Here is a 288,358-nt window from a genome sequence, read left to right on the forward strand (position 1 = left end):
CATCTCTTGTTTTCTTCTTCTTCTTTGAAGTCTTCACAGAAGACTTCTTTACAGAGGAAGCCGCAGCAGCACCCTTTTTGGTACCCTCTACCACTGGTGGGTGGGTGGCTTCTTTAAGGTCACACTTAGGAAGGGAAGACTGATCGGGAATAACTGACTTGGGGGGCACAGACTTGGCAGATTCTGACACAAGAGGAGCCGGTACAGTAGGCTGGGGGGAAACACAGGGACAGACACAGAAGGAATACTTACAGATACAGGAGGGGTGGGCACAGGGACTGGGGAGGGATCCTGAACAAGACCAGGGGAGTCAGACACCGCAGAGGAGGATGGTACAACAGGGGCCTCATCCTCCATCCTGTCCAGCCTTAACAGATCATCTATCACCTCTCTATCCATATTATGCCAGGCTTCAGGACATCGGCTGTAGGGGTGGCCAAGTCGCAGGCACAGGTTGCACCTTATCGCCTGGGTGCTGTCCCTGGCCACATGACCCTGTCCCCGACACACTGAACAGATCAGTGCTGAACAAGAGGAGCTAAAATGGCCCTTTTCTCCACAGCGGTGACACAGTTTTGGCTGACCGGGATAAAAAATAGTCATCCTATCCATCCCTATAAAGGCAGAGGAGGGCAGGTGACGGACAACATTCCCATCCCTAGCCAACCTGACCGTTACCGACCAACCCCCAGTCCAGATGCCACGCTCATCATAAATTTTATCTGGCCTGGTCAAAACATCCCCATAATTTTTCAACCAGACCACTAAGTCCCGAGCAGGAACACTCTCATTTGTAAGGATAATAGTAATTTTCTTTACTGTTGACCTTTGGGAAACTGCCACTGGCACCAGACCTTCCCATTCGGGTCTTGACCTGCACCGAGCCATATATTGTTCCCAGAACAAGTCAAGACCCTCTGGTCTGGTGAAACTAACCTTGTACTCCCGGCTTCCAGCCACATGTATCAGGGCATATAGGTCATTAGCCCCAAAACCCATATCTAAAATCAGGTCCACCACCATACGCCGTGCTAGAGGGACTGCACCACCTTCCCATTTAAGGAGTACTATGTTCCGCCTTGGACTCCCAGCAGTAGCCATAGATCCAAGACCAGATCCAATGTGGCTCATAGTGGCAGCCTGCAAGAGAAAACCGTGATTGGAAGCAGAGCTCCTCCTAGATTGTATCCCTGGCTTAATGATATTGCCAGGAGCACAGCTTACCACCTGTGCAAATGTAGGTTTATTAGGGCGAAGACCCCACACTGATGTCACATTATCAGGTATATTACTATTATTATTATTATTACCAGCTTGTCCTAAACCAGCAATATTATCAGTTGCACATACAATGGTGGGTTCCACCATGCCTGCAATGTTATTAGGTATAACTGTTTCTGATGCAGTACCAAGTGCTTCCTGCTGCTGCGCTGTAGAGTCCTGGTTAGTTATTACTGAAACAGTTTTGGGCTTAGCAGAAGCAGGGTTAAACGGCTCTTCTGGGTTTTGTAGTTCCTGAGCAGAAATGTCATTTTTTAAACGTAACATTTTCTCAGCAGGCAAAGCATTGCTGAGCACAGGGGTATCATCCTGGGTGTCACTGGGAAAAACCTCATTATTTGGCAAGGTGCTAAAAGGCACAAAAACAGTTTTGTCTATAACCTGAGGCTTGATAGCCTTTATCTTATCAGGTACATGATCCGGCAAGTCCTCCACACCACCAAACACCAGCTTATCTCCCTGCACTGGAGACTCCATTACCTGGATTACGTTTAGCATGCCTCCTGAGCCCTGAGATGGCAATGGGCTACTTACCTCACCTTGAGGGGGAAGGGGGTCAGAACCGGGGGTCTCCTCCTCCACCTCCATCTTTGCAAACCTTCAGTCGTTGCCAAATTTTTCCCTGAAAGGACCATCCCTGCCTTCCATCATGGCCACGATGGTTTCCTGATGTTCCACACGGACCTTAGCCAATTGGACCTCTGAATCCATGGATCCACGGTTCTTGCTGAACAAGCCTTCACGCTGCTTTCTCAGGCGCTTTAAATCCGCTCTAAGCTTGTAGAGCTTGTCTCTTTCCCTATTGAGAACTTTGATCCCGGCCACCACTCGCTCCCGAATGGATCCAGCATCTTCATCCTCACCAGGTGCAGAGAGATCACCAACCACGGCTTGTCCAGGAGCAGGGGTGCCATCCATCCGACCAGGGGATGGCTGAGAGCCTCCAGCAGGAGAAGCCCCGCTGGCCTGCATGGCCTCCCCAAATAGGGGCCAGCAGGGCTGGGAGAGATTTTACCAGACTCCCCTCTCAAACAGATCACCTGGAGCAGCCCCAGACACACAGCCAGAGAACCTTGCAGCAGCCACACCCGAAGCTGAATGATGGGAAACTACTCCTCCCACTGACAGCAATGATGGGGCACTATTCCTTCCACTGACACCAATGATGGGACACTATTCCTCCTACTGACATCAATGATGGGGCACTATTCCTCCCACTGATACCAATGATGGGGCACTATTCCTCCCACTGATACCAATGATGGGGCACTATTCCTCCCACTGATACCAATGAGGGGGCACTATTCCTCCCACTGATACCAATGAGGGGGCACTATTCCTCCCACTGACACCAATGATGGGACACTATTGATCTTTTATTGAAAAGAATCAAGCAACATATTTTATACAAAAGTTAAAAACATAACTATAGTACAATATTCCAACCGAAAACAAAGGAATACACATCCATGTGCAGAATATATACAATATATACATAATCCACTTCCAACATTTTTAGAAAACTATTTACATAAAGCAGCAGAGAGGGCCTAAGAGGCACAACCAATCACCTATGTATGCAGCCATTTATCAAAAACTAAGCATTAAGAAAAAATCTAGGGTGATAAGAGACAGAAAGCCACACCCGGGAAAGAGACTCCTGGCAGTCAGGGAGGCTTGAAACCCCTCCACGCCTTCAGCCAAGCCCTCTGACCCCACTTGTCTCTCTCAAGCGCTCGAATCTTCCCCACCTCATGCAGAATGTCACACACCACCACCTGAACAGGAAGGATTTTACGCCGAAGGGTGACCTGACACCGTGCGTTCCATGTGTAATAACGGACTACTAAACTAACTAAAAAAAGTGTATCCAAACAAAAGCCCCCACCAGTATTGAATGCTCCGTACACCCACTCAGCATAACCCAGCCTGGAGAGGAAAGGAACACCGAGGGCCCGCCCCACCTGTTTGTATACCTCTATGTTAAAAGGGCAACGAAGCAGAAAATGGTCCATAGTCTCCTCCTCACCTGTACATTCCTCCCGAGGACAACCACGATCCACCCCACTGCGGAATTTCAAATTGCCCCGAACATAGAGCCTCCCGTGGAAGCACAACCAGGCCAAATCCCTGAATTTAAGGGGGACTCTAGCCAAATTAATCAATCTTAACCCTTCCCTCAAAATTGGGCCTGGGCAATCCCTTAAGGCCAGTGGGTCATGAAAGACTTCGCTCAAGACTCGGCTCATAAGGACTTTCCTCGGAGCGGATCTGAGATCTTCAGCCGACAGTCGCCACTGCCGCAGCAACTTCAGACACGGAGCGACATAGGCTGGAAGCTGACCACGATGACCCCTGAGATTCTTCACTTGGCCACCTTCTTCCCAATGTCGCAGAAAAGGCCTAAACCAAGATCTAAACATGCCTGCCCATCCAGGAGGTTCCACTGCAAGCATACTACCAATGTTAAACTTGAGAAATAGCAGCGAAAAGAAAAGAACGGGGTTGACCATACCTAAGCCACCCTCCCTCCTGGATAGATAGGTGACATTCCTCTTGATGGGGTTCAGTCTGTTCCCCCACAGCATCTGGAAGAACACACTATAGATCCTAGCATAGAGAGACACTGGCAAGATGCAGACAGGGCTGACATACAAGAAGATCGGTATCAGGTAAGTCTTAATCAGATCAACCCTTTCCCTCAGAGATAACTTCCATCTCTTCCAGCTGACCACTTTAGTATTGGCAACTTCCAGCCTGCCTTCCCAGTTTTTGAGGCCATAATCGCCAGGTCCAAATTCAATGCCTAATATCTTAATTTTTTCCTGGGGCACTGGAAAGGTGTCCGGGGAGATCAAACCCCTCACCTTCCTTTCCCATCCAAAAAACTTCACTCTTTTCCTGATTGATTTTGGAGCCTGATGCTTCAGAGTATCGTGATGTCAGAGAGACCACCTCCTCCGCTTCATCTGTCCCAGTGACAATCACTGACACATCATCCGCATAGGCAACAACCCTCAAAGGCGGCTCACCCGGGATTCCCACTGGTACCCCACACAACATGCTGCTCTCTAGACTCCTGATGAAGGGGTCGATTGCAAACACATAGAGCAGGGGACTCAGGGGACAACCCTGGCGCACCCCAGAGCCAACCTCAAAGGACTGTCCAACCCAACCATTAACAAGAGGGAAGCTTTCTGCCCCCTTATACAAAACTTTTAACCAATCGACAAAACCACCCGGCAGACCGTACTTACTAAAGAGCAACCACAGGTACTCATGATTGACACGATCGAAAGCCTTTGCCTGATCCAATGCCAGTAGATACTTTCCCCAGCCTGCAGCCCTGCACTGCTCCAAGGCCTCCCGGACAGCTAAAACTGCTGTGAAGGTGCTCCTACCCTGGATCGAACAGTGCTGATGGCGAGAAAGCAAAGACTCTGCTACTGCCGATAGGCGCCAGAAAAGTATCTTCGCCAGCACCTTTCTATCGACATTGAGAAGGCTGATGGGGCGCCAATTCTCAATCATCGAAGGATCTTTACCTTTTGAAAGAAGAATCACAGCTGAGAGTCTCATGGAAGGGGGAAGCACCCCCTCAACAAGACAACTATTAAAAATCTCTACCAAATGTGGGGCCAGAATAGACTTAAAGGCTTTGTAAAACTCAGCCGTCAGACCATCCGGTCCAGGTGACTTCTTAATGGCAAGCTGTTCAATTGCCCTTGTCACCTCTTCAACTGTGATCTCTTCTGTGAAATTCATCAAAGGGACATCTCCACTATTTAGACCTGGAGTAGAGTCCAAAAAGCTGTCCATCTTGTCTCGGTCAAGCTCTTTCCTCCCAAGAAGTTCAGCATAAAAAGACCTCACGACTAGTGTTGAGCGAACACGGACTGTATTATTCGTGTTCGTACCGAATAATTGGATTTTTTGTACCCGAACACGGACACGGACACTTTACTGTATGTTCGGGTAAAAATCCGTGTTCGGTCGTTTTATTTCCGGGTTTTGCATGCTTTGGCGCTCTTTTCATGGCGGGCTTTCAACAGCCAATCAACAATCGTTTAACTGGTGTGCCTTAAGCCATCCCAGCCATGCCTGCAAATGTCTCAGTAGCTGTGATTGGCCGTCTGAAGCATGTGACCAAGTCTTTATAAGTTCGAGGCAGCCGCAGCGGCGTCATTATGCTGCTTAGATTCAGGGACAGAGCACACATCAACGTGCTGGCTGCTGATTAGGGAAAGATAGGCAGGAAAAAACCATTTGTGTCCGGATAGAATTGAGGGACAGGTCGGAGTGTTTAGGCAGGGCGAGTTGTAGGCATTTTAGGGATAGAGTCTGCTGAATTATAGGGTCAGTGTCTTCTACAAACTACAATCGATATTGCTGTGTGGGGGGTGGGGTCTGCACTCAATCCTGATCTACGATCTCTTCTCAATCCTGTTAGGGACAGAGTCTGCTGAATTTTAGGGAAACTGTGTTCTACAAACTACAATCGATATTGCTGTGTGGTGTGGGATTGGAGATAGGCAGGTGTCAGTGATCCACATCCATTTTTCTGTGTGTGAGCTGCAGTGAACACAATCTTTTTGGGCTGCAGTGAACACAATCTTTTTGGGCTGCAGTGAACACAATCTTTTTGGGCTGCAGTGAACACAATCTTTTTGGGCTGCAGTGAACACAATCTTTTTGGGGTGCAGTGAACAAAATCTTTTTGGGGTGCAGTGAACACAATCCTTTTTGGTGTGCAGTGAACACAATCTTTGTGGGGTGCAGTGAACAAAATCCTTTGTGGGGTGCAGTGAACACAATCTTTTTGGGGTGCAGTGAACAAAATCCTTTTTGGGGTGCAGTGAACAACATCCTTTTTGGGGTGCAGTGAACACAATCTTTTTGGGGTGCAGTGAACAAAATCCTTTGTGGGGTGCAGTGAACACAATCTTTTTGGGGTGCAGTGAACACAATCTTTTTGGGGTGGAGTGAACAACATCCTTTTTGGGGTGCAGTGAACAAAATCCTTTTTGGGGTGCAGTGAACAAAATCATTTTTGGGGTGCAGTGAACACAATCTTTTTGGGGTGCAGTGAACACAATCTTTGTGGGGTGCAGTGAACACAATCTTTTTGGGGTGGAGTGAACAACATCCTTTTTGGGGTGCAGTGAACAACATCCTTTTTGGGGTGCAGTGAACACAATCTTTTTGGGGTGCAGTGAACACAATCTTTGTGGGGTACAGTGAACAGAATCTTTGTGGGGTGCAGTGAACACAATCTTTGGGGGGTACAGTGAACACAATCTTTGTGAGGTGCAGTGAACACAATCTTTGTGGGGTGCAGTGAACACAATCATTGTGGGGTGCAGTGAACTCAATCTTTGTGGGGTACAGTGAACACAATCTCATACTTCTGAAGGTTTGAGGGTGCTGCCTGTTCCATACTCCCCCTACTCCTCATCTAGCCTTTTAGGGGTACAAACAATAGTAATTGGGGCCTAGTGTGGTTGTGTACGTGTGATATACATACACTTTTTTGGGATCATATTTTCTATTCCGCTATTTAATCAAAAACCTTTGGGGATCAGTTAAATTGGGGGATAGTCTGTGTTGGTACGTGTGAGAGAGATCCACCTTTCCAAGTTGTTGGGGTTCATCTCATACTTCTGAAGGTTTGAGGGTGCTGCCTGTTCCATACTCCCCCTACTCCTAGCCTTTTAGGGGTACAAACAATAGTAATTGGGGCCTAGTGTGATTGTGTACGTGTGATATACATACACTTTTTTGGGATCATATTTTCTATTCCGCTATTTAATCAAAAACCTTTGGGGATCAGTTAAATTGGGGGATAGTCTGTGTTGGTACGTGTGAGAGAGATCCACCTTTCCAAGTTGTTGGGGTTCATCTCATACTTCTGAAGGTTTGAGGGTGCTGCCTGTTCCATACTCCCCCTACTCCTAGCCTTTTAGGGGTACAAACAATAGTAATTGGGGCCTAGTGTGGTTGTGTACGTGTGATATACATACACTTTTTTGGGATCATATTTTCTATTCCGCTATTTAATCAAAAACCTTTGGGGATCAGTTAAATTGGGGGATAGTCTGTGTTGGTACGTGTGAGAGAGATCCACCTTTCCAAGTTGTTGGGGTTCATCTCATACTTCTGAAGGTTTGAGGGTGCTGCCTGTTCCATACTCCCCCTACTCCTAGCCTTTTAGGGGTACAAACAATAGTAATTGGGGCCTAGTGTGGTTGTGTACGTGTGATATACATACACTTTTTTGGGATCATATTTTCTATTCCGCTATTTAATCAAAAACCTCTGGGGATCAGTTAAATTGGGGGATAGTCTGTGTTGGTACGTGTGAGAGAGATCCACCTTTCCAAGTTGTTGGGGTTCATCTCATACTTCTGAAGGTTTGAGGGTGCTGCCTGTTCCATACTCCCCCTACTCCTAGCCTTTTAGGGGTACAAACAATAGTAATTGGGGCCTAGTGTGGTTGTGTACGTGTGATATACATACACTTTTTTGGGATCATATTTTCTATTCCGCTATTTAATCAAAAACCTTTGGGGATCAGTTAAATTGGGGGATAGTCTGTGTTGGTACGTGTGAGAGAGATCCACCTTTCCAAGTTGTTGGGGTTCATCTCATACTTCTGAAGGTTTGAGGGTGCTGCCTGTTCCATACTCCCCCTACTCCTCATCTAGCCTTTTAGGGGTACAAACAATAGTAATTGGGGCCTAGTGTGGTTGTGTACGTGCGAGATACATACACTTTTTTTGATCATATTTCCTATTCCGCTATTCAATAAAAACCTTTGAGGATCAATTGAATTGCGGGATAGTCTGTGTCGGTACGTGTGAGAGAGATCCACCTTTCCAAGTTGTTGGGGTTCATCTCATACTTCTGAAGGTTTGAGGGTGCTGCCTGTTCCATACCCCCCCTACTCCTCATCTAGCCTTTTAGGGGTACAAACAATAGTAATTGGGGCCTAGTGTGGTTGTGTACGTGCGAGATACATACACTTTTTTTGATCATATTTCCTATTCCGCTATTCAATAAAAACCTTTGAGGATCAATTGAATTGCGGGATAGTCTGTGTCGGTACGTGTGAGAGAGATCCACCTTTCCAAGTTGTTGGGGTTCATCTCATACTTCTGAAGGTTTGAGGGTGCTGCCTGTTCCATACCCCCCCTACTCCTCATCTAGCCTTTTAGGGGTACAAACAATAGTAATTGGGGCCTAGTGTGGTTGTGTACGTGCGAGATACATACACTTTTTTTGATCATATTTCCTATTCCGCTATTCAATAAAAACCTTTGAGGATCAATTGAATTGCGGGATAGTCTGTGTCGGTACGTGTGAGAGAGATCCACCTTTCCAAGTTGTTGGGGTTCATCTCATACTTCTGAAGGTTTGAGGGTGCTGCCTGTTCCATACTCCCCCTACTCCTCATCTAGCCTTTTAGGGGTACAAACAATAGTAATTGGGGCCTAGTGTGGTTGTGTACGTGTGATATACATACACTTTTTTTGGATCATATTTTCTATTCCGCTATTCAATAAAAACCTTTCTAGGGCAAGATCTTAAATTACAGAAATATGAGGAGACCGTCAAATAAGGGCCGTGGCCTGGGTCGTGGTGCTGCTGGTAGAGCTCCTGTTGCAAGGAGAGGACATGGTCGATCTGTGCCAGCTACACGCACAAGTGAAACACCTTCCTCAAGTGTGAGTAGGCGACAGAACCTGCATCAGTATTTGGTAGGGCATCAAACGCCCCTAGAAGTGATGAGGCCAGAACAAGTTGAGGCGATAGTAGATTGGTTTGCTGCTGACAGTGCCTCCAGTTCCTTCACATTGTCTCCCACCCAGTCTACTGCAGAAAGGTCAGAGTTGGCACCTGCAGCCAATGTCCAACCGTCTTTCACCTCACCCCCTTGCAAATCAGGCCAGCAGTCTGAGCCCCAAGCCATACAGCAGTCTCTTATTCTTTTTGAGGACTCTGTCAGCAGGGTTTCCCAGGGCCATCCACCTAGCCCTGCCCCAGAAGTGGAAGAGATTGAGTGCAGCGATGCCCAACCACTTATTTCTCAAGATGAGTACATGCAAGGATCATCGCAGCACGTCTCCGATGATGACGAAACGCAGGTGCCAACTGCTGCGGCGTTCAGCATTGTGGAGACCGACAAGGAGGGCAGGGGTGAAGACTGGGTGGAAGATGATGTGGAGGACGATGAGGTCCTCGACCCCACATGGAATGAACGTCATGCAGGTGACCTGAGTAGTTTGGAGGAAGAGGCGGTGGTCGCACAGAGCCACCAGCACAGCAGAAGAGGGAGCAGGGTGCAGAAGCGGAGCGGCCGTGCCCTAGACACTACGCCCGCTACTGCCCAACGCAGCAAGGGAACGAGCGCACCAAAGTCAGCTCAAAGGAGTTCTCTAGCGTGGAAGTTCTTTAGAAAATGTGCTGATGACAGGACACGAGTGGTTTGCACCCTGTGCAATCAGAGCTTGAAGCGAGGCATGAACCTTCTCAACCTGAGCACAACCTGCATGATCAGGCATCTAAGTGCAAAGCACGAGCTGCAGTGGAGTACACACCTTCAAAACCAAGAAACGTCTCTGGCTCATCCTGCTTCCTCTTCTGCTGCAGTCTCGGCCGCTCCAGCCACATCTGTAGTGATACCGGCACCTGCCACCCCGCAAACAGACGATCTGTCAGCAACACCACCACCTGGGTCACCAACAACCATCTCCACAATGTCCCGTGGAAGCGTTCAGCTTTCCATCTCCCAAACACTTGAGAGGAAGAGGAAGTACCCCCCTACCCACCCGCGATCCCTGGCCCTGAATGCCAGCATTTCAAAATTATTGGCCTTTGAAATGCTGTCATTCCGTCTGGTGGAGACGCACAGTTTTAAAAACCTTATGTCGGTGGCTGTCCCACAGTACGTCGTGCCCAGCCGCCACTACTTTTCCAGGCAAGCCATCCCTTCCCTGCACAACCAAGTGGGGGAAAATATCAGGTGTGCACTGCGCAACGCCATCTGTGCCAAGGTCCACCTAACTACGGATACGTGGACCAGTAAGCACGGTCAGGGGCGTTATATCTCCCTAACGGCACACTGGGTAAATGCAGTGGCGGATGGGCCTGAGGCGGATAGCAATTTGGCGCATGTCCTTCCACCACCGAGGATTGCAGGGCGCTTCAGTTTGCCTCCTGTTCGTAACTCCTCCTACTCCGCTTCCTCATCCTCTACCGCCTCCTCATCCGGACAGCGTAACACCTTCACCACCAACTTCAGCACGGCCAGGGGTAAACGACAGCAGGCAGTTTTACAACTTGCCTGTTTGGGGGACAAACCACACACCGCGCAGGAGTTGTGGAGGAGCATGGAACAGCAGACAAATGAGTGGTTGCTGCCAGCGAGCCTCAAGCCCGGCCTGGTGGTGTGTGATAACGGGCGAAATCTCATAGCAGCTCTGGGCCTAGCCGGTTTGACGCACATCCCTTGCCTGGCGCATGTGCTGAATTTGGTGGTGCAGAGGTTCCTTAAAAACTACCCCGATATGTCAGAGCTGCTGCAGAAAGTGCGGGCCGTTTGTGCGCACTTTCGGCGTTCTCACCCTGCTGCTGCTCGCCTGGCAGCGCTGCAGCGTAACTTCGGCCTTCCCGCTCACCGCCTCATATGTGACGTGCCCACAAGGTGGAACTCCACCTTGCACATGCTGGAAAGACTGTGCGAGCAGCAGCAGGCCATAGTGGAGTTTCAGCTGCAGCACGCACGCGTGAGTCGCTCTGCGGAACAGCACCACTTCACCACCAATAACTGGGCCTCCATGCGAGACCTGTGTGCCTTGTTGCGCTGTTTTGAGTACTCCACCAACATGGCCAGTGGCAATGACGCCGTTCTCAGCTTAACTATCCCACTTCTATGCCTCCTTGAAAAAACAATTCGGGCGATGATGGAAGAGGATGTGGCACAGGATGAGGAGGAGGAGGAGGATGAAGAGGTAACATTTCCAAGGCTTTCAGGGCAGTCATTCGCAAGGGGCTCCGAGGGTGGGTTCCTGCACACGCAAACGCCAGGGACGCAATTGTCCAGCAGGGGCACAGTTCTGGAGGATGAGGAGGATGAGGAGGAGGAGGAGCTGGAGGAGGAGATGGAACCATGTTCACAGCAGGGTGGCACCCAGGCCAGCTCATGGCCATCACTGGTGCGTGGCTGGGGGGATACAGAGGACACGGACGATACACCTCCCACAGAGGACAGCCTTTCGTCGCCTCTGGGCAGCCTGGCACACATGAGCGATTACATGCTGCAGTGTCTCCACAACGACCGCCGAGTTGCCCACATTCTAACTTGTGCTGATTACTGGGTGGCCACGCTGCTGGATCCCCGTTACAAGGACAACGTACCGTCCTTAATTCACTCACTGGAGCGCGATCGCAAGATGCGCGAGTACAAGCGCACGCTGGTAGACGCCATGCTGCTGGCATTCCCATCTGACAGCGGGGCCACAGTGGAAGCACAAGGCAGAGGAGGAGGAGGAGGAGGTCGCCAACGCAACCAGGGCACCGCCAGCACCTCAGAAGGCAGGGTTAGCATGGCCGAAATGTGGAAAAGCTTTGTCAGCACGCCACAACAAACAGCAGCACCAGCAGCTCAGATGGAACGTCTTAGCAGGAGGCAGCATTTTACCAACATGGTGGAGCAGTATGTGTGCACACGCCTACATGTAGTGAATGACGGGTCTGCCCCCTTCAACTTCTGGGTCTCCAAATTGGGCACATGGCCTGAGCTTGCCCTTTACGCCTTGGAGGTGCTGGCGTGCCCTGCAGCCAGTGTATTATCTGAACGGGTATTTAGCACGGCTGGGGGCGTTATAACAGACAAGCGCAGCCGCCTGTCCAGAGACAATGTGGACAAGCTCACGTTCATTAAAATGAACCAGGCATGGATCCCACGGGACTTTTCCGTACCTTATGCAGAATAGCAATGGATACCGACCTTACCCACCCATTGTTCCATTTTTGCTCTTTCTCACTCTTTTGGGGTGTACCCTCATTTAAAATTTTTGAAAAGAAGCAGTGTTGGCTACCTCGTCCTCCTCCTCAGGGCCAGATTAATGTAGGGGCTATTGGAGCTGCAGCTCCAGGCCCCTACCTTTTATATAGGCCCCGGGTTGGCCATATTCACTGTTACCGCTCTTCTGTCACTTGTAAACACAGAAGTCTGGCTTCTATGCTCGCTTCCCCAGGCAGCACCCTCAGAACCTCCCCACACAGCGTGAAGGCCGGACAAGGAGGGACAGTTGGCGATGCATGGATGTGTTTATGGGCTTCAGAGACAGCATCCCATGTTGAATTAGGCATGCATGGCTGCACCCTTCCTCCTCTGGGTGCATGGCAAGGCACGGCCCTTAAGGCCCTTCAAAATCCTCAGCACCAAGCCCATGATGCTGTTAATCCGGCCCTGGTCCTCCTCCACCGCCGCTTCCACCTACACCGCCCATAGGTGTGCGCAGCCTATTGCATTAAGGTGTGCACCCCAAAGTTGAAATACACATGCATGTGTTTGCCAGCAGGGAGAGTAATGTATCGGGGCCATGTACCTGTAGGCAAGGAGAAATAGAGCAGAGCAGGTCCCAGGGAGATCTTTCCCATCTCCTCACTGGCAATGCTATGTGCCCTAGGTGATTAGGGTGTGCCCAGGCACACCCAGCACACCCTGTGCGCACGCCTATGTCACCGCCACATCCACCACCACCTCAACCTCCCTCCTACTCCATATGGGCCTCGTCCTTCAGAGATGAAGAAGAACATTGTTTTATTTTTCTGTTTTTTTTTTGTTGTTTTAAGTTATTTCCCTATCCACATTTGTTTGCAGAGCACTTGCCATGCTCTTAATTACGTTTTGCTGCCATTTGCAGCACTCTAGCCCTTTCCTTTGGTGTTTTAGAGCCATTTTAGTGCCTTAAAGTTCGGGTCCCCATTGACTTCAATGGGGTTCGGTGTCCGGGAAAAGTTCGGTAAAAGTCCGGGACACGGACCCGGACTTTTTTTTAAAGTTCGGCCGAACCCGTCGAACACGGACATCTAGGTGTTCGCTCAACCCTACTCACGACCTCCAGGATCTCTGACCTGGACTTTGTCAACGAACCTGTACTATCCTTAAGGCCAACGACCATCTTAACAGCTACACCCTGTTTACAGTTCTGGTAAGGGTCAGGCGAGTGGTATTTCCCATAGTCCCGTTCCAGAACCAAAGAGGTTCCAATGATGGGACACTATTCCTCCCATTCACACCAATGATGGGACACTATTCCTCCCACTGATACCAATGATGGGGCACCATTTCTCCCACTGACACCAATGATGGGACACTATTCCTCCCACTGACACCAGTGATGGAGCACTATTCCTCCCACTGATACCAATGATGGGGCACTATTCCTCCCACTGATACCAATGATGGGGCACTATTCCTCCCACTGATACCAATGAGGGGGCACTATTCCTCCCACTGACACCAATGATGGGGCACTATTCCTCCCACTGATACCAATGATGGGGCACTATTCCTCCCACTGACACCAATGATGGGGCACTATTCCTCCCACTGGCATCAATGATGGGGCACTATTCCTCCCACTGACACCAATGATGGGGCACTATTCCTCCCACTGACACCAATGATGGGGCACTATTCCTCCCACTGATGCCAGTGATGAGACACCATACCATTCCCCCCAACCCTGATAGGACACTACTCCCCCCCACCACCACTTATACCAATGTTTGGACACTATCCCCTCCCACTCACTATTCCTCTCATTGACACCAATGATGGGGCACTATTCCTCTCATTGACACCAATGATGGGGCACTATTCCTCCCACTGACACCAATGATGGGACACTATTCCTTCCACTGACACCAATGATGGAGCACTATTCCTCCCACTGATACCAATTATGGGGCACTATTCCTCCCACTGACACCAATGATGGGACACTATTCCTCCCACTGACCCCAATGATGGGCACTATTCCTCCCACTGACACCAATGATGGGACACTATTCCTCCACTGACACCAATGATGGGGCACTATTCCTCCCACTTACATCAATGATGGGGCACTATTCCTCCCACTGACACCAATGATGGGATACTATTCCTTCCACTGACACCAATGATGGAGCACTATTCCTCCCACTGATACCAATTATGGGGCACTATTCCTCCCACTGACACCAATGATGGGACACTATTCCTCCCACTGACCCCAATGATGATACACTATTCCTCCCACTGACTCCAATGATGGGACACTATTCCTCTCACTGACACCAATGATGGGACACTATTCCTCCCACTGACACCAATGATGGGGCACTATTCCTCCCACTGACATCAATGATGGGACACTATTCCTCCCACTGACCCCAATGATGGGCACTATTCCTCCCACTAATACCAAGTATGATGTAGTATTACCAGTACCCTTCTCTGGTGACATCTGAACTCCATCATTTGGAGGGGGGTTCACTGACTTTTAGCCATATTTTGTATCCTCATTCCTCATAACAAAGAGGTAATCTAACTAATAGTAGAACCTCTACATTCTGGGCACCTTTTCACGTGTATCCTTCCATGGTCGCAGATGCCAGTGACTTAGATCTAAGGACTAGCTGTGGTTCAACAAGTATTCACTCCCGAAATACAACTGCAGACATGGAATGGTCCTGCAACAACAATAATGAAAGTTGGTGCACAGTGGGAGATATTTCCAGAAGTCGAAATTCTGAAAATACTATCCTGAAACAACCTTCCTTTGTATGTAGTCAACAAAGCCGTTTTCTCAGCATTATTCCGAAAGGCAGGAAAGCGTAGCCGGCGTGACCCTTAGTAAATATAAACTCAGATAAGATCTGGTACAGAAAAGCAAAAGTAAATGTCAGTGGCAATGACATAGGAAGGAATGTGGAAAACGTGGAACTCGTCACCCTACTAGGATGAGGACAGCCGGTCAACCACACCGACCTAAGAATGAAAGTCTCATACTTTGTATACTTTGTTTTCTTTTATCTCTGATAATTGTTATAAATTCATTGATTGATACAAACAAGAAAACAAAGACCAATGAAAAAAAATCTCAAATACACCATTGAATGAAAGCTGTATTCTGGGCAAACAGCTAAATACACAGAAGACATTTATGTCTGAGAGGTATTTTCTGTCCAGCCGGTAAAGAGATTTACACAGCTCTGCCACACAGCACAGCCAAGTGGATCATGGCACCATTTACAGTTATGGAATAGGCACAGCCAAGTGGATGGCACCATTTACAGTTAAGGAATAGGCACAGCCAAGTGGATGGCATCTTTTGCAGTTATGGAATAGGCACAGCCAAGTGGATGGCATCTTTTGCAGTTATGGAATAGGCACAGCCAAGTGGATGGATGGCACCATTTACAGTTATGGAACAGGCACAGCCAAGTGAATGGCATCATTTACAGTTAATGAAAAGGGACACCCAGGTGGATGGCACCATTTACAGTTAAGGAATAGGCACAGCGAAGTAGGTGGAACCGTTTACAGTTATGGAATAAGCACAGCCAAGTGGATGGCACCAATTACAGTTAAGGAATAGGCACAGCCAAGTGGATGGCACCATTTACAGTTAAGGAAGAGGAACAGCCAAGTGGATGGCACCAATTACTGTTAAGGAATAGGCAGAGTCAAGTGGATGGATGGCACCATTTCCAGTTAAGGAAGAGGAACAGCCAAGTGGATGGCACCAATTACAGTTATAGAATAAGAACAGCCAAGTGGATGGCATCATTTACAGTTAAGGAATATGAGCAGCCAAGTGGATGGCACCAATTACAGTTAAGGAATAGGAGCAGCCAAGTGGATGGCACCAATTACAGTTATGGAATAAGCACAGCCAAGTGGATGGCACCATTTACAGTTAAGGAATAGGCACAGCCAAGTGGATGGCACCATTTACAGTTAAGGAATAGGCACAGCCAAGTGGATGGCACCATTTACAGTTAAGGAAGAGGAACAGCCAAGTGGATGGCACCAATTACAGTTATGGAACAGGCACACCCAAGTGGATGGCACAATTTAGAGTTAAGGAACAGGCACAGCCAAGTGGATGGCGCCATTTACAGTTATGGAATAGGCACAGCCAAGTGGATGGCATAGTTTACAGTTATGGAACAGGCATAGCCAAGTGGATGGCACCATTTACGGTTATGGAATAGGCAGAGTCAAGTGGATGGATGGCACCAATTACAGTTAAGGAACAGGCTTTGTCAGGTGGATGGCACCATTTACAGTTATGGAACAGGCACACCCAAGTGGATGGCACCATTTACAGTTATGGAATATTGTCTATTTGTCTACTGCTCTTCTTGTCACCTACTTGTGTTATTACTTTGCCTGGACGCCTCCTGATATAATGTGCACAGAGTATGACTTCTCCTAAACCCTGCTTTCCTTGACCACAGCCTGTTTGCAGACTACAATTTTGCTTGGCATCTTCACTTACCTTTCTGCACGCTACCCGTTATCAGTGGGGCAAATCTAAAACCCTCATCCTGGAGGTTTGAACCCTTCAACTCTCTGGGGGGAGCACACACATTTTAGAATTTCCTTTTTGAATGTCACTCTAGTCGTTTGATGACTTCCTCCACCTCACGTCACAGATTTAGATATAGAATAAGCCATCGTATTATCTTATATTTAAATAGCACTGAGATTTGTTTAACCTGCTTTTCATATCACTCATCTGAATCGTAATTAGACCTAAGCATTTCTCGTCTCCTACTTTCTTTGATCTTTGAGTGACATTTGGGATGGGTAGATGGTGGAACTGAGAGTAAAATATCCAAATATCAATTTCATACGTGTAGGTAGATAAGTCATAAGTGAAAATTTACATGAAGATTTAAGAGAACTGAAAATGAAAAAAACTATATACAATATATATAAGTAACGTGGGGGAACGCAGTTCCGGCACCTCCAGAACTGAATGTTTGTAATGGCAAGGGCTGCCGGGGTGTGCTGGAGGGTCTATTGATGCTGGTTGCTGGAGGCCTTATGTTGCTGGAGCCCATTTTTACTGGAATGGATCTACTGTTGAGGGAGGGGTATATTGATTCTGGCTGCTGTTCTTGCTGCCGGGGGTCTTTTGTTGCTGGGGGGGTATTTTGTTACTGGGTTCCATTGTTGCTGGGGGTCTATTGTTGCTAGGGGAATCTACTGTTGCGGGGGGGGGTCTATTGCTGCTGGCTACGGGGGATCTATTTTACTGCTTTTTTTGTTCTTGTTAATAACAAGTTCCATATAAATTAGTTTACACCTGTACCACAAGATGATGTTTGGCCCTGTATTCTCTAAAAGGGGTGGTACTGGGAGGAGGATGGGGAGCGGAACCAAGAGACGGTGCTCGGAGTCAAGTTCCTCCACCTCAAACTCGCTCATCCATGTCTTTATGGACCTTGCCTTGCACACTGGTCCAAATCATTTGGTGGAGGGGGGGATTACGGTGTAGGACGGTGTAGGATTATTCTTCAGGGGTTGGGCTTGGCCCCTTAGTTCCAGTGAAGGGAACTCTTAAGTCGTCAAGACATTTTGGACAATTTCTTGCTCCTAACTTTGTGGGAGGAGTTTGGGGATGGCCCCTTCCTGTTCCAACATGACTGCGCACCAGTGCACAAAGTAAGGTCCATAAAGACATGGATGAGGGAGTTTGGGGTGGAGGAACTTGACTGACTGAATCCTAAACTCAACCTGACAGAACACCTTTGGGATGAATTAGAGCAGAGACTAAGAGCCAGACCTTCTCACCCAACATCAGTGCCTGACCTCACAAATGTGCTTCTGGAAGAATGGTGAAACATTCCCATAGACACTCCTAAACCTTGTGGACATCCTTCCCAGAAGAGTTGAAGCTGTTATAGCTGCAAAGGGTGGGCCAACTCAATATTGAACCCTACGGACTAAGACTGGGATGCCATTAAAGTTCATGTGTGAGTAAAGGTGTCCCAATACTTTTGGTAATATAGTGTGTATTTATATATATATATATATATATAAACGATGGCGTGTTTGCCTTTTTTATGTAAAAAAAAAAAATATATATATATATTTAAATACTGTACATATTAACTGTTTTAATCATCAGATATATATTTAAAGGTTTATCATAGTTAAGAAGAGTTTGTCTAAACTTTGCTTATTATATAAAAAAAAAATATATATATATATATATATATATTATAATAAAACTTTAGATAGAATTCTGTATAGAAACAAAGATAGTAATTATAAATTAATTTATTGAACTCAATATTGAACCCTAGGGACTAAGACTGGAATGCCATTAAAATTCATGTGCGTCATGGCGTCCCAATACTTTTGGTAATATAGTATATATATATATATATATATATATATATATATATTAAAATATAAATATATATTAAAATATATATATACATATATAGGTATATATACTGTGTATATATATATATATATATATATATATATATATATATATATATATGTATATATAAATATATACAAAGTATATATACACGTATATATATATATATATATATTAAAAATATATAAATATATTAAAATATATAAAATAAATAAATAAATAAAAATATATAAGTAAATAAATATAAGTATAAATATATATAAATAAATATATTAAAATATATATATACATATATAGGTATATATACTGTATATATATATATATATATATATATATATATATACATACACATATATATATATACACATATATATATATATATATATATATATATATATATATACACAGTAATATAAATTTCGTTCCACTTCATGATTGTGTCACACTTGTTGTTGATTCTTCACAAAAAATTACAGTTTTATATCTTTATGTTTGAAGCCTGAAATGTGGCAAAAGGTCGAAAAGTTCAAGGGGGCCGAATACTTTCGCAAGGCACTGTATATATATATATATATATATATATATATATATATATATATATATATATATATATACAGATTTAAATACTGTACATATTGACTTTCTTTATATACAGACTTATATTTAAAGGTTTATTATAGTTAAGAAAAGTTTTGTACAAACTTTGCTCATTATATATAATATATATATATATATATATATATATATATATATATATATATATATATATATATAATAAACCTTTAGATATAATTTTGCATAGAAGCAAAGATAGTAATTAAAAAATCCATTTATTCTGGTAACCACAGGGAACCTCATGTAAACTTCGATGATAATTTTCTACATTGTTCTGAAAGCTTGCGGTTCTGACAGCTGAGATACGCGGGTTTTCAGATATATAACTTGCCATATTTTTATATTTAGTACCATCGTGTTTGCTGGGTTTTTTTTTCTAGATATTATCATCATTTTACGCCTACGGAAAATTACATGAACATTCTCAAACTTTCCTTGCCTGTTCAAGTCCAACCCCAGTTTGGGCAGACCCCCTATGGAGCACCCCCTCCCCTTCCTTGGAGGAACCCCCCTGCATTTTTTTTTCAAATTTTCAATAAATGTACTTTTTTGGTGCACCCCTCTTCCCTTTCTTGGAGGAACTCCTCTAAGTTTATACTTTTTTGGCACTATTTTTGGTCTGGTCATCATGTGGCATCTTCTTCCAGTGTGGGCGCCCATGTATCAAACACAATGCCCGCAGGACAAATTAGGCCTCCAGTCCATCTCATATGGCCCTTGCACCTCTCCTGCAGCTGTGGCACCCCCTCATCCCCCCCCCCACTGCCCCACTGCAGTTGGCAGCAGGGAGGATTAAACAACTCCTTCTATAGATCCTGCGCTTCTTTGTACAGTCACAGCACACCCCTCATCTCTGTCTCCCCTGGTCTCAGCATTCAGCAGACTCTAGTCCTCCTCTGGTCCTCCTCCAGACCCCGCACTTTCCACTTCTTAGCTCCACCCCCCCCCCCAGCTTCCTTCTGGCAGCAACACAAGGTTGGAGGGGTGCACTGTGATGTAAGGGAGGATGGGGGACTCTTTCTCATCTCTTTCTGATGTAAAGGGGGTGGGGTGCTCTGGACATCTAGTCTTACAGATACAACCAGCTCTTTGAGGGCGGCCACTCTACGAGTGGGTGGAGTTGAGGAGAGTAAATGCTGTGCTTCTGCTGAGTGTGTGGCAGTGCGCTGCTTGGTGCAGTTATTCTCTCGTCTCCTTTCTCTCCACTTCTCCCTCCTCCCCAGGTTCACCACTAACTGACAAGCAGTGCACTGGAACACCTCCATCTACCAGTGAGCCTGGGGGGGATGGGGGTTATATGAAGCTGGAGTGCATAGTAAGGGGGTGGAGGGACTGGGGGAGCACAATGAGGGGTGTATGAAGTTGGGCTGCACAATAAGGTGTTGAAGGGACTGGAGGGTCACAAGAGGGGGTGTATGGAGTTGGGGGGCACAATAAGGGGTTGGAGGGACTTGAGGAGCAAAACTGGAGTGAATAGAGTTAAAGGGAACTATAAGGAGACGGAGGGACTGGAGGTGCACAACGGGGGATGTAAGAAGTTGGGGAGCACAATAAGGTATTGAAGGGACTGGAGGTTCACAGTGGGGGGGGTGGGGTGTATGGGGTTGGGGGGCACAATAAGGGGTTGGAAGGACTTGAGGTGCACAATGAGGGTGTTATGGAGTTGAGGGGCACACTAAGGGGATGGAGGGACTGGAGGTGCACACTGGGGGGATGTATGGAGTTGAGGGGCACAACAAAGGGCTGGAGGGCCTGGAGGAGCACAATGGCGGGGTGTATGAAGTTGGGGGGCACAATAAGGGGTTGAAGGAACTGGAGATGCACAATAGGGGGCTGTATGAAGTTGGGGGGCACAATAAGGGGTTGGAGAGACTGCAGGTTCACAATCGAGGGTGTATGGAGTTCGGGGGCACAATAAGTGGGTGGAGGGACAGCAGGTGCACAATGGGGAGATTTGTATGGAGTTTGGGGGCATAATGGGGACTGGAGGTGCACAATGGGGGGATGTATGGGGTAGGAGGAACTGGAGGTGCCCAATCAGGGGTGTATGGAGTTGGGGGGGCACAATAAATGGGTAGAGGGGCTAGAAGTGCACAATTGGGGGGGGGGGTGTATTGAGTTGGAGGCACAAAAAGGGGGTGGGGGGACTGGAGGTGCACAATGTGGGGTGTATAGAGTTGGGGCATCAAAATGGGGGGTGTAATGACTTGGGGGATACAATGAGTAGATGAATAGCAAGGGGGAGCACAATGAGAGTGTATGGAGTTGGGGGCATAACAAGGGGGTGGAGGGAGTGGAGGTGCACAATAGGGGTTGTATAGAGTTTAGGGGCACAATAAGGGGATGGAGGGACTAGAGGAGCACAATGGGGCGATGTATGGAGTTGGGGAGCACAATAAGAGGGTGGAGGGACTGAAGGTGCACAATGAGGGAATGTATGGAGTTGGGGGCACAATAAGAGGGTGGAGGGACTGAAGGTGCACAATGGAGGGGATGTATGGAGTTGGGGGGGGCACAATAAGAGGGTGGAGTGATTGAAGGTGTACAATGGGGGGAGTTATGGAGTTGGGGGGGGCACTATAAGAGGGTGGAGGGACTGGAGGTGCACAATGGAGGGTATGAATGGAGTTGAGGGGGCACAATAGGGGGGTGGAGGGAGTGGAGGTGCACAATGGGGCGTATATAGAGTTGAGAGCATAAAAATGCAGGTGCACAGTGGGGGGTGTATGGAGTTAGGGGCACAAAAAGGGGGTGGAGGGACTAGAGATGAACAGTAGGGGTATATAAAGTTGGGGGGGTATATAAAGTTGGGGGGGCACAATGGGGAGTATTTGGAGTTGAATGAAGTAGGAGTGCACAATAAGGGGGTAGGGTTATAGATTAGGGGATACTCACTTAGGAGGGTCCATGGAGTGGATGAGAAAACTGGGCACACATGGACAAAGGCACGGATTTTCCTACTATGTATCATATATATATATAAATTCTAGTGGAAGGGAGTCCACGGGTTAGGGGGCGCAATTCTTGCCTTGACCCAGGCACTGGCATCCCATACTATGCCAGGGTCACATTGGCTTCCAACGGAGACTAATCCCCTCATTTACTAAACTCAAAGCAAATACCCTTGTAGAGTGCACAGTCTATTTGTCTTTAATAAATCAACCCCAAGGTCTCTAATGTCTCTGATGAGATTATACACTGCCTGGCCAGAAACAAAAGTCACCACCCAAAAAAAAAAGGTCACACTCTAATATTTTGTTGGCTTTGATTACGGCACGCATTCGCTGTGGCATTGTTTCGATAAGCTTCTGCAATGTCACAAGATTTATTTCTGTCCAGCGTTGCATTCATTATATTTTCACCAAGATCTTGTATTGATGATGGGAGAGTCGGAGCACTGCGCAAATTCTTCTCCCGCACATCCCAAAAATTCTCAATGGGAGTAAGTTCTGGGCTCTGTGGTGGCCAATCCATGTGTGAAAATGATGTCTCATGCTCCCTGAGCCACTCTTTCACAATGTGACCCCGATGAATCCTGGCATTGTCCTCTTGGAATATTCCCGTGCCATCAGGGAAGAAGAAATCCATTGATGGAATAACCTGATCATTCCGTATATTCAGGTAGTCAGCTGACCTCATTCCGTATATTCAGGTGGTCAGCTGACCTCATTCCGTATATTCAGGTGGTCAGCTGACCTCATTCCGTATATTCAGGGAGTCAGCTGACCTCATTCCATATATTCAGGTGGTCAGCTGACCTCATTCCGTATATTTAGGGAGTCAGCTGACCTCATTCCGTATATTCAGGGAGTCAGCTGACCTCATTCCATATATTCAGGGAGTCAGCTGACCTCATTCCATATATTCAGGGAGTCAGCTGACCTCATTCCGTATATTCAGGGAGTCAGCTGACCTCATTCCAAATATTCAGGGAGTCAGCTGACCTCATTCCGAATATTCAGGGAGTCAGCTGACCTCATTCCGTATATTCAGGGAGTCAGCTGACCTCATTCCATATATTCAGGGAGTCAGCTGACCTCATTCCGTATATTCAGGGAGTCAGCTGACCTCATTCCAAATAATCAGGGAGTCAGCTGACCTCATTCCGTATATTCAGGGAGTCAGCTGACCTCATTCCGTATATTCAGGGAGTCAGCTGACCTCATTCCGTATATATTCAGGGAGTCAGCTGACCTCATTCTTTGGGCACATCCAGTAATATCCAATAGGAGAGTCACTGCATGCTTAGTCTAGTTAGTTGCTTAGTTAATTCCAGGTGTCGACTTTTTTTTTTTTTGGGCCAGGCAGTGTACAACCACTTGCCGACCGCTCACATGGACCCTACTGCGGCAAAGTGGCTCGTTATCGTCTCATGCTCCCTGAGCCACTCTTTCACAATGTGACCCCGATGAATCCTGGCATTGTCCTCTTGGAATATTCCCGTGCCATCAGGGAAGAAGAAATCCATTGATGGAATAACCTGATCATTCCGTATATTCAGGTAGTCAGCTGACCTCATTCCGTATATTCAGGTGGTCAGCTGACCTCATTCCGTATATTCAGGTGGTCAGCTGACCTCATTCCGTATATTCAGGGAGTCAGCTGACCTCATTCCATATATTCAGGTGGTCAGCTGACCTCATTCCGTATATTCAGGTGGTCAGCTGACCTCATTCCGTATATTCAGGGAGTCAGCTGACCTCATTCCGTATATTCAGGTGGTCAGCTGACCTCATTCCGTATATTCAGGGAGTCAGCTGACCTCATTCAGTATATTCAGGGAGTCAGCTGACCTCATTCCGTATATTTAGGGAGTCAGCTGACCTCATTCCGTATATTCAGGGAGTCAGCTGACCTCATTCCGTATATTTAGGGAGTCAGCTGACCTCATTCCGTATATTCAGGGAGTCAGCTGACCTCATTCCATATATTCAGGGAGTCAGCTGACCTCATTCCATATATTCAGGGAGTCAGCTGACCTCATTCCGTATATTCAGGGAGTCAGCTGACCTCATTCCAAATATTCAGGGAGTCAGCTGACCTCATTCCGAATATTCAGGGAGTCAGCTGACCTCATTCCGTATATTCAGGGAGTCAGCTGACCTCATTCCATATATTCAGGGAGTCAGCTGACCTCATTCCGTATATTCAGGGAGTCAGCTGACCTCATTCCAAATAATCAGGGAGTCAGCTGACCTCATTCCGTATATTCAGGGAGTCAGCTGACCTCATTCCGTATATTCAAGGAGTCAGCTGACCTCATTCCGTATATATTCAGGGAGTCAGCTGACCTCATTCTTTGGGCACATCCAGTAATATCCAATAGGAGAGTCACTGCATGCTTAGTCTAGTTAGTTGCTTAGTTAATTCCAGGTGTCGACTTTTTTTTTTTTGGGCCAGGCAGTGTACAACCACTTGCCGACCGCTCACATGGACCCTACTGCGGCAAAGTGGCTCGTTATCGTCCAGCGACGTCGCTGGACTCCTCCCCTTCTCGGCGGCGCTGTATTCAGACTGTGCGGGAGTCGGGCCAGGGGAGGAGAGGCGCTGATCACCGTCGCTCTTCCCCGATCCTCGGGGATCGAGTGAGGAAATCCGCCCGCCTGTGTAAACAAAGCAGGCGGATCTCCTAAGTGACAGGCAGGGTCAGATTGCAGAGTTCAGCATAGCTGAACCTGCGATCTGTGTCTGTGTCACACAGTCCCCTCCCCCCACACACGTCAATAAGCACCAGGCATACATTAACCCCTTGATCACCAATAAAGTTACCCCTTCCCTGCCAGTGTCATTATTACAGTAACAGTGCATATGTATAGCACTGATTACTGTAGTAATGTCACTGGTACCCCCAAAAGTGTCTAAAATGTCAGTTAGGGGTCCGATCTGTCCGCTGCAATGTCGCAATCCCGCAAAAAAAAAATCGCAGATCGCCGCCATTACTAGTTAAAAAAAAAAAACAATAAAAATGACATAAATTTCCCGTAGTTAGTAGCTGCGATAACTTTTGCGCAAACCAATCAAAATACGCTTATTGTGATTTTTTTTACCAAAAATATGTAGCAGAAAACAAATTGGCCTAAAATGTTAAAAAATTTTGATTTTTACATTTTTTTTTGGGGGGGGGAATTTCATATAAAAAAATGTGAAAAATATTGTTATTTTTTCAAAATTGTCGCTCTTTTTTTTGTTTATAGCGCAAAAAGTAAAAATCGCACAGGTAATCAAATACCACCAAAAGAAAGCTCTGTTTGTGGGAAAAAAAGGACATAAATTTTGTTTGGGTACGGCGTTGCACGACCGAGCAATTGTCTGTTAAAATAACGCAGTGCCGAATCGCAAAATATGGCCTGGTCAGGAAGGGGGTAAAATCTTCCGGTCTTAAAGCGGTTAAAAATACGCTCATTGAGAATTTTTTTGTCAAAGACATGTAGATAGATACATTTTGGCCTAAATATATGACAAAAATTTAATATATTGGATATTTTTTAACTGTCAAAGTAGAAAAATATTGTTATTTTTTCAAAATTGTCGCTATTTTTTTATTAATATCGCAAAAAATGAAAAGCGCAGAGGTGATCAAATACCGCCAAAAGAAAGCTCTGTTTGTGAGAAAAGAAAGGACGCAAATTTCGTTTGGGTACGGCGTTGCATGACCGCGCAATTGTCAGTTAAAGTCACGCTGTGCCAAGTTGCAAAAAGTGGCCTGGACGTAAAGCAGGAAAATCCTCCGGTGGTAAAGTGTATAAAGAAGAAGCGCGGGACACAATGGTCACCTCTTTCTTTCGAAGTTGGTGGATATTTTGCTGATAAGTTTTTCGGTTTATGGCACAGAATGGAAATCTTCGGATGTTTGTGAACGTTTCCAAAAGGCCCTGAGCCGCGACTTTTGTAATAGCTGTAAATACAATCCAAGAAAATCAATTAGGGAAGACATTAAAATGAGTCCATGGTCTAGACAGAATTAGCGTGGCTATAATGTGCCGAGGGCAGGCCATTTGTCATGTTGAATGGAAAAATCACCTAAACATTTTTTTTTAGTCTTTAAACAAATTCCAGATTAGGCCATTGCAACATCAAGGCCGATTGTTCTGAATGTTAAACCCCTGAATATCTTTATTATTGCCCCGAATGGACAGAGTGACAGAGTCTATCTAATGTGAGACTCCAGCTTTGCTTTAGTCCCTCATGACCACAAGTCTTCTGTAAGTTCAATGTGAACGTTATTTAAGATGACTTCTTCCGATTTGGATATACACCAACAGTGGCGGCTGGTGCTCCATGGGGGAGCAGACGGACCACACCATACCCCCCCTCCCGGACCACACCATACCCCCCCCCCAGGACCACACCAGCCCACACACAATAACCCCCCCACCCCGGTCACCGGCTCACTCACCCTCTCACCTCAGACATGTGGAGGGTAGTCGGCAGTCAGCAGCAGTGGTGGCGCTTCTCCATTGGTCTCCTGCGTCTCCTCCCTCCTCCTCCTCGGTCAATAGCATGGCTTCTCCTTTCGGCCAATTGGGAAACAGGTCTCAGGACCCGCTTCCTGATTGGCCAGGAGGAGAATCCGTGTGACAATAGCGAATATTCATTTGCTAGTGTCACGCAACTGGGTGGGCTCAGGGCGCAGTGCTCTGCGCCCCGAGCCCACCCTTTTTTGAAGCCTATTAGAGCGTCTGGCTCTAATTTACATGCATCAAAAAAGAAAAACATTGGAATCCATGCGTCCGGCGCCCTGCATGTAGATTAGGGGGACGGACGCATGGATAGGGGGGCCCCCCCAATGGACGGGCCGCTCCTGTACACCGATCAGCCATAACGTTTTGACCAGTGACAGGTAGAGTGAATAACATTGATTATCTCATTACAATAGCATCTGAAAGTGGCTGGTATATAATAGGAAGCAAGTAAACATGTTGTTCCTGACGTTGAAAGCAGAAAAAACGGGCATTGCAATTTGTTGAGTATCGGGCTGTGTAGCCGCAGACCGATCAGGGTGTCCATGCTGACCCGTGTCCACAGCCAAAAGCGCCTACAATGGGCACATGAGCATCGGAACGGGAGCACAGGGCAATGGAGGAAGGTGGTCTGATCTGAATGATTTGAGGAACACAACAGAAAGTTTGAAGTGTAGACCTGGCCTCTAAATTCTCCAGATCTCAATCTAATCGAGCATCTGTGGGATGTGCTGGAAAAACAAGTCCGATCCATGGAGGCCCCACCTCACAACTTACAGGACCTAAAGGATCTGCTACTGAAGGCTACAATGGAAGAAGGTGGCCTGGTCTGATGAATAACGTTTTCTTTTACATCATGTGGATGGCCGGGTGAGCAGCAGCTGACTGTCGGTAAGAGGGAGAGGAGGAGAAGCCAGCTGTGCTGCAGGGAGTATACTAGGGGTAGCCGTTTCCCTTCATCTTCTGCCCCAGCCTCCTCCAGTTCCAGGCTATAAAGGACTAAGCCTTACCCACAATGTCCACCCAGGGGAGAGGAACTGCCTGTGCCATAAAGCTGCCAGGGTCCTCCTGTTGAACCGATGAGGCTCAGGACCCATAAAGGAGGGCTGGTGCTACCCCCTTATCAACGGCCATGGCCTACCCCAAAGGGTTCACTTCCTAAAGCACCAAGCCTAAATGACAGTATACTAGAGGTAGCCTTTTCCCTTCATCCTTTGCCCCAGGCTCCTCCGGTTCCAGGCTATAAAGGATTAAGCACTAACCACAATATCCACCCAGGGGAGAGGAACTGCCTGTGCCATAAAGCTGCCCGGGCCCTCCTGTTGAACCGATGAGGCTCGGGACCCATACAGGAGGGCTGGTGCTAGCCCCTTATCAATGGCCATGGCCTACACCAAAGGGTTCACTTCCTAAAGCACCAAGCCTAAATGGCAGTATACTAGGGGTAGCCTTTTCCCTTCATCTTCTGCCTCAGGCTCCTCCGGTTCCAGGCTATAAAGGACTAAGCCTTACCCAAAATGTCCACCCAGGGGAGGGGTCTGCCTGCACCATAAAGCTGCTTGAGCCCTCTGGTTGAACTGATGGGCCCCAGGACCCATACAGGAGGGCTGGTGCTAGCCCCTTATCAATGGCCATGGCCTACACCAAAAGGTTCACTTCCTAAGGCAACAAGCTTACATGGCAGTATACTAGAGGTAGCCTTTTCCCTTCATCCTCTGCCCGAGGCTCCTCTGGTTCTAGGCTATAAATGACTAAGCCCTACCCACAATTTCCATCCATGGGAGGGGTCTGTCTGCACCATAAAGCTGCCTGGGCCCTCTTGTTAAACTGATGGTGCCCGGGACCCATACAGGAGGGCTGGAGCTACCCCCTTATCAGCAGCCGTGGCCTACCCCAAAGGATTCACTTCCCAAAGCAACAAGCTTACATGCAGTATACTAGGGGTTAGCCTTTTCCCTTCATCCTCTGCACCAGGCTCCTCTGATTCCAGGCTATAAATGACTAAGCCCTACCCACAATGTCCATCCAGGGGAGGGGTCTGCCTGCACCATAAAGCTGCCTGAGCCCCTCTGTTAAACTGATAGGGCTCAGGACCCATACAGGAGGGCTTGAGCTACTGCCTTATCAGCGGCCCTGGCCTACTCCAAAGGTTTCACTTCCCAAGGCAACAAGCTTACATGGCAGTATATTAGGGGTAGTCCTTTCCCTTCATCCTCTGCCCCAGGCTCCTCTGTTGCCAGGTTATTAAGGATTAAGCCCTACCCACAATATCCACCCAGGGGAGGGGAACTGCCTGTGCCATAAAGCTACCCCCTTATCAACGGCCCTGGCCTACCCCAAAGGGTTCACTTCCTAAAGCAACAAGCTTACATGGCAGTATACAAGTAGTAGCCTTTTCTCTTCATCTTTTGCCCTATGTTCTTCCAGTTCCAGGCTACCCACAATATTCACCTAGAAGAGGGGTCTGCCTGCACCCATAAAGCTTCCCTTATCAGTGGCCAAGCTTACATGGCAGTATATTAGGGGTAGCCATTTCCCTTCATCCTCTGCCCCAGGCTCCTCTGTTGCCAGGTTATAAAGGATTAAGCCCTACCCACAATATCCACCCAGAGGAGGGGAACTGCCTGTGCCATAAAGCTACCCCCTTATCAATGGCCCTGACCTACCCCAAAGGGTTCACTTCCTAAAGCAACAAGCTTACCTGGCAGTATACAAGTAGTAGCCTTTTACCTTCATCTTTTGCCCTAGGCTTCTCCAGTTGCAGGCTAAAAAGGACTAAGCCCTACCCACAATATAAGAATAACAAAAGAAACTATTCAAAACAGTTGACACAGAAGTTAAAATAGTTAACAGTAGCATAAACATCAGCAAAAAGTGTTGCCCCCCCAAGCCAACTAAATATTCACCCAGGGGAGGGGTCTGCCTGCACCATAAAGCTTCCCAGGCCCTCCTGTTGAACTGATGGGGCCCAGCACCCATACAGGAGGGCTAGTGCTACTCCCTTATCAGTAGCCAAGCTTACATGGCAGTATACTAGGGGTCAGGGCCGGGACACGGGGTGGGCAGGAGGGGAGGCTGCCCTGGGTGCAATGGTTTATTGCAGGGATGGGGTGCCTTGACCCTAACCCTAAGGAACGGGGGGGGGGGCGCAGTTTGGCATCTTTTCCCTGGGCGCTGGATAACCTTGTCCTGGCACTGCTAGGGGTAGCCTTTTCTCTTAATCCTCTGCCCCAGGCTCCTCTGAGTCCAGGTTATAAAGGATTAAGCCCTACCCACAATATCCACCCAGGGGAGGGGTCTCCCTAAAAGGGGCACTAACCCTTGCTTACACATGGAGCTATGGATCCCTACAAGAATACTGGTGGATTTGCTGGATGTGTATGTTTTTTGTAGATAATCCAGCAGAATGTAAAAAAAGGGGGTAGAGGGTTTGGGGCTAGGGAGGAGTGGAGATTGTATTTAACCACTTGCCGACCGCCGCAAGTACATATACTGCGGCGGTCAGCCCCGTGCAGGAAAAGTGACGTATGGGTACTGTTATACCTGAAGGGTTTCACATGTACTGTCACTTTAAGGCTGGCTCCACCCAGGAGTGATGACAAGGGTCAAGGGGCAGAGTGGCCATCTTTAGACACATGTAGAGATGTATTGATATGCAGAGCTGTCCTGTAATGCTGTACAGTGAGTCCTGAATAAACAACCGTTGTTCCAGACCAGAGTCCTGTGTCTCTCACAACACGGAGAATATAACAGTGGCGACGAGGATGGGATTTACAAGGTTACTATCCGTGTGAGAAAGGAAAGGAAGAAAAAAAAACTCTGGATTGTCAGGAATACAAACACCCACAGAGCCCAGCAGGAAAATGTCATTGATCGGGACATTAAGTGAATTTGATGGCGAACAGACAACGTGGATTTCTTGGATTGAAAGATTAGAACAATATTTCTGTGCAAATGCCATCCCAGGCGACAGGCAAGTAGCAGTGTTTCTGACAGTGGTTGGTGCTAGGACATATGACACTCTTAGGGATCTCCTTTTCCCTGAAAAACCAGCAACTAAGACTTTGGCAGAGCTCCTGACACTGTTAGGGAATCACTTCCAGCCTAAACCACTAGAGATTGCAGAAAGATTCAGGTTCTATCAGCGGCAGCAGCAGCCAGGTGAAGATATTAAGGCTTATGTGCTCGCCCTTCGCAGACTAGCCTCAACCTGTTCTTTTGGGGAGTATTTACCAACTGCACTGAGGGATAAGTTTGTCATGGGACTGAATAGTGAGTCTAGCCAAAAGAGACTGTTAACAGAGAAAGACCTTACCCTTACAAAGGCAATTGAGATAGCTTCAGTGATGGAAATGGCTGTGAAAGATACAGAAGCTTTGAACCCCCAGAGCAGAAGGGGAGAGGTTAAAGAGGAAGTTTTCAGAACAGCAGTCAAGCAAACTGCAGCTAACTGTAAATATAGACCCTCACCAACCAGGACGTCAGCTTGCTACCGTTGTGGGAATACAGACCATGATCACAAAGTCTGCCGGTTTAAGGATCAGCTCTGTCATAATTGTGGTAAGGCAGGCCATCTGAAACGAGTCTGCCGTAGTAAGAAGGTGCGAAATAAACAACCTCTGAACCCCAGGACAAAGGCATATATGGTGGGAAGATATACATCGTCATCTGAATCAGAGGATGAGGAAGTGCTCCACAGATTGGACATACATCATATGCATTCAGCACCCTCAGCAATGACTGTAGAGGTAACCGTGGAAGGAAAGAAACTCAAGATGGATGTAGACACAGGAGCAGCAGTTTCAGTTATCACCCAGAAACAATGGAGAAAACTTCTGATCCGAACAACTGTCCGTCCAACACCAATCAAACTGCAGACATATTCAAAGCAGATACTCCACCCACTGGGGTACGTGAAAGTACAGGTATCCTACAAGGGTCAGACAAAGAGAATGCCATTATATATCCTAGAACATGGGGGACCCCCTCTTTTTGGGAGAGACTGGATTGCTCACTTTGGCATGCCAGACATCGCCATTAACCCCTGCAACACCGTGACCATCCCATCAGGGGATGAAGAGGGATGGGTGAAGTCCCTGAAACAGCGATTCCCGCAAGTCTTTGATAACCATTTGGGAAAAATAAAGCATGACTGTGTGAGACTCAGGCTGAAACCCAATGCCCAGCCTAGGTTCTTCAAAGCTCGGACGGTACCTTTCGCACTCCGAGCAGGTGTGGAAGCTGAACTAAGCCGGCTGGAGGAACAAGGTGTCATCTCAAAGGTAGAGCACAGCGAGTGGGCATCACCAGTTGTACCAGTAAAGAAAGCGAATGGGGACTTACGCATTTGTGGCGATTTCCGCATGGCACTAAATTCTCAACTGGAGATAGACCAGTATCCCCTACCCAGAGTAGATGACATTTTTGCCTCTCTTGCAGGAGGTCAAAAGTTCACCAAGCTTGATCTCAGGCAAGCTTATTTACAGTTTGAGGTCCACCCTTCGTCCCGCAAGTTTCTAACAATCAACACTCACAAGGGACTGTATGAATACAATCGGATGGTGTTTGGGGTAGCCTCCGCCCCAGCCATTTGGCAACGCAAAATGGATGAGATTTTGGCGGACATTCCTTTCACACAGTGCCTGTTAGATGACATGCTCATCACGGGCCTGACGGACCAGGAACACAAGCGTAACGTGGAGCTTGTGTTGGCCAGACTCCAAGAGCAGGGTCTAAAAGTGAACTTAGCGAAATGCCAATTCATGGTACCTAAATTGGAGTTTTGTGGCCACCTTGTGGATGCAGAGGGTATACACACCACGGAAGCCAAAGTTGATGCTTTAGTAAAAGCTCCAGCCCCGACCAACGTCCAGCAGCTGCGATCATACCTGGGCTTGCTGAACTATTACCACAAATTCCTGCCGGATCTAGCACACACTTTGTTTCCATTAAACAAGCTTTTGGAGAAACACTCCAGATGGAACTGGTCGGCTGCATGCCAACGTGCTTTTGAAGTTTCTAAGCGAAAGCTGTTGGCGTCACGCATGCTCGTGCACTATGACCTCCAAAGGCCTCTCACCTTGGCTTGTGATGCCTCACCCTATGGTCTAGGGGCTGTACTATCTCACGTTTTACCAGATGGGTCAGAGAAACCTGTGGCATTCGCCTCCAGGTCCTTGACAAAAGCAGAAAGCAATTACTCTCACATTGACAAAGAGGCTCTGGCGCTCATATGGGCAATTAAGAAGTTTCATCTTTACCTGTATGGTAGGGAATTCACCATACTGACTGATCATAAACCACTCCTTCAGATCTTTAGCCCTGACAAAGGCATCTCCCAGACGACTGCAGCCCGTCTTCAACGCTATGCCCTATTCTTGGGAGCATATAGCTACAAAATCCAGTATCGCAGCCATGATGCCAACGCTAATGCAGACGCCATGTCCCGTCTGACAAGGACATTAACAGACTCTTCTCCACCTGTCAAGAGTTGTCGTTACACTAGCCTGTCCTTTCTGTCTTCCGGGGAAGTAGCAGCCCATACAGCCAAAGATACCTTCCTTAAGACAATACTCTCCTGGGTACGGTACGGTTGGCCTGCAACTGTCACACAGGATTATGAGCCTTACTTCCGTAGGCGTCTGGAATTAACTGTGTCTGGCAACTGTGTTTTATGGGGAGACCGAGTGATCGTTCCACAGACCCTCCGGAGACACATTCTGGAATTGCTACATACTGGTCATCCCGGGGGCACACGTATGAAACAAAAGGCCCGAGGCTATGTGTGGTGGCCAAACCTCGACTCCGATATCACGACATATGTGAATGCGTGTGCTGGATGTGCACAAACTGCGAGAGACCCTCCTCGAGGGTGCGTCCAGCCCTGGACTTGGCCCACGGTTCCCTGGTTTCGCCTACACTTGGACTTTGCAGGCCCGATCAGAGGACACACCTTTTTGATCATTATTGATGCCCATTCAAAGTGGCCTGAGGTCGTTCCTGTTACTCAGCCAACGACTAAGGCGACGATTTCCATACTGTTACATCTCGCTGCTACGTTTGGATACCCCAGAGAAATTGTCACAGACAACGGTGCACAATTCACAAGCCAGGAGTTTCAGGGTTTCCTGACTGCCCACAACATCAAACACAAGTTGACCGCACCTTACCACCCGGCTACAAATGGTCAAGCAGAAAGGTTTGTACAGACCTTCAAACGCTATTTCAAAGCTACTGTGGCTACAAGTAAACAACAGTCCCTGTCACCCCAGCAGCTGGACTCCTTCCTTTCTGCTTACAGAACCACACCACATGCAACCACTGGGAAAACTCCAGCTGAACTTCTTTTGGGTCGGCAGCCATGGACTGTTTTGGATATGCTCCGCCCTCAAACGGTCCAGGAACATGTACGGCAGTCCCAAGACAAGAGGGTCGAACACGACGAGATTCCCCGGTTTACAGCCCAGCAAAAGGTATGGGCCCGATCTTATGGCGCTTCCAACACTCGTTGGCTTCCTGCTATCGTCGCAGAGACTTTGGGACCCAAAATGTATCGGGTCTGCCTGGAAGATGGTTCCATTTGCAGAAGGCATGTGGACCAATTGCGTTCTCGTTCTCAGCTGCCCGAATCCCTGACATCGGCTGCACCTCCAGTGTCTCAAGGATCTGCTCCTACCGGATCAGGAGGCATTGAGACTGATGCTTGGGGAGACTCTGAACTTTTGAACTCAGCTCCAACAGAGCCCTCCAGCCCTGGTCCAGAGGTCTGCTCACCCTCTGAGCTAGGGAATCCCCTCTTGGCCCCGCCGGTGTCCATTCCGGCCAGCCCTGCTTCCTCCAGCCCCGAGTCGCTGGGTGCCCGTCCTCAACGACACTGTCGCCCTCCTGACCGGTTTCAAATGCAAGACCGGTTACGAGACTTTCGACGGGCCCGCCGAAAGTGATCCGCTGCCATTTTCCCCCCGGAGCTTCCCTGGAAGTTGTTCTCACATCCGGACGTGGAAGAAACCATGTAAATCTCCTGAGTTGGAGGACTGTATTGGACAATTATGAGTTACTGTTTTATGCCTGTTCTCGTTTTGTTGTTTTTTTTTTTGTTTTTTGTTTTTTTTTTAGGTATGGATGGAAGGTGTTATACCTGAAGGGTTTCACATGTACTGTCACTTTAAGGCTGGCTCCACCCAGGAGTGATGACAAGGGTCAAGGGGCAGAGTGGCCATCTTTAGACACATGTAGAGATGTATTGATATGCAGAGCTGTCCTGTAATGCTGTACAGTGAGTCCTGAATAAACAACCGTTGTTCCAGACCAGAGTCCTGTGTCTCTCACAACACGGAGAATATAACAGGTACGTCACTCGCCTGCGAGTCAGTAGGGGGCGAGCGCGCGCTGTGGGAGGCGCGTTCCTGCCCCCCGCTCGTTCACGGGCATCCCTGTGCGAGTGACCGGCGGCTACGATGTCCTTCGGTCACTCGCTATCTCCCGGTGGAGAGGGAGAAAGGCAGGCGGCTGATGTAAACAAAGCTGCCTGTCATTCTCCCTGATGTAAGAACAGAGATCATACGGTCCTGCTATGTAGGATCGTATGTCTCTGTGGTTACATCACAAGCCACGCCCCCCACAGTTAGAATCACACCCCTAGGGACACATTTAACCCCTTGCTCTCTAATAAAGTTAACCCCTTCCCTGCCAGTGTCATTTTTACAGTAACAGTGCATATGTATAGCACTGATTACTGTAGTAATGTCACTGGTACCCCCAAAAGTGTCAAAAATGTCAGTCAAGGGTCCGATCTGTCCACCGCAATGTCGCAGTCCCGCAAAAAAAAAAAAATCGCAGATCGCCGCCATTACTCATTAAAAAAAAAATAATAAAAATGACAAAAAATCTTTCCCTTAGTTAGTAAACGCAATAACTTTTGCGCAAACCAATCAAAATACACTTATTGCGATTTTTTTTACCAAAAATATGTAGCAGAAAACAAATTGGCCTAAAATGTTAAAAATTTTTGATTTTTACATTTTTTTTTGGGGGGGGGGGGGGGAAATTTCACATAAAAAAATGTGAAAAATATTGTTATTTTTGCAAAATTGACGCTCTTTTTGTTTATAGCGCAAAAAGTAAAAATCGCAGAGGTGATCAAATACCACCAAAAGAAAGCTCTGTTTGTGGGAAAAAAAGGATGTCAAATTAGTTTAGGTACAGCGTCGCACGACAGCGCAATTGTCCGTTAAAGTCACGCAGTGCCGAATCGCAAAATATGGCCTGGTCAGGAATGGGGTAAAACCTTCCGGTCTTAAAGCGGTTAAAAATACACTCATTGATAATTTTTTTGTCAAAGACATGTAGCTAAATACATTTTGGCCTAAATATATGACAAAAATTGAATATATTGGATATTTTTTAACTGTCAAAGTAGAAAAATATTGTTATTTTTTCAAAATTGTCGTATTTTTTAATTAATATCGCAAAAATGAAAAGCGCACAGGTGATCAAATACCATCAAAAGAAAGCTCTGTTTGTGGGGAAAAAAAGACGTAAATTTCGTTTGGGTACGGTGTTGCATGACCGCGCAATTGTCAGTTAAAGTCGCACAGTGCCAAGTTGCAAAAAGTGGCCTGGATGTAAAGCAGGAAAATCCTCCGGTGGTAAAGTGGATAAAGAAGAAGCGCGGGACACAATGGTCACCTCTTTGTTTCGAAGTTGGTGGATATTTTGCTGATAAGTTTTTCAGTTTATGGCAAAGAATGGAAATCTTCGGATGTTTGTGAACGTTTCCAAAAGGCCCTGAGCCGCGACTTTCGCACAGTGCCGAATCGCAAAAAGTGGCCTGGACGTAAGACAGCAAAATCCCCCGGTGGTAAAGTGGTTAAAGTGCAATGTGAGTGTTTTTTTTTTTTGTGAGTGTTTTTTTTTTTATTAACTGGAATTCTGCTTGAAATGTGTTCTGTACTTCATGGAGGATTCAAACACAAAGCAGTTGCTGGAATCTATTATTCATCAGTTAGACTCGTAATGGTAGCAGACAATTACAACACAATAATTAACCATCCAGAACTGGAACTGATAAATGTTACTGGGTTTTTTCTTTACATATTGCTGACCCTTCTTGATGAACAGGGGTTAAGTCAGTCTAGCTGAGCAAAAGTTCAGAGCTTTTTTATTTTTTTAAGGGGACCTGGCTGGGTTCCTGAGATTGTCGGTTGGAAAACAGAGCCTGTAGCACAGCTGGGACCCCGTCAGGAAACAACAGAACCGAGAACAAAAAGTCTTTCACCGGGACACCGACTCCGCAAGACCTTATGTTCCCAATAACGGTGCAGGTCAACAGCCAAAGATCCATCCACAGCACATGGGACGAGCTCCTCTATAATTATTCATTACATCCCAGTGAGCAAAAGGCCTCCAGAGCCAGAGCCATTGTACAGAAAGTCGTTGTATCCCAGCAGTCCCCTCTGCCAACGCCCTGTTCGTTTTTTCGAGAAAACAAGGCAGGCCCCAGAGGTAGCGTGGGACATCATCAAATCAAAGAAAGGGGGATTTAGTACAATCAGCCAAATTGGCTGTTGCAGCTGAACTGGTCATTAGCGACCTATAGAGTTTCATTTCCGTCTGGTCTCCAATGACATGCACATTCCAGAGACCTGATGAGTCCAATAACTGAAGGTTTCAGAGCTGTGCTGGGTAGACGGTCTGTTTTCTCAAGCACGAGCGCCTGCAGATTGCGGCCATGGTGCAGTGGCATGCCAGGCCTGTGCTGGTCCTCATTAGCCTGATCTCTGTAGTACCCTGGATGGGAGGGGAGACATGGAAGATCTAACATAAACCACAGCGTATTAACTCCTTCCGCTGCAACAGCTTACATTTACACTGGTTTGAGGGGGGCTACCGGCACTAAAGGGGTTATCAGGAACAATAGACTAGCTACCTAGCGCAATCAATGATGTGCTTGCTTTCATCATTTACAAGCAAATCTGTGACTTTTAAGTTGGATTCAAGGCTGGGGAGGAAATGGCTACGTCAGAGGCCCCCTAACCTTCTAAACAAGAGGCACTTTACTGTCCTTCAGACTTTTGGGGGCCCAGGTTGTGGCCAGTTGGGGTAGAAAATGCCCCAGGGTGCGGGAAAACGAATATATAGTGCCTGTGGTCAGTAGGAGAAGGACCAATGCCCCATCATTGGTGTCAGTGGGAGAAATAGTGCTTCATTATTGGTGTCAGTGGGAGGAATAGTGCCCCATTGCTGGTGTCAGTGGAAGAAATACTGCCCCATCATTGGTATCAGTGGGAGGAATAGTGCCCCATCATTGGTGTCAGTGGGAGGAATAGTGCCCCATTGCTGGCATCAGTGGGCAGAATATTGCCTCATAATTGGTGTCAGTGGGAGGAATAGTGCCTCATCGTTAATGTCAGTGGGAGGAATAGTGCCCCATCATTGGTGTCAGTGGGAGGAATAGTGCCCCATTATTGGTGTCAGTGGGAGAAATAGTGCCCCATCATTGGTGTCAGTGGGGGAATAGTGCCCCATCATTGGTATCAGTGGGAGGAATAGTGTCCCATCATTGGTGTCAGTGGGAGGAATAGTGTCCCATCATTGGTATCAGTAGGAGGAATAGTGCCCCACTATTGATGTTAATGAGAGGAATAGTGCCTCATCGTTGGTGTCAGTGAGAGGAATAGTGTCCCATCATTGGTGTCAGTGGGAGGAATAGTGCCCCATCATTGGTATCAGTGGGAGGAATAGTGTCCCATCATTGGTGTCAGTGGGAGGAATAGTGCCCCATTGCTGGCATCAGTGGGCAGAATATTGCCTCATAATTGGTGTCAGTGGGAGGAATAGTGTCCCATCATTGGTGTCAGTGGGAGGAATAGTGCTCCATCATTGGTGTCAGTGGGAGGAATAGTGCCCCATCATTGGTATCAGTGGGAGAAATAGTGCCCCATCATTGGTGTCAGTGGGGGAATAGTGCCCCATCATTGGTATCAGTGGGAGGAATAGTGTCCCATCATTGGTGTCAGTGGGAGGAATAGTGTCCCATCATTGGTATCAGTAGGAGGAATAGTGCCCCACTATTGATGTTAATGAGAGGAATAGTGCCTCATCGTTGGTGTCAGTGAGAGGAATAGTGTCCCATCATTGGTGTCAGTGGGAGGAATAGTGCCCCATCATTGGTGTCAGTGGGAGGAATAGTGCCCCATCATTGGTGTCAGTGGGAGGAATAGTGTTCCATCATTGGTGTCAGTGGGAGGAATAGTGCCTCGTCATTGGTGTCAGTAGGAGGAATAGTGCCCCACTATTGAAGTCAATGGGAGGAATAGTGCCCCATCTTTGGTGTTAGTGGGAGGAATAGTGCCCCATTGTTGTTATTGGTGGGAGGAATAGCGCTCCATCAATGTTGTCAGTGGTAGAAATAGTGGCCCATCATTGCCATCAGTCAGAGGAATAGTGCCCCATCTTTGGTGCAGGTGGATCGAATAGTGTTCCATCATTGGTGTAACTGGAAGAAATAGTGCCCTGTTGTTGGTTTCAATGGAAGGAAAAGTGGCAAATATTTAGTGTCAGTGGGAGGAATTGTGCCCCATTGTTTGTTAGCGGAAGGATTTATGACCTATCCTTTGTGTGAATGGGAGGATTTATGCCCCAATGTTGGTGTCAGTGGAAGGAATGGTGCCTCATTATTGGTCTCAGTATCTCTTGGGCCAGATAAAGACAAGCAAAAGGCCACATTTGGCCCATGGTCCGTAATTTGAAGACCACTGGGCTAGATCATGCTGGACCTCCTCCGGTCAGGAAATGGGGCGGGGCTTTATCAGATTTGCTGCAGCTTCTAATGCACATTGTGAGAAACTCACAGTGTGCAGAATATTCAGTATAAGTAAGGAGCCTGTAGAACTATGTAGGACTGAATGGAAGGCCCGGAGGGAGGACAGGTCATAGTTAAAGGATGCACTCAAAGAAAGGGTTGACTTGGGCCATGCTATTAAATCATTTGTATATTTTTGTTACAATTCAGTACAATTACTTATTATCAGTAGAACACAATTAATTGCAATACACATTTTTCTCGGCTAACCTCAGCATTTACCTGAAATGCCCTTTCCGCCTTTTTACAAAATACATGACAGCTATACAAGGGATTTGGGATGTTCCGCTTTTGTCATGGAGAGAACTATGTTGGCTTATTAAAACGAAAAAAAAAAAAAAAAATGTGATCCACGGGCGTAATTATACATTGTGTCATAACAGGTTTTGGAGTGGCAACGATGGGATTTTTTCTAAACGAAAGAGATGTGATCCGCTGTATGAGAAATTGGAAGGCTGGGAGTTCTCGATTACAGTTGGGAGCTCTCGAATAAATCAATTTCTAGACAGAATTTCCATCCTTCAAAAATTCAGTTACAGAGCCAGAACTGGGAAAGCAACAAAGAAAAGTCCAGATGAGTAAAGCATGCTTGAAGAGAACCTGTCACCAGCCTAGTGCAAGAGTTGTTGCCCTTGTGAGTACCCCAGTGCAAGAAGAAGAAGAGAATCAAACCACTGTATGGCTATTGCTTTAGAAAAAGTTTGGAGAAAGGAATACGTCCTTTAGTTAAATACAATATATGGCCAACGGGAGGTGGATACCTGACCATCACACCTTGTTGTTGGTGGTCATCTTCTACAAAAACCATGGCCATTGAATTGGCTCTCCTCCCCATGGACATTAATATGGAGTTGCCCCCCCCCCCCCCATGGCCATTGAAATGGAATCGCCTTCAACCATGGCCAATAATATGGAGTTGTCCCCTCCGTGGCCAAAAAAATTGAGTTGCCACCCTTCCACCATGACCATTAATATGGAATTGCACCTTCTTTCCCCATGGCTATTATTATAGAGTTCCCCCTTCCTTCCATGGACATTAATATTGAGTTTACCCCTTCCCTCCACGTTCCATAATATGGAGCTTCCCCCTTCCCCACATTTAACATTATTTGGAGTTGCCCCTTCCCTCTATGGCAGTTAACATGGTATTTTCCCCCTCCCTCCATGGCCATTAATATGGAGATTCCCCCTTCCCCACATGGCCAATATTATTAAGTTGCCCTCTTCCCTATATGGGCATTAATATGACATTGTCCCTTTCCCCCAATGGTCATTAATATGGAGTTGTCCCCATCCCCCCCCCAATAGCTATTAATATATAGCTGCCTCCCACCATTAATATGACATTGTCCCTTTTCCCCAATGGTCATTAATATGGTGTTGACCCCTACTATGGCCCTCCTCCTCCCATGGACAATAATATGGAGCTGCCCCCTCTGTACACTCATGGCCTAATAGGTTGGCTTCCACCATGGTCATTAATATGGAGTTGTGTCCCCCCCCATGACTATTAATATTGAGCTGCCTCCCACCACGGCCAATATTATGGAGTTGCCCCCTTCCCTATATGGGCATTATTATGACATTGTCCCTTTCCCCCAATGGTCATTAATATGGAGTTGACCCCCTACCATGGCCCTCCTCCTTCCATGGACAAAAATATGGAGCTGTCCCCTTTCTACACTCATGGCCTAATAGGTTGGCTTCTACCATGGTCATTAATATGGAGTTGTTCCCCTACCCCCCCATGGCTATTAATATTCCCACCCTTCCACCATGACCATTAATAAAGAGTTGCCATCTTCTTCCATGACCATTAATGTGGAATTGGTCCTTCTTTCCCCATGGCTATTATTATAGAGTTCCCCCTTCCTTCCATGGGCATTAATATTGAGTTTGCCCCTTCCCTCCACGTTCCATAATATGGAGTTTCCCCCTTCCCCACATTTAACATTAATTTGGAGTTGCCCTTTCCCTCTATGGCAGTTAACATGGCATTTTCCCCCTCCCTCCATGGCCATTAATATGGAGATTCCCCACTTCCCCTCATGGCCAATATTATGAAGTTGCCCTATTCCCTATATGGGAATTAATATGACATTGTCCCTTTTCTCCAATGGTCATTAATATGGAGTTGCCCCCCCCCACCCAATAGATATTAATATTGAGCTGCCTCCCACCATGGCCAATAATATGGAGTTGCCCCCTTCCCTATATGGGCATTAATATGACATTGTCCCTTTCCCCCAATGGTCATTAATATGGAGTTGACCCGTACCATGGCCCTCCTCCTCCCATGGGCAATAATTTGGAGCTGCCCCCTCCCTACACTCATGGCCTAATAGGTTAGCTCTCACCATGGTCATTAATATGGAGTTGTTTCCCCCCTCCCCCATAGCTATTAATATTGAGCTGCCTCCCACCATGGCCAATATTATGGAGTTGCCGCCCTCCTTATATGGCCATTAATAGGACATTGCCCCCTTCCCCCAAAGGCCATTAATATGGAGTTTACCCCTACCATGGCCCTCCTCCTCCCATGGACAATATTATGGAGCTGCCCCCTCTCTACACTCATGGCCTAATAGGAGGGCTTCCACCATGGTCATTAATATGGAGTTGTGTCCCCCCCCCATGACTATTAATATTGAGTTGCCTTCCCCCACGGCCAATATTATGGAGTTGCCCCCTTCCCTATATGGGCATTATTATGGCATTGCCCCCTTCCCCCAATGGCCATTAATATGGAGTTGACCCTTACCATGGCCCTCCTCCTCCCATGGACAATAATATGGAGCTGCCCCCTCCCTACACTCGTGGCCTAATGGGTTGGCTCCCACCATGGTCATTAATATGGAGTTGCCCCCCCCCCCCAATAGCTATTAATATTGAGCTGCCTTCCACCACAGCCAATAATATGGAGTTGCCCCCTTCCCTATATGGGCATTAATATGTATGACATTGTCCCTTCCCCCAATGGTCATTAATATGGAGTTGACCTCTACCATGGCTCTCCTCCTCCCATGGACAATAATATGGAGCTGCCCCCTCCCTACACTCATGGCCTAATGGGTTGGCTCCCACCATGGTCATTAATATGGAGTTGCCCCCCCCCCCCCAATGGCTATTAATATCGAGATGCTTCCCCTTCCCCATAGACAATAATATGAAGTTGCCCCCCTTCCCCCATGGACATTAATATGGAGTTTCTCCAGTCCACGCATAGCCATTTATATGGAGTTGCCTCCCACAATGGCCGATAATATGGAGTTGCACCCCCTCCCACCTCATGGTTCATTGTTGTCCCCATCAGGTTCCCACACCCTGAGCATTGCCATGCTGCCATCACTGCAGTGCATGTAGACAGGAAGTTGCTGCAGCATATCAGTGGCACTGAGTGAAATATGGGGATGACATTGCTGATGTTCCTCTGTAAATGATAGTTACCTGCTTGAGATGCTGATCCATTTAGTTCAATACATTCAAGCAGAATAGTAAAATAAGAAAAATACGTCAGAATTTCCAATCAGTATAAATGTTTCCGGCCAGGGACGTGTCACGCAAATATAATAAAAGCAGAGATTGACAGCCAGAGAACCAGCATTTTCAGAAAATGAGGTCACCAGTGATAACTTCCAGATTTCCATTGGCCCCCTTCAGCTGAATACTTATCTTATACTGTATAGCAATGTAGCTGTAAGCACTGGAAGGTGCCGGAACCTACACCCATCTCCCCGCTGTGCAAACCACTGATCTGGCTTTATTCAGATGTTCTCCATCTCAATTTCCAGCATCTTCTATAAATGTTTTTCTGCTCTTTGAACATTCCAAGAAATAAATTGTTCCAACTTTGAGGTTGCTACAAATGTGGTGAGGTTTTAATTTCCTTTTTCTACCCCGATTACAGCATTCTTTGATTCAATGAAGCAGGGCGGACAGCATTAACACGTTCATATCTCCTCTCTTGATCTCAGCACATTAGTTCACCAGACTGTGACAGTTCAATCTTCATTTATATGGTTGTAGCAGTGAGCCTGGAAGGAGCTGCTGGGTTGTAATGGGCCCTCCTGCCTTCCCTATTGGTGACCTACCTTGTAGCCTCACCCACGCACTCACCGACCCACCTCTGGTGACAGAGGGACTTCAAGATCCTCAGTCCTACTCCTTAAAATTTCTTGGCTCGATTGTCTGGGAGACAGAGTGTTAGGGATATAGGATACAAAAAAAACATCATCAAGAACTTCCTCCACTTGGTAGTATCTTCTATTATCTTTTGACCTCTACCATTGGTTTTGTGAACTCTGAAGGCCCAGACAGGAGGCTACCTTTAGATATTTTAGGCTTCTGTCACAGACTAGGTTAGGGTTTTCAGACCACTCTCATAGACCAGTTGTGGACCTTTAGGCCCAGATAGGCAACTACCTAAATAGAGGTCGTTTTCAGCTTCCTCCCCCGGGGCAGCAGGTCAGGCAAATAATGGACCTCCCTGGAGTTATACCCAGTCCCAAATTGTTCTCTGCATTGTCCCATGGTACATGGGCTTCCAGTAGACATGGTCCTCAGGCATGGTCCACTGTTGTCACCAAAATATCTTGCCATTTCTAGTTTCTTTTGACCTCTATCACTGGTTATGTGAACTCTGTAGGCCCAGATGAGTAGCTACCTTTAGATATTTTGACAATGTGGGCTATGTGGGACTTTAAGTGAGACACCAGCAGGTATGCCCATCCTTGTTTCGGAAAAAAACGAATTGAAAAGGATTAAGAGAGATGCATAGAAGCCAGCCCCCAGTCTGATGTACTCACCCTCCAGTCTGCCACCAACCAAGTAGACCTGTCTCATGATATAAATAAAGAACAGGCGTTTAGTTGACACGCATTTGCAAACGCATGTGTAAGATGCAGAGCCACGACACGGCACCCTGTTTTATCTGCAGTCCTAACACTTTTAAATTTGAGTGTCTCCACTCTGGGAGCACATGGCTGCTAATGGATGGATAGGAGGCTGGTGGGAGGGAGCAGCCCAAACTTCCCCCAACCCACCCCAATCCATGACTGGTCTAGTATCTCAAAACTCTAATAGCAATGTTCTTAAGATGGTACAAACTGCCTTCCCTATTGGTGACCTACCCTGTAGCCTCACCCACACACTCGCCGACCCACCTCTGGTGACAGAAGGACTTCAGGATCCTCAGTCCTATTCCTAAAATGTGTTGGCTCAATTATCTGGAAGACAGAGTGTTAGGGTTACAGGATACCCAAAAAACTGCATCAAGAACCTCCTCTACTTGGTAGTATCTTCTATTATCTTTTGACCTCTACCACTGGTTTTGTGAACTCTGAAGGCCCAGACAGGAGGCTACCTTTAGATATTTTACGCTTCTGTCACAGACTAGGTTAGGGCTTTTCAGACTACTCTCATAGACCAGTTGTGGACCTTTAGGCCCAGAAGGGCAACTATCTAAATAGAAGTATTTTTCAGCAGGTTAGGCAAATAATGGACCTCCCTGGAGTTAGACCCAGTCCCAAATTGTGCTCTGCATTGTCCCATGGTATATGGGCTTCCAGTAGAGACATGGTCCTCAGGCATTGTCCACTGTTGTCACCAAAATTTCTTGCCATTTCTAGTTTCTTTTTACCTTTATCACTGGTTATGTGAACTCTGTAGGCCCAGATGAGTAGCTACCTTTAGATATTTTAGGCCTCTGTCATAGACTAGGTTAGGACTCTTCAGACCAGTCTCATGGACCAGTTATGGACCTTTAAGCCCAAATGGGCAACTATCTGAACAGAGATCTTCTTCAGCTTCCTCCCACCAGAAATGGGTCTGGGAGGCAAATAATTGACCTCCCTGGAGCTACACCCTCCCCAAGCAGCAGGTCTGAGAGGCAGGGGCTGACTAACTTTCGGCCCAGGGGGCAAGTACAAACCAGAGGGCCATGATGCCTCTTCCCGGCCTCCTCCTGACCCCCATTCCAGGCTGAAGCTCCGCTCCAGGTACTCTCTACTCGCTGGCCGAATCCAGGTTCCTGACCTGGGATAGCTCGGTCGAGGCTGGCCAGGGGAGGAGAGTCTCCAGTGGAGCATGGAACCGACCTCAGCTCAGACATAGTTTACACCATCCATGCTGGGGGGAGGGCTGCATTCTGCCCTTCTCTTAATCCCGCACTCAGTAGGTCAGCAGGGGGGACTTTTTACTTCTCTTCACCAGGAATCCTTTAGGCATGTCTGTGGCAGAAGTAGCGCAGCCTTTTTACAGGGCATCAGAGTGGTCCAGGGGGCAATTGCCCCCCTGCCCCCTGGCCCAGTCCTCCCCTGCTGAGAGGCAATTACTGGACTTCTTTGGAGCTACACCCTCCCCAAGCAGCAGGCCTGGGAGGCAATAACTGGACTTCTTTGGAGCTACATTCTTACCAAGTAATAGGCCTGGGAGGCAAACATTAGATCCCTCTGGATCTACACCCTGCCCAAGCAGCAGGTCTGAGAGGTAAACAATAGACTTATTTGAAGCTACACCCTCCCCAAGCAGCAGGCCTGGGATGCAATAACTGGACTTCTTTGGAGCTACACCCTCATCAGGCAGCAGGCCTGGGAGGCAATAACTGGATTTCTTTGGAGCTACATTCTTACCAAGTAATAGGCACAGGAGGCAAACATTAGATCTCTTCTGGATCTACACCCTGCCCAAGCAGCAGGCCTAAGAAGTAAACAATGGACTTCTTTGAAGCTATACCCTCCCCAAGCAGCAGGCCTGGGAGGCAATAACTGGACTTCTTTGAAGCTACATTCTCACCAAGCAGCAGGCCTGGGAGGCAATAACTGGACTTCTTTGGAGCTACATTCTCACCAAGCAAGAGGCCTGGGAGGCAAACATTAGATCCTTCTGGATCTACACCCTGCCCAAGCAGCAGGCCTGGGAGGCAATAACCAAACTTCTTTGGAGCCTGGAGGGTAAACATTGGACCTCCCTGGATCTGCACTCACCCCAGGCAGCAAACACAATATTTCCCCTGCACACATTCCTGAAAATGGCTATTCGGTAATACTGGGGCTGTAATGACCAATTAAATTTTATTAGAATTTTTTTTTCCCCCAATTTTTAAAAAATTAATTAAAAAGTAATAAATAAATAAAATAAATACATGAAAAGACTGCAAAGCACAACAAAAGGTGAAAAAAATATATAATTATAATAATTATTGTGTCAATTCTGTGTGTGTCATCTCAGCCCAAGAAGTAGGTGGTGACCCTGGAGGATTCCTGGACAAAGATGGCACTGTCCTGGAGAGAAGATCATACTAAGGCATTGTCAGGGGAGCCCTGTGATCTCTATGGGAGGTAATACATATCTGGAAGTGTTATATTAAAACATTATTGAACATGCTACAATTAATGGGCAAAATTATATTTGACGTCACCTGGTATTTTGAACCGTGTTTAAGACAGAGCCAGTAAGAAGCACATTCAGCAACAATCTCTTGCTTATTATAGCAGAGTTTTAATTAGTTCATATGCTCTTGATAGGTATGTCAGACCCAGGGTTGTAATCAGAAGGAAATAACGATACAACAACACTGCACAAGCAGCTCACAAGGACCATATACTGCGGAGATACCCCATAAATGTCTTCATCAGCTGCACTTTTACAGTCTTGTTCCTACCCAACGTGTCAAATCAAACAAGGAGTGAGACCACCACCAGGAGGATTGTAATGCACTCACCAGATATATCCGCATTACCAAGTGCATAAAATGTTTTTGCAATCTGCAATACAGAAAAATTATCTTCAAATGGATTAATGCTGGCAATATCCTCTGTCCTATGGTGGCATTCATGTAAGTAGAACTCCCACCATGGGATCCACAGGAAGATAAAAACAACAACCAATAGTGCAAATAATTACTTTTAATTAAAAGTGTTGAAATCACAATCATGATTGATTCTCTACCACATGTGTCAAACGCAAGGCCCGCGGGCCGAATCTGGCCCTCCGGCCTATTTCATGTTGCCCTTGCACCAGGGCCGGATTAAGAGCATCATGGGCTTGGTGCTGAGGATTTTGAAGGGCCTTAAGGGCCGTGCCTTGCCATGCACCCAGAGGAGGAAGGGTGCAGCCATGCATGCCTAATTCAACATGGGATGCTGTCTCTGAAGCCCATAAACACATCCATGCATCGGCAACTGTCCCTCCTTGTCCGGCCTTCGCGCTGTGTGGGGAGGTTCTGAGGGTGCTGCCTGGGGAAGCGAGCATAGAAGCCAGACTTCTGTGTTTACAAGTGACAGAAGAGCGGTAACAGTGAATATGGCCAACCCGGGGCCTATATAAAAGGTAGGGGCCTGGAGCTGCAGCTCCAATAGCCCCTACGTTAATCTGGCCCTGCCTTGCACCTCTCCTGCATCTGCCCTCCTCTGGTCCTCCTCCAGAGACCCTGTACTTTCTGCTTTCCAGAAATGCCTCCAGCTTCTTCCCAGCAGCAGCACAAGGTAAGGGGGTGCACTGTGATGTAAGGGAGGGTGGGGGACTCAACTTCTGATGGTGAGGAGGCTCTTGATGTCTTATGTAAGGGTAGGGGATGCTCTGGACATCGAGTCTTACTTATATAACTGGCCCTTTTGAAGGCAATCGTAATGCTGATGCGGCCCGCAATTAGTTTGAGTTCGACACCCGTAAATGATTGGGTCTATACAAATAGCTCTGATTCATACGTTTTAAACACAAGGGAGGGTCACTAAAACAAAGCATTTGTGGCACATGGTGCCTTGGGGCAGCACCACTCCACCACTTGGTGGCTGCAGTCCCCATTGTGTGGATTCCTCTTCTAAAAGATGGCGCCTGAGTTGTTCCTGTGTCATCATTCCTCAGGATAACCGGGTGGGTCAGGCACAGAGGGTCTCCTAAAGTAAATAACCACCATATTGAGGAATTAATCCTCACATTAACCACCAATAAAAGCAGGTCAGGACTGGGCCAGGGGGCGGGGGGGCAATTGCCCCCCTGGCCGCTCTGATGGCCCGTAAAAAGGCTGCACCGCTTCTGCCGCAGACATGCCTAAAGGATTCCTGGTGAAGAGAAGTAAAAAGTCCTCACCGCTGACCTACTGAGTGCGGGATGAAGACAAGGACAGAGCAAAGCACCCCCCCCCCCCCAGGACGGATGGTGTAAACTGTGTCTGAGCATAGCAGAGGCTGGTTCCATGCCCCACTGGAGACTCTCCTCCCCCTGCCAGCCCCAACCGAGCTGTCCCAGCTCCCCCAACCACCCTTTGCTGGCCAGGACAGGAACCCGGATTTGGCCGGTGAGTAGAGAGTACCTGGAGCAGAGCTTCAGCCTGGAACTGGGTTCAGGAGCAGGCCAGGGAGAGTGGGACAGGGGCCGAGTCACTGCACCATGGGCTCCTGGTTTGTACTTGCCCCCTGGTCCGAAAGTTGCCAGTCAGCCCCTGAATATAAGGGATGTCATTCACCCACTGACCATCAATGTAGGAAGATGTCTTCCATCCACTGACAACCATGGTAAGGAGTAGTTTTCTTTCCACTGACCATCATTGTAAGAGGATGTCCTCCACCTTCTGGCCACCAATGTAAGAGGATGTTATCCACCTGGTGGACGCATTCTGAGCTCTCCATCTGGAGGGGTATCCCACAGAGAGAGGACCAGCACCAGCGGGAGCAGTGGCTCCATATCCTATAATAGAGAAGCCGTGGTACAGGGAACCTCCAATCTTGTAGGGACAACATATTATCTGTTGGATAGAAATGTACCCATTATCTGTGGCAGCTCTGGAAGTGTATATGGCCCCTGGACGAGACTCCTATTGTTTCTGGCTATAGAGTGCTTGGTGTATACATCCCCCCTCTGGAACTGATGTGTGTGGGACCTTTCTTTTATCACCGTATTGGTTGGGTGCTTCATGTACCTTTTCTTTTCCCCTTTGGGATTTAGTGTCAATAGGATCTCCTGAGGAAGCTTTATGCGAAATGCGTAGTGATCCTTGGCATATGAGACCCTTGTTGGGCCCAGATTATCCATAGTCCATCGCAGACTCAGTGTCCCTTTCCACCACATACCATATTATAGTCTGATACGGCATGTAACAGGGTTCTATGTTATGAATACCTACCTCATTCGGGAGATATTGTTTTGTATTTGTAATACACTTTTTGTCATATGAAACGATTTTAATACTCAACACTTTTACTATGTTGTCAGAATAAATTTATATATTTTTTTATTTATGGAGTATGTGTTTTTCCTTATAAGATTACTGATAGCAACCTTAAAAGTCCTATTTTCTTTCCAATCCTCTTCGATGTTATCCACCCACTAGCTACCAGTGTAAGGAGATGTCTTCCACCCACTGACCACCAATGTAAGAGGATGTTATCCACTCACTGACCACCAATGTAAGAGGATGTTATCCACCCACTGACCACCAATGAAAGAGGATGTCTTCCAACCACTGACCACCAATGAAAGAGGATGTTATCCCCCCACTGACCACCAATGTAAGAGGATGTTATCCACCCACTGACCACCAATGAAAGAGGATGTCTTCCAACCACTGACCACCAATGAAAGAGGATGTCTTCCAACCACTGACCACCAATGAAAGAGGATGTTATCCACCCACTGACCACCAATGAAAGAGGATGTTAGCCACCCACTGACCACCAATGTAAGAGGATGTTAGCCACCCACTGACCACCAATGTAAGAGGATGTTATCCACCCAATGACCACCAAAGTAAGAGGATGATATCCACCCACTGACCACCAATGTAAGAGGATGTCTTCCACCCACTAGCCACCAATGTAAGAGGATGTTATCCACCCACTGACCACCAATGTAAGAGGATGTTATCCACCCACTGGCCACCAATGTAAGAGGATGTTATCCACCCACTGGCCACCAATGTTAGAGGATGTTATCCACTCACTGGCCACCAATGTAAGAGGATGTTATCCACTCACTGGCCACCAATGTAAGAGGATGTTATCCACCCACTGACCACCAATAAAAGGGACATTCATCCCACTGACCACCAATGTAAGAGGATGTTATACACCCACTGGCCACCAATGTAAGAGGATGTTATCCACCCACTGGCCACCAATGTAAGAGGATGTTATCCACCCACTGGCCACCAATGTAAGAGGATGTTATCCACCCACTGGCCACCAATGTTAGAGGATGTTATCCACCCACTGGCCACCAATGTAAGAGGATGTTATCCACCCACTGGCCACCAATGTAAGAGGATGTTATCCACCCACTGACCACCAATAAAAGGGACATTCATCCCACTGACCACCAATGTAAGAGGATGTTATACACCCACTGGCCACCAATGTAAGAGGATGTTATCCACCCACTGGCCACCAATGTAAGAGGATGTTATCCACCCACTGGCCACCAATAAAAGGGACATTCTTCCCACTGACCCCCAATGTAAAGAGATATTCTACAACCCACTGAGCTACAAAGTATGGGAGCATTCTTTCTCATTCTTGACACCAATGTATGGACACAGTCTTTCTCCCAATGTTCTCTATTCCAGCATTGTGTATGCACCCTGCTGCCCAATAAGCTGTTTACGATTCCTGACAACCTGCAAGTTGATTGGAAAATTATAAAATCAATTACTGCCTATGGGCTTAAAAAGGCACATGTGCAAATCTGAAGACAAGGCCTCAAATGCTCTTACTTCTATTGAAACCCCATATTTGAGGTGGCAGGCAGAGTACAGCATCTAGAGCAGCGGTCTTCAACCAGTGGTCACCAACCAGTGGTCCCTAGGGGTTCTGCCAAAAATCAACATTGTGGCGGATGTGTACCTCCCAATGTTGTTCTCAATGCGCGCTGACAGTCAATACTGTAAATGCATAATAATACCCAATGCCTCCTCTGTAGTTCTGGCTCCTGTGAACTCAGAGAGAGGAGCCAGGAGTAGCGCAGAGAGCGAGGAAGTGAAGAAGGAGGTAACTTTCAATGGCAGTGCTGATAAAACACTGTGGGAGGGAGCACAGAGCTTGAGCCTATGGCTGGATAAGGAGGTGAGATCCAATAATGAGTCTGTGTAAGACAGCAGTGTGATGCAGGGGGAAGGTGGCAGAGAGGTGGAACATTGAGTGTATAAGGCAGCAGTGTAATCCAGGGGGAGGGGAGCAGAGAGTCAGAGCATTGTGTGTATAAGATGGCAGTGTGATTCCAGGGGAGGGGGGCAGAGACTCAGAGCATTGTGTGTAAAAGGCAGCATTGTGATCCAGAGGGTGGGGAGTACAGAGGCGGAGCATTGTGTGAATAAGGCAGCAGTGTGATCCAGGGGGAGGAGGTAGAGAGTCGGAGCATTGTGTGAATAAGGCAGCAGTGTGATTCAGGGGGAGGGGGGCAGAGACTCAGAGCATTGGGTGTAAAAGGCAGCAGTGTGATCGGGGGGCAGAGAGCCAGAGCATTGTGTGTATAAGGCAGCAGTGTGATCCAGGGGGAGGAGGTAGAGAGTCAGAGCATTGTGTTTATAAGTCAGCATTGTGATCCAGAGGGAGGGGAGCAGAGAGCCGGAGCATTGTGTGTATAAGGCAGCAGTGTGATCCAGGGGGAGGGGGGCACAGAAATGGAGCTTTGTGTGTATAAGGCGGCAGGGTGATCCATGGGGAGGGGAGCAGAGAGTTGAAGCATTGTATGAATAAGGCAACAGTGTGGTCCAGGGGGTGGGGGGGCAGAGAACTGGAGCTTTGTGTTTAAAAGGCAGCAGTGTTATCAAGCGGGAGGGGGGCAGAGAGGCGGAGCATTGTGTGTATAAGGCAGCAGTGTGATCTGGGGGGAGGGGGGCAGAGAGCCAGAGCAGTGTGTGTATAAGGCAGCATTGCAAACCAGGGGAGTGGGCAGACTATTGGAGCTTTGTGTGTAAAAGGCAGCAGTGTGATCCAGATTGGAGGGGGGGCAGAGAGGCGGAGAATTATGTGTATAAGGCAGCAGTGTGATTCGGGGGGGAGGGGTGCAGAGAGCCGGATCATTGTGTGTGCAATCCAGAGGAAGGGGACAGAGACCCAGGGCATTGTGTGTATATGGCAGCCGTGCAATCCAAGGGGAGGGCGGCAGAGAGCTGGAGAGTTGTGTGTAGAAGGCCACAGTGTGATCCAGGGGAAGGGGACAGAGAGCCGCAGCATTGTGTGTATAAGGCAGCAGTGTGATCCAGGGGAAAGGGGGCAGAGAGGAGAATTGTGTGTATAAAGCAGCAGTGTGATCCAGGGGAAAGGGGGCAGAGAGGAGGAGAATTGTGTGTATAAGGTATGTAAAACTCAAATTTAAAATTGTGAGTTTATTGGTCTGTGAGGTCCCAAAGGTTGTCGACCACTGGTCTAGAGCATTAGTAGGTGAGTGTTTACATCTCCAAAAATGGTGGAGGAACCAAAGAGGGCATTCCATTTTTATATATCAGCTTGCTCTTACCCTTTGAACTATAAATTTAGCCGTTTGCCTTCTCCGACACTTAGATCTGTCTACAAGAAGGATTTAGTTGTAAATTGTCCATTTTTCGAGATGCCCCGGAATATAACTCACTCGTTGGAAATGCTGCAATTTACTCTTGACAGCACTTTAGTCACTTATCTCCAGAGCCTCCTTCCCTTACAGCTCACTTTCTCCTATCTTCTTCTCCTCCTTTTTTTTTTTCTTAATTACCTTTCTGCCTTATCATTATAAATGTATGTACTCAACAAATTCAAGGCGGCGTTGTGAATCCGTCTCCCCGGATGGTCCCTGGTGAAGACGTGGGACTGGATAGCTTCCAACAGGTGGATAAGATGCATGCAGGCACATTACTCATAAAGAAAACAGGCAAAGGCCCATTAAATATTTCACATTAAACGTCGGTGAAGCAGACAGAGCCCTGGTGGCTGGAATGATGAATGGACGAGGCATCTGAACGCTGAGCTGCACTCGGGCCACTTCCTGCGCCTTTCCAATGTTCTAAATCAGTGGAATAAGTTTGTCATAAACAAGTATCCTTGTGGTCGGTTGGATGGGGGCCAGTGTGGTTGAGCAAGGCTATAGCTGTAAATCAGCGATGAATCCCACAGATTAATTCAACCCTTTGTCCCTTTTTTTTTTTTTAGATAACGGAGTAATCATCAAGATCGGAGCATTTTCCCTGTAGACGAATAAACAGGATGACGGTAATAAAGACAAAGAACCGTAAAGAGAAAGAGAGAGAGATGCACGGTCTGGCCTGTACAAAGTACGAAGGCTGCACCAAAAGTAATGCAAAAGTGGCCACAACTTTTTTCTTAACTCTTCTCTTAAGTAACTCTTCCTCTTTAGCAGGGGTCTCCAAACTTCGGCCCAGGGGCCAGATGCAGCCCTTTGCTTGCTTTTATCCGTACCTTGGGGCATCCCCCCCCAGGGACGAAGGCTGTGGTGGACATTTTCCAAAGTACAGACCTTAGTGAAGGACACCAAGGTACATTTCAAATTAAAACCATCAAAAAACACTACTCTCTAATAGGGTTAAGGCCCTTCTCTAAAGGGGGGATCTATGGGGACCTTGCTCTAAAGAGGGATCTATGGGGACCTTGCTCTAAAGGGGGGTCTATGGGGACCTTGCTCTAAAGGGGGGTCTATGGTGACCCTGCTCTAAAGGTGACCCCACCTGTACCAGGACATTGAGGAACCCTCCACACAAGCCATAACTCCATATTAATTGTCATGGAGGGAAGGGGGCAACTTCATATAAATGGCCATGGTGGGAGGGGGACAACTACATATTAATCGCCATGGTGGGAGGGAGACAACTCTGTAATAATGACTATGGTGGGAGGGGGAAAAACTCCATATTAATGGCTATGGTGGAAGGGTGACAACTCCATATTAATGGCCATGGAGGGAAGAGGGCAACTCCATATTATTGGCCATGGAGGGAAGGGGATAACTTCATATTAATAGCCATGGTGGGAGGGGGACAACTCTATATTATTGGTTATGGTGGGAGGTGAGCAACTCCATAATAAGGGCCATAAAGGGAAGAGGGCAACTCCATGTTATTGGCCTTGGAGGGAAGGGTATAACTTCATAATAATAGCCATGTGGGAGGGGTACAACTCTATATTACTGGTTAAGGCGGGAGGGGGACAACTCCATAATAATGGCCATAAAGTGAAGGGGGCAACTCCATATAATTGGCCATGGTGGGAAGGGGACAACTCCCTATTAATGGTTATGGTGGGAAGGGGGCAATTCCATATTAATGGCCATGAAGGAAAGGGAACAACTTAATATTAATGGCCATGGTGGGAGGTGAGCAACTCCATAATGATGGCCGTGGTGGGAGGGGGACAACTCCATAATAATTGCCATGATTCCGGAATGGGATGCCCAGCAAATTCAAATAAGTGTGATGGTCAGGTGTCCACCGTTTTTAGGGCATATAGTGTTGATGTAACATGGACACCCCAGAAACACCATAATAAAATATTAGAAATGTGCAAAATAACAAATCCATTTTTAGTTTTATGAATAAAATGTATTATTATTAATAATAATAATAATAATAATCATAATACAAATAATAATATAAAAATAAATAAAAAATAAGAGTTTAGTTATTCCCATTGGGTCACAGAATTATTTGCTGCGGCCCTCCGGGAGAACATTCAGTCTTGTTAACCGTGTAGGCCATTGCTTACAAGCTGTCAGAATTACGTCTAACTATTTTTAGAGGACTACAAACCATCTGTTTGGCTGCACTTTTTAAAACACTCTGAATTTATCCACCAGATAATTGTTCAATTGAAATTAACTGGATGTCTTTGTTCTTGCTTGAACCTTTTGAACCGGTCCGGTATGAAGCTGGCCCCTGGGAGATGTTCCTGTTTTCTTTTTGTGGTCCTTTGCTCCTTGTCCCGGCTCCCTCCTCTAAGTCCTCCGCTGATCCCCATTTAACCTTTTGACACCTCGTCTATTTAGATGTCAATCATACATGCCATTTGAAAGGCCTTAGACTTAGTTTGAAGCTGAAGGGACCAGTGCCTAGGTGTCACCTTGTAAAATACATCTACCTGTTCCTACCCCTACCCCTCATCTATTTAGATGTCAATCATACGTGCCTTTTGAAAGGCCTTAGACTTAAGCCCCGTACACATGCGTCGAAAATCGGCAGGGAATTTTCGTCCAACAACCGAAGGTAGTATGATGCTTCCGACAACCGACTCCGACTTTTCGGCCGAAAAAAATCTGGTGTGCAGGCTATATCATTTTTTTCCGCCATCAAAACACGGCCGATTTTCGTGCAGTCAGTACAGATTTCGACAGGGAAAAATCTAATGAGCAAGTCTGGGCATGCTCAGAGAAGAAAGAACACATAGAAAGCAAACCAACACATGACATCACTTCTGAAGTAGAATTTTGTTGGGCGAGAAAATTCGTGTGCAGTCTAGGCACATTGCAACCAACAAAACACAACTCTGGACAAATGACGGACGATCGGTCGGCCGATAATCGTTGCGTGTGTACGAGGCTTTAGTTTGAAGCTGAAGGGACCAGTGCCTAGGTGTCACCTTGTAAAATACATCTACCTGTTCTAACCCCTACCCCTCGTCTATTAGATGTCAATCATACATGCCTTTTGGAAGGCCTTAGACTTAGTTTGAAGCTGAAGGAACCAGTGCCTAGGTGTCACCTTGTAAAATACATCTACCTGTTCCTACCCCTACCCCTCGTCTATTTAGATGTCAATCATACATGCCATTTGAAAGGCCTTAGACTTAGTTTGAAGCTGAAGGGACCAGTGCCTAGGTGTCACCTTGTAAAATACATCTACCTGTTCCTACCCCTACTCCTCGTCTATTTAGATGTCAATCATACATGCCTTTTGAAAGACGTTAGACTTAGTTTGAAGCTGAAGGAACCAGTGCCTAGGTGTCACCTTGTAAAATACATCTACCTGTTCCTACCCCTACCCCCCGTCTATTTAGATGTCAATCATACATGCCATTTGAAAGGCCTTACACTTAGTTTGAAGCTGAAGGAACTAGCGCCTAGGTGTCACCTTGAAAAATACATCTACCTGTTCCTACCCCTACCCTTCGTCTATTTAGATGTCAATCATACATGCCTTTTGAAAGGCCTTAGACTTAGTTTGAAGCTGAAGGGACCAGTGCCTAGGTGTCACCTTGTAAAAATACATCTACCTGTTCCTACCCCTCGTCTACTTAGATGTCAATCATACATGCCTTATGAAAGACGTTAGACTTAGTTTGAAGCTGAAGGAACCAGTGCCTAGGTGTCACCTTGTAAAAATACATCTACCTGTTCCTACCCCTTTCTTCGGGACGTTGGAACAAGGTGGATCAGTTCCTTTTGTGTATCTGTTTGGCTAATGATGACATCCTAATTACATTGCAATCCAGAGAACAAAGCTAGACCAGCGGGGGTGATGACTCCGACTCAATGATTTATTATATTCATAAAGCCTAAACAACCAAGTAGACATGTGTTTACCATAGGCATGTTAGCCATTAAATTCCGCTGATCACTTCTGTTTTTTTTTCCTTGTCATTGTCCTCACTTAACTTCTGTGCTAGACTAGTCTATCTTTTCCTAATTAGTGTAATGCATAGCAGTTATCTTGGATCAGTATATGGAAATGTTCACATTACGGGTACACAGAACAATTTGCCTAGCTTCGACGCGACTCCCTTCCCCGGTTGACCCCTACAAAGTCATGCTTTCTACCCGGTATGTTGTTACTATTTTAATTCGCTGTTTAGGTAAAAAGACGACAGAGAACCAATCGCTGCCCCAGGAACAAACCGAGGGGGGGGGGGGGGGGAACAGTGCCAGGGCACACGCAGACGGAGAGAAATGTACCACCATGAACATTTCTAAACACGGTGAATTTTGTTTTTGTAGCCGTGGCCAACACCTTGTGTTTATTTAAATATGAATCACGCGCTGTTCTTCGTAGGGAGCGTTCGCCTTGTTTAGCTCCCTTGTTTAGTTCTTAGCAATCCCGACTCCCGAGAGGATTAAATAGTCTCATTTCTAGCAGGTTAATATCCACTGACCTCAGCACCTCCAGTCATCAAGGATCCTCACTGCAAACAGGATTGCTATTTGCTCAGTGCTCAGCTGTTCGTAGACCACAATAGAGATGTGGGAGGTATGTCAGCAGGAATCAAAGCTGGAGAATGCAGTGAATGGAAGGGGTCATGTTCTTTATGAGTACGAAGAGGCTGTGGGAATCTGTAAAGAGCTGATTGGTACTTGGCTTTCTCCATGAAGCTCCGAGAGGCCGAGTTCTAGGCCTGAGAGCAAGAATTGTAGCAAAACATAGATTTGGCAGCCAACCCGAACAGATGTGCTACATCTTCTAATGGGCTTTATGGCTCATCACGACATACAAGGAGTAACCTACAGAGCGTACTTAGAATTAAAGATAACAAAAGGTAATCAAGGAACATTGTAAGAGTGTAAAATCTAACAGAATTTTTTTTTTTTTTCTAGGTAACAAATCTTGGATGGCAACACTGGAGGAAGAACTTCTGTTTCCATATGGCTTGCGATATAGGTTGGACAAAAATATGGATATGTCAAAGTATATTAAAGTGTTCCATTAAAAATACTTTACAGATATCATAAATAATCAAGGAACTTCATAGGAGTGTAAAGTCTAACAACAGAAAGTTTTTTTATATAGGTAAAAAATCTTGGCTGTCTACACTTGAGAAGGAACTTCTGATTCCATATCCTTTGATATATACATATATTTTTAGAACTCCCCATATCATACAAACCGAAGGAACTCAAGCCCTCTCCATGATTTCGGCTATTCTAAACGGGGAAAAATTTTGAATATTCTACGTTTTTTTCCACAATTTTCAAGATTGCGAGATTGACAAATATCTTGGAGTAAGCCTGCCGTCTAGAAAAAAAAGAGGACCCCTTTTTTTTTGTGTGGATTTCATTCCAAAATCCATACCAGACCCCAAGTCAAATTAATTCTACTAGTCAATAAATTATTCACAAAATTTGGATTCATGTGCGTGTAAAGGCAGGCGTCCCAATACTTTTGGTAATATAGTGTATGTTCTGTCCTTCCCTTTCCTGGCCACCCAGACTTCATGCCCAGATAAGGGTCTGGTAAAGCTTTGGACCCTTTTAAGGAATCCTCTGTGTGCTGATGACATGTCTTCATTTTGGTATGAATTTGGACCCCCGTCCTTTTTATTTTATTTTTTTTGTGGATTTTATACCAAAATCCATACCCGACCCAAAGTCGAATGAATTCTACTAGTCAATAAATTATTCACAAAATTTGGGTCTTTTTTTTTCTCTAGGCGGCAGGCTCACTCTAAGACATTTGTCAATCTCGCAATCTTAAAAATTGTGGAAAAAATTTAGAATATTCCTAGTTTTTCCCCGTTTAACCACTTAAGCCCCGGAAGATTTTACCCCCTTCCTGACCAGGGCCTATTTTGCGATTTGGCACTGCGTGACAATTGCGCGGTCGTGCGACACTGTACCCAAAATAATTTGACATCTTTTTTTTCCCACAAACAGAGCTTTCTTTTGGTGGTATTTGATCACCTGTGCGATTTTTACTTTTTGCGCTAAAAACAAAAAAAGAGCGTCAATTTTGCAAAAATAACAATATTTTTCACATTTTTTTATATGAAATTCCCCCCCCCAAAAAAAATTTAAAAATCAAAATCTGTTTACATTTTTGGCCAATTTGTTTTCTGCTACCTATGTTTGGTAAAAAAAATCCCAATAAGCGTATTTTGATTGGTTTGCGCAAAAGTTATTGCGTTTACTAACTAAGGGAAAGATTTTTGTCATTTTTATTGTGTTTTTTTAAGGAGTAATGGCGGCAATCTGCGATTTTTTTTGCGGTACTGCGACATTGCGGCGGACAGATCGGACCCTTGACTGACATTTTTGACACTTTTGGGGGTACCAGTGACATTACTACAGTAATCAGTGCTATACATATGCACTATTACTGTAAAAATGACACTGGCAGGGAAGGGGTTAATTTTATTTGAGTGGGAGGGGTTAAGTGTGTCCCTAGGGACGTGATTCTAACTGTGATTGGATGTAGCTACTGGTGTAAGAACAGAGATCAACGGTCCTACATAGCAGGACCGTATGATCTCTGCTGTTACACAGGGGAGAATGACAGGCGGCTGTGTTTACATCAGCCGCCTGCCTTTCTCCTGGTGTAACCGACGATCGCAAGTGACTGGCGGACATCGGGTCCGCCGCTCACTCGCGCGGGGGGGTCCGTGAGCGAGCGGGGGCAGGAGCGCGCCTCTGGTGGCGCGCGCTCGCTCCCTAGAGCCTCACAGGCAAGCGACGTAGTACTACGTCACTTTGCCTGTGAGGGGCTGACCGCCGCAGTAAATGGTCGTGCGGCGGTCGGCAAGTGGTTAAGAGAATAGCCGAAATGATGGAGGGGGGGGGGGGCCCCGAGTTCTTTCAGTTTGTATGATATGGGGAGTTATAAAAATGGCAGCTGTTTTGTCTCACAGGGTGGTGTTTGTGCTGCTGACTAATTAAATGAGGATAATCTGATTTCTGGGGAGAAATAAAGAACCTGACAGATCTCTGGACTCGTTCCTTTCACAAAGGGGAAAAGAATTGGAATGTTTCATGTGAATGGTTAGTAAGATTCCTTCGTTCTTTTTTTTTTTTTTTAAACACATTTCAATAAAATAAGGGCTGCCGCAGATTAAAAACAGATCGCTTTCAGATGTGTCAGACAGACTTTTTACAGCGTGTTCCAGCCTCCTAAACATCATAGAAATAAAAAAGGGGTATATATATAATCTGCCATTAGAAGCACCGCGCGGCTCGTAATAATAACATGGAGGCCTTCGGTGAATTAATGTCCTGACCTTTCATAACTGCAGAGAAGACTTTTTTTTTTTTTTTTTTTTTTTTAGCGTAGACAAGATTAAAGAAAAGGACTCTAATCAGAAAACTTTCTTACCGAAAAAAAAAAAAAAAGAACAAAACAAAAAAGAACGAGGTAAAATATGCAGGGACATGCAATCAGGGCTGGTGCTACCACTAGGCAAACTAGGCGGCCGCCTAGGGCGCCATGCCACCTAGGGCGCAGCCATGGCCAGTGCCACATTCCTCTCCTGTCACCTCCTCATCCTCAATATCCTCAATGGATGTCACCTCTAGAGAGGGGGGAACTTTGTATATGAAGGGGTGTGCAGGGTTAAAGGGGGGCAGTGTGTATATGAAGGGGGTGTAAGGTTAAAGGGGGGCAGTGTGTATATGAAGGGGAGTGTAGGGTTAAAGAGAGGCAGTGTGTATATGAAGGGGGGTGTAGGGTTAAAGGGGGGGTAGTGTGTGCAGGAAGGGGGACAGTCTGTACAGGAGGGGGAGAGTGGGGTTAAAAGGGGGGGCATTATGTACAGGAAGGGGGGCAATGTGTTTTTTTTTGGGGGGTGCAAGTAGCTAGTCTTGCCTAGGGTGCAAAATAGCACTGTCCCTGTGTGCAATAAAGGATATCATTTGTTTTTAATGCTACAACAATGTTACAATGTCTGACACAGGTCAGCCCCTGCTGCAGCCTCTCCTGCTGTGACTTGCTACAAAGTTACAATGTTGCACTCTGATTACTGAGAGGAGGAGACTGAGGAAATGCTTCCTCCTGCCTGCAGAAGACTGTTATGACATCACCCCAGCCTAGGCAAAGTCACAGGGGGAGAGGAGATTGAGAAAATGATTCCTCCTGCCCAGTGGCGAACCGTCCATTGGGGGCTCAGGGGCGCCGCCCACCCATATCCATGCGTCCGGCCCCCTAATCTACATGCAGGGTGCCGGACGTCTGGATTCCAATGGGGTTTTTTTTTTTTTGAAGCATGTGATTAGAGCCAGAGGCTTTAATAGGCTTCCAAAAAAGGGTGGGCTCGGGGCGCAGAACACTGCGCCCGAGCCCACCCAGTTATGTGACAATAGCAAATTAATATTCGCTATTGTCACATGGATTCTCCTCCTGGCCAATCAGGAAGCGGGTCCTGAGACCCCCGTTTCCCGATTGGCCGAAAGGAGAAGCCATGCTATTGGCCAAGGAGGAGGAGGGAGGAGAGGCAGGGGAAGCCCGACCCACGGAGGAGAGTGAGGGGGGAAGCTGGCTCCGCCGCTGCTGCCTGCCAGTCCAGGGTGAATGCCTGCAGCAGCCTGATGACATCATCTCAGCCTAACTAAAGTCACTGGGGGAGGGGGGACTAGGGAAATGCTTCCTTCTGCCTGCAACAGACTGTTGTGACATCATCCCTGCCTAGACAAAGTCACTGATGGAGGGAAGACTGAGGAAATGCTTCCTCTTGCCTGTAGCAGGCTGATGACGTCATCTCAACCTAAACAAAGTCACTGGGGGAGGGGAGATAGGGGAAATGCTTTCTCTAATGCCATCATCTCAGCCTTGCAAAAGTCATTGTGGGAGAGGAAACTGAAGAAATTCTTCCTCCTGCCTGCAGCAGGTTGCTGACATCATCCCAGCCTAAGCAAAGTCACTAGAGGAGGTGAGACTGAGGAAATTCTTCCTCCTGCCTGCAGCAGGCTGATGACATCATCTCAGCCTAACCAAAGTCACTGGGAGAGGGGAGACTGAGGAAATGCTTCCTCTTGCCTGTACCACCAGTGCACAAAGCAAGGTGCATAAAGACATGGATGAGCGAGTTTGGGGTGGAGGAACTTGACTGGCCTACTCGTCCAACATCAATGCCTGGCCTTTAGAAATGCGCCTCTGGAAGAATGGTGAAACATTCCCATAGGCACTCCTAAACCTTGTGGACAGCCTTCCCAGAAGAGTTGAAACTGTTATAGCTGCAAAGGGTGGGCCAACTCAATATTGAACCCTACGGGCTAAGACTGGGATGCCATCAAAGGTCATTTGCGTGTAAAGGCAGGTGTCCCAATACTTTTGACATTATAGTGTATATACAGTGTGTGTATAAATATATACTATATATATATATATATATATATATATATATATATATATATATAGGGTATATACTTACTTAGCAATATGAGTGATTTTCTTGTGACTGAATGCAAGTTGTTGAGCACTTTAAATATCTTTTTGTCGTCTCATTGCTTAGTGCTCTTGGATGCCATTAGTTAACTTAAAACTAGACAGAAGGATTTCGGAATAATATGGTCTTTGATTTTTAAGGTCTTTTATTTATAGCTCTGTTATTTGGCAGGCGTGCGACTCTACCGAGGACAAAACAAAGGACAGGTCATCGAGAGCTACTTAAAGAGTCACAGAGTCCATTTGACCCTACGAGACGGAGGAGTTATTTTCTGCGAGGATTGACTTCTGGTTCCAGGCCAATGCTCCAGGAGAGGAACCAAGAGAGCGCTCTGTGCCCATGCAAATATTTATCTTAGCATCAGACTGGCTTGGATTTAAATTCCACAGCAACCTGCCTTGGCAAACAGTACCGACCCAGGAGGCAACAGGGTAATGGTGCCACTCAAGCCAAATCTCTGACTCATGGTTCACAGGCTTGTCAGTAAAGGTAATTAATTTGCCATTGCTCGGATATTCGTGTCTAATTGCTTGTCTGCCTTCCTTAAACTGAGCAGCTCTGTGCAGTTTTGCCTAAAACGGCCCTCGAATGGGGAAATGGGAAACACTGGACGTTACGTCACCAAGGCCTTGTCATCGTTACGTGTAATCCTCGGCTGAGCTCCATCAGCTGGAACCATGCTCTAATTAACGAATTCACTGCTGCATGAGAACCTAAAGTAGATGTAAACCTTATCTGAAGGACGTTTACAGTTTACTCTGTTCACTGTCTATCATAAACCATTATCATTTTTGTAAAAAAAATCCTTGTTTTTACATTTTTTTCATCCTTTGTAATATCTAGGGTTGCCACCTTTTCTTTAAGCCAAACACGAACACTTTAGCGGCACAGGGCCATTTTCTCCCCCTAGTATACACTATCTAATATAATAAAGTGCAAGTGTCTCTGCGTCCAGTCCCTGTGTCCGTGGAATTGCGCTACTGCGCATGTGCCCCACGGACAGCCGTTGGGACTTGGAGCGCAGAGACTTAGGGCGGCCGGGCACTCTTCTTCAGCACAACCTCCTCCAGCAAGCAGCCGGCAGCCAACCAAAACGCGGCGTACTCCCCTCTACAAACCAATTAAAATGCCACTGACAACACTTACGCACCAATCACGGCCCGACGCTATGGAAAGCCGGCCAATCAAAAAAGCGTCTGACGAAAACATGTCCGTCTCGGATTCAAGGCTGTCCGAGACTCGGAAAAGGGCAGGGGAGCATGCGCAGAAGTCTCAGCTTACTTCCTGGGTCGTCACTCCGGGATTGGTCTCAGCTTGAGGAACAAGAGAAGAAGGGAAGGAAACAGGAAGTGCGCAGAGCTGTGGGGGAAGCCTGGTAACGGTAAGAGAAGGGGCCCCAGGGGGGAGAGATATGATGGTTCCAGGAGCCTGGAGGTGTGAGGAGCGCCTGACAGCATGGCTGTGCCCTGCCCGTCATTGTGTGTGTCTGCTCTTTGTCTCATGTCTCCGCACAGGAGCCTGCCATCACACACAATGACATCACGTGGGGAGTGGAATTATTATCATTATCTATACATATAAAGTACAAGTGTTCCTGCGTCCAGTCCCTGTGTTCATGGGATTGCCCTACTGCGCATGTGCCGCACGGACAGCCGTTGGGACTTGGAGCACAGAGACTTTGGGCGGACGGGCGAAACTGTTAAAGCGGCGGGTGTGCGCGGGCATGCGGCGGGCGAGCGGTGTCACGCGAGAGCCGCTCGGTCAGCTCTGTCCCCGATATTGCTAGGGCAACAGGGACGCTATGCGCAGAGCTGGCTACGTCATGCGGCTCTCGCGTTGTTAGAAAAAAGAACAAGATAAGCGAGAGCCGCTCAGTCAGCTCTGCGCATATCCCCGACGTTGTTAGGGCAACAGGGAAGCAGAGCTGACAGAGGCTCTCGCTTAACTGGAACAAGTTTGTTTTTACAAATGTTTGACCCCATATGTTCTAGCGCCCGTTAATTTAACAGGCTTAACGTCTAGTAGGGTTATAAAAGACTTGGGACACCTTTGGATGCCCTAAACTGCTCATGCTGACATCATCACCTCGCCCCCCCCCCCCCAGTGATGCCAAACCTTCCCGCAGACAGCCACCTGCAGCTCCCGGACAGTAACAGATTTGTGTGAGACTATCTCGGTTACTTGAAGAGCCACAGCCTAGTCTGAATAATGTGTCTGGGTTTTAGGCAGACTGAAACCTGGACATGTGATTCAAAACCAGGAGTGTCCGGGTGAATCCTGGACTGGTGGCAACCCATTATATCTCAATGCCGTTGATCTTCTGCAGCCTCTTTGCTGCACTCCAGCAATGACTGCAGAGCTTTTCTCAGGGCAGGTTTCCCAATGCTGACAGTAGTTGACCTTGTCTACATCAGAAACCCATGTGACAGGGTGACAACACAGAAGTACAACGGGGGGGGGCATAGGGACAGAGTGTTGTCACCCTATGGCTTTATGCACATGGCCATATAAAAATATGGCATCTAGTATGAAGGACCATGCTGGCAGAAGTTGGTAGCAAGATCCAGCATAAAAGTTGCTTTGTAGGCTGTACTCATGCAATGCTTGGCATGTGTTTACTGTGCAAATTGTCTCTACTGGTCCTCACCGCTGCTCAGGGCCAATAATGTGTAGACACTATAGATAGAAGGAATCAGCCCAGAATTCTTCTGTTGCTAGGATGCAGGTAGCTGCAGCGTCTTTGGTTGCTAGGTTTTAGGTGGCTTCCGCTGCCTAGTGTCATGGATATGCAATAATGTCTGGTAGCTTACCTGTTCCTCATGTCTGCATTAAGGGCCAGACTCTTCCTTCTGGCTCCTTTTTATCATCTCTACCTTCTGTTCCTGCCCCGCCCAGGTCATCACAGGAAGTCTATATTAACCAGCGCCCTGCAGGTATGCTTGGCTGTTCAACAGTGTTAGTTCCTGTTTGCCGTGGGCTTGAACTACTCTTCTGTGTACCGACTTTGGCTTGTCTCTGACTATTCCTGTTTGCCTGTTACCCTGACCTTTGGCCTTTCCCTTGACTACCCTTGTCTGCCTGTTACCCTGACCTCGGCTTACCCATCACCATTCCGTGTGTCCTGAGTGGCTGCTTCCCTTCTCTCCCTACGGAGCGTGACCTGGGGGACCCCAGGGGCCGCGACCTGGGCCCAGCTGCAGCGAAGTCCATCCTCACCACTAGAGGCTCTGGTGAACACCTGCTGGGTCTTAGACTCCCGTGCCCTGGGGAATCTTGGGCTCACGTTCCGGTCCATCCGCAGCAGTCTGCTATTGGGTTCACTACCTTGCGCTGCGCCCCTGCCTCCAACAGGGTGCAGTTGTCACCTGGCCACAGGTGACCTGACACCTAGCTATCTTTTGTTGCTAGGATGCAGGTGGCTTCTGAAGCCTAGCATCCTTCTGTTGCTAGGACGCAGGCAGATTCTGAAGTCTAGCATTCTTCTGTTGCTAGGAAGCAGGCAGTTTCTAAAAGCATAACATTTTTTTTTTGCTAGGACGCAGTCGGCTTCTGAAGCTTAGCATCCTTCTGTTGCTAGGATGAAGGCAACTGCAGCTTCTTTCATTGCTAGGTTTCAGGTGGCTTCTTCTGTTGCTAGGACACAGGTGGCTTCCAAAGCCCAGTATCCTTCTGTTAATTGGTTGCTGGAAGCTTCTGAAGCCTAGTATTTTTCTGTTGCTAGGATGCTGGTGGCTTCTGAAGCCTAGCAACCTTCTGTTGCAAGGACGCAGGCAGTTTTTGAAGCCTAGCATTTTTCTATTGCTAGGGTGCAGGTGGCTTTTAAAGCCTAGCATCCTTCTGTTGCTAGGACACAAGCAGTTTCTGAATCCTAGCATTTTTCTGTTGCTAGGATGCAGGTGGCTTCTGAAGCCTAGCAACCTTCTGTTGCTAGGACGCAGGCAGTTTCTGAAGCCTAGCATTTTTCTGTTGCTAGGATGCAGGTGGCTTTTGAAGCCTAGCATCCTTCTGTTGCTAGGACACAAGCAGTTTCTGAAGCCTAGCATTTTTCTGTTGCTAGGATGCAGGTGGCTTTTGAAGCCTAGCATCCTTCTGTTGCTAGGACGCAAGCAGTTTCTGAATCGGGCTTCAGGCACTTTATGTGAGGGGTTAGCATAGGAAAAGGAAACCCGTCTGTCAAGGACGGTACCAGAAATGGTGACTGGTTCCAGAGGAGAAGGGACAGTGCAAAGACTATGCCTACCTTTCAGGAAGCCTTCCCTTTTGGGTGTGAACCAGCCAGGCCGCATTCCGCTCCTCTGTGGCAGACACTGTCCGCATCTTCCATTCTGCATGTGGTGGGTCTAACGCTGTCTCAGTTATAAGTGGCTCCAGTCGGGTGTGCTCCCGACTGTGCTTGTTCTACAATATACTCTTTCTGCCAAAATTGGATGCTGACCTGATGGACCTCTTGGTCTTTTTCCTGCTGCCACTCTTCTATGTTTCTGTGTTTCTATGACACCCATGTTCTCATTTCTTAACCCAACAAGAAAGACATTTAAAAAGTTTCATTGACGCTGTCAGACGCTTTTTGCCACGGAAGACCACCATGCCCGAATAGGCAGGTGCAATCTGTATTCTCCACTGCAGGTGGAGCTCGACTGCAGGGGCAATGCAAGTGGAGGGAGGAAGTTGAAAGGAACTTTGTTCCACTATGATTTACTTAGACACGGGGAGGCAGCCATCCGATTGGATGCTGATGCCCCATGTGACTCTGGGGGCCATCTTGGGTTTAGGTAGAGTCTATTTAAAACTCTGGCTCCCGGGCTTGAGGCACTTTATGTGAGTGGTTAGCATAGGGAAAGGAAACCCATCTGTCAGGGACAGTACTAGAGATGGTGACTGGTTCCAGAGGAGAAGGGGCAGTGCAGAGACTATGCCTACCTTTGAGGAAGCCTTCCCTTTTGGGTGTGAACCAGCCAGGCCGCATTCCGCTCCTCCGTGGCAGACATGGTTGGCATCTTCCATTCTGCATCTGGTGGGTCTAACGCTGTCTCAGTTGTAAGTGGCTCCAGTCGGGTGTGCTCCAGACTGTGCTTTTTCTACAATATACTCTTTCTGCCGAAATTGGACTGCTGACCTGATGGACCTCTTGGTCTTTTTCCTGCTGCCACTCTATGTTTCCGTGTTTCTATGACTCCCATGTTCTCATTTCTTAGCCCAGGGAGAAAGAAGCAAAAGGAAGAGTTGCAGCTGGTCCGAAGACTGGCAGCAGTTTCAGGCCTGAGGAATTTGTGGATTTATGTCTTTCAGCAGGTAGATTTTTCTCTTGTCTTCTTAATCAGCCCTCCCTGCCCTCTCTTTAATCACAGATGACAGCTTCTTCACCGCTGCCAGAAAAATGCTTCTTTCTCCATTTCCTTTTATCCTATTTTATTCGATGCTGACTCTGTGGAGGAATAAGTAGCACTGGCAGACAAGAGGAAGGCTTTGTTTCTAAGCTACTCAGAAGGCAGGTTGGATTAGCACAGTCTAGGGGAGAGCTGCTTTAGAAAAGGCCAGTTAGGAAACAGCAATGACAGCCTCAGAACCAGCCTTCTCCATAGAAGGTCACCAGGAGAAGTGTCTTCCACGTGTCCATGATCTGCAACCAGGCAAAGGTCAACTGAACCATAAATACACTAAGGTAAAGGGGTTCACTGATGTAAGAGAGAAGGAAGGACACTCATAAGGGGGACCTTTATATCAGTGTCCTCCCCTTACCTTAGGGTCTTCACTCCTTATATCTGTGACCCCAGATAGAGTGACTGACTGTGTCATACACTAACCTGAAATTGTCCTCAGGCTTTGGTCCTCCTCTCCAATGTGACCCCTCCTTGCAGATGCTTGTTGGAAAGGCCCCTTGCATAGGGTTGCCACCTCATCCCTTTAAACCCGAACACGTACTAATTATACAGGTTCTGTGGCTGATTATGGTGGTAATTTAGTGCCTTATCTGCATTGGCACTGATAATCAGAGGACTGATTATCAGTGTCCCGATTATCAGTGCTGCTCCACCAGTGCTGCCAATCAGTGCCCACCAGTGCTGCCAATCAGGAACAAACAGTACTGCCAGTCAGTGCACATCAGTGCCACCCATTAGTGCCCATCAGTGCTGCCAATCAGTCCCTCCTCATCAGTATCACCTAGTAGTGCTGCCTCGCAGTGTCCATCAGTGCCACATACCAGTGCCTATCAGTGCCCATTATTGTTGCCTTTCAGGGCCCATCAATGGTACCTATCAGTGCCAATCAGTGCCGCCTATCAGTGCCCATCAGTGCTGCATACCAGTGCCTATCAGTGCCCATTATTGTTGCCTATTAGGGCCCATCAGTGCCAGCTATGAGGGCCAATCAGTGCCGCCTATCAGTGCAGCCTCATCAGTGCCTCCCCATCAGTGAAGCATACCAGTGCCTATCAGCGCCCATTATTGTTGCCTATCAGGACCCTTCATTGCCACCTATCAGTGCCAATCAGTGCCCATCAGCGCCTCCTATCAGTGCAGCTTCATCAGTGCCCACTAGTGCCACCTATCAGTGCCTATCAGTGTAGCCTCATCAGTGCCTATCAGTGCCCATTATTGTTGCCTATCAGGGCCCATCAGTGCCAGCTACCAGTGCCAAACAGTGCCGCCTATCAGTGCCCATCAGTGCAGCCTCATCAGTGCCTCCCCATCAGTGCCAGATACCAGTGCCTATCAGTGCCCATTATTGTTGCCTATCAGGGCCCATAATTGCCACCTATTAGTGCCAATCAGTGCCCATCAGTGCCTCCTATCAGTGCAGCCTCATCAGTGCCCACTAGTAACACCTATCAGTGCCTATCAGTGCAGCCTCATCAGTGCCCACCAGTGCGGCCTCATCAGTGCTCATCAGTGAAGGAGAAAAATTACCTGTTTGCATAAAATGTCATATGGGTACAGCGTTGAATGACCGCGCAATTGTCATTCAAAGTGTGACAGCGCTGAAAGCTGAAAATTGTCCTGGGCAGGAAGGGGGTGAAAGTGGCCAGTAGGCAATTGGTTAAAGAGCCATACAGTGCATCCTATATGGTGTGCTGGCAGCTTATTTAGATGTGGGCACCTTTAGCGCAGAAATTCCATTTGTAGAAGAACTAGGCTGTATGCGAGTCCCCGGGCACCCAATGCAGAGTTGGCAAAGAAATTCAGAAAACTTTTCGGTTTTAGGGGGGAAAAACAAGGAACTCTCAATTTTTTTTTTTTAGGAAGCTTGCAATACAAAAGTAAAAAAAATTGTTGCCTGAGGTGGACGCTGACAAACCTCCTCTTGGTCTCCAGCCATGGACCCCACACCTTGCCCGGGCCGTGTAACAAATTCTTACTTTGAAATCACGGTCCGTCATGGCCCAGTGGAAGCCAGCATGCCATTTATTTAAATCTTTGGAAAAATGACAAAGTGGACACATAAAATCTTTGAGACGTTGCGCACCACTGTGCCTCACTCATAAAGCCTCATAAGTCAAGGCTTTTTGATGTCCACTTTGTCATTTTCGCCCATGACTTTAAATAAATTGTGTGATGGTTTGCACTCGGCCATGACGGATCGTCATTTCAAAGTAAGAATTTACAAGGCATTTTGCAACAGCCAATGGCTAGTTGGGCAAAAGATTGGGTAAAAATTGGATATTTATGCTTTAGAGAACTTTTCTGTTAAATTTCACCATTTGGTGAAACGAATTACAGTTAGTTAGGACGAAAAAAAGCAACATGGTTTTCGTTGGTTTGTAAGTAAATGGCAAAATTAGAGTCTAATTCTGACGAAACTCACAGTTTTCTTGGCAAAATCCAGTTTGGCAAAGTCAAGTCATTATCATTATCCCTACTAATGATCTATACCAGTGGTTCTCAACTAGGGTTCCATTGAACCTTAGGGTTCCTCTAGAGGTTACTAGGGGTTATTTGAGCAATTTCTGCCTCTCAGATAAGTTCCTCCTGACACCATTGATCTTTTTCGCTATCTGTAAGGTGGTAATTCTTCCCAATGACCACAAGTGTAAGGAGCATTCTTCCTCAACCAGGGTTCCATGGAACACTAGGGTTCCTCCAGAGGTTGCTAGATATCTGTAACGTGGTAATTTTTCCCAATGACCACAAGTGTAAGGAGCATTCTTCCTCATCCAGGATTCCATGGAACTCTAGGGTTCCTCCAGAGGTTGCTAGAGGGTCCTTGAGCAATTTCTTCTCAGATAACTTCCCTCTGACACCATTGATCTTTTTAAAAAGCTGTGAGGGGGAAGTTCTTCCTAATGACCTCAATTATTAGGAGCATTCTTCTTCATCTAGGATCCCATGGGTTCTTTCAAGGGTTGCTAGGGGTTTCTTGAGCAATGAGCATTTTCTTCCTCTCAGATTAGTTCTCTCTGACACCATTGATTTTTTTCACTATCTGTAAGGTGGTAATTCTTCCCAATGACCACAAGTGTAGGGAGCATTCTTTCTCTACCAGGGTTCCATGGAACTTTAGGGCACCTCCAGAGGTTGATTGGGATTCCTTGAGCAATGAGCAATTTCTGCCTCTCAGATAAGTTCCCCTGACACCCCTAATCTTTTTAGCAATCTGGAAGAAGGTAATTCTTTCCAATGTCCACAAGTGTAAGGATGTACCATGGAACTCTAGGGTACCTCCAGAGGTTGCTTGGGATTCCTTGAGCAATGAGCAATTTCTGCCTTTCAGAAATGAAAGATGAAGGGTGTCGGGAACTTCAACTGAAAGGCAGAAATTGCTCATTGCTCAAGGAATCCCAAGCAACCTCTGGAGGTACCCTAGAGTTCCATGGTACATCCTTACACTTGTGGACAATGGAAAGAATTACCTTCTTCCACTGACCCTCACACTAATGTATCATGAGTAGTGTTGAGCGAACACGGACTGTATTATTCGTGTTCGTACCGAATAATTGGATTTTTTGTACCCGAACACGGACACGGACACTTTACTGTATGTTCGGGTAAAAATCCGTGTTCGGTCGTTTTATTTCCGGGTTTTGCATGCTTTGGCGCTCTTTTCATGGCGGGCTTTCAACAGCCAATCAACAATCGTTTAACTGGTGTGCCTTAAGCCATCCCAGCCATGCCTGCAAATGTCTTAGTAGCTGTGATTGGCCGTCTGAAGCATGTGACCAAGTCTTTATAAGTTCGAGGCAGCCGCAGCGGCGTCATTATGCTGCTTATATCAGGGACAGAGCACACATCAACGTGCTGGCTGCTGATTAGGGAAAGATAGGCAGGAAAAAACCATTTGTGTCCGGATAGAATTGAGGGACAGGTCGGAGTGTTTAGGCAGGGCGAGTTGTAGGCATTTTAGGGATAGAGTCTGCTGAATTATAGGGTCAGTGTCTTCTACAAACTACAATCGATATTGCTGTGTGGGGGGTGGGGTGAATCTGCACTCAATCCTGATCTACGATCTCTTCTCAATCCTGTTAGGGACAGAGTCTGCTGAATTTTAGGGAAACTGTGTTCTACAAACTACAATCGATATTGCTGTGTGGTGTGGGATTGGAGATAGGCAGGTGTCAGTGATCCACATCCATTTTTCTGTGTGTGAGCTGCAGTGAACACAATCTTTTTGGGCTGCAGTGAACACAATCTTTTTGGGCTGCAGTGAACACAATCTTTTTGGGCTGCAGTGAACACAATCTTTTTGGGCTGCAGTGAACAAAATCTTTTTGGGGTGCAGTGAACACAATCTTTTTGGTGTGCAGTGAACACAATCTTTGTGGGGTGCAGTGAACAAAATCCTTTGTGGGGTGCAGTGAACACAATCTTTTTGGGGTGCAGTGAACAAAATCCTTTTTGGGGTGCAGTGAACAACATCCTTTTTGGGGTGCAGTGAACACAATCTTTTTGGGGTGCAGTGAACAAAATCCTTTGTGGGGTGCAGTGAACACAATCTTTTTGGGGTGCAGTGAACACAATCTTTTTGGGGTGGAGTGAACAACATCCTTTTTGGGGTGCAGTGAACAAAATCCTTTTTGGGGTGCAGTGAACAAAATCATTTTTGGGGTGCAGTGAACACAATCTTTTTGGGGTGCAGTGAACACAATCTTTGTGGGGTGCAGTGAACACAATCTTTTTGGGGTGGAGTGAACAACATCCTTTTTGGGGTGCAGTGAACAACATCCTTTTTGGGGTGCAGTGAACACAATCTTTTTGGGGTGCAGTGAACACAATCTTTGTGGGGTACAGTGAACAGAATCTTTGTGGGGTGCAGTGAACACAATCTTTGGGGGGTACAGTGAACACAATCTTTTTGGGGTGCAGTGAACACAATCTTTGTGGGGTGCAGTGAACACAATCTTTTTGGGGTGGAGTGAACAAAATCATTTTTGGGGTGCAGTGAACAACATCCTTTTTGGGGTGCAGTGATCAAAATCCTTTTTGGGGTGCAGTGAACACAATCTTTTTGGGGTGCAGTGAACAAAATCCTTTGTGGGGTGCAGTGAACAGAATCTTTGTGGGGTGCAGTGAACACAATCTTTGGGGGGGTACAGTGAACACAATCTTTTTGGGGTGCAGTGAACACAATCTTTGTGGGGTACAGTGAACAGAATCTTTGTGGGGTGCAGTGAACACAATCTTTGGGGGGTACAGTGAACACAATCTTTTTGGGGTGCAGTGAACACAATCTTTGGGGGGTACAGTGAACACAATCTTTTTGGGGTGCAGTGAACACAATCTTTGTGGGGTGCAGTGAACACAATCTTTGGGGGGGTACAGTGAACACAATCTTTTTGGGGTGCAGTGAACACAATCTTTGTGGGGTGCAGTGAACAACATCCTTTTAGGGTGCAGTGAACACAATCTTTGTGGGGTACAGTGAACAGAATCTTTGTGGGGTGCAGTGAACACAATCTTTGGGGGGTACAGTGAACACAATCTTTGTGAGGTGCAGTGAACACAATCTTTGTGGGGTGCAGTGAACACAATCATTGTGGGGTGCAGTGAACTCAATCTTTGTGGGGTACAGTGAACACAATCTCATACTTCTGAAGATTTGAGGGTGCTGCCTGTTCCATACTCCCCCTACTCCTCATCTAGCCTTTTAGGGGTACAAACAATAGTAATTGGGGCCTAGTGTGGTTGTGTACGTGTGATATACATACACTTTTTTTGGATCATATTTTCTATTCCGCTATTTAATCAAAAACCTTTGGGGATCAGTTAAATTGGGGGATAGTCTGTGTTGGTACGTGTGAGAGAGATCCACCTTTCCAAGTTGTTGGGGTTCATCTCATACTTCTGAAGGTTTGAGGGTGCTGCCTGTTCCATACTCCCCCTACTCCTAGCCTTTTAGGGGTACAAACAATAGTAATTGGGGCCTAGTGTGGTTGTGTACGTGTGATATACATACACTTTTTTTGGATCATATTTTCTATTCCGCTATTTAATCAAAAACCTTTGGGGATCAGTTAAATTGGGGGATAGTCTGTGTTGGTACGTGTGAGAGAGATCCACCTTTCCAAGTTTTTGGGGTTCATCTCATACTTCTGAAGATTTGAGGGTGCTGCATGTTCCATACTCCTCTTCCTCATCCTCCCTTTAGGGTAGGAAAAAATTTAATCGGGCCTAGTCTGTGTTTGTACGTGTGAGATACACAGTTTTTTATCCTATTCCGCTATTCAATACACACCCTTTTGGTGTAAAAAACATTAAATTGCGGCATAGTTTGCATATTTGACATTTGCATATATTGTGCCTTGTTGCGCTGTTTTGGGTACTCCACCAACATGGCCAGTGGCAATGACGCCATTCTCAGCTTAACTATCCCACTTCTATGCCTCCTTGAAAAAACAATTTGGGCGATGATGGAAGAGGATGTGGCACAGGATGAGGAGGAGGAGGAGGAGGATGAAGAGGTAACATTTCAAAGGCTTTCAGGGCAGTCATTCGCAAGGGGCTCCGAGGGTGGGTTCCTGCACACACAAACGCCAGGGACACAATTGTCCAGCAGGGGCACAGTTCTGGAGGATGAGGAGGATGAGGAGGAGGAGGAGCTGGAGGAGGAGATGGAACCATGTTCACAGCAGGGTGGCACCCAGGCCAGCTCATGGCCATCACTGGTGCGTGGCTGGGGGGATACAGAGGACACGGACGATACACCTCCCACAGAGGACAGCCTTTCGTCGCCTCTGGGCAGCCTGGCACACATGAGCGATTACATGCTGCAGTGTCTCCACAACGACCGCCGAGTTGCCCACATTCTAACTTGTGCTGATTACTGGGTGGCCACGCTGCTGGATCCCCGTTACAAGGACAACGTACCGTCCTTAATTCACTCACTGGAGCGCGATCGCAAGATGCGCGAGTACAAGCGCACGCTGGTAGACGCCATGCTGCTGGCATTCCCATCTGACAGCGGGGCCACAGTGGAAGCACAAGGCAGAGGAGGAGGAGGAGGAGGTCGCCAACGCAACCAGGGCACCGCCAGCACCTCAGAAGGCAGGGTTAGCATGGCCGAAATGTGGAAAAGCTTTGTCAGCACGCCACAACAAACAGCAGCACCAGCAGCTCAGATGGAACGTCTTAGCAGGAGGCAGCATTTTACCAACATGGTGGAGCAGTATGTGTGCACACGCCTACATGTAGTGAATGACGGGTCTGCCCCCTTCAACTTCTGGGTCTCCAAATTGGGCACATGGCCTGAGCTTGCCCTTTACGCCTTGGAGGTGCTGGCGTGCCCTGCAGCCAGTGTATTATCTGAACGGGTATTTAGCACGGCTGGGGGCGTTATAACAGACAAGCGCAGCCGCCTGTCCAGAGACAATGTGGACAAGCTCACGTTCATTAAAATGAACCAGGCATGGATCCCACGGGACTTTTCCGTACCTTATGCAGAATAGCAATGGATACCGACCTTACCCACCCATTGTTCCATTTTTGCTCTTTCTCACTCTTTTGGGGTGTACCCTCATTTAAAATTTTTGAAAAGAAGCAGTGTTGGCTACCTCGTCCTCCTCCTCAGGGCCAGATTAATGTAGGGGCTATTGGAGCTGCAGCTCCAGGCCCCTACCTTTTATATAGGCCCCGGGTTGGCCATATTCACTGTTACCGCTCTTCTGTCACTTGTAAACACAGAAGTCTGGCTTCTATGCTCGCTTCCCCAGGCAGCACCCTCAGAACCTCCCCACACAGCGTGAAGGCCGGACAAGGAGGGACAGTTGGCGATGCATGGATGTGTTTATGGGCTTCAGAGACAGCATCCCATGTTGAATTAGGCATGCATGGCTGCACCCTTCCTCCTCTGGGTGCATGGCAAGGCACGGCCCTTAAGGCCCTTCAAAATCCTCAGCACCAAGCCCATGATGCTGTTAATCCGGCCCTGGTCCTCCTCCACCGCCGCTTCCACCTACACTGCCCATAGGTGTGCGCAGCCTATTGCATTAAGGTGTGCACCCCAAAGTTGAAATACACATGCATGTGTTTGCCAGCAGGGAGAGTAATGTATCGGGGCCATGTACCTGTAGGCAAGGAGAAATAGAGCAGAGCAGGTCCCAGGGAGATCTTTCCCATCTCCTCACTGGCAATGCTATGTGCCCTAGGTGATTAGGGTGTGCCCAGGCACACCCAGCACACCCTGTGCGCACGCCTATGTCACCGCCACATCCACCACCACCTCAACCTCCCTCCTACTCCATATGGGCCTCGTCCTTCAGAGATGAAGAAGAACATTGTTTTATTTTTCTGTTTTTTTTTGTTGTTTTAAGTTATTTCCCTATCCACATTTGTTTGCAGAGCACTTGCCATGCTCTTAATTACGTTTTGCTGCCATTTGCAGCACTCTAGCCCTTTCCTTTGGTGTTTTAGAGCCATTTTAGTGCCTTAAAGTTCGGGTCCCCATTGACTTCAATGGGGTTCGGTGTCCGGGAAAAGTTCGGTAAAAGTCCGGGACACGGACCCGGACTTTTTTTTAAAGTTCGGCCGAACCCGTCGAACACGGACATCTAGGTGTCCGCTCAACCCTAATCATGAGTTGTAAGTCTAGTAATTTTGTAGTAGGGGTTCCCTGAGACCTGAAAATTATTTCAAGGGTTCCTCTGTGTTGAAAAGGTTGAGAAAGACTGCCCTAGATCTTTGGTCTATACTCACATGAGTCGCATCCCGCATGGCTCCCCTCAGTCAGCTCTTCAGAACACATGGGTCAGCTCTCCAGCTTCCAGGCCTCCAGCCTGAGGCCGCATGGCAGAAGGTGCTGAGGTGGACAAAGCGCCTCCTCCTCAACTGGACTCTCCTCTCCAGGCCAGGACCACTTCCTGTGTCTCTTTGCGACATACATATCCCTTCTCAGCATGCATAGGGGCCCCTATGCTTGTAATAGACTGGGATGGTATCCATATTCATGCTACTGATCTGCATGAGTCACTCCTGTCCTCCCAGCAATTTCCTAAACTGCCTGGATATAGATGAGTCAATGCGGTGTGACGTGTTAAACACACAGGACTGCCTGGCTGTACCAATGAATTTAGTATTCCTGTTAGGCAAGAAAACTACTATATTTTACCTTAGTTTCCTGTGAAGCAGAGGATCACACTATTCTAACTATATACTTTCAACCAACCTACCTAGGAGGGTGCTACATGAGATTAGTACTTTTGCATTCCAGAGGGCAAGCCCACTAGAGTCTTGGATACCCTCAATCCTCCAGGAAAGCTGAGAGGGGAGATTAGTACTTTTGCACCCTGGAGTTGAAGCCAACTAGTCCACTATAGTCTTGGATACCCTCATTCTTTCAGAAAAGCTGAGAGGGTGGGATTAGTACTTCTGCATCACAGAGGGCAAGCCAAGGAGTTTACTATAGTCTTGGTCTCTTGGATACCCTCAATCTTCCAGAAAAATTGAGAGCGTGGGATTAGTACTTCTACATCCCAGAGAGCAAGCCAATTAGTCCACTATAGTTTTGGATACCCTCAACCCTCCAGACAAGCTAAGAGGGTGAGATTAGTATTTCTGCATCACAGAGGGCAAGACAACTAGTCCACTAATGTCTTGGATACCCTCAATCTTCCAGAAAAATTGAGAGGGTGGGATTAGTACTTCTGCATCACAGAGGGCAAGCCAAATAGTCCACTAATGTCTTGGATACCCTCAATCTTCCAGAAAAATTGAGAGGGTGGGATTAGTACTTCTGCATCCCAGAGGACAAGCCAATTAGTACACTATAGTCTTGGATACCCTCAATCTTCCAGAAACACTGAGAGGGTGGGATTATTACTTCCGCATCCCAGAGGGCAAGTCAACTATTCCATTATAGTATTGGATACCCTCACTCTTCCAGAAAAGCTGAGAGGGTGAGATTAGTACGTCTGCATCACAGAGGGCAAGCCAACGAGTCTACTACCATTTTGAATACCCTCAATCTTCCAGAAAAGTTGAGAGGGTGGGATTAGCACTTCTGCATCACAGAGGTCAAGCTATGGAGTCCACTATAGTCTTGGATACTCTCAATCTTCCAGAAAAGCTGAGAGGGTGGGATTAGTACTTCTGCATCACAGAGGGTAAGCCAACTAGTCCACTAATGTTTTGGATACTCTCAATCTTCCAGAAAAATTAAGAGGGTGGGATAAGTACTTCTGCATCCCAGAGGACAAGCCAATTAGAACACTATAGTCTTGGATACCCTCAATCTTCCAGAAACACTGAGAGGGTGGGAACCGTGGGATTAGTATTTCCGTATCCCAGAGGGCAAGCCAACTAGTCCACTATAGTTTTGTATACCCTCAACCCTCCCGACAAGCTAAGAGGGTGATATTAGTACTTCTGCATCTCAGAGGGCAAGCCAACGAGTCTACTACAGTTTTGGTTACCCTCAATCTTCCAGAAAAGCTGAGAGGGTGGGATTAGTACTTCTACATCACAGAGGGCAAGCTAAGGAGTCCACTATAGTCTTGGATACTCCCAATCTTCCAGAAAAGCTGAGAGGGTGAGATTAGTACTTCTGCATCACAGAGGGTAAGCCAACTAGTCCACTAATGTTTTGAATACCCTCAATCTTCCAGAAAAATTAAGAGGGTGGGATTAGAACTTCTGCATCCCAGAGGACAAGCCAATTAGTGCACTATAGTCTTGGATACCCTCAATTTTCCAGAAACACTGAGAGGGTGGGATTAGTATTTCCGTATCTCAGAGGGCAAGCCAATGAGTCTACTACAGTTTTGGTTACCCTCAATCTTCCAGAAAAGCTGAGAGGGTGGGATTAGTACTTCTGCATCGCAGAGGGCAAGCCAACTAGTCCACTAATGTCTTGGATACTCTCAATCTTCCAGAAAATTTGAGAGGGTGGGATTAGTACTTCTGCGTCCCAGAGGGCAAGGCAATTAGTCCACTATAGTTTGGGATACCCTCAACCCTCCAGACAAGCTGAGAGGCTGAGATTAGTACTTCTGCATTGCAGAGGGCAAGCCAACTAGTCCACTATAGTCTTGATAACCCTCAATCATCACGAAAATCTAAAAGTGTGAGATTAGTACATTTGAATCCTAGAGGGGAAACCAACTAGTCCTATCTAGTCCTGGATACCCTCAACCCTCAAGATGAGAGGAGGAGATTAGCAAGTTTGGGGTGGAGGAACTTGACTGGCCTGCACAGAGTCCTGACCTCAACCTGATAGAACACCTTTGGGATGAATCAGAGCAGAGACTGTGAGCCAGGACTTCTAATTCAACATCATTGCCTGACCTCACAAATGAGCTTCTGGAAGAACGGTCAAACATTCCCATAGACACTCCTAAACTTTGTGGACGGCCTTCCCAGAAGAGTTGAAGCTGTTATAGCTGCAAAGGGTGGGCCAACTCAATATTGAACCCTACGGACTAAGACTGGGATACCATTAAAGTTCATGTTCGTGTAAAGGCAGACGTCCCAAAACTTTTGGTAATTTAGTGTAGATATATAAAAGTCACACATATGCCGAAGGTTCCAAATTTTAGGAACGTTAGAGGATGCCCATGCAATTGTTTCCTGAAAACTTGGATCGGTGAAGTGACAAAATGTTGATTTTAATTGTATGTGAAATTCACTAAAGTTCAGAAATATTGTGATTACCGGTAATAGGAGACGGTTTCTTTTCTTCATTTCCATCTTCTTCTCCTCTTAGAATCTCTCGCCTCGGTTTACTGCATCTTCCTAAATCACTTGCTCCCGGTAACCTTGCCTTTATCTCTGGAACAATTTGTGGGTATATTCTTCATAGCCTCGGTGACCTTCATTCAGGACCAAAATATCTCTACCCTTTCCACTTCACTGAATCCATTTTCAGCTTCTAACACCTTCGCTTCACAGGATTTCCCAGTTCTTGTAAATTCAAAGCTTCTGAGCACCTTGAGGATCTGGCTTTATGTTGTTCATGATTTGTGACTTGTGGAGGATGGGCATATCTTCAGGTATTAATATTATTTTCATCATCATCACAATCGCTACCAGAAGCTATTACTGATGTGGCACCCTTCTAGTATAGGATTCTAGGAAATGTTAATTTCTGGCTCCCCTGTGGTCATGGCAGAGGCTATTGGTTTCTTTGGGCTTTTCTGGGTTTCACAGGCTGCTGGTTTAATTGTTTCCCCCATAATTCTGGAGGCTTCCAGAACATAGCGGAGAAGTAGTTTAATCTACAGGGTCTCCGCTGGTAGACAGGAAAACAGGTAATAATCCAAATAGGCAGGTACAGCATTCAACAATCCAGGTAGCGTTATACCATCCTTCCCTCCCAAGAACTAGACGACACATAGGCTGGGAGTCAACTAGGAATGATTGTTTATTGAAAACACAATAAATCTACACTCTGCGAAAACCCCTCCCTCTTTGAGCCATCCCCCACACAAACACACATCCCATAATAAGCTTACAAGGCAGACAGGAACAATAGGACAATGGAATGCAGGTATTCACAATAACAAACCCCACCCCACTGGCAGGGGTCTATGAAACACTTCTACCATTTTGTAGCCATCTGCAATACATCCCTACACATCTCCTGAGGGACACTGTTCAGAAATATGATGGTCCCAAGTGAAAGAGTTCTCACTCTCTCAACACAAACCACACTCTCAGTGTCCATTCCGCTACATAGAGGGTTGGGAAAAACAAATGGGCAGCCTGAATATTTAGCCAATCCCTGAGGAGGTGTCACCAGTAGGAGGCTGAAGGGGGCATAAATAACCTGAGGTCTGGAGAAGCCCTGGAGTCTGGTCCTGCTGGAGGAGTTCCCAGCCTCAGGGCCTGCTACCCATTTGAAGGAAGTCCTGCTAGAGTTGGCTGATGATCAGCTGTGGCAGAGGTGAGGGGCAGATTCCTAATTTCGTCTGGGGCTGAGGTCTGGATAACTCACTGAGGTGTGCCTGGTGGAAGCTGGGAGATGTGCAGCTGCCCTAGGATATAGCGAGTACTGACCCAAGCTCACGGTTCAGTGATTGTCTGCTTTTGGGGTGCCATCTGCTTCTACTGGGTGTCCGTTCTGGTCTTCCCCTTTGTTTCTGGCTTAAAGACTATTCAAATAAGTTTCATCTAGCTAAGTATGTCCTCCTGTAGTTGTGGGGTCAATAGATCTGGAGTATCCCGTACCACCCCCAAACCTTCTCCTGTTACAAGTTCTACAAGGAAATTAAATATAAAACGACATCCCCTAGACCAGGGATCCTCAAACTATGGCCCTCCAGCTGTTGCAGAACTACACATCCCATGAGGCATTGTAAAACTCTGACATTCACAGACAAGACTAGGCATGATAGGAATAGTACCTGAACAACTGGAGGGCCATAGTTTGAAGACCCCTGCCCTAGACCATTCATGGAGAACCTTGGCACCCCAGATGTTTTGGAACTACATTTCCCATGATGCTCATGCACTCTGCAGTGTTGAGTTGAGCATCATGGGAAATGTAGTTCCAAAACATCTGGGGTGCCAAGGTTCACCATCACTGCCCTAGATTGTTTATGACTGTTCCCTGTGTGATTGGTAGCCTCTACACTGTTTTGGGAGGGACCAATTAAAAATCAGCAGCTTTTTTGGGGGTAGAACTACACTAAGAGCTTTTTTAAAGGGGTCTATCCTGAGTAAATACAATGGTATGATCCGCTTTAGATGGGAGCACCATTTCTGAAATGTTGGCAACAAGAAAAAAGACTCCAGATTCCCTTCAAGAAAAATGTCTGTCTTGGAACAAGTAGGGATGAACCCAAGGTTAGGTTCAAACATAAGTTCAGACCAGACTTTCGGCTGTTCAGGCTTTCAGACAAACACCTGAATAGTCAAAGTTGTTTTCGGACTGAAGCTTGAGCCCATCCCTACTGGTTCCAAGACAGTCCAGATTGGAATACCCATTTCAGAAATTTTGGCAACATGCAACATGACCTTTCAGATTCCCCTCTAGAATAGCGTCCCGTCTTGGAACCAGTAGGAATGAAATTTGGCTATTGGGGCTTTTGTCTGAAACAAACCTTGAGCTTATCCCAACTGGTTCCAAGACACACACTATTCTTGAGGGAAATCTGAAAGGTTGTGTTGCATGTTGCCAAAGTTTCAGAAATGGGTATTCCAATCTGAACTGTCTTGGAACCAATAGGGATGAGCTCAAGGTTTGGTCCGAAGACAACTTTGGCTGTTCAGGTGTTTGTCCGAAAACCTGAAAAGCCGATATTTGGTCTGAACTGATGTTTAAACTGAACTTTAAGCTCATCCCTCCTGGTTCCAAGACAGACACTATTCATGAAAGGAATCTGAAAAGGCATGTTGCACGTGGCCAAAATTTTAGAAATGGTTATTCCAATCTGAACTGTAGGGATCAGCTCAAGCTTTGGTCTGAAAACAATTTTGGCTATTCTGTTGTTTGTCCAAAAGCCTAAATAGCCAAAGTTTGGTCTGAACTAATGTCTGCACTAAGTCTTGAGCTCAACTCTACTGGTTCCAAGACTCACACAAGTGAATCTGAAAGGTTTTGTTGCAGAAACCAGTATTCCAATCCGAACGGTTTTGGAACCAGAAGGGATAAGCTCAAGGTTCGGTCTGAACACAATTTTGGACCAAACTCTGGCTGTTCAGACTTTTGGTCGATTCATATGGAGTCCCTGGCCATGTAAGCACAGGGGTGGGATTCCAGTGATACAGTATATGGTTATGTCCATATTTGGACTTCCCTGGGAGACCCAGCTCCTTTGTATATAGCTTGAGCTCAACCCTACTGGTTCCAAAACAGACGCTATTCTTGATGGGAGTCTAAAAGGTCATGTTGCCAAAATTTCAGAAATGAGTATCCCAATCTGGATTGTCTTGGAACCAGTAGGGATGAGCTCATGCTTCAGTCCAAAAATAACTTTTGTCTATCTTGGAACCAGAGAATCTGAACGGTTGTATTGTACATTGCCAAAATTTCAGAAATGGGTATCCCAATCTGAACTGTCTTGGAACTCGTAGGGATGAGCTCAAGCTTCGGTCTGAACACAAGTTTGTGACCAAACGTTAGCTGTTCAGCCTTTTGGGTGAAAGCCTGAACAATCCCCCGTTAAACGGTATCACCATCACTTTTATACATGGCAGGTTCTCGCTGTCAGTGGCTGTAAAGGACACGGGCAGGTGCATGCGCCACCGAGTCCTTAATAACCAATGATGTGATTGGTCCTATTTATATGGAATCCCCAGCCATATAGACAAAGGGCAGGATCCCAGTGACATCATTGACCATACAGTATATACTTATGTCCATATATGGTCAATGACTTCCCCAGGAGACCCCGCTCCCTTGTTTATGACACTCGTCATCCACCGGACTTTCCATTCAGCAGCTTTTTTTTTTGATGGGTCATCTAATATTTGAAAGATTAGGCTCCCATTAAATCAGTGGGGTTCAGCATTCGGACTTGGAATTTCCACAGACCCCTGCCGAACCAAACTAGGAACCAGCAAGATCTGAAAAAAACTATTCAAATAAGTGATTACTTATGCAAGAGGGACAATTAAAGTGGAATTATTATTATTATTACAATTATATTTGATATCATTATTATTATTTATATTTTATATTTTATTATTATTATTATTATTATTATTATCATCATCATTATCATAATTTCTATTATTTTTATATTTTATTTGTTACTATATTATTTTTATTTGTTACTATAATTATTATTTGTTATTAATATTATTATTATTTTTATATGTTATATTATTATTATTATATTTGATATTATTTATATTTTATAATTGTATTATTATTATTATCATAATTTCTATAATTTTATTTTATTTGTTACTATAATTATTATTTTTATTTTTTAATTATTATTATTACTACTTTTATTATTATTAAAATGATCATATCAATATCATCAGCTTTTTTTTTTTGTGTGTGGAATAATTAATGTATTTTTGCTATGTCTTTTTTCCCCAATGACATGTTTGTGTATTATATATTTTTTGGAAAATAATAAAGAGATAAAAAAAATAAAAATACAATCAACTTTTGTATCCAACTGGTGAGGCTGTCCTATATATTATCAGTTATGTGGGGAATGAGGGATGGTATGGCTCCCCAACTGATGATAAATATATATTTTTGGAAAAAAATAAAGAGATTACAAAAAAAAAAAAAAAAAAATCAGCTTTTGCATCCAACTTGTGAGGCTGTCCTATGTATTATCAGTTATGTTGGGGAGGAGGGATGGAATGAGAAACACAGTAGTTGAAATTTTTTCTAGAGAATGAGAGGAGATGCCAATGTAAAATATAAATGTCAAATATAAATGTAAAAATATAAAAAAAAAAAAAGAAATATAAATGTAAAATATAAATGTCAAATATAAATGTAAAAATATAAAAAAAAAAAAAGAAATATAAATGTAAAATATAAATGTGAAATATAAATGTAAAATTAAAATGTAAAAAAAAAATGTGAAATATAAATGTAAAATATAAATGTAAAATTTAAATGTGAAATATAGATGTAAAATATAAATGTCAAATATAAATGTAAAAATATGTAAAAAAAAAAAAAAAATTAAATATAAATGTAAAATTAAAATGTCAAAAAAAAATGTGAAATATAAATGTAAAATATAAATGTAAAATATAAATGTAAAATATCTGCCAATAATAATAAATAGGAGGCCAGTGTAAGATTTCCCCTTATTGGGTTGGGATAGATGAGTGGTGCCGTCTTCGGCTCGTTGAAGCGTTCCGTTTCTTCTCCCCAACATATTAAGCCTAACTTGCAGAGCTGACTTTTAATTACTTAAGACACTCAGTTAATTAGGCAGTGCTATTTTGGTCATTATTTATGCATAAAACAAATACCGTTGCCTAGAATCGCAGCTTCTGCTGCTAACAACGGGAACCGAAAAAAAAGAAAAAAATACTCCGCTAATTGAGGCAATATTCCTGAATCCTCATTGGAGCCCTGTGGAAAACAATGGATTTCAGAACATTAGGACTTGAGATGGAGGAGGGGTTCCAGCAAAACTGAGTTTGCTAAATTTTGCCAAAGAAAAATAAGTTTAATCACGAAGCTAAATAATTAAAATTTGTAAAAAAAAAAAAAAAAATAATAAAAATAAAAAAATCCTCTTTTGTAAAAAAAGAAAAAAAAAAAAAAAAAAAACGACTACTTTGCAAAAATCAAATATTTATGAAGAACTCTTTACTTATTTGTAAGAAAAAAGCTCTACACTTTGTAAAAAAAAAAAAAAAAAAAAACAATAAAAAATCTACTACTTTGTAAACAAAACTACTTTTTCCAAAAAAAAAACAAACAAAAAAAACTCTACACTTATAACACAAAATCTCTATGACTTTGTAAAAAGTTCTACTTATTTAAAAAAAAAAAAAAAAAAAATTACACCTTTGCCCCCCCCCCCCCAAAAAAAAAAAAAAAAACTCTACTCCTTTGTTAAGAAAACAACTCTTTTCTTTTGCAAAAAGAAAACCTCTACTACTTTGTAAAAAAAACTACTTTTTCTAAAATGGCGCGCTCCCTCTGCCCCCCCTCCACTGGGTTGTACAGTGTGTGGCGCTCTCCCTCTGCCCCCCCCCTCCACTGGGTTGTACAGTGTGTGGCGCTCTCCCTCTGCCCCCCCCCCTCCGCTGGGTTGTACAGTGTGTGGCGCTCTCCCTCTGCCCCCTCCGCTGGGTTGTACAGTGTGTGGCGCTCTCCCTCTGCCCCCCCCCCTCCACTGGGTTGTACAGTGTGTGGCGCTCTCCCTCTCCCCCCCCTCCGCTGGGTTGTACAGTGTGTGGCGCTCTCCCTCTGCCCCCCCCCTCCACTGGGTTGTACAGTGTGTGGCGCTCTCCCTCTGCCCCCCCCCTCCACTGGGTTGTACAGTGTGTGGCGCTCTCCCTCTGCCCCCCCCCTCCACTGGGTTGTACAGTGTGTGGCGCTCTCCCTCTCCCCCCCCCCTCCGCTGGGTTGTACAGTGTGTGGCGCTCTCCCTCTCCCCCCCCCTCCGCTGGGTTGTACAGTGTGTGGCGCTCTCCCTCTCCCCCCCCTCTGCTGGGTTGTACAGTGTGTGGCGCTCTCCCTCTCCCCCCCCCTCCGCTGGGTTGTACAGTGTGTGGCGCTCTCCCTCTCCCCCCCCCTCCGCTGGGTTGTACAGTGTGTGGCGCTCTCCCTCTGCCCCCCCTCCGCTGGGTTGTACAGTGTGTGGCGCTCTCCCTCTCCCCCCCCCTCCACTGGGTTGTACAGTGTGTGGCGCTCTCCCTCTCCCCCCCCCCTCCGGTGGGTTGTACAGTGTGTGGCGCTCTCCCTCTCCCCCCCCCCTCCGGTGGGTTGTACAGTGTGTGGCGCTCTCCCTCTCCCCCCCCTCCGCTGGGTTGTACAGTGTGTGGCGCTCTCCCTCTCCCCCCCCCTCCGCTGGGTTGTACAGTGTGTGGCGCTCTCCCTCTGCCCCCCCTCCGCTGGGTTGTACAGTGTGTGGCGCTCTCCCTCTGCCCCCCCTCCGGTGGGTTGTACAGTGTGTGGCGCTCTCCCTCTGCCCCCCCTCCGCTGGGTTGTACAGTGTGTGGCGCTCTCCCTCTGCCCCCCCTCCGCTGGGTTGTACAGTGTGTGGCGCTCTCCCTCTCCCCCCCCCCTCCGCTGGGTTGTACAGTGTGTGGCGCTCTCCCTCTCCCCCCCCCTCCGCTGGGTTGTACAGTGTGTGGCGCTCTCCCTCTCCCCCCCCCTCCGCTGGGTTGTACAGTGTGTGGCGCTCTCCCTCTCCCCCCCCTCCACTGGGTTGTACAGTGTGTGGCGCTCTCCCTCTCCCCCCCCCCTCCACTGGATTGTACAGTGTGTGGCGCTCTCCCTCTCCCCCCCCCCTCCACTGGGTTGTACAGTGTGTGGCGCTCTCCCTCTCCCCCCCCCCCCTCCGGTGGGTTGTACAGTGTGTGGCGCTCTCCCTCTCCCCCCCCCCCCTCCGCTGGGTTGTACAGTGTGTGGCGCTCTCCCTCTCCCCCCCCCTCCGCTGGGTTGTACAGTGTGTGGCGCTCTCCCTCTGCCCCCCCTCCGCTGGGTTGTACAGTGTGTGGCGCTCTCCCTCTGCCCCCCCCTCCGCTGGGTTGTACAGTGTGTGGCACTCTCCCTCTGCCCCCTCCCTCCACTGGGTTGTACAGTGTGTGGCGCTCTCCCTCTGCCCCCCCTCCGCTGGGTTGTACAGTGTGTGGCGCTCTCCCTCTGCCCCCCTCCGCTGGGTTGTACAGTGTGTGGCGCTCTCCCTGTGCCAGGACATTCCGGCTGATCACCTTTTACGAGGTTTTAAATGTCTTTTAAATAGAGAATAAAGGAGGGAATGGAAACCGAACTCCTCCGGAGAGGAGGAAATCCCTCCCAGGGAAAGCTCAGTAAGTGACAACCCGACTTCACACAATCTACGGGAATTATAATAACGGGGAGCACTCAGCACCTCTCCGCCAACGCCAACTTTACGAGCGGGGCCGCCTGTGCGCTGATAATGAACTACAATTCCCAGAAGACCCAAATCCCGGAACCCCCGATGAGGGAAATCCCGCCCTCTGAGCAGCATTACATCTTTCTGGTTTCCTATAGGCAATTCTTAAGGTGACCACTCACTGTACAATCTGATTGGACAATCCACCAGCAACCATTTAGTGGAAGCGTTTGCCTGTTTGATACCCATGGAAGGAATTGTTTTGGGTTGTCCTCATGTTACGCAGTGTGAAGGAGATTGTATGGTGTATGGCCAGCTCCAGGAACCAGATCCTACAGATCTATGGAATGATCTGGTACTCCTGTGTTGTCACCCTTTCACGTGCTAATAGGAGGCTACAAGTGGCTATTCATTTTTGTTGCATCTGCAGCTTTCATTAATACAATCCCTGATGATCCCGCCATGAAGATCCTTATTCAGGCACTTCCTGTTATAGGGTGACAACGCTCTGTCCTTGTATCCCAGTTGTGCTCCTGCGTTGTCACCCAGGCTTCTGATAGAGACTACAAGTGGGCATTGAATATTGTTACATCTGCAGCTTTCATTAACCTAATCCCTGGTGATACGATACCGCCATAAAGGTCCCCTTTCAGGCACTTCCTGTTATAGGGTGACAACGCTCTGTCCTTGTATCCTTGTTGTGCTCCTGCGTTGTCACCCAGGCTTCTGATAGAGACAAGTGGGCATTGAATATTGTTACATCTGCAGCTTTCATTAACCTTATCCCTGGTGATCCCGCCATAAAGGTCTCCTTTCAGGCACTTCCTGTTTAGGGTGACAACGCTCTGTCCCCGTCTCCCAATGGTACCCCTGTGTTGTCACTCTAATAGAGGCTACAAGTGGGCATTGAATATTGTTATATCTGCAGTTTTCATTAACCTAATCCCTGGTAATCCCGCCATAAAGGTCCCATTTCAGGCACTTCCTGTTATAGGGTGACAACGCTCTGTCCTTGTATCCTAGTTGTGCTCCTGCGTTGTCACCCAGGCTTCTGATAGAGGCTACAAGTGGGCATTGAATATTGTTACATCTGCAGCTTTCATTAACCTAACCCTTGGTGATCCTGCCATAAAGGTCCCCTTTCAGGCACTTCCTGTTGTAGGGTGACAACACTCTGTCCCTGTCTCTCAATGGTACCCCTGTGTTGTCACTCTACTAACAGAGGCTACAAGTGGGTATTAAATATTGTTACATCTGCAGCTTTCATTAACCTAATCCCTGGTGATCCCGCCATTAAGGTCCTCTTTCAGGCACTTCCTGTTATAGGGTGACAACGCTCTGTCCTTGTATCTCAGTTGTGCTCTTGCGTTGTCACCCAGGCTTCCGATAGAGACTACAAGTGGGCATTAAATATTTTTACATCTGCAGCTTTCATTAACCTTATCCCTGGTGATCCCACCATAAAGGTCCCCTTTCAGGCACTTCCTGTTATAGGGTGACAACGCTTTGTCCCCCGTCTCCCAATGGTACCTCTGTGTTGTCACTCTACTAATAAAGGCTACAAGTGGGTATTAAATATTGTACCAACTGCAGCTTTCATTAACCTAATCCCTGGTGATCCTGCCATAGGCACTTTCTGTTATAGGGTGACAACGCTCTGTCCCTGTCTCCCAATGGTACTCCTGTGTTGTCACCCTGTCACATGCGCTTCCAATGGGGACTACAAGTAGCTATTAAATATTGTTACATCTACAGCTTTGATTAAAATAATCCCTGGTGATCCTGCCATAAAGGTCTCCTTTCAGGCACTTCCTGTTGTAGGGTGACAACGCTCTGTCCCTGTCTCCCAATGGTACCCCTGTGTTGTCACTCTACTAATAGAGGGTACAAGTGGGTATTAAATATTGTACCAACTGCAGCTTTCATTAACCTAATTCTTGGTGATCCCGCCATAAAGGTCCCCTTTCAGGCACTTATTGTTATAGGGTGACAACAACGCTCTGTCCCCGTCTCCCAATGGTACCCCTGTGTTGTCACTCTATTAATAGAGGCTACAAGTGGGCACTAAATATTGTTACATCTGCAGCTTTCATTAACCTAATCCCCGGTGATCCTGCCATAAAGATCCTCTTTCAGGCACTTCCTGTTATAGGGTGACAACGATCTGTCCTTGTATCCCAGTTGTGCTCTTGCGTTGTCACCCAGGCTTCTGATAGAGTCTACAAGTGGGCATTAAATATTTTTACATCTGCAGCTTTCATTAACCTAATTCCTGGTGATGATCGCGCCATGAAGATCCTTATTCAGACACTTCCTGTTATAGGGTGACAACGCTCTGTCCCAGTCTCCCAATGGTACTCCTGTGTGGTCACCCTGTCACATGACCTTCCAATGGGGACTACAAGGGGCCATTGAATAGTGTTACATCTGCAGCTTTCATTAACCTAATCCCTGGTTATCCTGCCATAAAGGTCCCCTTTCAGGCACTTCCAGTTATAGGGTGACAACGCTCTGTCCCTGTCTCCCAATTGCACTCTGGCGTTGTCACCCTGTCACAAGTGGCTCTTTCATCACACAATACACAGACACAGCCCACTGGTGTCACCATCAGGAAACCCGCCCCCAAGAAACACCATGCAGCCATCACTGGAGTGTATGGAGACAGGAAGTGGCTGCAAAGAGGCTGCAGTAGATCAGCACATGTCAAGTTTACATCTACTGTCACATTTTGTGTCTGGAAGCCGGTCTGATTCAGTTTTTAGGATTCTGACCACCCCCTGTACTATGACATTAACTACCGCAATCAGCGTCGTTCAGCACCACGGGAGGGGGGGACGGGACATGCACGCTGTAATTCCTGATATATGGGCTGCAGGAGGGTTATTTCCGGACAGGGTCATAGAGAACACTGCTGTAGGTAGTTTCGTCATGCAGGTTATTGGGTCCCCCGCTGGGGGAGGGGGGATGGCATTTCATCCCGGACGGACCCCCTCCTATGACGGCTGCCCCCCCCCCCCTCCCCCCCTACAATGGTTCCAGCTTCCCAGAAAGGACGTGTTTTTATGGCGCGCCTGGCCACGGAACAAACGTAAGCCGCGCAGGTTTAATACCTGCTGCCCTTCCAAGTCGTTATTGCAGATCCTCTGAGTCTGGACGGTAAGCTGAGCGCATTATACGATCTCCCAGCATGCTCTCTGTGCAGAACATCTGCCATTGTCATTTCCAGGTGCACCCTGGGAAAGGTTCAGAGCCCGCGGCGACCCTGCGCCAAAAATAAAAAATATATATCTACAGTACATCCTGGATGTTACCTGAAACCAGATTGTGATATGAGATTCACCCGCCTCTGTGAATGATTTCCTCTGGATTCACTTTACTCAGCAGATACAATGTAACTTATTATAGAGGGCGGAACCCCAAATCTATATTTCGGCACCGTAGGCTGTGTACTTAGCAAAATTACTTTTTAACTTGATACTGAACTACTTACCTGGAGATCCTGCCAATAGCAGCACTTCCAGGATTCGAGGCAATGGCGTAGATAAGGGGGGGGATAAGTGGGGGTCGCACAGCTGACAGTCATTAGGCACCCCAAGTGCTGCCACTTGTCAGAACTTAGACAGTCAGTGGCAGTTCAGTGCAAAGGAGCTCCTTCTTGGCTGCAGTCACATGAACCGGCTGAGGGAGGACTTGAGTTCACTGTAAACTGCCTTGTCAGGTGAGTGATTACACACTCCTGACCCCTGCACTCTGTACATTACACACTCCTGACCCCTGCACTCTGTACATTACACACTCTGTACATTACACACTCCTGTCCCCCGCACTCTGTACATTACACACTCCTGACCCCTGCACTCTGTACATTACACATTCCTGACTCCTGCACTCTGTACATTACACACTCCTGACCCCTGCACTCTGTACATTACACATTCCTGACCCCCGCACTCTGTACATTACACACTCCTGACCCCTGCACTCTGTACATTACACACTTCTGACCCCTTCACTCTGTACATTACACATTCCTGACTCCTGCACTCTGTACATTACACACTCCTGACCCCCGCACTCTGTACATTACACATTCCTGACTCCTGCACTCTGTACATTACACACTCCTGACCCCCGCACTCTGTACATTACACATTCCTGACCCCTGCACTCTGTACGTTACACATTCCTGACCCCTGCACTCTGTACATTACATATTTCTGACCGCTGCACTCTGTACATTACACACTCCTGACCCCTGCACTCTGTACATTACACACTCCTGACCCCTGCACTCTGTACGTTACACATTCCTGACTCCTGCACTCTGTACATTACACACTCCTGACCCCCGCACTTTATATTTCATACTCCTGATTATGACACTCTTTATATTGTATAACAGTTGCCGGTAGTCACTGACTACTTATGAAGGGATTCTTTAAGATCAGCTGCGTGCAGAAAACCTACGTAATGGAATAGTTCCTTGTGTACATTCCATGGTGCTGAGGTTTATGTGTGTCTTTCAGACAGTCACTTGCAGGACATTAATTAAATTCTATTTCTTTGGTACAAGGACCGCGGCATATGTTACAGTTAAAGTTTTAAGCCCCTCCCTTTGAAATTTTTGACACACCCACAATTGGCTACCCAGGTGTTCTCCTCTGGTTGACCAAAGAGGAAAATTATAATAGAGCTTACATCTGAGCATGTTGGACCACTTTTGACCACTAGATGGTGCAAAGTATATGGTATTTAGCACCATCTAGTGGTCAAATGTGGTCCAACCCAAGTATATGTTACTCAACACCACCTAGTGGCCAAATACAGTTTTTTTTTTCCCAATTTAAATCAATGAAAAACATTCGACCGTTACAGAAAATAGACAAAGAACATTTGTTTTTTGGCCCCCTTCACACAAAGCAAGCATACAGGGACTTTCACCGGGTGAAAGGTTATGTAACATTTTGATAAATAGACCCCACAGTGTCCTTAGGCCTGCAAAGTGAAACCAATGCCAGTCACCAGACTCTTTAACCAGTTAATGTCATTTCAAATGCTGTTTACATACCTTTCATTACAATAATGCCTAATGATCCCTCCCATCAGGAACTTTGCTCAGGTACTTCCTGTTATTGAGTGACAATTCTCTCCTAATTAGTGTTCTTTGTTGTCACCCAGCCCCATGCATTCCTGGTGGAGACCAGTGGCGGAACTACCAGGGTCGCAGAGGTCGCATTTGTGACCAGGCCCTGAGGTTCTGCCACTTTGGGGGGGGGGGGGGCCCTGAGATGGCAGGAAGGAGGCCAGCTGCAGAACATGTGAAAAAATCCCGTAGTGGGATGGTAATAAAGGGCCCCAGGCAGGGGTGAACTGACAACTCATGGGGCCCCCGGGCAATCAGAGATCATGGGGCCCCCTGTGTCCACACTTAAGCCACACAAAGCCCCACCTACAAATTGCAGCTCAGCCACATAGAGTGGGCATTTAAATATCTACCACAGCATAGCCTGCATGGAAGTTCCTGGCTTACTGACCCTGGGCCCTCGGGCAGTGCCCTAATCCCCGAATGGTCAGTCCGCTCCTGGCCCCAGGAACAGTGGGAAGGGCCGTGGGTTAAGAGGGGAGGGCCCTGGGACCAGAGCAAAGGGCCCAGGAACCAATATAAAGGGCCCCGGAACTGATGAAAAGGGCCCCTGGACCAATGGAAAGGACCTCCAGACAGTGGGAAAGGACCTGGGACCAGTGGCAAGGCATTCTGCCACTGTGGGGGGCCCAAGATGGCAGGAAGGAAGCCTGCTGCAGGACACATGAGAAAGTCCCACTGTAACTGTAAATAATGGGTCCCAGGATCAGTGGGAAGGACCCTGGGGTGGAGGGCAGGGCCCCGGGTTTAGAGGGAAGGGCCCTTAGCTCAGAAGGGAGGGCCCGGGACCAGAGGAAAGGGCTCAGGAACCAATAGAAAGGGCCTTGGGACAATGGCAAGGGCCCGAGGACCAGTGGCTAGGGCCCCAGGAATGATGGAAAGGGCTCCAGGACAGGACATTGCTGTTACCGTTAGAGTAAAAAGATTGGAGTTAGAGAATTAGGGTTGGGGTTTAGACTTAGACAGTCAGGGTTAGGGATTTGGTGTGAAAGGATTAGTGTTAGAGTTAGGGAATTGGGATTAGGGTTAAAGGGTTAGGGGATATGATTTGAAGGTTAGGGTTAGACAGTTAGGGTTAGGGATTAGGTGTGGGGGGTTAGGGTTAGAATCAGAGAAGTAGAGTTAGGGTTAGGGATAGAGTTAGAAAAATAGGGTTAAGGGTTAGACAGTTAGGGATTTGGGGTGAGTGGTTTGGGGTGAGTGGTTAGGGTTAAAGTATTAGGTTTGGGGTTAAGGGTTAATTTTAGACAATAAGGGTTAGGGATTGGTGTGAAAACATTAGGGTTAGAGTTAGGGAATTGGGATCAGGGTTAGAGGGTTAGAGGATATTATTTGAAGGTTATGGTTAGACAATTAGGGTTAGGGATTAGGTGTGAGGGATTAGGGTAAGAATTAGAGAATAAGGGTTATGGTTAGGGCTAGAGTTTGAAAATTAGGGTTAAGGGATAGACAGTTAGGGTTATAGAATTAGGGTTGGGGTTAAGGGTTAAGGTTGGACAGTTAGGGTTAGGGATTTGGTGTGAGGGGTTAGGGTTATAGAATTAGGGTTGGGGTAAAGGGTTGAGGTTGGACAGTTAGGGATTTGGTGTGAGGGGTTAGGGTTAAAGAATTAGAGTTGGGGTTAAAGGTTAAGGTTAGACAGTTAGGGTTAGGGATTTGGTGTGAGGGGTTAGGGTTATAGAATTAGGGTTGGGGTTAAGGTTAGACAGTTAGGGTTAGGAAATTGGTGTTCGGGGTTAGGGTTATAGAATTAGGGTTGGGGTTAAGGGTTAAGGTTAGACAGTTAGGGTTAGGGATTTGGTGTGAGGGGCTAGGGTTAAAGAATTACGGTTGGGGATTAAGGGTTAAGGTTAGGAAATTGGTGTGAGGGGTTAGGGTTAAAGAATTGCGGTTGGGGATTAAGGGTTAAGGTTAGGAAATTGGTGTGAGGGGTTAGGGTTAAAGAATTGCGGTTGGGGTTAAAGGTTAAGGTTAGACAGTTAGGGTTAGGGATTTGGTGTTCGGGGTTAGGGTTATAGAATTAGGGTTGGGGTTAAGGTTAGACAGTTAGGGTTAGGAAATTGGTGTGAGGGGTTAGGGTTAAAGAATTATGGTTGGGGTTAAAGGTTAAGGTTAGACAGTTAGGGTTAGGGATTTGGTGTGAGGGGTTAGGGTTATAGAATTAGGGTTGGGGTTAAGGGTTAAGGTTAGACAGTTAGGGTTAGGGATTTGGTGTGAGGGGTTAGGGTTAAAGAATTACGGTTGGGGTTAAGGGTTAAGGTTAGACAGTTAGGGTTAGGGATGGTCCACTGTTGTCACTATCAGGAATCCCACCACAGGAGATACCATGCAGCCATCACTGGAGTGGTAATAGACAGGAAGTAGCAGCAACAAAGTTGCAGGAAACCAACAGCCCTAAACTGCAACAAAAAGGAGAATTATCTCAGCTAGAAAAAAATGGCAGTTGGTTATGACACTTTTTTATTACACTCAATACCATGCGGTTCAGGTTTACCAATTATTATCAATATCAAACTGCTATTATTAAAGAAAAAAAAATTCCATTGGAGGAGAAATATATTGGATGTCTTTTTTAGTATAAAAGGGACTGGGAGCGCGGGACGGTTTATCAGAGGCGGGGATTCAATTGATTTTTACTCTTTTTTGTGGTTAATATTTTTCGCTTTCATCGTCATGCTGGAACACCCAAGTTTTTAATGTTCTGCGTGAAGAAAACAAAGAAATTGGGATGCTAATTAACAAGCGCAGCGGATTTCTGGACGGCGGCCAAGCCAGTCATTCCGTACGGCGATTCGCTATAAAACCTGGACCTGTAAAACGCGGCGTTGTAATGTTCCAGGCGGCTCCCATCTGGATCAGCTTCCATCAAATACTTTTTCTTTTCTTTCCTAACTTCTGACTCATTAAGCAGCCAATTTCACGTCCTGTTCAGACACGCCGGTGGGCCACCAGGTAAGAGTCTGTCTTAGGAGATCCTCGTCTTTTGGATGGACTCGCACCTTGATGGCGGTGATATTCTAATGAGCGAACAAAGGCCAATCGTTGAAATAGATTATAAAAAAAGAGTCGTGCCAAGAAAACTGCAACAGGCTGCAGAGGCAGATGGTGCCAGGATACACAGAGACGGAGTCAGGCTAGGTCCTCCTCCGAGTGGTTGCAGATGTACTTGGAGATAATTCATCCCAAATTGTCTTCTCGGTTTAACTGGATTAAAACATGCTACAGAGATGTAATGCAGTGTAATACGCAAAGTACAAGTTACGTGTATGGACAGCTGAAACTACTTTACTTCTATCAATGTCTCTGAGATTAGAACGGCCTGTATATGGATTCCAACCTTAATTCAACGGATATAACTTTTCCAGTACGGGTTTAAATTGGATTGGTTGCCCTTGAGAAGAACAAGTCTTTCCAAAAGTCTTCTTTAAGCTGATATTAAAATAATCTCAGGTGATCCTGCTGTGAAGACCCTTGTTCAGGCACTTCCTGTTATAGGGTGACAACGCTCTGTCCCTGTCTTCCAACAGTGCTGCAAGGCTGTTACCTTGGTACAATGGAGGCTACAAGTGGCTGTTTCAACAAGGTTAGGGTTAGATAGTTAAGGGTATGGAGGGTTAGGGTTAGATAGTTAAGGGTATGGAGGGTTAGAGCTAGAGAATTAGGGTTAAGGTTTGGGTTACAGAGTTAGGGGATATGGTTTGAAGGGTAAAATATTAGGGTTAGTCAGTTAGGGTAGTGTTAGGCATGGTCCACTGTTGTCGCCAACCCACCAAGCAGCCATTGCTGGGTGCATGTAGACAAAAGGTGGCTGCAACAAGTCCAACATCAATATTTGACGCTGGCTGAATGCCGATCAACGCCGTTGGCGCTTGAGAATCTGACTCACTGTCGGTGAAATAAACTTGACTTCTAACCATTCCTCATAGCTCAAAAGTCCTTTAAAGCACTCCCTGTAGTCTTCACTGACTGAGGTAGTCTCTTGTAATGCTGCTGCAACTCTTAAAGCTGTGCACTTTGCACTTCAGGGCCCAACCACTGGCACCCCCTTCGCTCTTCAGAGTCAACTCTAGCAACCCCTTTACTTTGATCCTGTACCAGCTAGCTAGCTCCTGGATCCCTCTGACCTTCTCTGGAGTGGTCCCCTCTGCTAGGGAGACCCCCAGGGGCAGTTTGCATTACTCACGACTGGGAATGCTTCCCTGAAACTCAACCCCCCCACAGCTCCGCTGCTCCTCAGCACACTGGATCCTCTCTGCAGCTCAGCTCAGCCCTGTATCACCTCAGGCAAGCCGCCTGGGACACCCGATTCCTCTTGACAGGAGGAGAGACAGCCGTCACCTCCCTCCTGGGACTCTGTTTCCAGCCAAAGACAATCTGCCCTGCCATGTGCTCCCCACAAACTGATACCTTCTCCCAGAATGTTCTGCAGCAGAATCTGCCCTTCCAGGATGGATACAAGCCTTGGTTGCCATGGACTTGCAATAGTGGTTGGCAAGCTTACCTGTCCCTTCATGTCTGTATTAGAGGTCAGAATGCACTTCTGGTTCCTTTTTATCACCTCTACTTCCTGTTCCTGCCCCACCCCAGGTCATCACAGGAAGTCTATATTTACCAGTGCACTGCAGGTCTGCTTTGCTGTTCAACAATGTTTGTTCCTGTTTCCTGTTTGCCGTGTGCTTGATCTACTTTTCTGTGTACCGACTTTGGCTTGTCTCTGACTATTCCTGTTTGCCTGTTACCCTGACCTTTGGCCTGTCCCTTGGTTACCCTTGTCTGCCTGTTACCCCGACCTCGGCTTACCCATCACCATTCCGTGTGTCCTGTGTGGCTGCTTCCCTTCTCTCCCTACGGAGCATGACCTGGGCAACCCCAGGGGGCGCGACCTGGGCCCAGCTGCAGCCAAATCCATCCTAATCACTAGAGGCTCTGGTGAACACCTGCTGGGTCTTAGACTCCGCGCCCTGGGGAATCTTGGGCTCACGTTCCGGTCCATCCGCAGTCTGCTAATCGGGTTCATTACCTTGCGCTGCGCCCCTGCCTCCAACTGGGTGCAGTTGTCACCTGGCCACAGGTGACCTGACATTGGTGTGCTATTGGTCAGGTTTCCTCCATTGCCCAATGAGAGCCCTCATTGGGATACAGTGGGGAGGCTCCCCAACTCAACAGGCACACCTGGTAACACATGCCAGCCTAGCTGAAAATCATGGCCCTGCTGATAAGCAGACAAGGCCTACTATACTTTACCTAGCACCTACCTTGGAGGGTGCTACATCGATAAGCAGAAAAGCACATAACTTTAGCCTGATGCTCTACTGATAAGCAGCCAGAGCCAAAAACGGCACTAACTATCTAGCACCTGACTAGGAGGGTGCTTCATGTACATTGACCCAGGTGCTTTGCCACCTGAGGAGACATTATCTTTGTTGGGGGAGTTTAGACCTATAGTATCTCCACCAAAGTGTCTATGTTGATGTTGCACTTACAGTAGAAAACGTAGGGTAGGTGGCCAGGTCAGCCTGTACAGTGAGACAATAAAAGTCTGAGCCGGCCTGCCCGGCCCCCACAAGTTTCAGCCCAGAGTACAGGAGAGAAGAGACATGGATGGAGGGCCGGCATGACAGGGGTTAAAGGGGTTTGGGACAAGGAGGGGTTTTCAGCCCAGTATGATAGAAAATATAAGTGGTGGGACTTTTAATTGGTGTTTTGGCCAGGAAGGGGTGGAGCTACAGGGAGAGGCCAAGCTAGGGACCTCAGGAAGTCTTCAGTCAGAAGAAAGCTGCATTGGGGAAAATTTTCCACCCTCCCTCCCAATTTCTTGTATTTTCTTGTTTTTTTCTCTGACTTTAGGTTTTACGGTCCACCGTCCTTGTTTTTTGGTTTTTGTTTTAACAAAGACTTTCTTCTTTTGGGGTGGTTCTTTGTCATGGCAGCAAACGGGGTACAAGGTCCTGGTAGGTTAGTATGGTGCAAACTTATACTTGGTAGGGACCCGTCTGAGGTACGGCTCCCTGATGGTGCAAACTTATACTTGGTAGGGACCCGTCTGAGGTACGGCTCCCAGTAGTTGGTATGTTGGTACCTATGACTGGTTGTCTTCGAGCTGGTGCTGTGGCGGCTGGAGGCCTAATTAAGTCGGACGCAGGTACCTCCTTCTTTGATGCCTACCGGGACCTTGAGGCTCTAGTAAAAAACTGGGTTTAACGTGTTATTTACCTGTTATGTATACAGTTTGTTAATAAAAGGCTGCTATGGCCATTTAACTCCAACCTGTGGTCATGTGGTTATTTAGAATGGAGGAGGAGAGTGATGGTCAGAGCAGAATGGAGACAAATCATCTTTAATCCCCTAGTCAAGTCATAAAAAGGTGCATTATTTCTGAACCGTACCATAGCTTGAGTCAGAACATTTTACCGATTGTTTGCCAACAGTTTTAAACGAATGTAACCAGCCGGTTCTACCATGTGTTAATAATCACACCTCCGTAATCGCATACATTAGTAATTATATGGAGAATTTCTACATACCCGCCTTGTGATAATACACAGGATTTATATTTCACCAACTGCAAGATGGTTTATTTGTATCTCGTAAAACTAAAAGAAGGAAAAATTTTAATTGGAGGTCTTATTGCGCCTCCCGCGTCATCCAATAATGGCACAAATCTGATTTAGATCAAAGCTCCCTAAAGGGGTCATAAGAAAACTTTTCTTTAGCAGTTGGCGGTAATACCAATGTTACTTTTCTAATGTTACTCTTCTAACGTTACTTTTCCTAATGTTACTTTTTTAGCCTAATGACCTTATATTTACTTTTGTAGCAAATTTTCCTTTTCGGGCACATGGAGCTCAATGTTGTAATAAAAGTCATACAATCCCAGCTATGCAAGACCCGCATACTATTTCTGATATTTATTTCTAGATTTGAGAAGAAAATATATAACAGACTTAATGATAAGTTTGTAGAATTCGTAATGCACAGAATGTGTTTATTGCCTTTGAAAAGTGAGGCCTCTGATGTGCAGCTCGGCCCACTACGGCGCCACCATCAAACGCAAAGGCAGAAGATGGTGATTAATGTATACAAGGTTGCAAAAAAAAGTCTTCAAATATATGAACAGGGATACTTTTTTAAACTATTTATGTACACCGATCTGACATAACATTATGGCCACTTACCATAGCCCATCGAGGCATGGACTCCACTAGACCTCTGAAGGTATGCTGTGGTATCTAAGTACCAAGCCATCAATAGCAGATCCTTAAAGTCTTGTAGGTTGTGAGGTAGAACCTCCTAGGATTTTCCAGCTAATTCCTGATTGGATTGAGATCTGGAGAATTTGGAGGCCAATCCAATACCCGATCCCGTCAAGGCATGGACTTCACTAGATCTCTGAAGGTATGCTGTGGTATCTAGGTACCAAGCCATCAATAGCAGATCCTTAAAGTCTTGTAGGTTGTGAGGTAGGACCTCCTTGGATTTTTCAGCAAATTCCTGATTGGATTGAGATCTGGAGAATTTGGAGGCCAATCCAATACCTCAACCCATCAAGGCATGGACTTCACTAGACCTCTGAAGGTAGGCTGTGATATCTGGCATCATGCCGTCACTAGAATATCTTTTAAGTCTTGTAGGTGGGGTGGGGCTTCCATGGACCTGACTTGTTTTTCCAGCACATCCCACAGATGCTCAAGTAGATTGAGTTCTGGAGATTCTGGAGGCCAAATTAACACCTCAAGCTCATTGTTGTGTTCCTCAAATGATTCTTGCATTTAACAGACAAGGCTACCTTCTTCAATTGCTCCAGTTCTGATGTTCAAGTTGCCATCGTAAGTGCTTCTGGCTGTGGTCACAGGTCTGCATAGTCACCCTGACTGGTCTGCAGCCACACAGCCCCATACACAACACACTGCGATGCTCTGTGTGTTCTGACACCTTTCTATCACAACTGGCATTCACTTTTCCAGCAATTTGAGCTCCAGCGGTTCTTCTATTGTATTGGACTACACAGGCCAGCCTTCCCTTCTCACCTTCATCATTGAGCCTTCCCTCTCCACCTCCATCAATGAGCCTTCCATCCCCACCTCAATCAATGAGCCCCCCCCCCTCCATTATTAAGCCTTCCCTCCCCTACCTCCATCAATGAGCCTTCCCTCCCCACCTTCATCAATAAGCATTCCCTCCCCACCACCATTAATGAGCCTTCCCCCCCACCACCATTAATGAGCCTTCCCCCCCACCACCATTAATGAGCCTTCCCCCCCCACCACCATCAATGAGCCTTCCTTCCCCACCTGCATTAATGAGCCACCCCACCTCCATCAATGAGCCTTCCCTCTGCACCCCCATCAATGAGCCTCCCCCATCTCCATCAATGAGCACCCCCCCCCCCACCCACCGCTATCAATGAGCCTTGACTGCCCATGACCCTGTTGCCATTTGGCTGGTTTTCCTTCTTCTGATGCCTTTCTATCAGAACATACATTCCTTTTTCCAGCAATTTGAGCTCCAGTGGATCTTCTATTGGATTGGACTACACAGGCCAGACTTTCCTCCCTACCTTCCTCATTGAGTCTTCCCTCCTCACCTCCATGAATGAGCCTTCCTACCTTACCTTTACCAATGAGCCTTCCCTCCCCACCTCAGTCAATGAGTCTCCTCTTCCCACCTCCATCAATGAGCCTTTCATCCCCACCTCCATCAATGAGCCTCTCCCCCCACCTCCATCAATGAGCCTTCCCTCCCCACCTCCATTAATGAGCCTTCCCTCATCACATATATCAATGAGCCTTCCTTCCCCACCTCCATTAATTAACCTTTCCTCCCCACATCTATCAACAAGCCCTTCCTCCCTACCTTCATGAATGAGCCTTCCTTTCCCACCTTAATGACCCCCCCCCCTCCCCCATCACAATCAATGAGCCTTGCCTCCCCATCAATGAGCCGCCTTTCACCTCCATCAATGAGCCTTCCCTCCCCACCTCCATCAATGAGCCTCCCCCCACCTCCATCAATGAGCCTTCCCTCCCCAGCTCCATCACTGAGCCTTCCCTCCCCACCTCCATTAATGAGCCCCCACACCCATCAATGAGACTTCCCCTCTAACATCTATTAATAAGCCTTCCCTCCCCACCTCCATCAATGATCCTTCCCTCCCCACCTCCATCAATGAGCCTTCCTTCCCCACCTCCATCAATGAGCCTTCCCTCCCCACCTCCATTAATGACCCCCCCCCCACACCCATCAATGAGCCTTCCCCTCTAACCTCTATCAATAAGCCTTCCCTCCCCACCTCCATCAATGATCCTTCCCTCCCCACCTCCATTAATGAGCTTTCCCTCCCTACCTCCATTAATGAGCCCCTCCTACTTTCATCAATTAGCCTTCCCTCTGCACCCACAATAATAAGCCTCCCCCCACCTCCATCAATGAGCCTTCCCCCACCTCTATCAAAGAACCTTGGCCGCCCATGACCCTGTTACCGGTTGGCTGGTTTTCCTTCCATGGACCACTTTTGGTTGGTTCTGACCACTGCAGACGGGAAACATCCCGCAAGAGCTGCAGTTTTGGAGTTGCTCTGACCCCGTCATCTAGACATTACAATTTGGACCTTTTCAAAGTCCCTCAAATCCTTACAATTGTCTTTTTTTTCTGCTTTGAATGCATCAACTTCAGGAATGGCATGTTCACTTGCTGCCCAGTTCCAGATGCCATTGTAACGAGATAATCAATGTTATTCACTTTACCTGTCAGTGGTCAGAATATTATGACTGATTGGTGTATGAGAATTTTAGGCACGGAGAAAAATTTCTAACATTTTTTCCTCCCCCCCTCCTCCCCTCCACCATTGCTTGTGTTCCAAATACCTAAGACTTTTTAGAACTTTGAGGTTTAAGTCAAATTTCTTATTAGCTAAAAGAGACTGTGGCTGTTTGTGGAGCCATAAGGGTGATCAGTAGAGACCTCTTCAATATTCAGGCATCACCACACTCTTGGGAAGCACGCAACAAGAGCAGCTTGCCTTGTAAAAAATTAATATTGTGCACGCCGGTGACCAGTCAGGCTGTCCTTACACTGAACCTAGCATCAGATACACATTATGTTGTCAAAAGTATTGGGACGCCTTCCTTTACACGCACATGAACTTTATTGGCATCCCAGTCTTAGTCCGTAGGGTTCAATATTGAGTTGGCCCATCCTTTGCAGCTATAACAGCTTCAACTCTTCTGGGAAGGCTGTCCGCACGGTTTAGGAGTGTCTATGGGAATGTTTGACCAGAAGTGCATTTGTGAGGTCAGACACTGATATTGTATGAGAAGGCCTGGCTCGCAGTCTGCACTCTAATTTATCCCAAAAGTGTTCCATTGGATTGAGGTCAGGACTCTGTGCAGGCCAGTCAAGTTCCTCCTCCCCAAACTCGCTCATCCATGTCTTTATGGACCTTGCTTTTAGCACTGGTGCGCAGTCATGTTAGAACAGGAAGGGGCCATCCCCAAACTCCTCCCACAAAGTTGGGAGCATGAAATTGCCCAAAATGTCTTGGTATGCCGATGCCTTAGGAGTTCCCTTCACTGGAACTAAGGGGCCAAGCCCAACCCCTGAAAAACAACCCCCACACCATAATCCCCCCTAGACCAAATGATTTGGACCAGTGCACAACATGGATGAACGAGTTTGAGGTGGAGGAACTTGGCTGGCCTGACCTCAACACAACAGAACACCTTTGTGATGAATTAGGGCAGAGACTGCAAGCCAGGCCTCCTCATCCAACATCAGTGCCTGACCTCACAAAAGCAATTCTGAAAGAATGGTCAAAAATTCTTATAGACACTCCTAAACCTTGTGGACGGCCTTCCCAGAAGAGTTAAAACTGTTATAGCTGCCAAGGGTTGGTCAACTCAATATCGAACCCTACGGACTAAGATTGGGATGCCACTAACGTTCATGTGCGTGTAAAGGCAGGTGTCCCAATTCCTTTGGTAATATAGTGTATATGTATATATATATATATATATATATATATATATATATATTGTAGGGGATGAGACTCAAGGCAGGGACACGTTCACAGTTTCTTTAGAAAATGACAGGTTTGATGCACTCTCAAAAGTTCATAACAAAAGAAACCGGCTCCTGGCCAAACAAACTAAATAAATTTCCGCTCAACTGAGCCTTACTGTGCTTGTAGTCCTTTTAAAGTCCTTGTTCAGGTAAGTGTCCTTTCTGGAACAAACGATAATATCCCAGGTTTCATAGACAATCAGCCATGCTCCCATTTTCTTCCTCACCTGGAGACATCCACACTCTGTGAGATCCGGGTCCAGCTGCACTAATCAAGGCCTAGCCAGAGACCAACAAACTGTGGTCCACGGAATTGGGAATCTGTCCCACCCAGAGTTCTATCAGATTCCCAGTAAAACCAGTCCCGGAACGGACTTTATTAATAAAGGGTAAAGACTAGCACTCTACCATAATGTCTTTGCTGATTTTACCTTAGATTGAAAAATCTAAGAAACCGTGGAGGAACATCGATCCCACCAACCACTTCCCCAGCCATTTGGAGCTGTTTTACCAGCACCCTGCTACAATATATATATATATATATATATATATATATATATATATATACACACACAGTATCTCACAAAAGTAAGTACACCCCTCACATTTTTGTAAATATTTTATTCTATCTTTTCATGTGACAACACTGAAGAAATTGCACTTTGCTACAATGTAAAGTAGTGAGTGTACAGCTTGTATAACAGTGTAAATTTGCTGTCCCCTCAAAATAACTCAACACACAGCCATTAATGTCTAAACCGCTGGCAACAAAAGTGAGTACACCCCTAACTACAAATGTCCAAATAGGGCCCAAAGTGTCAATATTTTGTGTGGCCACCATTATTTTCCAGCACTGCCTTAACCCTCTTGGGCATGGAGTTCACCAGAGCTTCACAGGTTGCCACTGGAGTCCTCTTCCCCTCCTCCATGATGACATCACAGAGCTGGTGGATGTTAGAGATCTTGCGCTCCTCCACCTTCTGTTTGAGGATGCCCCACAGCTGCTCAATAGGGTTTAGGCCTGGAGACATGCTTGGCCAGTCCATCACCTATACCCTCAGCTTCTTTAGCAAGGCAGTGGTCATCTTGAAGGTGTTTGGGGTCGTTATGTTGGAATACTGCCCTGCGGCCCAGTCTCTGAAGGGAGGGGATCATGCTCTGCTTCAGTATGTCACAGTACATGTTGGCATTCATGGTTCCATCAATGAACTGTAGCTCCCCAGTGCCGGCAGCACTCATGCAGCCCCAGACCATGACACTCCCACCACCATGCTTGACTGTAGGAAGACACACTTGTCTTTGTACTCCTCACCTGGTTGCCCCCACACACGCCTGACACCATCTGAACCAAATAAGTTTATCTTGGTCTCATCAAAGCACAAGACATGGTTCCAGTAACCCATGTCCTTAGTCTGCTTGTATTCAGCAAACTGTGGGCTTTCTTGTGCATCATCTTTACAAGAGGCTTCCTTCTGGGATGACAGCCATGCAGACCAATTTGATGCAGTGTGCGGCGTATGGTCTGAGCACTGACAGGCTGACCCCTCCCACACCCCTTCAACCTCTGCAGCAATGCTGGCAGCACTCATACATCTATTTTCCAAAGACAACCTCTGGATATGACGCTGAGCACGTGCACTCAACTTCTTTGGTTGACCATGGCGAGGTCTGTTGTGAGAGGAACCTGTCCTGTTAAACTGCTGTATGGTCTTGGCCCCAGTGCTGCAGCTCAGTTTCAGGGTCTTGGCAATCTTCTTATAGCCTAGGCCAGTGATGGCGAACCTTGGCACCTCAGAGGTTTTGGAATTACATTTCCCATGATGCTCATGCACTCTGTAGTGTAGTTTAGCATCATGGGAAATGTAATTCCAAAACATCTGGAGTGCCAAGGGACGCCATAACTGGCTTAGGCCATCTTTATGTAGAGCAACAATTCTTTTTTTACAGATCCTCAGAGAGTTCTTTGCCATGAGGTGCTATATTGATCTTCCAGTGACCATTATGAGAGAGTGAGAGCGATAACACCAAATTTACCACACCTGCTCCCCATTCACACCTGAGACCTTGTAACACTAACGAGTCACATGACACCGGGGAGGGAAAACGGATAATTGGGCCCAATTTGGACATTGTCACTTAGGGGTGTACTGACTTTTGTTGCCAGCAGTTTAGACATTACTGGCTGTGTGTTGAGTTATTTTGAGGGGACAGCAAATTTACACTGTTATACAAGCTGTACACTCACTACTTTACATTGTAGCAAAGTCTCATTTCTTCAGTGTTGTCACATGAAAAGATAGAATAAAATATTTACAAAAATGTGAGGAGTGTACTTACTTTTGTTTGATACGGTATATATAGCCCCTAGCAGCTGTGAGCAGAGTGCATCCCATGTAACAGGCTCTGCTCCATTGCCCTCGGTGGTGTACCTCGCTTTAGAATAACAATGATGTATCGCGGCAGACACGCGGTACGATGGCGCTGCCAGTCTGACTTAGCCAATTTCCCGCACAGGTAGGTTTTGCATAGTAAGGTCAGCGGATATTAAACCCAATTGAGGCATTCATCTGCTGCTCCTTCCCTCCAAGGAGCTAGCTGAAAATGCTTCGTTACCTGCCTGATGAGCCTCCTGCACGAGGAGCAATATGCCGGTGGCACTACGAAGTCGTAGTTATCTCATCCACCCAAGCTGGAAATGTGGCAGCAGAGATAATAGGTTTTGCGGTTAATTGCGAATGATGAAGGAGCCGGTCCCGGCAGAACTAGAGACGGGGGGAACGTTATGAAGATCTTCATGTGGACTGACAGATCCTTCACCGCGCCGAGCCTGGAGCGTTCCGTCAAGGAAAAAAATACGATTATTTCGGCCAATGAGGTGGCAACAACATTTGAAAGAATGTTTACAGCACAATTAGGGATATTCGAGCGACATCTTTTTTAAACGAGCGTATTCCATGAACTGAGACTAAATTAAAGCTGAACTCCATTCGTCATGTAACTTCTTCCTGAATCTCGGTGAGCTTTGTGTATTTCTTCCAGATCTGTACGGTAATCCAGTGTGAGACTTCCTGTAATAAAGACCGTCCACTGCTGCCCTCTCTCCTTGTGCAGGAGGACTGGTCTTGTCTACGCCCCCTCCTGTAGTAGGTGGAGCCTGCTGGGCCTCTCTCACAGCTCTGCTCTCTCTCTCCTTGTGCAGGGAGATTGGTCTTGTCTCTGCCCCCTCCTGTAGTAGGTGGAGCCTGCTGGGCCCCTCTCACAGCTTTACTCTCTCTCCTTGTGCAGGGGGACTGGTCTTTTCTACGCCCCCTCCTGTAGTAGGTGGAGCATGCTGGGCCCCTCCCACAGCTCTGCTCTCTCTCTCTCTCCTTGTGCAGGGGGATTGGTCTTGTTTCAGCCCCCTCCTGTAGTAGGTGGAGCCTGCTGGGCCACTTTCATAGCTCTGCTCTCTGTCTCCTTGTGCAGGGCGACTGGTTTTGGCAACCCCCCCCTTCCCCCTCCTGTAGTAGGTGGAGTCTTATGGACCCCTCCCACATCTCTGCTCTATAATCTTGTGCAGGGGACTGGTCCTGTCTCCACCCACTCCTGTAGTAGGTGGAGCCTGCTGGGCCCCTCCCACATCTCTGCTGTCTCTTTTTGTGCAGGGGGACTGGTCTTGTCTCCACCCACTCCAGTAGTAGGTGGGCCCTGCTGGGCCCCTCCCACAGCTTTGCTCTCTCTTCTTCTGCAGGATGGCTGGTTTTATCCTCACCCCCTCCTGTAGTTTCCTGTAGTGGGTGGAGCCTGTTGAGCCTCTCCCACAGCTCTGCTCTCTCTTCTTGTGCAGGATGACTAGTCTTGGCTCCACTCCCTTTTTAAATGGGTGGAACCTACTGGGCCCCTCCCACAGTCTATCCTCTGTCCTTCTACAGGGTGACTGGTCTTGACTCCATCACCTCATTTTAGCCGGTAGTGGGTGGAGCCTGATGATTCCCTCTCACAGCCCTGCTCTCTCTCCTTCTGCGGGATAACTGGTTTTGGGTCCACCCCCTTCTTTATCTGGCAGTGGGTAGAGGTTACTGGGCTCCTCCCACAGCCCTGCTCTCTATTCTTGTGCAGAGTGACTGGTCTTGGCTCCACCCCCTCTTTTGGCCTGTAGTGAGTGGAGCCTGCTGGACTCCTCCCACAGCTCTGCTCTCTGCACAGGCTCATGTACAGCCTCCTGCTCATGTACAGCCTACTTTTTTTTTACAAGGTAACATCTGGGTTTGTAAAAGTGCTTGGTGCGCACAAAGTGGTTTGCAGAGTGGCCCTATTCACTTGAATGTGTCTTGTTTGGGGACAGCGGATATAACTCTTGCCATGAAAGAAAGCATCTCAGAGGAGGCTAGTGTACATACCCTGCAGCTAAAGAGGGTAGTGTTGGGGGTAGGAGTTAAAAGCACAGCTCAATCGTAGGGTTTTATCGCCCCAAACCTCATGTGTAAATGAGCCCTGAGGGGAAAATAAAAAATTGCCCCTTCATAGCCTGTCGAATTGGCTTTCAGAGGAGAGACAGTCTATGAAGCAAATGGAAACGAGCCATAAAAACGTACAGATCAGCTCCCCAGCAGACGAGGGCGGTGTGGAGAATGGGGGGAGGGTTGGGAATTTCTTCGTAATTCAGTGCAAATTTGGTGTAAAGGTGACATTGCCCTTTAGGAATATGCAACAATGTAACGACAAGGATTGGATCCGGTCCCTGCGGTACAATTTAGTCTTTTTTTTTCTCAGGTTCTTAACTGTGACCGGCAGTGGTTCCCCCAATCCCTCTGAAGCTCCCTCCTAGGTAGGTGCTAGTGAGGACATGGCTCGGTTTGGTGGGGGGGGGGGTGAGTGTAGCTCCCTCCTAGGTAGGTGCTAGTGAGGACATGGCTTGGTTTGGCGCAGGAGGGGTGAGTGTAGCTCCCTCCTAGGTAGGTGCTAGTGAGGACATGGCTCGGCTTGGTGCGGGGGGTGAGTGTAGCTCCCTCCTAGGTAGGTGCTAGTGATAAGTATAGTTTGAGCTCTGTCTGCTTACCAGAGGGGCAGGTAAATCTATATTGTTCTCTGCCTACCAGAGAGCAGGATCTGTTAGTGAGGTCTGCTCAGTGTGCTTAGGTGCAACTCGTTCTGTCCGCAGAGTGTTTCACACTGGTCCAATAGGGAGGCATATTGGACAGTGGGAGGAAACCTGACAAATGAGTGCACAGGCGTTTGATACAGGCCTGGTGATTTGGCAGAGGGAAAGTACCTCAGTGCATGCTGGGATACTGTATAAAAGCCAGGAGCACATGTGCTCGGGGTCTTTCGCCTGGATAGAGGCGTCCGAGAGGGAGGGGGCGGCTGCTTCCTCCTCTGTAGAGGTGCCATGCGGCCTCAGATGGTCGACCTGAGGGCCTAGTGAGAAACTGAACCCAGAGGTCCTGGGAAGCTGACTGAAAGGGGAGACACTGGAGGATCTTATTTTGCAGTACAGTGAGTACAGGTCTGTGTCAATGGGCTTGACCTGAGGGGGGCCACCCCTGCAGCTAGAAGAGTAAGTGGACGGGGGTCAGTAAAGGGGATGCTAGAGAGTTTCCTGAAGATAATGTAGGATCACCAAGTCTATTTCTGGAGAGAAATGCGCAAGGAGACTTAACCCTTTCCATCAGTGGCGGCCAGTCCATTGGGGGTGCAGGGGCGCCGTCCCCCCATCCATGTGTTCGGCCCCCTAATCTACATGCAGGGCACCAGACGCATGGATTCCAATGGGTTTTTTTCTTTTGAAGAACGTGATTAGAGCCAGAAGCTCTAATAGGCTTCAAAAAAGGGTGGGCTCGGGGATAAGAGCACTGCGCCCTGAGCCCACCCAGTTGTGTGACAATAGCGATTCAAAATTCACTATTATCACACTGATTCTCCTGCCAGCCAATCAGGAAGCGGGTCCTGAGACCCGTTTCCTGATTGACCAAAAGGAGAGGCCATGCTATCGGCCGAGGAGGAGGAAGGAGATGCATGGGAAGCCGCCGCTGCCGCCGTCGTGGGAAGCCGCCACTGCCGCCACTGCCTGCCCTCCATGTCAGTCCAGGGTGAGTGAGCCGGTGACGGTGGGGGTGGTATGGTGTGCGAGCTGGTGTGGTCTAGGGGGTGTATGGTGTGGTCCTTCTGCCGCTCCCCCCCGACCCATGGAGCACCAGCCGCCACCACCTGTGTGCAGGTAATCAGAGGAGACCCAAGAAGTCATCATACACCAGGCCCTACAGGGACAGTGCTACACCTCCTTAGCTCCTGTCCTTCTTCCCCCAACCTCCATGGTTGCGTCGGACGGGTTCTTATTTTCACACCCGCTCTCAAGCCAATGGTGCGTCATTTCCAGACTTCCGTCTTCTGCACCGCAGACATTCCACTTTTCTGGATTCTCACGCTTTGGCCGCGCTCCCTTTCATCTTTCATCTCATCCTGCGAGCCATGCACATGGCCAGCGCGCGGCTCCACGTTGCGCTCTTTTAACGGGTCCGGCTAATAAGGCCCCGGCGTCCCCTGTGCAGTATAAGGCTAATTCAGCTCGACAGCCCGGCGAGGACGTGTGAAGGTGGAGGAAGTACCGTCAGTGCCCTTTAATGCCAACTCACTGCCAGAAACATCCTGCAAGATGGGGGGGGGGGCTACAGCCCCTTGGCTTATCAGGGAGCATGGGGGGGCCCTTAGATTGTCAGGGAGCAGGGGGGGGCCTTAGATTGTCAGGGAGCAGGGGGGGAGGAGCCCCTCGGCTTGTCAGGGAGCTGGGGGGAGCCCCTCGTCTTGTCAGGGAACAGGGGGAGGGGAGAGCCCCTCAGCTTGTCAAGGAGAAGGAATTTTTCCATGAGTGGTCATTAATTGCTCCAGTCTGTGGCTGCCATACGAATCCTGACAATCCCAGATAAACCGCGCACGAGCAACGTTCACTCCGCACCCGGACTTCACCCACTCCTTCCCGTCTCATGCAATCCACAGTCTGCTTAAAGTGGACCTAAACCCCAAAATTAAGGGGGATCATTATAAAGCAGGCAATCTGACACTGACCAGGTGAATCTTCCAGGTGAATCCCCACCCCTTACTGCCCCCCCTTACAGAAACTAAGGAAAACCTTTTTTTTTTTTCAAATTTTTCGGTCTGTTTTTGTCAGTTTAGCAAAAAATAACCCCCCCCCCCCCCCCCAGTTATAATTAAATACCACCAGAAGAAAGCTCTATTTGTAGGAAAAAAATGATAAACATGTCATATGGGTACAGTGTTGTGTGACCGCGCAATTGTCATTCAAAGTGTGAGAGCGCTGAAAGGAGGGGCAGAATGGGGGTGAAAGTGCCCGATATTGGGGGGGCAGGAAGGGGGGGAAAGTGCCCAGTATTGGGGGGGCAGGAAGGGGGGGAAAGTGCCCAGTATTGGGGGGGGGGAAGTGCCCGGTATTGGGGGGGCAGGAAGGGGGTGAAAGCGCCCAGTATTGGGGGGGCAGGAAGGGGGGGAAAGTGCCCAGTATTGGGGGGGTAGGAAAGGAGGGAAAGTCCCGGTATTGGGGGGGCAGGAAGGGGGTGAAAGTGCCCAGTATTGGGAGGGGCGGAAGGGGGGGGGAAGTGCCCGGGATTGGAGGGGCAGGAAGGGGGTAAAAGTGCCCAGTATTGGGGGGGTAGAAAGGGAGGGAAAGTCCCCGGTATTGGAGGGGCAGGATGGGGGGAAAGTGCCCAGTATTGGGGGGGGGCAGGAAGGGGGTGAAAGTGCGCAGTATTGGGAGGGCAGGAAGGGGGGGAAAGTGCCCGGTATTGGGGGGGGCAGGAAGGGGGTGAAATTGCCCAGTATTGGGGGGTAGGAAGAGGGGGAAAGTGCCCAGTATTGGAGGGGCACGAAGGGGGGGAGCGCCCGGTATTGGGGGGCAGGAAGAGGGTGAAAGTGCCCAGTATTGGGGGGGTAGGAAGGGGGGGAAAGTGCCCGGTATTGGGGAGGCAGGAAGGGGGTGAAAGTGCCCAGTATTGGGGGGTAGGAAAGGAGGGAAAGTCCCGGTATTGGGGGGGGCAGGAAGGGGGTGAAAGTGCCCAGTATTGGGAGGGCCGGAAGGGGGGAAAGTGCCCGGGATTGGGGGGGGCAGGAAGGGGGTGAAAGTGCCCAGTATTGGGGGGGTAGGAAGGGAGGGAAAGTCCCCAGTATTGGAGGGGCAGGACGGGGGGAAAGTGCCCAGTATTGGGGGGGCAGGAAGGGGGTGAATGTGCCCAGTATTGGGAGGGCAGGAAGGGGGTGAAAGTGCCCGGTATTGGGGGGGCAGGAAGGGGGTGAAAGTGCCCGGTATTGGGGGGTAGGAAGAGGGGGAAAATGCCCAGTATTGGAGGGGCAGGAAGAGGGGGAAAGTGCCCAGTATTGGGGGGGGCAGGAAGGGGTGAAAAAGCCTGGTAGGCAAGCGGTTAAAGTGCCCCATAAAATCAACCCCTTTGCTTCACAGGAATGAGTAAGGGGTACAGAGCCCCGAAATCGAACCTCATCCCTCATATTCAGCGCTTTAGCAAACTAAAAAAGTGGAAATCTGGGGTGAACATCGAGTGAAACATTGATGAATAGATACTTAGGTATTCCATACATGTACCCCTGGTGAAGGCCATAAGTGGTTGTGCCAACACACATTACATAGACATGGTCCAAGGTTGTCACCATCAGCAAAGGATGGGCAGCCAATGCATGGAGACATGAAATGGCTGGAAAGAGGCTGTAGGGGATCAGCAGCACTGAAATGTAACAAAGAATTTAAAAAAATAACAATTAAACAAATACAATTGCTACATTGTTTCAGCAAGCAGTTGTCTCTCCTGCTGTTAACTCTGTGACTCCGTTAGTTCTACACTTTGCAGCTCCTTATTTTCGATGCGGCGTCCGCGGCCGGCCATTGTACTGATGCCTTCCCATCATGAAGGCGATATTTTTACAGCGCTCTGCTATAAATGACAATCTCAGCAGGACCGGCTCTGCCCTATCCTAGGTCTCTGTGATCAGACGCCCCCCGCTGGGAGAGGAAGGCGCACACGCTCCAAAGGGCTGACAGCGCTTTACTTGTCGCTGCAGGAAAGCGCACAGCGGGGCCGAGGAATCCAACCCACCAGGGCAATCCGTTCTGCCACATAGCTAGAAGGCAGACAGGATGTCACTGGATCACCGAAGGCTCACAGCAACTCCGAGGACGGGGAGAGAGGGGGGGGGGGGGAGACTTGAGTGACATAGTCTTCATTTTCCCAAAACTTGGGAGAAATTTGGGGCAATTTTCAGACATTTCACCATTTTCATAAAAAGTTTGGAGCCAATGGGGGAAGAGGAAATGACCCGCTCTGGCTTTTGTACCTGCACACCCCTTATGGGCTGGAGCAGATTTTACATTTCCACTAAGGGCCGGTTTATTGGACAATAACTTTGTCATTATTTAACCCCCTGTCTACCAAGGTATGTTAATCAAAGGCCCGGTATACAAGAGGTTAAAGCAAGCTTTCTACTGATTTTTAGAGCTGGTGAAGAGCTTTGGAGCCGCCCAATCTCTTTGATGAAGCTCTGAAGGCATCCTTTCTTAGCTTGACTGCTAATCCCATCCTTCCTTGGCTTGGCTGCCAATCCCATCCTTCCTTGGCTTGGCTGCCAATCCCATCCTTCCTTGGCTTGGCTGCCAATCCCATCCTTCCTTGGCTTGACTGCTAATCCCATCCTTCCTTGGCTTGACTGCGAGGTCCACCAGGTCCTACCCTTTTTTAAACTGACTGCTGGCCCCCCCAGTTCCCCCCTTCATTTGATTGATTTACCCACCCTTCCTTACATTGACTGCCAGGTACACCAGGTCCTACCCTTCTTTAGACTGACTGCCAGTTAACCAGTCAAACCCCCCCCCTTTCCTTTGATTGATTATCAGTGGCGCTCTTCCTTACATTGACTTCCATTCCCATCAGTTGCCCCCTTTTCTTTGATTGACTGCCAGTCCCACCAGGTTCCACCATTCCTTAGACTGACCACCGGGTCCTATTCTTTCTTGGAATGACTGCCAGCCCCACCAGGTCTTACCCTTCTTTAGATTGATTGCCAGCCCCACCGGGTCCCCCTCTTCCTTTAATGGGTTGCCAGTCTCACTATGTCCCATTCTTCCTTAGATTGACTGCCAGAGTCACTGGTCCACCCTTCCTTAACTTGAATACCAGTGCTACCAGGTCCCACCCTTTCTTAGACTGACTGCCATTCCCACCAGGTTCTACCCTTTCCTAGAATGACTGTCAGCCCCACCAGGTCTTACCCTTCCTTAGATTGCCTGCCAGCTCCACTGGGTTCCCATCTTCCTTTAATGGATTTACAGTCAAGCCAGGTCCCATCCTTACTTAGATTGACTGCCAGAGTTACCGGTCCACCCTTCCTTAGCTCGAATGCCAGTGGTACCAGGTCCCACACTTCCTTACATTGACTGCCAGTCCCATTAGTTTCCCCCTTCCTTAGATTGAGTGCCAGTCCCACCAATTCTCTCCCATTCTTTCTTAGTAGCTCAGGCTGTTTTTTTGTGGTCTCTTCATCCCATTCAGCTGCCAGGTACACCAGGTCCTACCCTTCTTTAGACTGACTGCCAGTTAACCAGCCACCCCCCTTTCCTTTGATTGATTATCAGTGGCACTCTTCCTTACATTGAATGCCATTCCCATCAGTTACCCCCTTTTCTTAGATTGACTGACAGTCCCACCAGTTTCCACCCTTCCTTACACTGACCACCAGATCCTACCCTTTCTTAGAAAGACTGCCAGCCCCACCAGGTCTTACCCTTCTTTCAATTGATTGCCAGCCCCAATGGGTCCCCCTCTTCCTTTAATGGGTTGCCAGTCTCACTAGGTCCCATTCTTCCTTAGATTGACTGCCAGGGTCACTGGTCCAACCTTCCTTAGCTTAAATAAATACCAGTGCTACCAGGTCCCACCCTTTCTTAGACTGACTGCCAGTCCCACCAGGTTCTACCCTTTCTTAGAATGATTGCCAGTCCCACCAGGTTCTACCCTTTCCTAGTATGACTGTCAGCCCCACCAGGTCTTACCCTTCCTTAGATTGACTGCCAGCCCCACTGGGTCCCCCTCTTCCTTTAATGGATTTCCAGTCAAGCCAGGTCCCATCCTAACTTAGATTGACTGCCAGAGTCACCGGTCCACCCTTCCTTAGCACAAATGCCAGTGGTACCAGGTCCCACCCTTCCTTACATTGACTGCCAGTCCCACTAGTTTCCCCCTTCCTTAGATTGAGTGCCAGTCCCACCAATTCTCTCCCATTCTTTCTTAGTAGCTCAGGCTGTTTTTGTGTGGCTTCATCATCCCTGGGCTGGGCTGCCAGGAGCTTCTCAAACCATGTTCCTGGCTCTCATATTCTTCTCCATAAAACACACTTTTTTGGAACCTGGTTGAGCTTCCCATTGACTTCAACTTCAGTTTGGTTTTAACATTTTGGAGGTTCCTAAATATTTAAAAAGTTCACCCGTTTCACAGCTGATCGAGCTTTTCAGATGTTTTCTCATTTCTATTCCACAGTCATCTTGTACTCACCATGGGTATTCAGGATAATTTAAATTCATTTTGCTTTAGTCAGACAATGTTAATGGCAAAATGCTTATAAAAACAAACACTATTTGCCTTGACTTTAAGATAACATTACAGCATATGAATACTTTGGCTTCAGCAAATCTACAACTCCTATGTTCGCCCATGGTATTCAAACAGGTCCTTGGCAAAGACTGTCCTCTGTAATAGAACGTCTCGTAACTGGACAGCACAAAAATTATAGTCAATTTATTTTATTTTGCTTACAAATGTTCCTGTACAGCTATCCACCTTTGGGCTATGGGAGCTGTTTGAAACTTTCCACAGATACACTATATGGCCAAAAGTATGTGGACCCTTCTCCAACTAATAGAGTTCAGGTGTCTCCTGTGAAGGGTCCTGGTAATACTCCATCATACAAAGACATTGTAGACAATTGTGCTCTTCCAACTATTTGCTCACAGTTTGGTGAAGACCCTTTCCTGTTCCAGCATGACTGTGACCCCCCCCCCCCACCCGTGTACAAAGCCAGCTCCATAAAGACATGGTGTGACCAGTTTTGGTGTGGAGGAAACCCGAGTGTCCTGCATGGAGCCCTGACCTCATCCCTACTTCTTGAAGACCTTTGGGACGAATTGGAAGGCCAATTATGTCTCGTTTCCACTGAGTGGTACGGTACGGTTCGGTTCAGTACGGTACGGTTCGGAATGGTACACCTTGCGTTTCCACTGCCAATAGTACCCTTTCATGATAGGCGTGGTGTAGCAAGAAAGCTGTGATCGACGATTCTCTGTCAACCAATCAAGTTCTGCAGAGTGTAGCTCCACCCTGTTGGTACGGTACTAATGTGCTTGGTACCCCAACGAAAGGGTACCAAAAAAGTGGTACGGTACGGTTCGGAATTAGGGTACCATTCATAATGGAAATGACATAAATTGCGTACCATACCGAACCGAACCGTACCAGAAAGCTCAGTGGAAACGAGCCTTACCAGCCAGGTTTTCTCATCCAAAAGCAGTACCTGAAAAATCCCACAGACACCCTCCAAAATCTTGTGGAAAGTCTTCACAGAAAAGCTCAGAATGTTAAAGCCACAAAGGGGGCAATTCTATATTAATGACCATGGTTTTGTAATGAGATGTCCAAAAATCTCATAAAGCTGTAAAGATTAGAGCACAGGTGTCAAACACAAGGCCTGTGGGCCGAATGCAGCCCCCCAGGCCATTTTTATGTGGCCCTCGCACCTCTCCTGCAGCTGCGGCACCCCCGCAGCTGCAGGAGAGGACATAACTCCTTTGCCAGATCCTGCACTCCTCTGTGCAGCTGCAGAAAGAATCATCTTTGCCCCCCCCATCTCTCAGCAGTCCGCAGCAGAGAGGAGGGCAGAACTCCTCCTTCAGATCCTCCAACTCTCTGTGCAGCCGCAGCACCACCTTGCCTTTACCTCCCCTGGTCTCAGCAGTCAGCAAACTCTGGAAGCTGACTCTAGCCTTCCTCTGGTTCTCCTCCAGACCCTGTACTTCTTGCCAGATCCACCCAGACCTTCTTTCTGGCAGCAGCATAAAGTAAGGGGGCGCATTGTGATGTAAGGAAAGGTGGATGACTCTTGACATCTGATGGTGGGGGGGGTTCTTGACATCTCATGTAAGGGTGTAAGGGGGCGTGGGGTGCTCTGGACATCTAATCCTACAGATATAACCGCCCCTTTGAGGGCAACCATAATGCTGTTGCGGCCCGCAATGAAATTGAGTTTGACACCTCTGGATTAGAGGAACACGAGTACCCTGCACAGTGCCCTGGCCTAATCCCTACTTTTGGAACAGGTGTTCAGTGGGTTTGAGGTAATGGAGGAGCTTGAGTGCCCCGCACAGAGCCCTGGCCTGAACCCTACTGAACACCATAGGGCATAAATTGGAAAGGTCAAGTCAGGTCTTCCCAGCTGACCTCACAGATGGACAAAAATTCCCACAGACACACTCCAAAATGTTGTAGAAAGCCTTACTAGAAGACCAGAAGTTTGAAGGCTTTTTTAAACACAAAAAGTGCAACTCCATATGAACAACCATGGTTATGGAATGGAATGCACCAAACAAGCCCATATGATGAGGTGTGATGGATAGATGTTTAGGAACTCAAATATTCTGACCTCAACCCTACTGAACACCTTTGGGATGAATTGGAATGCTTATTGGGAGTCAGGTCTTCTCATTCAACAGCAGTGCCTGACCCCACCAATCGGCACAAATTCCCACAGCCCCTCTCCAAAATCTTATAAAAAATCTTTCCCAGTAGTTTAGAGGATGTTCAAGCTGCAAAAGAGGACAACTCCATATTAATTGCCATGGGGGAGAGGGCAACTGTATATTTATGTCCATGGTTCTGAAATGAGCTATCCAAAAAGCTGATATAGGCATGGTGGTCAGGTGTCCACCAACATTTGGCCTTAAAATGTATATTACCTACTTCCCAGGAGAGTGGAGGATGGTACAGCCACAAGTGGGGATAAGGAGGCAACTCAATATTACTTTTGAATGGGAAAAGGCACAATGTGATGGTCAGCAGTCTACGAACCATTCCAAATTCTTGTGGGAAGCCTTCTAATTAGAGTGGAGGATGTTACAGCCACAAAAGGAACTGGCCATTTCATAATAAATCTATAATTCTGTTTTATTCCATAGAATCTAGTTAAAAACCAATGCACATTGTACAATTTAATAGCTCCACGTAATATTGATACTCCCAGTAACTGCCTACTAACTCCCCATGGGATCATATATACTTTTTCCAGACTTATTTTGGTCATAATATCTACTGTATATATACGGTATAATGAGAGAAAGAATGGACATTTCAAATGTTCAATGCAGTTCCTTGATCAAAGTCAGCTTCATTCATAGAATCAAATGGGTCTCCTCTCTTCCCATAGTCACACTGTATCTACGCTATCTTCCTCACAAGGGATTGTGGAGGACAATTGGAGGACAGGTCCAGGATAATCCTTACACCTTACTTGACAATGTAAAACCAGAATATCCTAACAGAAAGGTGTCAATGCATTTGTTATGACATGGCCCAAGAGCCATAGGGGATCCTCTTAGATTTCTATGCTAAAGCTTAGACAAGTTGTGACAGAGTCGCTGTCACCATATAAAGGGGTTTAAAAAAGAACACAGGGCTCTCAAGGTGTCGGTTTGAGAAAACGGTGTCTTAATTATTTTATGGATTGGGTAATTCCAGATCGGGGGCTATAAGCTTGAAGGTTCCAAACAGTTTTGGGTGGGCTGGAGCCTGCAGTCCCATGTCTGGACTTTGCCAGTTGCCTACAGCCTTTCTCAGAAATCTGTCTGGAGACTGAGGTGACGAGAGGGCACCCCTTGCGGCTGAGTGCAAAGCACCTCTGGAGATGGTGACAGAGGGTGCTGTGCCCAGAGGTGCACGGGTTGCCTGCAGGTGTAGCTGCTTCAGGAATTGAATCTGTAGTGGATAAGGTGGTTACCGCCACTGGATCACTGGAAGAGCAGGCAGGTCAGTGCAATCAAGGTCAGTAGCCAGGCCGAGGGTCAAATACGGCAGGTCAGGGATAGCCGGGTCGGTAACGGGTAATCAAGCTGAAGTTCAAGGCACAAGGAACACAGGTACTAGCTGAAGATAATCCAGAAATGAATGGCAGCCAGTGCTGAGTTTATATAGGCAGTGAATGCTGGTAATTAGCACTAATTAGCACGCAGCACTGCGAATGCCAATTCGCCGTTGCGTGTGCCAATGCGCCATTGCATATCTATTGCTAACGCGCATGCGCGTGTTCACGCAGCCATCTTGGGCATTGGCATGTCCGCCGGTTCTTCTCACAGTTCTTCTCTGACAGCCTGTGTAAGTGAACAGGTGGTCAGAATTGTTATAAGCCAGATCTGAACATAGTTCAGGGCAGTTACTGCCGTGTGGAGACTGAGCCCTGTTAGGAGAGCTGGAAGCAGGGCCGGGACAAGAGGTGGGCCACTGGGCCAGAGGGGTGGCTGCCCTGGGTGCAATAGTTTATTGCAGGGATGGGGGTGCCCTGACACTAACCCTAAGGGAAAGGGGGGTGCAGTTTGGCATCCTTGCCCTAGGTGCTGGATAACCTTACATAGTAGGTGAGGTTGAATAAAGACAATAGTCCATCCAGTTCAACCTGTGTAGGCATGTGTGGCTGTAATCATCTCCCATACCCCTGAATGTTCTGATCCTTGAGATGTAAGTCTAAGAGTCTTTTGAAAGCCACCATACTACCCGCAGAAACCACCTCTTGTGGTAGAGAATTCCACAATCTTGTTGCCCTAACAGTAAAGAACCCCCCGCGTTGCCTGAGGTTAAAACGCTTCTCCTCTAATCGCATTGTATGCCCTCGAGTCCTCATGCAATCCCTTCGAATGAACAGCTTTTTTTCTAAGCTGGGATCCCCATTAAGATATTTATAAATTGCTATCATGTCCCCCCTCAGACGTCTCTTCTCCAGGGAGAATAAATCGAGCGATTGTAGACGCTCTTCATAGTCAAGGTCCTCCAATCCCCTAATTAGTTTAGTTGCCCTTCTCTGGACTCTCTCCAGCTCCAACACATCCCTCCTGAGGACTGGCGACCAGAACTGGACGGAATACTCCAGATGCGGTCGGACCAGAGTTTTATAAAGTGGAAGGATTATAGTCTTATCTCTGGAATGCATCCCTTTCTTTATGCATGCTAATATTCTGTTGGCTTTGGAAGCTGCCGCTTGACATTGCATGCTGTTTCCTAATCTATCATCAACCAATACTCCCAGATCCTTCTCCATTTTTGATTCCCCCAAGGGCTCCCCTCCTAACGTGTATTGTGATTTTATGTTTTTAGTCCCCAAGTGCAAAACCTTACACTTCTCCACGTTAAACCTCATTTGCCATGTCGTTGCCCACTCTGTTATTTTGTCCAGGTCATTCTGCAGGATATCTGCTTCATGTTGTGAAGTTATTGCCCTGCCCAATTTTGTGTCATCTGCAAAAACTGATATCGAACTACTGATCCCGACCTCAATGTTGTTTATGAATAAATTGAACAAGGTTGGTCCCAGGACTGAGCCTTGGGGGACCCCGCTTACCACCTCAGACCAGTCTGAGTATGCGCTGTTTATTACTACCCTTTGGACCCGCCTTTTTAGCCAGTTCCGTATCCAAGAGCAAACCCTGCTATCGATACCTGCAGACCTTATTTTATAAATTAAGCGCTTGTGGGGAACTGTCCCGGATTGGCTGGGAGTGCCAGTTGGAGACTGCAACCCTTGTGAGGGGGATTCCATACCCAAGGACTAGAAAAGTCTGGACAGCTAAAAGAGTCTGGGAGACCAACAGAGGGTCTGGGAGACCGAGGAAGCTGAGAAGGCTAGCGAGTCCAGGGGGCTGGAAGGAAACCAGAAGTCTCTAGAGGGAGCAAGCTTGAGATGCTGGAAAAAACCTGTCAAGAAGCCAAGTGGGACCTCAGCAGCGAGGTGCTTTAACTAAGGATAAGGGAGCCTGAGGAGCCTGTGATCACGAAGACCGATGTTAACAGCAGAAGAGCTTCTGAAACGTAGCCTGGTGAGCTAGCATTTTCATTATTGTTTGTTGGAGAAGACCCCTGTGTGGTCAGAATTGTTATAAGCCAGATCTGAACATAGTTCAGGGCAGTTACTGCCATGTGGAGACTGAGCCCTGTTAGGAGAGCTGGGAGCAGGGCAGGGACAAGGGGTGGGCCACTGGGCCAGAGGGGTGGCTGCCCTGGGTGCAGGTTTATTGCAGGGATGGGGGTGCCCTGACACTAACCCTAAGGGAAAGGGGGGTGCAGTTTGGCATCCTTGCCCTAGGCGCTGGATAACTTTGTCCCAGACTGGCTGGGAGTTCCAGTTGGAGACTACAACCCTTGTGAGGGGGATTCCTTACCCAAGGACTAGGAAAGTCTGGCCAGCTAAAAGAGTTTGGGAGACCAACAGAGGGTCTGGGAGACCGAGAAGGCTGAGAAGGCTAGCGAGTCCAGGGGGCTGGAGGGAATCCAGAAGTCTCTAGAGCACAGGTGTCAAACACAAGGCCCCAGGGCCGAATCCGGCCCTCCAGGCCATTTCATATGGCCCTCGCACCTCTCCTGCAGCTGCAGCAACACCTTTATTGTTCTCCCCACCTAGTCTCAGCAGTTGGCAGCAGAAAGAAGGACAAAAATCCCCTACCAGATCCTGCACTTCTCCATGCAGCCACAGAGAGGCTTGTATTAACCCCCCCACCGTTCACTGTCTTAGCAGTCCGCAACACAGAAGAAGACAGATCTCCTCCTACAGATCCTGCGCCTCTCTGTGCAGCCCTAGCAACCCCTCCTCTCCACTTGCCCTGGTCTTAGGATTCAGTGGACTCCAGCCCTCCTCCAGACTCAGGTGCGCATTGTCATGTAAGGGAGGGTGTGGGACTCTTGACTTCTGATGGTGGAGAGGGGTGCTGCTCTTGACACCAGATGGTTGGGGAGGGGGGGGGGTGCTCGGGACATCCAGTCTTACAGATACAACTGGCCCTTTGGGGGGTTTGGGGGGCGACCATAATGCTGATTTGGCCCGTGATGAAATTGAGGTGGACAACCACTGCTCTAGAGGAAGCAAGCTTGAGATGCTGGAAAAACCCTGTCAAGAAGCCAAGTGGGACCTCAGCAGTGAGGTGCTTCAACTAAGGATAAGGGAGCCTGAGGAGCCTGTGGTCAGGAAGACCGATGCTAGCAGCAGAAATGTAGCCTGGTGGGCTAGCATTTTGGTTATTGTTTGTTGGAGAAGACCCCTGTGTGGGAAATTCATACTTATAAAATTTACTTTCATTTCAATTAATAAAAATGGGCTACCAGGCCCTTAAATATAGTTCCTGTCTGGCATGGACTCACTTAAAAACATATCTACCATTGAGCTAACCATCCCCAAGATAACAAAATATTAAAAAGTGAACAACACATTTTTGCACATTTTTCTGTATAATATATAAATAATTTAGAATGTTCGGTACACTGGAAAACATAACTGCCACTTTGGAACAAAGAACATCAATGGTTTTCCATCCAAAGTTCTGCAGTAGACGTTTGTCATGAATTCGAGTCAAGGGCCTTCATAGGGTTAAGCTGTATGTGTGAGCAAATAAATGTATGTGCTTGGGATGCATGAGGCGGCGGTGTCATGTTCTGACACCGCCAAACAAGCCCCGCAGCAGTCATATTCCACCGAGAACGTTCATGCTAGAATGAGTGACGTTTGACTGCTTGATAATTGCTGGTGGCGACTCCTGAAACTCACCTTCAATGATTAACCAAACAGAAATTATTCACCCAAAACTGTTGGCTTCATTTAAAGTGCCAAATAATTGAAACGCACTTATTGCCCATTTCCTTAATTATTTTGTGGACAATAAAGCATTGTAACAGTTTGGAGAAGTGCCTGGGCAGTGTTGTTAAATATGTGGTCTACAATTTACCTTTGGACCCAATAGAAAGTTTACATTTTTAGAAGAATCTTCCAACATAAAAGGTATTAGCCATACGCCAATTTTTTTATAACCAAATTTTTATTGAATTTTTGCAAGAAGGTTAATTAAAGCGGAGTTCCGGCCACCAAAAAAAAAATGTCAATGAAAATACTCCCGGGACAGTCAGGGCTAGTACATTCCACAATGGATAGCCTCTGATCTGTCCCGGGTCGCACTTACCTTTTAGAAGAAATACTTACTTTGAAAATATCTTCTCCAGCGCTGCCATCTCAGGTGTGGGCAGCTGAAGCCAGCGCGATCCTCTTCTGCGTCCTCTTCGGTCCTCTTCGGTCCCACGATGCACTGCGCCGGTGTTCTAAAATTTCGTCGGACCCATGAAAATTCCGGACCCTCGTCACTTCCGGTGACGCTACGTCATAACCAAGCTGATGCGAGCCCCGGTGCGCATGCGCACAAGGCATTTTCAAGGTCCGATGAAATTCTAAGACTTACGAACAGCTGAGAGGAGGAGGGGCTGAGGTGGGACGCACACACCGCTGCGGGATAATCTTACAACACCGCCGCGTCATCGAGCAAGGAACATGTTGCAGAGCTGACTTAGAGGAGGCGGGAAGGAAGTGAATACTCATACTAAATAGTAATGATAAAAAAAAATAATAAGAAATACTAAACATTTTTTATCCTTACTATTTCGTATGAGTATTCACTTTCTTCCCGCCTCCTCTGAGTCAGCTCTGCGCGGCGGTGTTGTAACATTTTCCCGCAGCGGTGTGTGCGTCCCACCTCAGCCCCTCCTCCTCTCAGTCAGCTGTTCGTAAGTCTTAGAATTTCATCGGACCTTGAAAATGCCTTGTGCGCATGCGCACCGGGGCTCACAGCAGCTGGTGGTGACGGAGCGTCCCCGGAAGTGACGAGGGTCCAGAATTTTCACGGGTCCGACTAAATTTTAGAACACCGGCCCCGCCGTCACTTCCGGGGCTGCAGCGTCATCCCTGCACAGCTTCTGGGCATGCCCAGAAGCTGTTTAGCAAGGTATGACGGCGCCTGCACTGGAACTGACGTCAGGGCCGGTGCAGGCGCATTGATTCCTGGGAGCGATGACGTTCAGCTCCCAGGAATCATTGCAAAGCGGAAGTGACGGCGCGGGCTGCAGCCGCCGAGGGAGGAAGTGGAAGAAAGGTGAGTATATTTTTCTGCAATTACAAGGTAAGTAAAAAAAAATAAATAAATCGTAATTATCCATTTCTGTTTCAGGTGACCTAGAAGCAAGTGGATGGCCCAAAATCGATTTTGGGGCCGGAACTCCGCTTTAAGTACAGACGTTGTAGTAGATTAATAAGGAAAAGAAAAATTATGGCAATGGTCACAGATTTGAAACAAGAAACATGAACATAATAACAGGTCGAGTCAAGGCACTTCAGGTGTACCTTGCCGGTGACATACGAGTGTGTTGAGCTTCCACCAGGGCCGTCTTTAATATTGATTGGACTCTGGGCAAACTTTTTCTTGGGCTCTCCCGAATCCACTTATCAACTATTTGCGAGCTGTGCGGGCTCAAGGGGAAGCTGCCTTGGGCCCCATAACAATGACTGGGCCCAGGGCAGCTGCCCCTTTTGCCCTGTGTTAAAGACAGCCCTGGCTTCCACCCTGTGAGGACCAAACATTAAGGTACACCGGGCTCCGACTACCCCACATGGGAACCAACTGTAGTCAGGACCGGGTACAACAGGGGGAGTATTATGGGTTGGGGTCAGCAACGATTAACTAGTGGTAGGCCAATCGGCGGGTGGGCTACGAGAGGAAGGATCCTGTACCGGCAAGGTTCCACAAAAAGAAAAAGGAAAAAACCCACGAGGAAGAAGTTTGATAAGTAGGTGGACACCTGATGCAGAAAGCGTGGGACTGTCCCCGTTCCGTGGGGATGTGTTGTATTTCGCAAACAGAATAGAGATGGGGTGATGTAGGTTATCTGGGGGCGGAGTTCAGGAAACAGTTAGATCGAGACCGTTGGAGATTCATAGGTTAGCACTCCTATTATCAGAGAGCCAAGGTGCCCATTGCTTGTAGAAGGAGGTGGTGGTCATATTGGCTTTGATCCAAATGCCAATTTTATAGTAGTCATGGGTTTCTTATTGAACAATTGTAATTGCGCCTCAGCGTATGGCCATGGACCCAACTGGGGGAAAAAGCTTTGGCCTAGCCAATGCCAAGTACCTGGAGTGGAAAACCAGAGAGAGAAGAGAAAAAAAAGGTATAAAAACTAGAAGAGAGTTACAGCTGAAGATACTAGGTCTAGAATTATTATAGCTATTTTATTTATTTGTATAATGCCACTATTTAATGCCAGTGTTTGCCAAAGTGTGGGGAGTATTGGTGGCAATCTTCCACACAACAAGATCTCAGGAATTATGTACAGAACTGCTTTATGATAGACCACTTTTTCCCAACCTTGTTTTTTTACCCTAGAGCAGGGGTGTCAAACTCAATTTCATTGCGGCCACATCAGCTTTATGTTTGCCCTCATAGGGCCGGTTGTATCTGTAAGACTATGCATGCAGAGTGCAGGAGAGTGCTACATACAGAATACAGAGTTCAGGAGTACACTGCATACATAGTGAAGGGTTTAGGGGTGTGCTACGTACAGGGTGCAGAGTTCAGGAGTGCATAATGTACAGAGTACAGAGTTCAGGAGTACACTGCATACATAGTGTAGGGTTTAGAGGTGTGCTACGTACAGAGTGCAGAGTACAGGAGTGCTTAATGTACAGAGTACAGAGTTCAGGAGTACACTACGGTAATAGTGGAGGGTTTAGGGGTGTGCTACGTACAGAGTGCAGAGTTCAGGAGTGCTTAATGTACAGAGTACAGAGTTCAGGAGTATACTTTATTCATAGTGTAGGGTTTAGGGGTGTGCTACATACAGAGTGGAGAGAACAGGAGTGCTTAATGTACAGAGTACAGAGTTCAGAAGTACACTACGGTAATAGTGTAGGGTTTAGGGGTGTGCTACGTACAGGGTGCAGAGTTCAGGAGTGCATAATGTACAGAGTACAGAGTTCAGGAGTACACTGCATACATAGTGTAGGGTTTAGAGGTGTGCTACGTACAGAGTGCAGAGTACAGGAGTGCTTAATGTACAGAGTACAGAGTTCAGGAGTACACTACGGTAATAGTGGAGGGTTTAGGGGTGTGCTACGTACAGAGTGCAGAGTTCAGGAGTGCTTAATGTACAGAGTACAGAGTTCAGGAGTATACTTTATTCATAGTGTAGGGTTTAGGGGTGTGCTACATACAGAGTGGAGAGAACAGGAGTGCTTAATGTACAGAGTACAGAGTTCAGAAGTACACTACGGTAATAGTGTAGGGTTTAGGGGTGTGCTACATACAGAGTGCAGAGTTCAGGAGTGCTTAATGTACAGAGTACAGAGTTCAGGAGTACACTTTGTTCATAGTGTAGGGTTTAGGGGTGTGCTACGTACAGAGTGCAGAGTACAGGAGTGCTTAATGTACAGAGTACAGGAGTACACTAAGGTAATCGTGTAGGGTTTAGGGGTGTGCTACGTACAGAGTGCAGAGTTCAGGAGTGCTTAATGTACAGAGGACAGAGGTGAGGAGTACACTACAGTAATAGTGTAGGGTTTAGGGGTGTGCTACATACAGAGTGCATAGTACAGGAGTGTTTAATGTATAAAGTATGGAGTTCAGGAGTACAGTACGTTCATAGTGTAGGGTTTAGGGGTGTGCTACATACAGAGTGCAGAGTTCGGGAGTGCATAATGTACAAAGTAGAGCGTTCAGGAGTACACTTTGTTCATAGTGAAGGGTTTAGGGTCGTGCTACGTACAGAGTGCAGAGTACAGGAGTGCTTAATGTAGAGTACAGAGTTCTGGAGTACACTATGGTAATAGGGAAGGGTTTAGGGGTGTGCTACATACAAAGTGTAGAGTACAGGAGTGCTTAATGTACAGAGTACAGAGTTCTGGAGTACACTATGGTAATAGGGAAGGGTTTATGGAAGTGCTACATACAAAGTGCAGAGCAGAGGAGTGCTTAATGTACAGAGTACAGAGTTCAGGGGTACACTACGTTCATAGTGTAGGGCTTAGGGGTGTGCTACGTACAGAGTGCAGAGTTCAGGAGTGCTTATTGTACAGAGTACAGAGTTCAGGAGTACACTACATTCATAGTGTAGGGTTTAGGGGTGTGCTACATACAAAGTGCAGAGTACAGAAGTGATTAATATACAAAGTACAGAGTTCAGGAGTACACTGCATACAAAGAGTAGGGTTTAGAGGTGTGCTACGTACAGAGTGCAGAGTTCAGGAGTGCTTAATATACAGAGTACAGAGTTCAGGAGTATACTACATTCATAGTGTAGGGTTTAGGGGTGTGCTACATACAAAGTGCAGAGTACAGGAGTGATTAATATACAAAGTACAGAGTTCAGGAGTACACTGCATACAAAGAGTAGGGTTTAGGGGTGTGCTACATACAGAGTGCAGAGTACAGGAGTGCTTAATGTACAAAGTTCAGGAGTACACTTTTTTCATAGAATAGGGTTTAGGGGTGTGCTACGTATTGGGTGCAGAGTTCAGGAGTGCTTAATGTACAGAGTAAAGAGTTCAGGAGTAAACTGCATACATAGTGTAGGGTTTAGAGGTGTGCTACGTACAGAGTGCAGAGTACAGGAGCACTTAATGTACAGAGTACAGAGTTCAGGAGTACACTACGTTTATAGTGTAGGGTTTAGGGGTGTGCTACATACAGGGTGCAGAGTTCAGGAGTGCTTAATGTACAGAGTACAGAGTTCAGGAGTACACTACATACACAGATTAGGGTTTAGGGATGTGCTACATACAGAGTGCAGAGTTCAGGAGTGCTTAATGTACAGAGTACAGAGTTCAGGAGTACACTTTGTTCATAGTGTAGGGTTAAGGGGTGTGCTACGTACAGAGTGCAGAGTACAAGAGTGCATAATGTACAGAGTACAGAGTTCAGGAGTACACTACGTTGTTAGTGTAGGGCTTAGGGGTGTGCTACGTACAGGGTGCAGAGTTTAGGAGTGCTTAATGTAAAGAGTACAGAGTTCAGGAGTACACTACGTTGTTAGTGTAGGGCTTAGGGGTGTGCTACGTACAGGGTGCAGAGTTCAGGAGTGCTTAATGTAAAGAGTACAGAGTTCAGGAGTACACTGCATACAGAGTGTAGGGTTTAGAGGTGTGCTACATACAGAGTGGAGAGTACAGGAGTGCTTAATGTACAGAGTACAGAGTTCAGAAGTACACTACGGTAATAGTGTAGGGTTTAGGGGTGTGCTACGTACAGAGTGCAGAGTTCAGGAGTGCTTAATGTACAGAGTACAGAGTTCAGGAGTACACTAAGGTAATAGTGTAGGGTTTAGGGGTGTGCTACGTAGAGAGTGCAGAGTTCAGGAGTGCTTAATATACAGAGGACAGAGGTGAGGAGTACACTACAGTAATAATGTAGGGTTTAGGGGAGTGCTACATGCAGAGTGCATAGTACAGGAGTGTTTAATGTATAAAGTACTGAGTTCAGGAGTACAGTACGTTCATAGTGTAGGATTTAGGAGTGTGCAACATGCAGAGTGCAGAGTTCAGGAGTACACTTTTTTCATAGTGTAGGGTTTAGGGGTGTGCTACATACGGAGTGCAGAGTTCAGGAGTGCATAATGTAAAGAGTACAGAGTTCAGGAGTAAACTGCATACATAGTGTAGGGTTTAGAGGTGTGCTACGTACAGAGTGCAGAGTACAGGAGCGCTTAATGTACAGAGTACAGAGTTCAGGAGTACACTACGTTTATAGTGTAGGGTTTAGGGGTGTGCTACATACAGGGTGCAGAGTTCAGGAGTGCTTAATGTACAGAGTACAGAGTTCAGGAGTACACTGCATACACAGATTAGGGTTTAGGGGTGTGCTACATACAGAGTGCAGAGTTCAGGAGTGCTTAACCGGTTGCCGGTTAAGCACTCCTGAGTACAGTACGTTCATAGTGTAGGATTTAGGAGTGTGCAACATGCAGAGTGCAGAGTTCAGGAGTACATTTTTTTCATAGTGTAGGGTTTAGGGGTGTGCTACATACGGAGTGCAGAGTTCAGGAGTGCATAATGTAAAGAGTACAGAGTTCAGGAGTAAACTGCATACATAGTGTAGGGTTTAGAGGTGTGCTACGTACAGAGTGCAGAGTACAGGAGCGCTTAATGTACAGAGTACAGAGTTCAGGAGTACACTACGTTTATAGTGTAGGGTTTAGGGGTGTGCTACATACAGGGTGCAGAGTTCAGGAGTGCTTAATGTACAGAGTACAGAGTTCAGGAGTACACTGCATACACAGAGTAGGGTTTAGGGGTGTGCTACATACAGAGTGCAGAGTTCAGGAGTGCTTAACCGGTTGCCGACCGCCGCACGACTATATACTGCGGCGGTCAGCCCCGGCCAGGCAGAGTGACGTATGGATACGTCACTCGCCTGTCACTGACTTGAGAGCCAATTGCGGGCGGCTCATTCACAGACAAGTCAGTGCGTGTGACCGGCGGACTCGATGTCCGCCGGTCACACTACGATCGCTCCGGTGAAGGGAGAAAGGCGGAGCGGCTTATGTAAACAAGCCGCCTGTCATTCTCCCCGGTGTAAAAATGAAGATCAGACGGTTCTACTATGTAGGACCGTTGATCTTTGTTTTTACACCAATAGCAATGTCCCTATACAGTTAGAATCACGCCCCTAGGACACACTTACATAGTTACATAGTTAGTGAGGTTGAAAAAAGACACAAGTCCATCCAGTTCAACCCATGATGCGTGTGTGTTTGCTTTTAACCCCTTAACTTAACCCCTCCCTCTCCAAAAAAGTTAACCCCTTCCCTGCCAGTGTCATTTTTACAGTAACAGTGCAAATATATAGCACTGATTACTGCAGTAATGTCACTGGTAACCCCAAAAGTGTCAAAAATGTCAGTCAAGGGTCCGATCTGTCCGCCGCAATGTCGCAGTACCGAAAAAAAAAATCGCAGATCGCCGCCATTATGCGTTTAAAAAAAAAACATCAAAAATGACAAAAATCTTTCCCTTTGTTAGTAAATGCGATAACTTTTGCGCAAACCAATCAAAATACACTTTTTGTGATTTTTTTTTACCAAACATATGTAGCATAAAACAAATTGGCCGAAAATGTTAAAAAATTTAGATTTTTACATTTTTTGGGGGGGGGGGGGAATTTCATATAAAAAAATGTGAAAAATATTGTTATTTTTGCAAAATTGACGCTCTTTTTTTGTTTATAGCGCATGATCAAAAAAATCGCACAGGTGATCAAATACCACCAAAAGAAAGCTCTGTTTGTGGGAAAAAAAGAACGTGAAATTCGTTTAGGTACAACGTCGCACGACCGCGCAATTGTCCGTTAAAATCATGCAGTAAAAAATCGCAAAAAAAACCCTGGTCTTTTAGCAGCCAAATCCTCCGGGGCTTAAGTGGTTAATGTACAGAGTACAGAGTTCAGGAGTACACTTTGTTCATAGTGTAGGGTTTAGGGGTGTGCTACGTACAGAGTGCAGAGTACAAGAATGCTTAATGTACAGAGTACAGAGTTCAGGAGTACACTACATTGTTAGTGTAGGGCTTAGGGGTGTGCTACGTACAGGGTGCAGAGTTCAGGAGTGCTTAATGTAAAGAGTACAGAGTTCAGGAGTACACTGCATACATAGTGTAGGGTTTAGCGGTGTGCTACTTACATAGTGCAGAGTTCAGGAGTGCTTAATGTACAGAGTTCAGGAGTACACTACGGTAATAGTGTAGGGTTTAGGGGTGTGCTATGTACAGGGTGCAGAGTTCGGGAGTGCTTAATATACAGAGTACAGAGTTCAAGAGTACACTTTTTTCATAGTGTAGGGTTTTAGGGGTGTGCTACATACAGAGTGCAGAGTACAGGAGTGCTTAATGTACAAAGTACAAAGTTCAGGAGTACACTTTTTTCATAGTGTTGGTTTTAGGGGTGTACAGAGTGCAGAGTACAAGAGTGCTTAATGTACAGAGTTCAGGAGTACACTACGTTGATAGTGTAGGGCTTAGGGGTGTGCTACGTACAGGGTGCAGAGTTCAGGAGTGCTTAATGTAAAGAGTACAGAGTTCAGGAGTACACTACGGTAATAGTGCAGGGTTTAGGGGTGTGCTACGTACAGGGTGTAGAGTTCAGGAGTGCTTAATGTAAAGAGTACAGAGTTCAGGAGTACACTACGGTAATAGTGCAGGGTTTGGGGGTGTGCTATGTACAGAGTGCAGAGTTCAGGAGTGCTTAATGTACAGAGTACAGAGTTCAGGAGTACACTACGGTAATAGTGTAGGGTTTAGGGGTGTGCTATGTACAGAGTGCAGAGTTCAGGAGTGCTTAATGTACAAAGTTCAGGAGTACACTTTTTTCATAGTGTAGGGTTTAGGGGTGTGCTACGTACAGGGTGCAGAGTTCAGGAGTGCTGAATGTACAAAGTACAGAGTTCAGGAGCACACTTTGTTCATAGTGTAGGGTTTAGGGGTGTGCTAAATACAGAGTGCAGAGTTCAGGAGTGCTTAATGTACAGAGTACAGAGTTCAGGAGTACACTTTGTTCATAGTGTAGGGTTTAGTGGTGTGCTACATACAGAGTGCAGAGTACAGGAGTGCTTAATGTACAGAGTACAGAGTTCAGGAGTACACTACGTTGTTAGTGTAGGGCTTAGGGGTGTGCTACGTACAGGTTGCAGAGTTCAGGAGTGCTTAATGTAAAGAGTACAGAGTTCAGGAGTACACTGCATACATACTGTAGGGTTTAGCGGTGTGCTACTTACATAGTGCAGAGTTCAGGAGTGCTTAATATACAGAGTACAGAGTTCAGGAGTACACTACGGTAATAGTGTAGGGTTTAGAGGTGTGCTATGTAAAGGGTGCAGAGTTTGGGAGTGCTTAATATACAGAGTACAGAGTTCAAGAGTACACTTTTTTCATAGTGTAGGGTTTAGGGGTGTGCTACGTACAGAGTGCAGAGTACAAGATTGCTTAATGTACAGAGAACAGAGTTCAGGAGTACACTACGTTGTTAGTGTAGGGCTTAGGGGTGTGCTACGTACAGGGTGCAGAGTTCAGGAGTGCTTAATGTAAAGAGTACAGAGTTCAGGACTACACTGCATACATAGTGTAGGGTTTAGAGGTGTGATACGTACATAGTGCAGAGTTCAGGAGTGCTTAATGTACAGAGTACAGAGTTCAGGAGTACACTACGGTAATAGTGTAGGGTTTAGGGGTGGGCTATGTACAGAGTGCAGGGTTCAGGAGTGCTTAATGTAAAAAGTTCAAGAGTACACTTTTTTCATTTTGTAGGGTTTAGGGGTGTGCTACTTACAGGTTGCAGAGTTCAGGAGTGCTTAATGTACAGAGTACAGAGTTCAGGAGTACACTGCATACACAGAGTAGGGTTTAGGGGTGTGCTACATACAGAGTGCAGAGTTCAGGAGTGCTTAATGTACAAAGTTCAGGAGTACACTTTTTTCATTGTGTAGGGTTTAGGGGTGTGCTACGTACAGGTTGCAGAGTTCAGGAGTGCTTAATGTACAGAGTACAGAGTTCAGGAGTACACTTTGTTCATAGTGTAGGGTTTAAGAGGTGTGCTACATACAGGGTGCAGAGTTCAGGAGTGCTTAATGTACAGAGTACAGAGTTCAGGAGTACACTGCATACACAGAGTAGGGTTTAGGGGTGTGCTACATACAGAGTGCAGAGTTCAGGAGTGCTTAATGTACAAAGTTCAGGAGTACACTTTTTTCATAGTGTAGGGTTTAGGGGTGTGCTACGTACAGAGTGCAGAGTGCAAGAGTGCTTAATGTACACAGTACAGAGTTCAGGAGTACAATACGTTGTTAGTGTAGAGCTTAGGGGTGTGCTACGTACAGGGTGCAGAGTTCAGGAGTGCTTAATGTAAAGAGTACAGAGTTCAGGAATACACTGCATACATAGTGTAGGGTTTTGAGGTGTGCTACGTACATAGTGCAGAGTTCAGGAGTGCTTAATGTGCAGAGTACAGAGTTCAGGAGTACACTACGGTAATAGTGTAGGGTTTAGGGGTGTGCTATGTACAGAGTGCAGAGTTCAGGAGTGCTTAATATACAGAGTATAGAGTTCAGGAGTACACTTTTTTCATAGTGTAGGGTTTTAGGGGTGTGCTACATACAGAGTGCAGAGTACAGGAGTGCTTAATGTACAAAGTTCAGGAGTACACTTTTTTCATAGAATAGGGTTTAGGGGTGTGCTACGTACTGGGTGCAGAGTTCAGGAGTGCTTAATGTACAGAGTACAGAGTTCAGGAGTACACTGCATACACAGAGTAGGGTTTAGGGGTGTGCTACATACAGAGTGCAGAGTTTAGGAGGGCATAATGTACAGAGTACAGAGTTCAGGAGTACACTTTGTTCATAGTGTAGGGTTTTGTGGTGTGCTACGTACAGAGTGCAGAGTACATGAGTGCTTAATGTACAGAGTACAGAGTTCAGGAGTACACTTTTTTCATAGTGTAGGATTTTAGGGGTGTGCTACATACAGGGTGCAGAGTTCAGGAGTGCTTAATGTACAGAGTACAGAGTTCAGGAGTACACTTTGTTCATAGTGTAGGGTTTAGGGGTGTGCTACGTACAGAGGGCAGAGTACAGGAGTGCTGAATGTATAGAGTACAGAGTTCAGGAGCACACTTTGTTCATAGTGTAGGGTTTAGTGCTGTGCTACATACAGAGTGCAGAGTACAGGAGTGCTTAATGTACAGAGTACAGAGTTCAGGAGTACACTACGTTGTTAGTGTAGGGCTTAGGGGTGTGCTACGTACAGGTTGCAGAGTTCAGGAGTGCTTAATGTAAAGAGTACAGAGTTCAGGAGTACACTGCATACATACTGTAGGGTTAAGCGGTGTGCTACTTACATAGTGCAGAGTTCAGGAGTGCTTAATGTACAGAGTAAAGAGTTCAGGAGTACACTACGGTAATAGTGTAGGGTTTAGGGGTGTGCTATGTACAGGGTGCAGAGTTCAAGAGTACACTTTTTTCATAGTGTAGGGTTTAGGGGTGTGCTACGTACAGAGTGCCGAGTACAAGAGTGCTTAATGTACAGAGAACAGAGTTCAGGAGTACACTACGGTAATAGTGTAGGGTTTAGGGGTGGGCTATGTACAGAGTGCAGGGTTCAAGAGTGCTTAATGTAAAAAGTTCAAGAGTACACTTTTTTCATTTTGTAGGGTTTAGGGGTGTGCTACTTACAGGTTGCAGAGTTCAGGAGTGCTTAATGTACAGAGTACAGAGTTCAGGAGTACACTGCATACACAGAGTAGGGTTTAGGGGTGTGCTACATACAGAGTGCAGAGTTCAGGAGTGCTTAATGTACAAAGTTCAGGAGTACACTTTTTTCATAGTGTAGGGTTTAGGGGTGTGCTACGTACAGAGTGCAGAGTGCAAGAGTGCTTAATGTACACAGTACAGAGTTCAGGAGTACAATACGTTGTTAGTGTAGAGCTTAGGGGTGTGCTACGTACAGGGTGCAGAGTTCAGGAGTGCTTAATGTAAAGAGTACAGAGTTCAGGAATACACTGCATACATAGTGTAGGGTTTTGAGGTGTGCTACGTACATAGTGCAGAGTTCAGGAGTGCTTAATGTGCAGAGTACAGAGTTCAGGAGTACACTACGGTAATAGTGTAGGGTTTAGGGGTGTGCTATGTACAGAGTGCAGAGTTCAGGAGTGCTTAATATACAGAGTATAGAGTTCAGGAGTACACTTTTTTCATAGTGTAGGGTTTTAGGGGTGTGCTACATACAGAGTGCAGAGTACAGGAGTGCTTAATGTACAAAGTTCAGGAGTACACTTTTTTCATAGAATAGGGTTTAGGGGTGTGCTACGTACAGAGTGCAGAGTGCAAGAGTGCTTAATGTACACAGTACAGAGTTCAGGAGTACAATACGTTGTTAGTGTAGAGCTTAGGGGTGTGCTACGTACAGGGTGCAGAGTTCAGGAGTGCTTAATGTAAAGAGTACAGAGTTCAGGAATACACTGCATACATAGTGTAGGGTTTTGAGGTGTGCTACGTACATAGTGCAGAGTTCAGGAGTGCTTAATGTGCAGAGTACAGAGTTCAGGAGTACACTACGGTAATAGTGTAGGGTTTAGGGGTGTGCTATGTACAGAGTGCAGAGTTCAGGAGTGCTTAATGTACAGAGTACAGAGTTCAGGAGTACACTGCATACACAGAGTAGGGTTTAGGGGTGTGCTACATACAGAGTGCAGAGTTTAGGAGGGCATAATGTACAGAGTACAGAGTTCAGGAGTACACTTTGTTCATAGTGTAGGGTTTTGTGGTGTGCTACGTACAGAGTGCAGAGTACATGAGTGCTTAATGTACAGAGTACAGAGTTCAGGAGTACACTTTTTTCATAGTGTAGGATTTTAGGGGTGTGCTACATACAGGGTGCAGAGTTCAGGAGTGCTTAATGTACAGAGTACAGAGTTCAGGAGTACACTTTGTTCATAGTGTAGGGTTTAGGGGTGTGCTACGTACAGAGGGCAGAGTACAGGAGTGCTGAATGTATAGAGTACAGAGTTCAGGAGCACACTTTGTTCATAGTGTAGGGTTTAGTGCTGTGCTACATACAGAGTGCAGAGTACAGGAGTGCTTAATGTACAGAGTACAGAGTTCAGGAGTACACTACGTTGTTAGTGTAGGGCTTAGGGGTGTGCTACGTACAGGTTGCAGAGTTCAGGAGTGCTTAATGTAAAGAGTACAGAGTTCAGGAGTACCCTGCATACATACTGTAGGGTTAAGCGGTGTGCTACTTACATAGTGCAGAGTTCAGGAGTGCTTAATGTACAGAGTAAAGAGTTCAGGAGTACACTACGGTAATAGTGTAGGGTTTAGGGGTGTGCTATGTACAGGGTGCAGAGTTCAAGAGTACACTTTTTTCATAGTGTAGGGTTTAGGGGTGTGCTACGTACAGAGTGCCGAGTACAAGAGTGCTTAATGTACAGAGAACAGAGTTCAGGAGTAGACTACGTTGTTAGTGTAGGGCTTAGGGGTGTGCTACGTACAGGGTGCAGAGTTCAGGAGTGCTTAATGTAAAGAGTACAGAGTTCAGGACTACACTGCATACATAGTGTAGGGTTTAGAGGTGTGCTACGTACATAGTGCAGAGTTCAAGAGTGCTTAATGTACAGAGTACAGAGCTCAGGAGTACACTACGGTAATAGTGTAGGGTTTAGGGGTGGGCTATGTACAGAGTGCAGGGTTCAGGAGTGCTTAATATACAGAGTACAGAGATCAGGAGTACACTTTTTTCATAGTGTAGGGTTTTAGGGGTGTGCTACATACAGAGTGCAGAGTACAGGAGTGCTTAATGTACAAAGTTCAGGAGTACACTTTTTTCATAGTGTAGGGTTTAGGGGTGTGCTACGTACAGGGTGCAGAGTTCAGGAGTGCTTAATGTACAGAGTACAGAGTTCAGGAGTACACTACGGTAATAGTGTAGGGTTTATGGGTGTGCTACGTATAGAGTGCAGAGTACAGGAGTGCTTAATTTACAGAGTACAGAGTTCAGGAGTACACTACGTGCATAGTGTAAGGTTTAGTGGTGTGCTACGTACAGGGTGCAGAGTACAGGAGCGCTTAATGTACAGAGTGCAGAGTTCAGGAGTACACTATGTTCATAGTGTAGGGTTTAGAGGTGTGCTACGTACAGAGTGCAGAGTTCAGGAGTGCTTAATGTCCAGAGTATAGAGTTCAGGAGTACACTTTTTGCATAGTGTAGGGTTAAGGAGTGTGCTACATACAGAGTAAACAGTACAGGAGTGCTTTATGTACAGAGCACAGAGTTCAGGAGTACACTATGGTAATAGTGTAGGGCTTAGGGGTGTTCTACGTACAGGGTGCAGAATTTAGGAGTACACTAAGGTAATAGTGTAGGGCTTAGGGGTGTTCTCCGTACAGGGTGCAGAGTTCAGGAGTGCTTAATGTAAAGAGTACAGAGTTTAGAAGTACACTGCATACATAGTGTAGGGTTTAGGGGTGTGCTACATATAGAGTTCAGAGTACAGAAGTGCTTAATTTACAGAGTACAGAGTTCAGGAGTACACTATGTTAATAGTGTAGGGTTTAGTGGTGTGCTACGTACAGGGTGCAGAGTTAAGGAGTGCTTAATGTACAGAGTACAGAGTTCAGGAGTACTCTTTGTTCATAGTGTAGGATTTAGAGGTGTGCTACATACAGAGTGCAGTGTTCAGGAGTACTTAATATACAGAGTTCAGGAGCTCACTTTGTACATAGTGTAGGGTTTAGTGGTGTGCTACGTACAGGGTGCTGAGTTCAGGAGTGCTTAATGTACAGAGTTCAGGAGTACACTAAGTTTATAGTGTAGGGTTTAGGGGTGTGCTACCTACAGAGTTCAGAGTTCAGGAGTGCTTAATGTACAGAGTTCAGGAGTACACTTTTTTCATAGTGTAGGGTTTAGGGGTGTGCTACATACGGAGTGCAGAGTACAGGAGTGCTTAATGTACAGAGTACAGAGTTCAGGAGTACACTACATTCATAGCGTAGGGTTAAGGGTGTGCTACATACGGAGTTCAGAGTACAGGAGTGCTTAATGTACAGAGTACAGAGTTCAAGAGTACACTTTGTTCATAGTGTAGGGTTTTAGGGGTGTGCTACGTACAGAGTGCAGAGTTCAGGAGTGCTTAATGTACAGAGTACAGAGTTCAGGAGTACACTACATTCACAGCGTAGGGTTTAGGGGTGTGCTACATACAGAGTTCAGAGTACAGGAGTGCTTAATGTACAGAGTACAGAGTTCAGGAGTACACTTTGTTCATAGTGTAGGGTTTTAGGGGTGTGCTACGTACAGAGTGCAGAGTACAGGAGTGCTTAATATACAAATTACAGAGTTCAGGAGTACACTACGTGTCACGATCTGGGGTCAGGCTCGAAGACCAATAGCTATAGCAGCTTACACAGGAACCAGCTGGATGGGAACACGGGCAGGTCACACTGGCAGATGACGCAGGCTCACCTGAGGTGCGGAGTCTAAGTACTAACCGGTCTTCACCAGCGCTCCTGATGGTGGAGATGGATTTTGCGGTCCTCAGGATCGCCCCACCAGGAGGTGAGCAAGCCAGGGTCCAGTAGCAGATCTAGCAGGTCAGGATCAAGCAGAAGCTTAGTCTAGGAATAGCCAAAGGTCGGTAACAAGTAGTTGCAGGTCGGGATTAGGCAAAAGCGTAGTCGAGGAACAAGCCAAGTGTCGATAACGGATGATAGCAGAGATACGGACGGCAGCAGGAGAGACGAGCGAGATATCGGCTGTTGAAGGCACAACCATGTAATCAATGCATGGACGTAAGGTAGAGTCTTTCTTTTCAACAAAGTACAAGGCTGCTCCAGCAGGGGATGTTGAGTGTCTAATAAACCCCTTCTCTAAATTCTCATCAAGCCACTCCCTGAGCACCTTTAATTCAGGTTCTGATAAATTGAATAGGCGGCCGAAAGGTATTTCTGCACCTGGGAGTAGCTCAATGGGGCAATCATTTGGGCAATGAGGAGGTAACTGGTCGGCGTTCTTCTTATCACAGACATCCTGAAACCCATGGTATTGTGGAGGCAGTTTGGGATACGACTGTGCTGTAACCACATCCAACTGCGTTTCCTTAATCTGTGGAGAACGAGTTGGACAAGGCTCTCTACAGTATTCCTCACAATGGGGGATGTAAAATTTATAACGCGTGCTTCCCAATTGATTGAGGGATTATGGGTGGAAAACCAAGGGATGCCCAAGATCACAGGAAATTTAGGTGATGTAATCAGCTTAAAACTGATGGTCTCACGATGGTTAGCCTCAAATTGGAGAACCAAAGGGACTGTTTCATGGGTAACAGGTCCTGAAGTTAAGGGTGAACCATCCACTGTCTCCATATCGACTGGGGCTAATTTATTTCTTGTCTGAATCATATTGTTTTTGGCAAAGTCTATGTCCATAAAGTTCCCCCCTGCACCAGAGTCCAGCATAGCAGAGCAAGGAATCTCAATGCCCTCAGAGATAAGTTTAATAGGGAGGACAAAATGAGGTAGTGAAGAATTTACTTTATTTTCTTCCTGGACCAATGGGGAGATGGACTGGCTAATGGAGTTTATTTGTTCAGACGTGATCACATCAACCGATGCAATTGTTCTTCTGACCTTGTTAGGGCAGTTAATTGCGTAATGACCAGAATCTCCACAGTAAAGACATAGGTTCTCAGAACGTCTTCTTTCTTTCTCCCGAATGGAAATGGATCTCTTAATTGCATCTATCTGCATTGGCTCAGGAGTGTTAGAATTAGGAGCAACTTTGTGAACAAATGGAGTAGCAGAAAAACGCATGCCACTCTTACTTGCAAACATTCCCAGCCTTCTCCTTCCTCCTTTCTGTAAGTCTCTGATCAATTCTGATACATAATTGGACGAAGGCATCAAGATCATCAGGAGTCTCAACTCTAGCAAGCTCATCCTTCACCTGTTCAGAAAGCCCTCCGAGAAAACTGACTCTTTTGCGCAGCAGGGTTCCAAGTAGTATCTGCAACCCAACATCGGAATTCTACTGTGTACTCAGCGACAGAGCGTCTTCCCTGCCTCAGACTATGCAGCTTTGCTTCAGCAGTAGCACAGCGGTTGGGATCATCAAAAACCTGATCCATTGCGGTCAAAAAGGTCTGCAGATTTTTTAAAATGGCACTGTCCTGCTCAATATATGGGGAGGCCCAAGCTAGAGTTTCTCCAGTCAGAAGTTCGAGAATCAAGGTTACCTTTCTCTTCTCAGAAGGAAATGCAGCAGGGTGTGTTTGGAAATATAAACAACACTGATTTAGGAAACCTCTGTAATGATGGCGGTCTCCATTAAACTTGGATGGTAAAGGCTGAGGCATGTGTGATGGTATCACCTCGGTCCAGTAGTAGTCTCTGCAGAGCATGAATCTCCTCCTGTTGTCTTTCCAATAGACTTTCTAGTTTAGTAACTTTTTCTTGGCAGGTAACACCAAATTCTTGCAGCTCAGCGATTTGTTGCCTAAGAGGAGTCACGATGCTTGCTATAGCGGCCTCCATGTTTTTGGCGAGAATATTCTGTCACAATCCGGGGTCAGGCTCGAAGACCAGTAGCTATAGCAGTCGCAGGTCACACAGGAACCAGCAGGATAGGAACACTGACAGGTCACCCAGGCAGATGACGCAGGCTCACCTGAGGTGCGGAGTCTAAGTACTAACCGGTCTTCACCAGCGCTCCTGAAGGTGGAGATGGATTTTGCTGCGTGTTAGCACCAGGTCGCAGTCCTCAAGATCGCCCCACCAAGAGGTGAGCAAGTCAGAGTCCAGTAGCAGATAGGGATTAAGCTGAAGCGTAGTCAGGGAGTAGCCAAAGGTCGGTAACCAGTAGTTGCAGGTTGGGATCAAGCAGAAGAGAAGTCGAGGAACAAGCCAAGTGTCGATAATGGATGGTAGTAAAGATACGGACAGCAGCAGGAGAGACAAGCGAGATATCGGCTGTTTAAGGCACAATATTCTGGCGACCAGGAAGTGCAAAGACATGGCTTATAACAGGAAGTTCATGGGAGGAGCAAAGGGTTCAAGGTTCAAGGCAATAAAGATTCACAGCAGGATCATTCAAGGATTTGTCCAGGGAGCTGTCCAGCATTCCAGGTAGCTCAGCGAGTAGAGTCATTGCCAGACTCCATGGAGGTCCCAGGTTCAAATCCGGGTCCCGACACTACAGTAATAGTGTACGGTTTAGGGGTGTGCTACGTGTAGAGTACAGAAGTGCTTAATGTACAGAGTTCAGGAGAACACTTTTTCATAGTGTAGGGTTTAGGTGTGTGCTACATGCAGAGTTCAGGAGTACACTTTGTTCATAGTGTAGGATTTAGGGGTGTGCTACGTTCAGAGTACAGAGTTCAGGAGTACACTATGTTCATAGTGTAGGGTTTAGATGTGTGCTACGTACAGAGTGCAGAGTTCAGGAGTACACTTTTTCCATAGTGTAGGGTTTAGGGGTTTGCTACATACAGAGTAAACAGTACAGGAGTGCTTAATCTACAGAGTACAGAGTTCAGGAGTACACTACGGTAATAGTGTAGGGCTTAGGGGTGTGCTCTGTACAGGGTGCAGACCTCAGGAGTGCTTAATGTAAAGAGTACAGAGTTCAGGAGTACACTGCATACATAGTTTAGGGTTTAGGGGTGTGCTACATACAGAGTTCAGAGTAAAGGAGTGCATAATTTACAGAGTACAGAGTTCAGGAGTACACTTTGTTCATAGTGTAGGGTTTAGTGGTGTGCTACATACAGGGTGCAGAGTTCAGGAGTGCTTAATGTACAGAGAACAGCGTTCAGGAGTACACTATGTTCATAGTGTAGGGTTTAGGGGTGTGCTACGTACAGTGTGCAGAGTACAGGAGCACTTAATGTACAGAGTGCAGAGTTCAGGAGTACACTACTTTCATAGTGTAGGGTTTAGAGGTGTGCTACGTACAGAGTGCAGAGTTCAGGAGTGCTTAATGTCCAGAGTACAGAGTTCAGGAGTACACTACGTTCATAGTGTAGGGTTTAGGGGTGTGCTACGTACAGTGTGCAGAGTTCAGGAGTGCTTAATGTACAGAGTACAGAGTTCAGGTGTACACTTTTTTCATAGTGTAGGGTTTAGGGGTGTGCTACGTACAGAGTAAACAGTACAGGAGTGCTTAATGTACAGAGTACAGAGTTCAGGAGTACACTACGGTAATAGTGTAGGGGTGTGCTACGTACAGGGTGCAGAGTTCAGGAGTGCTTGATGTAAAGAGTACAGAGTTCAGGAGTACGCTGCATACATAGTGTAGGGTTTAGGGGTGTGCTACATACAGAGTGCAGAATTCAGGAGTGCTTAATGTACAAAGTACAGAGTTCAGGAGTAAACTTTGTTCATAGTGTAGGGTTTAGGGGTGTGCTACATACAGAGTGCAGAGTACAGGAGTGCTTAATGTACAGAGTACAGAGTTCAGGAGAACACTGCATACATATTGTAGGGTTTAGGGGAGTGCTACGTAAAGAGTGCAGAGTTCAGGAGTGCTTAATGTACAGAGTACAGAGTTCAGGAGTACACTACATTCATAGCGTAGGGTTTAGGGGTGTGCTACGTACAGAGTTCAGAGTACAGGAGTGCTTAATGTACAGAGTACAGAGTTCAGGAGTACAATTTGTTCATAGTGTAGGGTTTTAGGGGTGTGCTACGTACAGAGTGCAGAGTACAGGAGTGCTTAAAGTACAGAGTACAGAGTTCAGGAGTACACTGCATACATAGTGTAGGGTTTAGGGGTGTGCTACGTACAGAGTGCAGAGTTCAGGAGTGCTTAATGTACAGAGTACAGAGTTCAGGAGTACAATTTGTTCATAGTGTAGGGTTTAGGGGTGTGCTACGTACAGAGTGCTGAGTTCAGGAGTGCTTAATGTACAGAGTACAGAGTTCAGGAGTACACTTTGTTCATAGTGTAGGGTTTAGGGGTGTGCTACATACAGAGTGCAGAGTTCAGGAGTGCTTAATTTACAGAGTACAGAGTTCAGGAGTACACTTTTTTCATAGTGTAGGGCAGCAGGAGAGATAAGCGCGATATCGGCTGTTGAAGGCACAATATTCTGGCGACCAGGAAGTGCAAAGACGTGGCTTATAACAGGAAGTTCATGGGAGGAGCAAAGGGTTAAAGGTTCAAGGCAATAAAGATTCACAGCAGGATCCTTCAAGGATTTGTCCACGGAGCTGTCCACGGAGCTGTCCACGGAGCTGTCCACGGAGCTGTCCACGGAGCTGTCCAGCATTCCAGGTAGCTCAGCGAGTAGAGTCATTGCCAGACACCATGGAGGTCCCAGGTTCAAGTCTGGGTCCTGACACTACGGTTTGTTCATAGTGTACGGTTTAGTGGTGTGCTAGGTGCAGAGTACAGGAGTGCTTAATGTACAGAGTTCAGGAGTACACTTTTTTCATAGTGTAGGGTTTAGATGTGTGCTACATACAGAGTGCAGAGTTCAGGAGTACACTTTGTTCATAGTGTAGGATTTAGGGGTGTGCTACATACAGAGTTCGGAGTACAGGAGTGCTTAATTTACAGAGTACAGAGTTCAGGAGTACACTATGTTCATAGTGTAGGGTTTAGTGGTGTGCTACGTACAGTGTGCAGAGTACAGGAGCGCTTAATGTACAGAGTTCAGAGTTCAGGAGTACACTACGTTCATAGTGTAGGGTTTAGATGTGTGCTACGTACAGAGTGCAGAGTTCAGGAGTGCTTAGTTTACAGAGTTCAGGAGTACACTTTTTCCATAGTGTAGGGTTTAGGGGTTTGCTACATACAGAGTAAACAGTACAGGAGTGCTTAATGTACAGAGTACAGAGTTCAAAAGTACACTACGGTAATAGTGTAGGGCTTAGGGGTGTGCACCGTACAGGGTGCAGAGCTCAGGAGTGCTTAATGTACAGAGTACAGAGTTCAGGAGTATACTTTATTCATAGTGTAGGGTTTAGGGGTGTGCTACATACAGAGTGGAGAGAACAGGAGTGCTTAATGTACAGAGTACAGAGTTCAGAAGTACACTACGGTAATAGTGTAGGGTTTAGGGGTGTGCTACGTACAGGGTGCAGAGTTCAGGAGTGCATAATGTACAGAGTACAGAGTTCAGGAGTACACTGCATACATAGTGTAGGGTTTAGAGGTGTGCTACGTACAGAGTGCAGAGTACAGGAGTGCTTAATGTACAGAGTACAGAGTTCAGGAGTACACTACGGTAATAGTGGAGGGTTTAGGGGTGTGCTACGTACAGAGTGCAGAGTTCAGGAGTGCTTAATGTACAGAGTACAGAGTTCAGGAGTATACTTTATTCATAGTGTAGGGTTTAGGGGTGTGCTACATACAGAGTGGAGAGAACAGGAGTGCTTAATGTACAGAGTACAGAGTTCAGAAGTACACTACGGTAATAGTGTAGGGTTTAGGGGTGTGCTACATACAGAGTGCAGAGTTCAGGAGTGCTTAATGTACAGAGTACAGAGTTCAGGAGTACACTTTGTTCATAGTGTAGGGTTTAGGGGTGTGCTACGTACAGAGTGCAGAGTACAGGAGTGCTTAATGTACAGAGTACAGGAGTACACTAAGGTAATAGTGTAGGGTTTAGGGGTGTGCTACGTACAGAGTGCAGAGTTCAGGAGTGCTTAATGTACAGAGGACAGAGGTGAGGAGTACACTACAGTAATAGTGTAGGGTTTAGGGGTGTGCTACATACAGAGTGCATAGTACAGGAGTGTTTAATGTATAAAGTACGGAGTTCAGGAGTACAGTACGTTCATAGTGTAGGGTTTAGGGGTGTGCTACATACAGAGTGCAGAGTTCGGGAGTGCATAATGTACAAAGTAGAGCGTTCAGGAGTACACTTTGTTCATAGTGAAGGGTTTAGGGTCGTGCTACGTACAGAGTGCAGAGTACAGGAGTGCTTAATGTAGAGTACAGAGTTCTGGAGTACACTATGGTAATAGGGAAGGGTTTAGGGGTGTGCTACATACAAAGTGTAGAGTACAGGAGTGCTTAAATGTACAGAGTACAGAGTTCTGGAGTACACTATGGTAATAGGGAAGGGTTTAGGGAAGTGCTACATACAAAGTGCAGAGCAGAGGAGTGCTTAATGTACAGAGTACAGAGTTCAGGGCTACACTACGTTCATAGTGTAGGGCTTAGGGGTGTGCTACGTACAGAGTGCAGAGTTCAGGAGTGCTTATTGTACAGAGTACAGAGTTCAGGAGTACACTACATTCATAGTTTAGGGGTGTGCTACATACAAAGTGCAGAGTACAGGAGTGATTAATATACAAAGTACAGAGTTCAGGAGTACACTGCATACAAAGAGTAGGGTTTAGAGGTGTGCTACGTACAGAGTGCAGAGTTCAGGAGTGCTTAATATACAGAGTACAGAGTTCAGGAGTATACTACATTCATAGTGTAGGGTTTAGGGGTGTGCTACATACAAAGTGCAGAGTACAGGAGTGATTAATATACAAAGTACAGAGTTCAGGAGTACACTGCATACAAAGAGTAGGGTTTAGGGGTGTGCTACATACAGAGTGCAGAGTACAGGAGTAGGGTTGAGCGAACACCTAGATGTCCGTGTTCGACGGGTTCGGCCGAACTTTAAAAAAAAGTCCGGGTCCGTGTCCCGGACTTTTACCGAACTTTTCCCGGACACCGAACCCCATTGAAGTCAATGGGGACCCGAACTTTAAGGCACTAAAATGGCTCTAAAACACCAAAGGAAAGGGCTAGAGTGCTGCAAATGGCAGCAAAACGTAATTAAGAGCATGGCAAGTGCTCTGCAAACAAATGTGGATAGGGAAATAACTTAAAACAACAAAAAAAAACAGAAAAATAAAACAATGTTCTTCTTCATCTCTGAAGGACGAGGCCCATATGGAGTAGGAGGGAGGTTGAGGTGGTGGTGGATGTGGCGGTGACTAGACATATGCCGGTTTTCGGTAATTCGATATATCGCGGTATTGCATAGCCACGGTATTGTTATTGTGGCATTTTTAAAATACCGAGTTTCTCTGTCAAGTCTGCCTGACTTGTGAATTGATACATTTCAGTGAGCTGGATGACTCATTCACTCACTCAGCTAACACCTTTCAGCATTAAGTCTCCTAACTATAAACAAAAATGATTACATTTGTATCTTTTCCTTCCCTCTGCCAGGGAGAAAGGAAGTTTAACCTCTTAAAGACTGGATCTTTTTCTGACACTTGCTGTTTGCAAGTTAAAGTGGAGTTCCACCCTATTTTTATACTTACCTCCATCTTCTCGCTCCGGGTCACCTGAAAAAGAAATGGATAATCGCATATTTTTTTTTTTTTTACTTACCTCGTAGCGAAGAAAATATACTTACCATACTTCCTTCTTCCTCCTTCCTCGGCCGCGGCCCGTCGTCACTTCCTGGCTCTGCAATGATTCCTGGGAGCTGGACGTCATAGCTCCCAGGAATCATTGCGCCTGCACCGGCCCCGACGTCAGTTCCGGGTCGCGCGCGTCATCCCCTTCTAAACAGCTTCTGGGCATGCCCAGAAGCTGTGGAGGGATGACGCGCGCGACCCGGAACTGACGTCGGGGCCGGCGCAGAGCATCGTGGGACCACAGAAGGCGGAAGAAGACGCCGAAGAGGACGCGCTGGCTTCAAGCTGCCCACATCTGAGATGGCAGCGCTGGACAAGACGTTTGCAAGGTAAGTATTTCGTCTTGCAGGTAAGTGCAACCCGGGACAGATCAGAGGCTAGCCATTGTGGAATGCACTAGCCCTGACTGTCCCGGGGGTATTAAAAAAAAAAAAAACAAATCCAGGGTGGAACTCCGCTTTAAAATCAGTTTTTTTTTTGCTAGAAAAGTACTTAGAACCCCCAAACATTTTATATATTTTTTTAGCAGAGACCCTACAGAATAAAATGGCGATTGTTGTAATATTTTATGTCACACTGTATTTGCGCAGCAGTCTTTCAAACGCAATGATTAGACTTTAATGAATAAAAAAAAAAAAAAAAACGTAACAGTAAAGTTATCCCAATTTTTTTTTTTTTGTTACACAGAGAATCGTGAGAGAATCGTGATCTTTATTCCAAGCTAAAAAATCGTGATTCTCATTTTGGCCAGAATCGTGCAGCTCTAATATATATATATATACACACACACACGCCTAGCAGCCCACATTACATTATTATATAGCCATCAAGCAGTGTCTGGCCTACCTGGTGATGACTGGTCCTGGCGCTCTGATCCGATGGCCTGGTCTTTAAAGGGGCAAATCCTTGCGATCCAGAAGTGGTTAAACCTGCAGGAGGACCGGTGTTTTTATCTATTAATGACTTTACTATTGCTTTAGGCCTGGTTCACATGTATGCGGGTTGGTGGTTCACATGTATGCGGGTTGGCGGTTCACATGTATGCGGGTTGGCGGCCCACATTTGCACAGGCATAGCAGCCCATTGATTTGAACGGGCTGCTATGCCCTCATTTTCCGCAGAAAAAAGGTGCATGCAGCATTTTTTTTAAATTCAGTGGCCTTGAAATCCATCCTGCTTTTGCACCATGCGACTAACCTGCAGTTCCTGCTCTGGCAAGCTTTCTGCATTTTTTGTATACGTGGGCACGGCATTTAAAAATAAACAGTTTGCGTGTGCAGCAACGGCAGGTAAGTCGCATGGTGCAAAAGAAGGATGGATTTCATGGCCACTGCATTTTTTTAAATTCTGCATGCACCTTTTTTCAGCTGAAAACGCAGGCATAGCAGCTCAAGCCCATTCACATCAATGGGCTGCTATGCCTGTGCAAATGTGGGCCCCCAACCCGCATACATGTGAACCAGGCCTAAAGCAATAGTAAAGTCATTAATAGATAAAAACACCGGTCCTCCTGCAGGTTTAACCAATTAATGACTTTACTATTGCTTTAGGCCTGGTTCACATGTATGCGGGTTGGGGGCCCACATTTGCACAGGCATAGCAGCCCATTGATGTGAATGGGCTTGAGCTGCTATGCCTGCGTTTTCAGCTGAAAAAAGGTGCATGCAGAATTTAAAAAAATGCAGTGGCCATGAAATCCATCCTTCTTTTGCACCATGCGACTTACCTGCCGTTGCTGCACACGCAAACTGTTTATTTTTAAATGCCGTGCCCACGTATACAAAAAATGCAGAAAGCTTGCCAGAGCAGGAACTGCAGGTTAGTCGCATGGTGCAAAAGCAGGATGGATTTCAAGGCCACTGAATTTTAAAAAAATGCTGCATGCACCTTTTTTCTGCGGAAAATGAGGGCATAGCAGCCCATTCAAATCAATGGGCTGCTATGCCTGTGCAAATGTGAACCACCAACCCGCATACATGTGAACCACCAACCCGCATACATGTGAACCAGGCCTAAAGCAATAGTAAAGTAATTTATAAACAACACCTCCTTCAGGTTTAACCACTTCTTGACCACAAGGATTTGCCCTCTTAATGACCAGGCCATCGGATCGGAGCCGAGCGCCAGAACCAGTTATCACCAGTTAGGCCAGACACTGCTTGATGACCTATTTTAGGCCTGGTTCACAGAGTCTGTACTGACTGACTATATAATAATGTGCATAAGTGAACCAAAGCCCCTAAATTCAGCAATGAAATTGAAGTGAGGTGGAAATTTAATAATTTAAATTTAATAATAGAATACCGTGATAATACCGTATACCGTGGCAAAACCTTAATCAATTAATCGCAGCATGAAAATCTGATACCGTCACAAGCCTAGCGGTGACATAGGCGTGCGCACAGGGTGTGCTGGGTGTGCCTGGGCACACCCTAATCACCTAGGGCACATAGCATTGCCAGTGAGGAGATGGGAAAGATCTCCCTGGGACCTGCTCTGCTCTATTTCTCCTTGCCTACAGGTACATGGCCCCCGATACATTACTCTCCCTGCTGGCAAACACATGCATGTGTATTTCAACTTTGGGGTGCACACCTTAATGCAATAGGCTGCGCACACCTATGGGCGGTGTAGGTGGAAGCGGCGGTGGAGGAGGACCAGGGCCGGATTAACAGCATCATGGGCTTGGTGCTGAGGATTTTGAAGGGCCTTAAGGGCCGTGCCTTGCCATGCACCCAGAGGAGGAAGGGTGCAGCCATGCATGCCTAATTCAACATGGGATGCTGTCTCTGAAGCCCATAAACACATCCATGCATCGCCAACTGTCCCTCCTTGTCCGGCCTTCACGCTGTGTGGGGAGGTTCTGAGGGTGCTGCCTGGGGAAGCGAGCATAGAAGCCAGACTTCTGTGTTTACAAGTGACAGAAGAGCGGTAACAGTGAATATGGCCAACCCGGGGCCTATATAAAAGGTAGGGGCCTGGAGCTGCAGCTCCAATAGCCCCTACATTAATCTGGCCCTGAGGAGGAGGACGAGGTAGCCAACACTGCTTCTTTTCAAAAATTTTAAATGAGGGTACACCCCAAAAGAGTGAGAAAGAGCAAAAATGGAACAATGGGTGGGTAAGGTCGGTATCCATTGCTATTCTGCATAAGGTACGGAAAAGTCCCGTGGGATCCATGCCTGGTTCATTTTAATGAACGTGAGCTTGTCCACATTGTCTCTGGACAGGCGGCTGCGCTTGTCTGTTATAACGCCCCCAGCCGTGCTAAATACCCGTTCAGATAATACACTGGCTGCAGGGCACGCCAGCACCTCCAAGGCGTAAAGGGCAAGCTCAAGCCATGTGCCCAATTTGGAGACCCAGAAGTTGAAGGGGGCAGACCCGTCATTCACTACATGTAGGCGTGTGCACACATACTGCTCCACCATGTTGGTAAAATGCTGCCTCCTGCTAAGACGTTCCATCTGAGCTGCTGGTGCTGCTGTTTGTTGTGGCGTGCTGACAAAGCTTTTCCACATTTCGGCCATGCTAACCCTGCCTTCTGAGGTGCTGGCGGTGCCCTGGTTGCGTTGGCGACCTCCTCCTCCTCCTCCTCTGCCTTGTGCTTCCACTGTGGCCCCGCTGTCAGATGGGAATGCCAGCAGCATGGCGTCTACCAGCGTGCGCTTGTACTCGCGCATCTTGCGATCGCGCTCCAGTGAGTGAATTAAGGACGGTACGTTGTCCTTGTAACGGGGATCCAGCAGCGTGGCCACCCAGTAATCAGCACAAGTTAGAATGTGGGCAACTCGGCGGTCGTTGTGGAGACACTGCAGCATGTAATCGCTCATGTGTGCCAGGCTGCCCAGAGGCAACGAAAGGCTGTCCTCTGTGGGAGGTGTATCGTCCGTGTCCTCTGTATCCCCCCAGCCACGCACCAGTGATGGCCATGAGCTGGCCTGGGTGCCACCCTGCTGTGAACATGGTTCCATCTCCTCCTCCAGCTCCTCCTCCTCCTCATCCTCCTCATCCTCCAGAACTGTGCCCCTGCTGGACAATTGCGTCCCTGGCGTTTGCGTGTGCAGGAACCCACCCTCGGAGCCCCTTGCGAATGACTGCCCTGAAAGCCTTGGAAATGTTACCTCTTCATCCTCCTCCTCCTCCTCATCCTGTGCCACATCCTCTTCCATCATCGCCCGAATTGTTTTTTCAAGGAGGCATGGAAGTGGGATAGTTAAGCTGAGAACGGCGTCATTGCCACTGGCCATGTTGGTGGAGTACTCAAAACAGCGCAACAAGGCACACAGGTCTCGCATGGAGGCCCAGTTAAATTAAATAGCGGAATAGAAAATATGATCCAAAAAAAGTGTATGTATATCACACGTACACAACCACACTGGGCCCCAATTACTATTGTTTGTACCCCTAAAAGGCTAGATGAGGAGTAGGGGGAGTATGGAACAGGCAGCACCCTCAAACCTTCAGAAGTATGAGATGAACCCCAACAACTTGGAAAGGTGGATCTCTCTCACACGTACCGACACAGACTATCCCGCAATTCAATTGATCCTCAAAGGTTTTTATTGAATAGCGGAATAGGAAATATGATCAAAAAAAGTGTATGTATCTCGCACGTACACAACCACACTAGGCCCCAATTACTATTGTTTGTACCCCTAAAAGGCTAGATGAGGAGTAGGGGGGGTATGGAACAGGCAGCACCCTCAAACCTTCAGAAGTATGAGATGAACCCCAACAACTTGGAAAGGTGGATCTCTCTCACACGTACCGACACAGACTATCCCGCAATTCAATTGATCCTCAAAGGTTTTTATTGAATAGCGGAATAGGAAATATGATCAAAAAAAGTGTATGTATATCACACGTACACAACCACACTGGGCCCCAATTACTATTGTTTGTACCCCTAAAAGGCTAGATGAGGAGTAGGGGGAGTATGGAACAGGCAGCACCCTCAAACCTTCAGAAGTATGAGATGAACCCCAACAACTTGGAAAGGTGGATCTCTCTCACACGTACCAACACAGACTATCCCCCAATTTAACTGATCCCCAAAGGTTTTTGATTAAATAGCGGAATAGAAAATATGATCCAAAAAAAGTGTATGTATATCACACGTACACAACCACACTAGGCCCCAATTACTATTGTTTGTACCCCTAAAAGGCTAGATGAGGAGTAGGGGGAGTATGGAACAGGCAGCACCCTCAAACCTTCAGAAGTATGAGATGAACCCCAACAACTTGGAAAGGTGGATCTCTCTCACACGTACCGACACAGACTATCCCCCAATTTAACTGATCCCCAAAGGTTTTTGATTAAATAGCGGAATAGAAAATATGATCCAAAAAAAGTGTATGTATATCACACGTACACAACCACACTAGGCCCCAATTACTATTGTTTGTACCCCTAAAAGGCTAGATGAGGAGTAGGGGGGGTATGGAACAGGCAGCACCCTCAAACCTTCAGAAGTATGAGATGAACCCCAACAACTTGGAAAGGTGGATCTCTCTCACACGTACCGACACAGACTATCCCCCAATTTAACTGATCCCCAAAGGTTTTTGATTAAATAGCGGAATAGAAAATATGATCCCAAAAAAAGTGTATGTATATCACACGTACACAACCACACTAGGCCCCAATTACTATTGTTTGTACCCCTAAAAGGCTAGGAGTAGGGGGAGTATGGAACAGGCAGCACCCTCAAACCTTCAGAAGTATGAGATGAACCCCAACAACTTGGAAAGGTGGATCTCTCTCACACGTACCAACACAGACTATCCCCCAATTTAACTGATCCCCAAAGGTTTTTGATTAAATAGCGGAATAGAAAATATGATCCCAAAAAAGTGTATGTATATCACACGTACACAACCACACTAGGCCCCAATTACTATTGTTTGTACCCCTAAAAGGCTAGATGAGGAGTAGGGGGAGTATGGAACAGGCAGCACCCTCAAACCTTCAGTATGAGATTGTGTTCACTGTACCCCACAAAGATTGAGTTCACTGCACCCCACAATGATTGTGTTCACTGCACCCCACAAAGATTGTGTTCACTGCACCTCACAAAGATTGTGTTCACTGTACCCCCCAAAGATTGTGTTCACTGCACCCCACAAAGATTCTGTTCACTGTACCCCACAAAGATTGTGTTCACTGCACCCCAAAAAGATTGTGTTCACTGCACCCCAAAAAGGATGTTGTTCACTGCACCCCAAAAAGGATGTTGTTCACTCCACCCCAAAAAGATTGTGTTCACTGCACCCCACAAAGATTGTGTTCACTGCACCCCAAAAAGATTGTGTTCACTGCACCCCAAAAATGATTTTGTTCACTGCACCCCAAAAAGGATTTTGTTCACTGCACCCCAAAAAGGATGTTGTTCACTCCACCCCAAAAAGATTGTGTTCACTGCACCCCAAAAAGATTGTGTTCACTGCACCCCACAAAGGATTTTGTTCACTGCACCCCAAAAAGATTGTGTTCACTGCACCCCAAAAAGGATGTTGTTCACTGCACCCCAAAAAGGATTTTGTTCACTGCACCCCAAAAAGATTGTGTTCACTGCACCCCACAAAGGATTTTGTTCACTGCACCCCACAAAGATTGTGTTCACTGCACACCAAAAAGGATTGTGTTCACTGCACCCCAAAAAGATTTTGTTCACTGCAGCCCAAAAAGATTGTGTTCACTGCAGCCCAAAAAGATTGTGTTCACTGCAGCCCAAAAAGATTGTGTTCACTGCAGCCCAAAAAGATTGTGTTCACTGCAGCTCACACACAGAAAAATGGATGTGGATCACTGACACCTGCCTATCTCCAATCCCACACCACACAGCAATATCGATTGTAGTTTGTAGAACACAGTTTCCCTAAAATTCAGCAGACTCTGTCCCTAACAGGATTGAGAAGAGATCGTAGATCAGGATTGAGTGCAGACCCCACCCCCCACACAGCAATATCGATTGTAGTTTGTAGAAGACACTGACCCTATATAATTCAGCAGACTCTATCCCTAAAATGCCTACAACTCGCCCTGCCTAAACACTCCGACCTGTCCCTCAATTCTATCCGGACACAAATGGTTTTTTCCTGCCTATCTTTCCCTAATCAGCAGCCAGCACATTGATGTGTGCTCTGTCCCTGAATCTAAGCAGCATAATGACGCCGCTGCGGCTGCCTCGAACTTATAAAGACTTGGTCACATGCTTCAGACGGCCAATCACAGCTACTGAGACATTTGCAGGCATGGCTGGGATGGCTTAAGGCACACCAGTTAAACGATTGTTGATTGGCTGTTGAAAGCCCGCCATGAAAAGAGCGCCAAAGCATGCAAAACCCGGAAATAAAACGACCGAACACGGATTTTTACCCGAACATACAGTAAAGTGTCCGTGTCCGTGTTCGGGTACAAAAAATCCAATTATTCGGTACGAACACGAATAATACAGTCCGTGTTCGCTCAACACTATACAGGAGTGCTTAATGTACAAAGTTCAGGAGTACACTTTTTTCATAGAATAGGGTTTAGGGGTGTGCTACGTACTGGGTGCAGAGTTCAGGAGTGCTTAATGTACAGAGTAAAGAGTTCAGGAGTAAACTGCATACATAGTGTAGGGTTGAGAGGTGTGCTACGTACAGAGTGCAGAGTACAGGAGCACTTAATGTACAGAGTACAGAGTTCAGGAGTACACTACGTTTATAGTGTAGGGTTTAGGGGTGTGCTACATACAGGGTGCAGAGTTCAGGAGTGCTTAATGTACAGAGTACAGAGTTCAGGAGTACACTACATACACAGATTAGGGTTTAGGGATGTGCTACATACAGAGTGCAGAGCTCAGGAGTGCTTAATGTACAGAGTACAGAGTTTAGGAGTACACTTTGTTCATAGTGTAGGGTTAAGGGGTGTGCTACGTACAGAGTGCAGAGTACAAGAGTGCATAATGTACAGAGTACAGAGTTCAGGAGTACACTACGTTGTTAGTGTAGGGCTTAGGGGTGTGCTACGTACAGGGTGCAGAGTTTAGGAGTGCTTAATGTAAAGAGTACAGAGTTCAGGAGTACACTACGTTGTTAGTGTAGGGCTTAGGGGTGTGCTACGTACAGGGTGCAGAGTTCAGGAGTGCTTAATGTAAAGAGTACAGAGTTCAGGAGTACACTGCATACAGAGTGTAGGGTTTAGAGGTGTGCTACATACAGAGTGGAGAGTACAGGAGTGCTTAATGTACAGAGTACAGAGTTCAGAAGTACACTACGGTAATAGTGTAGGGTTTAGGGGTGTGCTACGTACAGAGTGCAGAGTTCAGGAGTGCTTAATGTACAGAGTACAGAGTTCAGGAGTACACTAAGGTAATAGTGTAGGGTTTAGGGGTGTGCTACGTAGAGAGTGCAGAGTTCAGGAGTGCTTAATATACAGAGGACAGAGGTGAGGAGTACACTACAGTAATAATGTAGGGTTTAGGGGAGTGCTACATGCAGAGTGCATAGTACAGGAGTGTTTAATGTATAAAGTACTGAGTTCAGGAGTACAGTACGTTCATAGTGTAGGATTTAGGAGTGTGCAACATGCAGAGTGCAGAGTTCAGGAGTACACTTTTTTCATAGTGTAGGGTTTAGGGGTGTGCTACATACGGAGTGCAGAGTTCAGGAGTGCATAATGTAAAGAGTACAGAGTTCAGGAGTAAACTGCATACATAGTGTAGGGTTTAGAGGTGTGCTACGTACAGAGTGCAGAGTACAGGAGCGCTTAATGTACAGAGTACAGAGTTCAGGAGTACACTACGTTTATAGTGTAGGGTTTAGGGGTGTGCTACATACAGGGTGCAGAGTTCAGGAGTGCTTAATGTACAGAGTACAGAGTTCAGGAGTACACTGCATACACAGAGTAGGGTTTAGGGGTGTGCTACATACAGAGTGCAGAGTTCAGGAGTGCTTAACCGGTTGCCGGTTAAGCACTCCTGAGTACAGTACGTTCATAGTGTAGGATTTAGGAGTGTGCAACATGCAGAGTGCAGAGTTCAGGAGTACATTTTTTTCATAGTGTAGGGTTTAGGGGTGTGCTACATACAGGGTGCAGAGTTCAGGAGTGCTTAATGTACAGAGTACAGAGTTCAGGAGTACACTGCATACACAGAGTAGGGTTTAGGGGTGTGCTACATACAGGGTGCAGAGTTCAGGAGTGCTTAATGTACAGAGTACAGAGTTCAGGAGTACACTTTGTTCATAGTGTAGGGTTTAGTGGTGTGCTACATACAGAGTGCAGAGTACAGGAGTGCTTAATGTACAGAGTACAGAGTTCAGGAGTACACTACGTTGTTAGTGTAGGGCTTAGGGGTGTGCTACGTACAGGTTGCAGAGTTCAGGAGTGCTTAATGTAAAGAGTACAGAGTTCAGGAGTACACTGCATACATACTGTAGGGTTTAGCGGTGTGCTACTTACATAGTGCAGAGTTCAGGAGTGCTTAATATACAGAGTACAGAGTTCAGGAGTACACTACGGTAATAGTGTAGGGTTTAGAGGTGTGCTATGTAAAGGGTGCAGAGTTTGGGAGTGCTTAATATACAGAGTACAGAGTTCAAGAGTACACTTTTTTCATAGTGTAGGGTTTAGGGGTGTGCTACGTACAGAGTGCAGAGTACAAGATTGCTTAATGTACAGAGAACAGAGTTCAGGAGTACACTACGTTGTTAGTGTAGGGCTTAGGGGTGTGCTACGTACAGGGTGCAGAGTTCAGGAGTGCTTAATGTAAAGAGTACAGAGTTCAGGACTACACTGCATACATAGTGTAGGGTTTAGAGGTGTGATACGTACATAGTGCAGAGTTCAGGAGTGCTTAATGTACAGAGTACAGAGTTCAGGAGTACACTGCATACACAGAGTAGGGTTTAGGGGTGGGCTATGTACAGAGTGCAGGGTTCAGGAGTGCTTAATGTAAAAAGTTCAAGAGTACACTTTTTTCATTTTGTAGGGTTTAGGGGTGTGCTACGTACAGGTTGCAGAGTTCAGGAGTGCTTAATGTACAGAGTACAGAGTTCAGGAGTACACTTTGTTCATAGTGTAGGGTTTAAGAGGTGTGCTACATACAGGGTGCAGAGTTCAGGAGTGCTTAATGTACAGAGTACAGAGTTCAGGAGTACACTGCATACGCAGAGTAGGGTTTAGGGGTGTGCTACATACAGAGTGCAGAGTTCAGGAGTGCTTAATGTACAAAGTTCAGGAGTACACTTTTTTCATAGTGTAGGGTTTAGGGGTGTGCTACGTACAGAGTGCAGAGTGCAAGAGTGCTTAATGTACACAGTACAGAGTTCAGGAGTACAATACGTTGTTAGTGTAGAGCTTAGGGGTGTGCTACGTACAGGGTGCAGAGTTCAGGAGTGCTTAATGTAAAGAGTACAGAGTTCAGGAATACACTGCATACATAGTGTAGGGTTTTGAGGTGTGCTACGTACATAGTGCAGAGTTCAGGAGTGCTTAATGTGCAGAGTACAGAGTTCAGGAGTACACTACGGTAATAGTGTAGGGTTTAGGGGTGTGCTATGTACAGAGTGCAGAGTTCAGGAGTGCTTAATATACAGAGTATAGAGTTCAGGAGTACACTTTTTTCATAGTGTAGGGTTTTAGGGGTGTGCTACATACAGAGTGCAGAGTACAGGAGTGCTTAATGTACAAAGTTCAGGAGTACACTTTTTTCATAGAATAGGGTTTAGGGGTGTGCTACGTACTGGGTGCAGAGTTCAGGAGTGCTTAATGTACAGAGTACAGAGTTCAGGAGTACACTGCATACACAGAGTAGGGTTTAGGGGTGTGCTACATACAGAGTGCAGAGTTTAGGAGGGCATAATGTACAGAGTACAGAGTTCAGGAGTACACTTTGTTCATAGTGTAGGGTTTTGTGGTGTGCTACGTACAGAGTGCAGAGTACATGAGTGCTTAATGTACAGAGTACAGAGTTCAGGAGTACACTTTTTTCATAGTGTAGGATTTTAGGGGTGTGCTACATACAGGGTGCAGAGTTCAGGAGTGCTTAATGTACAGAGTACAGAGTTCAGGAGTACACTTTGTTCATAGTGTAGGGTTTAGGGGTGTGCTACGTACAGAGGGCAGAGTACAGGAGTGCTGAATGTATAGAGTACAGAGTTCAGGAGCACACTTTGTTCATAGTGTAGGGTTTAGTGCTGTGCTACATACAGAGTGCAGAGTACAGGAGTGCTTAATGTACAGAGTACAGAGTTCAGGAGTACACTACGTTGTTAGTGTAGGGCTTAGGGGTGTGCTACGTACAGGTTGCAGAGTTCAGGAGTGCTTAATGTAAAGAGTACAGAGTTCAGGAGTACACTGCATACATACTGTAGGGTTAAGCGGTGTGCTACTTACATAGTGCAGAGTTCAGGAGTGCTTAATGTACAGAGTACAGAGTTCAGAAGTACACTACGGTAATAGTGTAGGGTTTAGGGGTGTGCTACGTACAGAGTGCAGAGTTCAGGAGTGCTTAATGTACAGAGTACAGAGTTCAGGAGTACACTAAGGTAATAGTGTAGGGTTTAGGGGTGTGCTACGTAGAGAGTGCAGAGTTCAGGAGTGCTTAATATACAGAGGACAGAGGTGAGGAGTACACTACAGTAATAATGTAGGGTTTAGGGGAGTGCTACATGCAGAGTGCATAGTACAGGAGTGTTTAATGTATAAAGTACTGAGTTCAGGAGTACAGTACGTTCATAGTGTAGGATTTAGGAGTGTGCAACATGCAGAGTGCAGAGTTCAGGAGTACACTTTTTTCATAGTGTAGGGTTTAGGGGTGTGCTACATACGGAGTGCAGAGTTCAGGAGTGCATAATGTAAAGAGTACAGAGTTCAGGAGTAAACTGCATACATAGTGTAGGGTTTAGAGGTGTGCTACGTACAGAGTGCAGAGTACAGGAGCGCTTAATGTACAGAGTACAGAGTTCAGGAGTACACTACGTTTATAGTGTAGGGTTTAGGGGTGTGCTACATACAGGGTGCAGAGTTCAGGAGTGCTTAATGTACAGAGTACAGAGTTCAGGAGTACACTGCATACACAGAGTAGGGTTTAGGGGTGTGCTACATACAGAGTGCAGAGTTCAGGAGTGCTTAACCGGTTGCCGGTTAAGCACTCCTGAGTACAGTACGTTCATAGTGTAGGATTTAGGAGTGTGCAACATGCAGAGTGCAGAGTTCAGGAGTACATTTTTTTCATAGTGTAGGGTTTAGGGGTGTGCTACATACAGGGTGCAGAGTTCAGGAGTGCTTAATGTACAGAGTACAGAGTTCAGGAGTACACTGCATACACAGAGTAGGGTTTAGGGGTGTGCTACATACAGGGTGCAGAGTTCAGGAGTGCTTAATGTACAGAGTACAGAGTTCAGGAGTACACTTTGTTCATAGTGTAGGGTTTAGTGGTGTGCTACATACAGAGTGCAGAGTACAGGAGTGCTTAATGTACAGAGTACAGAGTTCAGGAGTACACTACGTTGTTAGTGTAGGGCTTAGGGGTGTGCTACGTACAGGTTGCAGAGTTCAGGAGTGCTTAATGTAAAGAGTACAGAGTTCAGGAGTACACTGCATACATACTGTAGGGTTTAGCGGTGTGCTACTTACATAGTGCAGAGTTCAGGAGTGCTTAATATACAGAGTACAGAGTTCAGGAGTACACTACGGTAATAGTGTAGGGTTTAGAGGTGTGCTATGTAAAGGGTGCAGAGTTTGGGAGTGCTTAATATACAGAGTACAGAGTTCAAGAGTACACTTTTTTCATAGTGTAGGGTTTAGGGGTGTGCTACGTACAGAGTGCAGAGTACAAGATTGCTTAATGTACAGAGAACAGAGTTCAGGAGTACACTACGTTGTTAGTGTAGGGCTTAGGGGTGTGCTACGTACAGGGTGCAGAGTTCAGGAGTGCTTAATGTAAAGAGTACAGAGTTCAGGACTACACTGCATACATAGTGTAGGGTTTAGAGGTGTGATACGTACATAGTGCAGAGTTCAGGAGTGCTTAATGTACAGAGTACAGAGTTCAGGAGTACACTGCATACACAGAGTAGGGTTTAGGGGTGGGCTATGTACAGAGTGCAGGGTTCAGGAGTGCTTAATGTAAAAAGTTCAAGAGTACACTTTTTTCATTTTGTAGGGTTTAGGGGTGTGCTACGTACAGGTTGCAGAGTTCAGGAGTGCTTAATGTACAGAGTACAGAGTTCAGGAGTACACTTTGTTCATAGTGTAGGGTTTAAGAGGTGTGCTACATACAGGGTGCAGAGTTCAGGAGTGCTTAATGTACAGAGTACAGAGTTCAGGAGTACACTGCATACGCAGAGTAGGGTTTAGGGGTGTGCTACATACAGAGTGCAGAGTTCAGGAGTGCTTAATGTACAAAGTTCAGGAGTACACTTTTTTCATAGTGTAGGGTTTAGGGGTGTGCTACGTACAGAGTGCAGAGTGCAAGAGTGCTTAATGTACACAGTACAGAGTTCAGGAGTACAATACGTTGTTAGTGTAGAGCTTAGGGGTGTGCTACGTACAGGGTGCAGAGTTCAGGAGTGCTTAATGTAAAGAGTACAGAGTTCAGGAATACACTGCATACATAGTGTAGGGTTTTGAGGTGTGCTACGTACATAGTGCAGAGTTCAGGAGTGCTTAATGTGCAGAGTACAGAGTTCAGGAGTACACTACGGTAATAGTGTAGGGTTTAGGGGTGTGCTATGTACAGAGTGCAGAGTTCAGGAGTGCTTAATATACAGAGTATAGAGTTCAGGAGTACACTTTTTTCATAGTGTAGGGTTTTAGGGGTGTGCTACATACAGAGTGCAGAGTACAGGAGTGCTTAATGTACAAAGTTCAGGAGTACACTTTTTTCATAGAATAGGGTTTAGGGGTGTGCTACGTACTGGGTGCAGAGTTCAGGAGTGCTTAATGTACAGAGTACAGAGTTCAGGAGTACACTGCATACACAGAGTAGGGTTTAGGGGTGTGCTACATACAGAGTGCAGAGTTTAGGAGGGCATAATGTACAGAGTACAGAGTTCAGGAGTACACTTTGTTCATAGTGTAGGGTTTTGTGGTGTGCTACGTACAGAGTGCAGAGTACATGAGTGCTTAATGTACAGAGTACAGAGTTCAGGAGTACACTTTTTTCATAGTGTAGGATTTTAGGGGTGTGCTACATACAGGGTGCAGAGTTCAGGAGTGCTTAATGTACAGAGTACAGAGTTCAGGAGTACACTTTGTTCATAGTGTAGGGTTTAGGGGTGTGCTACGTACAGAGGGCAGAGTACAGGAGTGCTGAATGTATAGAGTACAGAGTTCAGGAGCACACTTTGTTCATAGTGTAGGGTTTAGTGCTGTGCTACATACAGAGTGCAGAGTACAGGAGTGCTTAATGTACAGAGTACAGAGTTCAGGAGTACACTACGTTGTTAGTGTAGGGCTTAGGGGTGTGCTACGTACAGGTTGCAGAGTTCAGGAGTGCTTAATGTAAAGAGTACAGAGTTCAGGAGTACACTGCATACATACTGTAGGGTTAAGCGGTGTGCTACTTACATAGTGCAGAGTTCAGGAGTGCTTAATGTACAGAGTAAAGAGTTCAGGAGTACACTACGGTAATAGTGTAGGGTTTAGGGGTGTGCTATGTACAGGGTGCAGAGTTCAAGAGTACACTTTTTTCATAGTGTAGGGTTTAGGGGTGTGCTACGTACAGAGTGCCGAGTACAAGAGTGCTTAATGTACAGAGAACAGAGTTCAGGAGTAGACTACGTTGTTAGTGTAGGGCTTAGGGGTGTGCTACGTACAGGGTGCAGAGTTCAGGAGTGCTTAATGTAAAGAGTACAGAGTTCAGGACTACACTGCATACATAGTGTAGGGTTTAGAGGTGTGCTACGTACATAGTGCAGAGTTCAAGAGTGCTTAATGTACAGAGTACAGAGCTCAGGAGTACACTACGGTAATAGTGTAGGGTTTAGGGGTGGGCTATGTACAGAGTGCAGGGTTCAGGAGTGCTTAATATACAGAGTACAGAGATCAGGAGTACACTTTTTTCATAGTGTAGGGTTTTAGGGGTGTGCTACATACAGAGTGCAGAGTACAGGAGTGCTTAATGTACAAAGTTCAGGAGTACACTTTTTTCATAGTGTAGGGTTTAGGGGTGTGCTACGTACAGGGTGCAGAGTACAGGAGCGCTTAATGTACAGAGTGCAGAGTTCAGGAGTACACTATGTTCATAGTGTAGGGTTTAGAGGTGTGCTACGTACAGAGTGCAGAGTTCAGGAGTGCTTAATGTCCAGAGTATAGAGTTCAGGAGTACACTTTTTGCATAGTGTAGGGTTAAGGAGTGTGCTACATACAGAGTAAACAGTACAGGAGTGCTTTATGTACAGAGCACAGAGTTCAGGAGTACACTATGGTAATAGTGTAGGGCTTAGGGGTGTTCTACGTACAGGGTGCAGAATTTAGGAGTACACTAAGGTAATAGTGTAGGGCTTAGGGGTGTTCTCCGTACAGGGTGCAGAGTTCAGGAGTGCTTAATGTAAAGAGTACAGAGTTTAGGAGTACACTGCATACATAGTGTAGGGTTTAGGGGTGTGCTACATATAGAGTTCAGAGTACAGAAGTGCTTAATTTACAGAGTACAGAGTTCAGGAGTACACTATGTTAATAGTGTAGGGTTTAGTGGTGTGCTACGTACAGGGTGCAGAGTTAAGGAGTGCTTAATGTACAGAGTACAGAGTTCAGGAGTACACTGCATACACAGAGTAGGGTTTAGGGGTGTGCTACATACAGAGTGCAGAGTTCAGGAGTGCTTAACCGGTTGCCGACCGCCGCACGACTATATACTGCGGCGGTCAGCCCCGGCCAGGCAGAGTGACGTATGGATACGTCACTCGCCTGTCACTGACTTGAGAGCCAATTGCGGGCGGCTCATTCACAGACAAGTCAGTGCGTGTGACCGGCGGACTCGATGTCCGCCGGTCACACTACGATCGCTCCGGTGAAGGGAGAAAGGCGGAGCGGCTTATGTAAACAAGCCGCCTGTCATTCTCCCCGGTGTAAAAATGAAGATCAGACGGTTCTACTATGTAGGACCGTTGATCTTTGTTTTTACACCAATAGCAATGTCCCTATACAGTTAGAATCACGCCCCTAGGACACACTTAACCCCTCCCTCTCCAAAAAAGTTAACCCCTTCCCTGCCAGTGTCATTTTTACAGTAACAGTGCAAATATATAGCACTGATTACTGCAGTAATGTCACTGGTAACCCCAAAAGTGTCAAAAATGTCAGTCAAGGGTCCGATCTGTCCGCCGCAATGTCGCAGTACCGAAAAAAAAAAATCGCAGATCGCCGCCATTATGCGTTTAAAAAAAAACATCAAAAATGACAAAAATCTTTCCCTTTGTTAGTAAATGCGATAACTTTTGCGCAAACCAATCAAAATACGCTTTTTGCGATTTTTTTTACCAAACATATGTAGCATAAAACAAATTGGCCGAAAATGTTAAAAAATTTAGATTTTTACATTTTTTGGGGGGGGGGGGGGGGAATTTCATATAAAAAAATGTGAAAAATATTGTTATTTTTGCAAAATTGACGCTCTTTTTTTGTTTATAGCGCATGATCAAAAAAATCGCACAGGTGATCAAATACCACCAAAAGAAAGCTCTGTTTGTAGGAAAAAAAGAACGTGAAATTCGTTTAGGTACAACGTCGCACGACCGCGCAATTGTCCGTTAAAATCATGCAGTAAAAAATCGCAAAAAAAACCCTGGTCTTTTAGCAGCCAAATCCTCCGGGGCTTAAGTGGTTAATGTACAGAGTACAGAGTTCAGGAGTACACTTTGTTCATAGTGTAGGGTTTAGGGGTGTGCTACGTACAGAGTGCAGAGTACAAGAATGCTTAATGTACAGAGTACAGAGTTCAGGAGTACACTACATTGTTAGTGTAGGGCTTAGGGGTGTGCTACGTACAGGGTGCAGAGTTCAGGAGTGCTTAATGTAAAGAGTACAGAGTTCAGGAGTACACTGCATACATAGTGTAGGGTTTAGCGGTGTGCTACTTACATAGTGCAGAGTTCAGGAGTGCTTAATGTACAGAGTTCAGGAGTACACTACGGTAATAGTGTAGGGTTTAGGGGTGTGCTATGTACAGGGTGCAGAGTTCGGGAGTGCTTAATATACAGAGTACAGAGTTCAAGAGTACACTTTTTTCATAGTGTAGGGTTTTAGGGGTGTGCTACATACAGAGTGCAGAGTACAGGAGTGCTTAATGTACAAAGTACAAAGTTCAGGAGTACACTTTTTTCATAGTGTTGGTTTTAGGGGTGTACAGAGTGCAGAGTACAAGAGTGCTTAATGTACAGAGTTCAGGAGTACACTACGTTGATAGTGTAGGGCTTAGGGGTGTGCTACGTACAGGGTGCAGAGTTCAGGAGTGCTTAATGTAAAGAGTACAGAGTTCAGGAGTACACTACGGTAATAGTGCAGGGTTTAGGGGTGTGCTACGTACAGGGTGTAGAGTTCAGGAGTGCTTAATGTAAAGAGTACAGAGTTCAGGAGTACACTACGGTAATAGTGCAGGGTTTGGGGGTGTGCTATGTACAGAGTGCAGAGTTCAGGAGTGCTTAATGTACAGAGTACAGAGTTCAGGAGTACACTACGGTAATAGTGTAGGGTTTAGGGGTGTGCTATGTACAGAGTGCAGAGTTCAGGAGTGCTTAATGTACAAAGTTCAGGAGTACACTTTTTTCATAGTGTAGGGTTTAGGGGTGTGCTACGTACAGGGTGCAGAGTTCAGGAGTGCTGAATGTACAAAGTACAGAGTTCAGGAGCACACTTTGTTCATAGTGTAGGGTTTAGGGGTGTGCTAAATACAGAGTGCAGAGTTCAGGAGTGCTTAATGTACAGAGTACAGAGTTCAGGAGTACACTTTGTTCATAGTGTAGGGTTTAGTGGTGTGCTACATACAGAGTGCAGAGTACAGGAGTGCTTAATGTACAGAGTACAGAGTTCAGGAGTACACTACGTTGTTAGTGTAGGGCTTAGGGGTGTGCTACGTACAGGTTGCAGAGTTCAGGAGTGCTTAATGTAAAGAGTACAGAGTTCAGGAGTACACTGCATACATACTGTAGGGTTTAGCGGTGTGCTACTTACATAGTGCAGAGTTCAGGAGTGCTTAATATACAGAGTACAGAGTTCAGGAGTACACTACGGTAATAGTGTAGGGTTTAGAGGTGTGCTATGTAAAGGGTGCAGAGTTTGGGAGTGCTTAATATACAGAGTACAGAGTTCAAGAGTACACTTTTTTCATAGTGTAGGGTTTAGGGGTGTGCTACGTACAGAGTGCAGAGTACAAGATTGCTTAATGTACAGAGAACAGAGTTCAGGAGTACACTACGTTGTTAGTGTAGGGCTTAGGGGTGTGCTACGTACAGGGTGCAGAGTTCAGGAGTGCTTAATGTAAAGAGTACAGAGTTCAGGACTACACTGCATACATAGTGTAGGGTTTAGAGGTGTGATACGTACATAGTGCAGAGTTCAGGAGTGCTTAATGTACAGAGTACAGAGTTCAGGAGTACACTACGGTAATAGTGTAGGGTTTAGGGGTGGGCTATGTACAGAGTGCAGGGTTCAGGAGTGCTTAATGTAAAAAGTTCAAGAGTACACTTTTTTCATTTTGTAGGGTTTAGGGGTGTGCTACTTACAGGTTGCAGAGTTCAGGAGTGCTTAATGTACAGAGTACAGAGTTCAGGAGTACACTGCATACACAGAGTAGGGTTTAGGGGTGTGCTACATACAGAGTGCAGAGTTCAGGAGTGCTTAATGTACAAAGTTCAGGAGTACACTTTTTTCATTGTGTAGGGTTTAGGGGTGTGCTACGTACAGGTTGCAGAGTTCAGGAGTGCTTAATGTACAGAGTACAGAGTTCAGGAGTACACTTTGTTCATAGTGTAGGGTTTAAGAGGTGTGCTACATACAGGGTGCAGAGTTCAGGAGTGCTTAATGTACAGAGTACAGAGTTCAGGAGTACACTGCATACACAGAGTAGGGTTTAGGGGTGTGCTACATACAGAGTGCAGAGTTCAGGAGTGCTTAATGTACAAAGTTCAGGAGTACACTTTTTTCATAGTGTAGGGTTTAGGGGTGTGCTACGTACAGAGTGCAGAGTGCAAGAGTGCTTAATGTACACAGTACAGAGTTCAGGAGTACAATACGTTGTTAGTGTAGAGCTTAGGGGTGTGCTACGTACAGGGTGCAGAGTTCAGGAGTGCTTAATGTAAAGAGTACAGAGTTCAGGAATACACTGCATACATAGTGTAGGGTTTTGAGGTGTGCTACGTACATAGTGCAGAGTTCAGGAGTGCTTAATGTGCAGAGTACAGAGTTCAGGAGTACACTACGGTAATAGTGTAGGGTTTAGGGGTGTGCTATGTACAAAGTGCAGAGTTCAGGAGTGCTTAATATACAGAGTATAGAGTTCAGGAGTACACTTTTTTCATAGTGTAGGGTTTTAGGGGTGTGCTACATACAGAGTGCAGAGTACAGGAGTGCTTAATGTACAAAGTTCAGGAGTACACTTTTTTCATAGAATAGGGTTTAGGGGTGTGCTACGTACTGGGTGCAGAGTTCAGGAGTGCTTAATGTACAGAGTACAGAGTTCAGGAGTACACTGCATACACAGAGTAGGGTTTAGGGGTGTGCTACATACAGAGTGCAGAGTTTAGGAGGGCATAATGTACAGAGTACAGAGTTCAGGAGTACACTTTGTTCATAGTGTAGGGTTTTGTGGTGTGCTACGTACAGAGTGCAGAGTACATGAGTGCTTAATGTACAGAGTACAGAGTTCAGGAGTACACTTTTTTCATAGTGTAGGATTTTAGGGGTGTGCTACATACAGGGTGCAGAGTTCAGGAGTGCTTAATGTACAGAGTACAGAGTTCAGGAGTACACTTTGTTCATAGTGTAGGGTTTAGGGGTGTGCTACGTACAGAGGGCAGAGTACAGGAGTGCTGAATGTATAGAGTACAGAGTTCAGGAGCACACTTTGTTCATAGTGTAGGGTTTAGTGCTGTGCTACATACAGAGTGCAGAGTACAGGAGTGCTTAATGTACAGAGTACAGAGTTCAGGAGTACACTACGTTGTTAGTGTAGGGCTTAGGGGTGTGCTACGTACAGGTTGCAGAGTTCAGGAGTGCTTAATGTAAAGAGTACAGAGTTCAGGAGTACACTGCATACATACTGTAGGGTTAAGCGGTGTGCTACTTACATAGTGCAGAGTTCAGGAGTGCTTAATGTACAGAGTAAAGAGTTCAGGAGTACACTACGGTAATAGTGTAGGTTTTAGGGGTGTGCTATGTACAGGGTGCAGAGTTCAAGAGTACACTTTTTTCATAGTGTAGGGTTTAGGGGTGTGCTACGTACAGAGTGCCGAGTACAAGAGTGCTTAATGTACAGAGAACAGAGTTCAGGAGTAGACTACGTTGTTAGTGTAGGGCTTAGGGGTGTGCTACGTACAGGGTGCAGAGTTCAGGAGTGCTTAATGTAAAGAGTACAGAGTTCAGGACTACACTGCATACATAGTGTAGGGTTTAGAGGTGTGCTACGTACATAGTGCAGAGTTCAAGAGTGCTTAATGTACAGAGTACAGAGCTCAGGAGTACACTACGGTAATAGTGTAGGGTTTAGGGGTGGGCTATGTACAGAGTGCAGGGTTCAGGAGTGCTTAATATACAGAGTACAGAGATCAGGAGTACACTTTTTTCATAGTGTAGGGTTTTAGGGGTGTGCTACATACAGAGTGCAGAGTACAGGAGTGCTTAATGTACAAAGTTCAGGAGTACACTTTTTTCATAGTGTAGGGTTTAGGGGTGTGCTACGTACAGGGTGCAGAGTTCAGGAGTGCTTAATGTACAGAGTACAGAGTTCAGGAGTACACTACGGTAATAGTGTAGGGTTTATGGGTGTGCTACGTATAGAGTGCAGAGTACAGGAGTGCTTAATTTACAGAGTACAGAGTTCAGGAGTACACTACGTGCATAGTGTAAGGTTTAGTGGTGTGCTACGTACAGGGTGCAGAGTACAGGAGCGCTTAATGTACAGAGTGCAGAGTTCAGGAGTACACTATGTTCATAGTGTAGGGTTTAGAGGTGTGCTACGTACAGAGTGCAGAGTTCAGGAGTGCTTAATGTCCAGAGTATAGAGTTCAGGAGTACACTTTTTGCATAGTGTAGGGTTAAGGAGTGTGCTACATACAGAGTAAACAGTACAGGAGTGCTTTATGTACAGAGCACAGAGTTCAGGAGTACACTATGGTAATAGTGTAGGGCTTAGGGGTGTTCTACGTACAGGGTGCAGAATTTAGGAGTACACTAAGGTAATAGTGTAGGGCTTAGGGGTGTTCTCCGTACAGGGTGCAGAGTTCAGGAGTGCTTAATGTAAAGAGTACAGAGTTTAGGAGTACACTGCATACATAGTGTAGGGTTTAGGGGTGTGCTACATATAGAGTTCAGAGTACAGAAGTGCTTAATTTACAGAGTACAGAGTTCAGGAGTACACTATGTTAATAGTGTAGGGTTTAGTGGTGTGCTACGTACAGGGTGCAGAGTTAAGGAGTGCTTAATGTACAGAGTACAGAGTTCAGGAGTACTCTTTGTTCATAGTGTAGGATTTAGAGGTGTGCTACATACAGAGTGCAGTGTTCAGGAGTACTTAATATACAGAGTTCAGGAGCTCACTTTGTACATAGTGTAGGGTTTAGTGGTGTGCTACGTACAGGGTGCTGAGTTCAGGAGTGCTTAATGTACAGAGTTCAGGAGTACACTAAGTTTATAGTGTAGGGTTTAGGGGTGTGCTACCTACAGAGTTCAGAGTTCAGGAGTGCTTAATGTACAGAGTTCAGGAGTACACTTTTTTCATAGTGTAGGGTTTAGGGGTGTGCTACATACGGAGTGCAGAGTACAGGAGTGCTTAATGTACAGAGTACAGAGTTCAGGAGTACACTACATTCATAGCGTAGGGTTAAGGGTGTGCTACATACGGAGTTCAGAGTACAGGAGTGCTTAATGTACAGAGTACAGAGTTCAAGAGTACACTTTGTTCATAGTGTAGGGTTTTAGGGGTGTGCTACGTACAGAGTGCAGAGTTCAGGAGTGCTTAATGTACAGAGTACAGAGTTCAGGAGTACACTACATTCACAGCGTAGGGTTTAGGGGTGTGCTACATACAGAGTTCAGAGTACAGGAGTGCTTAATGTACAGAGTACAGAGTTCAGGAGTACACTTTGTTCATAGTGTAGGGTTTTAGGGGTGTGCTACGTACAGAGTGCAGAGTACAGGAGTGCTTAATATACAAATTACAGAGTTCAGGAGTACACTACGTGTCACGATCTGGGGTCAGGCTCGAAGACCAATAGCTATAGCAGCTTACACAGGAACCAGCTGGATGGGAACACGGGCAGGTCACACTGGCAGATGACGCAGGCTCACCTGAGGTGCGGAGTCTAAGTACTAACCGGTCTTCACCAGCGCTCCTGATGGTGGAGATGGATTTTGCGGTCCTCAGGATCGCCCCACCAGGAGGTGAGCAAGCCAGGGTCCAGTAGCAGATCTAGCAGGTCAGGATCAAGCAGAAGCTTAGTCTAGGAATAGCCAAAGGTCGGTAACAAGTAGTTGCAGGTCGGGATTAGGCAAAAGCGTAGTCGAGGAACAAGCCAAGTGTCGATAACGGATGATAGCAGAGATACGGACGGCAGCAGGAGAGACGAGCGAGATATCGGCTGTTGAAGGCACAACCATGTAATCAATGCATGGACGTAAGGTAGAGTCTTTCTTTTCAACAAAGTACAAGGCTGCTCCAGCAGGGGATGTTGAGTGTCTAATAAACCCCTTCTCTAAATTCTCATCAAGCCACTCCCTGAGCACCTTTAATTCAGGTTCTGATAAATTGAATAGGCGGCCGAAAGGTATTTCTGCACCTGGGAGTAGCTCAATGGGGCAATCATTTGGGCGATGAGGAGGTAACTGGTCGGCGTTCTTCTTATCACAGACATCCTGAAACCCATGGTATTGTGGAGGCAGTTTGGGATACGACTGTGCTGTAACCACATCCAACTGCGTTTCCTTAATCTGTGGAGAACGAGTTGGACAAGGCTCTCTACAGTATTCCTCACAATGGGGGATGTAAAATTTATAACGCGTGCTTCCCAATTGATTGAGGGATTATGGGTGGAAAACCAAGGGATGCCCAAGATCACAGGAAATTTAGGTGATGTAATCAGCTTAAAACTGATGGTCTCACGATGGTTAGCCTCAAATTGGAGAACCAAAGGGACTGTTTCATGGGTAACAGGTCCTGAAGTTAAGGGTGAACCATCCACTGTCTCCATATCGACTGGGGCTAATTTATTTCTTGTCTGAATCATATTGTTTTTGGCAAAGTCTATGTCCATAAAGTTCCCCCCTGCACCAGAGTCCAGCATAGTAGAGCAAGGAATCTCAATGCCCTCAGAGATAAGTTTAATAGGGAGGACAAAATGAGGTAGTGAAGAATTTACTTTATTTTCTTCCTGGACCAATGGGGAGATGGACTGGCTAATGGAGTTTATTTGTTCAGACGTGATCACATCAACCGATGCAATTGTTCTTCTGACCTTGTTAGGGCAGTTAATTGCGTAATGACCAGAATCTCCACAGTAAAGACATAGGTTCTCAGAACGTCTTCTTTCTTTCTCCCGAATGGAAATGGATCTCTTAATTGCATCTACCTGCATTGGCTCAGGAGTGTTAGAATTAGGAGCAACTTTGTGAACAAATGGAGTAGCAGAAAAACGCATGCCACTCTTACTTGCAAACATTCCCAGCCTTCTCCTTCCTCCTTTCTGTAAGTCTCTGATCAATTCTGATACATAATTGGACGAAGGCATCAAGATCATCAGGAGTCTCAACTCTAGCAAGCTCATCCTTCACCTGTTCAGAAAGCCCTCCGAGAAAACTGACTCTTTTGCGCAGCAGGGTTCCAAGTAGTATCTGCAACCCAACATCTGAATTCTACTGTGTACTCAGCGACAGAGAGTCTTCCCTGCCTCAGACTATGCAGCTTTGCTTCAGCAGTAGCACAGCGGTTGGGATCATCAAAAACCTGATCCATTGCGGTCAAAAAGGTCTGCAGATTTTTTAAAATGGCACTGTCCTGCTCAATATATGGGGAGGCCCAAGCTAGAGCTTCTCCAGTCAGAAGTTCGAGAATCAAGGTTACCTTTCTCTTCTCAGAAGGAAATGCAGCAGGGTGTGTTTGGAAATATAAACGACACTGATTTAGGAAACCCCTGTAATGATGGCGGTCTCCATTAAACTTTGATGGTAAAGGCTGAGGCATATGTGTGATAGTATCACCTCGGTCCAGTAGTAGTCTCTGCAGAGCATGAATCTCCTCCTGTTGTCTTTCCAATAGACTTTCTAGTTTAGTAACTTTTTCTTGGCAGGTAACACCAAATTCTTGCAGCTCAGCGATTTGTTGCCTAAGAGGAGTCACGATGCTTGCTATAGCGGCCTCCATGTTTTTGGCGAGAATATTCTGTCACAATCCGGGGTCAGGCTCGAAGACCAGTAGCTATAGCAGTCGCAGGTCACACAGGAACCAGCAGGATAGGAACACTGACAGGTCACCCAGGCAGATGACGCAGGCTCACCTGAGGTGCGGAGTCTAAGTACTAACCGGTCTTCACCAGCGCTCCTGAAGGTGGAGATGGATTTTGCTGCGTGTTAGCACCAGGTCGCAGTCCTCAAGATCGCCCCACCAGGAGGTGAGCAAGTCAGAGTCCAGTAGCAGATAGGGATTAAGCTGAAGCGTAGTCAGGGAGTAGCCAAAGGTCGGTAACCAGTAGTTGCAGGTTGGGATCAAGCAGAAGAGAAGTCGAGGAACAAGCCAAGTGTCGATAATGGATGGTAGTAAAGATACGGACGGCAGCAGGAGAGACAAGTGAGATATCAGCTGTTGAAGGCACAATATTCTGGTGACCAGGAAGTGCAAAGACATGGCTTATAACAGGAAGTTCATGGGAGGAGCAAAGGGTTCAAGGTTCAAGGCAATAAAGATTCACAGCAGGATCATTCAAGGATTTGTCCAGGGAGCTGTCCAGCATTCCAGGTAGCTCAGCGAGTAGAGTCATTGCCAGACACCATGGAGGTCCCAGGTTCAAATCCGGGTCCTGACACTACGGTAATAGTGTACGGTTTAGGGGTGTGCTACGTACATAGTGCAGAGTTCAGGAGTGTTTAATGTACAGAGTTCAGGAGTACACTATGGTAATAGTGTAGGGCTTAGGGGTGCGCTACGTACATAGTGCAGAGTACAGGAGTGCTTAATGTACAGAGTTCAGGAGTACACTTTTTTCATAGTGTAGGGTTTAGATGTGTGCTACATAAAGAGTGCAGAGTTCAGGAGTACACTTTGTTCATAGTGTAGTATTTAGGGGTGTGCTACTTACAGAGTTCAGAGTACAGGAGCGCTTAATTTACGGAGTACACTATGTTCATAGTGTAGGGTTTAGGGGTGTGCTACGTACAGAGTGCAGAGTACAGGAGCGCTTAATGTACAGAGTGCAGAGTTCAGGAGTACACTACTTTCATAGTGTAGGGTTTAGATGTGTGTTACGTACAGAGTGCAGAGTAGAGGAGTGCTTAATGTACAGAGTACAGAGTTCAGGAGTACACTACGTTTATAGTGTAGGGCTTAGTGGTGTGCTACATACAGAGTACAGATTTCAGGAGTACACTACAGTAATAGTGTAGGGTTTAGAGGTGTGCTACGTACAGGGTGCAGAGTTCAGGAGTACACTTTGTATAATAGTATACTGTAATGTTAATAAATGTAATAATATAATCAATATTCTAATCAATAATATTATTAAAATAATAATAGTAATAATAACAATAATAATAATAATAATACTATTTTAATACATTATTATAATAATAAATTAAAATAATATATTATATAATAGTATACTTTTAATAAATGTAATAACATAATCAATATTATAATCAATATTATTATCAATAATAGTATTACAATAATAATAATAATAATAATAACAATTATAATAATATATTATTTTAATAATAAATCAAAATAATATATCATATGATAGTACACTGTTAACAAATGTAATATTATAATCAATATTATTATCAATAATATTATTAAAATAATAATAATATTAATAATAATAATTCTAATAATAATATAATATATTATTATAATAATAATAAATTAAAATAATATATTATTATAATGTTAATAAATGTAATGATATAATCAATCAAAAAATAAATAATAATAATAATAAGTGGTTAGCACTTTCAGCTAGCAGCAAGAGGGTCGCTGGTTCGAATCCCAACCACGACGCTACCTGCCTGGAGTTTGCATGTTCTCCCTGTGCCTGTGTGGGTTTCCTCCAGGTACTCCGGTTTCCTCCCACACTCCAAAGACATGCTGGTAGGTTAATTGGATCCTGTATATAAAAAAAAATTGTCCCTACTGTGTATGTATGTGAGTTAGGGACCTTAGATTGTAAGCTCCTTGAGGGCAGGGACTGATGTGAATGTAAAATGTATATGTAAAGCGCTGCGTAAATTCACAGCGCTATATAAATACCTTAAATAATAATAATAATATATTAATATTATAATAATAAATTAAAATTATATATCATAAAATAGTATACTGTTAACAAATGTAATATTATAATCAATATTATTATCAATAATAATAAATTAAAATAATATATTATTATAATGTTAATAAACGTAATAATATAATCAATAAAAATAATAATATATAATAATAATACATTAAAATTATATAATATATAAAAGTAATACATATAATAATATAATTAATATTAAAGTCATAATAATAATAATAAAAGATCAGACTTTTTTTTTTTAAAGCATGAAACTAAATTGAAAGCTTCTGCTTTGGTGATCACAGACCGTAAAATCTGTCATTTTGTTCGCAGTGAACTAGTTTTGCGGCAAAATCAATTTTGCCAAAGTCACCCAGCTCATGACTTTTCTTTATGATAAGTTGATACGTAAAGGGCAAAAAGAAAAGTACAACATAAAGACAAGGGGGGCTCTTCCCACCACTGCGACCACATCGCTCTCCGTCCATATTTGATGTTTAATCAATAAAAGATGTGGGTTTGAGGCTGAGGATCTGTGACAGGTCCCCTTTTCCCCCCTCCCATCCAGCAGGAGAAGCTGGGGACCAAGGTTATGCTGGCACAGACTGGAGGAAGTCATTAGCGGCCGTCCTGCTTCTCCACACTCCGCCGTGACTCACCGCTGTGGAGCAGCATGTCAAGCAGCGCTGGCCGGGCGCAGACTTGGCCGTCTGGCCGTGTCGCTGGGGAGAGCCCAGAAAAAAAAAGAAAAAAAAGGAGGTCACTATCACGCTGCCTGAAAATCGATCGCTGTTTAACACCCGGATAAAGAGACGCCGGACGCACTTCTCAAGGAGACATTGAAAACAAAATTCAAGCGTAACTAATCCCAAATACAATGAAATATATAAAAACGAACAAGTAAAAAATTTGGAGTTTTTATTTCTCCAAAATGTTGATGAAATGTCACAATTTTGAAAAAAATGCATTTCGGCCATTGGGTGGGGAGACACTCCCATTTTTAGGGCTCATTTTGGCATGCGGTGATTTTGAACCTATGCCACTGGTGCAGAAAGTGGACCTCACTGCCCGGGACATCACTGCTCCTCTGCCTGGGCTCCTCGGGTCAGGTAGGGCAGCCCCCAGCCGGTATAGGATGGGAGGGGTGAGGGCGGGCTCTCAACTTGGTTAAATGCACAGTTCAGGCTGGTGGTGGTGTAATGGTGTGGGGGGGGGGGGGTTAAAGGTTCAGGCTGGCGGTGGTGGTTTAATGGTGTGGGGGGTCTTGGCACACTTTGGGCCCCTTTAGTGGTATAAACCCCACGGCCTACCTGACTATTGTTGCTGACCCATGTCCATCCCTTTATGGCTACAGTGTCCGCATCTTCTGATGGCTCCTCCCAGCAGGATAATGCACCATGTCACAAAGCTCCAATCATCTCACCACTGGTTTCTTCACCATGACAATGAGGTCACTGTCCTCCAATGGCCTCCACACTCACCAGATCCGGGTTACTGTCCTCCAATGGCCTCCACACTCACCAGATCCGGTCACTGTCCTCCAATGGCCTCCACACTCACCAGATCCGGTCACTGTACTCCAATAGCCTTCACACTCAGCAGATCCGGTCACTGCCCTCCAATGGCCTCCACACTCAGCAGATCCGGTCACTGTACTCCAATGGCCTCCACACTCACCAGATCCGGTCACTGTACTCCAATGGTATCCACACTCACCAGATCAGGTCACTGCACTCCAATTGTATCCACACTCACCAGATCAGGTCACTGTACTCCAATGGTATCCACACTCACCAGATCCGGTCACTGTACTCCAATGGCCTCCACACTCACCAGATCCGGTCACTGCACTCCAATGGCCTCCACACTCACCAGATCCGGTCACTGTACTCCAATGGCCTCCACACTCACCAGATCCGGTCACTGTACTCCAATGGCCTCCACACTCACCAGATCCGGTCACTGTCCTCCAATAGCCTCCACACTCACCAGATCTGGTCACTGTACTCCAATGGCCTCCACACTCACCAGATCAGGTCACTGTACTCCAATGGCCTCCACACTCACCAGATCCGGTCACTGTACTCCAATGGCCTCCACACTCACCAGATCCGGTCACTGTACTCCAATGGCCTCCACACTCACCAGATCCGGTCACTGTACTCCAATGGCCTCCACACTCACCAGATCCGGTCACTGTCCTCCAATAGCCTCCACACTCACCAGATCTGGTCACTGTACTCCAATGGCCTCCACACTCACCAGATCACGTCACTGCCCTCCAATGGCCTCCACACTCACCAGATCATGTCATGTCTTCTTCCTCCACCTGCAGTAGTCTGGTGACATCATCTGAGCCTTGAAAAAAATCACTGGGGGAGAGGAGACTGAGGAAATGCTTCCTCCTGTCTGCAGCAGACTGATGACATCATCTGAGCCTGGGCAAAGTCACTGACTGGAGTTAAAGGGCAGCTTTTAAATGATTTATAGGAATATATATATATATACTGTATATATATATATATATATTAAGGAAAAGCATTTTGATTTTTGTCTGTCTTGCTGTTGAAGAGTTTCCCACACTTCCTGTCTAATAAAATGTTGTCATTAGACCCGGTGATGTCATCACCATGTCTCTGTGTTTCTCTATGCAATGCAAGCAGATCATGGTTGATGGGAGGGGCCAGCAGGGGGTGGTACATAGCTTCCTGATAACATCCCAGCCCCCCGCCTCAGTACTCCTCTCCAGAGCTCTCAGTCCTGATGCCGGCAGTGGGAGGAGTTATGCAAATATCACAATGGGCGAGTGTCAGTCTGGAGGAGTGGGCGTTCCTAGGCAGGCTGTATTTGCATAGGTAACGCCCACATGTGACACTGAGCCTCCATGATTGGAAGAACTGAAATCCAATAAATGAAAGGGGCGGGGCCAGGGAAGTCAGTCAGGGGAGGAAAAAGCTAGATGATGCTGGACGTTTTCCAGCCAGGAAATGGGACGGGATTTATCCGATGTGTTTCAGCTTCTAATGCACATTGTGAAAAGCTCACAGTGTGCGGGGAAACCTGAGGAAGCCATTTTAATCCAGGAGAGGAGCCGGTACAACTGTGCAAGACTGAAGGGGGAAGGGGAGGGGGGGATTTAAATACAGAGAGGACCAGGTAGAGGGGTGTTATGTTACTGAAGGGCCCTAAACATTTTGGGATGGAAATTCTGCCTGGGGTCTTCTTGTTAATCCCAAGCGGGACAAATCAAACCAACCGCCATGCTATTTCCATACAAGTCGTTCTCCTGGTGGGAACGGTTGACCTCCTTGATTAGTTACATGTTAGCTAAACATCATCATTTATGTGGGATTATTCATGCACCGCCACGCTTCTTACCTCTTCACCGGACTTTGACGAAACACTTGTCAACGGCCAACATACTTTGATGGCCCCCAACATGCTGACAGGTACAGTCCAACAAAAACTGAACACCATCTGGTTTCATAACCTCCTAGAAGGTTCCTATAGGCCCACCCCTACCCTGATGGAAGGTTCAGGGAGGTTTACCCCTACCTTCATGGAAGGTTCATAGTGGTCTACCTATACCCTCATGGAAGGCTTGTAGAGGTCCACCTATACCGTCATTGAAGGTTCGGTGATGTCCACCTATATCCTTTAGAAAGGTTCAGAGACGTCCACCTATATCCTCATGTTAGGTTCGGAGAGCTCCACCTATACCCTCGTTGAAGGTTCAGTGACGTCCACCTATTTCCTTTAGAAAGATTCAGAGACGTCCACCTATATCCTCATGTTAGGTTCGGAGAGGTCCACCTATACCCTCGTTGAAGGTTCGGTGATGTCCACCTATATCCTTTAGAAAGGTTTAGAGGCGTCCACCTATATTTTCATGTTAGGTTCGGAGAGGTCCACTTATACCCTCATTGAAGGTTCGGTGATGTCCACCTATTTCCTTTAGAAAGGTTCAGAGGCGTCCAACTATATCTTCATGTTAGGTTCGGTGACGTTCACCTATATCCTTTATAAAGGTCCAGAGACTTCCACCTATATCCTCATGTTAGGTTTATAGAGGTCCACCTATACCCTCGTTGAAGGTTCGGTGATGTCCACCTATATCCTTTAGAAAGGTTCAGAGGCGTCCACCTATATTTTCATGTTAGGTTCGGATAGGTATACCCGGCCCTCAGGACGACCTCTTGCGACCATGTGCCACCACTACAGAGGAGGAGGCAGCCGCCCCCTCCTTCCGGGACTCTGCTCTACAGCCAAAGACCCCGCAGCACATGTGCTCCTGGCTTTTATACAGTATCCCAGAATGCACTGAGGCGACCTGCCACTGCCAATCACTAGGACGGTATCAAAGCTTATGCAAGAACTCGGCGGGTTTCCTCCTACTGTCCAACATGCCTCCCTATTGGACCGGTGTGAAACACTCTCTAGACACAATGAATCGCATACTGAGCACAATGAGCAGACCTCACTAACAGATCCTGCTCTCTGGTAGGCAGAGAACGATATAGATTTACCTGCACCCCCTCTGGTAAGCAGACAGAGCCAAAAACTATACTGTCTCACTAGCACCCACCTAGGAGGGTGCTACACTCATGTTAGGTTCAGAGAGGTCCACCTATATCCTCATGTTAGGTTGAGAGACGTCCACTCTTACCCTCATGTTAGATTCAGAGAGGTCCACTCCTACCCTCATGGATGGTACATAGACATCCACCTATACCCTCATGCAAGGTTCATAAAGGTCCACCTAAATCCTTATGTTAGGTTCGGAGAGGTACATCTATATCCTCATTTTAGGTTTGGAGAGGTCCACCCTTACTCTCGTGTTATGTTCAGAGATGTCCACCCCTACCCTCATGGAAGGTTCGGAGAGGTTCACCCCTATGTTTATGGAAGGTTCATAGTAGAGGTCCACCTATACCCTCATTTAAGGTTCGGTGACGTCCACCTATATCCTTTAGGAAGGTTTGGAGACGTCCACCTATATCCTCATGTTAGGTTCAGAGAGATCCACCTATACCCTTATGGAAGGTTCGGTGAGGTTTACCTATATCCTCATGTTAGGTTCACAGAGGTCCACCTATATCCTCATGTTAGGTTTGGAGAGGTCCTCCCTTACCCTCATGTTAGGTTCAGAGAGGTCCACTGCTACCCTCATGGATGGTATGTAGACATCCACAGATACCCTCATGGCTGGTTTATAGAGGTCCACCTATACCCTTATGGATGGTTCGTAGAGGTCCACCTATAACCTCATGGAAGGTTTGAAGATGTCCACCAATACACTCATGGAAGGTTCAGAAAGGTCCATTCATACCGTTATGGAAGAGTCAGAAAGTTCCACACATGCCGTCATGGAAGGATTGGAAAGGTCCACTTATACCATTATGGAAGGTTCGGAGAGGTCCACCGCATTTATCCATTATTTATTGTAGAAACTTCCTTCTTGAATGTTGATACCTGCAGATCATTTCCTAATCGCTCTTTGAAAGCCGCTAACGACTTCAGCTGCTAAGACTTGGAATAATAAAGCAAGCTCGCTCCCCGCGCTGAGTCCCGGGTTGATATGCATATTTTGCCTCCAGTCAAGAAACTTTCCTGGCAAAACCTATTAACCGGTCACGTCCTTGGGGAAGGAACCCTGGCAGCATTCATTAGCATTGGGACGGAGTTGGTCTCCCTCATGGGGGGGGGAGGGTGGAAGTCTATTATATGGATCATGCTTCCTGGTCTAAATATTTCTCAAACCATTTCCCCCGTCTTCTCTTGTTGGAAGTGACAGACTCGGCAGGAGCTAAAAACACACGGCAGCCGGTGACCTTCCCCCCAGCGCCGGAGCAGCATCACCTCCACTTTTTTACTATTATGAGCAATATATTACCCAGAACTCATAATGACAGCGTGACCTACCTACACCCAGCAGCACAATCACCTCTTTCTACACTTCTTTGGCTTTCTTAACGTAGATCTGAACCTCTAACTGCATGCCTGAAGAGTGTATCATATCATTGTGGCCATTTTTATTTTAATAAAACTATTTTTTCATCTCTTTTGATCTCTTGCAGCCTCTTAGCAGCGACTTCCTATCTACATGCACAGCAGTGTTGGCATGGCATTTATCCAGGTGGGTTTCCTGATGTGACAACAGTGGACAGTGTCTGCGTAGGTTGAGAAGGTCACTTGTCTCCCTAGGAAGCCAGGACACAGTGAAAACATAGGAGCACAATTGGTAGGGAGGTAAAGAGCGTTGTCACCCTATAAAAGGAAGTGCTTGACATTTTTTAAGGTGGGTTTCCTGAAGGTGAAAACAGTGGACCCCACCTGTGTAATGGGTGCTGAGAAGGTCACCTAAAGTCTCCATAGAAAGCCCATGTGACACAGTGATGTACAGTATTTTGGCCTAGGCCGACAAGGCCCAGGCCTAGGGTGGCACTTTGCAGGGGGGCGTCAAAAAAGCCTCCCCCTCCACCTTAGACTCTATTGGCCATTAAATGCTAGAGCTGCCTCTCTAACCCCCTCTCTCTATTACCTCCCCTCTCTCTCTCTTTCTCTCTCACCCCCCCTTTCTCTCTCTTTCTCTCCCACCCCCCTCTTTCTCGCCCCCCCTTTCTCTCTCTCTCTCATCCCCCCTCTCTCACCCCTCCTCTTTCGCTCTCTTTCTTTCTCTCTCAACCGCCTTCTCTCTCTCTCTCACCCCCTCTCTCTCTCTCACCCCCCCCTCTCTCTCTCTCACCCCCCTCTCTCTCTCTCTCCCCCCTCTCTCGCTCTCTCTCACCCTCTCTCTCTCTATTCCCCCTCTCTCTCCCTCACATCCCCTCTCTCTCTCTTTCTCTCTCTGTCTCATCCCCCCTCTCTCTCTCACATCCCCCTCTCTCTCTCTCTCTCTCTCTCTGTCTCATCCCCCTCTCTCTCTCTTTCATCGCCCTCTCTCTCTCACCCCCCTCTCTCTCTCTCACCCCCCCTCTCTCTCTCACACCCTCGCTCTCTCTCTCTGTCTCTAATCCCCTCTCTCACCCCCCCTTATCCGCCCTCTCTCTCTCTCTCATCCCCCTCTCTCTCTCATCCCCCCTCTCTCTCTCTCTCTCTCACCCCCTTGCTCTCTCTCTGTCTCTAATCCCCTCTCTCACCCCCCCTCTCATCCGCCCTCTCTCTCTTACCCCCCCCCCTCTCTCTCTCTCACCCACCCCCCTCTCTCTCATCTCTCCTCTCCCTCCCTCACCCACCCCCCCTCTCTCTCCCACCCCTTTTCATCCCCTCTCATGATATCTCATGCTGGGACTTGTAGTCCTTCAATTTTGGAGGGAGTCACATCCATTAGAAAGGAAGGAGTGGGGAAAATTTATATAGGAGGGGGAGGGGGGCGCCCAATTTTAGTCTTGCCTATGGCAGCACAAAACAAAAATACACACTGATGTAACAGGGTGACAATGTAGGAGCACTATTGGTAGGCAGGGACAGAGAGTTGTCACCCAATAACAGGAAGTGCTTGGCATTTTTCAAGGCGGGTTTCTTGGCGGAGACAACCGAGGAGCATGTCCAAATGTTGAGGATTATGGTCCAATAAAAACCAAAGACCATTTGGTTTCATACTCTCTTATTTTATAAACACATAGAAGGTTAAGAGACATCCACACACACCCTCCATTATTTATGAGAGGGTTGTCATCCTATAACAGGAAGTACTTGCCACTTTTCAGGGCAGGTTTTCCAAAGATGACAACAGTTGACCATTGCTATGTAATGTATGCTGAGAAGACTTCTTGTAGTCTCCATAGGAAGCCCATGTGACAGGGTGACAATGTAGGAGCACAACTGATAGGCAGGCATGGAGAGTTGTCACCTGATAACAGGAAGTGCTTTTTCAAGGTGGGTTTTGGGGACAACAGTGGACCATGCCTGCATGCTGAGGGTTACAGGCCAACAAAAACCAAAGACCATATGGTTTTGTACCCTATGAACACACTGAATGTTTGGAGATGTCTACAAATTTGCTTCCATTCGTCCATTCCCTTCATTATTTATCTTTGAGTTGATACCCTATAACAGGAGGGGATTGCAATTTTTCACCGTGGGTTCCCCAAAGATGACAACAGTGGACCATCGCTATGTAATGTGTGCTGAGAAGACCTCTTGTAGTCTCCATAGGAAGCCCATGTGGCCGGGTGACAATGTAGGAGCACAACTGATAGGCAGGGATAGAGTGTTGTCACCCTATAACAGGAAGTGCTTTTTGGTGGTGACAACTGTGGACCATGCCTGCATGCTGAGGGTTACAGGCCAACAAAAGCCAAAGACCATATGGTTTTGTACCCTATGAACACACTTATTGTTCGGAGATGTCTACAAACACCCTCCATTATTTATCTTTGAGTTGACATCCTATAACAGGAAGTGGTTGCAGTTTTTCATGGTGGGTTTCCCAAAGGTGACAACAGTGGACCACAGCTGTATAATGTGTGCTGAGAAGACCTCTTTAGTCTCCATAGGAAGCCCGTGTGAAAGGGTGACAACTTAGATGCACAACTGGTAGACAGGGAGAAAGTGTTGACACCCAATAACAGGAAGTGCCTGGCATTTTTCAAAGCAGGTTTCCTGATGGTGACAACAGTGGTCCGTGCCTGCATAGTGTGTTGAGAAGGCCAATCTAATCTGGCCTTGCTGTTTTTGAGGCTCACCAATGGTTTACATCTTGTGGTGAACCCTCTGTATTCACTCTGGTGAAGTCTTCTCTTGATTGTTGACACACATACACCTACCTCCTGGAGAGTGTTCTTGATCTGGCCAACTGTTGTGAAGGTGACACACATACACCTACCTCCTGGAGAGTGTTCTTGATCTGGCCAACTGTTGTGAAGGTGACACACATACACCTACCTCCTGGAGAGTGTTCTTGATCTGGCCAACTGTTGTGAAGGTGACACACATACACCTACCTCCTGGAGAGTGTTCTTGATCTGGCCAACTGTTGTGAAGGTGACACACATACACCTACCTCCTGGAGAGTGTTCTTGATCTGGCCAACTGTTGTGAAGGGGGTTTTCTTCACCAGGGAAAGAATTCTTCGGTCATCCACCACAGTTGTTTTCCGTGGTCTTCCGGGTCTTTTGGTGTTGGTGAGCTCACTGGAGCTTTCTTTCTTTTTAAGAATGTTCCAAACAGTTGATTCGGCCACACCTAATGTTTTTGCTATCTCTCTGATGGGTTTGTTTTGTTTTTTCAGCCTAATGATGGTTTGCTTCACTGATAGTGACAGCTCTTTGGATCTCATATTGAGAGTTGACAGCAACAGATTCCAAATGCAAAATAGTACACTTAAATTGAACTCTGGACCTTTTATCTGCTCCTTGTAAATGGGAAAATGAGGGAATAACACACACCTGGCCATGGAACAGCTGAGCAGCCAATTGTCCCATTACTTTTGGTCCCTTAAAAAGTGGGAGGCACATATACAAACTGTTGTAATTCCTACACCTTTCACCTGATTTGGATGTAAATACCCTCAAATTAAAGCCGAAAGTCTGCAGTTAAAGCACATCTTGTTTGTGGTTGTGTATAGAGCCAAAAAGATTAGAATTGTGTCCATGTCCCAATATTTATGGACCTGACTGTAGGTGCACAGTTGGTAGACAGGGACAGAGCGTTGTCACCCTCTAACAGGAAGTGCTTGGAATTTTTTGGGTGGGCTTCCAGATATGGACAGCAGTAGATCATGCCTGCTTAACGTGTTGAGAAGGCCACTTGTGGTCTCCATAGAAAGCCTATGAGATCCTGGCGCTGGAGCCGCTGGCTTGCGTGGGGTGACCCTAGCAGTACAGAGCGGGCAGACTGGATAGACTTTGTTTTTTTTTCTTCTATATTCTGGAGTTCAATTCGGTTCCTTTTCTCACTTCTTTAGATCCAAAATAAACAGAGTTGTAATTAGCACCTAAACCCCGAAGAGTCGCGTGACTCGAAAATTACACCGCCATGGAACTGTAGCTGCAGAGCTGAGTATTTGTAATTGTGTTAATTGCCCTGTAATCAGCTGCTCCGCTGCAAATTGGAAATCGTTCATTACACAAATAAAGTGAGAATAGATTCCTTCGGTATATACATTAAAATTAGACGGTGAGCGCGCCGGCGGAGGAAATGGAGACGGAGCGGGGGCGCTGTGCAGGAAAGGGGGAGGGGGGGGAGCGCAGGAAACAAGATGAAGAAATAAAGGAAAGGAAAGGAATCTGGAAAGGTGAAAGATCTGCTGCAGGTGCAGGGGTGTAATTACAGATCATGGGGTCCAACACTCAAGGCCGGGACTAGGGGTGGGCAGCAGGGGGACAGCGGCGCATGAATGCTCCAGAGCAGTGGCTGGCAACCAGCAGACAGGCTTCTTGTGTGCTCTAATAGCTACAGGTGCAGAGGTGTAATTACAGATCATGGGGCCCCCTTTCCACCCCGGGCCCCAGAGTAGCCGTGTGAACTGCTATGGCTATTGCTATGCCATTAGGGAGAAGACAAGGCAAAGGAAGAATACAGAAGAGGAGTAAAAAGAAAGAATAGGTCCAACACTCAAGGCCGGGACTTGAGGTGGGCAGAAGGGACAGTTGCCCTGGGCATAGCAGCGCATGATGGCTCCAGAGCAGTGGCTGGCAACCAGCAGGCAGGCTTCTTCTTTGCTCTGATAGCTACAGCTGCAGGGGTGTAATTACAGATCATGGGGCCCCCTTTCCACCTCGGGCCCCACAGCAACTGTGTGAACTGCTATGGCTATTGCTATGCCATTAGGGAGAAGACAAGGCAGAGGAATAATACAGAAGAGGAGTGAAAGGAAAGAACAGGTCCAACACTCAAGGCCGGGACTAGGGGTGGGCAGGAGGGACAGTCACCCTGGGCACAGCAGTGCATTAATTCTCCAGAGCAGTGGCTGGCAACCAGCAGGCAGGCTTCTTGTCTGCTCTGATAGCTACAGTGGCAGGGGTATAATTACAGATCATGGGGCCCCCTTCCACCCCGGGCCCCAGAGTAGCTGTGTGAACTGCTATTGCTATGCCATTGGGGAGAAGACAAGGCAGAGGAAGAATACAGAAGAGGAGTGAAAGGAAAAGAACGGGTTCAACACTCAAAGCAGGGACTAGGGGTGGGCAGGAGGGAAAGTGCATTAATTCTCCAGAGCAGTGGCTAGCAACCAACAGGCAGGCATCTTGTCTGTTCTAAAAGCTACAGTTCTCACACCATGCTTCAATATGCCTAGCAAAAGAAATAATAATATTATTAATCCCTTACCTGCAGGGCACTTATACCCCCAATTTTCAGCTTTCAGCGCTCTCAAATTTTGAATGACAAGCCCAACGACTAAAAAACAACCCCGCACCATAATCCCCCCTCCACCAAATGATTTGGACCAGTGCACAAAGCAAGGTCAATAAAGACATAGATGAGCGAGTTTTGGGTAGAGGAACTTGACTGGCCTTACCTCAACCCTATAGAACATCTTTGGGATGAATTAGAGTGGAGACTGCGAGCCAGGCTTTCTCATCCACATCAGTGCCTGACCTCACAAATGCGCTTCTGGAGGAATGGTCAAACATTCCCATAGACACTCCTAAACCTTGTGTACAGTCTTCCCAGAAGAGTTGAAGCTGTTATAGCTGCAAAGGGTGGGCCAACTCAATATTGAACCCTACGGACTAAGACTGGGATGCCATTAAAGTTCATGTGTGTGTAAAGGCCGGCGTCCCAATACTTTTGGTAATACAGCATATCTAGTATTTCCTATTTCCCACTCTGTGTCTTTTTTCCTCTGCGATGTCTATCTGATAATAGTTCTGGCCGCTCCGATAGATGAGCCACTTTATGTCAATTTATTGCAGTTTTTGGTTTTATTTTTTTCCCCGGTTGGAAGTAATTGTGGGGCCGCTGATAAGTGCAGCTGAGGAATTGCTGTCAGCTAGAGATCATCTAATTACTATCCTTTGTATTACGGTGGAGCCAAGGAAAAGCGTCTCTTCTCCGACGCTGTTTTGCTGTTTATTTTCTTCTTTTCTTGCCTGGAAGAAAGAAAAAAAATGCTTTTGTAGTAAAGTAGCTGAGGTGGCAATCGGGAAGCTGTAACACTGAAGGGCTGAGTGAGTTCTGCACACGTTGGCTGAGGTATGTGACTCAGAGAACATCTGGCTCTGTTCTTGTTCTGTCTTTTGTTTCATAGAGTAAGACAAGCAGCTGTCTGCGGATGTTTCCCTTGGCTCTGCCCTTCCATTCCAGGGTCAGATAGTCCCATCTGAGGAAAGGACCGTGTCTTAGGAAAATATCTACAGGCAATGGAGCTGGAGCTCGGATTTGGAGCAGAACCGAAGAAGCGAATGATGTCCCCCCCCCCTCACCACCACCACCACCCTCCCTTCCTCTAACATAGTGAAAAGCGTTCCTCAGAACATTCAAGATGAAGGCCGTTCATAATTAACGATGATGAAAGAGCGGATGACTTTAAAGCTATGAGATCTGTTAATTACATAAACAGTATGGACGTTATTCCAAGCTCCGAATTCCACATTTATGGGATTAGATTTGTTGAGGAAGGTTTCCAACTTTTCGGCGCAATAAAGGGGATCTGTCTTACCACATACCAGCCCAGGAAGGGTATAAGGATGGCAAGGGCCAAAGTATGTTGTATATTATGAACAGGGATGAGTGAAATAGAGTAGATGTTCAGTAAAAAAATTTGGCAAAATTTTTACTTGAAAGAGCGGATGACTTTAAAGCTATGAGATCTGTTAATTACATAAACAGTATGGAGGTTACTCCAAGCTCCGAAATTCCACATTTATGGGATTAGATTTGTTGAGGAAGGTTTCCAACTTTTCGGAGCAATAAAGTGGATCTGTCTTACCACATACCAGCCCCGGAAGGGTATAAGGATGGCAAGGGCCAAAATATGTTGTATATTATGAACAGGGATGAGTGAAATAGAGTGGATGTTCAGTAAAAAATTTTGGCAAAATTTTGACTTGACTCTTCAAAACCATCACTTAGTTGACTCTTAAAAACCACCCAAAAAAAAAAAAAAAATCATCATTTATGATGATTTTTTTTGGTGGTTTTGAAGAGTCAACTAATCAGGGAATCGTGTAAGGCAATATCCAAAACGAGACCAAGGGTTCTGTCCACTAACTCCCCATTTAAGGCATAAATGAATGCACCTAAAAAAAATACAAAAATTATAAGAAGGTTTTGAAGAGATAGCAAAGCTTGTTTCGGGTACCCTGGACTTGCTTTTTTGGTATACAGTAGACCAAGAGTTAGCAGCCTGGTAGACGAGTGAAGTGCCAGTGAACTCTAATGTGCTGTCATCCTCACATCACCCCAATTCCTGCACCTTTACACCTCAGATTACCCCAATTCCTGCACCTTCACACCTTAGATCAGTGATGGCGAACCTTGGCTCCCCAGATGTTTTGGAACTACATTTCCCATGATGCTCATGCACTCTGTAGTCATGCACCACCCTCCCTTCCTCCAACATAGTGAAAAGCGTTCCTCAGAACATTCAAGATGAAGGCCGTTCATAATTAACGATGATGAAAGAGCGGATGACTTTAAAGCTATGAGATCTGTTAATTACAGTATGGACGTTACTCCAAGTTTCGAATTCCATATTTCTGGGATTAGATTTGTTGAGGAAAGTTTCCAACTTTTCGGAGCAATAAAGTGGATCTGTCTTACCACATACCAGCCCCGGAAGGGTATAAGGATGGCAAGGGCCAAAATATGTTGTATATTATGAACAGGGATGAGTGAAATAGAGTGGATGTTCAGTAAAAAATTTTGGCAAAATTTTGACTTGACTCTTCAAAACCATCACTTAGTTGACTCTTAAAAACCACCCAAAAAAAAAAAAAATCATCATTTATGATGATTTTTTTTGGTGGTTTTGAAGAGTCAACTAATCAGGGAATCGTGTAAGGCAATATCCAAAACGAGACCAAGGATTCTGTCCACTAACTCCCCATTTAAGGCATAAATGAATGCACCTAAAAAAAATACAAAAATTATAAGAAGGTTTTGAAGAGATAGCAAACCTTGTTTCGGGTACCCTGGACTTGCTTTTTTGGTATACAGTAGACCAAGAGTTAGCAGCCTGGTAGACGAGTGAAGTGCCAGTGAACTCTAATGTGCTGTCATCCTCACATCACCCCAATTCCTGCACCTTTACACCTCAGATTACCCCAATTCCTGCACCTTCACACCTTAGATCAGTGATGGCGAACCTTGGCTCCCCAGATGTTTTGGAACTACATTTCCCATGATGCTCATGCACTCTGTAGTCATGCACCACCCTCCCTTCCTCCAACATAGTGAAAAGCGTTCCTCAGAACATTCAAGATGAAGGCCGTTCATAATTAACGATGATGAAAGAGCGGATGACTTTAAAGCTATGAGATCTGTTAATTACAGTATGGACGTTACTCCAAGTTTCGAATTCCATATTTCTGGGATTAGATTTGTTGAGGAAAGTTTCCAACTTTTCGGAGCAATAAAGTGGATCTGTCTTACCACATACCAGCCCCGGAAGGGTATAAGGATGGCAAGGGCCAAAATATGTTGTATATTATGAACAGGGATGAGTGAAATAGAGTGGATGTTCAGTAAAAAATTTTGGCAAAATTTTGACTTGACTCTTCAAAACCATCATTTAGTTGACTCTTAAAAACTACCAAAAAAAAAATCATCATTTATGATGATTTTTTTTGGTGGTTTTGAAGAGTCAACTAATCAGGGAATCGTCTAAGGCAATATCCAAAACGAGACCCAGGGTTCTGTCCACTAACTCCCCATTTAAGGCATTAATGAATGCACCTAAAAAAAAAAAATACAAAAATTATAAGAAGGTTTTGAAGAGATAGCAAAGCTTGTTTCGGGTACCCTGGACTTGCTTTTTTGGTATACAGTAGTCCAAGAGTCAGCAACCTGGTAGATGAGTGAAGTGCCAGTGAACACTAATGCGCTGTCGTCCTCAGATTACCTCAATTCCTGCACCTTTACACCTCAAATCACCCCAATTCCTGCACCTTCACACCTTAGATCAGTGATGGCGAACCTTGGCACCCCAGATGTTTTAGAACTACATTTCCCATGATGCTCATGCACTCTGTACTCATGCACCACCCTCCCTTCCTCCAACATAGTGAAAAGCGTTCCTCAGAACATTCAAGATGAAGGCCGTTCATAATTAACGATGATGAAAGAGCGGATGACTTTAAAGCTATGAGATCTGTTAATTACATAAACAGTATGGACGTTATTCCAAGCTCCGAATTCCACGTTTCTGGGATTAGATTTGTTGAGGAAGGTTTCCAACTTTTTGGAGCAATAAAGTGGATCTGTCTTACCACATACCAGCCCCAGAAGGGTATAAGGATGGCAAGGGCCAAAATATGTTGTATATTATGAACAGGGATGAGTAAAATAGAGTAGATGTTCAGTAAAAAATTTTGGCAAAATTTTTACTTGAAAGAGCGGATGACTTTAAAGCTATGAGATCTGTTAATTACATAAACAGTATGGACGTTACTCCAAGCTCCGAAATTCCACATTTATGGGATTAGAATTGTTGAGGAAGGTTTCCAACTTTTCGGAGCAATAAAGTGGATCTGTCTTACCACATACCAGCCCCGGAAGGGTATAAGGATGGCAAGGGCCAAAATATGTTGTATATTATGAACAGGGATGAGTGAAATAGAGTGGATGTTCAGTAAAAAAATTTGGCAAAATTTTGACCTGACTCTTCAAAACCATCACTTAGTTGACTCTTCAAAACCACCAAAAAAAAAGTCATCATTTATGATGATTTTTTTTGGTGGTTTTGAAGAGTCAACTAATCAGGGAATCGTCCAAGGCAATATCCAAAACGAGACCCAGGGTTCTGTCCACTAACTCCCCATTTAAAGCATAAATGAATGCACCTAAAAAAAATACAAAAATTATAAGAAGGTTTTGAAGAGATAGCAAAGCTTGTTTCGGGTACCCTGGACTTGCTTTTTTGGTATACAGTAGATCAAGAGTTAGCAGCCTGGTAGACGAGTGAAGTGCCAGTGAACTCTAATGTGCTGTCATCCTCAGATCACCCCAATTCCTGCACCTTTACACCTCAGATTACCCCAATTCCTGCACCTTCACACCTTAGATCAGTGATGGCGAACCTTGGCTCTCCAGATGTTTTGGAACTACATTTCCCATGATGCTCATGCACTCTGTACTCATGCACCACCACCACCCTCCCTTCCTCCAACATAGTGAAAAGCGTTCCTCAGAACATTCAAGATGAAGGCCGTTCATAATTAACGATGATGAAAGAGCGGATGACTTTAAAGCTATGAGATCTGTTAATTACATAAACAGTATGGACGTTACTCCAAATTCCGAATTCCACGTTTCTGGGATTAGATTTGTTGAGGAAAGTTTCCAACTTTTAGGAGCAATAAAGTGGATCTGTCTTACCACATACCAGCCCCGGAAGGGTATAAGGATGGCAAGGGCCAAAATATGTTGTATATTATGAACAGGGATGAGTGAAATAGAGTGGATGTTCAGTAAAAAATTTTGGCAAAATTTTGACTTGACTCTTCAAAACCATCACTTAGTTGACTCTTAAAAACCACCAAAAAAAAAATCATCATTTATGATGATTTTTTTTGGTGGTTTTGAAGAGTCAACTAATCAGGGAATCGTCTAAGGCAATATCCAAAACGAGACCCAGGGTTCTGTCCACTAACTCCCCATTTAAGGCATTAATGAATGCACCTAAAAAAAAAAATACAAAAATTATAAGAAGATTTTGAAGAGATAGCAAAGCTTGTTTCGGGTACCCTGGACTTGCTTTTTTGGTATACAGTAGTCCAAGAGTCAGCAACCTGGTAGACGAGTGAAGTGCCAGTGAACACTAATGCGCTGTCGTCCTCAGATTACCCCAATTCCTGCACCTTTACACCTCAGTTCCCCCCAATTCCTGTACCTTTACACCTCAGATCAACCCAATTCCTGCACCTTCACACCTTAGATCAGTGATGGTGAACCTTGGCACCCCAGATGTTTTGGAACTACATTTCCCATGATGCTCATGTACACTACAGAGTGCATGAGCATCATGGGAAATGTAGTTCCAAAAGATCTGGGTTGCCAAGGTTCGCCCTCACTGTCTTAGATCATCCCAATTCCTGCACCTTCACACCTCAGATCACCCCAATTCCTGCACCTTCACACACTTTAGATCATCTCAATTCCTGCACCTTTACCCCCCAGATCATCCCAATTCCTGCACCTTCACACACTTTAGATCATCTCCATTCCTGCATCTTCACTCCCCTTTCCCAGAACATCCCAATTCCTGCACCTTCATACCTCAGATTACCCCAAATCCTGGTGATGTCCCTCCCGAGGTCCATCCCACCCTGCACTCACAGTATCTCCTTTAACCCGGAAGAGTGAGGACATCTTGTGGTAGATTTTGATTACTGCAGGGGACAGCTCCAAAGAGGAAATTAGTATTGCAGCCGGAGCTCCTTTTATATTTCAAACACCTACTGGGGCAGAACTGAACAGGTGTTCTGAACAGAAGTCCTTATTTTATGCAAATACTTTTTGGAGCATTTGATCTCACTGAATAGCTGTGACTGTTGGGAAATACATAACAACATTTGAAGGTATTTTTGGTAGCACGGAACTGAGCTGCGGCAGTTGCCACAAAAGAAAAAAAACGCCATTTCAGACCTGTGCGGTGTAATCCGCTTGTGACGCAGTCTGCGAAGGACAGGATGTGAGCGTCACGCTGTGCACTGTTAATTTAGTCAGCTGAAAACACGAACCCCCCGCTGTCCCTGACTTCTCTTTATGTTTCAGATGGCAAAACTCTGACGAAGCCTCCAGTCTATAACTTCCTTTCAATACTCCCTGCGGAGTGCTGCAGAACCTGCAATAAGTGTCTTACTTTCATCTGTCCGGCTCATATCGGGTTTTTTTTCTTTAAAATTCCAGCTCCCCTATCGACTCCCAGACTCCCTTGGATGTCACAGCTCTACCCAGTTACTTTGTGTTCACTGCTAGAGATGTCACAATTACACTCCCTTTTTATGCCGGCTTGTTTCATTCTTAAATTACTTGTTGGAACTTCTTTATAATATGGTGTCATACCTGCCGTTCTTCAAAGATTGGTGTGTCAGAGGGTGCTCTACCTGGACTTGAAAATCGATGAGTTACTTGAGGCTATGAAACGTAATAGTACAGTACATGTACTACAGTCTTATGCTTTTTATTATAAATTTAAAGGAATGGATAAGTAGTACTAGAACCCTAGAATGATCTTATTGGAATTGCCTATCAACTTGTGTTGCAATGGCATTTGAAGAGGGTATCTGGATTCTAGGTCAAAGAATTCCCAAAATCTCCTTGGTTTGTAATGTAAGTGAAAGGATCTAAGGGAGCCGTTGATGAACATCGCCTTCTTAATTGGTCAAAAGACCACATACATTGTCTGTGTCAGGGGCTGAGTCTGCGTTGTTTTGAACTTGGGTCTCCCATAAAGTGGAGAATGAAAATCTAGGACTATCCTAATGACATTGCTTATCCAGTAATGTTGCAATTGTTTTTGAGAAGGGTATCTGGATGCTAGGCTGGAAGATTCTACATGCTGAAGAAATTCCAAGGTGCCCTTGGTTTGAAAGGATGTGAAGGAACTGCTGATGAACATCGCCAACTTAATTGGTCGAAAGACTGCATGCATTGTCTGTGTCAGGAGCTGAGTCTGTGTTATTTTGAACTTGGGTCTCCCATGAAGTGGAGGATGGATCCCTAGGACTATCCTAATGACATTGTTCATCCAGTACATGCTGAAGAAGTTCCAAGGTCCCCTTGGTTTGAAAGGATGTGAAGGAGCTGCTGATGAACATTTCTCACTTAATTGGTTAAAAGACTGCTTACGGCGTCCATGTGGAGAATGGATTTCTAGTACTATCCTAATGACATTGCTTTGGTTAGAATAATGCATACGTCTCCCATGAATTGGAGAATGGATCCCTAGGACTATCCTAATGACATTGTTCATCCAGTACTGTTGCAATTGTTTTTGAGAAGGGTATCTGGATGCTAGGCTGGAAGTTTCTACATGCTGAAGAAATTCCAAGGTCCCCTTGGTTTGAAAGGATGTGAAGGAACTGCTGATGAACATTGCTCACTTAATTAGTTAAAAGACGGCATACGACGTCCATGTGGAGAATGGATCCCTAGGACTATCCTAATGACATTGCTTTTCCAGTAATGTTGCAATTGTTTTTGAGAAGAGTATCTGGATGCTAGGCTGGAAGCTTCTACATGCTATAGAAATTCCAAGGTCCCCTTGGTTTGAAAGGATATGAAGGAACTGCTGATGAACATCGTCGACTTAATTGGTCGAAAGTCCACATACATTGTCTGTGTCAAGGGCTGAGTCTACGTTGTTTTGAACTTGGGTCTCCCATGAAGTGTAGGATGGATCCCTAGGACTATCCTAATGACATTGTTCATCCAGTAATTTTGCAATTGTTTTTGAGAAGGGTATCTGGATGCTAGGCTGGAATCTTCTACATGCTGAAGAAGTTCCAAGGTCCCCTTGATTTGAAAGGATGTGAAGGAGCTGCTGATGAACATCGCTCACTTAATTGGTTAAAATACTCCATACAACATCCATGTCAGGAGCTGAATCTGTGTGGTCTTTAACTGGGGTCTCCCATGAACTGGAGAATGGATCCCTAGGATTATCCCATTGAAATTGCCTATTTAATCGAGTTGCAATGGTATTTGGAAAGGGTATGTGGATTCTAGGTTGGCAGCTTCTTCATGCCAAAGAATTTCCAAAGTCTCCTTGGTTTGTAATGTTCAGTAACTGAATAAGGGGGGCTCCCTTTAATAAGGGAGCCCCCAGATCCTGCCCCCCCATGTGAATGGGTATCCGGTACATTGTACCCCTACCCATTTACCAAAAAAGTGGAAAAAAGGAAAAAACACTGAACACAGTTTTTGACAAGTCCTTTATTAAAAAGAAAAAAAAATAGTGTCCCGCAATGTAAATCCATCGTCAATCACGACACCCGCCGGACCCCGACACCCGCCGGACCCCGACACCCACCGGACCCGGAAAATAGAAAAAATTCTACAAAGCTTCGCCTCTTCTGAGGCATCACGCCTTATGCCGCTCTTCAGCTTTGACAGCTCCGCCCCCCAACGCCATAAAGGTTAAATCTGTGCTTGTGCTAACTTCCCACAACAAGAACTTCATGACCATTCAAGGCCAGTGCAAAAAAAATTCTTTAACAAATTTTGTGCCCCATTTATTACTTGAAGAGTCAGGTGAACCGTGAAACGGCTGAGTTGGGTCTACAAGTGTTTATGGTAGAGAAAACTCGTCGCCTTTTCAGTCTTGTTTTCCCTCCTGTTCAATCTGTAAAGTGTTTTTTCATGTAAGTGTTGTTAGTTGAATTTGTGGTCAGTGCTGGAAGGAAAATGCAGCAATTTTTCAATCACTGTGAATTTGATAACAAAATGCCTCAAGGGGGGAGTTTGTGATATTGTAACCGTCCGGAATTTTCCACTCCGAATACCAGTACCATGGTGGATTTAAAGCTCATCTCTGGGAAAACTTACACCCCCAACTATTCCCTCCCCCATTTAAATTTAAAAAAAAATGAATTGGGGTGGTCAGTGGGAAGAATGTCCCTTAAATTGGTGGTCAGTGGGCAGAATGTCCCTTACATTGGTGGTCAGTGGAAAGAATGTCCCTTACATTGGTGGTCAGTGGGAAGAATGCTCCTTACATTGGTGGTCAGTGGAAAGAATTTTCCTTACATTGGTGGTCAGTGGGAAGATTGTTTCTTACATTGGTGGTCAGTGGGAAGAATGTTCCTTACATTGGTGGTCAGTGGGAAGAATTTCCCTTACATTGGTTGTCAGTGGGAAGAATGTTCCTTACATTGGTGGTCAGTGGGAAGAATGTCCTTACATTGGTGGTCAGTGGGAAGAATGTCCCTTACATTGGTGGTCAGTGGGAAGAATGCTCCTTACATTGGTGGTCAGTGGGAAGAATGTCCCTTATATTGGTCCTCAGTGGGAAGAATGTCCCTTATATTGGTGGTTAGTGGGAAGAATGTCCCTTACATTGGTGGTCAGTGGGAAGAATGTCCCTTACATTGGTGATCAGTGGGAAGAATGTCCCTTACATTGGTGATCAGTGGGAAGAATATCCCTTACATTGGAAGTCAGTGGGAAGAATGTCCCTTACATTGGTGATCAGTGGGAAGAATGTCCCTTACATTGGTGGTCAGTGGGAAATATATCCCTTACATTGGAAGTCAGTGGGAAGAATGTCCCTTACATTAGAGGTCAGTGGGAAGAATGTTCCTTACATTGGTGGTCAGTGGGAAGAATGTTCCTTACATTGGTGGTCAGTGGGAAGAAGGAGGAGGACACACCCAAAGAGCTCTCGGTGAGAACCAGCCCTTTTCAAGCCTGGGCCTTGCTTGCTAGCTTGGCCCAGGAACAATGCCTGATCCTGGGGGAGGCCCTGGGAGGGATCCCCCTGATGACATGGGGCCTAGTGAGGAGGAGGTGGAGGACCTGTCTGTGGGTCCAGGCCCCGGTGAGAATTCGGATGTCTTCAGCCAGAAGATTATCAATCGTTTTAGGGCGATTGGGAGAGCGGAAGAAAAACTTAAAGTTTTGAAGGCTGAACATAAATCCTTCAAAGCCAAGTATTTCCAAGCCTGGAGTAAAAATCGCACAGCCATGAAGCCTGAGTTACAGGAATTGGAGGAAAAGGTAAAGGAACAATCTTTATTATTGGAAAGGCTGAAAGACAGAAGTGGAGCATTTAAAGAAAAGTTTGATAATGAGAGGCGATTTACCAGCCAGACACCAGCAAGCTCTGTGGATCAGCAGCCTCCGTTAATGGATGACCCGGCTCCATCTGCCTCTGCACCTCTCCCCCCATGCCAGAACTGGGAATCACCAGCGGCAACCAGCCAGGGGGTTGAGAGTGGACATGGATCCCTGACATTCATCCAGGAGATGGAGTCACCCCTGAAAGCAGACAAGTTTGTCTTTTCTGATGATCCATCCAAAATCCCTGAGGACGGGCAGAGGAGATACAAGCCAGCAAAGCCAATACTGGTGGAGAAATCCCAGTACACCATGCTGCCTTCCAGCATGTCTGCCCCACCTGTTGTAGTGGATGGTGTCCCAGGTGAGAAGGAACTGCATATTGCAGTTATTGCTGAGGAGAAATCCGGTGCAGACATGCAGCGTAAATCCCTGACAGAATCACCAGATTGTGAAAGAAAGGGGGATGGACCTGCATCTAACACCCCAGGCATAGATTTTTCTGCTCCTGCTGAGACCAGTAGTCCCTCTACAAGCAAAATGGCTGCAAACTCCAAAGAGTTTGCTTCAGATAAGTTTCCAAGTGTTCCAGGGCTGATTGACCAGCTGATTGCTGGTGGGGGAGGGGATCAACATGGTGCTGCGAGTGGAATGGAAGTAGCAATGGAAATATCCTGCAATGCTTTACCTGTTGCTGTGTTAAAACAGGTTTCTTTTTCTACAACTGAAAACTCTGTCCCAGTGGAAGAGAGGATGACCGCTGAAACTCTTACCAGTGCAGCAGCAGCTATGGATTCTGCTGTGAAGACAACAGGAATAATAAATATCCCAGCAAGTATAAAAAATGACATTAATGTTAAAGCAATGAATGTGGTGGGTGGTGGTGAAGGGGTTAGTAATGCTGGGAAAAATAAAAATGACATTTCTCCCCCTGCTCAGCAGAGGAAAGATTTGATTGCACAGATCAATCCCGAATCTGTGCAATCGTTATCTGCTAAGTGTGTGTCAGATAATTTAAAAAAAACTGATGGATTTTCGGCTGGGAGGAATGTTGGAAGCTATGCTTCAGCTTTGGGGAGTCGCACCAGGGTGGGTGGTGGGGATTCTGTTAATCACAATTCAGGGAGGTTTTTTGGGGGGCAGGTTAGTGGGTATAGGAGGAGGAATGTGGTACAGTTGAGGTGGGAGGGGGAAGGAACCCCAATAGTAAGGGGGAGGGTGGCTGAGTTGATTTTGGAAATGGGGTTTAAAGCCTGTGATATTTTTGCTTTAATTTGTGTTAATGAATTTGATTTGTCTTTTGTAAAACCTGAAAGTTTGGATCTCTTCTGGGAGAGATATAGGAGGTGCAAGGGCCTTCAGCAGTGGAGTGGTTTGGTGCCAAAGGTGATCTCAAGGCAGCCTTTGATAAAGTCGGTGACCATTTTGGTACGTAACGAATCCATACCAGAGGCTGATTTATTAGTATGGCTATGCCGATATGGCGAGGTCCTCACTCCACTGCGGAAGGTCCTTGATGAGCATGGGATATGGACAGGGGCCTGGACAGTGTCACTAAAATTGGGGGTGCTGGGCAATGTAGTTCAGCACCTTCCCTGCTCAGCCTTTCTGGGTAGGGATAGGCTGACCATTTTCTACCAGGGTCAGCCTAAGGTATGTAATAAATGTGGTGATAAAGGCCACTTTGCATCGTCCTGCACCCACAAGAAGTGCTCACTGTGCCAGGATTTAGGCCATTTGGCCAGAGAATGCACCCAGATTCGGTGCAATTTGTGCCAGCAGCTGGGTCATCCATATAGCCAGTGCCCAGAGGCACTGCATAACTTGCCAGGATTGGAGACTGAGCTGCAGAGGCTTGATAAAGAAGATGAAGCAGCTGAAGTTAGAGAGGAAATTGTTGTTGCCCCTCCTGTGTCTGTTGTGTCAGATTCTGTTTCCCCTAGTGATGTGGTCCCTGAGTCTGTCCCTCCTGTGTCTGTTGTGTCAGATTCTGTTTCCCCTGGTGATGTGGTCCCTGAGTCTGTCCCTCCTGTTGTTCCTACATCTACTGTGCGTAGATCCTCCAGACTAGCGGAAGCTGCTGGGGGGGCGGGTATAGTGGATCTTCCCCCTCGGCCTACTCCACCTCCAGTCCCTGTCTCTCGACACCGCAAACGCGGCCAAGAGGGTGCTGGGGTGCTGGATGGTGGTGGGGTCGATGGGGTTGAGGGAGGGGTGTCCATGTCCCATGTCTCACCCTCTGTTGTGGAGGATTCGGATGAGGAGGGGTAGGAGAGGACAAGGAGGAAGAAAAAGAAAAAGAGGAAAACCAGTAAAGCGGTCGTTTCCTCCTTACAGTTAGAGCCAGGAGGGGTTCCTCTTGGCAACACATTTTCGGTTTTATCAGGGGAGGAGTTAGTATCCAATTTATCCACTTCTTTATCATCTATGGATGAGGGGGAGTCACATAGTGTAAAGAGAGCTGTTTCGGGTGATGAGAGTGTGGTGGAGGTTAAGAAACGACTACCCCAATCATCCTGATGGCAGTGCCCGCTCTGATAAAGGTGGCGACCATTAATGTCGCCAGCGTGAAATCTGCAAGAGCTCGTGATATTGCCTTATTTTTGCTCAGTGAGTTTGATGCTGAGATTTTATTTTTGCAAGAGACCTGGCTCAATACTTTGGCCGATGTCCATCTAGCAAAAAGGGAGTGGAGATGCGGTCCCTCCTTTTGGTCTCTTGCGGCTGAGCCTTGCAGCCGAGTTGCGGTTCTTTTTAAAACCGATATGGTAACGTGCCGGCGGATAATTGAGGTAGAAATGGGGAGATGCATGGTCTTAGACGTCTCTGTTAGGGGGCAGGACCTGCACCTGATCAATATCTATGGACCGCAGTCAAAATGGGACAGGAAATGCCTCTTCACAAAGATCAAGCCCTTCCTTTTTACATCCCAGCAGGTTGTCTTTGGAGGTGACTTTAACACCATAACTAGGCCTGAAGACAGGAGGGTCTCCATAGACAGGCTGGGTTATGATAGCGTTTTTCTTAGAGATATGGTTAGACAAGCAGGCCTGGTAGATGTGCACATTAAGCACTGCCCTGGCAGCACGGGATTCACGTTTCAGAGAGGGAATAGTCAGAGTAGGATAGATAGTTTTTTTTTAAAGGAGAACTCTGCTTTCTCGGCTCCTGAGTTGAGGGCGGTGGAGTTCTCTGACCACTGTATGCTGTCTGTGACTCTGAATGCCTCGGACACTCCACCCAGGGGAAGGGGTACCTGGAAACTGAATTCGGCTCTCCTGGAAGATGTAGAGGTAAGACAATCCTTTGAGGATTTTTTTCAGGCACAGGTTTCTATTCTGGACTTTTGCAGCAGTAAGTCAGAGTGGTGGGAGCTTGTGAAACAAAGGGCGATTGGACTTTTCAAGGCCATAAGTAAGAAGAAGCAGCTTGGTATGTATATTGCCTACCAGCATTTGCGGAGGAAGCTTGATTGTCTTGTCTCGTATGGAGGAGATCCAGGGGAGATCTCGGAGGTAAAGCTTCTTCTTAGGAAGTGTCAATACGACCGGCATGCCTCCTTGGTTCTGGAGAGAGATTATGGGAAATATCACTCGCCTGATCCCTACCAGAACTGTAAGCAAGGCATAGCAGTTAAGACGGTCATAGGTCTGAGGGATAGTACGGGTTCCCTGGTGAAGTCCAGATCAGGGATCCTGGAGATCTTCAGGTCATATTACGCAGACCTTCTGGGAAGAAAGGACCTTAGTCGGGACAGGATGGAAAGCTTTCTGGATTCTACTCCAGGATTGGGAAACGATACATTGACTTTGATGGATTTGACAGAACCAATTTCAGCGGATGAGGTAGTTCGTGCTATAGAGAAGCTGGCTACCAAAAAGTCGCCTGGGCCAGATGGGTTGACAGCTGAATTTTACAAGTGTTTTAAGTCCATTCTGGCTCCCTTTTTAGCGGAGGTTTATAACAGCTGTTTAGAAGAGGGTTCTCTCCCTCCCTCCATGAGGCAATCCGCTGTGATTCTTCTGTCAAAAGGTAAAGACCCCTCAATAATTGAGAACTGGCGCCCCATCAGTCTTCTCAATGTTGATAGAAAGATCTTGGCGAAGATTCTTTTTTGGCGCTTGTCGTCAGTAGCAGGCGATTTGTTGTCCAATCATCAGCACTGCTCGGTCCAGGGCAGAAGTACCTTTTCAGCAATTTTAGCTGTCCGGGAGGCTTTGGAGCGATGCAGGGCTGCTGGATGGAGAAAGTACTTGCTGGCATTGGATCAGGCGAAGGCTTTTGATCGAGTCAATCATGAGTACCTGTATTTGCTACTTGGTAGATACGGCCTGCAGGGGAGGTTTATTGATTGGCTGAAAACATTATATAAAGGGGCTGAGAGCTTCCCACTTGTTAATGGTTGGGTTGGACGGCCTTTTGAGGTTGGCTCTGGTGTGCGCCAGGGGTGTCCTTTGAGCCCCCTGCTATATGTATTCGCAATCGACCCCTTCATAAGAAGGTTAGAGAGTGGATCGTTGTGTGGGGTGCCTTTGGGCATTGCTGGTGTGCCGCCTTTGAAGGTCGTGGCCTATGCCGATGATGTGTCTGTTATTATCTCTGGGATGGAGGAGGCGCAGGAGGTGGTCTCTGTGATAGAGCAGTACACTGAGGCTTCTGGCTCTAAAATCAATCATGAAAAGAGTGAAGTTTTCTGGATGGGTGAGGAGGGTGAAAGCTTTGAACTTCCGGATGCCTTCCCAGAGCCCCAGCAGGAAATTAAAGTGTTGGGCATCAAATTTGGTCCTGGTGACTATGGTCATCGAAATTTGGAAAGCAGGTTGTTGAATGCCAATGCCAAGGTGGCAAGCTGGAAGAAATGGAAACTTTCCTTGAGGGAAAGGGTTGACTTGATTAAAACTTATCTGATCCCAATCTTTTTATATGTCAGCTTTGTCTGTATCTTGCCGGAATCTCTCTATGCAAGGGTGTACAGCTGCTTTTTCCAACTGTTATGGGGAAATAGGCTGAACCTGATCAAACGCAATGTAACTTACCTGTCCAGGCGGGAGGGTGGTCTAGGAATGGTCAACCCTATAGTTTTCTTTTCTCTGCTTTTTTTAAAGTATAATCTTGGTAATATGTTAGCAGAGACCCCGCCGGGATGGGTGGGTATTTTTCAATCTTGGTTTAGGCCTTTTCTGCGATGCTGGGAAGATGGCGGGCCAGTGAAAAGTCTGAGAGTCCGACATGGCAAGCTTCCGGCTTATGTTGCCCCGTGTCTGAAAATACTTAGGCAGTGGCAGGTGACAGTGGGGGATATCAAGTCCCTCCCCAGAAAGCTTCTGGAGAAGAGGATTTTGGGCTCTGCTTTCAGTGTGTCACTGACCTTAAGGGATTGCCCAGGCCCCGTAATGAGGGAGGGGTTGCGTTTAATTAACTTAGGAAGAATCCCTTTGAAGTTTAGGGATCAAGCCTGGCTCGCTTTCCATGGAAGGCTCTATGTGAGAGGGAACCTGAAACATCGCCCTGTGGATGATCGGGATTGTCCTAGAGCGGAGTGTGTTGGTAAAGTGGAGTCTATGAACCACTTTTTGCTCCAGTGTCCCTTTAACATAGAGGTGTATAAAAGGGTGGGGAGGGCTCTAGGCATCCCCTTTCTCTATCGCATGAGTTATGCGGAGTGGGTGTACGGGGCATTCCCGACTCGCTGGGATTTTGATTTGGATACACTTTTTCTAGTTAGTATAGTTGTCTGTTACTTCACGTGGAATGCACGGTGCCAGATTACCCTGCGGAAGAAAGTCCTCCCTGTCGAGGTGGTGGTGTACGATATTCTGGGTGAGGTTGGGAAGATTCGGGGTCTTGAGAAGGGCAGGGAGCCTCGAGCGGTCTGGATAAGGGCGTGGAGGAATATCAGACCTGCTTTTGGTGAACTGTCCATCTCTGGGTGAAAAGCTTTTTTCCTATGCTATTTCTTTCACGCCCTTAGCTTTTGTTAGTTAATATCTTCATTTTTGAAGAAGGGCTGCATGCATAATGGGAGTGGTTTTGTTTCTTGCCCTCGCAGGTTTGATGTCTGGTGTGGTGGTGTGAGTCTTATTAAGATATTTTTTTCCGGTAATGATGTGTTTCATGATGTGAGTTTTGTTTTTGCTGTAAAGGCAGTCTTTATTTGAGAGCAGAATTTGCTATGCATTTTTTTTCCCCCCTTTTCATGTAAATATGTATATATTTATTTATGTATATTGATTTTATGCTTATTGATTGCAAGACTTTTAATAAACAAAATTGGGAAGAATGTCCCTTACATTGGTGGTCAGTGGAAAGAATGTCCCTTACATTGGGGGTCAGTGGAAAGAATGCTACTTACATTGGTGGTCAGTAGGAAGAATGTTCATTACATTGGAGGTCAGTGGAAAAAATGTTCCTTACATAGGTGGTCAGTGGGAAGAATGTTCCTTACATTGGAGGTCAGTGGGAAGAATGTTCCTTACATTGGTGGTCAGTGGGAAGAATGCTCCTTACATCGGTGATCAGTGGGAAGAATGTCCCTTACATTGGTGATCAGTGGGAAGAATGTTCCTTACATTGGTGGTCAGTGGGAAGAATGCTCCTTACATCGGTGATCAGTGGGAAGAATGTCCCTTACATTGGTGTTCAGTGGGAAGAATGTTCATTACATTGGTGGTCAGTGAGAAGAATGTCCCTTACATTGGTGGTCAGTGGGAAGAAGGAGGAGGACACACCCAAAGAGCTCTCTCAGAGAACCAGCCCTTTTCAAGCCTGGGCCTTGCTTGCTAGCTTGGCCCAGGAACAATGCCTGATCCTGGGGGAGGCCCTGGGAGGGATCCCCCTGATGACACGGGGCCTAGTGAGGAGGAGGTGGAGGACCTGTCTGTGGGTCCAGGCCCTGGTGAGAATGCGGATGTCTTCAGCCAGAAGGTTATCAATCGTTTTAGGGCGATTGGGAGAGCTGAAGAAAAACTTAAAGTTTTGAAGGCTGAACATAAATCCTTCAGAGCCAAATACTGCCAGGCCTGGAGTAAAAATCGCACAGCCATGAAGCCTGAGCTACAGGAATTGGAAGATAAGGTAAAGAAACAATCTTTATTACTGGAAAAGTTGAAAGATAGAAGCGGAGTGTTTAAAGAAAAATTTGATAATGAGAGGAGATTTGCCAGCCAAGCATCAGCAAGTTCTGTGGATCAGCAGCCTCAGTTAATGGATGACCAGGCTCCATCTGCCTCTGCACCTCTCCCCCCATGCCAGAACTGGGAATCGCCAGCGGCAACCAGCCAGGGGGTTGAGAGTGGGCATGGATCCCTGACATTTATCCAGGAGATGGAGTCCCCCCTGAGAGCAGATAAGTTTGCATTCACTGATGATCCATCAGAAATCCCTGTGGATGGGCAGAGGAGATACAAACCAGCAAAGCCAGTACTGGTGGAGAAATCCCAGTATACCATGCTGCCATCCAACATGTCTGCCCCACCTGCTGTAGTGGATGGTGTCCCAGGTGAGAAGGAGCTTTGCCTACAGCTACCTATTGGAGATTCTGCTGTGAACACAACCAGTACAGACATGCAGGGAAAATCCCTGACCGTGAAATCCCCGGACCATCAGGTGAATGTGGATGGACCTGCATCTGACACCCCAGACATGGATTTTGCTGGTCTGGCTGAGACCAGTAGTCCCTCTGAAAGCAAAATGGCTGCCAGCTCCAAGGAGTCTGTTTCACTTTCACCAGAGCTTCCCAGTGTTTCAGGGCTGATTGCTGGTGGGGGAGGGGATCAGCATGCTGCTGTTTTTGGAATGGAAGCAGCCATGGAAGTTACCTGCAGTGTTTTACCTGCTGCTGTGCTAGAACTGAATTCCATTTCCACAGCTGAAAACCCTGTCCCAGTGGAAGAGAAGATGACAGCTGAAACTCTTACCAGTGCAGCACCAACTATGGATTCTGCTGTGAAGACAACAAATATCCCAGCAAGTATTAAAAATGACAATAATCATAAAGCAATGAATGTGGTGGGTGGTGGTGAAGGGGATAATATTGCTGGGAAAAATAGAAATGACATTTCTCCCCCTGCTCAGCAGAGGAAAGATTTATCGATTGTACAGATCAATCCCGGATCTGTACAATCGTTATCTGTTATGTCTGTGTCGGATGTTTCAAAACAAACTGATGGATTTTCTGCTGGGAGGAATGTTGGAAGCTATGCTTCAGCTTTGGGGAGTCGCACCAGGGTGGGTGGTGGGGATTTGGTTAGTAATCGCAATTCAAGGAGGTTTGTTGGGGGGTTGGTTAGTGGGTATAGGAGGAGGAATGTGGTTCAGTTGCGGTGGGAGGGCGATGGAACGCCGCCAGTAAGGGGGAGAGTGGCCGAGTTGGTCTTGGAAATGGGGTTTAAAGCCTGTGACATTTTTGCTTTGATTTGCCCGGTGGGAAGTTATGAATTTGATTTGTCGTTTGTGAAACCTGAGAGTTTGGATCTCTTTTGGGAGAGATTTAGGAGGTGCAAGGGCCTTCAGCAGTGGAGTGGTTTGGTGCCAAAGGTGATTTCAAGACAGCCTCTGATAAAGTCGGTGACCATCTTGGTGCGTAACGAATCCATACCAGAGGCTGATTTATTAGTATGGCTACGCCGATATGGCGAGGTCCTCACTCCACTGCGGAAGGTCCTTGATGAGCATGGGATATGGACAGGGGCCTGGACAGTGTCACTAAAATTGGGGGTGCTGGGCGATGTAGTTCAGCACCTTCCCTGCTCAGCCTTTCTGGGTAGGGATAGGCTGACCATTTTCTACCAAGGTCAGCCTAAGGTATGTAATAAATGTGGTGATAAAGGCCACTTTGCATCGTCCTGCACCCACAAGAAGTGCTCACTGTGCCAGGATTTAGGCCATTTGGCCAGAGAATGCACCCAGATTCGGTGCAATTTGTGCCAGCAGCTGGGTCATCCATATAGCCAGTGCCCAGAGGCACTGCATAACTTGCCAGGATTGGAGACTGAGCTGCAGAGGCTTGATAAAGAAGATGAAGCAGCTGAAGTTAGAGAGGAAATTGTTGTTGCCCCTCCTGTGTCTGTTGTGTCAGATTCTGTTTCCCCTGGTGATGTGGTCCCTGAGTCTGTCCTTCCTGTGTCTGTTGTGTCAGATTTTGTTTCCCCTAGTGATGTGGTCCCTGAGTCTGTCCCTCCTGTTGTTCCTACATCTACTGTGCGTAGATCCTCCAGACTAGCGGAAGCTGCTGGGGGGGCGGGTATAGTGGATCTTCCCCCTCGGCCTACTCCACCTCCAGTCCCTGTCTCTCGACACCGCAAACGCGGCCAAGAGGGTGCAGGGGTGCTGGATGGTGGTGGGGTCGATGGGGTTGAGGGAGGGGTGTCCATGTCCCATGTCTCACCCTCTGTTGTGGAGGATTCGGATGAGGAGGGGTGGGAGAGGACAAGGAGGAAGAAAAAGAAAAAGAGGAAAACCAGTAAAGCGGTCGTTTCCTCCTTACAGTTAGAGCCAGGAGGGGTTCCTCTTGGCAACACATTTTCGGTTTTATCAGGGGAGGAGTTAGTATCCGATTTATCCACTTCTTTATCATCTATGGATGAGGGGGAGTCACATAGTGTAAAGAGAGCTGTTTCGGGTGATGAGAGTGTGGTGGAGGTTAAGAAACGACTACCCCAATCATCCTGATGGCAGTGCCCGCTCTGATAAAGGTGGCGACCATTAATGTCGCCAGCGTGAAATCTGCAAGAGCTCGTGATATTGCCTTATTTTTGCTCAGTGAGTTTGATGCTGAGATTTTATTTTTGCAAGAGACCTGGCTCAATACTTTGGCCGATGTCCATCTAGCAAAAAGGGAGTGGAGATGTGGTCCCTCCTTTTGGTCTCTTGCGGCTGAGCCTTGCAGCGGAGTTGCGGTCCTTTTTAAAACCGATATGGTAACGTGCCGGCGGATAATTGAGGTAGAAATGGGGAGATGCATGGTCTTAGACGTCTCTGTTAGGGGGCAGGACCTGCGCCTCATCAATATCTATGGACCGCAGTCAAAATGGGACAGGAAATGCCTCTTCACAAAGATCAAGCCCTTCCTTTTTACATCCCAGCAGGTTGTCTTTGGAGGTGACTTTAACACCATAATTAGGCCTGAAGACAGGGGGGTCTCCATAGACAGGCTGGGTTATGATAGCGTTTTTCTTAGAGATATGGTTAGACAAGCAGGCCTGGTAGATGTGCACATTAAGCACTGCCCTGGCAGCACGGGATTCACGTTTCAGAGAGGGAATAGTCAGAGTAGGATAGACAGGTTTTTTTTAAAGGAGAACTCTGCTTTCTCGGCTCCTGAGTTGAGGGCGGTGGAGTTCTCTGACCACTGTATGCTGTCTGTGACTCTGAATGCCTCGGACACTCCACCCAGGGGAAGGGGTACCTGGAAACTGAATTCGGCTCTCCTGGAAGATGTAGAGGTAAGACAATCCTTTGAGGATTTTTTTCAGGCACAGGTTTCTATTCTGGACTTTTGCAGCAGTAAGTCAGAGTGGTGGGAGCTTGTGAAACAAAGGGCGATTGGACTTTTCAAGGCCATAAGTAAGAAGAAGCAGCTTGGTATGTATATTGCCTACCAGCATTTGCGGAGGAAGCTTGATCGTCTTGTCTCGTATGGAGGAGATCCAGGGGAGATCTCGGAGGTAAAGCTTCTTCTTAGGAAGTGTCAATACGACCGGCATGCCTCCTTGGTTCTGGAGAGAGATTATGGGAAATATCACTCGCCTGATCCTTACCAGAACTGTAAGCAAGGCATAGCAGTTAAGACGGTCATAGGTCTGAGGGATAGTACGGGTTCCCTGGTGAAGTCCAGATCAGGGATCCTGGAGATCTTCAGGTCATATTACGCAGACCTTCTGGGAAGAAAGGACCTTAGTCGGGACAGGATGGAAAGCTTTCTGGATTCTACTCCAGGATTGGGAAATGATACATTGCCTTTGATGGATTTGACAGAACCAATTTCAGCGGATGAGGTAGTTCGTGCTATAGAGAAGCTGGCTACCAAAAAGTCGCCTGGGCCAGATGGGTTGACAGCTGAATTTTACAAGTGTTTTAAGTCCATTCTGGCTCCCTTTTTAGCGGAGGTTTATAACAGCTGTTTAGAAGAGGGTTCTCTCCCTCCCTCCATGAGGCAATCCGCTGTGATTCTTCTGTCAAAAGGTAAAGACCCCTCAATAATTGAGAACTGGCGCCCCATCAGTCTTCTCAATGTTGATAGAAAGATCTTGGCGAAGATTCTTTTTTGGCGCTTGTCGTCAGTAGCAGGCGATTTGTTGTCCAATCATCAGCACTGCTCGGTCCAGGGCAGAAGTACCTTTTCAGCAATTTTAGCTGTCCGGGAGGCTTTGGAGCGATGCAGGGCTGCTGGATGGAGAAAGTACTTGCTGGCATTGGATCAGGCGAAGGCTTTTGATCGAGTCAATCATGAGTACCTGTATTTGCTACTTGGTAGATACGGCCTGCAGGGGAGGTTTATTGATTGGCTGAAAACATTATAAAAAAGGGGCTGAGAGCTTCCCACTTGTTAATGGTTGGGTTGGACGGCCTTTTGAGGTTGGCTCTGGTGTGCGCCAGGGGTGTCCTTTGAGCCCCCTGCTATATGTATTCGCAATCGACCCCTTCATAAGAAGGTTAGAGAGTGGATCGTTGTGTGGGGTGCCTTTGGGCATTGCTGGTGTGCCGCCTTTGAAGGTCGTGGCCTATGCCGATGATGTGTCTGTTATTATCTCTGGGATGGAGGAGGCGCAGGAGGTGGTCTCTGTGATAGAGCAGTACACTGAGGCTTCTGGCTCTAAAATCAATCATGAAAAGAGTGAAGTTTTCTGGATGGGTGAGGAGGGTGAAAGCTTCGAACTTCCGGATGCCTTCCCAGAGCCCCAGCAGGAAATTAAAGTGTTGGGCATCAAATTTGGTCCTGGTGACTATGGTCATCGAAATTGGGAAAGCAGGTTGTTGAATGCCAATGCCAAGGTGGCAAGCTGGAAGAAATGGAAACTTTCCTTGAGGGAAAGGGTTGACTTGATTAAAACTTACCTGATCCCAATCTTTTTATATGTCAGCTTTGTCTGTATCTTGCCGGAATCTCTCTATGCAAGGGTGTACAGCTGCTTTTTCCAACTGTTATGGGGAAATAGGCTGAACCTGATCAAACGCAATGTAACTTACCTGTCCAGGCGGGAGGGTGGTCTAGGAATGGTCAACCCTATAGTTTTCTTTTCTCTGCTTTTTTTAAAGTATAATCTTGGTAATATGTTAGCAGAGACCCCGCCGGGATGGGTGGGTATTTTTCAATCTTGGTTTAGGCCTTTTCTGCGATGCTGGGAAGATGGCGGGCCAGTGAAAAGTCTGAGAGTCCGACATGGCAAGCTTCCGGCTTATGTTGCCCCGTGTCTGAAAATACTTAGGCAGTGGCAGGTGACAGTGGGGGATATCAAGTCCCTCCCCAGAAAGCTTCTGGAGAAGAGGATTTTGGGCTCTGCTTTCAGTGTGTCGCTGACCTTAAGGGATTGCCCAGGCCCCGTAATGAGGGAGGGGTTGCGTTTAATTAACTTAGGAAGAATCCCTTTGAAGTTTAGGGATCAAGCCTGGCTCGCTTTCCACGGAAGGCTCTATGTGAGAGGGAACCTGAAGCATCGCCCTGTGGATGATCGGGATTGTCCTAGAGCGGAGTGTGTTGGTAAAGTGGAGTCTATGGACCACTTTTTGCTCCAGTGTCCCTTTAACATAGAGGTGTATAAAAGGGTGGGGAGGGCTCTAGGCATCCCCTTTCTCTATCGCATGAGTTATGCGGAGTGGGTGTACGGGGCATTCCCGACTCGCTGGGATTTTGATTTGGATACACTTTTTCTAGTTAGTATAGTTGTCCGTTACTTCACGTGGAATGCACGGTGCCAGATTACCCTGCGGAAGAAAGTCCTCCCTGTCGAGGTGGTGGTGTACGATATTCTGGGTGAGGTTGGGAAGATTCGGGGTCTTGAGAAGGGCAGGGAGCCTCGAGCGGTCTGGATAAGGGCGTGGAGGAATATCAGACCTGCTTTTGGTGAACTGTCCATCTCTGGGTGAAAAGCTTTTTTCCTATGCTATTTCTTTCACGCCCTTAGCTTTTGTTAGTTAATATCTTCATTTTTGAAGAAGGGCTGCATGCATAATGGGAGTGGTTTTGTTTCTTGACCTCGCAGGTTTGATGTCTGGTGTGGTGGTGTGAGTCTTTTTAAGATTATTTTTCCCGGTAATGATGTGTTTCATGATGTGAGTTTTGTTTTTGCTGTAAAGGCAGTCTTTATTTGAGAGCAGAATTTGCTATGTATTTTTTTTTTTTCCCCCCTTTTCATGTAAATATGTATATATTTATTTATGTATATTGATTTTATGCTTATTGATTGCAAGACTTTTAATAAACAAAATTGGGAAGAATGCTCCTTACATTGGTGGTCAGTGAGAAGAATGTCCCTTACATTGGTGGTCAGTGGAAAGAATGTTCATTACATTGGTGGTAAGCGGGAAGAATGCTCCATATATTGATGGTCAGTGGGAAAAATGTCCCTTACATTGGTGATCAGTAGGAAGAATGTCCCCCTTACAGTGGGGCTCAGATTGCCCCCCTATAGACAGACAAAAAGATCATTGGTGTTTTGTAGATGACTCTGCCAAGTGGCATTGGCCCCAGAACTATGAAGGCACCATCATGTGGGAGGTCAATCAGCCACAGCTGAAGAAACCTGGAGGAACCTTGAGATTCCATGGAACCCTGGGTGAGAATGGCTGACCTCCTCTATCCAAAACTCAAAAAAAAAAAAAAAAAAAATGTAGCTATAGATCAGTGATGACGAACCTTGGCTCCCCAGATATTTTGGAACTACATTTTCCATTATGCTCAACTACACTGCAGAGTGCATGAGCATTATGGGAAATGTAGTTCCAAAACATCTGGAGTGCCAAGGTTCTCCATCACTGCTATAGATAAACTTTAATCTTTTATGGGAGGAGATGAGCAAATATGGGAATCCATGCTACCAAGATAAATATGGACCAGCATGGTTGGCTCGGCTATCATTTACGACAGTCAGTATTTGTCTTTATGAATCATCAGCCAACAGATAGACAATGTATCTTTTCCTTTTTCTGACGAAACTTGATAAGACGCCAAATAAAAGGTATTTATTTTGTTTGCACATTACATCAGACGCCGTTCCATGGATTGTTTTGGGATTCCCTTTGTATGCCGTAGATAATAGTCATCAGTCGAACGTTCTCTGCTTGAGATTAGACACAATCTGCTCCCTGCATTGTCTATACAAACACATCGCTCATCATAGAGAGCTGCTGATTAAGAAATCAAACAGAATGATTGGTAATCCTGCTGTGGGGTGGGGGTGGAGGTCCCAAATCTCTGGAATCGCATCACAACTGTGACGTGCTAAAGAGGCCAAGAGCTGGCGCGGGTTCTAAGCCATCAAAGGCCGTGCTAAATTGTCTTCATACAAAGTCCAAAAAAGAAATGTGCCAGACTGCTAAGGTCCGCTGCCCGTTTTGTACTCAGTAAAGGGATTGATTCTCTTTGCTTCTATGCCATGCTGTAGATACATTTCCACAGAGACCTTCAATGTGCCGCGTCAAAATGTTTATGTAAATTTTACAAACCTTCTCGTAATTTTCTGCATTTGCCATTTTGTTACAATTTTTGTTTTAAAGAAACCCTGCTGTAAAAAAAAAAAAAATCTGTAAAAAACGAAAAAAAGGGGTAATACTGGCATGTCCTGCCACCCGTACCACAGATCTTCTATTGCTTGAAGAGCTAATACCAGACTCAAAATTAAAATTCTCCACCCCTCACCAGCTGATAAATTTGCTAGTGCTCATATTTTATATGGGACCGGCAACACAGATTAATACTTACCTTAGCCCATGGCCCTGCAGTCAGTGGTGTATTTTTGTTTTGTGCTGCCCAAGGCAAGACTAAAATTGGATGCTCCCCTCCCCCTCCTATGTAAATTTGCCCCACTTCTTCCTTTCTAATGGATGTGACTCCCTCCAAAATTGAAGGATTACAAGTCCCAGCATGAACCCCTGAGATATCACGAGAGGGGGGTGAGAAGGGGTGGGAGAGAGAGATTGGGGTGGGTGAGGCGGGGAGAGAGAGAGAGAGGAGGGATGAGAGAGAGGGGGGTGGGTGAGGGAGAGATAGAGTGAGAGGGGGGATGAGTGAGAGAGAGAGAGAGAGAGGGCAGATGAGAGAGAGAGGGCAGATGAGGGGGGGGGGGGGTGAGAGAGGGGATTAGAGACAGAGAGAGAGCGAGGGGGTGAGAGAGAGCGAGGGGGGTGAGAGAGAGGGGGATGAGAGAGAGAGGGGGAGGAGAGAGAGAGGGGGAGGAGAGAGAGAGGGGGGATGAGAGAGAGAGAGAGAGAGAGGGGGGGGATGTGAGGGAGAGAGAGGGGGAGAGAGGGGGAATAGAGAGAGAGAGAGAGAGAGAGGGGGGGTGAGAGAGAGAGAGGGGGGGTGAGAGCGAGAGGGGGAGTGAGAGAGAGAGATAGGGGGTTGAAAGAGAAAGAGAGAGAGCGAGAGAGGAGGGGTGAGAGGGGGGGTGAGAGAGAGGGGGGGCGAGAGAGAGGTGAGAGAGAAAGAGAGAGAGGGGGTTGAGAGAGAAAGAGAGAGGGGGTGAGAGAGAAAGAGAGAGAGGGGAGGTAATAGAGAGAGGGGGTGAGAGAGGCAGCTCTAGCATTCAGTGGCCAATAGAGTCTAAGGTGGAGGGGGGGGGGCGGCTTTTTTGACGCCCCCCCTGCAAAGTGCCGCCCTAGGCCTGGGCCTTGTCGGCCTAGGTCAAAATACAGCACTGCCTGCAGTATTACTCACTGGTTGTGATGACCCTTATCCTGAATCTGCACCTCTTCTAGGTTTCTGACCGGTCTTGTCGCGACCCCCTCACAAATAATTTATAACCGACTACTCCATTCCTGCATTGTATGTGATGATGCTGGAGTGCCCACCCACATTCTAGCGCTAAAGTGCAGAGGACAAGACCACTGGTGGTCATGAAGAGGATCAGACCAGTCTTGTTGCCGCCCCGCCTCACATGAACAATTTATAACCAACGACTACTCCTGGTCCTGCATTGTACATGATGATGCTGTAGTGCCCTCCCACATTCTAGTGCTGGAGCAAAGAGGACGGGTCCACTCATCATGAAAAGGACAGGCCTGGTCTTGTCACAGCCCCCCCGCCCCCCCCACATCGTGTTTGTGGGAGCTGGTGGGGCAGTTTGAGCCAGGACGTGGTGTTCGCTCTATGCGCGGCATGGGTCACGCCCGGTCCTGGTAGGTAGCAGTTGGGGAAGGCCCTGTGCCCCCGGGAAATCCAGGGGCAGTTGATGGGCTTCATGTAGGGCCTGCGCCAGTCACTAGTGGGATCTTGGCTCCTGATCTGGCATCTGGATGTTGCAGCGTCGGGGGACAAGACAGGGACTACGGGGGATGGTGTTAGGAATGCAGACACGGTCTGCCTGGACGATTCGGCTAGGTGTGAGGTTTACGTCTGTTTCAAGGGTCCGCTGGGTGGGCATTTGAAGACAGAAGTCCGGGAGAAGATTTGGAAGGGTAAGTATGTGGGGATATTCACTCTATTGCGGGAACTGATTCGGGACATCAAATTTGATTTCCTTCAGCTCTGCATGGCCTTTCCTGAGTTGCTCATTGTGTAGTGTGACATAGTTGCCCACACGACCTGGCATTTGGCCAGGTCGGTTCAGCGGCTCAATAAGGCCCACATAGAAGTGAATAGGGAGGTGGGCAAATTTGTTGGATTTGGAGGTGGATACCTGGTGGTACCTGCGAGGTGACGGTGTGCACCTCAATGCCGTGGGGACGGATTTTGTCCCTTGGGTTGCAAAACAGGATACAGCGAGCCTTGAGGGTGTGGAGGGGCACTCAAGGGTAAGGGTTTACTCTTGCGTGCTGTGGCTTTTTTTTGTTGGTCTTTGCTGGCGAGGGTAAAAAATTTAGGACAAGTGAATGGTTCGGGAGCCATCGATGGCATGTGTCCCTCTGGTGCATTCCAGTTAATGTCAGTTTAACTGGAATTTGAAAATGGTTGCACTGCAGGTAGTGTGTTGTCTCTGAGCCGGTGTGTTGTGGCTGGAGGCTTATTAGGTTAAAGGTCCCGCAATGTAAGATTGGAACATTTTGAGGGTGCCTCAAAGACCAACCGGGTTAGCGACTGATATGTTTCTGTTTTAAGGAATGCTTTTCTCCTTTATGTTAATTCAGGTTGAAATTGTTAATAAAAGGCTGCTATGGCCAATTTTTTACTCCACTCGCTTTTGTGGTCTCCTTTATTGGGATAGAAAATGTGAAGTGGTTTGGGGGGTGGGGTAGAGTATGGCCTTTCAGCCAGGGTATAAGTTTGGGGAAATCTGTTCGACACTGGTCAAGAGCCAATGACACTAAAGGTACAGTAAGATCGATAAGATGAGAACCAACAACAGTGAAGGTGCAGTAAAATAGGTAAGTGGAGAACCAATATAGAACCAATGACACTGAAGGTGCAATGAGATTGATAAGATGAGAACCATTAAAGAACCAATGACATTGAACATGCAGTAAGATCGGTAAGATGAGAACCAATGGAGAACCAACAACAGTGAAGATGCAGTGAGATAGGTAAGTGGAGAACCAACAGAGAACCAATGACACTGAAGGTGAGTGATAGGTAAGTGGTGAACCAAAAAAGAACCAATGACATTGAAGGTGCATTAAGATCGGTAAGATGAGAACCAATGGAAAATAAACAACAGTGAAGGTGCAGTGAGATAGGTAAGTGAAGAACCAATGGAGAACCAATGACACTAAAAGTGCAGTGAGACAGCTAAGAGGAGAACCAATAGGGAACCAATGACATTGAATGTGCAGTAAGATCGGTAAGATGAGAACCAATAGAAAACCAACAACAGTGAAGGTGCAGTGAGATAGGTAAGTGAAGAACCAATGACACTAAAGGTGCAGTGAGAGAGGTAAGAGGAGAACCAATAGGGAACCAATGACATTGAAGGTGCAGTGAGAGAGGTAAGAGGAGAACCAATAGGGAACCAATGACATTGAAGGTGCAGTAAGATCTGTAAGATGAGAACCAATAAAGAACCTATGACATTGAACATGCAGTAAGATCGGTAAGATGAGAAGCAATGAAGAACCAACAACAGTGAAGGTGCAGTGAGATAGTTAAGTGGAGAACCAATAGAGAACCAATGACACTGAAGGTGAGTGATAGATAAGTGGTGAACCAAAAAGAACCAATGACATTGAAGGTGTAGTAAGATCGGTAAGATGAGAACCAATGGAAAACCAACAACAGTGAAGGTGCAGTGAGATAGGTAAGTGGAGAACCAATGGAGAACCAATGACACTGAAGATGCAGTGAGACAGGTAAGAGGAGAACCAATAAGGAACCAATGACATTGAAGGTGCAGCGAGATCGGTAAGATGAGAACCAATGAAGAGTACAGTCATAGAGACCAAGGGAATGCGTTTTTTTTTGAGGAGGAGGGGGTGGTCAGTTGTATCAAGGACAGTAGAGAGAAACCCTTTGTTTGGCTGGAGGTCCTATTCAGTTTTCACTGAGCGGTACGGTTCGGTTCAGTTCGGTTCGGTACGGTACGCAATTTTTGCCATTTCCATTGTCAAAAGTTGTGAAAGGTACCCTAATTCCGAAACGTACCGTACCACTTTTTTGGGACCCTTTAGTTGGGGGTACCAAACACATTAGTACCGTACCAATAAGGTGGAGCTACACTGTTGACGTACTGTTGAGTTGAGGTACTGTTGGTGGTGGAAAGGTAGCCTGATCAAGGTCTACCATTCCGAACCATACTGAACTGTACCGAACCATACCGCTCAGTGGACACGAGGCATTAGATCAGCCTTTCTCAACCTTTTCAACACAGAGGAAGCCTTGAAATAAATTTCTGGTCTCAGGGAACCCCTGCTAAAAAATGCAAAATCTACAACTCATGACACATTAGTGTGACAGTCAGTGGGAAGAATGCTTCTTACTGATGTCATCATTGGGAAGAATTACCCCCTTACAGAGAGCTAAAAGGAACAATGGTGTCATTGGAAACGTATCTGAGAGGCAAAACTTGCCTGTTGCTCAAGGAACCCCTAGCAACCTCAGGAGGAACCCTAGGGTTTCACGGAACCTTGGCTGAGAAACCCTGTATTAGATCATTCTCTGGGCATGTGTGATTATCCACAAGCCAGACTTTAGTAGAGGAGACAAAAACAGGGAAGAAACGCTTCCCAAGGTTGCTACTCAGTATGAGGGGCACCTTTAAACTTGCCCACCCAACTTCCTCCAAACATTCATTACCCCCAAGAAAGTAAAGAAGGTTGAATTGCTTTGCTCAGTGGGCTGAGCGGTCTGTGATTTTGTGATTTTAGAACAATGCCTTGTTTTAGTTTGCCAGATGATGCTGCTCTGTGATCAGTCTGTATGAACGCACAGAGCAGTTTAATGCGAGCACGTTATGAGAGTTGCACAAAAAAAAGAAAAGGAATGGCGGTCTGATTACACCACTCACTTCAAAGACATCAGAGCAGCGCTGTATTTTATACAAGTGATAGATTGGAGAGCACTCTTCGGACCTCTGCATATGGCCTCTGGGCTATAAACTGGAGCGCTCTAATCTGGTTTAACAGTGTGCGTCTTCCAGACATGACCAAAAGATCTGAGATTTCAGGAGGCCGCTCTTTATAAAACCCAGCATAGAATTCTTGTTAGTTTAAAGCACACAGTTATGGCAATGCTTGAAATGAATGGAAAGGAGAATAGCCACTAAAACAAACTTTTCAGTACGAGGGCCACGCTATATATTTTGCAGATGTTTGCCAGTTGAAAAAAAAAACATTTTTTTTTTTTTTAAATGAATGAGCTCCCTCTTACAACATTGAATAAATGTCATCAACACACCAAGGATTTCTCAAAAAGGGTCCAAAACTTTATTTAGTGGCCACATAATATACAGCAGCGTTTCAGAGCCATGCAGGGCCTCTTCGTCTCTCTTAGAACAGGGTGCCCATCATAGTCTCCCCTTAAATCAAGAACTTTCCCCCCTCCATGTATCAGAGTCTCCAACAGCATCCCAATCAAAGTCCCACTTACATAAGGGTCCTTATCAAAGTCCCCCCCCCCCCCTATAATAAACCTGGATTGCAGTGACATCAGTGGTGTAGTTTGAGAATAACAGAGGTCCAAGGACAGAACCTTGGGGGACCCCAATAGAAAAAGTAAGAGGAGAGGAGGATGTAATGGTAAGTGACACTGAAGGTGCAGTGAGATGAGTAAGATGAGAACCTATGAAGAGTACAGTAAGGGAGACCAATGGAATGGCGTTTTTCTAGGAGAAGGGGGTGGTCAATTGTGTCAAAGACAGCATAGAGGCCCCCTTTTATTTCATGAGGGTCCTCATCAAAGTTCCCCCTATAATAAACCTGGATTGCAGTGACATCATTGGTGTAGATTGAGAATAAGAGAGGTCCAAGGACAGAACCTTTGGGGACCCCAATAGAAAAAGTAAGAGGAGAGGAGGATGTAGAGTGGTAAGTGACACTGAAGGTGCAGTGAAATAGGTAAGATGAGAACCAATGAAGAGTACAGTTATGGAGACAAATGGAATGGAGTTTTCATAGGAGAAGGGGGTGGTCAATTGTATCAAAGGCAGCATAGAGGTCCCCTTTTGTTACATCAGGGTCCTCATCAAAGCCCCCCTTACACCAGGGTCCTCATCAAAATCCCTCCCACAATAAACCTGGATTGCAATGACATCCTTGGTGTAGATTACGAATAAGAGAGGTCTAAGAACACAACCTTGGGGACCGCAATGGAAAAAGTAAGAGCAGAGGAGGCGGTAAAGTGGTAAGTGACACTGAAGGCGCAGTGTGTAACAATCCTACAGGCTCACCTGAGTCAGAGGACTGCTGGCCGGAGGTAGGAGTGGAGCCCAGTGGCAAAGACCGCAGGCAGTTAGTAGGTGCTGGATACCGGATGGACACCGCGTAGTACTCTGATGAGGACACGGGTTCACCTGAGGTGCGGAAACTAAGTGCTAGCTGGTTTTCACTAGAGCCCCTGATGGTGGGGATAGACTGCGCTGCAAGCTAACACCAGGACGCGGTCCTCAGGATCACCCAGCCAGGCAGAGTGCAGGTTTGGTCCGAAGGCGGAGGAGCAGACAAGGGATAACCAGAGAGAAGTCAGACGAGCCAAAGGTCGAGGCGGGCAGCAGTAAGCGTGGTCAGACAATCCGGATCGGCAACAGAGGTAGCAGTTCAGTAGGTAGGGACAAAGCAGAAGAGTAGTCGGTAGTCAATTCCTGGTCAGCGTTGGATTTGTGGTAGTAGATAAGAGCAGCAGGTGAGGAGTAGCTTGATCAAGGCTCAGGAGCTCAATAATCAGCAAGCTGGAGTGCAAGGGGCTGGACTTATATAGGGAAGTACCAGGTGTGGGGAATCAAGGGTGATGAGCAAAGCTTGGCAAGACTAAGGTTGAAATAATAGGCTTCAGGGAAGAATGTTCAGAGAGGAATGTCCAGAAAGGACGGTAGCCTAGTAAGCAGGGCTACCGCCTGGGATGTGGCTGGTCACAGGTTCAAATCCTGACACAGTGAGATAGGTAAGATGAGAACTAATGAAAAGGACAGTTATGGAGACCAATGGGATGGAATTTTCTTAGGAGAAGGGGGTGGTCAATTATCAATAGCAGCATAGAGGTCCCCTTTTATTACAAGAGGGTCCTCATCAAAGTCCCTCCTACAACAAACCTGGATTACAGTGACATCATTGGTGTAGATCAAGAATAAGAGAGGTCTAAGAACAGAACCTTGGGGGACCCCAATGGAAAAAGTAAGAGCAGAGGAGGAGGTGGAGTGGTAAGTGACACTGAAGGTGCAGTGAGATAGGTAAAATGAGAACCAATGTAGAGGACAATCATGGATTGGAGACCAATGGAATAGAGTTTTCTGATGAGAAGGCAGCATAGAGGTCCCCTTTTATTACAGCAAGGTCCTCATCAAAGTCCCTCCTTCAATAAACCTGGATTGCAGTGACATCATTGGTGTAGATCGAAAATGAGAAAGGTTCAAGGAAATAACCTTGGGGGAACCCAACAGAAAAAGGAAGGGAAGAGGAGGAGGAGGAGGAGTGGTAAATGGCACTGACAGTGCAGTGAGATAGGTAAGAGTAGAACCAATAGGAAACCAATGGCATTGAAGGTGCAGTGAGATAGGTAAGAGTAGAACCAATAGGAAACCAATGACGTTGAAGGTGCAGTGAAATAGGTAACATGAGAACCAATGAAGAGTGCAGTCATGGAGACCAAGGGAATGGATTTTTTTTTTTTTCTTTTTGAGAAGGGAATGGTCAATTGTATCAAAGCCAGCAAAGAAGTCCACTGATATCACATCAGGATCCTCATCAAAGCTTCCCTTACATCAGGGTCCTTGTCAAAGTCTCCCCTTCATCAGGGTCCTCATCAAAGGCCCCCACCCCCACATCAGGGTCCTCATCCAAATCCCCCCTACATCAGTGTCCCCATTAGATCCCTCTTACATAAGACCAAAGGCAGCCTGTGCCGGTCTGAATCCTCAGTCTTTGCACCTTGGGGATACACCGCTGACCCCAGTTGTGGGCCAGAAAAAATCTTGTAGTGGGCTCAGTTGATCCAAAGGAAGGCCAAATAAAAGTTCCATATTGTACAGTTTTCTATAACGAGAAAAACATTTCTTCCTGACGCCCAATTACAATCAGATACATTTCTGGATGAATATTCTGCCACGTATTTTTATAATCGTGAGTAACCCTCCATGTGTTGTTCTCTTAGGAACGTGTCCAAGCTTTTTAAGAAACTATATACCGTATCTACCAGAACCAGATCCCACAGACAACTGTTCTAGGTTTTCTCAGCTCTTACAGTAAATAACGCGTCACCAACCGGAGCTCAAAAATCTTTACTTCCAGCCAGTAGGGTCGTTCTTGTGTTTTTTTTTTTGCCCCGGCTTTAAATTGAAATTGTATCTAAATCCAAGAATAAAAATGTCTCATTTGCAGCCTACCAGTTCTTAGATATGACAGCACACCTCCTGTCCTAAGGTGACAACATTCACTCACTGTACTGTTTCTATAGCGGGAGCATGGTTGTTACCCTAGGATAGAAAGTGACAACAGAACATCCCCCCTCTCCCCTATCTCCATGACATAAAGGGGAGAAGAAATGTACTAAGCAGGACTGATAGCAATGTGAGGTTCACAGCTTAACCTCTTCTTGCCCAGCCCCGATGCCCAACTGGGTTTAACCATCCAACTATTCCGCAGAGCTCCAAAGACCTCCTACCCACCAAGCCTCTGTGACAAATCTTCCTATAATCTGACCCAGTTGATGCACAAGAGTGGATGGGCCAATGTTCTCCCTTCATCCACACTTCTGGAAAGATCCTCAGGCGATTACAACAGCCCCTACCCCTGCAGTTCCCCCAAACACTTTACTGTCAACTTCTCCAACCTATGATGCCCTCCTCCATTTAAACACTTTTATATGACTATTCCTCCCCCAGTCATGTAGTCCCTGTATTAATCTTATTCCATACAGATTTGTAGTGCTGAGATGGGGCGCATTTACATAGTTGGAGATAGTTTCCTTGGCTAAACAGAAAGTTTATTCGATCTGAAGAGAAAACCAGAGTATGACCAGAATGTTTGTAGATGTGCAGAGTGGTGATGGAGTCATGTAATCTCTCTACTACACATAAGATTTAAACTCCTTACATAAGATGAGTCCATGGATCCATTTTTTACAGACAGGTAATGCTGGAGATGGGCCCATTTACTGAGCTGGAGACGGTTTCCTTGGATGATCAGAATGTTTATAGAGGTGCAAAATGGTGATGGAGTCATGTAGCCCCTCCATTAATTATATTCCACCTGGTCTGTTTTTCTGTATGTAGTTAGTGGCTGAGGGTGAACTCCTTACATAAGATGAGTCCATGGATCCATTCTATATAGATGTGTAGTGCCGGAGACGGGGCCCATTTCCAGAGTTGGAGACAGTTTCCTTCGATGACCAGGATGTTTATAGAGGTGTAGAGTGGTAACAGAGTCATGTAGTTAATCTATTACACATAAGATGTGGACTCCTTACATAGGATGAGTCCATGGACCCATCCTTTACAGACATGTAGTGCCGGAGACGGGGCCCATTTACGAAGTTGGATACGGTTTTCTTGGCTGAACAGAAAGTTTATTTGATCTGAAGAGAAAACCAGAGTATGACCAGAATGTTTGTAGATGTGCAGAGTGGTGATGGAGACATGTAATCTCTCTATTACACAGAAGATGTGAAATCCTTACATAGGATTCCATGTATTCATTTTTTCACAGACATGTAGTGCCAGAGATGGGGTTCATTTACAGAGTTAGAGATGGTTTCCTTGGACAACCAGAATGTTTGTAGAGGTGCACAGTGGCATTGAAGTCATGTAGCCCCTCCAATTATTACAGTCCTCCTGGTCTGTCTTTCTTTCTTTATGTAGCTATTGGCTGGGGAGAACTCTTTACATAAGAGGAGTCCATGGATCTATTTTTCACAGACATGTAGTGCCGGAGATGGGGCCCATTTAAAGAGCTGGAGACGGTTTCCTTGGATGACCAGAATGTTTATAATGGTACAGAGTGGTGATGGAGTCATGTAGCCCCTCCATTAATTATATTCCACCTGGTCTGTCCTCAGTATGTAGTTGGTGGATGAGGGTGAACTTACATAAGATGAGTCCATGGATCCATCCTATACAGACATCCAGTGCCGGAGATGGGGCCCATTTACAAAGTTGGATGTGGTTTTCTTGGATGACCAGAATGTTTGTAGTGGTGTGAAGTGTTGACAGAGGCGCCCCTCCATTCATGTTATTCCACCTGATCTGTCTTTCTTTATGTAGTTAGTGGCTGGTTGTGAACTGCTCACATAAGATGAGTTCATGGATCCATTCTATGCAGACATAAAGTGTCGGAGATGGGACCCATTTACAGAGTTGGAGATGGTTTCCTTGGATGATCAGAATGTTTATAGAGGTGCAAAGTGATGACGGAGTCATGTAGTCTCTCTACTACACAAAAGATATGAACACCTTACATAAGATGAGTCCATGGTTCCTTTTTTCCCAGACATGTTGTGACGGAGATGGGGCCCATTTACAGAGCTGGATATGGTTTGCTTGGATGACCAGAATGTTTATAGAGGCGCAAAGTGGTGATGGAATCATGTAGCCCCTCCATGAATTATATTCCTTCTGGTGTGTCTTGCTTTATGTAAGGTAGTGGCTGGGGGAAAACTGCTTACATAAGAGGAGTCCATGGATCTATTCCATATAGACATGTAGTGCCCGAGATGGGGCCTTTTACAGAGTTGGAGATGGTTTCCTTGTAAGAGCAGAATGTTTATAGAGGTGCAAAGTGGTGATGGAGTCATGTAGTCTCTCTACTACACATAAGATATGAACGCCTTACATAAGATGAGCCATGGTTGCTTTTTTCACAGACATGTAGCGCCGGAGATGGGGCCTGGGCGGAGCTGGAGAGGGTTTCCTTGGATGACCAGAATGTTTATAGAGGCGCAATGTGGTGATGGAGTCATGGAGCCCCTTCATTAATTATATTCCTCCTGGTGTATCTTGCTTTATGTAAGGTAGTGGCTGGGGGGAAACTGCTTACATAAGAGAAGTCCATGGATCTATTCCATATAGACATGTAGTGCCAGAGATGGGGCCCTTTTACAGAGTTGGAGACGGTTTCCTTGGATGACCAGAATGTTTATAGAAGGTGCAAAGTGGTGACAGAGTCACGTAGCCCCTCCATTAATTATATTCCTCCTGGTCTGTCTTTCTACATGTAAGGTAGTGGCCGGGGGAAAACTGCTTACATAAGAGAAGTCCATGGATCTATTCCATATAGACATGTAGTGCCGGAGATGGGGCTTTTTACAGAGTTGGAGATGGTTTCCTTGTAAGAGCAGAATGTTTATAAAGCTGCAAAGTGGTGATGGAGTCATGTAGTCTCTCTACTACACATAAGATATGAATGCCTTACATAAGATGAGCCATGGTTCCTTTTTTTCCCAGACATGTAGCGCCGGAGATGGGGCCCATTTACGGAGCTGAAGATGGTTTCCTTGGATGACCAGAATGTTTATAGAGGTGCAAAGTGGTGATGGAGTCATGTAGTCTCTCTACTACACATAAGATATGAACGCCTTACATAAGATGAGCCATGGTTGCTTTTTTCACAGACATATAGCGCCGGAGATGGGGCCTGGACGGAGCTGGAGATGGTTTCCTTGGATGACCAGAATGTTTATAGAGGCGCAATGTGGTGATGGAGTCATGTATTCTCTCTATTAATTATATTTTAATTATATTCCTTCTTGTCTGTCTTTCTTTATGTAAGGTAGTGGCTGGGGGAAAACTGCTTACATAAGAGGAGTCCATGGATCTATTCTATATAGACATATAGTGCCAGGGATGGGGCCTTTTTACAGAGTTGGAGATGGTTTCCATGGATGACCATAATGTTTATAGAGATGTGGAGTTTGGACAGAGGCTTACCCTTCATTCATTGTATTCCCCCTGATCTGTCTTACATAAGAGGAGCCCATGGTTCTATTCCATATAGACATGTAGTGCCGGAGATGGGGCCTTTTACAGAGTTGGAGACGGTTTCCTTGGATGACCAGAATGTTTACAGAGATGTGGAGTTTTGACAGAGGCTCCCCTTCATTAATTTTATTTCTCCTGATCTGTCTTACATAAGAGGAGTCCATGGTTCTATTCTATATAGTCATGTAGTGCCGGAGATGGGGCCTTTTACAGAGTTGGAGACGGTTTGCTTGGATGACCAGAATATTTATAGAGGCGCAAAGTGATGATGGAGTCAGGTATCCCCTCCATTAATTATTCTCCTCCTGGTCTGTCTTTCTTTATGTAAGGTAGTGGCTGGGGGAAAACTGCTTATATAAGAGGAGTCCATGGATCTATTCCATATAGACATGTAGTGCCGGAGACGGGGCCCTTTTACAGAGTTGGAGACGGTTTCCTTGGATGACCAGAATGTTTATAGAGGTGTGGAGTGTTGACAGAGGTTCCCCTTTAATTTTATCCCCCCTGATCTGTCTTACATAAGAGGAGCCCATGGTTCTATTCTATATAGACATGTAGTGCCAGAGATGGGGCCTTTTACAGAGTTGGAGATGGTTTCCTTGTACGAGTATAATGTTTTTAGAGGTGCAAAGTGGTGAGGGAGTCATGTAGTCTCTCTACTACACATAAGATATGAACACCTTACATTAGATGAGCCATGGTTCCTTTTTTCACAGACATGTAGCGCCTGAGATGGGGCCCATTTACGGAACTGGAGTTGGTTTCCTTGGATGACCAGAATATTTATAGAGGTGCAAATTGATCATCGAGTCATGTATCCCCTCCATTAATTATTTTCCTCCTGGTCTGTGTTTCTTTATGTAATGTAGTGGCCTAGGGAAAACTGCTTACATAAGAGGAGTCCATGGATCTATTCCATATAGACATGTAGTGCCGGAGATGGGGCCCTTTTACAGAGTTGGAGACGGTTTCCTTGGATGACCAGAATGTTTATAGAGATGTGGAGTGTTGACAGATGCTCCCCTTCATTAATTGTATTCCACCTGATCTGTCTTATATAAGAGGAGCCCATGGTTCTATTCTATGTAGTCATGTAGTGCCGGAGATGGGGCCTTTTACAGAGTTGGAGATGGTTTGCTTGGATGACCAGAATATTTATAGAGGTGCAAAGTGATGATGGAGTCAGGTATCCCCTCCATTAATTATTTTCCTCCTGGTCTGTCTTTCTTTATGTAAGGTAGTGGCTGGGGGAAAACTGCTTACATAAGAGGAACCCATGGTTCTATTCTACATAGACATATAGTGCCGGAGATGGGGCCTTTTACAGAATTGGAGACGGTTTCCTTGGATGACCAGAATGTTTATAGAGGTGTGGAGTGTTGACAGAGGCTCCCCTCCATTAATTGTATTCCACCTGATCTGTTTTACATAAGGGGAGGCCATGGATCTATTCCATATAGACATAAAGTGCCAGAGATGGGGCCCTTTTACAGACTTGGAGATGGTTTCCTTGGATGACCAGAATGTTTATAGAGATGTGGAGTGTTGACAGAGGCTCCCCTCCATTCATTTTATTCTCCCTGATCTATCGTACATAGGAGGAGCCCATGGTTCTATTCTACATAGACATGTAGTGCCGGAGATGGGCCCTTTTACAGACTTGGAGAGGGTTTGCTTAGACGACCAGAATGTTTATAGAGTGATGATGGAGCATTTGATGTAAGAAACCAATTGAGCACAGATGAGTTTTTCTTTGAGTACAGACCAGGAAAAAGAAAAATGTACATGAGTTACAAATAATGTCCTTTCCAGGTGATTCTTCTCATTGAAAGTTACAATGTAGGAGTTCCAATGATCCATCACCGTCCATGTCATGTGCTGGGTGATATCATTGGGTGTCTGGGGGTCGTACAAACAGAGTGTTATTATTTGTTATCACAGATCCGATCGGGACCCTCTGCCCTTTCCAGGTACGTTTGTTTTTACAATTAGACATGACAAATAAACTGAGATTAAGCAGAACGGGGGTCCTGTTCCCAACTGTACATTTCCGGGATGGCTTTCCCTGACACCGGGGTCTGTCAAGCAGATGTAAGCACAAATTTGTAATACTATATTAAATTATTATTATTTTTTAAACAAATCAATATTTTGTAATTTGCAGCTTTCATCCCAAAAAATATTCACTGGTGATCCCGCCATGAAGGTTCAGGCGCTTCCTGTTATGGGGTGACACCGCTCTTTCGTTGTAGAAGGGGGACCCAAGAAGATTTGCTGAAACTTATTTGAATGTAAAATTCTAATTTTATCAGTCAACAAAATTTGGCCGAAGTTCAGGTTTTATCACACGCCGGAGAAGCAAATTATCTGCTAAACTCAGGAGAGAGAAAAGCGGAGCGCGCATTTCCATTTTCATGCGGCGATATCTCAACTCTGGGAATCCTTGTTATCGGAAGGCATTGATAGTGTACAGACTGATTGTGTATGGAGCGTATCTCAGAGCTGTCATATCTTCCCGCTAATGTGCAGCATTTCCAGACACAATCTCTCCTCTCCTCTCCGGGAGACGAGCGGAGGCCGGATTTAGAGGCTCTGGGATCACCAAAGAGAACTGACGGCACCGCGACTCCCAACGTTGTCCTATGTACATACAATAACTCTGATACAGGAAGAATAAAATCAGTGGTTCTCCTAATATATATAATGTGGAAGAGTCATGAGACTTGCTACCAGGGGCAGACTGGCAACTATGGTGCAGAGGCCCATGGTGCAGCGACTCGGCCCCCCTCCCAATCTCCCTCTTCCCGCCCTCCTCCTGACCCTCATTCCAGGCTGAAGCTCCGCTCCAGATACTCTGGCCAGCAGGGGGCGGAGTTTGGTGGGGGCTGGCCGGGGGAGGAGAGTCTCCAGTGGGGCATGGAATCAGCCTTTGCTCAGACACAGTTTACATTGTCCATGCTGGGGGGGGGGGGGGGGGAGGCCTGTCACAGTGCCAGGACAAGATCATCCAGCGCCCAGGGCAAAGATGCCAAATGGTGCCCCCTTCCCCCATTCATGATGTTCAATTTTAGAGGGTCCTACACTCAGTAAACCATTGCACCCAGGGCAACCGCCCCCTCCCGCCCACCCCTTGTCCCAGCCCTGGTCCTGCACTCTGTCCTTGTCTTCATCCTGCACTCAGTAGGTCAGAGGCAGGGACTTTTTACTTCTCTTCGTCAGAAATCCTTTAGGCATGTCTGTGGCAGAAGCAGTGCAGCCTTTTTACAGGACATCAGAGTGGCCCACTGGGCAATTGCCCCCCTGCCCCCTGGTCCAGTCCTCCCCTGCTTGCTACAGGGTTACAATGTACAGTCTGATCACCGGGGGGGGGGAGGGTGTGGAAATGCTTTCTGCTGCCTGCCATGGCCTGATGACATCATGTCAGCCTATGCAAAGTCACTGGGGCTGGGGAGACTGAAGAAATACTTCCTCATGTCTGCAGCAGACTGATGACATCATCTCAGCTCAGGAAAAGTCACAGGGGGAGGGGAGACTAAGGAAATGCCTCCTCATGCCTGCAGCAGACTGATGACATCAACTCAGCTCAGAAAAAGTCACAGGGGGAGGGGAGACTAAAGAAATGCCTCCTCCTGCCTGCAGCAGACTGATGACCTCATCTCAGCTCAGGAAAAGTCACAGGGGGAGGGGAGACTAAGGAAATGCCTCCTCATGCCTGCAGCAGACTGATGACATCAACTCAGCTCAGGAAAAGTCACAGGGGGAGGGGAGACTAAGGAAATGCCTCCTCCTGCCTGCAGCAGACTGATGACATCATCTCAGCCTAGGCAAAATCCCTGGGGGAGGACAGACAGGGGAAGTTCTTCCTCCTTCCCACTACACAGTCTAAACACTGGGGGGAGGGGAGACTGAGGAAATGTTTCCTCCTGCTTGCTGTGGTCCAATGACACCATTTCAGCCTAGGCAAAGTCACTGTAGGTGCAGAGACTGAAGAAATGCTTCCTCCTGCCTTCTACAAAATTGTTGCAGTCTGATAACTGGGAGAGAGGAGACTGAGGACAGAGGCTGGGGAGATGCTTCTTCCTGCCTGCAGCAGAGTGATATCACCTCAGCCTAGACAACGTCGCTTGTTGTGGGGAGACTGAGGAAATGTTTCCTCCTGCCTGCAGCCAACTGGTGACACCCTCTCAGCCTGGGCCAAGTCACTGGTGTTGGGGATACTGAGGAAATGCTTCTTTCTGCTTGCAGCAGACTGATGACATCATCTCAGCCTAGACAAAGTCACTGGGGGAGGAGAGACTGAGGAAACGCTTTCCCCTGCCTGCAGCAGACTGGTGACATCATCTCAGCCTAGACAAAGCCACTGGGTGGGGGAAAACTAAGGAAATGTCTACTCCTGCCTGCAACCGACTGGTGCCACCCTCTCAGCCTGGGTGAAGTCCCTGGGGGGAGGGGAGACTGAGGAAATGCTTATTTCTGCCTGCAGCAGACGGATGACATCATCTCAGCCTAGGCAAAGTCAGCAATCCTAATGCATTAGGAAAAAGAAAGGCGAACACATGGACTTACATTGTATACGGATGGTGGTTGGGACACAGCTGGTTGCATTGGAATAATTATTAATAATTTAATTACAAGGGGGAAAGATTTGGGTGAATGTAAAATCAAATGAGTTTTGTACAATGAGAGGATTCTTCCCCAGCGATGGATCTGCGGAGCCGGGGGGGGGGGGGGGGGTACAATGATTCCAGATGTGCGTGTTTACTACTGTGTCTTTAATGATTTCAGTGTATTATGGACAGTGTTAATGAGGTGTAGCATTGTGCCTCATCTCTATTAAAGGATCGCACCATGTGGAATCACTTTGCAGTATGGACTTGGTTAAAGCTTCAGTGGACATTCCATGCCGAATGGAAGGTCCTCATGTTGAAGTCTCCCCTGAAGCCAATTGTAAACCAACAAACTACCCACAAAATAAAAAATAACTTCCCTCAGCCCCAGCCTCCAGGTGACAAAAATGACGTCAAAGTACCTCTTGGCAAAGCCAGGATCTCGGATTCCAGCTAGAATTTACTCTTGTAGTGGGCTTGAGTAATTCCCAGTTCTTCCAGGAGACAAAGTGCCATCACTCGTACCACCTGGAAGCATTGGAGACCGGCAGGGGAGGACTGGGCCAGGGGGCAGGGGGGCAATTGCCCCCCGGGCCGCTCTGATGTCCCGTAAAAAGGATGCACCGCTTCTGCCACAGACATGACTAAGGGATTCCTGGAGAAGAGAAGTAAAGAGTCCCCACCACTGACCTACTGAGTGCAGACAAGGACAGAGCGTAGGCCTCCCCCCCACCCAGCATGGATGATGTAAACTGTGTCTGAGCAGAGGACCGCTCCATGCCCCACTGGAGACTCTCCTCCCCCAGCCAGCCCCAATCAAGCTGTCCCCGCTCCCTCCAACTGCTCCTTGCTGGACAGAGCGGGAACCGAGATTCAGCTGGTAAATCGAGAGTATCAGGAGCAGAGTGGAATGGGGGTCAGGAGGAGGACAGGAAGAGGAAGAGTGGCAGGGGGCCCGAGTTGCTACACCATGGGCCTCTGGTTTGTACTTTCCCCCCTGGGCTGAAAGTTGCCAGTCTGCCCCTGGAGACCGGGGACGAGGTCATTGTTTGGGAGGGGCGATCTGAGGGTTTACAAATTTAGGGAAGGTAACATCACTCTTGCCACCTAGAAGTATTAGATGCCGGGGCAGAGGTAAGTCATTTTTTGGGAGGCAATCTGGTTACAGATGTGTTGGAGGGGAAGAACTTTTTACTTACCTCGGCCTCATCTTCCAACACTTCCAGGTGACAAGAGTGAAGTCACCGTACCTCCCGGCAGAGCCTGGATCTTGGAATCCAGCAATATATATATATATATATACAGAGGCGTAACTAGAGCCTTCAGGGCCCCGATGCAAGAAACCATGAAGGGCCCCCCAGACCCCTGGCCGGGGCCCTTCCCTTCAAGCCCGGGGCTCTTCCCACTAATCCTGAGGCTCTTTAATCTCATTGCATGGCCTTTTATTATGGTCCCGCATCAGGATCCTTTCACAAGTTCTGCAGTGGGCCCCCTTCCTGCAATCTTGGGGCCTCCCCACAGTGGTGAAATGCCAGGGCCCGGTCGCAAGTGTGACCTTTGAGATCCTAGAAGTTCACCCACTGGTTTGCTACCGGGCCCCCTGGAGCATGGGGCCCGGTAGCGATTGCAACCCCTGCAACCCCTGTAGTTACGCCCCTGTATATATATATATATATATATATATATATATTTCTCTGCTAAAAAAAAAAAATTAATTAATTAATTAAAAAAAAAAATATATATATATATATATATATATATATATGTATATATATATAAATATATATATATATATATTTATATATATATATGTATATACATATATATATTTTGTTTTATTTAGCAAAGAAATATATATATATAACGTTTGGGGGTTTTAAGTAACTTGTAAACAACAATTGTAAGAATATATATTATATATATTATATATATATATATATATATATATATATATATATATATATATATATATATATATATATATATTCATATATATATTTATATGTATTTTTTTTTTTTTTAGCAGAGAAATATATATATAACGTTTGGGGGTTTTAAGTAACTTGTAAACCGCAATTATCAGAATAAATAAATAAATATATATATATATATATTTAGTTTTTTTTAGCAGAGAAAAACTGTGTGGCCTCCCCTCTTCTTTTTATAACCGTCTGCAAACGTCTGGGGACCGAGGAGAAGTTGCTGAAGTTTAGGAATAGGAATGTTGTCCCATTTTTGTCTAATACAGGCTTCTAGTTGCTCAACTGTCTTAGGTCTTCTTTGTCGCATCTTCCTCTTTATGATGCTCCAAATGTTTTCTATGGGTGAAAGGTCTGGACTGCAGGCTGGCCATTTCAGTACCCGGATTCTTCCTCTACGCAGCCATGATGCTGTAATTGATGCAGTATGTGGTCTGGCATTGTCATGTTGGAAAATGCAAGGTCTTCCCTGAAAGAGACGATGTCTGGATGGGAGGATATGTTGTTCTAGAACTTGGATAGACCTTTCAGCATTGATGGTGCCTTTCCAGATGTGTAAGCTGCCCATGCCACACGCACTCATGCCACCCCATACCATCAGAGATGCCTGCTTCTGAACTGAGTGCTGATAACAACTTGGGTTGTCCTTGTCCTCTTTTTTTTGTCCGGATGACATGGCGTCCCAGTTTTCCAAAAATAAATTTTGATTGGTCTGACCACAGAATAGTTTTCCACTTTGCCACAGACCATTATAAATGAGCCTTGGCCCAGAGAAAACGCCTGCGCTTATGGATCATGTTTAGATTTGGCTTCTTTTTTGATCTATAGAGTTTTAGCCGGCAGCTGCGAATCTCACGGTGGATTGTGTTCACCGACAATGTTTTCTGGAAGTATTCCTGAGCCCATGTTGTGATTTCCATTACAGTAGCATTCCTGTATGTGATGCAGTGCTGTCTAAGGGCCCGAAGATCACCGCCATCCAGTATGGTTTTCCGGCCTTGACCCTTACACACAGAGATTGTTCCAGATTCTCGGAATCTTTGGATGATATTATGTACTGTAGATGATGAGAACTTCAAACTCTTTACAATTTCTCTCTGAGAAACTCCTTTCTGATATTGCTCCTTTATTTTTCGCCGCATCATTGGGGGAATTGGTGATCCTCGGCCCAACTTGACTTCTGAGAGACACTGCCACTCTGAGAGGCTCTTTTTATACCCAATCATGTTACCGATGGACCTAATAAGTTGCAAATTGGTCCTCCAGCTGTTCCTTATATCTACATTTAACTTTTCCGGCCTCCTATTGCTACCTCTCCCAACTTTTTTGGAATGTGTAGCTCTCATGAAATCCAAAATGAGCCAATATTTGGCATAACATTTCAAAATGTCTCACTTTCAACATTTGATATCTTATCTATATCATATTGTGAATAGTGTTGAGCGAACACGGACTGTATTATTCGTGTTCGTACCGAATAATTGGATTTTTTGTACCCGAACACGGACACGGACACTTTACTGTATGTTCGGGTAAAAATCCGTGTTCGGTCGTTTTATTTCCGGGTTTTGCATGCTTTGGCGCTCTTTTCATGGCGGGCTTTCAACAGCCAATCAACAATCGTTTAACTGGTGTGCCTTAAGCCATCCCAGCCATGCCTGCAAATGTCTCAGTAGCTGTGATTGGCCGTCTGAAGCATGTGACCAAGTCTTTATAAGTTCGAGGCAGCCGCAGCGGCGTCATTATGCTGCTTAGATTCAGGGACAGAGCACACATCAACGTGCTGGCTGCTGATTAGGGAAAGATAGGCAGGAAAAAACCATTTGTGTCCGGATAGAATTGAGGGACAGGTCGGAGTGTTTAGGCAGGGCGAGTTGTAGGCATTTTAGGGATAGAGTCTGCTGAATTATATAGGGTCAGTGTCTTCTACAAACTACAATCGATATTGCTGTGTGGGGGGTGGGGTGAATCTGCACTCAATCCTGATCTACGATCTCTTCTCAATCCTGTTAGGGACAGAGTCTGCTGAATTTTAGGGAAACTGTGTTCTACAAACTACAATCGATATTGCTGTGTGGGGGGTGGGGTGAATCTGCACTCAATCCTGATCTACGATCTCTTCTCAATCCTGTTAGGGACAGAGTCTGCTGAATTTTAGGGAAACTGTGTTCTACAAACTACAATCGATATTGCTGTGTGGGGGGTGGGGTGAATCTGCACTCAATCCTGATCTACGATCTCTTCTCAATCCTGTTAGGGACAGAGTCTGCTGAATTTTAGGGAAACTGTGTTCTACAAACTACAATCGATATTGCTGTGTGGTGTGGGATTGGAGATAGGCAGGTGTCAGTGATCCACATCCATTTTTCTGTGTGTGAGCTGCAGTGAACACAATCTTTTTGGGCTGCAGTGAACACAATCTTTTTGGGCTGCAGTGAACACAATCTTTTTGGGCTGCAGTGAACACAATCTTTTTGGGCTGCAGTGAACACAATCTTTTTGGGCTGCAGTGAACACAATCTTTTTGGGGTGCAGTGAACAAAATCTTTTTGGGGTGCAGTGAACACAATCCTTTTTGGTGTGCAGTGAACACAATCTTTGTGGGGTGCAGTGAACAAAATCCTTTGTGGGGTGCAGTGAACACAATCTTTTTGGGGTGCAGTGAACAAAATCCTTTTTGGGGTGCAGTGAACAACATCCTTTTTGGGGTGCAGTGAACACAATCTTTTTGGGGTGCAGTGAACAAAATCCTTTGTGGGGTGCAGTGAACACAATCTTTTTGGGGTGCAGTGAACACAATCTTTTTGGGGTGGAGTGAACAACATCCTTTTTGGGGTGCAGTGAACAAAATCCTTTTTGGGGTGCAGTGAACAAAATCATTTTTGGGGTGCAGTGAACACAATCTTTTTGGGGTGCAGTGAACACAATCTTTGTGGGGTGCAGTGAACACAATCTTTTTGGGGTGGAGTGAACAACATCCTTTTTGGGGTGCAGTGAACAAAATCCTTTTTGGGGTGCAGTGAACAACATCCTTTTTGGGGTGCAGTGAACACAATCTTTTTGGGGTGCAGTGAACACAATCTTTGTGGGGTACAGTGAACAGAATCTTTGTGGGGTGCAGTGAACACAATCTTTGGGGGGTACAGTGAACACAATCTTTGTGAGGTGCAGTGAACACAATCATTGTGGGGTGCAGTGAACTCAATCTTTGTGGGGTACAGTGAACACAATCTCATACTGAAGGTTTGAGGGTGCTGCCTGTTCCATACTCCCCCTACTCCTCATCTAGCCTTTTAGGGGTACAAACAATAGTAATTGGGGCCTAGTGTGGTTGTGTACGTGTGATATACATACACTTTTTTGGGATCATATTTTCTATTCCGCTATTTAATCAAAAACCTTTGGGGATCAGTTAAATTGGGGGATAGTCTGTGTTGGTACGTGTGAGAGAGATCCACCTTTCCAAGTTGTTGGGGTTCATCTCATACTTCTGAAGGTTTGAGGGTGCTGCCTGTTCCATACTCCCCCCTACTCCTAGCCTTTTAGGGGTACAAACAATAGTAATTGGGGCCTAGTGTGGTTGTGTACGTGTGATATACATACACTTTTTTGGGATCATATTTTCTATTCCGCTATTTAATCAAAAACCTCTGGGGATCAGTTAAATTGGGGGATAGTCTGTGTTGGTACGTGTGAGAGAGATCCACCTTTCCAAGTTGTTGGGGTTCATCTCATACTTCTGAAGGTTTGAGGGTGCTGCCTGTTCCATACTCCCCCTACTCCTAGCCTTTTAGGGGTACAAACAATAGTAATTGGGGCCTAGTGTGGTTGTGTACGTGTGATATACATACACTTTTTTGGGATCATATTTTCTATTCCGCTATTTAATCAAAAACCTCTGGGGATCAGTTAAATTGGGGGATAGTCTGTGTTGGTACGTGTGAGAGAGATCCACCTTTCCAAGTTGTTGGGGTTCATCTCATACTTCTGAAGGTTTGAGGGTGCTGCCTGTTCCATACTCCCCCTACTCCTAGCCTTTTAGGGGTACAAACAATAGTAATTGGGGCCTAGTGTGGTTGTGTACGTGTGATATACATACACTTTTTTGGGATCATATTTTCTATTCCGCTATTTAATCAAAAACCTCTGGGGATCAGTTAAATTGGGGGATAGTCTGTGTTGGTACGTGTGAGAGAGATCCACCTTTCCAAGTTGTTGGGGTTCATCTCATACTTCTGAAGGTTTGAGGGTGCTGCCTGTTCCATACTCCCCCTACTCCTAGCCTTTTAGGGGTACAAACAATAGTAATTGGGGCCTAGTGTGGTTGTGTACGTGTGATATACATACACTTTTTTGGGATCATATTTTCTATTCCGCTATTTAATCAAAAACCTTTGGGGATCAGTTAAATTGGGGGATAGTCTGTGTTGGTACGTGTGAGAGAGATCCACCTTTCCAAGTTGTTGGGGTTCATCTCATACTTCTGAAGGTTTGAGGGTGCTGCCTGTTCCATACTCCCCCTACTCCTAGCCTTTTAGGGGTACAAACAATAGTAATTGGGGCCTAGTGTGGTTGTGTACGTGTGATATACATACACTTTTTTGGGATCATATTTTCTATTCCGCTATTTAATCAAAAACCTTTGGGGATCAGTTAAATTGGGGGATAGTCTGTGTTGGTACGTGTGAGAGAGATCCACCTTTCCAAGTTGTTGGGGTTCATCTCATACTTCTGAAGGTTTGAGGGTGCTGCCTGTTCCATACTCCCCCTACTCCTAGCCTTTTAGGGGTACAAACAATAGTAATTGGGGCCTAGTGTGGTTGTGTACGTGTGATATACATACACTTTTTTGGGATCATATTTTCTATTCCGCTATTTAATCAAAAACCTCTGGGGATCAGTTAAATTGGGGGATAGTCTGTGTTGGTACGTGTGAGAGAGATCCACCTTTCCAAGTTGTTGGGGTTCATCTCATACTTCTGAAGGTTTGAGGGTGCTGCCTGTTCCATACTCCCCCCTACTCCTAGCCTTTTAGGGGTACAAACAATAGTAATTGGGGCCTAGTGTGGTTGTGTACGTGTGATATACATACACTTTTTTGGGATCATATTTTCTATTCCGCTATTTAATCAAAAACCTCTGGGGATCAGTTAAATTGGGGGATAGTCTGTGTTGGTACGTGTGAGAGAGATCCACCTTTCCAAGTTGTTGGGGTTCATCTCATACTTCTGAAGCTTTGAGGGTGCTGCCTGTTCCATACTCCCCCCTACTCCTAGCCTTTTAGGGGTACAAACAATAGTAATTGGGGCCTAGTGTGGTTGTGTACGTGTGATATACATACACTTTTTTGGGATCATATTTTCTATTCCGCTATTTAATCAAAAACCTCTGGGGATCAGTTAAATTGGGGGATAGTCTGTGTTGGTACGTGTGAGAGAGATCCACCTTTCCAAGTTGTTGGGGTTCATCTCATACTTCTGAAGGTTTGAGGGTGCTGCCTGTTCCATACTCCCCCTACTCCTAGCCTTTTAGGGGTACAAACAATAGTAATTGGGGCCTAGTGTGGTTGTGTACGTGTGATATACATACACTTTTTTGGGATCATATTTTCTATTCCGCTATTTAATCAAAAACCTCTGGGGATCAGTTAAATTGGGGGATAGTCTGTGTTGGTACGTGTGAGAGAGATCCACCTTTCCAAGTTGTTGGGGTTCATCTCATACTTCTGAAGGTTTGAGGGTGCTGCCTGTTCCATACTCCCCCCTACTCCTAGCCTTTTAGGGGTACAAACAATAGTAATTGGGGCCTAGTGTGGTTGTGTACGTGTGATATACATACACTTTTTTGGGATCATATTTTCTATTCCGCTATTTAATCAAAAACCTCTGGGGATCAGTTAAATTGGGGGATAGTCTGTGTTGGTACGTGTGAGAGAGATCCACCTTTCCAAGTTGTTGGGGTTCATCTCATACTTCTGAAGGTTTGAGGGTGCTGCCTGTTCCATACTCCCCCTACTCCTAGCCTTTTAGGGGTACAAACAATAGTAATTGGGGCCTAGTGTGGTTGTGTACGTGTGATATACATACACTTTTTTGGGATCATATTTTCTATTCCGCTATTTAATCAAAAACCTCTGGGGATCAGTTAAATTGGGGGATAGTCTGTGTTGGTACGTGTGAGAGAGATCCACCTTTCCAAGTTGTTGGGGTTCATCTCATACTTCTGAAGGTTTGAGGGTGCTGCCTGTTCCATACTCCCCCTACTCCTAGCCTTTTAGGGGTACAAACAATAGTAATTGGGGCCTAGTGTGGTTGTGTACGTGTGATATACATACACTTTTTTGGGATCATATTTTCTATTCCGCTATTTAATCAAAAACCTCTGGGGATCAGTTAAATTGGGGGATAGTCTGTGTTGGTACGTGTGAGAGAGATCCACCTTTCCAAGTTGTTGGGGTTCATCTCATACTTCTGAAGGTTTGAGGGTGCTGCCTGTTCCATACTCCCCCTACTCCTAGCCTTTTAGGGGTACAAACAATAGTAATTGGGGCCTAGTGTGGTTGTGTACGTGTGATATACATACACTTTTTTGGGATCATATTTTCTATTCCGCTATTTAATCAAAAACCTTTGGGGATCAGTTAAATTGGGGGATAGTCTGTGTTGGTACGTGTGAGAGAGATCCACCTTTCCAAGTTGTTGGGGTTCATCTCATACTTCTGAAGGTTTGAGGGTGCTGCCTGTTCCATACTCCCCCTACTCCTAGCCTTTTAGGGGTACAAACAATAGTAATTGGGGCCTAGTGTGGTTGTGTACGTGTGATATACATACACTTTTTTGGGATCATATTTTCTATTCCGCTATTTAATCAAAAACCTCTGGGGATCAGTTAAATTGGGGGATAGTCTGTGTTGGTACGTGTGAGAGAGATCCACCTTTCCAAGTTGTTGGGGTTCATCTCATACTTCTGAAGGTTTGAGGGTGCTGCCTGTTCCATACCCCCCCTACTCCTCATCTAGCCTTTTAGGGGTACAAACAATAGTAATTGGGGCCTAGTGTGGTTGTGTACGTGCGAGATACATACACTTTTTTTGATCATATTTCCTATTCCGCTATTCAATAAAAACCTTTGAGGATCAATTGAATTGCGGGATAGTCTGTGTCGGTACGTGTGAGAGAGATCCACCTTTCCAAGTTGTTGGGGTTCATCTCATACTTCTGAAGGTTTGAGGGTGCTGCCTGTTCCATACCCCCCCTACTCCTCATCTAGCCTTTTAGGGGTACAAACAATAGTAATTGGGGCCTAGTGTGGTTGTGTACGTGCGAGATACATACACTTTTTTTGATCATATTTCCTATTCCGCTATTCAATAAAAACCTTTGGGGATCAATTAAATTGCGGGATAGTCTGTGTCGGTACGTGTGAGATCCACCTTTCCAAGTTTTTGGGGTTCATCTCATACTTCTGAAGCTTTGAGGGTGCTGCCTGTTCCATACTCCTCCTCCTCCTCATCCATCCTTTTAGGTGTACAAACAATAGTAATTGGGGCCTAGTGTGCTTCTGTACGTGTGAGATACATACACATTTTTTGATCATATTTCCTATTCCGCTATTCAATAAAAACCTTTGGGGATCAATTAAATTGCGGGATAGTCTGTGTCGGTACGTGTGAGATCCACCTTTCCAAGTTTTTGGGGTTCATCTCATACTTCTGAAGCTTTGAGGGTGCTGCCTGTTCCATACTCCTCCTCCTCCTCATCCATCCTTTTAGGTGTACAAACAATAGTAATTGGGGCCTAGTGTGCTTCTGTACGTGTGAGATACATACACATTTTTTGATCATATTTCCTATTCCGCTATTCAATAAAAACCTTTGGGGATCAATTAAATTGCGGGACAGTCTGTGTCGGTACGTGTGAGATCCACCTTTCCAAGTTTTTGGGGTTCATCTCATACTTCTGAAGCTTTGAGGGTGCTGCCTGTTCCATACTCCTCCTCCTCCTCATCCATCCTTTTAGGTGTACAAACAATAGTAATTGGGGCCTAGTGTGCTTCTGTACGTGTGAGATACATACACATTTTTTGATCATATTTCCTATTCCGCTATTCAATAAAAACCTTTGGGGATCAATTAAATTGCGGGATAGTCTGTGTCGGTACGTGTGAGATCCACCTTTCCAAGTTTTTGGGGTTCATCTCATACTTCTGAAGCTTTGAGGGTGCTGCCTGTTCCATACTCCTCCTCCTCCTCATCCATCCTTTTAGGTGTACAAACAATAGTAATTGGGGCCTAGTGTGCTTCTGTACGTGTGAGATACATACACATTTTTTGATCATATTTCCTATTCCGCTATTCAATAAAAACCTTTGGGGATCAATTAAATTGCGGAATAGTCTGTGTCGGTACGTGTGAGATCCACCTTTCCAAGTTTTTGGGGTTCATCTCATACTTCTGAAGCTTTGAGGGTGCTGCCTGTTCCATACTCCTCCTCCTCCTCATCCATCCTTTTAGGTGTACAAACAATAGTAATTGGGGCCTAGTGTGTTTCTGTACGTGTGAGATACATACACTTTTTTTGATCATATTTCCTATTCCGCTATTCAATAAAAACCTTTGGGGATCAATTGAATTGCGGGATAGTCTGTGTCGGTACGTGTGAGAGAGATCCACCTTTCCAAGTTGTTGGGGTTCATCTCATACTTCTGAAGGTTTGAGGGTGCTGCCTGTTCCATACCCCCCCCTACTCCTCATCTAGCCTTTTAGGGGTACAAACAATAGTAATTGGGGCCTAGTGTGGTTGTGTACGTGCGAGATACATACACTTTTTTTGATCATATTTCCTATTCCGCTATTCAATAAAAACCTTTGAGGATCAATTGAATTGCGGGATAGTCTGTGTCGGTACGTGTGAGAGAGATCCACCTTTCCAAGTTGTTGGGGTTCATCTCATACTTCTGAAGGTTTGAGGGTGCTGCCTGTTCCATACTCCCCCTACTCCTCATCTAGCCTTTTAGGGGTACAAACAATAGTAATTGGGGCCTAGTGTGGTTGTGTACGTGTGATATACATACACTTTTTTTGGATCATATTTTCTATTCCGCTATTCAATAAAAACCTTTCTAGGGCAAGATCTTAAATTACAGAAATATGAGGAGACCGTCAAATAAGGGCCGTGGCCTGGGTCGTGGTGCTGCTGGTAGAGCTCCTGTTGCAAGGAGAGGACATGGTCGATCTGTGCCAGCTACACGCACAAGTGAAACACCTTCCTCAAGTGTGAGTAGGCGACAGAACCTGCATCAGTATTTGGTAGGGCATCAAACGCCCCTAGAAGTGATGAGGCCAGAACAAGTTGAGGCGATAGTAGATTGGTTTGCTGCTGACAGTGCCTCCAGTTCCTTCACATTGTCTCCCACCCAGTCTACTGCAGAAAGGTCAGAGTTGGCACCTGCAGCCAATGTCCAACCGTCTTTCACCTCACCCCCTTGCAAATCAGGCCAGCAGTCTGAGCCCCAAGCCATACAGCAGTCTCTTATTCTTTTTGAGGACTCTGTCAGCAGGGTTTCCCAGGGCCATCCACCTAGCCCTGCCCCAGAAGTGGAAGAGATTGAGTGCAGCGATGCCCAACCACTTATTCCTCAAGATGAGTACATGCAAGGATCATCGCAGCACGTCTCCGATGATGACGAAACGCAGGTGCCAACTGCTGCGGCGTTCAGCATTGTGGAGACCGACAAGGAGGGCAGGGGTGAAGACTGGGTGGAAGATGATGTGGAGGACGATGAGGTCCTCGACCCCACATGGAATGAACGTCATGCAGGTGAACTGAGTAGTTTGGAGGAAGAGGCGGTGGTCGCACAGAGCCACCAGCACAGCAGAAGAGGGAGCAGGGTGCAGAAGCGGAGCGGCCGTGCCCTAGACACTACGCCCGCTACTGCCCAACGCAGCAAGGGAACGAGCGCACCAAAGTCAGCTCAAAGGAGTTCTCTAGCGTGGAAGTTCTTTAGAAAATGTGCTGATGACAGGACACGAGTGGTTTGCACCCTGTGCAATCAGAGCTTGAAGCGAGGCATGAACCTTCTCAACCTGAGCACAACCTGCATGATCAGGCATCTAAGTGCAAAGCACGAGCTGCAGTGGAGTACACACCTTCAAAACCAAGAAACGTCTCTGGCTCATCCTGCTTCCTCTTCTGCTGCAGTCTCGGCCGCTCCAGCCACATCTGTAGTGATACCGGCACCTGCCACCCCGCAAACAGACGATCTGTCAGCAACACCACCACCTGGGTCACCAACAACCATCTCCACAATGTCCCGTGGAAGCGTTCAGCTTTCCATCTCCCAAACACTTGAGAGGAAGAGGAAGTACCCCCCTACCCACCCGCGATCCCTGGCCCTGAATGCCAGCATTTCAAAATTATTGGCCTTTGAAATGCTGTCATTCCGTCTGGTGGAGACGCACAGTTTTAAAAACCTTATGTCGGTGGCTGTCCCACAGTACGTCGTGCCCAGCCGCCACTACTTTTCCAGGCAAGCCATCCCTTCCCTGCACAACCAAGTGGGGGAAAAAATCAGGTGTGCACTGCGCAACGCCATCTGTGCCAAGGTCCACCTAACTACGGATACGTGGACCAGTAAGCACGGTCAGGGGCATTATATCTCCCTAACGGCACACTGGGTAAATGCAGTGGCGGATGGGCCTGAGGCGGATAGCAATTTGGCGCATGTCCTTCCACCACCGAGGATTGCAGGGCGCTTCAGTTTGCCTCCTGTTCCTAACTCCTCCTACTCCGCTTCCTCATCCTCTACCGCCTCCTCATCCGGACAGCGTAACACCTTCACCACCAACTTCAGCACGGCCAGGGGTAAACGACAGCAGGCAGTTTTACAACTTGCCTGTTTGGGGGACAAACCACACACCGCGCAGGAGTTGTGGAGGAGCATGGAACAGCAGACAAATGAGTGGTTGCTGCCAGCGAGCCTCAAGCCCGGCCTGGTGGTGTGCGATAACGGGCGAAATCTCATAGCAGCTCTGGGCCTAGCCGGTTTGACGCACATCCCTTGCCTGGCGCATGTGCTGAATTTGGTGGTGCAGAGGTTCCTTAAAAACTACCCCGATATGTCAGAGCTGCTGCAGAAAGTGCGGGCCGTTTGTGCGCACTTTCGGCGTTCTCACCCTGCTGCTGCTCGCCTGGCAGCGCTGCAGCGTAACTTCGGCCTTCCCGCTCACCGCCTCATATGTGACGTGCCCACAAGGTGGAACTCCACCTTGCACATGCTGGAAAGACTGTGCGAGCAGCAGCAGGCCATAGTGGAGTTTCAGCTGCAGCACGCACGCGTGAGTCGCTCTGCGGAACAGCACCACTTCACCACCAATAACTGGGCCTCCATGCGAGACCTGTGTGCCTTGTTGCGCTGTTTTGAGTACTCCACCAACATGGCCAGTGGCAATGACGCCGTTCTCAGCTTAACTATCCCACTTCTATGCCTCCTTGAAAAAACAATTCGGGCGATGATGGAAGAGGATGTGGCACAGGATGAGGAGGAGGAGGAGGATGAAGAGGTAACATTTCCAAGGCTTTCAGGGCAGTCATTCGCAAGGGGCTCCGAGGGTGGGTTCCTGCACACGCAAACGCCAGGGACGCAATTGTCCAGCAGGGGCACAGTTCTGGAGGATGAGGAGGATGAGGAGGAGGAGGAGCTGGAGGAGGAGATGGAACCATGTTCACAGCAGGGTGGCACCCAGGCCAGCTCATGGCCATCACTGGTGCGTGGCTGGGGGGATACAGAGGACACGGACCATACACCTCCCACAGAGGACAGCCTTTCGTCGCCTCTGGGCAGCCTGGCACACATGAGCGATTACATGCTGCAGTGTCTCCACAACGACCGCCGAGTTGCCCACATTCTAACTTGTGCTGATTACTGGGTGGCCACGCTGCTGGATCCCCGTTACAAGGACAACGTACCGTCCTTAATTCACTCACTGGAGCGCGATCGCAAGATGCGCGAGTACAAGCGCACGCTGGTAGACGCCATGCTGCTGGCATTCCCATCTGACAGCGGGGCCACAGTGGAAGCACAAGGCAGAGGAGGAGGAGGAGGAGGTCGCCAACGCAACCAGGGCACCGCCAGCACCTCAGAAGGCAGGGTTAGCATGGCCGAAATGTGGAAAAGCTTTGTCAGCACGCCACAACAAACAGCAGCACCAGCAGCTCAGATGGAACGTCTTAGCAGGAGGCAGCATTTTACCAACATGGTGGAGCAGTATGTGTGCACACGCCTACATGTAGTGAATGACGGGTCTGCCCCCTTCAACTTCTGGGTCTCCAAATTGGGCACATGGCCTGAGCTTGCCCTTTACGCCTTGGAGGTGCTGGCGTGCCCTGCAGCCAGTGTATTATCTGAACGGGTATTTAGCACGGCTGGGGGCGTTATAACAGACAAGCGCAGCCGCCTGTCCAGAGACAATGTGGACAAGCTCACGTTCATTAAAATGAACCAGGCATGGATCCCACGGGACTTTTCCGTACCTTATGCAGAATAGCAATGGATACCGACCTTACCCACCCATTGTTCCATTTTTGCTCTTTCTCACTCTTTTGGGGTGTACCCTCATTTAAAATTTGTGAAAAGAAGCAGTGTTGGCTACCTCGTCCTCCTCCTCAGGGCCAGATTAATGTAGGGTCTATTGGAGCTGCAGCTCCAGGCCCCTACCTTTTATATAGGCCCCGGGTTGGCCATATTCACTGTTACCGCTCTTCTGTCACTTGTAAACACAGAAGTCTGGCTTCTATGCTCGCTTCCCCAGGCAGCACCCTCAGAACCTCCCCACACAGCGTGAAGGCCGGACAAGGAGGGACAGTTGGCGATGCATGGATGTGTTTATGGGCTTCAGAGACAGCATCCCATGTTGAATTAGGCATGCATGGCTGCACCCTTCCTCCTCTGGGTGCATGGCAAGGCACGGCCCTAAGGCCCTTCAAAATCCTCAGCACCAAGCCCATGATGCTGTTAATCCGGCCCTGGTCCTCCTCCACCGCCGCTTCCACCTACACCGCCCATAGGTGTGCGCAGCCTATTGCATTAAGGTGTGCACCCCAAAGTTGAAATACACATGCATGTGTTTGCCAGCAGGGAGAGTAATGTATCGGGGCCATGTACCTGTAGGCAAGGAGAAATAGAGCAGAGCAGGTCCCAGGGAGATCTTTCCCATCTCCTCACTGGCAATGCTATGTGCCCTAGGTGATTAGGGTGTGCCCAGGCACACCCAGCACACCCTGTGCGCACGCCTATGTCACCGCCACATCCACCACCACCTCAACCTCCCTCCTACTCCATATGGGCCTCGTCCTTCAGAGATGAAGAAGAACATTGTTTTATTTTTCTGTTTTTTTTTGTTGTTTTAAGTTATTTCCCTATCCACATTTGTTTGCAGAGCACTTGCCATGCTCTTAATTACGTTTTGCTGCCATTTGCAGCACTCTAGCCCTTTCCTTTGGTGTTTTAGAGCCATTTTAGTGCCTTAAAGTTCGGGTCCCCATTGACTTCAATGGGGTTCGGTGTCCGGGAAAAGTTCGGTAAAAGTCCGGGACACGGACCCGGACTTTTTTTTAAAGTTCGGCCGAACCCGTCGAACACGGACATCTAGGTGTCCGCTCAACCCTAATTGTGAATAAAATATAAGTGTATGAGATTTGTAAATTAGTCCATTCCTTTTTTACTCACAATTTGTACAGTGTCCCAACTTTTTTGGAATTGGGTTTGTATAAATATATATATATATTTTAGCAGAGAAATGTATATATATATAACGTTTGGGGGTTTTAAGTAACTTGTAAACAACAAATGTCAGAATAAATATATATATATATGTATATATATATATATATATATATATATATATATATATATATATATATACATACATATATATTTATATATATATATTTATTTATATGTATTTATTTATTTTTTTAGCAGAGAAATATATATATATATATATATATATATATATATATATATATATATAAATAACTTTTGGGGGTTTTAAGTAACTTGTAAATAGCAATTGTCAGAATAGAAATATATATATATATATATTTAATTATTTATATATTTAGGGGGTTTTTTAGCAGAGAAATATATATATATATATATATATTTATATTTATATATATATATATATATATATATATGTATTTATTTATTTTTTTTGTAGATATATATATATAACGTTTGGGGGTTTTAAGTAACTTGTAATCAGCAATTGTCAGAATAAATAAATATATATATATATATATGTATATATATATATATATATATATATTTTTTTTTTTTATCAGAGAACTATATGTATAATAATTGGGGGTTTTAGATAACTTGTAAACAACAATTGTCAGATTGGTAATTACATTTAAAGGTCTATAGTCCCCCCAGGAACGCCCGGTGACAATGTAGCAGAATAGCCGGCATTTCTGCAATAAGGCGACTTCTGTTTTTCCCGTCCAGTACACAAAGAGTGACACAGGCCGTTCCCAGGAGCTTAGCGCCGGTGGAGGGAGGTGTTCGGGGACATCTGCTGTGTATTTTTTTTTTTTCTTTTTTTTTCTTTTTTTCCCCCAACAAGAGAAATCGCCAATTAAACGGAAATCTGTGCGCCGGCCTCCTCCTTTCACTGGATTTGATACCAATCTCAGTCGCCTAATTAGCTGATATATTATCCTCCGTTATTTATGTCTCCCTGTTTTCTCTCCTCCCTCCCGTATCTCCCACTTCTTCCTGTCTGTCTCTATTCCCACGGGACCCCGGCGAGGACGCGGCCCGAAGAGCTCGGGGTTTGGGATTTCCGCTCGCTCTTCGCGCTCGGCCCGTGATGTGTTGCGCCGCTCCGTCCTGCGATTTGATCAGACGGTAATTAAAGCGTTCCTTTCCCTCCTCGCTATCTTATTATGATGCGGCACAATAACCCCCGCCGTCCCCGGAGCGCGGAGACATGCTAAGGAAGGCGATTTTTTTTTTTTTGACGCTTTTAATTAAAACTGATTTTTTTTTTTTTGCTATATTTATCCGTGCCTGAAATCTGAAAAAGTAGGTCTGCTTGAAGCGTCCCGCGAGGAAAACAAATGTGTATCCAGCGTGAAGACGATTTCCGGAGACGGGCGCATTTGTTTAAAGCGGACCTGTCATTGGATATACAGTGCGGGGAAATTATGATTTGATCCCTGCAGATATTGTTACAAAGAAATGGCGGGTGTATCATTTTATCATAGATGATAGAGACAGAATATCAACCAAAAATGATAGAAATGTTATAAATGGAGTTGCAGTTCAGGGAGTAAAATAAGTATTTGATCCCCTTAGTAGTTGGAGAAACCCTTGTTGGAAGCACAGAGGTCAGACGTTTCTTGTAGATGGGAGCACAGAGGTCAGACGTTTCTTGTAGATGGAAGCACAGAGGTCAGACGTTTCTTGTAGATGGAAGCACAGAGGTCAGACGTTTCTTGTAGTTGGAAGCACAGAGGTCAGACGTTTCTTGTAGTTGGGAAGCACAGAGGTCAGACGTTTCTTGTAGATGGAAGCACAGAGGTCAGACGTTTCTTGTAGATGGAAGCACAGAGGTCAGACGTTTCTTGTAGTTGGGAAGCACAGAGGTCAGACGTTTCTTGTAGTTGGAAGCACAGAGGTCAGACGTTTCTTGTAGATGGAAGCACAGAGGTCAGACGTTTCTTGTAGATGGAAGCACAGAGGTCAGACGTTTCTTGTAGTTGGAAGCACAGAGGTCAGACGTTTCTTGTAGTTGGAAGCACAGAGGTCAGACGTTTCTTGTAGTTGGAAGCACAGAGGTCAGACGTTTCTTGTAGTTGGAAGCACAGAGGTCAGACGTTTCTTGTAGATGGAAGCACAGAGGTCAGACGTTTCTTGTAGTTGGAAGCACAGAGGTCAGACGTTTCTTGTAGATGGAAGCACAGAGGTCAGACGTTTCTTGTAGATGGAAGCACAGAGGTCAGACGTTTCTTGTAGTTGGAAGCACAGAGGTCAGACGTTTCTTGTAGATGGAAGCACAGAGGTCAGACGTTTCTTGTAGATGGAAGCACAGAGGTCAGACGTTTCTTGTAGTTGGAAGCACAGAGGTCAGACGTTTCTTGTAGTTGGAAGCACAGAGGTCAGACGTTTCTTGTAGATGGAAGCACAGAGGTCAGACGTTTCTTGTAGATGGAAGCACAGAGGTCAGACGTTTCTTGTAGTTGGGAAGCACAGAGGTCAGACGTTTCTTGTAGATGGAAGCACAGAGGTCAGACGTTTCTTGTAGTTGGGAAGCACAGAGGTCAGACGTTTCTTGTAGATGGAAGCACAGAGGTCAGACGTTTCTTGTAGTTGGAAGCACAGAGGTCAGACGTTTCTTGTAGATGGAAGCACAGAGGTCAGATGTTTCTTGTAGTTGGCCCCCAGGTTTGCACACATCTCAGGAGGGATTTTGCTCCACTCCTCTTTACAGATCTTCTCTAAATCCTTAAGGTTTCTTGGCTACTCAAAGGTTCAGCCCCCCTCATAAATGTTCTATAGGATGAAGGTCTGGAGACTGGCTAGGCCACTTCACGACCTTAATGTGCTTCTTCTTGAGCCACTCCTTTGTTGCCTTGGCGATATGTTTTGGGTCATTGTCATGCTGGAAGACCCATCCATGACCCATCTTCAGTGTTCTGGTTAGGAGAAGAAGGTTCTCCTAGAAGATTGTACATGGTAAAACCTCTCTTGTAGATGGCCCCCAGGTTTCCACACATCTCAGGAGGGATTTTGGTCCACTCTTCTTTACAGATCTTCTCTAAATTCTTAAGGTTTCTTGGCTACTCAAAGGTTCAGCCCCCTTCATACATTTTCTATAGGATGAAGGTCTGGAGACTGGATAGGCAACTCCATGACCTTAATGTGCTTCTTCTTGAGCCACTCCTTTGTTGCCTTGGTGATATGTTTTGGGTCATTGTCATGCTGGAAGACCCATCCATGACCCATCTTCAGTGTTCTGGCTGAGGGAAGAAGGTTCTCATCCAAGATTTTACAATACATGGCCCCGTCCATTGGCCCCTCAATGCGGCAAAGTCGGCTGATACCTTTATCAGAGAAACAGCCCCAAAGCATCATTTCCACCTCCGTGCCTGACTGTAGGGGAGGGTGACTGTAGGGACAGTGACTGTAGGGATGACTGTAGGGAAGGTGACTGTAGAGATGGTGACTGTAGGGACGGTGACTGTAGGGATGGTGACTGGAGGGATGGTGACTGTAGGGACGGTGACTGTAGAGATGGTGACTGTAGGGGAGGGTGGCTGTAGGGAAGGTGACTGTAGGGACGGTGACTGTAGAGATGGTGACTGTAGGGGAGGGTGGCTGTAGGGAAGGTGACTGTAGGGATGGTCACTGTAGGGAGGGTGACTGTAGGGATGGTGACTGTAGGGATGGTGACTGTAGGGAAGGTGACTGTAGGGAGGGTGACTGTAGGGATGGTGACTGTAGGGACGGTGACTGTAGGGAAGGTGACTGTAGGGATGGTGACTGTAGGGAAGGTGACTGTAGGGGAGGGTGACTGTAGGGGAGGGTGACTGTAGGGAAGGTGACTGTAGGGAGGGTGACTGTAGGGAGGGTGACTGTTGGGGATGGTGACTGTAGGGACGGTGACTGTAGAGATGGTGACTGTAGGGACGGTGACTGTAGAGATGGTGACTGTAGGGGAGGGTGGCTGTAGGGAAGGTGACTGTAGGGAGGGTGACTGTAGGGAGGGTGACTGTAGGGAAGGTGACTGTAGGGAAGGTGACTGTAGGGAGGGTGACTGTAGGGACGGTGACTGTAGGGAAGGTGACTGTAGGGATGGTGACTGTAGGGAAGGTGACTGTAGGGATGGTGACTGTAGGGACGGTGACTGTAGGGATGCTGACTGTAAGGATGGTGACTGTAGGGAAGGTGACTGTAGGGAAGGTCACTGTAGGGAAGGTGGATGTAGGGAAGGTGACTGTAGGGACGGTGACTGTAGGGAAGGTGACTGTAGGGACGGTGACTGTAGAGGAAGGTGACTGTAGGGAAGGTGACTGTAGGGAGGGTGACTGTAGGGATGGTGACTGTAGGGACGGTGACTGTAGGGAAGGTGACTGTAGGGATGGTGACTGTAGGGAAGGTGACTGTAGGGATGGTGACTGTAGGGATGGTGACTGTAGGGAAGGTGACTGTAGGGAAGGTGACTGTAGGGAAGGTCACTGTAGGGAAGGTGGCTGTAGGGAAGGTGACTGTAGGGACGGTGACTGTAGGGAAGGTGACTGTAGGGACGGTGACTGTAGAGGAAGGTGACTGTAGGGACGGTGACTGTAGGGACGGTGACTGTAGGGATGGTGACTGTAGGGGATGGTGACTGTAGGGAAGGTGACTGTAGGGATGGTGACTGTAGGGAAGGTGACTGTAGAGATGGTGACTGTAGGGACGGTGACTGTAGGGACGGTGACTGTAGGGATGCTGACTGTAAGGATGGTGACAGTAGGGAAGGTGGCTGTAGGGAAGGTGGCTGTAGGGAAGGTGGCTGTAGGGAAGGTCACTGTAGGGAAGGTGGCTGTAGGGAAGGTGACTGTAGGGACGGTGTCTGTAGGGACGGTGTCTGTAGGGACAGTGACTGTAGAGGGAGGTGACTGTAGGGATGGTGACTGTAGGGACGGTGACTGTAGGGACGGTGACTAGGGATGGTGACTGTAGGGGATGGTGACTGTAGGGACGGTGACTGTAGGGATGGTGACTGTAGGGAAGGTGACTGTAGGGATGGTGACTGTAGGGACGGTGACTGTAGGGAAGGTGACTGTAGGGAAGGTAACTGTAGGGACGGTGACTGTAGGGACGGTGACTAGGGATGGTGACTGTAGGGGATGGTGACTGTAGGGACGGTGACTGTAGGGATGGTGACTGTAGGGAAGGTGACTGTAGGGATGGTGACTGTAGGGACGGTGACTGTAGGGAAGGTGACTGTAGGGAAGGTAACTGTAGGGACGGTGACTGTAGAGGAAGGTGACTGTAGGGATGGTGACTGTAGGGATGCTGACTGTAAGGATGGTGACTGTAGGGAATGTGACTGTAGGGACGGTGACTGTAGGGACGGTGACTGTAGGGAAGGTGACTTTAGGGACGGTGACTGTAGGGACGGTGACTGTAGGGAAGGTGACTGTAGGGACGGTGACTGTAGGGGATGGTGACTGTAGGGACGGTGACTGTAGGGAAGGTGACTGTAGGGATGGTGGCTGTAGAGATGGTGACTGTAGGGACGGTGGCTGTAGGGATGGTGGCTGTAGGGATGGTGACTGTAGGTATGGGGACTGTAGGGACGGTGACTGTAGGGATGGCGTTCTTAGGGTCATAGTCAGCATTTTCCTTCCTGCAAACACTATGAGTTGAATTAATTCCAAAGAGCTCAATTTTGGTCTCATCTGACCACAGCCCTTTCTCCCAATTCTTCTCTGAATCATTTAGATGTTCACTGACAGGACTGTACATGTGCCTTCTTGAGGAGGAGGTCCTTGCGGGCGCGGCAGAATTTCTATCCATGGCGGTGTATTGGGTTACCAATGGTTTGTTTGGTGACTGTGGTCCCAACTGCCTTGAGATCATTCACAAGCTCCTCTTGTGTAGTTCTGGGCGGATCCCTCACTTTTCTCATGACCATCCTCACCCCATGAGGAGAAATCTTCCATGGAGCTCCAGACTGAGGACCATTGATGGTTATTTTGGATTTCTTCCATTTGCCAATAATCGTCCCAACAGTTGTCTTCTCACCAAGCTTCTTGCTGATGGTCTTGTAGCTCATTCCAGCCTTGTGCCGGTCTCCAATCTTCTCCCTGACCTCCTCTGACAGCTCTTTGGTCTTCCCATGATGGTGAGATGTGATTGGAGGAAAGAGATTCTGTGGGCGGGTGTCTTCTATACACATAACGAGTTGTCTTCTTACAGTGACAGGACTAATCTGTGACCACATGAGCACCTCCTGTAGCCAGTCTGTGGGGGCGGAGTTATTGTTGGTTGGTTGGGGATCAAATACTTATTTTACTCCATTTATAACATTTGTATCATTTTTGATTGATATTCTGTCTCTATCATATAAAATACACCGATGATAAAAATTATACACCCGCCATTTCTTTGTAACAAAATCTGCAGGGAGCAAATCATGGTGTGCATGGTAAGAATTGTGTCCCTGTAACACTTCTAGGTATATATTGCCCCCCCCACGCCATATCACCATCTTTGTTTTGCCATAAAACAGGCTCCCTGTCTGCAATTAGGGAGGTCTTGGCTGTGTTTACAAATGCCTGACACAGATCAGCCCCCTGCTGCAATCTCTCAGCTTGCTACAAAGTAACAATGTTGCAGTCTGATAAGTGGAGGGGAGGAGACTGGAAAAGAGACTAAAAAGCAAACAACAAAACCAAATCAGCAAAACAAAATCTGCAGGGGGGAGCAATAAAGGAAATCATTGGTTTCTAATCTTACAACAATGTTACAATGTCTGACACAGATCAGCCCCTGCTGCAGCCTCTCATGGTGTGACTCGCTCCAAAGTTACAATGTTGCAGTCTGATTACTGAGAGGAGGAGACTGAGGAAATGCTTCTGCCTGCCTGCAGCAGACTGATGACATCATCTCAGCCTAGAAAAAAAAATAACTTGGGGAGACTGAGGAAATGTTGCCTCTTGCCTGCAGTAGACTGATAACACCTCAGCCTAGGCAAAGTCACTGGGAGAACGGGGATTGAGGAAATATTTCCTCCTGCCTGCAGTAGACTGATGACATCATCTCAGCTTATGCAAAGCCACTAGGGGAGAGAAAATGCTTTCTCCTGCCTGCAGCAGATTGATGACGTCATCTCAGCCTAGGCAATGTCAATGGGGGAGAGGAGACTAAGGAAATGCTTCCTCATGCCAGCAGCAGACTGATGGCATCATCTTAGCCTAGGCAAAATTATGGGGAAGGGGAGAATAAAGAAACGATCGCTCCTAGCTGCAGCAGACAGATGACATTATCTCAGCCTAGAAAAAAAATCACTGGGGGAGGGGAGACTGAGGAAATGTTGCCTCCTGCCTGCAGCAGACTGATAGCATCATCTCAGCCTAGAAAAAAAATCACTGGGGGAGGGGAGACTGTGGAAATGTTTCTGCCTGCCTGCAGCAGACTGATGAATTCATCTCAGCCTGGGCAAAGTCACTGATTGGAGCTCAAGAACGGAAGTTGTACCTGTTTATCTGCAGCCCTCTCTCCTCTACAGCAGCTTACTGAAACACACAGATCAAAGGCTATTTCCCAGCTCCAGAGGGCAGATGCGATGTCACACACGGCACAGCACAGAGCAGGGAGCTCAGTGTAATTTGAGACCTGAGTGGAGGGAATGGACACCCCCCCCCCTCTTTGCAGTCTCATAGGGAAACATGCAGAGCTGAGGCTGTCAATCACCTGCTGTGTCCCAAAGTGGGGGGGAAAGAGGGGGGGGGGGGTTTGGGGCGGGGTTGCCAAAATCTGTTTAAAAACACACACTCGCACAATTTGTAAGAATTCTTGAGTTTAACCAATTCCTTCCCAAACCTATTCTGACACTTCGTTCCTACATGTAAAAAATCAACTTTTTTTTTTTTTGCTAGAAAATTACTTTGAACCCCCAAACAATATAAATATATATATATATATATATATGTATATATATATATTTTTTTTTTTTGGAGACCCTATAGAATAAAATGGTGGGCGTTGCCATTTTTAATGTCACACGGTATTTACGCAGCAGCCAATTTTTTTGTATAATGTGAAATATGATGTTATGCCGAGTAAATAGATATCCAACATGTCCCGCTTTAAAATTGCGTCTGGCGGCAAATTACGGTGCTTAAAATTCTCCATAGGCGACGCTTTAAACGCCATTACAGGTTACCAGTTTAGCGTTACCGAGGAGGTCTGGCGATAGAACTATTGCTCTCGCTCTGACGTTTGCGGCGATACCTCACATGTGTGGTGCGATCACCGTTTACATATGCGTGCGGGAGTAACGTATGCGTTCGCATTTGCATGTAATCACGGTGGGACGGGGGGGAAAAAATTATGGATTAAAAATTTAAAAAAATATAAAATAAATATTTTTTTATTTATTTATTTTTTACAATTTTTTTTTTTTTTACTTTTTTTTTATTTATTTATATTTTTTTTGCTATCACAAGGGGTGAACAATTAGGGTCAGGACAGGTCCTCTTTATGGAGAGATTTGGGATTCTATTGGACCTAGGGCAGCCATTAGAAATTTCGGGGTTCCTTACACAGCTTTAGGCCTGGACCCCTCCGGGGACCTGACCACCAACATTCCGCAGGGCCCCGCCCTCTGGCCGTCCCACCAAATCCGCCCACTGGTCATCCCACCGAGTCCTTCCGTGCACCCCACTTCTATTTTAATACTCTTACAACTTAATATATGAAAATGAATCCAATTCAGCGAAGCAAAATCCTCATATATTCAGCAAAGAGACATCCCAATCCAGCAAAGAGACATCCCAATCCAGTAAAGAGACGGCCTCATATATTCAGCAAAGAGACATCCCAATCCAACAAAGAGACGGCCTCATATATTCAGCAGAGACATCCCAATCCAGCAAAGAGTCTGCCTCATATATTCAGCAAAGAGACATCCCAATCCAGCAAAGAGACGGCCTCATATATTCAGCAGAGACATCCCAATCCAGCAAAGAGACATCCCAATCCAGTAAAGAGACGGCCTCATATATTCAGCAAAGAGACACCCCAATCCAGCAAAGAGAAGGCCTCATATATTCAGCAAAGAGACATCACAATCCAACAAAGAGACAGCCTCCTATATTCAGCAAAGAGACATCTCAATCCAGTAAAGAGACATCCCAATCCAGTAAAGAGACAGCCTCGTATTTTCAGCAAAGAGACATCCCAGTCCAGTAAAGAGACAGCCTCGTATATTCAGCAAAGAGACATCCCAATCCAGTAAAGAGACAGCCTCATATATTCAGCAAAGAGATGCAATGTATATTAGAACTCATTGACACAAAATAAAAAAATCTAATTATCCCCATTATTCACCACCACCACCCCACCCCACAATATTACCACCACCAAAAAAAAAAAAAAATCAAATGATCCCTATCTACTACCACCACCACCCCACCATATCAACACCACCAAAAAAAAAAAAAAAGATAGCAAAAATAATAATAATAATAATAAATATATCCCCATCCACCATCAAAAAAATAGCAAAAAAATGAATAAATAAAAAAAAAGAATTATCCCCATCCACCACCACCCCACCATATCACCACCACTGGAAAAAAAAGATCGCAACAAAAATAATAATAATAAAATTATCCCCATCCACCGCCAAAAAAAATAGCAAAAAATAAATAAATAAACAAAAACTAATTATCCCCATCCACCACCTCCTCATCATATCACCACCACCAGAAAAAAAAATAGCAAAAAAAAATTTCCATCCACCACCAAAAAACTAGCAAAAAAAAAAATCTAATTATCCCCATTCTCCACCACCACCACCACCACCCCACCATATCAACACCACCGGAAAAAAAAGATCGCAACAAAAATAATAATAATAAAATTATCCCCATCCACCACCAAAAAAAATAGCAAAAAATAAATAAATAAACAAAAACTAATTATCCCCATCCACCACCTCCTCATCATATCACCACAACCAGAAAAAAAAAAATAGCAAATTTTCCCCATTCACCACTACCCCATCATATAACCACCACCAAAAGAAAAAAGAAATAGCAATAAATAAATAAATGAATAAATAAATAAAATGATTCCCATCCATCAACCCACTATATCACCACCACCAAAAAAAAAAAGGAAATAGCAAAGCATTAATAAATAAATAAAATAATTCCCATCCACCAACCCACTATATCACCACCAAAAAAAAAATAAAAAAAAGAAAATAGCAAAAAATAAATAAAATGATTCCCATCCACCAACCCACTATATCACCACCACCCAAAAAAAAAAAATAAAAAAAAAATAGCAAATTTTCCCTATTCACCACTATCCCATCATATAACCACCACCAAAAGAAAAAAGAAAAAGGAAATAGCAATAAATAAATACATGAATAAATAAATAAAATGATTCCCATCCACCAACCCACGATATCACCACCACCAAAAAAAAAAGGAAATAGCAAAGAATTAATAAATAAATAAAATGATTCCCATCCACCACCCCACCATATCACCACCACCCCCAAAACATTTTTTTTTTTTAATTCAGATTTTGGACTACCCCCCCAGTCTGACAAGAACGGCCCCACCAGAGCCATCAATAGAAATGAGTTTGATAATTTGCAATATCTCCCCACTGATTATCAGTACTCCATGCGTGTCTCTGTACCTGGTTCCGGGTGCGTCCGGTGACAACGCTTCGCCTGCTTATTTCTTATGCGATTGCGAGCCAAGAAGATATAAATATGTATGAAAAACCATGTCAGCGGGAAGAACGCCGGAGCCAAATGCAGGGAAAGGCAGACAGAACTTATGAAAGTGATGTATAAGTGCTGAGATTTAAATAAATTAAACTCTTCTTAGAGGAAAGATTTCACTCCAATTGCTGGTAAGTTTCTTTCTTAGGCAGTAAAAAAAACTTTACTGGAAGTCAATCTGAAGGAAAGACATCCAAAGGAGGAATTAGAAAAAGCTGTAAGAACTGGAATATTGTTACTAAATATTCAAAAAGCTTTGTCCCATGTATAGAAAAAGAAGAAAACAAAAAAACAAAAAAAAAGAAATTGAAAAAATGAATTAAGAGAAAATTTTGCTAAAAATGGGAAATGGTAAAAAAAAACATCTACTTTTTGAGTATATTTTAAGTAGCTGATTTTATTTAGTGTTCTTTGTATTTGTTTGTCCCCCCTTTTTGTGTTTATGATTTTTTTTTTTTTGCGTACAGTCATTTAAAGAAAAAAAAAAAAGTTGTTTATTGCCTGTTTTTTTTTTCTTTTTTTTTATTCTTTGAACACTATTTGTTTTATATTAATAAATATTATTTATAATTATAAAAAAAGTTGGTTATTGCCTGTTTTTTTTTTCTTTTTTTTATTCTTTGAACAATATTTGTTTTATATTAATAAATATTATTTATAATTATTATATATTATTTATATATTATTTAGATAATATTTAGCTAATAGTATATTATATTAGCCTATATTATATTATATATTGTATTATATTATATTATACTATACTATATTATGTTATATATATTTATATATATTTAGTGTTCTTTGTATTTGTCTGTCCCCCCCTTTTTGTGTATATGATTTTTTTTTTTTTTGTGTACAGTCATTAAAAAAAAGTTGGTTACTGCCTGTTTTTTTTTCTTTTTTTTTATTCTTTGAAAAATATTTTTTTTATATTAATAAATATTATTTATAATTATAAAAAAAAGTTGGTTATTGCCTGTTTTTTTTTTCTTTTTTTTATTCATTGAACAATATTTGTTTTATATTAATAAATATTTTTTATAATTATTATATATTATTTAGATAATATTTAAATAATAGTATATTATATTAGCCTATATTATATTATATATTGTATTATATTATATTATATTATATTATATTATACTATACTATATTATATTATATATATTTTGTGTTCTTTATATTTGTCTGTCCCCCCCTTTTTGTGTATATTATTTTTTTTTGCGTACAGTCATTAAAAAAAAAAAAAAGTTGGTTACTGCCTGTTTTTTTTTCTTTTTTTTTTATTCTTTGAACAATATTTGTTTTATATTAATAAATATTATTTATAATTATAAAAAAAAAGTTGGTTATTGTCTGTTTTTTTTTCTTTTTTTTATTCTTTGAACAATATTTGTTTTATATTAATAAATATTATTTATAATTATTATATATTATTTATATATTATTTAGATAATATTTAGATAATAGTATATTATATTAGCCTATAATATATTATATATTGTATTATATTATATTATATTATACTATACTATACTATATTATATTATATATCATTATATTATATAATAATATATTATATTATATTATATTATATTATAATATATTATATTATATTATATTATATTATATTATATTATATTATATTATATTATAGTAAGTTTTTTGGCACAAGGACAGCACCAGAATAGGTGAAAGGATCTTCTGTAACAATAAGGAACTGCTTAAGACCCATTGCACCCCAAAAAAAATCACCAAAAACTGCCTTCATTTTGCCTTCCCCATTTAATTAACTCAATGGAAATAAATGCTAATGTATATAATTATATCAAATTTTGCTGAGGTTTTATGAGGAGGTAAAAGTGTGGCATTTTGAAACATACAGCTGCATAGAATTTTATTTTATTTATTTTTTTAATTTTAATTTATTGTTTTTATTCAATTATTTTGCTTACAGCTGCATAGATTTTTTTTGTTTATTTTTTTTTCTTTTCTTTTTTTTTTATTTTGTACATTTTCGCCAATAAAAATCATATTTATTATGCCATTTTAGAAAAAAAAACTACAGTTAAAATAGTTAATTGGTCTTTGAAAAAATTTTGATTGCTTTTTTTACGCCATTCTCTAGTAAACTAAATGTCACCCCGTTAGGGTTTACCTCTACTTTATACCTAATTAATGTCCTTTTTTTATGTAAGATTGTAGATGCTCCTCCCATATCTCCCAATGCAGCAGATCTATGATGTGTGAAACGCGTCGAGATTTTTCTTCATCCCACTGCAGGAATTAACCTCAACTCCATGGAAATAAATGCCAATGTATATAATTGTAACAATATCCTACTTTACTGAGGTTTTATTATTTTATTTATTATTTTATTTTAAAATTGTGACATTCTGAAACATACAGCTGCATAGAGAATTTTATTTTATTTTATTTTTTAAATTTTAATATATTATTTTTATTTGATTTTTTTGCTTACAGCTGCATAGATTTTTTTTTCATTTCTTTTTTTTTTTTATTTTAAACATTTTCACCAAAAAAAATCTTATTTATTATGCCATTTTAGAAAAAAAACTACAGTTTAAATTTTGATTGTTTATTTTACGCCATTCTCTAGTAAACTAAATGTCACCCCGAATGGGTTTACCTCTACTTTATACCTAATTAATGTCATTTTTTTTTTATGTAAGATTGTAGATGCTCCTCCCATATCTCCCGATGCAGCAGATCTATGATGTGTGAAACGCGTCAAGATTTTTCTTCATCCCACTGCAGGAATTAACCTCAACTCCATGGAAATAAATGCTAATGTATATAATTGTAACAATATCCTACTTTGCTGAGGTTTTATGTGGAGGTAAAATTGTGACATTCTGAAACATACAGCTGTATAGAATTTTTTTTCTTTTTAATATTTTAATTTTAATATATTATTTTTATTTAATTTTTTTGCATACAGCTGATACTTTTTATATATGTATAATATAATATATAAATATTTTTTTTTTTTTTTTACTAATCATTAAATAAAAAAAAAAAAAAGAAAAAATATATATATATATATATATATATATATATATATATATAATGTTATAATTTATGATATTAAGATGTCAATTTGGCACCATGAACGTAAAAGAGGTTCTATTATAGGTTCACCGCGTCTCCTAGGGATGTGGTGCCTCGATAAATCCCCAGATTTGTTATTAAAATAAAATAAGGGGAATTAAAAGCAATTTTCTAAAGGAAACATTTTTTTTTTTTTTTTTTCTTGAGGCGAAAGATAGTGAGACATTAAATTCCCCAAAAAGCCAAGAAAAACACTGGTATCCCACAGATGAGGAAAACGCAGCAAATAGAATGTCTGACATTGTGCAATGTTTATTTATTTTACATGGAGGACGAGGAGGCCAGCCGTGCCTCTAACCTCCCTTGTTTGCAGGACCGATGCTGACATAGCGGCTATTGCCTTTCCGCCACTTTCATTGCTGGATGGGAATATATAGAAAAAATAGAGATAAAAAAAAAAAAAAATTCCACCGAGTCGCATTCGCCTTGTGACAGCGCCGTACCCCTGAACGCAATCCGCAGCTGCCCGTATTTATTCAGATGTCTCAGAAAATGTTTCTTTGTAATTCTATATAAACATTTTAGGGTTGAATCCCCCCGAAGAAGACAATGTGTATATTTTGAATGTATCTGACACATAAATAATTCATTATTCGCAGGGGAGATTACTAAACAGAAGTTATTGGCGTTCATAAATATCTCTAAAGATCGTCCCAAAAAGAAAGACTGTCCAAAAAAATTCTGATCCTGTTTGTTAATCACAAATATATTTAAAGATTGTCAAAAAAAAAAAAGAAATAAAAAAGATTGTCCACAAAAATTCTGATTTTGTTTGGTAATTCCAAATATCTTTAAAGATCGTCCAAAAAAAAAAAAAAAAGTCTGTCCAAAAAAATTCTGATTCTGTTTGGTAATCACAAATATCTCTAAAGATTGTCCAAAAAAAAAAAAGAAATAAAAAAGACTTTCCAAAAATAAGAAATAAAAAACTGTCCAAAAAAAATTCTGATCCTGTTTGGTAATCACAAATATCTTTAAAGATTGTCCAAAAAAAAAAAAAAAAGAAATAAAAAAGACTGTCCAAAAAAAAAGAAATAAAAAACTGTCCAAAAAAAATTCTGATCCTGTTTGGTAATCACAAATATCTTTAAAGATTGTCCAAAAAAAAAGAAAGAAAAAAGACTGTCCAAAAAAAAAAAGACTGTCCACAAAAATTCTGATTCTGTTTGGTTATCCTAAATATCTCTAAAGATTGTCCAAAATAAAACAATACTGTCCAAAAAAATTCTAATTCTGTTTGGTAATCCCAAATATCTCTAAAGATTGTCCAAAAAAAAGAAATAAAAAAGACTGTCCAAAAAAAAAAGGCTGTCCACAAAAATTCTGATTCTGTTTGATTGTCCCAAATATCTCTAAAGACTGTCCAAAATAAAAAAAAAGACTGTCCAAAAAAATTCTGATTCTGTTTGGTAATCCCAAATATCTCTAAAGATTGTCCAAAAAAAAAAAAAGAAATAAAAAAGACTTTCCAAAAATAAGAAATAAAAAACTGTCCAAAAAAAATTCTGATCCTGTTTGGTAATCACAAATATCTTTAAAGATTGTCCAAAAAAAAAAAAAGAAAGAAAAAAGACTGTCCAAAAAAAAGAAATAAAAAAGACTGTCCACAAAAATTCTGATTTTGTTTGGTAATTCCAAATATCTTTAAAGATTGTCCAAAAAAAAAAAAAAAAAAAGAAATAAAAAAGACTGTCCAAAAAAAAGAAATAAAAAACTGTCCAAAAAAAATTCTGATCCTGTTTGGTAATCACAAATATCTTTAAAGATTGTCCAAAAAAAAAAAAAAAAGAAAGAAAAAAGACTGTCCAAAAAAAAAAAAAAAAAAAAAAGACTGTCCACAAAAATTCTGATTCTGTTTGGTTATCCTAAATATCTCTAAAGATTGTCCAAAATAAAACAATACTGTCCAAAAAAATTCTAATTCTGTTTGGTAATCCCAAATATCTCTAAAGATTGTCCAAAAAAAAAGAAATAAAAAAGACTGTCCAAAAAAAAAAGGCTGTCCACAAAAATTCTGATTCTGTTTGGTTGTCCCAAATATCTCTAAAGACTGTCCAAAATAAAAAAAAAAGACTGTCCAAAAAAAAAAAATACTGTCCAAAAAAAAATTCTAATTCTGTTTGGTAATCCAAAATATCTCTAACGATTGTCCAAAAAAAAAAAAAAAAGACTGTCCAAAAAAATTCTGATTTTGTTTGGTAATCGCAAATATCTCTAAAGATTGTCCAAAATAAAAAAATAACTGTCCGAAAAAATCCTGATTCTGTTTGGTAATCCCAAATATCATATCTTTAAAGATTGTCCAAAAAGAAAAAAATAAGTCTGCCCAAAAAAAATCTGATTTTGTTTGGTAATCCCAAATATCATATCTTTAAATATTGTCCAAGAAAAAGAAAAAAAAATTGTCCAAAAAAAAAAAAAGACTGTCCAAGAAAAATTCTGATCCTGTTTGGTAATCCCAAATATCTCTAAAGATTGTCCAAAAAAAAAAAAAAAAGTCTGTCCACAAAAAATCTGATCCAGTTTGGTAATCCTAAATATCTCTAACGATCGTCCAAAAAAAAAAAAAGACTGTCCAAGAAAAATTCTGATCCTGTTTGGTAATCCCAAATATCTCTAAAGATTGTCCAAAAAAAAAAAAGACTGTCCAAAAAAATTCTGATCCTGTTTGGTAATCACAAATATCTCTAAAGACTGTCCAAAAAAAGAAATAAAAAAGACTGTCCAAGGAAAAGAAGAAAAAAAAAGACTGTCCAAAAAAAAAAAAAAAAGACTGTCCAAGAAAAATTCTGATCCTGTTTGGTAATCCCAAATATCATATCTTTAAAGATTATCCAAAAAAAAAAGAAAAAAAAAAAGACTGTCCACAAAATTAGAATTTTTTTTGGACAGTATTTTTTTATTTTGGACAATCTTTAGAGATATTTGGGATAACCAAACAAAATCAGAATTTTTTTTGGACACTTTTTTTTTACTTTTTTTGGTCAATCTTTAAAGATATTTGGAATTACCAATCAAAATCAGAATTTTTGTGGACAGTCTTTTTTTTTTTTTTTTTCTTTTTTTTTTGGATAATCTTTAAAGATAACCCCAAAAAAAAAAGTCTGTCCACAAAAAAATCTGATCCAGTTTGGTAATCCTAAATATCTCTAACGATTGTCCAAAAAAAAAAAAAAAAGACTGTCCAAAAAAATTCTGATCCTGTTTGGTAATCCCAAATATCTCTAAAGACTGTCCAAGAAAAAGAAAAAAAAAAGACCCCAAAAAATCCCAAATATCATATCTTTAAAGATTATCCAAAAAGAAAAAATAAGTCTGCCCAAAAAAAATTCTGATTTTGTTTGGTAATCCCAAATATCTTTAAAGATTGTCCAAAAAAATTCTGATCCTGTTTGGTAATCCCATGATCTGTGATGGATCTGAATTCTGGTCATAAATGACATGATTATTGATTATTGATCAATCACAACAAATAGAGCATCTTTCGGGGGTATTTAACCATCACTATTTTCGTTTTTTTGCTAAACAAACAAAAAAAATACCGAAAATGTTGAAAAAAAAAGACACATTTTTCTTTGTTTCTGTTTCATCCCAAAGGTGTTCTGTAGGGTTGAGGGCAGGTACTGGTTATGGATGGTAAGACCTTATACCAAACGTCTTCCAAAAGTAGGGATGAAGTCAGGCCTCTATATAGGACACTGGAGTTTCTTCATGACCTCAAACCTACCGAACTCCTTTGGGATGAGAAGACCTGATCCCAAAGATGTTCCGTAGGGTTAAGGCTCCGTTCACATGTTAGCGTATGGATCGCGGGCAGAACCGCCGCGGTTCCGCCCGCGATCCGGAGATTACTGCAAATCGCGGGACGCCTGTGCGTTGCCCGTTGATTTGCAATAGCCCCCCAAACGCTGAGCAATGTTGCCACGATTTCCGCCTGCCGAATCGCGGTAACATCGCGCAAAAAAAATCACGGGACGCATTACGCCCAAAAAAGTACAAGAGCTTCTTTGGAGCGTATTGCGTCCCGCGTTTTTTTTGCGCGATGTTACCGCGATTCGGCAGGTGGAAATCGCGGCAACATCGCTCAGCGTTTGGGGGGCTATTGCAAATCAACGGGCAACGCACAGGCGTCCCACGATTTGCAATAATCTCCGGATTGCGGGCGGAACCGCGGCGGTTCTGCCTGCGATCCATACGCTAACATGTGAACGGAGCCTAAGGGAAGGTACTGGTTATGGATGATAAGACCTTATACCATAGGTCTAATAAAAGTAGGGATGAGGTAGGGCTCTGTGCAGGACACTGGAGTTCCTCCACACCAAACTAATCAAACCATGTCTTTATGGAGATGCTGGATGAGTAGATCAGACCAGTTTATCCATATGGTGTTCAGTAGGGTTGAGGTCAGGGCCCTGTGCAGGGCACTCGAGTTCCTCCATGACCTCAAACCTACAAAACTCCTTTTGGGATAAGAAGACCTCATCCCAAAGATGTTTTGTAGGGTTAGGACGGGTACTGATGCTGGATGAGAAGTCCTTATATCAAAGGCCCTCAAAAAGTAGGGTTGAGGTCAGGGCTCTGTGCAGGGCATTCAAGACCTGCAAGAACTGGCTCACAGATCAAGCCTCACATTGGGCCCCCAAAAAAATAAACCTGGTTTACAATTGGCATTCCAATTCATCCTAAATATATTCAAGGGTTGAGGTCAGTGCTCTATACTGGTGTCAGGGTCTTACCTTGCTTTCCTGTCTGCAGCCATCTTGGACATGTGCTGACTGCTGTCTTTTATAGACTCTGATTGCTTCATCACTTCCTGCTGATTCCTGGGTGTCGCTTAGTGATGAGGTTGCACACAGGATATATATATATACCACCTGTTGGCTTGCAGTCCTTTTCTCGTGTGTTTGTGCTTCTAGGTGCATCTCTGCTGGCTATCTTCTGGTTTCCGTGTTCCTCTGTGTATGACCCAACTTTGGCTGATGACCTTCCTGGCTCTCGATTTTCCTTTTGGCTGATGACCTTCCTGGCTCTCGATTCCCATTGGCTTACGACTTTCTTTGACTACGGTTCCGTCTATCCCTATCAGTTCCTCCACTCCCGGATCCGAACTCGGTCACCTCACAGTGGGGCGACCCTGAGGACCGCGACCTGGCGCCAACAAGCAGCGAAGTCCATCTCCACCATCAGGAGCTCTGGTGATTACCGGCTGGCACTTGGACTCCGCACCTGAGGTTAGCCTCCGTCCTCCACCAGGGTGACGCCCCTGTACACTAGGCTCAGCTATGGGAGGCGTGACAACAAGACACTTGAGTTCCTCTACACCAAACTGGTCATGCCATGTCTTTATGGAGCTGTCTTTGTACACAGGTAGGGGAACAGTCATGCTGAAACACAAAAGGGTTTTTAGTCTTCACCAAACCACAAGGCTGGAAGAGCACAATTATCTACAATGTCTTTGTAAGATGGAGGGTTACCAGGACTGGATACACCTGAACTCCATCATTGGAACCAGACTCATATCAATTCATCCCAAAGGTGTTCAGCAGGGTTGGTTGGGGTCAGGACACTCAAGTTCCTCCACACCAAACTGGTCACACCATGTCTTTATGGAGCTGGCTTTGTCCATATGGGCATATTCATGCTGGAACAGTAAAGGGTCTTCACCAAACTGTTACCACAAGGTTGGAAGACCACAATTACCTACAATGTCTTTGTATGATGGAGGATTGCCAGGACCCTTTACTGGAGACACATGATTATTTGGAGGAAGGGCCCATGTATTTGTATCCATATAGTGTACACAGTCATGCTGAAACAGAGAAGGGTCTTCACCAAACTGTTACCACAAGGCTGGAAGAGCACAATTATCTACAATGTCTTTGTATGATGGAGGGTTACCAGGACCCTTCACTGGAGACACCTGAACTCCATCACTGGAACCAGACTCATCTCAATTCATCCCAAAGGTGTTCAGCAGGGTTGGGTTCAGGACACTCAAGTTCCTCCACACCAAACTGGTCACATCATGTCTTTACGGAGCTGGGGCATAGTCATGCTGGAAAAGAAAAGGGTCTTCACCAAACTGTTACCACAAGGTTGGAAGACCACAATTACCTACAATGTGTTTGTATGATGGAGGATTACCAGACCTGGCTCACCATCAGCATTCCAATTCATCCAAAAGGTGTTCAGCAGGGTTGAGGTTAGGGCTCTGTGCAGGACACTTGAGTTCCTCCACACCAAACTGGTCACACCATGTCTTTATGGAGCTGTCTTTGTACACAGGGAGGGCACAGTCATGCTGAAACAGAAAAGGGTCTTCACCAAACTGTTACCACAAGGTTGGAAGAGCACAATTGTCTACAACGTCTTTGTATGATGGAGGATTACCAGGACTGGATACACCTGAACTCCATCATTGGAACCAGGCTCATTTCAATTCATCCCAAAGGTGTTCAGCAGGGTTGGGGTCAGGACACTGGAGTCACACCATGTCTTTATGGAGATGGTCCACACTGGTCAACCAATGTCTTTATGAAGCTGGTCCACATTGGTCAACCAATGTCTTTATGGAGCTGGTCCACACTGGTCAACCCATGTCTTTATGGAGCTGGCCAACCCATGTCTTTATGGAGCTGGTCCACATTGGTCAACCAATGTCTTTATGGAGCTGGTCCACACTGGTCAACCCATGTCTTTATGGAGCTGGCCAACCCATGTCTTTATGGAACTGGTCCACATTGGTCAACCAATGTCTTTATGGAGCTGGTCCACATTGGTCAACCAATGTCTTTATGGAGCTGGTCCACATTGGTCAACCAATGTCTTTATGGAGCTGGTCCACATTGGTCAACCAATGTCTTTATGGAGCTGGCCAACCCATGTCTTTATGGAACTGGTCCACATTGGTCAACCAATGTCTTTATGGAGCTGGTCCACACTGGTCAACCAATGTCTATATGGAGCTGGTCCACACTGGTCAAACCATGTCTTTATGGAGCTGGTCCACACTTGTCAAACCATGTCTTTATGGAGCTGGGCCACACTGGTCAAACCATGTCTTTATGGAGCTGGCTTTACACAGAGGCACAGTCATGCTGGAACAGAAAAGGGTCTTCACTCTTCACCAAACTGTTACTACAAGGTTGGAAGACCACAATTGTCTACAATGTCTTTGAATTCTGTAGCAATATTAGTACCCTTCCCTGGAGACACATGATTATTTGGAAGGAGGACCCACGTATTTTTACCCATATAGTGTACATAGTTGCTGTTCATTTATGATCTCTTCTTAAGTACACAGCCACACCAAGTTAACCCAAAAGTATATAACCCGCTTTAGTGGACTCCATCTTTATATACTGAGAAATACCAAACCCTTTGGCAGATGAAATGGCCTACATCTATGTTCAGCTTTAAGAGGGAGCCGAAGAAGAGAGGTCGGAATATCCACATCCCAGTAAAAGCAGGCACTTAAAAATGCATCGCTACCAGAGTACGCTTCATGATTGAACGTGACTGACCGATTTCTCAACCGTGAAGTCCTTTCACGGGCTTCTTGACTGAAACAAAATAGTTACTGTCCTAGATGGTAACTGAGAAATCTCAAATGTGTGCTAATGAATGCACAAAAAGGCTTTTCGGTTGACATAGAATCCTTCCCCTGGAGCAGTTGGCAAGATAAACATTCAACCTTGTAAATAAATATATCGCACCCTAGAAGTAGCTCCGGAGAAGAATTTCCCCAAGACAAAATGTCCCCTCGTTAAATTGGCCGGGCCGTTGTTTAATTAGCTCATTAATGAGCTCTTTAACCACTTTTTTAATTGGAACTTTACCTGAATTTTACCGCTTGAGGATAAGCCTTGTTTCCTTGTCGAGCATCCATGGCTATACTTAATATTTCTCGGGGGATTTACGGTACACTCACCGGCCACTTTATTAGGTACACCTGTTCAATTGCTTGGTAAAACAAATTGCTAATCAGCCAATCATATGGCAGCAACTCAATGAATTTAGGCATCTAGACGTAGTGAAGATGACTTGCTAAAGTTCAAACCGAGCATCAGAATGGGCAAGAAAGGGGATTGAAGTGACTTTGAACGTGGCATGGTTGTTGGTGGCAGACGGGCTGGTCTGAATATTTCTGGGATCTCTCTAGATTACAGAGAATGGTGGGAAAAAGAGAAAATATCCAGTGAGCGGCAGTTGTGTGGAGGAAAATGCCTTGTTGAGGTGAGAGGAGAATGGGCAGACTGGTTCCAGATGACGGAAAGGCAACAGTAGCTCAAATAACCACTTGTTACACCCAAGGTATGCAGAATACCATCTCTGAAAGCACAACACATTCAACTTGAAGCAGATGGTCTACAGCAGCAGAAGACCACACCTGGTGCAACTCCTGTTGGCTAAGACCAGCAAACTGAGGCTACAATTGGCACAGGATCACCAAAATTGGACAATGGAAGATTGGAAAACGTTGCCTGGTCTGATGAGTCTGGATTTCAGCTGCGACATTCAGATGGGAGGGTCAGAATTTGGCGCATGGATCCATCCTGCCTCGTCTCAATGGTTCAGGCTGGTGGTGGGGGTGTAATGGTGTGGGGGGGGGGGGTAATGGTTAAGGCTGGTGGTGGGGGTGTAATGGTGTGGGGGGGGTAATGGTTCAGGCTGGTGGTGGGGGTGTATTGGTGTGGGGGAGGAGGGGGGTAATGGTTCAGGCTGGTGGTGGTGGTGTAATGGTGTGGGGGGGGTAATGGTTCAGGCTGGTGGTGGGAGTGTATTGGTGTGGGGGAGGAGGGGGGTAATGGTTCAGGCTGGTGGTGGTGGTGTAATGGTGTGGGGGGGGTAATGGTTCAGGCTGGTGGTGGGGGTGTATTGGTGTGGGGGAGGAGGGGGGTAATGGTTCAGGCTGGTGGTGGTGGTGTAATGGTGTGGGGGGGTAATGGTTCAGGCTGGTGGTGGGGGTGTATTGGTGTGGGGGAGGAGGGGGGTAATGGTTCAGGCTGGTGGTGGCGGTGTAATGGTGTGGAGGGGGGGGTAATGGTTCGGGCTGGTGGTGGGGGTGTATTGGTGTGGGGGAGGAGGGGGGGTAATGGTTCAGGCTGCTGGTGGTGGTGTAATGGTGTGAGGGATCTTGGCACGCTTTGGACCCCTTAGTACCAATTGAGCATGGTTTAAATGCCACGGCCTACCTGAGTATTGTTGCTGACCATGTCCATCCCTTTATGACTGCAGTGTCCCCATCTTCTGATGGCTTCTTCCAGCAGGATAATGCACCATGTCACAAAGCTCCAATCATCTCACCACTGGTTTCTTCACCATGACAATGAGGTCACTGTCCTCCAATGGCCTCCACACTCACCAGATCAGGTCACTGTCCTCCAATGGCCTCCACACTCACCAGATCCAGTCACTGTCCTCCAATGAACTCCACACTCACCAGATCAGGTCACTGTCCTCCAATGGCCTCCACACTCACCAGATCAGGTCACTGTCCTCCAATGGCCTCCACACTCACCACATGTCATCCAATGCAGTGGAACAGAAGATTGTGATGTGGTGGAACAGAAGATTGGCATCATGTACACCTTGCAAATAGTGGGTTGGACCCCGTTTTGTCTTAATTCTTCATGGCATAGACACAACAAGGTGTTGGAAATGTTCCTCAGAGATTTTGCTCCATAGTGACATGATAGCATCACGCAGTTGCTGCAGATTTGTTGGCCAACCCCGCGAAGGGATACCATCAGTACTGCACAGACCGCGACCCCTCCTTCATCAAGAACTAACCTGCAAAGAAAAAGAAGAAGAAGCAGCTTGATGATGGCTTGTTGCTTCTGCTTAGAATCCATTATTTGAAGAAGGAGAAGAAGTTGATCGATGGATCAACTCGGTTAAAATCAGCCTGCCCGTAGAGGGTTCAAATCTCGGCTGGTCCCTGTGAAGTGGCTGAGATTGGAACTCTGCATGGCTGGCATGTGAAATGTTGAAGGACCGGTGTAAAGTAATAGAAAGGTCATGGCCACTTTTTGCATGACTTTCGGTAGAGCCCTCGTATGTTGGAATCCACTGTATCACATCTGGATACTTTTACCATTTTAGTACAATCTACTTTTCATGGTAGCGGTTGTGGGCGTGCTGTCTATTTATATACATTCTCACTGACAGTTACTATCGCTTATTAGCGGGCAATGTCATTTTAGCAGCTCTGACCCCATTGGAAGAAATCCTGGAGGTCACCACTTCCTCTACCAGTGATTCCACGAAGGGGGTTCTATTATTCTCTTGTCAGTTAAAATTAAAAGGCAGGAAAAATAGATCCCTCAGCCAACGACCTCGCCTGACATTCACAATGTTTTTATTGGCAGGACGCTCTCTTACTGTAAGGGAAAAAAAAAAGTAACATTATATCAGCTTTAAATTAAGGTGAATACATTAGAACATCTCCCTCTGTCTGCCTGGCAAGCGGGATTAGGCCTGGTGATAAATCTCCCGGGAGCTGAACATGGCTGAGATTCAGTCACTGGGACAGGAGGCGGATTACCAGTAAAAGATGACAATGCCAACCTCGTCTCAGGGTGACAACACAAAAATACTTCCGCTACTAACTTTTTGGAAAAAAAATAAATACTTCCGCTACTGGCCTGGCAAGCGGGATTAGGCCTGGTGATAAATCTCCCGGGAGCTGAACATGGCTGAGATTCCGTCACTGGGACAGGAGGTGGATTACCAGTAAAAGGTGACAATGCCAACCTCGTCTCAGGTTGACAACGTAAAAATACTTCCGCTACTGAACTGGCAAGCGGGATTAGGCCTGATGATAAATCTCCCCGGAACTGAACATGGATGAGATTCCGTCACTGGGACAGGAGGCGGATTCCCAGTAAAAGGTGACGATGCCAACCTCGTCTCAGGGTGACAACGTAAAAATTCTTCCGCTACTGGCCTGGCACGCGGAATTAGGCCTGGTGATAAATCTCCCGGGAGCTGAACATGTCTGAGATTCAGTCACTGGGACAGGAGGCGGATTCCCAGTAAAAGGTGACAATGCCAACCTTGTCTCAGTGTGACAACGCAAAAATACCTTTACTACTGGCCTGGCAAGCGGGATGAGGCCTGGTGATAAATCTCCCGGGAGCTGAACATGTCTGAGATTCAGTCACTGGGACAGGAGGCGGATTCCCAGTAAAAGGTGACAATGCCAACCTTGTCTCAGTGTGACAACGCAAAAATACCTTTACTACTGGCCTGGCAAGCGGGATGAGGCCTGGTGATAAATCTCCCGGGAGCTGAACATGGCTGAGATTCAGTCACTGGGACAGGAGGCGGATTCCCGCTAAAAGGTGACGATGCCAACCTCGTTTCAGGGTGACAACGCAAAAATACTTCCGCTACTGCTGGCCTGGCAATCGGGATTAGACCTGGTGATAAATCTCCCGGGAGCTGAACATGGCTGAGATTCCATCACTGGGACAGGAGGTGGATTCACAGAAAAAGGTGACGATGCCACCCTCGTCTCAGGGTGACAATGCAAATATACTTCCGCTACTGGCGATAGATCTGCCAACCCTGGACTGCTTAGAGCGAGCCCTGACAACTGCTAATTATTCAAACCCAACTGAACTTCTAGCTTAAATCTGCTCAATGTGATCCAGGTGTGTGGAAGCAGTTATCTCTCTGCCAAGGACCAACACACTTCAAAGGCGGAGCCAGAGCCCTCCAATCAGCAAGGCAAATGCTCCCTGCTGATTTCACACAGCTCTAAGACTTTGTACACCTTTTGTTGTAGTATACCTGATGGTATTTAGCTACTTTTTTACATTTTATTATGGGCCTGTTTATTCAGTGATAACTTTGGCATTACTTAAAATAACAAAAGTAATACATACTGTACACTACTTTTTCTAAACTTTTTTTTTGGCAATATTGTCTTGCAGAAATAATGTAGAATTAAATAATAACAGTAATTATTATTATTATTATCATCATACAGTATAAGTAATATTATTATTAAAACATTTTTTTTAGATTCATAGATCACTAAAAAAAAAAATACGTTCTCCCTCCATTTTGTAAAGCGCTGAGCAAACTGTTGGCACTATATAAATCCAGTATAAAATAAATAAGTAATATTATTATTGAAACATTTTTTTAAAATTTACAGATTACTAAAAAAAAATACTTTCTCCTTCAATTCAGTAAAGTGCTGAGCAAACTGTTGGCATCATATAAATCTAGTATAAAATAAATAAGCAATATTATTTCTAAAACATTTTTTAAATTTATAAAAATAAAAATATAACTTTGGCATTACTTAAAATAACAAAAGTAATACATACTGTACATTGCTTTTTCTAAACTTTTTTTTTTTTGGCAATATTGTCTTGCAGAAATAATGTTATTGTTATAATAAAACAATATCAGTAATTATTATTATTATTATTATTATTATTATTATTATTATTATTATCATCATACAGTATACGTAATATTATTATTAAAACATTTTTTTTAGATTCATAGATCACTAAAAAAAAAAAAAAAAATACTTTCTCCCCCCCATTTTGAAAAGCACTGAGTAAACTGTTGGCACTATATAAATCCAGTATAAAATAAATAAGTAATATTATTATTAAAACATTTTTTTTTAAATTTACAGATTACTAAAAAAAAATACTTTCTCCTTCAATTCAGTAAAGTGCTGAGCAAACTGTTGGCATTATATAAATCCAGTATAAAATAAATAAGTAATATTATTACTAAAACATTTTTTAAATGTATAGATTACTAAAAAAAATAAATACTTTCTCCCTTAATTTTGTAAAGCCCTGAGCAAACTGTTGGCACTATATAAATCCAGTATAAAATAAAAAAGTAATATTGTTACTAAGACATTTTTTAAATTTATAAAAATAAAAATATAACTTTGGCATTACTTAAAATAACAAAAGTAATACATACTGTACATTGCTTTTTCTAAACTTTTTTTTTTTGGCAATATTGTCTTGCAGAAATAATGTTATTGTTATAATAAAATAATAACAGTAATTATTATTATTATTATTATTATTATTATCATACAGTATAAGTAATATTATTATTAAAACATTTTTTTTAGATTCATAGATCACTAAAAAAATAAATACTTTCTTTTTCAATTTTTTAAAGCATTGAGCAAGCTATTGGCACTATATAAATCCAGTATAAAATAAATATGTAATATTATTATTAAAACATTTTTTTTTAATTTATAGATTAATAATAAAAAAAAAAATTCTTTCTCCTTCCATTTAGTAAAGTGCTGAGCAAACTGTTGGCACTATATAAATCCAGTATGAAATAAATATAATTTTTTTATTACTAATTAAATAATATTGAAACCAATTAATGCATTACCTGTTCATGCTCTGTATCTGACATCCAATGTATAACGTGAAATGCTCATTAACTGTTCACCTTCCACTTTCCTTCTGTTATTTTGTTTTAAAATCTTAATAAAAAATTATTGAAAGAAATAATTAAATAATATTAATTTTTATTATTATTAATATTTGTATTATATCATTAATAATTTTAATAAAATGTAAAAAATTACTTCGGGGACCAGCACCTAGGGCAGACATTGAGCAGAGATGTAACACCCAGGAGGATTGGAACGGCGCCATTTTGTTCTTTTGGCAAGAAAAGACAAGCAGAAAGAGCAAATCTCGCTAACGAAGACACAGACACCAAAAGAACCTTTCAGGGCTCACCATTCCATCCATACAAAAAAAAAACAAAGTTGTGTTTTTAGATATCTTCATGACAGGTCCACTTTTTGGCTACTTTATTCAATTTCCCGCCAATAGAAATGCAATAAGGCAGTCAGCCCTGTGGAAAGCCATTAAACGCCAAACAGATAACCGTTTAATAGCCGCTAACTTGCTCGGTTTGCCTAGCCAGGGTGAATTTCCTACGACTGCGGTTAACGCGATGCAGAAAATAACCTAGAAAAAGCAAAGAACCCGTCCCAGAGGAAGACGGGTTTATTGAGAATACACAAATCTGTTTCCCAGTGGAGCAGAGGGACGGGTAATAAATCTTGCTGTGGATTTGGTTGTGACTTGCCATTCTACTTAAAACCTTTAAACTGCATTAAATGTACAGAACGGTGGCCATAAAGCATTGCTGATAGCAGCAATGAGAAAGGGAGAGCCATACATCTTCTGGTCCCATTAGCTGGAGGTGGGCAGGGGTGGGGGCAGGCCGCGTCTCTCAGGGAAATGACATCCTGTTTGGTTTATTGCCGAGTACAAGCAGATATTATTCCACATCCCTTTAGTATCTGATGAAGATGATCATTTTGGCTTCGGAGAGGAAATGTAAAAATGTTTTATACGGATTTATGCTCCTCACCGCTCTTCTGCTTTTTTTCTTACAGAGCTTAATGTTTAGCACGATGGAAAGCAAACTTCCCAGTGGGACCAAGTCCAACGTCGTTACCGTGTCCCCGATCAGGATCAGAGCCTTGGCACCTTACTCAAATGATATCCTAGTGAAGGTGGACCTTTATGAATAAATCCCTAAAGTATCTTATTATACGGAGACAATATCATTTTCCAGAAGAACTCTACAGCAGGGATGAGCTTTGCGTTGAAGTCAACCATGGGGGCGCCAGTTAGTAATTCCTGATGTAATAAGGTGGGTGTGGTAGGAAGTTCTTGTCCTCCCAGGTTGATACTGGCCTGGTTTTGCAGGCTTGTCCCCGGTTGAAGACATGACTCTCCCAAACGCTGGCCATAGATAGCTCGAATCTTGGCCAGTTCATCAGGCACCAGCCATGATTCAAACCATGTATGGGCAGGCTGATTATACCCAAGTTGATCAATCAATCAACTTGGGTACAACCAGCATGTTGGGTTTTTCATGTAATTATCTGCAGAAGCTTTAGCTGCTAGCTATGTGTGTTCTCCCGGTCAGGGTGGCTCACTAACCTCCGCTCCTCCTGCTTTTTTATCTGCTGAAATGTAAGCGCTCTGAACTTTTAATAAACCCTATGAAAGGTGGACCTTCATGAATAAATCCCTAAAGTATCTCAATATACGGAGATAGTATAATTTTCCAGAAGAGCTCTAAAGTAGGGATAGGCTTTGGGTTCAAGTCAACCATGTGGGCGCCAGTTAGTAATTCCTGATGTAATAAGGTGGGTGTGGTAGGAAGTTCTTGTCCTCCCAGGTTGCTACTAGCCTGGTTGAAGGCATGACTCTCCCGAAAGCTGGCCATAGATGGCTCGAATCTTGGCCAGTTCATCAGGCACCAGCTGAGATGCAAACCATGTATGGGTAGGCTGATTGTACCCAAGTTGATCGATCAATCAACTTGGGTACAACCAGCATGTTGGGTTTTTCATGTAATTATCTGCAGCAGCTTTAGCTGATAGCTATGTGTGTTCTCCCGTTCAGGGTGGCTCACTAACCTCCACTCCTCCTGCTTTTTTATCTGCTGAAATGTAAGTGCTCTGAACTTTTAATAAACCCTAGTGAAGGTGGACCTTCATGAATAAATCCCTAAAGTATCTCAATATACGGAGACAGTATCATTTTCCAGAAGAGCTCTAAAGTAGGGATAGGCTTTGGGTTCAAGTCAACCATGTGGGCACCAGTTAGTAATTCCTGATGTAATAAGGTGGGTGTGGTAGGAAGTTCTTGTCCTCCCAGGTTTATACTGGCCTGGTTTTGCAGGCTTGTCCCCGGTTTAAGGAAGGACTCTCCCAAACGCTGGCCATAGATAGCTCGAATCTTGGCCAGTTCATCAGGCACCAGCCATGATTCAAACCATGTATGGGCAGGCTGATTATACCCAAGTTGATCAATCAATCAACTTGGGTACAACCAGCATGTTGGGTTTTTCATGTAATTATCTGCAGAAGCTTTAGCTGCTAGCTATGTGTGTTCTCCCGGTCAGGGTGGCTCACCACCCGAGGCTCCTCCTGCTTTTTTATCTGCTGAAATGTAAGTGTTCTGAACTTTTAATAAACCCTAGTGAAGGTGGACCTTCATGAATAAATCCCTAAAGTATCTCAATATACAGAGACAGTATCATTTTCCAGAAGAGCTCTAAAAAAAACCCCTTTACTGTGTGGTTTTACACTATGTGGAGGTTTCTTGGTTTCCCTTTCTGGATGTTATACCTATACAACAGAGGAAATGATCCATGCCTATATATATATATATTTAAAAAATGTGAGGGGTGTACTTACTTTTGTAAGATACTGTATATAATGTTTGGGGGTTTGTAAGTAATTTTCTAGCAAAAAAAAAAACTGATTTTAACGTGTAAGCAACAATTGTCAGAAATAGGCCCTTAAGTGGTTAAGCAAAGTTTGCCTATGCGGTACATATGGAACATTGGAGGGTAATTTTAATGAATTTTCAACAAATGGGTAATCAGAAATTTTGTGGTAAAATCAAGTTCTGCAAAAACCACTCAGCTCATCCTCGATACTTTGTAAAGAATTATTTTTATGTCATAGATTGTTCCACCATATGGCACCTTTAATATTTAATTATAACTTTTATCCATGCTGACAAGTATTTAGTACGACGAATAAATTCATTTACAACTCATGAAATGCTGCAAGCCTCACACTGAGTTCCTTATCTGGATGATGCAATAAGGAATGGATAAAAACTCTTGCTGCGTAAATCATTTTTTTTTTTTAATTTATATATTTGAAAAAAATAAAATGATAATGAAATACCGTAATTTTTAAGATTCCTGCTGTAGCTCCCTCCTAGGTAGGTGTTAGTGAGGACATAGCTCGGTTTGGTGGGGGGTGGATGTATAGTTTTGAGCTCTGTCGGCTTACCAGAGGAGCTGCAGGTGAATCTATATTTTACTCTGCCTACCAGAGAGCAGGATCTGTTAGTGAGGACATGGCTCAGTTTGGTGGGGAGTGGATGTAGCACCCTCCTAGGTAGGTGCTAGTGAGGACATGGCTCAGTTTGGCAGGGGGATGGATGTAGCATCCTCCTAGGTAGGTGCTAGTGAGTGAGTATAGTTTTTGGCTTTGTCTTCTTATAAGGGTGGCTGCAGGTAAATCTATATTGTACTCTGCCTACCAGAGAGCAGGATCTGTTAGTAAGGACATGGCTCAGTTTGGTGGGGGGTGAGTGTAGCACCCTCCTAGGTAGGTGCTAGTGAGAGAGTATAGTTTTGAGCTCTGTCAGCTTACCAGAGGAGCTGCAGGTAAATCTATATTGTACTCTGCCTACCAGAGAGCAGGATCTGGTAGTGAGGACATGGCTCAGTTTTTGGTCGGTGGATGTAGCACCCTCCTAGGTAGGTGCTAGTGAGGACATGGCTCGGTTTGGCGGGGGGGGGGGGGTGAGTGTAGCAGCCTCCTAGGTAGGTGCTAGTGAGAAAGTATAGTTTTGAGCTCTGTCAGCTTACCAGAGGAGCTGCAGTAAAATCGATATTGTTCTCTGCCTACCAGAGAGCGGGATCTGTTAGTGAGGACATGGCTTAGTTTGGTGGGGAGTGGATGTAGCACCCTCCTAGGTAGATGCTAGTGAGAGAGTATTGTTTTTGGCTGTGTCTGCCTATCAGAGGAGCAGCAGGTAAATTTATATTGTTCTCTGCCTACCAGAGAGCAAGATCTGTTAGTGAGGTCTGCTCATTGTGCTCAGTGTGAGATTCATTCAGTCTAGAGAGTGTTTCGCATCAGCCCAATAGGGAGGCATGTTGGACAGTGGGAGGAAACCTGACTAATGGGTGCCTAGGCTTTGATACAGTCCTGGTGATTGGCAGAGGTCAGGTCACCTTGGTGCATTATGGAACACTGTATAATAGCCAGGAGCACATGTGCTGCGGGGTCTTTGGCTGGAGAGCGGAGTCCCGGAGGGAGGGGGGCGTCTGCCTCCTCCTATGTAGCAGTGGCATGCGGTTGCAGAAGGTCATCCTGAGGACCGGAGGAATGGATGAGAGGAGGCACCTGAAGGACTCTCGGACCATGAGAAACAAAATTCTCTGCTCTGATGAAACAAAGATTGAACTCTTTGGCCTGAATGGCAAGCGTCAAGTCTGGAGGAAACCAGGCACTGCTCATCACCTGACCAATACCATCCCTACAGTTAAGCATGGTGGTGGCAGCATCATGCTGTGGGGATGTTTTTTCCAGCGGCAGGAACTGGGAGACTAGTCAGGATTGAGGGAAAGATGAATGTAGCAATGTAACGAGACATCCGTGATGAAAACCTTCTTCAGAGCACTCTGGACCTCAGACTGGGTTGAAGGTTCATCTTCCAACAGGACGATGACCTTAAGCACACAGCCAAGATAACAAAGGAGTGGCTACGGGACAACTCTGTGAATGTCCTTGAGTGGCCCAGCCAGAGCCCAGACTTGAACCCGATTGAACATGTCTGGAGAGATCTGAAAATGGCTGTGCACCGACGCTCCCCATCCAACCTGATGGAGCTTGAGAGGTCCTGCAAAGAAGAATGGGAGAAACTGCCCAAAAATAGGAGTGCCAAGCTTGTAGCATCATACTCAGAAATACTGGAGACTGGAATTGGTGCCAAAGGAGCTTCACCAAAGTATTCAGCAAAGGGTGTGAATACTTATGCACATTTTTTCTGTGCGCACTGTATATATTTATACTTTGCTATCTTATGCAATAATGAGAAAGTTATTGCTGAACACACAGGCCCATAGCAGAAATGGTACATAGGGGGGATGGTACATAGGGTGTACAGGTTTGGGTGCTGGAGTGGCTAATCGGTGGCAATAAATGGTTTATCGAGCTTTCGAAAGGTTTCTATTATTTTTTGCCAAGAAATCCTGTTAAGATTCATGGAAACGCTCAGCGCTTTGTTTACTGAGCAAAAAATACGAGTAAATTGGGGGGCATAAATCTTTTGCGCACATTTTGTTGTTTCCTATAAACGGCCAAAACAAAGGAGTAAATTAATATTACAGCGCATTAATGCAGCAAAAACGTCCTTGCCGATATCCACCTCTTTATTAAAGTGATTATCTACATTGGCACTATATAAATAAAATATATAAATATAAAGAAAAAATATTAAAAAAATATATATGTAATAAAAAAATGTATAAAATATAAAATATATATGTAATAAAAAATTTATAAAATATATATGTAATAAAAATTGTAGAGAACATAGAAGACATTTCTTAAAGGAAAACCCCACTTTATTTGAGAATTACGGTATATAAAAAAAAAATATATATATATATATATATATATATATATATATATATATATATATATATATTTTTTTTTTTTTAATTCTTTTTATTGCAAAAGACGTAAATTTGCAGTAAACAAAATCAGACATTGCAACAATATCTGCACAGGGGCCCTGAAGATTCTAGTTAAGCCTCTGAAAAAACATTAGAAATAATACATAAATTAAAAATAATAACAAAGTAAAAATAATACATTGAAATAAATAATATTATTATCAATAATAACAATATAATAATAGTACTGTAATAATAATAATCATAATAGTAAGAATAATGTAAAATATTAAAAAATACATTTGAAATAATAAATAAATTAAAAATAATAACATAAAGCAAAAATAATATATTGAAATAAATAATATTATTTTCAGTAGTAACAATATAATAGTCATAACAATAATCATAATAGTAAGAATAATGTAAAATATTAAAATACATTTGAAATAATACATAAATCAAAAACAATAACAAAGTAAAAGTAATAGATTGAAATAAATATTATTATTTTCAATAATAACACTATAATAATAGTCATAATAATAATCATAATAGTAAGAATAAAGTAAAATATTAAAAATACATTTGAAGTAATAAAAAAATTAAAAATAATAACATAGCAAGTCAAAATAATACATTTAAATAAATATGAATATTATTGACAATAAAAAGAATACAATAATAATAATAATAATTATTATTATTATCATTATTATTATTGCAATGTAATAGTTTTAGGTTAGTTTATTTATTTTTAATGTGTTTATAATTTTAATGACAGCGATGGGGTTGCTTTAGGTCCAGAAATGTTTGGATCATCATACAATGCTCTTTTCGTGTCCTCAGTTGCGTTGACCTTACGGTGATTAGGATTGCTCCGTATGACACAGATGATCATTTCACCAACAATGTTGTAGCAACAGTAAACTCATTTGTGTCAATACAATCTGACATATCTGGTGTTCTGTACATTCCACCAAGTGCCATCCCCCCATGCCGTTGTCTCTCTGCCACGTTCCCCTCACCAGATGACTCATCTGTCATCTTTCCTCCATTAACTGCACAAATCCGAGGCCTCTGGACAGATTTTGTTGAGGATTTATTTCTGATAGACTTGGAACGCCGTCCCGCAGAGCATAAATTCTAATTAATTAACGTTACGTTGAAACATAAATCCCAGAGATGATTCTTTGTTTTTCACCCTGCATGGCTGATTTCTCAACAGGTTGATGATCGGAATACAGAGACACGGTGCAAAGACCTAATTAACATGGAGGGGAGCGGGTTCTTCTTCATATCTGTTATCGCTTACTGCAAAATTATCCGAATAGGTAATCTATGGGCTACCTAAAACATAAGCTTTGCTACATGTAGAGTTGACCTGACATCTGCAAGTGCGCTATGTGGCATTTGTATAAAAGAGTCCAGAGTATGATAAAACAGTTGATCGACAGGAAGTGGTCCTGTGACGAGACCAACCTCGCCACATTGCATTGGAGGAGCCTGGTTGCCCGCCTTCTGCCTTTGGATTATGGACCGGCAGCTAAAGGGTTAATTTTACGGTGCAGAAGGATTTATTTCTCCCTTTCTGCACAGCTGTTCGGTAGATTCTATCTACCGAACAAACAGCCCCTGGTTCTAATTCGTATGGATTTGGTGAATGCAGGGTGACCGGGAGGGTGGTGAACACTGAAAATATGGTTTGGACTACTACAAATGGGACAGTCATATTCAGGAAAAATGTCTCCTTTTAATATGAAGATTTTTGTTCCCATTTGCCATGAGGTCTCTGAACAGGAAGTCAACTCCTAATATGGTCATTACAGGAAGTTCTGAGGAGACGGGCTGTCTGAGGTGGCTCTCCATTCACCTATTGTCAGGTGTGCTAATGACCTCACCTGTTGTCTGCTAAGGGATGTATTGACACTCAGAGTAATGTGTATTGAGGGCTCGTTAGGGAACCATTGTTCTGTATCTGACCAATCCCTGTTGACTCATTTTCAAGTCCTCATTTGCATGGCAGTCCTTCTGGTCAAGTTATATGACCAATCACTGCTGACTCATTTTCAAGCCCTCATTTGCATGGCTGGAGAGGACCTTATTGGGAACTGCAGGTACTGTGCAATTGACCAATGGGAAAGCGGTTGTTGGGGGAAGGATGTTCCAAATTCTGTATAAAAGTGTGCTGTGTTCTTCCAATAAATGTTGTTCCTGTTTTACCCTCAACTCGGAGCTTTGTCTCGTTCTTGGGGGGATTCACTGTATGCTGTTGGAGACTGATTGCTATGAGTGTAAGCTGATGTATGCTTTTCCTGTTCGTCTGCTAGCAGCTATTCGTGAGGTTCCAGGTTGGAGTGCTATTTTGTATCCAGTTCGGGAGTTTGGTGTTCTGCAGTAGCTGTGCCTGTCTCTCAGAAAGGGGCATATCGCCTAAACGGATTTTAACCCCTTGTCTGCTGAAACGGTCCATTACAGGACCTGGTTTGGGCTCTTTAGGCTGACCTGGTAGAGAGAGGATGGGCTTCCCCACCACCAGGTTGGGCAGGTAGGTAATAGATCTGATTCTGGAGCCTGGCCTGGTGGAGAGAGGGTGAGCTTCTTGGTCACCAGGTTGGGCAGGTAGGTAATAAATCTGATTCTGGAGCCTGGCCTGGTGGAGACAGGGTGGGCTTATTGGCCACCAGGTTGGATGGGCAAGAAGTGAATCTGGTTTGGTTTATGAAGCCTGGCCAGGTAGAGAGAGGGTGGGTTTCTTGGCCACCAGGTTGGGCAGGTAGGTAATAGATCTGATTTTGGAGCATGGATGGGTGGAGAGAGGATGGGCTTCTTGGCCACCAGGTTGGACGGGCAAGAAGTGGATCTGGTTTGCTTTCTGAAGCCTGGAGAGGCTGCGAGAGAATAGGTTTCCTGGGAACCAGGTTACATGGGCAGAAAGTGGATCTGATTTGGGCCCTGGAACCTTGTTAGGTAGAAAGAAGGTGGGTTTACTGACCATCAGCTTGGAAATGCAAGAAGTGGTCTGATTTAGATTCCAGAATCTGGCCAGTTAGAAAAAAGATGACGAGTTACATACCCACTAGGATGGAAAGAAGAAAGTGGATCTGATTTAGGTCCTTCAGCCTGGCCACTAGAAATGTAGAAAGAGAGTGAGCTTCTTGGCCACTGGGTTGGATGGGCAAGAAGTATATCCAGTTTGGGTTCTGAAGTCTGTCCTAATAGAGAGAGGGTGAGCTTCTTTGCTACTAGGTTGGACGGGCAAGAAGTGGATCTGGTTTGGGTTCTGAAGCCTGGACAGGCAGCGAGAGAATGGGCTTCCTGGAAACCGGGTTAGATGGGCAGAAAGTGGATCTAATTGGGCCCTGGAACCTTTTCAGGTATAAAGAGGGTGGGTTTACTGACCATCAAGTTGAAAATGCAAGAAGGGGATCGGATTTAGATTCCAGAACCTCGCCATGTAGAAAAAGGGTGAGTTTCAGGCCTACTAGGATGGAAAGGCAAAATTAGATCTGATTTGGGTCCTTAAGCCGGGCCATGTAGTAAGAGAGCGGGCTTCTTTGCCACCAGGTTGGACGGGCAAGAAGTGGATCTGGTTTGGGTACTGAAACCTGGGCAGATAGCAAAAGGATGGGCTTACTGGAAACCAGGCTGGTTGGGCAGGAAGTGGATCTGATTTAGGTCCTGGAACATTGTCTCTTAGACAGAGGGTGGGTTTACTGACCATCAAGTTGGAAATGCAAGAAGGGGATCTGATTTAGATTCCAGAACCTGGCCATGTAGAAAAAGGGCGAGTTTAATGCCTACTAGGGTGGAAAGGTGAAAGTGGATCTGATTGGAGTCCTTCAGCCTGGCCATGTAGAAAGAGGGTGGGCTTCTTGACCACCAGGTTGGACAGGCAAGAAGTGGATCTGACATGGGTTCTGGAATCTCGAAAAAAAATGAAATAGACATCTGAAATTACATTAACATTAAAATTAGATTTTAGTGGTTGGGCTTACATGTACTTTAACTAGGCATGATTCACTGACTGGATAGTCCATGTCACGTACCTAATGGTAGAGCCTGACATGTAGAGGAAGGCCACTCTTACAGCTTAGGGACCACTGGTAGTGAGACAGTGGCCATGAGAGAACGGTGAGGTACAAGTGCCCGTAGGTCATCCAGCAGATCACACATATGAAGACCAGATGGTTTGCCAGGAACAAGTCAGATGACCAACACAGCGGATGGCAGAAGGAGCAACAGACCCAGGACTTGGCAAACAGCATGCTGGTTGGCTGACAGTTGACCGGCCACAGGTGCAGGGTACACTGGTAACACGTGGCAGGCAGATAACCAGCAAGAACCAGGTAATTAACGTGTGGAGCCGAGCAGACTGGTAACAGGATGCATGGTCAGACAAGCCAGGTCAACAACAGGCGGTCAGGTACACGCATGGACAGCAAGCAGGAGAATGGTCAGGATACAGGCAGAGGGCAGCAACAAGGAGCAGGCAGATGAGCAAGAGGCAAGCAGAATTCAAAGACAGGCCAAGGTCAAAGCAGGTAATGTTCAAGGTCAGGACGAGCTGGGTCAATCGTGGGAATCAAGAACAGGAACTGGCACAGGAACACAGGAAGAGCTGCAGATCAGGCAGCAAACTAGTGCAGCTGCTGCACTTATATAGGCTATTTGGTGCCAGTATCAGTGGTGAATGCATGCAGGCCTGCGCATATGCATGTGCCTGTACACTGCCACACTGCAAGATATGCACTGTGCATTTGTGTGGCTCTCGGAGCTTCACTTGCACTATGGCCAGTGCATCCCTGACAGTCCGATCTCAATTGATAGGCCTCTCTGGGCCCAATGCTAAGTGTACCTGTCACTATAAGTAGAAGGTTCTGGCTCACTTGGGAGTAGCCGTGCCGGCACCCTCCCTACAGGGAAGCCATGCAGAGACACTGCCAGCATTTCATTTGTAATCCAATTAATTTGTTCAGGCAGGGATAAGCACAAAGATAAGTCATCATTCATTAACAGCTCTTCAAAGACCGTGTAGATTAACCCCGATTACAAGACTAATTGTGATCAATTCCCCGTAATGAGCTTATCCTTCATTCCTTTCACTGGCTCTCTTCCCTCCTCTCTTATGTTTGGGCCAGTTATTCCAGGTAATAGAAGGTACGTCCCCATAGAACGTCCACAATTATCACATGGAGATTGTCACAGACTGTCCTTGGTTATCGCGTCCTACGACTGAACAGAATGGAAGTACCTCTTATACAAACATAAGACACGTTCTGAGTCCTGTACGTATTGGTAATCAATGGAAAATAAGTTGCTGCTTGTTGAGTTTATTACAGGAATTGGCAGCTTATCCGCCGCGGCTGCTACAACAGTCACCAGTGCAGAATGTTCTTTGTAAACGGAGGGATAAATATTGTAAGATGTTTGTCAACCTCGAAGAATGGACGTCAATTGAGATGTCCTCTCATCCGTGTCAGAGTGATGAGGCACTATGTGGGTCTTAGTAGGGTTCCTCCTAGCACTACAGTGCTCTCCCATGGGGCACTATGTGGGTTTTAGTAAGGTTCCATCTGGTGATACAAGTGTTCTCCCTTGGGGAACTAAGCGGGTTTTAGTAGCTTTCCACTGGGTGCTACGGGGCTCTCCCATGGGGACTATGTGGGTTTTAGTAGGGTTTCATTAGGTGCTACAATGCTCTCTCATGGGGCACTATGTGGGTCTTAGTAGGGTTCCACTGGGTGCTACAGTGCTCTCCTATGGGGCACTATGTGGGTCTTAGTAGTTTCCCACCGTGTGCTTCAGGTCTCTCCCATGGGGCACTATGTGGGTTTTAGTAGAATTCAACTGGGTGCTACAGTGCTCTCCTATGTGGATCTTAGTAGGGTTCCACCAGGTGCTACTGTGCTCTCCCATGGTGCACTATGTGGTTCTTACTAGGGTTCCTCTAGATGCTACTGTGCTCTCCCAAGGGGCACTATGTGGGTCTTAGTAGTTTTCCACCGGTGCTTCAGTTCTCTCCCATGGGGCACTATGTGGGTTTTAGTAGAGTTCAACTGGGTGCTACAGTGCTCTCCTATGTGGATCTTCATAGGGTTCCACCAGGTGCTACTGTGCTCTCCCATGGGGCACTATGTGGATCTTAGTAGGGTTCCACCAGGTGCTACTGTGCTCTCCCATGGGGCACTATGTGGATCTTAGTAGTTTCCCACCGTGTGCTTCAGGTCTCTCCCATGGGGCACTATGTGGGTTTTAGTAGAGTTCAACTGGGTGCTACAGTGCTCTCCTATGTGGATCTTAGTGGGGTTCCACTAGATGCTACTGTGCTCTCCCATGGGGCACTATGTGGGTCTTAGTAGTTTTCCACCAGGTGCTTCAGTTCTCTTATGGGGCACCATGTGGATTTTAGTAGAGTTCAACTGGGTGCTACAGTGCTCTCCTATGTGGATCTTCATAGGGTTCCACCAGGTGCTACTGTGCTCTCCCATGGGGCACTATGTGGATCTTAGTAGGGTTCCACCAGGTGCTACTGTGCTCTCCCATGGGGCACTATGTGGATCTTAGTAGTTTCCCACCGTGTGCTTCAGGTCTCTCCCATGGGGCACTATGTGGGTTTTAGTAGAGTTCAACTGGGTGCTACAGTGCTCTCCTATGTGGATCTTAGTGGGGTTCCACTAGATGCTACTGTGCTCTCCCATGGGGCACTATGTGGGTCTTAGTAGTTTTCCACCAGGTGCTTCAGTTCTCTTATGGGGCACCATGTGGATTTTAGTAGAGTTCCACTGGGTGCTACAGTGCTCTCCAATGGGGCACTATGTGGGTTTTGGAGTCACGCTAACCCCTAAAGCAGGTGGTCAGACACTATAGCTGACTACTGTGTTCTTCACCTATAGCAGCCACTTTTACTTTAAGGCAAGCAGGCCTACCGATACTCGGTTGCCCCTAGTACTTATACACAATGCTATAGTGCCTGGCTACCATGCCAGGGCAGGCGCAAACTGAGAAAAGTAAACAGGTACTTGCAGTTGGCAGACAGGGAGAGTGGTTCAATGACAGTCCAGTAAAAGGCAGGCAGAGTTCATAAAATAGTCGTTACCTGGTCCAAGGTCATACACAGGGAAATCCAAACTAGCAAAGCAGGACAGACAGATATATAACACACGTTTTCACAATCTATCACAAGCATTGAGAATGAAGGTTGGCTGTCTTAAAACAGGTTTGGTTTCCACCCAGAGACTGACCACATTAATCACCTTGCAGGTGGACAGAGACAGGGAGAATGCCATAGCCAAAACCAGGAGGCTAGAATGAGGAGCAGGAGTGCTAGATGCTCCAGACATTTAGTTGCTTTCCACCAGGTGCTACAGTGCACTATGTAGGTCTTAGCAGGATTCCTCCTGGAACTACGGTGCTCTCTCATAGGACACTATGTGGGTCTTAGTAGGGTTCCCCCGGGTGCTACGGTGCTCTCCCATGGAGCACTATATAGGTCTTAGTAGGGTCCCCCTGGTGCTACGGTGCTCTCCCATGGGACACTATGTAGGTCTTAGTAGGGTTTCACCAGATGCTACAGTGCTTTCCCATAGAGCACTATGTGGGTCTTAGTAGAGTTCCACTGGGTGCGACACTTCTCTCCCTTGGGACACTATGTGGGCTTCAGTAGGGTTCCACTGAGTGCTACTTTGCTCTTCCATGGGGCACAATGTTGGTTTTACTAGGGTTCAACTGGGTGCTACAGTGCTCTCTCATGTGGCACTATGTGGGTCTTAGAAGGGTTCCACTGGGCGCCTCCGTCCTCTCTCATGGGGGACTATGTGGATTTTAGTAGAGTTCAACTGGGTGCTACAGTGCTCTCCCATGTGGCACTATGTGGGTTTTGGTAGGGTTCCACTGGGTGCTACAGTGCTCTCTCATGGAGCACTATGAAAGTCTTAGTAGGGTTCTTTCGGGCACTACAGTGCTCTCCTATGGCGCACTATATGGGTTTTAGTAGGGTTTCACTGGGTGCAACAGTGCTCTCTCATGATGGAGCACTATGTACGTTTTAGTAGGGTTCTTTCAGGCATTACAGTGCTCTCTCCTAGGGCACTATGTTGGTTTTAGTAGGCTTTCACTGTGCTCTCTCATTGGGCATTATGTTGGTTTTAGTAGGCTTCCACTGTGCTCTCTCATGGGCCAATATGTTGGTTTTAGTAGGCTTCCACCGTGCTCTCTCATGGGGCACTATGTGGCTTTTAGTAGGGTTTTTGCTACATTGCTCTCCCTTCTTAGTGGGGTTCCACCAGATTATACAGTGCTTTCTCATGGAGCACTATATGGGTCTTAGTTGGGTTATTCCAGGGGCAACAGTGCTCTCCTATGGGGCACTATGTGGGTTTTATTAGGGTTCTTCTGATCCAAGGACATGTAACAGTAGGGGAATTGGTTTCAAGAGAAGAGCCACATTGATCCTTATTTCCTTTTGTTTTGCAAAAATTTCTGGGAAAAATTTGAAATTGTGACCAAAGTTAACCACTTTGTAATGAAAATGGAAACATTTTATTACATTTATCATTAGGGGGTACGGGGGGGGGGGGAGAGAGAAGTACCAGAGAAGGCAAAATATAAGCAGATTAAAGCACAGCTTTAAAGCTATAATATACTTATTCCAGTCCAAGGCAAGTTATGGAAATACAGCCTAAAAAAGCAGAAATTGAAAGCACATGAGACCCACCAGCCTGGCCGTTCCTTTCCTCCGTCCTCCAGACCTCAGACGCGGGACTGGGCACAGATCTGGTGTTTGGTATTTATGAGCATCGACAACGTCTGCATGGAGGAAGTTCAGATACAAATCATATCTATCTCCCGTCCCCATGCAGACGTTCCCCTTCTGCTCGATCTCACCGTCACATTTATTGTGATTTAAGCGGGTTACTCACTAAAGACGCGGGACATAGACGGCGTAATGATTTACCAAGCTTTACAAGCTGCGGCTTTTTATGACAAATCTCTTCGCTCTCATGCTATTTATTTAGCAATTGACAAACTCTCCACGGTTAAATGGCTTCTTCAATGTATACCAAGGATTCCAAGTGCTGGAAATAATAAAGTTTAATTTCCGCCACTACTTTGGCTTTCAAATAAATATAGAAAGATGTTTGACAACCACGAAAAATGGAGACATCCTCCCGTCCAACTCAGATCGATGAGGCACTATGTGGGCTTCAGTAGGGTTCCTCCAGGCGCTACAGTGCTCTCCCATTTGGCACTATGTGGATTTTACTAGGGTTCAACCGGGTGCTACAGTGCTCTCTCATGGGGCACTTTGTGGGTTTTACTAGGGTGTCACTAGGTGCTACTGTGCCCTCTTATGGGCTTCTATGTAGGTCTTAGTAGGGTTCCACTGGGTGTTACAGTGCTCTCACATGAGGCACTATGTGGATTTTAGTAGGGTTCCACTGGGTGCTACAGTGCTCTCCCATGGGGCACTATGTGGGACTTAGTAGGGTTCCACCAGGTGCTACTGTGCGTTCCCATGGGGCACTATGTGGGTCTCAGTAGGGCTTCACTGGGTGCTACAGGTCTCTCCCACGGGGCACTATGTGGGTCTTAGTAGGGATCCACTGAGTCCAACAGTGCTCTAGCTTTTCTGCAGCAGCCTTTCTCATTCTGGATTCTGTAGACCCCTAGGGTTTCTTCAGAGACCACTAATGCAAGGGACATTCTTCCCACTGACCACCAATGTAAGGAACATCTTACCACTGACCACCAATGTAAGGGACATTCTTCCCACTGACCACCAATGTAAGGAACATCTTACCACTGACCACCAATGTAAGGAACATCTTACCACTGACAACCAATGTAAGGAGCATTCTTCCCACTGACCACCAATGTAAGGAGCATTCTTCCCACTGACCACCAATGTAAGGGACATTCTTCCCACTGACCACCAATGTAAGGAGCATTCTTCCCACTGACCACCAATGTAAGGGACATTCTTCCCACTGACCACCAATGTAAGGGACATTCTTCCCACTGATCACCAATGTAAGGAGCATTCTTCCCACTGACCACCAATGTAAGGAGCATTCTTCCCACTGACCACCAATGTAAGGAACATTCTTCCAACTGACCACCAATATAAGGAGCATTCTTCCCACTGACCACCAATGTAAGGAACATTCTTCCCACTGATCACCAATGTAAGGAGCATTCTTCCCACTGATCACCAATGTAAGGAGCATTCTTCCCACTGATCACCAATGTAAGGGACATTCTTCCCACTGATCACCAATGTAAGGGACATTCTTCCCACTGACCACCAATGTAAGGAACATTCTTCCCACTGATCACCAATGTAAGGGACATTCTTCCCACTGACCACCAATGTAAGGAGCATTCTTCCCACTGATCACCAATGTAAGGGACATTCTTCCCACTGATCACCAATGTAAGGGACATTCTTCCCACTGATCACCAATGTAAGGGACATTCTTCCCACTGACCACCAATGTAAGGGACATTCTTCCCACTGATCACCAATGTAAGGAGCATTCTTCCCACTGACCACCAATGTAAGGGACATTCTTCCCACTGATCACCAATGTAAGGGACATTCTTCCCAATTTTGTTTATTAAAAGTCTTGCAATCAATAAGCATAAAAACAATATACATAAATATATATATATACATATTTACATGAAAAGGGGAAAAAAAAAATACATAGCAAATTCTGCTCTCAAATAAAGACTGCCTTTACAGCAAAAACAAAACTCACATCATGAAACATCATTACCGGGAAAAATAATCTTAATAAAACTCACACCACCACACCAGACATCAAACCTGCGAGGTCAAGAAACAAAACCACTCCCATTATGCATGCAGCCCTTCTTCAAAAATGAAGATATTAACCAACAAAAGCTAAGGGCGTGAAAGAAATAGCATAGGAAAAAAGCTTTTCACCCAGAGATGGACAGTTCACCAAAAGCAGGTCTGATATTCCTCCACACCCTTATCCAGACCGCTCGAGGCTCCCTGCCCTTCTCAAGACCCCGAATCTTCCCAACCTCACCCAGAATATCGTACACCACCACCTCGACAGGGAGGACTTTCTTCCGCAGGGTAATCTGGCACCGTGCATTCCACGTGAAGTAACGGACAACTATACTAACTAGAAAAAGTGTATCCAAATCAAAATCCCAGCGAGTCAGGAATGCCCCGTACACCCACTCCGCATAACTCATGCGATAGAGAAAGGGGATGCCTAGAGCCCTCCCCACCCTTTTATACACCTCTATGTTAAAGGGACACTGGAGCAAAAAGTGGTCCATAGACTCCACTTTACCAACACACTCCGCTCTAGGACAATCCCGATCATCCACAGGGCGATGCTTCAGGTTCCCTCTCACATAGAGCCTTCCATGGAAAGCGAGCCAGGCTTGATCCCTAAACTTCAAAGGGATTCTCCCTAAGTTAATTAAACGCAACCCCTCCCTCATTACGGGGCCTGGGCAATCCCTTAAGGTCAGCGACACACTGAAAGCAGAGCCCAAAATCCTCTTCTCCAGAAGCTTTCTGGGGAGGGACTTGATATCCCCCACTGTCACCTGCCACTGCCTAAGTATTTTCAGACACGGGGCAACATAAGCCGGAAGCTTGCCATGTCGGACTCTCAGACTTTTCACTGGCCCGCCATCTTCCCAGCATCGCAGAAAAGGCCTAAACCAAGATTGAAAAATACCCACCCATCCCGGCGGGGTCTCTGCTAACATATTACCAAGATTATACTTTAAAAAAAGCAGAGAAAAGAAAACTATAGGGTTGACCATTCCTAGACCACCCTCCCGCCTGGACAGGTAAGTTACATTGCGTTTGATCAGGTTCAGCCTATTTCCCCATAACAGTTGGAAAAAGCAGCTGTACACCCTTGCATAGAGAGATTCCGGCAAGATACAGACAAAGCTGACATATAAAAAGATTGGGATCAGGTAAGTTTTAATCAAGTCAACCCTTTCCCTCAAGGAAAGTTTCCATTTCTTCCAGCTTGCCACCTTGGCATTGGCATTCAACAACCTGCTTTCCCAATTTCGATGACCATAGTTACCAGGACCAAATTTGATGCCCAACACTTTAATTTCCTGCTGGGGCTCTGGGAAGGCATCCGGAAGTTCGAAGCTTTCACCCTCCTCACCCATCCAGAAAACTTCACTCTTTTCATGATTGATTTTAGAGCCAGAAGCCTCAGTGTACTGCTCTATCACAGAGACCACCTCCTGCGCCTCCTCCATCCCAGAGATAATAACAGACACATCATCGGCATAGGCCACGACCTTCAAAGGCGGCACACCAGCAATGCCCAAAGGCACCCCACACAACGATCCACTCTCTAACCTTCTTATGAAGGGGTCGATTGCGAATACATATAGCAGGGGGCTCAAAGGACACCCCTGGCGCACACCAGAGCCAGCCTCAAAAGGCCGTCCAACCCAACCATTAACAAGTGGGAAGCTCTCAGCCCCTTTATATAATGTTTTCAGCCAATCAATAAACCTCCCCTGCAGGCCGTATCTACCAAGTAGCAAATACAGGTACTCATGATTGACTCGATCAAAAGCCTTCGCCTGATCCAATGCCAGCAAGTACTTTCTCCATCCAGCAGCCCTGCATCGCTCCAAAGCCTCCCGGACAGCTAAAATTGCTGAAAAGGTACTTCTGCCCTGGACCGAGCAGTGCTGATGATTGGACAACAAATCGCCTGCTACTGACGACAAGCGCCAAAAAAGAATCTTCGCCAAGATCTTTCTATCAACATTGAGAAGACTGATGGGGCGCCAGTTCTCAATTATTGAGGGGTCTTTACCTTTTGACAGAAGAATCACAGCAGATTGCCTCATGGAGGGAGGGAGAGAACCCTCTTCTAAACAGCTGTTATAAACCTCCGCTAAAAAGGGAGCCAGAATGGACTTAAAACACTTGTAAAATTCAGCTGTCAACCCATCTGGCCCAGGCGACTTTTTGGTAGCCAGCTTCTCTATAGCACGAACTACCTCATCCGCTGAAATTGGTTCTGTCAAATCCATCAAAGGCAATGTACCATTTCCCAATCCTGGAGTAGAATCCAGAAAGCTTTCCATCCTGTCCCGACTAAGGTCCTTTCTTCCCAGAAGGTCTGCGTAATATGACCTGAAGATCTCCAGGATCCCTGATCTGGACTTCACCAGGGAACCCGTACTATCCCTCAGACCTATGACCGTCTTAACTGCTATGCCTTGCTTACAGTTCTGGTAAGGATCAGGCGAGTGATATTTCCCATAATCTCTCTCCAGAACCAAGGAGGCATGCCGGTCGTATTGACACTTCCTAAGAAGAAGCTTTACCTCCGAGATCTCCCCTGGATCTCCTCCATACGAGACAAGGCGATCAAGCTTCCTCCGCAAATGCTGGTAGGCAATATACATACCAAGCTGCTTCTTCTTACTTATGGCCTTGAAAAGTCCAATCGCCCTTTGTTTCACAAGCTCCCACCACTCTGACTTACTGCTGCAAAAGTCCAGAATAGAAACCTGTGCCTGAAAAAAATCCTCAAAGGATTGTCTTACCTCTACATCTTCCAGGAGAGCCGAATTCAGTTTCCAGGTACCCCTTCCCCTGGGTGGAGTGTCCGAGGCATTCAGAGTCACAGACAGCATACAGTGGTCAGAGAACTCCACCGCCCTCAACTCCGGAGCCGAGAAAGCAGAGTTCTCCTTTAAAAAAAACCTATCTATCCTACTCT

The sequence above is a fragment of the Pelophylax lessonae genome, assembly GCF_965119305.1.
Source record: "Pelophylax lessonae genome assembly, chromosome: 7".
NCBI lineage: Eukaryota > Metazoa > Chordata > Amphibia > Anura > Ranidae > Pelophylax > Pelophylax lessonae.